The 234,449-nt window shown below is 39.7% G+C and overlaps 6 protein-coding genes across 11 annotated transcripts in view; 1 reads left to right on the top strand and 5 right to left on the bottom strand.

Annotated features, from left to right (window-relative positions):
* Positions 1-30,615: 30,615 nt before the first annotated feature.
* On the bottom strand, positions 30,616-55,365 carry LOC127567815 (hippocampus abundant transcript 1 protein). Its single transcript, XM_052010900.1, has 12 exons — positions 55,133-55,365; positions 52,402-52,497; positions 50,780-50,842; positions 49,894-50,021; positions 48,209-48,323; positions 43,255-43,473; positions 42,717-42,830; positions 41,569-41,640; positions 40,825-40,937; positions 34,470-34,567; positions 32,998-33,161; positions 30,616-32,027 (listed from the first exon to the last, which is right to left on the bottom strand). Exons 1-12 carry the CDS (start codon positions 55,337-55,339, stop codon positions 31,821-31,823), a joined length of 1,596 nt encoding a protein of 531 aa, XP_051866860.1. The 5' UTR covers positions 55,340-55,365; the 3' UTR covers positions 30,616-31,820.
* A 1,528-nt stretch (positions 55,366-56,893) lies between these two features.
* Positions 56,894-107,755, bottom strand: LOC127567833 (UDP-N-acetylglucosamine transporter-like). Of its 6 annotated transcripts, none has more exons than XM_052010950.1 (10): positions 107,573-107,755; positions 106,783-107,101; positions 105,958-106,110; positions 85,229-85,433; positions 84,374-84,528; positions 83,257-83,379; positions 75,569-75,740; positions 70,689-70,807; positions 66,110-66,243; positions 56,894-62,409 (listed from the first exon to the last, which is right to left on the bottom strand). In XM_052010950.1, exons 4-10 carry the CDS (start codon positions 85,413-85,415, stop codon positions 62,319-62,321), a joined length of 981 nt encoding a protein of 326 aa, XP_051866910.1. In that variant the 5' UTR covers positions 85,416-85,433; positions 105,958-106,110; positions 106,783-107,101; positions 107,573-107,755; the 3' UTR covers positions 56,894-62,318. The 6 variants fall into 6 exon arrangements, with proteins under 6 accessions (XP_051866910.1, XP_051866909.1, XP_051866911.1 ...); XM_052010949.1 differs by having other exon boundaries at positions 105,936-106,110; XM_052010951.1 differs by lacking the exon at positions 105,958-106,110 and having other exon boundaries at positions 106,783-107,080; positions 107,573-107,754.
* On the top strand, positions 107,113-129,945 carry prpf38b (pre-mRNA processing factor 38B). The gene is made up of 6 exons (XM_052010945.1): positions 107,113-107,602; positions 115,067-115,135; positions 119,247-119,398; positions 120,291-120,351; positions 124,398-124,624; positions 124,716-129,945. Exons 1-6 carry the CDS (start codon positions 107,363-107,365, stop codon positions 125,605-125,607), a joined length of 1,641 nt encoding a protein of 546 aa, XP_051866905.1. The 5' UTR covers positions 107,113-107,362; the 3' UTR covers positions 125,608-129,945.
* Positions 129,946-135,588: 5,643 nt separating this feature from the next.
* LOC127567758 (fibronectin type III domain-containing protein 7-like) lies at positions 135,589-156,446 on the bottom strand. The gene is made up of 11 exons (XM_052010763.1): positions 156,266-156,446; positions 155,564-155,818; positions 154,635-154,895; positions 154,272-154,532; positions 148,445-148,666; positions 146,199-146,459; positions 145,534-145,794; positions 142,718-142,978; positions 142,194-142,481; positions 139,084-139,325; positions 135,589-136,073 (listed from the first exon to the last, which is right to left on the bottom strand). The coding sequence occupies exons 1-11, from the start codon at positions 156,375-156,377 to the stop codon at positions 136,011-136,013; spliced, it is 2,487 nt and encodes an 828-aa protein (XP_051866723.1). The 5' UTR covers positions 156,378-156,446; the 3' UTR covers positions 135,589-136,010.
* A 226-nt stretch (positions 156,447-156,672) lies between these two features.
* On the bottom strand, positions 156,673-220,007 carry LOC127567759 (receptor-type tyrosine-protein phosphatase beta). Its single transcript, XM_052010764.1, has 27 exons — positions 219,761-220,007; positions 218,303-218,563; positions 213,055-213,315; positions 210,901-211,026; positions 209,826-210,086; positions 207,423-207,680; positions 206,896-207,156; positions 206,511-206,765; positions 183,261-183,394; positions 178,726-178,822; positions 176,974-177,234; positions 176,614-176,874; positions 174,138-174,398; positions 172,923-173,183; positions 172,046-172,306; positions 171,683-171,937; positions 170,069-170,329; positions 168,684-168,944; positions 165,867-166,121; positions 164,012-164,272; positions 163,652-163,912; positions 160,818-161,078; positions 159,434-159,694; positions 158,517-158,777; positions 158,133-158,387; positions 157,682-157,942; positions 156,673-156,704 (listed from the first exon to the last, which is right to left on the bottom strand). The coding sequence occupies exons 1-27, from the start codon at positions 220,005-220,007 to the stop codon at positions 156,673-156,675; spliced, it is 6,351 nt and encodes a 2,116-aa protein (XP_051866724.1).
* Positions 220,008-228,554: 8,547 nt separating this feature from the next.
* The window catches only part of LOC127567760 (fibronectin type III domain-containing protein 7-like), a 21,814-nt gene continuing 15,919 nt past the window's right edge, over positions 228,555-234,449 (bottom strand). Inside the window, exons 6-10 of the mRNA XM_052010765.1 lie at positions 233,913-234,176; positions 230,701-230,961; positions 229,768-230,028; positions 228,678-228,944; positions 228,555-228,562 (exon numbers count right to left, since the gene is read on the bottom strand). Of these exons, the coding sequence (XP_051866725.1) occupies positions 228,555-228,562; positions 228,678-228,944; positions 229,768-230,028; positions 230,701-230,961; positions 233,913-234,176 (1,061 nt within the window). The remainder of the gene's footprint in view (positions 228,563-228,677; positions 228,945-229,767; positions 230,029-230,700; positions 230,962-233,912; positions 234,177-234,449) is intronic.

Consider the following 234,449-nt stretch of genomic DNA (forward strand, 5'->3'; position numbering starts at 1 on the left):
CAGATCACAGCACAAGTACCTGCACTGGAAAGATTACTTGGTGGTTGGAGTTCCCAGCTTTCCATCACCCCATTTATTAGATGAAGTTCTGGATCGAGCATGACTTGCTTTTACTCCGGTTTTATGGGTTCTTGGGTAATTAATGAGGTTAATATAGGAACTATGGGATCTTCCACAGAGAAGGTACCTGACTGGTCGGTTGGATAGTTCGTGAACTGATTCCAGAAGGTATTTGTTATCATGTCTCACTTAAGTGCACTGGCATTGATGTCAAAGCATAAGGATTCCTGAGCTCTAATTACCGAGCAGAGTTCAGGTCTGGCTCTGTTGGGTTGATCTTTGAGGGTGGTGACAATCCAGATCTCAAAGTTAATAGTGTGGAGTGGAAATTGCCTGTGTATGGTTTCTTTTAATGTGGTGTAGCTGTTGCACATTAGCCAGCATGCTGAAGTCACAGAGCAAAGATCTTGATGCAATGAGGAAGGAGATCAAGGTGATTGGAGACCAGGCTCTACTGCAAGGGTATTAATGCTCACACGTGAGTGGGCACAGGTGTGATAATCAGCTCAGAAATAGGAGCCTTACTTGGGTACAAATCTACAAAAAGTAATTTGTGAGTAATTATTAAAGGAGGTGAATGGATAGAAGGTCTTTGTGTGAGGAGATTGAGGGAGAAAATGAAAAACTGCTTTTTGTTGAGGTAAAATTTTGGAAATAATGTATATTCAGTCTTTTGACAAGTCACTTGAGGTTAAGTTTCCTGATTGCTATACTGAAAGGAAATGTGTATGATGTTATTTGTTCTACATTTACCCATATGGGAGGCAAGTTTTTTTGGATTAGAGGCAAAAGAAAATTTCAGAAAACAGTATGAAAAACACACTTCATGACCTACTGTTGTGTGAAATTCATTCACTGAGTTCTCACTATCAAAACTGCCATTTTCACTTGTTACTCTTAATTCTTAAGTCCTCAGAAATTACTGCCCAATTTCTCTCCCCTCTTGAGAACCTTGAATACGTTATCCCCTTCCAATTTGATGCCTGTCATAGTGCCAAAATGTTCATTATAAAAATCACTAATGGTATCCCCTGTGCAATATCCTTCCTCTTTGTCCATAATTGTTTGCAGCCTTCTGCAGAGCTAGTCACAACAGCCTTTTGGTTATTCCCTGGTCCATCTCAGTAGTTCTGACCTCTCCTGATTTCATGTTTCCCTGCAATGACCTCCAGTGTCCCATCCATAGCCTTTTCCACTTCCTTATTTATAGCTTTTTATCAGCCTTAATGACATAATCCAAAAAATGGAGTTAGGTTCCAGAGATATTGCATCTCCAGTAAGAGATTCTGACTACCTACCTTTGGGCAGTTAGGAATGGTCAATAGTGATGCTGATGTCATGTAAAGTATAAAAAGAGAACCCTTTCAACTAAGTGTACTTGCCATAAAATTTGCTGTCTGGTATTGATTTCTTCCTAGGTTGACCATAATCATTATTCACATATGAGGTTTGATATAAAATACAACAAGTGTTTTTTTAAGTAGAAAGGATATTGCAGCCAAACCAAATCATGCGTCTGACACGTGTGTCTGCCACTCTCTTTTTAAGATCACACATGAATAATGTGAAGCTCCAGAGGGTGACCAGTATGAATATAATGGAGTGATAAATCTCCAATATTTATGAGATGTTATTGAAATGTAGTTTCATTGCAAAGTTAAATAAGCAGATGGTCCAAGTATGGTCTGCTGCTGCTTGTAGTCTGTTTTAAATTTCCTAATAGATTGCTAAGAAATGATTTTTTAAAAAAAGCTTGTGATAGATGAAGGACTTCCATGAAGAGTACAAAGATATGTACGATCAAATTTGTACCAATGGAATTAAATGTAAATCCTTTTTAGGTTTAGAGGGAGTACAGGAATTGAGATCCCAGTCAGTTTAAAGAGGGCATGGGAAATGGTGCTGTGGTGAACTGAATGGGATTGTGGGAACCGGGGCTGCTGTGAGATGGAAGGGAACTGGAACCTGGTGAATGGGGAGAGATGGCAGGAAACTGGGACCTCAGCTGATCAGAAGGAAGCGAAGGAACTGGCGCCCCAGTGCATTGGAAGAAAGTGCAGCAAATATCACCTGGTGATCCAGATGCCGAACCATTGGGATTTCCGAATGTTCGGATTGCAGATTAGTGGAGTTTTACTCTGATTATTAGTGGGGAAATCCATTGAAACTCTCCCTCTGGTCACTTATCCCCTGAAGATCTATTTACCACCACTGCCCATCCGATATTGACCATTGGCACCACTCCTTCCAAACTCCCTCCCTCTGGACCAGCACTCTGCTCATTGAGATCCAAACCCAGCATTATCATCCATGGTAGTGCTGTTGTTGTTTGGTGAATTCTCTTCTTACCCTGCAGAGGATGACCACTAGCTCCCTGACATCTCTTCATACTCCCTGTGGACCATGATACCACCAATGAACATCCAGCCAGTTTTTGCCCACACAGCCATTGACACCATTTCCTTTGGAGGTCTCCCCTCCAAGCTGATAGTTCTCTACCACACACAGTCCACTTATTCCGGATAAGCTTCTCTGTCAAAGGGGGTAGGTGGGCTTGACCACAAGTGAGGCAAGAATGTGGATCCAGAATGTAACATTGGAGGAGCCTCAGCCCCTTGTACCTGTCCAACAGGTTTCCTGCAGCCTGTATGGATGAGAGCAGGGAGGATGAACAAACTCACCACAGCACCATGGTCCAAGGGGCCATTCCAGTGGTGGGACTGTAAAGGAATGTAGTAGTGATGCTGGGGATAATATAATCAGGGGCTGGGTACTTTTCTCTGCACCCATGAATGTGTCCCGGAGGGTGTTTCTCCCGCCTAGTGCCAGGGCTAAGGACGCCCTGTTACCGGAGAGGAATCAGATCCCCTTGGGCAGCATGTTGGGGCAGCTGGGAGATCTGCTGCCTCATAGCTCCAGAGACCCGGGTTCGATCCTGACCTCTGGTGCTGTCTGTGTGGAGTTTGCATGTGCTCTCTGTGAACCTATGGTTTCCTTCAGGTGCTCTGGCTTCCTACCACATCCCAAGGATGTGCAGGTTGATAAGTTAATTGGCCACTGTAATTACTCCTAGTGTGTGGGTGAGTGGTAGAATCTGCGTGGATGGGGGGACTTTATGGGAATGTGGGGAGGATAGAAATGGGTTGGGTTAGGACCAATGTGAAAATGGGTGCTTGATAGTCAGCATGGACTTGGTGGGCTGAAGGGCCTGTCTCCATGCTGTATGTCTCTATGACTTGTTGTGGACCACGTGGGAACCAATGACAAAGATGGGGTATGAGCAGAACTACAAAGGCAAGAATCTCTGGTGTTCTACATGATGCCCTTGCAAATTGGCATTGGGTGAATAGGATAAGAGAATAAAATGTGTGGTTCAGAGATTGGCATGGGAGAGATGGATTTGAATTCATGGGGTACAGGCACCAGTGCTGGTGAGACAAGAAGTTGTTCGATTGGGACAGGCTTCACTTGAATTGGCTGAGACTAGTGTTCCACTGAATTGTATGACTGTGGCTGCAGATGAGGTGGTCTTACTGTGGGGCTGGTTGGTTGAAGGCTGTTTTAGATCAAAGGAAAAGGCTTATGTGCCAAAAAGATTACTAAGGGAACATCTCAGACTTCAGCAAAGGAACACCAAGAAATTATAATAAAGGAAAGGTTTAGAGAGATATGGGCCAAAATGCGGGCAAATGGGAATCTTGGTTGGCATGGACCAGTTGGGCTGAAGGGCCCGTTTCTGTGCTGTATGACTCTATGGCTCTTTTTGCCAGTTTAGAAATTAATTGCACTTCTGACCACTGAAATTACTTAAGCAAATTAATTTTGTTAATTGCAAGATTTGATTGACAAATATAGATGCATTTTTTCTTTATAAATTGATAATTGCAGAAGACAATTTTCAGAGATTAGTAATAGTGTGCAAACACATTTACTATAATGAACCCCTTTTGTTATAGTACAGTTTGACAAATAATTGGATTTTTCAGCTTGATTACAGTGAGGAAATCATTCTACACAAATCAGGGAACATGTTCTGTGAGTAAAAGAAATTACTGTTCACCATGGTGCAAATCACAGAGGAGCACTTTATTTAACAGTCTACACTTAAGTGCTGCTGTTCATTTATCTTTACACTTGTGTAAGAGGTGCTTTTCTGCTAATTTTCTGCTCATTATTTTTCTTCTGAAGTTGCCTTGATTGTTAACATTTTTTTATTTGCTTTATCTGTGATAAAACAACATAAAGATAGTCAGAATAAATGGATAATTTTCAGGTTGGAGGGATGTAATTGGTGGAATGCCCCAAAGATCAGTTCATGGCCCCCAATCGTTTATGTCTTGTGTTAATGATCTGGAGAAGGTGACAGAGTGCAAGATATCCAAGTTTGCTGATAACACTAAAATAGGTGGGAGGGCAAGTTGCATCGAGGATATTTGGACTGTAACAGGGTATAGCTATGTTAAGTGAATAGGTGAACACTTGGCAAATGGAGCTTAATATGGGAGAGCGTGAGGTCATGCACTTTGCTTAGAGGAATCAAAGAGCAGACTACTGGAGAGAGATTGCAAATGAGTGGAGTGAAAATGAGAGGGATTCAGGTGGTCTTGTGCATGAATTACAAAAGACTGGTAGGCAAGCACAGCAAGTAAATAAGAAGGAAAATTTTATATTGGCGTATATATTGTCACATATACCAAGGTACAGTGAAAAACCGTTTTGCATGCCATCTGTACAGATCATTTCACAACATCAATACGTCAAGGTAGTACAAGGGAAAAGCAATAACAGAATGCAGAATATAGTGTTACAGTTACATAGAAAGTGCAGCGCAGTCAGACAACAAGGTGCAAGGGCCACGATGAGGTAGATTGTGAGGTCATCTTATCATACAAGAGGTCCGTTCAGTAGCCTTATAACAGCAGGATAGAAGCTGTCCTTAAGCCTGGTGGTATGTGCTTTCAGGCTTTTTTTTATCTTCTGCCCAATGGGAGTGGGGAGAAGAGAGAATGTCCAGAGTGGGAAAGGTCTTTAATTATGTTGGCTGCTTTTCTGAGGCAGCAAGGTGTAGACAGAGTCCATGGAGGGGATGCTGGATTTTGTGATGTGCTGAGTTGTGTCCACAAGTCTCTGTAGTTGCTTATGGTCTTGGACAGAGCAGTTGCCATGCCAAACCATCATGCATCTGAATAGGATGCTTTCTGTGGTGGATCTTTTAAAATTGGCGAGGGTCAATGGGGACATGCTGAATTTCCTTAGCCTTCTGAGGAAGTAGAACCACTGATGTGCTTTCTTGGCCATGGTGTCTACGTGGTTGGACTAGGACAGGCTGTCGGTGACGTTTGCACCTAGGAACTTGAAGCTTTCAACCATCTCCACCTCAGCACCATTGATGCAAACAGGGGTGTGTGTTCCACCCCTGCTTCCTGAAGTCAATGACCAGCTCTTTTGTTTTGCTGACATTGAGGGAAAGGTTTTTGATATGACACCATATCACTGGGCTATCTATCTCTTTCCTGTACTCTGACTCGTCATTATTTGAGATTTTGCCCTCTACAATGGTGTCATCTGCAAACATAGATGGAGTTAGAGCAGAACCTGACCAGACAGTCATGAGTGCATAGGGAATCGAGTTAGAGGGCTGAGGACACAGCCTTGGGTATCACTGTTGAGGATAGTCATGGCGGAGGTATCGTTGCCTATGCTTATTGTGGCCAGTTGGTCAGGAAGTCAAGGATCCAGTTGCAAATGGTGAGACCACATTTGGAATATTCTGCATAGTTTTGATTCCATTATTTAAAGAAGGATATACCAGCATTGGAGAAAGTCCAAAAGAGATTCCTACGCTGATTCCTGGGTTGAGAGAGTTGTCCTATCATGAGCAGCTAAAGAATTTGGATTAATTTTCTTTAGAATTTAGAAAAATGAGGTGTGATCTTATTGAAACATAGAAGATCCTAAGGGGGAATGATAGGACTTTCACTAGTGGGAGAGCTTTAAATAAGGGAATGTAATTACAAGATAAGGGCTGAGATGTTAAACTGAAGTGCGTAGGGTTTTCTTTCGCAAAGAATGGTGAATTTCAGGAATTTTCTGTCCTGGAGGGTTGTGGAGGCTTGATCATGGAACATATTTAGAGAGAAAGTAGATAAATTTTTGGAAGAATGGGGAGTTGAGGGCAGTGGGGAATGAAAGAGGAGTTGAAGCTTGTGGCAAGATCATATTGAATGAATGGTGAGATGGGTTTGAGGGTCCAGGTGGCCCACTTCTGCTCCTATTTTCTTGTGGTCTTGAGTACTTTGTTCCTCATAGGATTGACGACGATACTTTCCAGCAACTTATTGCTGATTGAAAGTAGGGGAGAGTAGAGAAATTTGATTTGTCTAAAATTTTTTTGACAAACATTATTTTAACTATATATCATCAAGACAGTACTGTTATCCATTACAAAAAATGGAACATTTATGTGAAAGGTGGATTGAATTACAGTATTAACTCTTACGTAGTACAGTATGCATGGGGTTAATCTTTTAATATATTTTGAATAGCTTATGTTGAATACCAACAATTTTAGAATGTAAGTAAATGGAAAAGCATTAATTACTTTTCTATGCTCTATTGAATTTCTATGAAAACTTTTATTTCAATATAAAGACCCAAATCTTATAAGTCTTGGTTTAACAAGAACGGCTGTTGAATTCTTTAGTTTGGGGTGTCCTTAAATTGTTTGTTTTTCTAAAGTTTTCTTCTTATTAAAGTCTGGTTTGTTAGTTTTTAAAAGAATATGTGTGTAATTGGTCTTCTCCGTTCTAGGAAATTATAGTAAGACAGTAAATGCCAGACATGGGCAACATTTGCAGAGAGAAACAGAGTTAATAATTCAGTGTAACAACTGTACATCAGAACACAGTATTACGTGCCAGTTGTTCAGAATTTTACTATCAGCTGTAAATGCTTGGGAAATACAGCTTAGCCTAGGGAGTAGTGGGAAAGAATAAATAGGTGTCTCTTTAATTATTTTCATCTTGTATTCAAGTGCAGTTTGCTGAGAATTGTTTCCCTGCTTGTCAGGTGAAAAGTTGACAGAAATAAAAGCTTTTTGAAGAAAAATGAGGAAGATATTATATTGCACACAACAGCTATGCTGAAATTTTACTAATTATAGTCATCAATTTTCAAAATCTTCAATGCTTTTTATATGCATTAAAGTGTTTCATTAAATGATTTTCTTCATCTCCTTGACTTCATGATTTTGAATGTATCTTCGTAAAATAAAGATAAAGGCTGGCCTTAATTCTGTTCCTTAATGTTGTCATTGATGCTGGTGTTTTATTCAAATGTGCATGGCAACAGAAGTTAATATGCTTTGCAGTCTGCCAGGATATTGTTTCAGCACTGGAAGTGACCCTATTAAATGCAATGTCTCATTAGTTTTCCTTTCACCAAGCATGCTAACTGGTTGAATATCATAGACATTTTACAATTTTCTTTTACTTTGTGACATAGTTCTGAAGGAGGGTGCTTTTTATTTTGCCAATTTAAGTTTTGGACAAAGAACAAGATCACTCTGAGTCAATTGGAGATCTAGAAATTAAAGCAACCATGTTCACCAACTTTACATCATTCTTAGGAGTAAGAATTAAAACCACGCTTTAACAAAAATCTGGTGAGGGTTAAAGTAATTAGAACACCATAGAACCATACAGCACAAAACAGGCCCTTCGGCCCACCATGTTGTGCCGTCCATCAAATCACCCTCACACTATCTAACCCTTTCCTCCCGCATATCCCTCTATCTCACATTCCTCCATATGCCTATTCCAACAAACTCTTGAACCTGTCCAATGTATCTGCCTCCACCACCACCCCAGGCAGTGCATTCCATGCACCAACCACTCTCTGGGTGAAAAACCTCCCCCTGACATCTCCCCTGAACCTCCCACCCATAACCTTAAAGCCATGCCCCCTTGTCTTGAGCATTGGTGCCCAGGGAAGGAGGCGATGACTGTCTACTCTATCTATTCCTCTCAATATTTTATATACCTCTATCATGTCTCCTCTCATCCTCCTCCTTTCCAGTGAATAAAGCCCTAGCACCTTAAGCCTCTCCTCATATTCCATACACTCTAATCCAGGCAGCATCCTGGTAAATCTCCTCTGCACCCTCTCCAACGCCTCCACATCCTTCCTATAATGCGGCGACCAGAACTGAACACAGTACTCTAAGTGTGGTCTAACTAGAGTTTTGTAAAGCTGCATCATCACTTCGCGGCTCTTAAACTCAATCCCACGATTTATGAAAGCTAACATCCCATAGGCCTTCTTAACTGCTCTATCCACCTGTGAGGCAACTTTCAGTGAACTGTGAATATGAACCCCCAGATCCCTCTGCTCCTCTACACTGCCAAGTACCTTGCCGTTTACCCTGTACTCTGCCCTGGAGTTTGTCCTTCCAAAGTGTACCACCTCACACTTCTCTGGATTGAACTCCATCTGCCACTTCTCAGCCCAGCTCTGCATCCTATCAATATCCCTCTGTAAGCTCCGACAGCCCTCCACACTATCCACAACACCGCCGATCTTAGTGTCGTCTGCAAACTTACTAACCCAGCCTTCCACCCCCTCATCTAAGTCATCTATAAATATCACAAAAAGTAGAGGTCCCAGAACTGATCCCTGCGGGACACCGCTAGTCACTGTCCTCCAATCCGAGGGCACTCCCTCCACCACAACCCTCTGCTTTCTACAGGCAAGCCAATTCCCAATCCACACAGCCAAGCTTCCCTGGATCCCTGGGCCTCTGACCTTCTGAAGAAGCCTACCATGAGGAACCTTATCAAACGCCTTACTAAAATCCATATAGACCACATCCACCGCAGTACCCTCATCAATCTTCCTCGTCACCTCCTCAAAGAACTCTATCAGGCTTGTGAGGCAAGATCTTCCCTTCACAAAGCCATGCTGGCTGTCCCTAATCAGTCCATGATTCTCTAGGTGTTCATAGATCCTATCCCTTAGAATCCTTTCTAACAGCTTACCCACCACAGACGTGAGACTCACCTGTCTGTAATTCCCTGGACTATCCCTACTACCTTTTTTGAACAAGGGGACAACATTCGCCACCCTCCAATCTTCCGGCACCATCCCCGTGGACAACGAGGACTCAAAGATCCTTACCAGTGGTTCAACAATCTCCTCCCTCGCCTCTCGAAGCAGCCTGGGGAAAATCCCGTCAGGCACCCGAGATTTATCTGTCTTGATATTATTTAACAACTTCAACACATCCTCTCTCTTAATATCTACAACCTCGAGAACATTACCCTTACCAGCACTCCCTTCCGCGTCATCAAGACCCCTCTCCTTGGTGAATACTGAAGAGAAGTATTCATTGAGAACTTCTCCCACTTCCGCCGCCTCCAGGTACATTCTCCCACCTTTGTCTTTAATCGGACCCACCTTTACCCTAGCCATCCTCCTACCCTTCACGTACTTGAAAAAGGCCTTTGGATTTTCCTTAACCCTACTAGCCAACGCCTTTTCATGTCCCCTTCTAGCTCTCCTCAGCCCTTTCTTAAGTTCCTTCCTCGCTACTCTATATTCCTCACGGGCCCTGTCTGAACCTTGCTGCTTATACCTTATGTATGCTACCACCTTCTCCCTAACTAGTCGTTCCATCTCTCTCGTCACTCACAGTTCCTTCACCCTGCCATTCCTTCTCTGCCTCACCGGGACATATTTATCCCTAACATCCTGTATAAGATCCCTAAACATCGACCACATCTCCATGGTACATTTCCCTTCAAAAAGGACATCCCAATTTACACTCCCAAGTTCTCTCCTTATAGCCTCATAGTTCACCCTTCCCCAATTAAATATCTTCTTGTCCTCTCTGCACCTGTCCCTGTCCATGACGATTTTAAAGGTTATGGAGCAATGGTCACTGTCCCCCAAATGCTCACCCACCAATAGATCCTTCACCTGTCCCGGTTCATTTCCTAAAACTAGATCTAGCATGGCATTCCCTCTAGTCGGCCTGTCGACATACTGTGTCAGGAATCCCTCCTGGACACATTTAACAAATTCCGTCCCATCTAAACCTTTGGCGCTAAGCAGGTTCCAGTCTATATTTGGGAAGTTGAAGTCTCCCATTATAACAACCCTGTTATTTTTGCTTCTCTCCAAACACTGCCTGCCAATCTGCTCCTCTATCTCTACTGCTACCGGGGGGCCTATAGAATACTCCTAGTAGAGTAACTGCTCCTTTCTTGTTCCTTACTTCCACCCATACGGACTCTAGAGATGATCCTTCTACAACATCCATCCTTTCTGCAGCCGTAACAGTGTCCCTGACCAGTATCGCCACCCCTCCTCCTCTTCTCCCCCCTTCGCTATCCCTCTTGAAACACCGAAAACCAGGAATATTCAATATCCACCCCTGCCCTGACGTCAGCCACGTCTCAGTAATAGCCACAATATCATAGTCCCCCATACTTATCCAAGCCCTCAGTTCATCTCCCTTATTCCTGACACTTCTTGCATTTAAGTAAACACACTTCAGTCCATCTACCTTACTACTTGTGGATTAATTATGGATTGAAACTTCTGCCATTCAGTGCATCTTTTAAGTTCTTCCATTTAGCATTTACAAAGTGGTAGGCAGTAATGAGATGATTCTGAAAATTATGGAAATTTGGGAGAAAAAAAATTGACGCAATATGCTGATTAGCACTCAGATTCATGTGCTAAAGTGGAATCTGTGTGGTTCTCCTCAGGACCAATATGCAGAACTTGCAATTGTGAGTCAGTAGTTAAAGGCGGCCATTAGAGGTGAGGGAAAAGATAGGGAGGAGGTAGATCTGCATTCTCCCATGTATGACCTCTCCTGATCGAGTCCCTTTGAGCGGCCCCATGCACAACAAGATGCAGGCTGATCAAGGCGCCAGTGATTGTTAGTTAAAATAGATCTTAAATTTAAAGGTTGAGATCAGCAAAGGGACCTTCAGCGACTTGTATTGCTGCCCATTGGAAAGTGAAGCTGAGAGATGCAGTTTCGGGAGAAATTGCCTTCTCGTTCCCAAACCCTGAATCGTGTGCTCTTATTTGACTGCCCACAGAAATTCATCTCCATCTTCTGTTTGCTTCACAATAGTATGCAGACCATGAAGCTAATCCATGGGTCTACAACAGGACAAATCTCATTGAGGGCCAGTGTCAAGTATGGCTGCATCATTGTCCCAAAACCTTTCTCAATCTTTCATATTGTTATGGAGCTAATCTTCAAGCCTAATGGGAAATTGCTCAGCCTAAAGCAAGTAAACTCAAGGACTAGGGTCACCCAAACTTCAGTAGTTGAACTGCAGTATGCAGATAATGCTTGTGTTTGTGCACATTTCAGAGGTTGAACGCCAAAACATTGTTATCTCCTTTACCAAAGCATACAAGTGGATGGACCATACACTCAAGACTTGCAAGAACATCTTGGCCCTACTATACTGCATTGCCCTCCAATAATAATGTTCATGACAAGACCTTGAAAAAAAAGGACTACTTCCTCTATTTTGGGATCCACTCTCAACGAAGGCAGACATCGATGATGAATTTCACTACTGCCTTCAATGTGGCAGCACAGAGTTGAAGGGTATTTGAAGATTAAGACATTGGATCTGGCACAAAACTTGTGGTCTCCTGGGTAGCAGTGACTATTGCCTTCATATGCTTCTGAGAACTGGACTAACTTATAGCAAGTAACATATGAGTCACTGGAAAAATACCACATATGCTATCTCTGCAAAATACTCCAAATTCACTGCAGGATAAGCAAACCAATATCAGTGGCCTCTCCCTGGCAAGTGCCCCCAGCATTGAGGCCCTAGTTACTCTCAGCCGGCTACGTTGGGCAGGTCACATTGTTTGCATGCTTGACACCAGACTCCTGGAATGGATGCTACATTCTGAGCTCTGTCATGGGAGGAGACTACCAGGCAGACAGAGAAAAAGATTTAAGGATGTGTTTAAAGCTTCCTTGAGGAAGTGCAATATCTCCACTGACTCCCAGAGACCCCTGGCCCATAGCCACATGAAGTGGAGAAGGAGCATTCAAAATGGTAATTGAGAACCTCAAGGCCTTGCATTGGGAGTGCACAGAAGCAGTGGAAAGAGTGGAAATACTGTAAGCTCCTTTGATCCTAAGGGACTGCCTAAGAATAAGAAAATCAATATTAAAAAATTAGAACTCAAAGTATCAATTTTGTGGATTTACTGAAATGAGAGGAGGTTGTTTAACGAAACTGTAAATGGATTTTGTGATTAAATCATTCAGCCTGTACCTATTGCCAAATAACCAAAACGCTGGTATTGGAAACTGGACTCTGGTCAAATGGCCAGCATTGAGCTGCATTAGAAGTAGTTTCAACAAGAGCTCTAAGTGTGGCATAATAAACAGGGAGGGAGAAAACAAATGTTTTGAGAGGAGAGGAATGCAAAGTAAATAAAGTCCCTGTACATTATGTAAAGTTTATTTCACCATGGGAAGTGAAACAAACATAGGTTTTATAGTGCTCGATTATAGAGAAGTTTAAGGAAGAAAGAACCGAGTTATTTAATCAAGTTTTGTAATGTGGTAGACAAGTAATAAGATTAGTAAATTTCTCCATTGACTAGAAGTGAAATATTTTTGTCTACTGCCAGTCATGTGATAAATTGTTTCTTTAAATTTTCATTGGTCTATGGAGAATTGTTGCAGAACCATGGCGAAAACTAGAAGTTGCACCCAAAGTCCATGATTTCCCATGAGCGTTGTCTTGGAATGTCTTTGAGTATTAAAATTTATTATGACAGTGCATTTGTAAGTGTGCCAAATGTTCAACTTCAGTTTATTTCGTTCAACATCTGATATTGCAATATATATAAGCTAATACATAAACACAGATTCTGCAGATGCTAGAATCTGGAGCAACACACACACAAAAAGTGCTGGAGGAACTTTTTGCCCCCCCTCCTCTTTCTCCTTCCCCCACCCTCATTACCTGCCCATCTATTCCTCACCTTTTCCCTTTATTCCATGGTCCACTGATCTCTCCAACCAGATTCCTTCTTTAGCCCTCTACTTCTTCTACCTATCACCTCTCGGCTTCTTACATCTCCCCCCTCCCCTACCCACCTTCCATCCGCCTATCACCTGCCTGTGTGTGCTCCTCCCCCTCCCCCAACCACCTTATTCTGGATTCTGCCCTCTTCCTTTCCAGTCCTGATGAAGGTTCTTGACCCGAAATGTTGACTGTTTATTTCTCTCCATAGATGCTACCTGACCTGCTGAGTTCCTCCAGCACTTTTTGTGTGTATAAGCAAATACATAACCTTTTTTAAAGCATGGAATAGGTTACACTGAAGTAAGTTGGCCCATGAAGCCATGCTTCATAGGCTGTAAACAAACCATCTAACCATCCAGATTTTTAATCTCTCAAAAAAAAATTCACATTTGTACTTTATCCTTGACACTCGAAAGATAAATTGAGTGAAACTCCAGAGCATCTGAAAACAATTGCTTTCAATTCAAGCATGGATTGTTACCTTTCATGGTCTGTTGTTTTTTTCTCTCTCCAATTTCAGCAAGCCAAGAACACAATGTTCCTCTGCACATCTGATTGATTGTTCATATCTGTACTTGTTCTGAGGACTCCTAACCCTGTTTAGAATCATTAACTTGCACAAATTTTATTTTACTTGTTAATGGATGTATATTAACTCTCTTGACTGAGAATACATTACTGATTTAGAGCGGGAGGAGGAAAATGTCTGTGGCGCTGGTTAATTTTTTTTACTATATTGTTGTGTTCTATTCTTCCAGTCGAAGTAATTTGCATCATTTATATCAGGCACACTCAATTTTGTTGATGCTTGAGAATTTAATTGCTGAGGATCTGCCTTTACAATTGCAGTAAATGGTTGATGATTTAAAAATCATATTTGTTACATATCCTTTATTGAAGCATAGCTTACACTGAATTTGTTTGATCATTTTTATTATCTAAATTGTCAAACTTGTTTCCACAGACTAATTGATTAAAGTTTACTTGTAGATCAGATACTGCAGATTTCAACCGTGTGTACATTTTCCTTATCTAATACCAAGAAGATGGACTAGAGACCAACATTCATGGTACCCTAACTTAGCCATGGGATTCCAGAAAGTTGGAGGATTTTTAGTTCTCCTTACAGCTTAGCACGCAGAAGTTTTTTGTTTGGTGTATTTGTATTTTGATGAAAGTGAAAGAGCTGGGGATAGAGTAAATGCTTTGATTATTTACACCATCCTCTGCTCATTCAATTTCAATCCAAGTCTGGGTATGAAGTTGGACGTTGTTACTCGAACCTTCCAGGCGAATTTCAGGCATGGTAGAGGGCAGGCACGGTAGTGTAGCATTTAGCATAACGCTATTACAGCGCCAGCGACCTGGGTTCAATTCCAGCCGCTGTCTGTAAGAAGTTTGTACATTCCCCCGGTGTCTTTGTGGGCTCCCTCCGGGTGCTCCAATTTCCTCCCACGTTCCAAAGATGTGTGGGTTAGAAAGTTGTGGGCATGCTATGTTGGTGCCGGAAGCATGGCGACACTTGTGGGCTGCCCCCCCAGAACACTCTCTACACAAAAGATGCATTTCACTGTGTGTTTCAATGTATGTAACTAATAAAGATATCTTAATTGGATGTTCCAGGTGAAAAGTGGTGAAAGTTCCTGTGATGACCAACCATGCCCAAATGTGTTCAATATTATATTGGTTTGGGGTGCTGTAGGGTTGTCGGAACCTCTTGAAATATGAAGGGACCTAACACCTATTCCATTTTAAAAAAAAACAAACTGCTGGAGGAACCCAGTGGGTCAGGCAGCATCTGTGGATACATGAGATGATGCTGCTTGACCTACTGAATTCCTCCAGCAATTTTTTTTTCCCTCCATGTCCCAGATTCTGAAGTCTCTCATGTCTCTGCCTATTCCATTCAGCCCCTCTAGACCTACTTCCATAGAATCATGGCTGGTCTACAAATTAAAGTAGTTTAGTGCTGCTTTCTTGATTCCCTTAGCAATCTTTTTCAATCTGTAAGTTAAATATGTTCGGCTTCACGTGATCAAATGAAAAAGTGCATGTAGAATAGGTGACATTTTTAATTTCGTTCTTGAAACGTAGCAAAAGTTTAAAAAAAAGTAACTTATGGGAAGCCCTTTTAAGAAAACACCAATGTCCGCAGTGTATCCATCCATTCTGAGCATCTACCTTCCAGTCCTCATTTCTCCTGCTGCTTCTTGCCCTCCTCTTCATTGGACACTTGTACTAAACTTTTACAGTACCATTTAAATCCTGATACTTGCAACATGTTGGATTTTTGATGAATCTTAATTCCCAGTGATTCGGACTTGATCTATTTTGGTAACTAATAAAACTTGAATTAGTAATAGCAATAATTTATACATTAACTCACACTTGTTTGTGTAAGTTAATGATTCTAACCAGGGTTAGGAGCAAATCATTAATCCATTCCAAAGGACAGTACAAACCTTCATTTAGAAAGACTGGTTAATCAAGGACAATCAACATGGATTTGTTAAGGGAAAGTTATTTTTGACTAATCATTGAATACTTTGAGTAGGTAACAAAATAAGCCATGATCTTGAATGGCAGAGGAGGCATGAGGAGCCTAATATGCTTCTATTTCTTATGAGTTTATGAGAGTAAACGAAGGCAGTGCATTTGATGTAATTCCACATGGATTTAAGCAAAGTCCCACGTTGGCTGAGTGGCCAAAAGAGTAAAAGTCCATGGGATCCAAAGGACAGTGGCAAATTGGATCCAAAACTGGCTCAGTGGCTGGAAACGAATGGAAATGGTTGATTGTTTATGTGACTGGAAGACTGTTTCTAATGGGATTCCACAGGGTTCAATAGTCTATCCCTTGCTTTTTGGAATTTATATTAATGATTTAGCCTTAACCACAGAAGGCAAAATTTAAAACAAAATGGAGAAGGTATTTGAGTTTGGAGTTTTTGACTAGATGGGTGCTGCAAGAATTGGTGCTGGGACATCAGCTGTCTCAATTTATTTCAATCATTTGGATGAGGGAACCAAGTGTAATATATCCAGATTTGCTGATTATAAAAAGCTGAGTGCCAATGTGGGTTGTGAGGAGAATGCAGAGAAACTTCGGGGCAATATAGACAGGCTAAATGAGTTGGTGTAAATATGGTAAATGGAATATAATGAGGACTGAGAACTCCACTTTAATGGAAAAAAATAGAAACATTGTTTTTTTTTTGACTAGTGAGACATTGAAAGGTCTTGGACTTCACTAGACTAACAGTAAGCAATTTGGAAGGCAAACAGTATATTGGCCTTTACTCTAGTACTCCAATCCTCTTATAATAAAGACATGGAATTATATAGGATCCTGGTGAAACAGCACCTGGAATATTCTGTACAGGTCTTTTTGAGGCAGTGCAATGAAGGTTCACCAGATTGATTCCTGGGATAGGGGGGGATTTGTCCCATGAGAAGAAATGAAACATACTGGGCCCATGTTCTGTAGGGTTTAGAAGAATGAGAGCTGATCTCATTGGAACATTCAGAATTCTTCAGGGGCTTGACATAAAAGTTGTGGGGATATTGTCCTGAGGCTAGGGTGTTTAGAACCAGATGTCACTGCTTCAAAAAAGGGGTTAGCCAATCAAGACAGTTGAGAAGAAACCTCTTTGAAACCCTCTACCCAATGAAGCCCATTGTTGAATTTCCTAAGACTGAGATTGATAAATTGTCATGTATTAAGGGAATTGAGGGATATGGGGATAATGCAGTTAAAATAAAAATGGCTGTGATTTTATTGAATTGTGGAGCAGGCATGAGCGGCCAAATGGCCTACTCTTGCTTCTATTTCTCATGTTCTTATGCCTGGAGAAAAGCTTTAGATTTCAGGAAGGTATAGTTAATCTGGTCAATTGGGCAGATAAACAGAGTATGAGGTGATGCATTTGTGGAGATCCAACAGAGAAAAGGAATTCACAATAAATGGGAAGGTATTAAAGGTGTGGAGACGATGGTCCTTGGAATCTATGTTGATGGACCTTTTAAGGCAATAACACTGGTCAGCAGGTGGTTAGAAAAGCACACTCAATGATTTCCTTTATTAGCCCATGCATAGAAGGTAAAAGCAGGAAAGTTATGCTAGAACAGTTTACAGCATTAGTTGGTGCACGGTTTGAGTATCACATAGTGTTCTGATCACACATTAATGAAAAATTTGATAACACATGGAAAAAGTGCAGAGGACATATTTGAGTTACTAGTCTGGAAAACTGTATAAACTAGGGTTGTTTTGGAACAGAGGAGAGTGAGAGAGACTTATGATGAGGTACTTAAAAATTAGAGCCTTGGAATAAAGAGGAAGGATGTAATAACATGTAAAGAATAATAGGATTGAGCAGAGTCAACAGATTTGTTAAGGGAAAATCATGTTTGACTGATCTGCTGAAGTTCTTTGAGCAGGTATCCAATAGAATAACCGGAAAAAAGAGTGAGAATAAACTGATCCTCCTTGGGTTGGCGGGCTCTGACTAGTGGGGTACTACAGGGACTGATGTTTGGGCCTCTGTTATTCATGATCGATGACTTGGTTGCTGAAGGGTAAAATGCCATATAACCAAGTTTGCTGATGTACTAAAACTAGACAACATTGTGAGTACAGAGAATGTAAAAAGTTGTTAAGGGGATATGGACAAACTGAATGAGTGGGTGAGAATGTGGCACATAGAATAAAAAATTGCATTGAATAATAATAAAATTATTTGTTAAGTGTTGAGAGATTGGGTGGTATTGATGTTCAAAGGGATCTAGGTATGCTTGTACGTTTGCCAATATGCAAGTGCAACAGCTGATTAGGAGGACACAGGGTATGTCAGCCTTTATTATGAAAGGGTTTGATTACAGGTGTAAGAAAGTCTTATTGGAATTGTGTAGGGCCTTGGTGAGACCACTCCTGGTGTTGGTCTCCTTACCTAGAAAAGGATATATTTGCCATTGAGGAAATGCAGCAAAGATTCACTAGGCTGGCTCCAAGGATGGTAGGTTTTCTGTATGTGGAAAGATTCAGTAGGCTGGTATTGTATTCTTTAAAATGAGAGGAAATCTCATCAAAACTTACACAATTCTTAAAGGGCTTGACAGGCTAGATGCAGGGAGGATGTTTCTCATAACTGAGGAGTCCAGGAACAAGGGACACATCTTGAGAATAAGGGAAAGGCAGTTTGGGGCTGAGATGAGAAACTTCTTTACTTGGGGGGTAGTGAACTTTTGGAATTCTCTATCCTGGACAATTGCAGAAGCTCAGTCATTGCGTTCATTGAAGAAAGAATTTGATCAATTTCTGGGCATTAAGGAAATCGAGGGAAAATGATAGAAGATCACCCATGACTTTGGCAAACAGCAGAGCAGGCTTGAAGGTCTGGACAACCTACACTTCTATTTCTTATGTTCTTATGACCCCTTTTCCTTACCAGAGGGGTCAAAAATCAGAGGGCGTTATATTGATAGTAATCAGTAAAAGGATGAGAGGGAAGATGAGGAATTTTCACCCGTTTGATAAGGGCCTAGAACTTGTCGCCTGAGGCACATACCCTCCTCACATTTAAACAGAAGGTCATTGTACGTGAGGAGCTGTGACCTGCAAGGCTATAGTCCTAGTGCTGGAAGATGGGATTAGGTTGTAGTTCTTTTCTGACTAGCTCTGTCAAGGTGGGCTGATTGGCTCCATGTGTTTGAATTTTTTTATGATTACCAATTTAAGAGTATAATATTGTACTAGCATTCCTTGGGTATAAGTTGCAACAGCAGAGTTCTGCACCATTTAGCTACTTCCCCACTGGAGGTCTTCTAGGCTCCCACGTTCTTTGGAGTTTCTTGTATCCCTGCCATGATATAAAACCAATGTGAACTTCTAAACTAGTCATTAATTAACTCATGGTTTCTCACTGTTGTATTACAAAGAGGACATGTATATAAGGCAGGCCATTACTTGTCAAAGCTCCAAAGCTTTGTAACTCCCTTCCCTTGCACTACTTTTCTTAACTATTAGAATGCTATCAAATGTGAGTATAAGTACATCGATGGGTTATGACAACCTTGATGTTTAGTGATCCATGTGATGAGGTCCACTTTTATTCTCCATCTTGGTAGAGATATCAGCCTTCTCCTGTTTACAGAATTCCAGTAGAGCTAGACTGACCTTGGTTCCCAAGCACAGTTACCTGCTTCCTGTAAGATTTCAGCTAACAATTAACATTCTAATTTAGATAGATTTTAAATTATTTTCTCTTTACTACCTTGCACTGCATTTGATCACCACTTGCAAACTTATGATCCGGGGGGGGGGGGGGGGGGGGGGGTGGGGTTGGTGGTGTGGAAGAGAAGAGAGGGGTCATAAACAAAATTTCAAGTGAAAATGTATTAAAACAATTGCATGTACACGTTTCAGCTTTTAAGTCTTTTCTTGTATTGTAAAAGAGTCTCAAGGTTTCTGATAAAGCATAACAGACCCCCACAGCTATTGCACCCATACCCCACTTGGTTCTCCAACCTTCAAAAATACTGTTGTCCTTGCTGCTGTCAGGACTCCGTAGTCCACTTCTACCATACCCTAGAAACCTCCTCCTTGTTTTGTTTTAAAGCATCATGATATCCTACTTTGATACCACAATATCCCCGCTCATGTTTCAACCTGTGTGACTCTCCCAACTATAGACTATTGCTTAAACATATTCAATACATTTTCTGCTTGTATATAACTTGAAATATTTGAGCCTGTATCATCTGCTTCAAAATATAAAGTAGTTGGATACTGTACAAGGAAGGTAGGTGAAAAGAGCTGTTTTTTTGAGAAATATGCAATACAAGTTGTTATGGTTCATTTTCCCAATCCTCTGCCAATAAAGTCATAAGTCGCACTGATCTTTGAACACCATTTTAAATGTCTTTTTGCTCTGACTTGAAAAGCACTCTGGTACTGATTACTTCGAAGGACATGGCTTTTCTTCCCATTTGTGTTGGAATTCTTTGCACTAACTCTGCATTGTAGAATACCAATCCTACAAATCTGAAATTAATCACAGCATCAGTAATCCCTTTCTCACCCTACCACATTGTGGAATTCCCTAAAGCATTTGATAGGGAAAATGTAGAAAAACTGCTTCCTGCAGTGGAAGAATCCAGAAACAGGTGTTGCTGTTTTAAAATTAGAACTATGCCCTTCAAAGTGAAACAAGGAAACAATTTTTCCACAGTAAAGGGTAGTGAAAATTTGGAACTAGTTTCCCAGTTGACCTTTTCAAAGATGTATGGATTCTAGTGCTCCCAAAAGCAAGATCATGAGCAAGTCTATCAACTTCTTCAGGTTCTTTATCATTTAACTAGATGGTACCTGATTTGTACATCAGTTTCACTTACCTTCCTTTGGTCCATTTGTAATTATTTACATTCCCATTAAAATCTGTTTTTTTTAAATACCAAAACCTGACCTGCTGAGTATTTTCAGCATTTTCTGCTTTTAATTTTGATAATCAAAACTTGTAGTGGTTCACAAAGGTACTGCATAGATCAATATAACATCTAGACTAATTGGCTCACTTTTGATCTTTTCTTTTTGTAAGTATCAAAATTTCAAGAAGAAAATGGAATGCAAGTAGCTTCTCAAAACAAATGAAGAGGTAAGCATATTTTCTCAAGTTGCAATTTGGCAGTGGAATAAGATCATTTGGACTGCTGATTCTGGGAACAGCAAATTCAAATAAAATGCTTTCATTTGCATGGTAGCCTTTGTGTTTCATTTATCTACCTTTTATTTAGTCTCAATAGGTTAACCTCTAAAGCTTGAATATGAGTACTTCAATGAAAATGCTTCCTTGCTGTGTTTTTAAATATAAAAAGCGGATTGCTGTTTTAAAGCCTTGAATCTACCTTCTGAGCTTTTGACAATGGTGTGTGATCCTTGGAGATACAGACTGCAGAAATGTCAACATTTCATATTTACAGCTGCATACTTTATTAGATATTTCTTTTAGACTCTTGACCCTCTGGCTTTCATTAAGGGTTTTAGATATTGTCATTTTAACTCGTGCAACAAAACTGAAAGTCCTCATAAAGTTAATAATGTACTATATCTAGATCACTGACTGTCTTAATGTGAACTCCAACAAGCTAGAAGTCATCCCATTGATATAACTGCTCATAAACAACAGTAACTAATGATTGACCAGGCAAAAATTAAATGGATAAGTGGAGGAACATAAAGTCCTGAAACCTGCGTCTGTTTGCTAATTTATATGCTAAAACTAATGATGATATAACTAGGTTGTCTTTCTTCACCCCTTCCAAACTGGTGTTAGTTATGGTTGTGTTTAAATCCATCACAAACAAATCTTAGGCAAAATAATTTCCCAAGTTTAAAATGAAATTCAGATTTCTCTTTAACATTCCTTCATGTAATACGTTCAACATATGAAAGAAAAATTGTTGCTGAAATAATATCCTTGCTATATGGCCATGAGATATTGAGATTTCTTAGTGAGAAAAGTAGGTGACTTAAATGAATATAACAGAGGACCTCTGGATATACAGGCTGTCCCTGGGTAACAAACAGGTTCCATCCTTATAAACGTCCATGTCAGAAAATATACAAAAATCATGCTAAATGAAAATCATAACTGCAAAGTATTGTAATGGCATCAAAAGCACATAAGACTGAAAAAAGAACAATTACTAAAAGTGGAGAGTGTAGCTACTAGATCTGTCATTTGTGGGAATGAACGTATGTATATACATTGGACTTTTGAATTTAATAATATTGTGAGAGCTCATTCCTATGTACAAATGTCCATAAGTCAGGCATTTGTAACTCAGGGACAGCCTGTTTGAATTTGCTGTGACAAATTACTAGTTTGTAACAAAGCTGTATTATCCAATCTATTATTAGCTCATAAAATGCTTGTGAATGCTTTAACTATTAATAATTAGAAAATATTGTAAATGTGTTTTAGTCTGTGAAAATACAAATTTTGGATTTTGGATGAAGATGTTTATAGCCTATTTAAAAAGTTTGAAAGACTGAAAAGTTGGGTTTCCAGATGAGTGGCAAAGTTACAGTTAAAAATTAGAAAAGCAGAAGATATTTAAAACTGCAGAAAGGACCACAACTGATCAAGAACAGGCAGCTGAAGTTTAAAATTGCCAAGCCAATATTTGGATTATGGATTCCTGGATACCGGAGAAGTTGACAAAAACATTCTTGAAACTTGGTTAGACCTATGAGGATAATGAAAGATGGGTAAAAAAAAAATTAAGATATCTCCGAAGAGAGTGAAAATATTTTAAGGTTTGTGATTTAGAAAAGGGCACACTGAGCAGCAAATTGAAAATGTCACATTATATGAAGTACATGAAAGTTACTATTTTGTATGCAAAGAGAATTTGAATTCCTATAAAATAACAAAAGTAGTGAATAGATGAGGCTGGTATAAGGAAATCAAGAGAAAAGCAGATGGTCATATAGTTGGTGGAAAAGTGAACAAAGATGTTGTGGAAATATTGGCCCCAGACATTTCAGGGGTTGAGAGTTTGGATTACACTTTAGCTGATGAAAATGGGATTCAGTGCTTGGATAATATAAAAGCTAGAATGGTTCAAGAGAAGTTGTACAATTTATTTAGTTTTGTAACTTAATATTAATTATTTTGTCTTGCACTGTACTGCTGCTGCAAAACAACATTTTTTAGACATATGTCAGTGATAATAAACCTGATTCTAATTCTGAAAGGAGAGACAGAGTGAGAATAAAGCCTTTTTGGAGGGGAGAAAACAAGTCATTTAAATGAAAGGAAGCAATGTACGAGTTAGGTGGAAATTTCCATAAGGCATAAGGAAGTCTGTATGTCACAGTATGTTTATTGTCAAGAAAGATAAAATGATGACTTCAATGTTTTTCCACTGTTTCCATTCATTTGCAGTTTGTGGTGGTATTTGTTTCGTTATTCATTTCTAAAAATAATTTAGCAATATAGGAGATGGTAGAGGAAGCAACTAGGTTGATTCTTCACTGGAATGATGGAGGGAACATTAATATTAATCCAAAATATTGTAAAGTCAGTGGCAAGGTGGGATAGGAAGAGGCTGAGAGGGGAGGGTAGAGGGTAGGAGGCTTCGTGGGTTTCACTTCGGAAGACGTCGGGACTTTGGAGCAGATAAGTTTTTCTTTTATTTTTAATAGGGTTTTTATTATAAGGGTTAGATTTTATAACGTTCTTTTTTAAGTTGTTTTATAAGTTTTTAATTGGGAATAGTGAGGGCTGGACTGCGCAGGTGCGTGACGTTGGCAGGTAAGGCACGGGCAGTTTAAAAAGCAAACCGCCATATCCAGTGGGCAGCGTCGGAGTGGGAGGGAGCGGAGTGGGAGGGAGCGGAGTGGTCGGGCTTTGGCTCAAGGGGCTTAGGCGTAAAGGGGCAAGGCAGGTGAGTAGCTGGTAGGTAGGTAAAGGTTAGGTTTACCTGTTATCGGTTATAAGTTTTTATGTAGAAAAACTAGGGGGGAAAAGAATTAGTTCTGATGGAGGACATGGTGGTGTGCTGCAGCTGCTTGATGTGGGAGCTCGTGGACCTTGCTGCGGTCCATGATGGCCACATCTGCAGTAAGTGCTTGAGGCTGGAGGAACTTCGACTCACAATCGATGAGCTGGAGTTGCAGCTTCAAACACTGCGCAACATCAGGGAGAGGGAGAGTTTTGTAGATACTGTACATAAGGAGACGGTCATCCCCCCTTAGAGCAGGTACTACTGGAGTCCAGGAAGTAGATAGAATGGTGACTATCAGGGGAGGGAAAAGGAAAAGGAAAAAGAAAACGAACAGGCAGATCGAGCAGAGGACCCCAGAGGCTGTTCCCCTCAGTAACAGGTTTTCCACTTTGGAGGCTGTTGAGGGAGATGACCTGCTTGGGGCCTAGCAGCAGTAGCCAGGTCTATGGCACTGGGACCAGTCCTGCTGCTCAGAAGGGAAGGGAGGAGAAGAGGAAGGTAGTAGTGATAGGGGACTCGATAGGGAAACAGATAGGAGGTTCTGTGGCAGTGAGCATGAATCCCGGATGGTATGTTGCCTCCCAGGTGCCAGGGTCTGGGATGTCACTGATCAGGTCCACAGGATTCTAGCTCGGGAGGGAAAACAGCCAGAAGTCGTGGTTCATGTTGGTACCAATGACATAGGTGGAAAGAAGGATGAGGTCCTGAAAAGTGAGTTTAGCAAGCTAGGCAGAAGGCTGAAGAACAGGACCTCGAGGGTAGCAATCTCAGGATTGCTGCCAGTGCCACGCGATAGTGAAGGGAGGAATAGGAGGAAATGGCAAATGAATGCATGGCTGAGAAGTTGGTGCAGGAGGGAGGGTTTTAGATTTTTGGATCATTGGGATGTCTCCTGGGGAAGGTGGGACCTGTACAGAGAAGACGGGTTACACCTGAACCTGAGGGGGGGCCAATATCCTTGTGGCCGGGTTTGCTATGGTGGTTTGGGAGGGTTTAAACTAGATTGCAAGGGGGAAGGGAACTGGAGGAGTAGGTCAGAGGAAGAAGGGGATGGGGGAAAAGTCAGATCTGACAGGTTGAGAGACTTTGAGGAAGGAGAAGCAGAGTACAGGCTATAAAAGTAGTAAGGTGGATGGGCTAAAGTGCATTTACTTAAATGTGAGAAGCATCAGGAATAAGGGAGATGAACTGAGAGCTTCGATTAGTACATGGAACTATGATATTGTGGCTATTACAGAGACATGGCTGACATCAGGGCAGGAATAGATATTGAATATTTTTGGTTTTCAGTGTTTTAAAAGGGATGGGGGGGGGAGAAGAGGAGGAGGGGTGGCGATACTGGTCAGGGACACTGTTATAGCTGCAGAAAGGGTAGATAATGTAGAAGGATCCTCTCTAGAGTCAATATGGGTGGAAGTTAGGAACAAGAAAGGGGCAGTTACCCTTCTGGGAGTATTCTATAGGCCCCCCGGTAGCAGTAGGGATACTGAGGAGCAGACTGGGAGGCAGTTTTTGGAAAGATGCGAAAATAACAGAGTTATTATAATGGGAGACTTCAACTTTCCAAATATTGATTGGCACCTACTTAGTGCCAAGGGTTTAGATGGGGCGCAGTTTGTTAGGTGTGTCCAGGACGGATTCCTGACACAGTATGTTGACAGGCTGACTAGAGGGAATGCCATATTAGATCTAGTTTTAGGTAATGAACCGGGACAGGTGACAGATCTATCGGTGGGTGAGCATTTGGCGGACAGTGACCATTGCTCCATAACCTTTGGAATTGTCATGGACAGGGATAGGAGCAAAGAGGACGGGAAGATATTTAATTGGGGAAAGGCGAATTATGAGGCGAAAAGGCTAGAACTTGTGAGTGTAAATTGGGGTGACATTTTTGAAGGGAAATGTACTATGAAGATGTGGTCAATGTTCAGGGATCTTTTGCAGGATGTTAGGGATAAATTTGTCCCGGTGAGGCAGAGAAGGAATGGTAGGGTGAAGGAACCGTGGGTGACGAGAGAGGTGGAACAACTAGTTAGGAAGAAGAAGGCAGCATACATAAGGTGTAAGCAGCAAGGATCGGACAGGGCTTGTGAGGAATATAGAGTAGCAAGGAAAGAACTTACGAAAGGGCTGAGGAAAGTGAGAAGGGGACATGAAAAGGCTTTGGCGAGTGGGGTTAAGGAGAATCCCAAGGCTTTTTTCTCGTACGTGAAGGATGGCTAGGGTAAATGTTGGTTCGATTAAAGACAAAGGTGGGAGGATGTGCTTGAAAGCTGTGGAAGTGGGTGAGGTTCTCAATGAATACTTCTCTTCAGTATTCACCAAGGAGAGGGGTCTTGATGACACTGAGGACAGTGTTGGTGAAGGTAATGTTCTAGAGTATGTAGATATTAAGAGAGAGGATGTGTTGGAGTTGTTAGAAAATATTAGGACAGATAAGTCCCCGGGGCCTGACGGAATATTCCCCAGGCTGCTTCGTGAGGCGAGGGAGGAGATTGCTGAACCATTGGTTAGGATCTTTGAGTCCTCGTTGTCCACGGGGATGATACTGGAGGATTGGAGGGTGGCGAATGTTGTCCCCTTATTCAAGAAAGGTAGTAGGGATAGTTCAGGGAATTACAGGCCAGTGAGCCGTACGTCTGTGGTGGGTGAGCTGTTAGAAGGATTCTAAGAGATAGGATCTATGAGCATTTAGAGAATCGTGGACTGATTAGGGACAGCCAGGGAAGATCTTGCCTCACAAGCCTGATAGGGTTCTTTGAGGAGGTGACCAGGAAGATTGATGAGGGTAGTGCAGTAGATGTGGTCTACATGGATTTTAGTAAGGCGTTTGACAAGGTTCCACATGGTAGGCTTCTTCAGACGGTCAGAGGGCAAGGGATCCAGGGAGGCTTAGCCGTGTGGATTCAGAATTGGCTTGCCTGTAGAAAGCAGAGGGTTGTGGTGGAGGGAGTGCATTCGAATTGGAGGGCAGTGACTAGTGGTGTCCCACAGTGATCAGTTCTGGGACCTCTTCAGTTCTACTTTTTGTGATATTTATTAATGACTTGGATGAGGGGGTGGAAGGCTGGGTTAGCAAATTTGCAGACGACACAAAGATTGGTGGTGTTGTGGATAGTGTGGAGGGCTGTCGAAGCTTGCAGAGGGATAGTGATAGGATGCAGAACTGGGCTGACAAGTGGCAGATGGAGTTCAATCCAGAGAAGTGTGAGGTCGTACACTTTGGAAGGACAAACTCCAAGGTGGAGTACAAGGTAAATGGCAGGATTCTGGGCAGTGTGGAGAAGCAGAGGGATCTGGGGGTTCATATCCATAGATCACTGAAAGTTGCCTCACAGGTAGATAGGGTAGTTAAGAAAGTTTGTGGGATGTTAGCTTTCATAAATTGGGGGATTGAGTTTAAGAGCCGCAAAGTGATGATGCAGCTTTACAAAACTCTGGTTAGGCCACACTTAGAGTACTGTGTCCAGTTCTGGTCGCCTCATTACAGGAAGGATGTGGAGACATTGGAAGGGGTGCAGAGGAGATTTACCAGGATGCTGCCTGGATTAGAGAGTATGGATTATGAGGAGAGACTAAAGGAGCTACGACTGTTCTCATTGGAGAGAAGGAGGATGAGGGGAGACATGATAGAGGTATACAAGATATTGAGAGGAATAGATAGAGTGGACAGCCAGCGCCTCTTTCCCAGGGCACCAATACTCAAAACAAGAGGACGTGGCTTTAAGGTAATGGGTGGGAAGTTCAAGGGAGATGTCAGAGGGAGGTTTTTCACCCAGAGAGTGGTTGGTGCATGGAGTGCACTGCCTGGGGTGGTGGTGGAGGCTGATACGTTGGACAAGTTCAAGAGATTGTTAGATAAGCATATGGAGGAATTTAAGATAGAGGGATATGTGGGAGGAAGGGGTTTAGATGTTCTTAGGTGTGGTTTGAAGGACGGCACAACATGGTGGGCTGAAGGGCCTGTATTGTGCTGTGTTGTTCTATGGAAACTAAAGGTATTAAGAGAAAATGCTTGAACTAGTCAACAGGTTGGGGAACATCTGTGGAGAGAAACATTTCGGGTTGACGACCTTACAGCAGAACAGGAATGAAATTAGTAGGTTGTCTCACACGTTCTACAGAAACAAGCGAAACCAGGAAGCACAATTATCGAAGGTCTGAAATTGTGTTGCTGCTTAATAAGGGAATGAATGCAAAAGAGATCTTTTAAAAAAAAATTGATTTGACTGTTAAATGTATTTTTCCATTTGTGCAGTTATCAATTCATAATGATTCTTGGGATCTAGTTAATTTTCAAGTTATAATTTGGCGTAACAGGCAGTTTGATGAAAATGGAAATGTGGAATAGTTTCCACTTCTGCTATAATACATCACAAGGAAATATTTACTAAATATATTTGAGTCATCTTATGTATTCTCAAGTAATATAAATATTTTTCTGGAACTCTTGTATCATTTGTGTTTTATTTTCTTTGAGCACCTAACGTAATGGCTTATTAGCAAAATGATTGATGCCATTATAGATAGTGAGTGGTGAATCAGGTATTGTAGTTACATAAATGGATTTCAATTTGCCCTTAAATGCAGCATTTCAAACATTGAATTGTGCAGTTTGAATTTTAAACACAGTATCAGAGATGCTTGGAATACAGGCGGTCCTTGGGTTACAGAAGACTTAACTTGCAGAGATTTGACTTTATGCACATTCTTCCATGCCAAAAATAAGTTTGGCTGCTGTTCATCCTTCTGGGAAAAAAAAATCATTGCAACCTAAGATTGATACTGAACTGTTTCCTCCCAAACCAGAAGTGAGTGATTTCTTACCTTGTCAATAACCCCCACAATGAAAGAACACAGTAGTCGTGTCTATAGAGATGAGGATGCCATTAGATCCATACCTTTGTTAGCCCACATGAACAATATTACTATTCCATAAAATAATTTGATACTTCTGCCCCATATCAAAGAACATCCCAATATAAATTTTTAAGCTTGAACAGTACTCATCAATACAATTAGAAGATATTTTAAAATGGAAATTCATCAATTAATGATCATTAATATTATACTTCAAATGAAATTTGCTGCCAAGGTATTGTCTCTAAGTCCATACATCAGATTGTATTATCTACACATTTTGGTTTGGTGAGAGGGAGGAACTGTTTCTGACTTACTAGAAGTGTGGTTTATGGATAGTTCTCAGAAACAGAACCCTTAATCTGGGGACTGCCTGTAGTTAATGTGACTCTGTTCCTTCACTTATTGTAGTTGAAAATGACATTTTTTCCAGAACAGTTTAGAGCTGCATCAAAGCCACATTGCATTGTGTCAAATGAGCACAGCTTGGGACCAAAGGAAGGTAATTTTGAGTTTTTAGTTGGCATGGCACTGAGGTTGTGTGGTAGAATAGAGAAAAATGCTATATTTACATAATTTTAATTACATGTTAGAAGGAAATACTTGTAGAAATGTATTAAACAATATCAGGAAAATGTGGATAAAACAGTTCTAAAATGTGTCAAACCTGTTAAGGTGTTATTAAGAATAAAGCATTCAACTACTAGATTTTCAAATGTTGTTTACTTTTTATTTTGTGGATTTCCTAAGAATAAATAACAGGAATGGATCATTTAGCTCCTCCAGACTTATGACATTCATGCAGGTCATGGCTGTTCTGTGGTAGAGCTCCAACAATAGACATTGGTATCTGAGTGGGAAAAAATGTAATAAGCAATTGTGTAACCTTACTGCAGGTTCCATGATTGATTGTGGATGAATAGAGGTCTCTGCAGAAATAAAACCCCATTTTGTATCATTGTTATTCTATAGCTCCAACTGACTGATTTTATTTTGGTCTGAAACTGTGGTTTTAACTTTGTTTTATCTGTGTCAGTTACACCCACTGCAGTTTTTACATTTTTGGGAGGGTCAACTCTTTCAAAATTAAGACTAAATGAGATTATCTATAGTTTCTGCAGATGAGGAAGTGTATTATCATACTTTTGAATGGTCTCTTATTAACCAAAATGTACAATCAATATCTTGTTAATTGATTTTTTTAATATGTACATATAGCAAAGTTAGTTGTTTAGAATTGAAGTATTTTACACAACGAGAAGACAGCCCCCTTCTGCAAGGGCTCTCCCAGTACATCCCATTCAGTTAGGAATTTCTTAACATGATAGGAACTGTATCTTTAAAACTCAGATCTAGATTCAAATACTTAGTGTAATTTGGGAAGTGAATTGTAATTTGCACTTTGATTCATAAAAGCACTGCTTCCATTAGACAAATCTTTCATAGTAAACATTTAATAGAAATGTATAATTTTGTGCTATTAATGTAAATAACAGTACTAAAAATGTGGTTGATAATTGAGTTTTTTTGATTTAGTTAGAATGCCAATAAAAATCTTTCTCTCTCAGGCACAAACTGCTATATCCAGACAAAATCCTCCAGCTTCTGCAGCCTCTGGATGAAATTTCCAATAATGCTGAAGTTCAACTAATTTATGGTACTAAGTTTGCCAGAATCACACCACAATTACACAGACTTTATGAACTACACTAACAAGTATTGAATGAAATTTTATTTATCTAATATTTGAACTTATTGGGGGAAAAAACTGCCCCCCCCATCATCCAAAAGCTCAGTAAGACCAGCCACGTGGCTACAAGAGCAAATCAGCGACTCATGTATTGACACTGAATATACATCTCTCTTCTTCACCTGCCCCCCCAACCCTTAGGCAATTCCCCAGGCTTGAGGATGACACATTCGCTCCAGTTATCTGGGTTGAGGTTGCAGGTGGGGACTGTCGACTTCTCCAGAGATGGGACAGGATGTGGCTAATGGGGATGGCAGGTGAGTAGTTTGAAGTGTATGACAAATCATTAGCATACCATTGTTTCCAGTCAAGTATTAAAATAATCAGATGTAAATATCTCTTATGGAAATCAGGTCCAAATAAAAAGACATCACAAAATGAAATGTAGAAGTTCAGGAATTATTTTCAATGTATTGGTGTTTTAACACAAAGCAATATAATATTTCAATTAACAAGACAATTTAAGAATGTAGCAAATTTGACACTTAATTCTATTTACCACAAAACAGATTATATTGCTAAAAAGGCCACTATATTAACATACAAAATATAAATTTTCAAGGCTGCAAGGTCTGAAGTTCATGTTTTGTATCTAGTTTTGAAGTTAAGTACCATTCATTACAACAGCTACAAAAGCATCAAAAATAAAGGCAGAGAAAATGTGGCATTAAGAATATTGAATTAAATGGCAAAACCCATCACATTAACAATACCCCAGTAAACAAGCATTTAAGGCAAACTGCCTTTTAAGCTTGCTTGCTGAAGCAAACTGAAGTGAAGTCAGGTGCACATTTCACTCAGTCCACAAGAGCAAGGCATTCTAGCACCAGTTCCAGGTTAAAATGGTCTCATCAACATGATACTCAAGATAAGCAGCTGAATGAATTAAATAAACTCTCAAAGTCAATTTAAAAGTCTGCTTAATGCAGTGTTTTCATTTCCAAATTGCATGCTGCCTCGAATACTTGCAGATAAATTATCACAAATCAGCTTTCACTTTGTATTCAAGTGATTTTACAACATTAAGGCTCAAGTATCTAATCACACTTGCTTCCACAGTAACACTCAAAATGAATCAGTCCCATTGGGACATCAGCTTTAGGTCTAGATCCATATACAGCAGAACACCTCCAGCATAGACTGACCACAGTTTTAGATCTAGCCCAGTTATTAATATTTATTACATCTTTAAATAATGCAGAGCCACACTAACACATTGTGTTTAATGATTTTCTTTCACATGGCACAATTTACATTTTAGCCATGTCACGGGGAATTGGACCAGCATCAGGTCAAAATCCTCCAAAAAAAGAAACCTCCCAGGAAAATATTGGTCACTTGGCTGCTTGTAAAATACACATATGCAGCCAATCTCCTCTCATAACTGCACTCCTCCAACATCGTGAAGGGATCAATACAATGATGAGTTGCATTGCCCAAATTACTGGATTCAGAAATTCCTGTATTGTTTTACATCCACACCAGTTTTTTTTTAAAACGTACTCAAATGTTTTCAGTGTTCATCAGAAGTAGCTAGGTATTGCAACAAACTGTTGTCATACACTGGTATCCTGAAGTAGAGGTTCTTTAGCTTCAGAAGGGAGCTGTGGATTGTGTGCATGGCCATGGTTACCAGCATGTTTCTTCCAGCTGCTGGATCTTACAGACATGTTTCTATACTCTGGGATGAAGAAGGCAACAAGCAAAGCCAGCAATACTGAGCACGCTCCAAATAAGAATGGTGGTCCAGGAATTATTGAACTCTGTTTAAAACAAAAATAGAAACTTCTATCAAAATAAATGTAAGTACATTAATGCTGCTGAAGCTACTGGAATGTTTTTGCTACTGTCCAACACCGAGTACCTTTTGTGGACACCTGTCAGGGATAAGATCACTTTTCTGCAATTCTGCCCAGTGTACACCCCACCCATAATACAATAGCCTGTCATTGCACATTTTCTTGGTCTTAAAGTCTGTTGCTCACATAACTGCATACAGAGTTAACACCTTCAAGCAAAGTAGAAAGGGAGGCAAAATAACTGTCCTGTTCACTTTCTTTCCACATTCATAGTTTTCCTTCATACCAGATAGATTGTCAAAGTATCAAAATCAATCTCTAGGGCCCCCTGCAAATATATGGACCTCCTAATCTAAATTGGGTAACAAGAAGAAACTGCTGGAATATTCTAATTTTATTAAATATAGGTAGCAATAGAAATAACACCAGACAAGTGCAGAAATCATATCTTCTTGAACCCTGTCATTAATGCTGAGCACAAAAACTTTAAGCATGCTTTCTGCCAAGATTCCCACTTTGAAATTGTAAACAATTGAGAAATACTGGACTCATCAGCTGCAGGCAAGTACTGGACAGTTTCTTCAGTCAATCTTTGATACATAAAGCAGGAAGAAAGAGCTTGTGGGGAAACGGGAGGCCCTGTTTTGGGCAGGTAAACTCATCAAATGGGTCAGGTAGGGAAGCAAGAGAGGCTAAGATAAACATATCTTAACACACTATTTACTGTATACTAAATTAATATTTGTGCATAGTCAGCACTTATATATAAACAATTCAGCATTGTAAAAAGTGAAATAGGAATCTGTAGACTGTCCTATTCATCAACAGTTAATCAAGAAACATGACTGCAGATGATCCTTTTATGCTTAGCTAAATATTAGCATTATAGGACAGTTTTTCAAGTAAACAACTGTTAGAAGTACTCATACCCTACCTGCTGAGAATGGCTTTGTGTTTTCTTACTGTCAGATGATCCAGCATCATTCTCTGGTGACTCATTTAGTTCAACGTGAAAAATATAGAATACAAATCCATAAAGGGCAGGTCCCAGGCCATTACACAACCCTCGAATTCCTGTGACCATTCCTTGAACGACACCTGTAAACATTTGCAACTCTGATTCAGGGTTCAAACTTGGTAGCTCAAAATGAGATCTTGGTTTTAAATGCAAATTGACTGACTCCTTCAACAGGTATCATTTAAGTCTAAGCCACATTTTATTGCTGAACTGTTCTCTGTGGAAGTCCAAACTGCTTTAAATCCAAGCAGAGGTTATTTGGGTATCATTAAAATAAATGTTTCCTTTAAGAAAAAGGTAGGTTTATACTTGTAACAAAATGTTACACTTTGGCATACAGTACAAAATAGAGTCCTTTTTTAATGAAAGGCAAACCAAACTAAAGCTATGAGAAAATAATCCTCATTTTTACATAGCTTCTGAAACCAATTCAACAATAGTGTTTTTATTTTTAACTTATGGTGCCATGGATATTTGTGCCAGACGTTTCAGTTTAAAATATTTTTTTTTAAATCTTCCCTTGATAGGAGTAACTTTCATAGATCATTGCGTTTATAAAGCATTTGAAATTCAGAATGTCAGCTTGTGAAGTGTGCAAAAAAATTTGAGTTTGCTAAGGGTAATCGTTCTGATGAGAGGGCATCCACCATAAATATTGGCTGTCTCTCGTCACAGATGCTGCCTGGCCAACTGAGTATCTCCAGCATTTTATTTTTTTTATTTTGGATTTCCAGCAACTGCAGTTTTTTTTTGTTTGACAATTAAATTAGTGGACCTTTAATGGTGAATTAGGTTTTTCAGGTTGATTTGAAAATATACATTTTCTTTGAAGCAAAAAATGTGGAAGAAACAGGCACTTGTTGCCGTATTATCAATGAAAAAACAGTTGTCAGTTTTACATGCAAGTTTAAAAAATCTATTATGGACTGCACTGCAACTAAAAAGCTGATATTTGCATGCATCTTTTGAGAATTGTACATTGTTCATTGGTAACAAAGCTAGATTTCTGTCACTGCAGCACGTACAAACTGCTAGGGAAAAATTGAGGGGGCAGGAGGTCCTCACAGTATTTGAAAAACAAAAAAAAATGCAGATACCAGAAGTCTGAAAGAAAAAAATGCTAGAAAATACTTGGGTGGCAAGGCAGTATACAATCAGAAACAACCAATGCTTAAGGTCGATGCCCCCTCATCAGAACAGTTCCCCTTGGCAAACTCAAATTATATTTTTTGTTTTGAAATTCAGAGTGTGCACATTCTAAATAGTTTGATTAATGTAATGGATTATGAAGGTTACTCTGAACAGGGAAAAACTTTAGAAACTATATTAAATAGAAACAGACTACAAAGATTACCACAGTGCTAATTCCTACAGAAAAGGCAGCTTACCTTGTTGGTCTGAATCAGCATTCCTTGACACCAATGCACTCACTGCTGGGAATGTAATGCTGGACATGGCTGCCACTGCTCCTGCTGCCCACATCATCCTATAGTCAATGCACAATAATGTTACACAGTAATGCTCTGCAATAATAAAAAAAAATGTATAAAACATTAGAAAGATGGATGGCATATGGGATTAGGGCTATTACCTAATGGAGGATAAACATGGGCTGGATTGAAAATTCCATTTCTATGCTATAAATGTTTGCGAGAAAAATATGCAATCCAATTCATCATTTTAAACAATTTGTACATTATGTACAGGTCCTCAGGACCAGATCAACTAAAAGTGACACATTAGTCTGAGAAACAATGGTATAGGACATGACAGAAAGAAAAGACAATTTGTATTGTCACAATTGAGAATGTATTACATGTACAAAAATAACACCACTTGAATCTTCCAACAATCACAACCAATTTCCTTTGTGCAAAGTATGACTCCAACCACTAGAGTATTTCTCCCGTGACGCCCATTTTTGCCAGGGCTTCAAGATGCCCCACTCGTGTCAAATGCTAGTTGGAACACATTAACCATAAGGTTAATTAAGTGCCTTTTTCGCGGTTTAACGTGTCGCATCCACAGATGTTTCCGATAACGAGATCGGGTCCCACCCTAATTATAGGGGAACTAAACTACCAAAGATAGAAGGCAGTTATATTTGTCAATTTAAAGCCGAATCAGAGATTGTTCACCCACCAACTGAATATGAACTTTACAATACAAACCGCGAAAGCTAACCTGACTATAAATGGCCAAGTGCAGGGGGGCGCGGGGGCAAGGTTCTTCCGAACTTTATTTCAAATTCAGTTGGGATACATACATATATACATACACCCAAAGGTGCACTTCAATAATCCATAAAAACCTGCAACAGATCTATAGTCAACCGTATTGCGAGGCTGCAGATGTCTTCAGCAAACGTCTTATACTTCTGAATACCCAGAAAACTGAACAAGGTGTTATTCTCTTTCTCCCATAGACTGTGAGCACCGATTACAAAACCGAAATACTCCACGATCTTGGCCTTCGTCAATTCCTTAATCTGTGCCATTAAGTGCCGATACTTGTTCCTCTTCTCGGTCCATGCTTTGGAGGTGGCTTGTCCGTTGTCTTCATATCTGATTGTAACATCAATGACGGCTGCTCAATCACCTTTCACCAATATGACATCTGGTTTCCAGAGCATACCATCCTCACCCCTCAAATGCGGTTCCACATAGGGTATCCACAGATATTGTTCAGCCTTGGACCGAAGTCTCTCGAGAATTTTATTGTGCCGTTTAATACGAATCTGCTTAACTGCCAAACATCGCCCGGAGATGTGAGCCAGAGTCTCATTGGCTATACCACACCTCCGGCAAGTCTTCACTGCTTCAGGGTTACCTCTACCACGCGTACATCTTGTGGGGTACTGGCCACATCTTAACAATAAAGCATTTACCACCTGGTACCCCTTCCAGGCCGTATGCCTCCTCAACCAACCATTCGATATTTTATCATTCTTGAACTCACATACACCAGATCCTTGATATACCTGTGCTGCCCATTGTGTAAATTCCACAGATCTCCAGTCGATATTAAACTTGGCGTCTCGTCCATCACCATCACCAAGCTGTATCCCCCTCTCTTCCATATCAGCAAGGAAACTCTCAGACGGAGGTTGTAAAATAACAAGATCTAATATACTTTATCACCGCCAGTCCCTTCAGTTTTTCCCAATTGCAGCGTTGTTATCTTCACCAGCCCACTCGAAAGAGTGTCTGATCACTGCATCCTCGGATTGTTCCAGGGACTGACGTTTTCGTATGATCGCCAATGGGACCTGTACTTCCAATCTCGGCAGACACAGTCCTCCATCTCTCATCCTGGAATATAACAACCCATTAGTAGTGTCGTTAGGGAGATGAAGTATCTCTTTCACTGTCACTCTTATCAACCTATCCAGGTCCACCAATACGTTCTGAGAGGCCTCAGTTAAGATTAGTTGATAATAGACCCGTGGTATAATATAGGTCTTCAGCAGTTCGACCTTCTGGATAGGTTTTAGTTTCGCCCTCTTCGGGGCACCAAACCATTGCTCCAGCTTAGATTTCACATCTTCAGTGGAAATTCCGCACCATGGATCGATTCTTGCTCCCAAATACTTCTCAGTCTCTCCAGGCGGGATATAAGCGATCTTATCAGGTCCAAACTGCCATGGCTCTCTCAAGTTGTACACGTGGGTTTTTCGACCACTCAAGAAGTGAAAACCTTTCGTTTTCTTCACATTAACTTCTAGGCCAGTCGCATTACAGAAATTGCTCAATATATTGATATTCCTGAGCATGCCACTATACGATTCACTGAGGATGGCCACATCATCGGCAAAGGCCAACGCTGTACATCTCGATCTGCCCTCAGGAGTAACCATCTCAACCCCTCTATTCAAGGGTACTAATCAAAGGGTCCATGGCTATATTAAAGAGGATTGGTGAGAGGGGATCTCCCTGCTTCACCCCCCTCTTTATTCTGATCTTATCAGTCTTCTTTGCACCGATCTCGACCACAGTTGTCGTGTTGGTATAGAGGTCTAAAACCAAGTCAATAAAGACTTTCGGTTCTCTCACTCTCTGTAGGGCTTTCATAATCAACTTATGACCAACTGAGTCAAAAGCCCAAGTCTACGAACAGCACTGCTAGTTCCTTGCCATTCCTCTTCGATCCTTTAATGATATTCCTTAGGATCATGATGTTTTCATTACAGCCTGGTGTATCTAACAGGAATCCCTTCTGTCTTGAGCTTATCTTCACAGATTCGCTCAACCTCTTCGCCACGATCTTCGTAAAGAGTCTCAGCATCATCGGACCTATAGTGATAGGCCTCCAGTTGTCCAAACTCTTGAGCAGTTCTTCATTATCCGACTTGGGGATTAACACTGTCCGGCTCTTTTTCAGGCATTCCAGGATGGTACCCGACTTCAGCCATAATGTGAATAAACGAGCAAGCATATTCTCTTCATTTGCGACCAGCTGCTGGAGGTCTTTTTTTTTAGTAATACCATCGGGGCCGGCAGCGCTATCCTCCTTGATACCTTTTAGCGCTGCCTCAACCTCCTCCCTCTCGATTGTACGAAGGAGGTGCCACTCACTCATCGAAATCTTTATGGTAATCCTCCAGCTTGCTAAGATCCGCTCGATCATTTGCCGCGCCCAGCTTCCCTTGGAAGCACTGAAATACTTCATCAATTTTCAGGGGGCAATCATTTTGCATCGGTGCTCCCATCAATTGCCACGCCAAGCGCCTTCGATCTTTCTGAAATAGTATTTGGGCAGTTCTATATTTGGCCTTCTTACGAGCTCTCCTTCGCAAATTACCGGTGTTATCCGACACCAATGCCTGTTCACAATTAATCCTCTTTTTGGGTTTCTTTTTGATCTTACTCCCCAATTCTCGAACAAGTGTATTCGTCATAGACTCAATGAGGCTTAATCCTTGAGCGTAATTGGTCTTATTACGCTTATTACGAAGCAGTTCTTCTGCTCGATTAAAGTTCTCATCCAAATCTTGTACCAGCAGTCGTCTTCCATTTCCCTTCGGTTTTACCTGGATTTTCAACGGTGAGTCACCAACGCTCCGCACCGTCTCTTGCACGACTACTCTATTTGCCACAGGATTCGCCTCATTATCCGGACCACTAATAGCGGCACAATTTCTTGCTAACAGTCTCCTTTTATCGGAAATCTGTTTATTGGTCTTAGTTGTCAACTCTTTTGCAATCTCAACGTGAATATTCCGCACATCTTTATATTTTTCCTCCAATTCCACAAGGAGGGCAACCTCCTCCTTAGTCCAAACCTCTTTCCTTCCTGGTTTATTCCTTCCAAGGAGCGCTGCCGCTCTCTTCTCATTCCTTTCGGCAGGATGACAATGCCGCTCATGTTGTCCCAAACCGATCTTTGTCTGAAATGACAGTTCGCAATAACTGCATGCAAACGGCTTCGCCAGTTCTTGACTGGCTGAACCTTTACATTTACTGACATGACAAACAGTGGAATGGAGTTCACCCTTTCTCCCACATAGCAAACAAATCGCTTTAATTGACCGAATCAGATGAGTTCTCTTCAAATGATTCCTCATTGTTGCCATGATGTTGTACATCTCATTACACCCTTCCACCGGGCATTTCTGGGGAACAAAGGGTATATTAACATTGCTCACCACATTTACGACACCTTGTTTAGTCTTCCTTGAAGGTGTGCCATAGCTCTCATATTTCATCAGAGGTGTCACCATTAATGAATCTTCCAACTCATCACCCTCGGATTCTCCATCATCCCTCTTTTTCCAGAAGGGAATTATAAAAAAATCATTGTCTTAATTTTACCGGCCGGAACGTCCAAGCTCTCCAACATGGCCTTCCACCTCTTATTCGGGGTGGGTGTCTCATGCCCTCGTGCTATCTCGTTGCCGCCCCAACCAGGAGCATTGGGAGCACACAGAATATTTCAGTCTCTGATCCACCTCTCCGGTCTGAGTGGAGGTGGACATCTTCTTCGGTGCGGGCCGGGCACCAGAACATGTGCAACTAATGCATTTAGCGATGGGTGCTGTTGCAAACGCACCAACGGGGTAGTTCTTTGCCCGGTTATCAACCCATCCGGGAGTCAAACAGTCCATCATTATAGTAAGAAGGGTGTGGCCTACACCGCCTTTGTCCGGGGTTCTTAAAAGTCGCTTTAGCCACCCAGTCAGGTGTTACCAGCGGGACCACGAGGAGGCGCGACTCACCGTGACGCAGATGCCCCAGAAAGATGCCACAGATCCAGTGTAACCTCACTCAAAGGGCCCTGGTGGCAGGAAACCAGGTTTACACCCAGAGAGTCATAGTTACTCTGTGTGAAGGGCAGTTACTCTAACCTCACCTCTGGTTCGAGGCTGAACTGAGATCAAGAGCCAAGTGGTTCTGGTGAAACTCAAATGGTGGTATGCAAATTAATAGTGTGTAGGTACTGCTGGATAGCACTATTGCTTTGCTAATGATTGGGAAAAGACTGCATAATACATAGTTGATTTGACTGTACTCTGTGAACAAAATATACCTGGGCAGTTTTTCCCATAATATTTAATTAATACACTACTGTTGTTGGTAGAATCTCAGATGGTGACAAGGTGGTGTACAGGAGTGGGATAGATTGGCTGGTTGAGTGGTGTCACAACAACCACCTTATATTCAATGTCAGCAAGACCAAGGAACTTATTGTGGACTTTGACAAGGGGAAGTTGGGAGAACACACACCAGTCCTCACTGAAGGGTCAGCAGTGGAAAGGGTGAGCAGCTTCAAGTTCCTGGGTGTCAACATCTCAGAGGATCTATACTGGGCCCAACAGATTGATGCAATCATGAAGGAGGCACGCCAGTGGCTCTACTTTGTTGAGGAGGTTCAGTACGTCACCAAAGACTCTTACAAATTTCTATAGACATACGGTGGCGAGCATTCTGACTGGTTACATCACAGGCTGGTATGAAGGCTCCAATGCCCAGGATTGCAAGAGGCTGCAGAGGGTTCTAGACTCAGTGAGCTTCATCATGGGCACAACCCTCCCCACCGAGGACATCTTCAGGAGGCAGTGCATCAAGAAGACAGCATCCATCACTAAGGACCCTCACTGCCCAGGACATGCTCTCTTCTCGTTACTACCATCAGTGAGATGGTACAGGAACCTGAAGACCCACACTCAATGATTCAGGAAAGAGCTTCTTCCCCTCTGCTGAATGGGGCATGAACATTACCTCATCATTCCTTTTTATTTGCACTATTTATTTTTGTGATTTATAGTAATTTAGTGTCTTTGCACTGTACTGCTGCCACAAAACAATACATTTCATGTCATACAAGTCAGTGATAATCTAATTCTGATTCCACTCAATTTCTGGCACAGTATGGCTGCAAATGTTCTGCACTTGCATACTGAGCCTGCCTTCACCGAGGATGGAAATAAACTTGGTCCTAACTTGTCCTATCAGCCATTTAATTATCTACCACAATAATGGCAGTAGTGATAGTACTGCAGAGCTTTGCTCTGATCTATTGGTTGTGGGATTGTTTAACGCTTGCCTATTGCATTTTGTTTAGCAAGCATATGAGTCAATGCTGTAGCTTAAACAGGTTGGCATGTCTTTTTCTTAAGCTATGCTTGTGCTTCTCCCAATTGCAATAGATTTCTATCTTCATATTGTGACGCAAGAATAATGAGATATTCCAAACACCATTGAGGATCTTTTTACATTTCTAAGAGAAAGGATTCAAACTACGTACCATGGTTCAGAGCCAAAACCATACCAGGCCAACTGCAACATCTGGAATCCTAAACCAAGCAGAATAGCGTTTTTGTTTCCAATAGATCGCATCAGCAAACTCAGAACTGCTGTCTAAAGAAAGTCAACAGTTTCAGTAAATTTCACTTCTTTGGTGTTTGTTCCTCACATAAAAGAAAATAACAAAATTCATAAAGGGGAAGCAGTTAAGGGAAAATATGGGTGGGGGGGGGGCAAAGAGATGGCTGAAAATAAATGTTTTGAAAGAGGCAATAGAAAGGAATGGGGGCTGAAATAAGGACCTTGATGGTGGAGAAGGACAAGAAAACATCCTGTGCAAGAATTGAACATGTGGGAACAGATGGCTGCAACAGACAAGAATGGAGTTAGGCAAGGCAGTGATTTGACAAGGATCTTGAAGTCAATCAGCTATAGCATGGGAGACTGGAAAGTACAAGGCTGACTATTCCTTTTGAATAGTTTACTTAGAAACATTCAATACCAAATGAACTTTAGGCTACGCAAGGCCTATAGGCTGGAACCAGCCTCCATCACTGAGCATCATGCTTATTGCAATCACCACTCCATTACCCTTTAGTACTGGGAGAGGCAACTTGGTCTCTGAAGTGGGCTACTAATTAGCAAGACCCATTTGAAAATAACAAGGGTTACAATAAGGGTGTAAGTTGCAAGGGGTAGGGGGAGGAGTTCTTAATTGCTACACAGGCTCTAACTGGATACTTACTTGTGCAATAATGGAGAGGATTCCAAGGACAGCTATAAATACAGTGACACTTTCTGCTGAAAATCTCATGACCTAATAGAACAAGAAAATGTGTACTGTTGTTTTCTATTTAATAATCCTAAATACTATATTAGCCATCATCTCATACAGTTTCTAATCTCTTATAATTGAATAAAACTATTACTGCTTGTAGAATTTGTGCAAAAAGACAACAAAAATAGATCTGAGTAATAAACTGAACAAGGCAACAACCAATGCTATTTGAAGAATACAAGATTTTAGTTCAAAAGCAAAACAGTATGAATACTGGAAATTTAAATAAAAACAGATTCAACAGACAACATCTGCAGAGGGAAAGAGTTAGCATTTAGGGTTGATGGAAAGTTATGTAAACACAAGGTTTAAAATATAAAAGGGAGGAAATACAGGAGCTAACAGAAGGAATCCCAGTAGATCACAGGAGAGATTAATTGACAAAAGATATGATAGTCCAAGGACAATGAGGATGGTAATGATAAAATAAGAGGTTGACCTAGAGAAAGTATGAGAAGCAGAATCATTACTTGAAATTACAAAAAGTACTGCAGATGCTGGAAATCTGAAAAAGGTAGAAAAAACCCATATCTGAAATTGATGAACTTAAGGTCTAGATGGCTGCAAGGTGCCTAGCTGGATGGTGAAGTGATGATCCTCCAACCTCTGTTGAGCTTCATTAGAATGAATGGTCAGCAAGGGTCAGGATGGGTTTGGAATTGCAAATTAAAATGACAAGTATTGGAAATTCAGAGTCAAGCTTTGGACTGATTGGAAATGCTACACAAAGTGGTCACCCCATCCACCACAAGGGGGAGACCAAAAAGTGATCAGTGAACACATTATGCTGCATTATACACTGTATGTTATATGTTACATGCAGCAAATGGTGTTTAAAGAACCAACTACTTTAAATATTATAGCAGCAAGTTGTCAAATAGTATTACAGTTGTGTGTAAATTTGGTATTTTGAATTGTACTGCAGGGTCCCTTGAGCAATAATAACCTTTGAAATACATACCAATGCTCAAAATAGCTTTAAAACATTATTAATGTTTTACCAATGATTTCTGGAATTTCAACAGGCTACAAGATTTTCAAAATGTTATTCATACCTGTCTGAGGTAAAGAAAAAAACTGGAATACTGCCCTGCTTCTGGCAGATAGGAGAGGAAAACTGTAATGCAGATAAGAAGGACTGTTGAATCTTGGCCAACTTTCTTGAGCGACTAGGGTAAAAAAAAATTCATAGGCATTAATTTCAACCAGTACTTGTGCTGCAAAGCAGCTTTTTTTTTTGTTGTAATGTCTTTGAAAACTAAATTGCTTTGATAATACATTCTGCAAAGGAAAACACATTCACTTTTTAGAATGTATATAATACCAAATAAACTAAACAAGCTTAAAATGATCGTATTAGGTAAATTTATAGTTTTGAGCGGGTGTTCAACATTAATGAAAGAAAAGTATAACAAATGTACAAATGGTTCAACATCTAAACTGAAGTGGTTCAAAGCTGCACTTCAAACAGGCTGCAATCAAGAAACCTTTGAAAATTTAAAATTAGGTAAAGTTACATTCTCAACATGAAGGTGTATTCAAAATGTCCACAGTAATTCTAACACCTAATACAAAGTACATTGTCCCACTTACAGCAAATGGATCAGCTTGCTCCCATGAGATGGGCGCTCCCCAAGATGCAGGCCGCATTTTCTCAGGAAGAGATTCTGGCACAGCCACCAATATGAAGCAAATATCTAGCAAAGCAATAGCTGTGGCAAGAATAACCACAAGATTGTCCCCATAAATTCCACCAAGATACGCACCAATGGCTGGGCTAGTAACCAAGCTTGCAGCAAATGTGGCTGAAACCTGAAAATTATAAAGATTAGAATAGTTAGTGCAATACAAAAGACTATTTGCAAGAGAAAGATGCCATGTAGAGATCTCCAAATGGGCCAATGAACCAACTGGGGCTTTTAATAAAAATCATTAGTCTCAACACAGCAATTGTAAGATTAATTCCCCTTTAATCAATTTAAAAAAGAACATTCCTAAGATATTACCAAATTAAAATGAACATTTAAAAGTGTTTCTTCTATATAATGGAAATACAAGATTAGTTACTTAAGTTTGAACAAACAGGATGCTAAGCTTATGAGCCATCTCAGCCAGCATGCCAGGTTGGGAATGGAGTTCAGCGTGAGAGGACTGAGTTTGTGGCAGAGACTAAACTTGGGAACTTCAGTCTTCTCAGTGGTATTGGGAAACATATTGGCTTGTTATTGTCACATGTACCGAGACACAATGAAAAGCTTTTATTTTGCATGCCATCCAGACAGATCACGCCATACACAATTACTTTGAGATAGTAAAAATAAAACAGAACACAGAATATAGTGTTGCAGATACAGAGAAAGTGCAGTGCAGGTACACAAAGTGCAAGGGGCACAACAAGGTAGGTTGGGAGATCAAGAGTTGACTTTAAGGTACGAGAGGCCTGTTCAAGAGTCTGATAGAAGTGGGATAGAAGCTATTTTTTTTTGAGTCTAGTGGTTTGTGCTCTCAGACTTTTGCATCTTCTGTCCAACAGGAGAGGGCAGAAGAAAGAATGACTAGGGTGGAAGGGATCATTGTTGTGTTTGCTGCTTTCCCTAGGCAGTGGGAAGTGTAGACTTAGTCAATGAAAGGGAGGTTTGTTTTTGTGATGGATTGGGCTGTGTTCACAACTCTACAATTTCTTGCAGTCTTGGGCAAAGCAGATGCCACACCAAAGCTGTGATGCACCTGAATAGGATGCTTTCTATAGTGCATCTATCTATCTATCTATATATATATATATATATAAAGTATATCTATAAAAATCAGCAAGTCATTGGGGACATGCTGAATTTTCTTGGCTTTCTGAGGAAGCAGAGGTGTGCGCTTTTTTTGGCTGTAGCATCCACATACCTGGACCAGGACAAACTGTTGGTAATATTTACACCTAGGAACTTGAAGCTCTCAACTATCTCCACCTCAGTAATACTGATACAGACGGGTGTGTACTCCACCCAGCTTCCTCAAATCAATGACCAGCTCCATTGTTTTGCTGACCTTGAGAGAAAGGTTGTCTTGACACTATGCCACTAGACCAGTGGTTTTCAACCTTTTTCATGCTGCGGCCCCCCAGAACATGTCCTTGTTAGATGGCGGACCCCACAAAATCAAACAATCGATAATTCATGCATACAACACTTAAATGACCACACATAGGCCCCATTGAAATTGTGACTATTTCAATCACCGATAATTACCAGCAGTGTCTTTCAGCGTTCAGTTCAATGTGAAGGTTGTGCCTGTTTTGCACTGCAGTTTGTCCAAACGTGGTGTATGTGCGACAAACATACGCGTATGTCATCCTCAATATTCAGTCTTGATCTATATTTAGTTTTCATGGCAGTGACTGCAGAAAATGCTATTTCGCACAAGTGGTTGCAAATGATAGCAGAACATCGATGGCTTTGCCGGACAGCAGTGGATACTCCTGGGAACATGCTATCCAGAACGACAACAGTGACATTTTGGTTGAACTGCAAACGCAAAGTCCTGTCAGAAGACAGTTCAGCCAATTCTTCTTGTTCATGTCCAGTTAAATCAGTAAGCATGCATTCAAATGGATTTCGAATCCAATCAAACATGCTTGTGTCATCGTTGCCAAAATACTCATGGAAATAATGTGACAGCTGTTGAATATGGTTCAAAACGGTGCTCGCAATGGCCTGTCTTAGTCTCGTTCACTGTCAGAAAGTCAGCCAGCAACAGAAACATATCATAGATGCCTTGCTCGCATCTTCCTTCCAGATATGGAGTTTTTTCTGGAAGGCATTGATCTTGTCATGCGTTTTCAGAACATTTGAGACAGGTCCCTGCAACGATAGATTTAAGCTGTTCAAAATGTTGAAAATATCTGCAAGCTAATCTGGCAACCCACGTCTCATCTGTCAAGAACTGTGCCAATGATCCATTATGCTCATTTAGAAAAACTAGCAGTTCATCTCGCAATTCATATACACGCTGCACAACGCAGCTTCGTGACAGCCATCTGACTTCTGTATGTAGCAACAAATGCTTATGCTTGGCTTCCATTTCACGGCATATGTTTTCAAACAAACGATGATTGAGCAGCCTGGCTTTGATAGTTAACGATTTTAATGCACTTGGAAAACACATCCTCAAGATTTTCAGCCATATCCTTTGCAGCCAAAGCCTCACGGTGAATCATGCAGTGGGTTGCTGCTACATGTGGAGCTACTTCTTTCACTCGTGCGACTAGACCCGACTTCCATCCTGTCACTGCGGCAGCACCATCCGTGCATACTCCAATACACTGTGTCCACGCCAATGCTGATTGTACAAAAAAAGTGTCAAGCACACGGAAAAGTTCTTCACCGGTTGTACGCCCTGGGAGCCTTGCAAAACAAAAAAAGTCTTCCAAAGTCTCTCCTCCCCAGCAATATCGAACATAAACCAACAACTGCGCAGCACTGGCAACATCAGTACTTTCATCGAGCTGAATCGCAAATCTGACTTGCTGAAGACGTGCTATCAGCTGGCTCTATATATCTTCCGCCATATCGCCAATTCTTCTGCTTAATGTGTTATCAGACAGTGGAATGGCTTTCATTTTTGACTGGATTCTTTTCCTAGTACAACTTTGCACATATCTACTGCTGCAGGCAGTATAAGCTCTTCTCCAATTGCGAGAGGCTTTCTGGAACGTGCTATTCGTAATGCTACCAAATATGATGCACGAAGAGCCTTCTCATTTACAGTGGCGCAGGCTGTCATTTTACCTTTCTGCTTGAGGTACAACTCCTTTTGCCACTCAAAATATTCCTTCAGCTTACTAGCAATATCTGGATGCACTGTTGTTAAATGGTGCTTCAATTTCGCTGGTTTCATTGCATCGTTGAACAGGTGTTTGCAAACACAGAGGTCAGTCCGCATTTGTCCCCAATGCGATGAAGCCATGTGAAATGTATTCTGGATCGTACTTGCGTTGTTTTCTCTTCCAGTCACCCTTATCCCCTTCGTCATCAGAATCTTCCGGTTTCTGGTCAGCTTTTCTCTTCAGGAATTTCTCCATACTCAGCAATACACGCTGGACAGTTTAATTACTATTACTGATAAACAAAATTATCAAAACTAATCTAAAATTTGCACACTTTTCTTTTAACAGTGACATCACTGTGGCATAAATGCACAGTAAGTAAGTAATAGTATTAAGGCACACCAACAACGTCACTCAGTCTCACTAACACTACAGTGCACAACAGAATAGTAGTGAGTAGTGAACACTACTGACTACACAAATCGAATATTAAGCGGCAGCTTACCAGAAGGGAACACAGTCTGTCTCTAAGATTGTCGCCTATAACAGATAGAATAGATATGGCCGATTTTCTGAATAGTGGAAAACTGGAGCAAGCAAGTAAGGTACGTCTTTGTAACAGGTCACTTTTCCATTTTTTTTCTTGGCATGCTCGCGGACCCCCTGGCAACCCGCTGCGCACCCCCAGGGGTCCGCGGACCACAGGTTGAAAACCTCTGCACTAGACTATATCTCCTTCCTGTACGCTGTCTCGTCACTGTTTGAGATCCAAACCACTACGGTGGTGTCATCTGCAAACTTATAAATGGACTTAGAGCGGAATTTGGCCACACAGTCACGAGTGTATAGGGAGTATAGTAAGGTGCTGAGGATGCAGCCTTGTAGGGCACGGGTGTTGAAGGTAATCATAGAGGAGGTGTTGTTGACCATCTTGATTGATTGCAGTCTGTTGGTCAGGAAGTCAAGGATCCACTTGCAGAGGGGGTGTAGAGTCATCGGTCAAGGAGTTTGGAGATGAGTTTGTTTGGAGTTTTGTTTAGCTGCAGGAAATTGTAGGTATCCAAAGCAAGCGGCATTGAAAAAGGCAGTGGAAAGTTAAGCATACAGAAACTTGAAAATGAGAAAAGGGGGCCAAGATTAAAGGGGTATGGCAGTGGCTGAGAACCCATCAAGAGATTAAATCCTTGCTCTGATAGATAAAAATGAGCAGAACTAAACAAGAAAGCCCCAGAGTTAAACAATGGACCAATTTGATGGGCTGCACTGGTGGCTACAAGCAGGTTGAAGTTCACAAGGATGGAAGAGGGAAGGATGCAGATATAACACATGATGAACCCAAAGAGGATGCAAATCTTCAATCAAAAGGTGGCTATTTTTGTTGTGGGAAAGGCCAAAACCTTACTTGAGCTATTCAAAGCAACTTGTGGGGGAAGAAAAAAGCATGGCTTCAAGGCAAGGATAAGGTCAAGGAAAAGAGTGACAGTTAGAAGTAATTCAACTTGCTCATTGAAGTAGCATATCATCTGGCTGTTGGTGAAAGAGAAATAATTTATAACTATGGCCTGTGCAACACACTGTGCAATTCAACTAGAAACATTGTGCCACATTACTGGAAGTCATCACAGAGTTTTTAACGTTCTAAATAGAATTTTCAGTATTTCCATTAAATAAATTTCCCATGTGTCCAATTAAATTATTTCTGGACAATAATGTATAATAAATCATTTCATTTACCAGTCCATAGGCCATACTTCTTTCATGTTCCTGTGTTATGTCAGCCACATAAGCAAATACTACAGAGAAGGTTACAGCAAACACTCCAGACACAGAGATAACTGCAAAATACCACCTAAGAAAAAAATACAATAGGAGTATTAACATCAGAAGAAATTTAAAAGGAAGTCATATGAAATCCTATTTATCTGCAGGATTACTCATGTATAGAATGTTTAGTGCAAGTGGATTTGTGGCCAAATTTGCGGATGAAACGAAGATAGGTGGAGGGGCAGGTAGTGTTGAGGAAGCAGGGAGTCTGCAGAAGGACTTGGACAGGTTGGGAGAATGGGCAAATAAGTGGCAGATGGAATACAGCAAAGGCAAGTGTACGGTCATGCACTTTGGTAGAAGGAATAAAAGGCGTAGACTATTTTCTAAACTGGGAGAGAATTCAGTAATCAGAGGTGCAAAGGGACTTGGGAGTCCAAGTGCAGGATTCCCTAAAAGTTAACTTGCAGGTTGAGTCAGTAGTAAGGAAGGCAAATGCAATGTTAGCATTCATTTTGAGAGGACTAGAATATAAAGGCAAGGATGTAATGCTGAGGCTTTATAAGGCATTGGTCAGGCCACATTTGTTGTATTAAGTGCATTTGTGGGCCCCATATCCAAGGAAGGATGTGCTGGCATTGGAGGGGGTCCAAAGGAGGTTTACAAGAGTGATCCCAGGAATGAAAAGGGTAACTACGACAAGCATTTGGTGGTTCTGGGCCTGTACTCGCTGGAGTTTAGAAGGATGAGGGGAGGATCTCCTTGAACCGAATATTGAAAGGCCTGAATAGAGTGGACATGAAGAGGATGTTTCCAATAGTGGGAGAGTCTAGGACCAGAGGGCACAGCCTCTGAATGGAAGGACATCCCTTTAGAACAGAGATGAGGAAGAATTTCTTTAGCCAGAGGTTGGTGAATCTGTGGAATTCATTGCCACAGACGGCTGTGGAGGCCAAGACATTGGGTATACTTAAAGCGGCGGTTGATAGTTTCTTGATTAGTAAGGGCAAAGGTTATGGAGAGAAGGCAGGAGAATGGGGTTGAGGGAGAAAAATAAATCAGCCACGATCGAGCAGACTCGAAGGGGCAAATGGCCTAATTCAGCTCCTATGTCTTATGATACGAGGGTGAAGTTTAAAGCATTACTTAAAAACAATGAGAGAAATAGTTGCAAAGGAAATAGGGAATGGCAGAATAGGATAAGAATAGTTTGCATCAGTAGGTTTCCTTTTTCTTTCCTGTGCTAACTTCTAGGGTTTTATAAAATGTCATGGGCCCATTCATTCACCAGACATCCCTTCAGAGTTCATGAAGGGGTCCAATTTTTTTTTCAACGGAGGAGGAATAACCATAGTTGATTGCGCAAGAGCTTTAGAAGCAGCCTGTCCAGTATTTATTTCCCAACCCTAATTCTTCAAGATAATGATAAGAAGCCAGTGTAATCTGTCTCACAAAGGCAATCCTAAACTGCCTTTGGCGCTCCACCATTTAGACCGAGTGAAAGATTTCAAACTCAGGTGAGTGTGTTGCTTATTGTGAATGTGCAGGCAGTTCAAGTCTTATGGACCTTCCACCTTTGCCCTTCCAGAGAGTCAAGGTTGTAAAGTCATTTTTTTTTTTCCATTCACCATACATATATAAATATACGTACTTACCATGGACTAATTTTCATTAAAGGAATAGGAGCACAAGTGAAAAAGACAGTCAGCAGCAGGAAAGACTTTCGCCCCCACACATCTGAAAGTGCACCTATCAAGGGTGCACTCAGAAATGACAGTAATCCCTGAAGGAAAAAAAAGGCTTTCTATCAATATGTTCAATTTTATTTCCTTTACATGGAAAATTAAACAAATTAGACAACACCTGGCACTACAACAGCTTTTCCCTATTCTCGAAATTATTATTGCAACAAAAAAAAACTTTAACCAATGATAATTAGACTAAATTTAAAGTTGCTGATTTCATATAACCAAAGGAAAGGAAAGGAATGCCAAATTAATTATTACACAGCTTCATTTTTGTAATGCAGTTCAACCTCCAGCTATAAATAACTACTTCTGGCTGAGCCATCTGCAGGGAGCAGGATGGACGGTGAGCCTTCCAGCTCTCTGTCTGCCTTCAAGAGGAAGCTATTACTTAACTGGACGAGTGCTCTTTGAGATAAAGTATGGTTCATGTGATTGCCTGGATAGGTTTATTGTTCAAGGGTGCCACAGATGAATCTTCCGGACTAATTTTTCTTTCATCAACCCTGCAATCATTCTGCCTTTTTGCTGCCTCCCCCAAAAATTTACAAGGCAGCAGGGAAGGTGGAGGGAATAAAGGAAGCATCCGGCCCTGATGCACTTGACATCACGGTATAACAAAGTTTTATAGACCATTTAGATTTTCTCTCCATACCAGTTTGATATGTGGCTTGCAGCTCCAAATGAAATAAGATGAAGAAAAAAAATCAAGAGCTCAACTGTCATTTAAAAATATCTTCTATAAAAGGAAGAATTTACCAAATTCCTGAGAAATTTACAAGAATTCCAGCCTTACCTTTACACCCTGGATTAAGCCATTCATCAAGAATGTATGCTTGGGAAATGTCTCATGCAAGACCTGGGGAATATAAGAAAATAAGCTATCCATCACAATGTTAGCTTATTAGAACAAACACCAGTTTGTCAAGCAACCTGATCTGTTCATCAGCATCGCACAAAAAGTAAAGTGAATCCCCTCTGCAATAAAATTGAAACTTGCAGTAGGTTAATTTTAATCCCACTGGTTCGAATTCCCACTTTTTAAATACATAAGAACCTTAATTCCTTCATTTTTCATATTAGCTGAGTGCATAAATATGCATCAGGGAAGTCCTGGGTTCATTTACTAAGTTAACAGCCTAACTATGGAAATGGATTAGATACATTACTTAGCCAATATAAATAAAAATACAGATCTTTGAACCATAACTCACTATTAAATAGGTTTTTAATCCCTTGCATGACAGCAATATGGCAACTTATGCTGCCAACAACCTACAAGAGTTGGAAATTAAGACAACTGAAATTCATAAGTACCAAATATGCAAATGTTGTGGGCCAATCTAATCAAGTATAACCCTGTGAAATTCAACAATTAGTTAAGAGGAGAGAAATTCTGTTGTAAACTACTTCAAAAGATTGTTTTTGAGAATTGATGGACACTGGGTTATATATTAGCCTTTTAATTCTGTAAATTTGGATGACATGCTGTTTAGTTCTACACAGTGAATTTGCAACATTTCAGACTTATTTGTAGACCCCTAATTTGACACCCATCGGCAATGTCATTTGGACCAACCCCAGGGTGGTTGGTGGATGGTATGTGAGAAATGGAGCTAATCTGACTGTCACTGGGTATAGAGGGAGTTTGGCAGTTTCTTTCTTCAGGCCCTTGATACAGACAAAATGTCTGAAATGGGATACACTGCCCTCTCTCACAATAATACCTTCACTTTGAACACAATTTAAAATCTAAACAAGTCAAAAGATGAACCAATATCCCATCAAGCTTCAAAGGAGCTTTTTAATAAAAAATTAGAAAAGATTCACCACTTCCACATAACATTCGGTAATTATTTATCCTTCACATTCAAGGTTATCTTTTTATTCTATAAATCAATCCAAATTAGAAAGCATGCCCTGTATGGAAATATCAAAAAACAAAGGGGAGGGGGGCGTTGAAGGATGTATTAAATATCATCGTGACTTCTGGCAAGAGGGTCAAAGCCAACAGGTCTAGCATAGAAATGAACGTTAGTAGTCTGATTTTACATCAGAACTCATCTCAACCTATTGTCCAACTTATAGTCCAATGCGTACAAAAACACTGTTGAAACAGACTAGCAATGCAGTCTTTTAGTGGGAGATCTTAATCCCATTTTGTCCAAATGAATACCTTCTCCTTTCAAATCCCTTAATTGATTGAAAGATATTTAGAATAAATGATTTTACAAGGAGAAATATTTGTATAAAGTTAAATCAAAAAGTTATAATTAGACAATCACATTTTGCAACCTTATTACAATATTGTTAATTTGACACTAACATAACCGTTCAATTACCCAGAGTATACTAATCATCAATTGTAGATCTCATTCTAATTAACAAAGGCAGTATAATTGAGATATAACAACTTACTCCAAGCGTCGGTGCTGTCAGAAGGCCCCAAGCAAAGAACTCCAGAAATATTACTATCACAGCATGGTATACACTTGGTGCACCTATTCCTTGCGGCTACAATAAGGAAATACAAATAATGTAGCATTTAAAATGAGTTCTTTAATTAAGTCATTGGAATCTACTTGCGATTTTGGAACTAATTGCACCACAATCAGTAAAGCAGCCTCTAATGCATTCATTCCTTTTTTTTTGATATGTGGGATACAAAACTAAACCAAGAATGATCACCAACCAAAATATTACAATGTTTTATTTCTCAGAACAAGGCCCAGTTGGTAACATGTGAAATTCATCAAGCTCTACTTGCTATTCAAAGCAAAACTAACTGCAAACTAGCTTGCAAGCAAATCAGGTCACTGGACTTCCTGGGAACACTTGCTTTTAAGCATTCACATTCAAAGTTGTCAATGCAGTCATGTCCACAACCCTTATGTAAGCAACTGAAAATTATTTCTATCACAACCAATATATAATCCAATATTTAAGTTTATACTTGGGAGAGAATGACCCAATAGATTAAATAACATTTTCTTTTTGAACAGGAACCCTGGGAAATCCTGCAACTTTACCTTAGAACCTACCTACCCAAAGAGGGTATTAATGACAGTTAAAAAGCAAAGAGAAAATCTGTGAAAGTTTGGACGTTATCAGCACACATTTCTGGAACAGAGCAAATCAAATCAGATATATAAAAAGTGTCTTCATTCAGCTCCATGATGTTTAACTTGAAAGATTTTACTGCCAATCAACTACAAATTCATCAAAAATATTAATTTCATAGTTGGAAATTACTGCAAGCAGTTATAGGTCAGCAAACTCTGCCATTAAAAAGGGAATGGTACCATAAGACAATAAGGTTTGAAGAGAGCAAAGCTGCAAGGACCTTTTTCTCGAATGTTCATCAATTAGGCATATCTAACTGAGGGTGCAGCATAACACAATTTCTCTGCTATCTCTTACAATTTTGCTTTCTGTTCATACAATGGATGTTTTTCCTGGAGGGCAGGAATGCAAATATAAAATATAGGGAGCAGAAAGCAAAAGATTAACTAATCTCTTCCAGAACCAACAAGTGTATGTGAAGTACAATCACTTGCAATCCTTCTTGCCACCATATGGAAACTTCCTTCAAACATTGAGCTTTCTTGGTATCACCACGACAAACTGCCTACCCACTCAATTGAAAATGCAGTGAAAAAGAGCTTAAAAAAATCATTAACTGTCGTGAAGATGCCAGTAAACCCTGCAGTAAAAGTTACACAAAAAGATACATCTGTGTAATCTACAATCTTGTAACCCACAATTTTTCTGCAGTGTGTACTGCAAATGTTGTGCAGGTATTCTGGGAGCAGAATACAATTTCCTGTTCTTAGAATGCTCCAAAATTCATTATTGAACTGGAATTACTGAAAGATGATCTACATTCAAACAATGATAAAATGAAATCTTTTTCACCATTAGAAAAACACCTTGGGTCTCAGTTTATCGTCAAGGATCTGTTTCTGTGCTCTATGACTCATCATAAACTCCAATGAATAGTAATGCTGTTGCATTCTAGTGGTATCAATCTAGATTGGGGTTTTTACCTCAGATGGAATTGTTCTCGCATAGCAATTGTGAAATTACCTTGTATGGAAGGGTTATTAAGAACATGGGTTCATAGGTTTTATGCTCATTAGACTTTTACAGTGAGTGTGTCCTCTGTACTGACATATTAATCCTCCTGGTTTCTTTCTCTAGATGTATTGCTCTGTCAAATTATGTCTTTATATCTCCTATTGAATTGTTTAATCTATTTCTCATTTTAACCTTCTTCCCCCATCCATATATACCCGCCTGTCTACCCATTAGATCTCTTTTTAAAAACAACTCTAATCTGGGATTTCAGTCATAGCCCATGAATATTGCCAGGAAGTTTGACAAAGGAGTAACCTCTAATAACAAAATATTTTGTTTTGTTTTCTCATACTAACACCAGCAGCACTTTTAGCATTTACTTGTCAGTCACTGAACTTGCTTGCTTGTAGAAAGACATATTTGTTGCCGCGATTAAAGTGTTTTCTTTTGTAAGAAACCACGAACTGAAATGTGCGTTTTGATTTGTAGTTTTTTTGCGGCTACGGTCCTTCCCCTCTCGTTTGTACTCATGATACTTGGAGAATGACTTGAGTGCACGTCCTACTAATTAAAGGTTAACGCGACTCCACAGCAATCCGAAGTACCAAGCCAGGAGGGTTCAAATCTAAAGTAGAAAGTTTTCTTCATAAGCGACTACAGATGCATTGCTGGGGTGTGCTGAGTCTTATGACATTTGCGGTGATGGGGAGAACCCTTTCCCAGACCGGAGCCCGGGAACCGGGTGCGGCGGATGCAAACAGCCCGGCTCTGGCAGACGCTGCTGCAAGCCGACTGCCGACCCGCTCCGCTCCGCGGCAGCTGGAGGGAAGGGAAGGGGAGAGTCGATCACAAATGACTGGGACAGTCAGTAGCCGCCGGACTCCCCGAGTCGGATTTAAAAGCGTCCCGCCGCCGGACACCATCGACCCAGCGCTCAGGAGGGAGAAGCTATGCGGCCAACGACCCCGCAGCGGGGGCTAGGCCATCGAGCCTCCCCCAAAAAAAATGATCTCCACCATCAAACGGTCGACCGGCGCCCATCGAGCTGCCTGCGGGCCCCAACGCCACTCACCGTGCCTCCATCCTTGATGATGATCTTCTTGGCCACATAATACTGCGGTGGAGCCGCTTCTTTCTTCTTGCTTGGCATCATGGCGCCATCCCGGGGCCGCGCGCCGCCGCCATGGGTGACCACATCACCCCGCAACGCCCTGACATCATATCGCGCCATCTCCCATTGGCTCAGGGGGCAGTACACGTGACGGTCCCCGTCGGGCATCGAGGTCACGTAGAGTCATTCAACCGAATCCGACGTGTCTGTTCTGAAACTAATGGGACACACATAGTGGATCAAGTGCAAACTCCAGCAAAGCTCCTGTGCACCAACAGTGGCCACTTTCCCTGATTGATAATTTGCAAAATTGTTGGCTATATGTTAAAATCACCGAGTTTATATTCAATATCCTGCTGTTCCCCCGTCATTTACTGTTATGGTGCCAAGTCATCAAGTTCTCACGATTTATCAAGTTGGACCAATATGAAGATCTCAAGACAGCCATTTCAAGTGACTTTCTTGCATTTTCTCCAAGTACCAATTTTTATCTTCATTATCTCCATCGTATAGGCATCTTAGTAGCTTACCTGTATACATAACTATATTTTGCTTCTTCAATAACTCCACAAGCAATCAATTCATAAAAGAACATCACAAGCCTCCGGGATTTAAGTATCTGCAGTCAAATCACCAAACCATTATATGCAGCTCAGTGAGCAACATGCGTTTCTCACCTCTAAGTTAAAATGAATTCATAATCATCATATATGGTACTCATTGCACTGCAGAAGCATACTCTAGTGTTCAACAACTACATGAAAAAAAACAAGCACTCACATCTCCCAACAGGTACAAATTAGTACAAATACATTAGGTACAAATACATTCATATTTTCAGCACATTCTCAACTATAGTAGGGTGGTGTTCCAGATATACAGATTGTATGTTTGACTATAAATGTTTAAAATCCATTTGGTCTATCAATAGTATCCACAACTGCTAGTTCAGACAACCAAAGATAATGTAATACAATGCAGTTCTTAGCTTGAAATATTTTTGCTTTTGTTTCAGCTTTTTTGCTTGACGTTCTATTAAGGTCACAGGAAAATGTTCTTCAAATACGTCATTAAATCCACAATGAAAGACACCAAGACAAGGAAAAACGGCTTTAAAATTAGCTTTTCATATGAAATATTTTGTTTTAAATTCCAGTTCCAAATTTAGTGGCAAGACTTATGTGCAAAATTAAAAATCAATTAAAATACTGTTATAGTCAAGAAGCACCTTAGTTATGAAAATAGTGAAATTAAACAGTGGAAATGGAAAGAAGAATGCATGTTCAAGTCTTTATACTTTGAAGCACTTAAGAGTAACATTTTACACCACCATCTTTTGCAATTATGAATCTACTGAACAACCTGTTGCTATGGTTTTCAAGCAAGTTACTCCAAATCCATGGTTCAGGGCATTTCTTTCCCAGTGCAGCCAGAATAACTCCTGCAATGGATTCTCTCACTCTGCACATCCCAAATTTACATTCCTGCTCATCCTATTTCTCATCTTATTACCTCATCTGCTATCTTTCATTAAAAGAGAGCTACTCTATGTAGAATAAAATTCTGTTTGGTTGAGATGTTAAAAAAGGTACTGAGGAATAATTGCTGAGAATATTCAGAAATAAAGGGTGATGTCAGGAATTTCTATTTCCCCTTATTTCCTTGTGGTATAAAGATAATTTTGTCAAAGTATTCAAGAACCAGTATTTTGTGGTTGTCAATTTTATTTTATAATCGCAACTCAGAATAAACACCATTATCAATGTACCAGAAAAACCCTTGCATAGCAAGAAACAATTCATTGAGTAATCTGACTACAAATCATATGAATGTAGGCAGTTTTGTTACACTGTGCATCAAATTACAAGGACAAAGGAGAAATTACATCTGGAAGGTAATCTCAACACTTGACAGATCCAAGGTACATTGACAGCTCGTTGCATTGGAATAGGTTCCCAAGCTATGATAATATTGTGCTTTAATATTTAAAACCGAGTTTACAAAAAATTGCAGAGTATCAGATATGGATAGAGAATTCCATGAATAAGATATACATATACTTGGTTTAGATAATGCACCACAACAGCTTGCTTCTGCTTTCAACAAGAAACACCCATTGCTGACATTGATATCAAATTGACAATTTAACAATGGATGGTTCTGGGAAAATCAACTCAGAACATTGTTAGGATGCTTAATGCAGAATCAACTAATTTTCAAGGAGAAAAGTCAGGAAAGGTAAAAATGTTTTGTGAAAGTGTTACGAGTAAAATATACATTCAATCTTACATCATTTCATATTGCAAAATAAATCATTTTTGTGGTAAGGATATAATCCAATTAAAGATAAACAGAATACTTCAGCCTGTCTGGTTGTAAAATTTTCCCATTCTTAAATGAGGAATTGTTTTGATGCATATAGGATATGTGAAACTGAAGCAGAATACAACTTTATGATCCAGACTCACTTTCAACACATCAAATGCATATTATACCATATGCAACAATAAACCATGTACTATAAAACCAGAAACAATTCAGTGCAACCAGCCCATCTTGAATTAACCCCTCATCATCAACAATTTATACAGTATCTTTAACAGCAAGATGACCCAAGTTCACAGGAGTATCGAACAAAATTGCATATTCTGAGTAGGGAAATAAAGTGTCATTTAACATAAGGAATGGAAGGAATAGGCTACCACGATTACCAAAATATCTAAACATCTATCAGTGTCCTTTTTGAATACAATCAGTGATTGAATCCTCAGCCCTCAGGGTAGTGAGTCCCAAAGATTCACTGTCCTCACAGTGAACAAGTTTCTTTCCATATCTGTCCTGTATGATTAACCCCCTATTTTGAGATTGTGACCCCTGGTTGTAGTCGTCTCAGCTGGAGTATCATCATCCAAGCATCTACCTTGTCAAGACACTAAGAATTATATGTGTTTCAATGAGATCATCTCTCATTCTCCTAAACCTCAAGGAAGTAGAAACCAAGAACGTTTAATCTCCCTTACACAGCAAATTGTCAACCTGGTGAAACTTCACTGCCAACTGCCATCCAAAGTTGGTCAAACTTAAAGCTAAGGAGGCAAAAGAATATTGAAAATCAAAGAAGCTCAAGATATTCCATTGAACCCATATTGCAAATGTAATGTAGCTCATGTGAAGCCAATCATGAAAGAATACCTCAGGTTATTGCACAGCACTTGCTTAAATATTCACACTTGAATTCATAATCACAGTTGAAATGTTCAAGAATGTAGAATTAAAAAGAATGTTAAATGTACAGTCATAACATCAACACACACATCATTTAGGCTACAAAGCTATGGCTCTTCCTATTTTTAACGAACAAGATTGGATCAGTGTTGCAAAACACAAAATGAAGGGATAAGATCCGCTCACAAAATACTTGTTGAAAGCAAAGGTTCTGGTCATTCTTAGGGACATTACAACATTGAATTGAATTGTTCGGATATCACTAACCAATTTTTTTAAATTACTGTGAAGTTCAAGTGAAACTGATGCCATTATCTTCGCTCAAAGTTGTAAAGTATGAAAACTATCATGATATCACTCCAATGGCTCTCAAAGTTGATTTGTCAGATCTCATGAAATGTTATCTATCACAGACTTGAATAAAAAAAATCATTTTACAAAGAAATTTTCAACTTGGCTTGTTTCCAAAAATAACTGTGGAGAGTACTCTTTCCTCCACCCCCCCCCCCCCCCCCAAACACACATTGACAGATAGGAAGAAATTAAACAGGTGTATTAACACACACCACAAAAAAAAGCTCTGATCAGAAAATTGAGCACTACCTTGAGGAAGGTATGGGGGTGTTGCGAGGTTATTCTGTGATACCCTTATAATATTTCTTAGTAGTTGATTAAATATTGAAACAGGGTGGAAACACAATCTTGCTCATACCATTTTACTTGTATGGCTTTTTTTTTTCCCAATTTTCATAATTCATTATAAACTGTTAAACCCCCAAAATAAATGCACTTACAATTATTTTCATAATTCCATTAAATCTTGCCAATGTTGTCTCAATGTTTCTCTGTATTTTTTGCTGTTTCCTCACAGCACAATTAGATTAATATTACTTCTCCATTAAACTAGACAAAATCCCAAATAAACCAAAGACAGACTTTATTTATAAAATATGCATCTCAAATTGGCAGGTTTACAGTAAAGTTAAAATAGTACAATTAAAAAAAGACCCCAAACCCACTTTCTTTTGAAACCATTGTCAAATAATCATATGATTTAACAATGGGAGGATTTTTGAACTTTTGGATCCTATTTTCTCAACGAGAAACCCCTTCAAAGATTATAATGGATACTTGTAATGCCAGCTGCTGTGGACTTTCTTCATTGGGATAGAACATTGGTAAAACACTTATTTTAGTACATAATTAATACATATTTGGAATGTGAATAAATTGTCAATGGAAGTTGCAGATAAGGAACACCAACTCACAAGGAGCTAAATATTACTAAAATTTATCCTGTTATATCAGGTACTCAAAGTGAAAGAATTTCATACAGTACCATCACTAGTCAAAACTATGAAGCCGAAATGTTCCACCACTGGAAAAACTGAATAAATCATGGATGAGTGTTTATGAACTCCAGCCAATTCCACCACCTTTCCCTTATTTTGCAATTTGAGATTTAACATCTAGTTCTGATTCAAGAAATGTTTATGGCATTTTACACCTCAGGAGTCTTTTTCCCCTTCAGTGCTTTCAATGAGCTGAATGCACCCACATAACTGTATGTCATTTCCCTTTCCTTGATTTTTCTAATGATGCCTTTATGAACACAAAGAGCTGCCATTATTGGCTTTGAACTAGGAACAGAAAAATAGTTGCAAAGCTCATAAACATAATTATCTCTCATTATGGCTCAGAGAGCATCCAACTAAATGGGAAAACTGCCAGTCAGTATTCAGTCAGCAGATGGTAGCTGGACCAGTTCTTGTAGGGCTACCATTGGTTGCAGTGCTCAAACATACTTATAAGAAAATCCACTGTTGATCCTGTTCCCATTTCCAGCCAATCACCATTGCTAAAAGTGCATGTTTTTGAGGAGGTGAAGATAAAATAAAGGACAATGGACGACTTGCACTCAGAAGCAATCCCATGATTAAGCAGACAGCCAACATTCATTCTCAAGCATCGTATGAATAATGGTCACTTCACTGGGACAGAAAACCAATTTATGTAACCATATCAAACTAAAAAATAATGCCTTCAGGAATGGAGTAGCACTAAATATTGGCAAGTTTGGAGCAGAGGAAATAATAGCTAAGGGAATGAAGAAAACATCAGCTGCCAAAAGATGTATAATGTAAAACAAGAGTTTTAGTACCGTTCAAAAATAAAACCAATAAGGTTGTAGTAATTATTAGGCATATTAATTATTGACAACAGGAAAATAACAATTTCATTCAAAAACCTGCAAGTTTATAACCAAGCAGCAATAAGATTTTTTCTCTAGCTCACAAATCTATACATATATCAGCTGCATGGAATACCATACTTAATTTTTAAAATGCTTGGCATGAAAGCATCTTTCCCATTCACCGCCAGAAAAGAAACATTTTTGATAAAGGACCAATCTGAAAAAATGCCAACTTTTGCATTACGTAATAACATCTGAATGATGACGTTTTGGTTATAGTGATGGGGCATTGGGTATTCCAATAAAGGTTTAATTTAACAAAATCCCTTCACATTGGCATGTAATCTTCAACCTACAAATGATGAAAAATTCAAAGAACCGCAGATGCTGCAAGTCTGAAATAAAAACAGAAAGTGCTGTAAACACAAGGTCAGGTAGCATCTGTAGAAAGAAAAACAGGGTTAATGTCAGGTCAAAGGTTTGAGGGGCCAAATGATTGTTGCTGTCCTAGAATATTCTATTGAAATCCAACAAATCTGATTGAGCTCCCTTGTACAATTCTTAAATCTTCTGTTAAAATAGATTAATCAAACAGTCAAATACAATCCCATAAATTAGATGGACAACATGTACAAACTCAGGAGAAAAGTGATACCAAGAAGAAAAACAATGCCATGTAAAGAATATACTTGAAAGATTCCAGTCATTCTTGTATATCCAAGAGTAATTGTTAGTACTGTTGCCTACCCAAAATGTTCATTACACATGAATCAGGTAGTACTGGTCATTTCACAGCAAAGGATCACAGAAAATTTAAGGGACGGATTAAGCACTTTTTACCTCTTTCACAAGTATTTTGAGTTTACTCATTGCAAAAACCAAAAATTTAGAAAGACTAACCATTTTCTGGTGACTACCATTTCAAAACTATACAACAAAATAAGTTATTTTATCCACAACAGTAAAACAATTTAAGACAATGCAATACAAATATAGCTTTTACAAATGCTTTATGGTGATTAAGTAAATCTATTTCAATTTCCATTACAAGTTTCTGGATTCTTAATCAATGCTTTTGGGATTAGATTTTATGGGTTAGTCCATTTAAATCTCAAATTACAGAAATGTGCTCGGCAGCACAGAAGTGACCAATATTGCTTTTTCTGAGATTGCAAAGGAAACCTTGGCTTGTTTTAGGATTTTCTTCATATAATTAAGAAATTGTAGGTTTTTTTTTTAAAAAAGATTTGGTCTAAGTTACCATATCTATAGGTGCAGGGCAGATTGTAGGACACCTGTCCTGTACGTACCCATTTAAAAACAAGTTGTCTTATTTCAAATAATCATTCAAACAATTGCCTTCAATTTGATTTAAAACAGTTTCTCAAAAACACCCCCATTCACCAGCAAACCTCTAATTAAGAACCTTGATTGCACATTGCATAGATCTATTACAGCCACTAAGGCCAAGCATGATCCTTTCAGCTACTTATTTGTCTACTATGTGATGCTTTGTATTTAACCACTGATATTTCAAAAGTCTTGAGCGCCATTACTTTTATCACTCTATTTCTCACTTGTGAGAAAGTTATTATGGCCAACAATTTCCTCAATATCAACTCCAAGAACACATTTTGGATAGTTAAGTGCTTCAGATGCTAGCGTTTAGACTTTTGAACAAGTTTTACACTTGCACTGGAATTAAGTATTCTGCTGACTGACTCTTCATCAGGCTTTGCTTGGATCTGTGGTGTCCTTCGGTTCATATCCATACAGAAACGTTGCAACTATCACCAGGAAGGTTCCAAGGAAAAAGACACTATAAACAGGAAAACAGATAGACAAAAATTTCTTGTTAAAAAGCAGCTTTCAATTGACATAGCTACACCATACTATCTTATACAACACGCATCATAATGGAAATTTACAATTGCACCTGTCTACATCAATGGTGCTGAGGTTGAAAGGGTTGAGATCTTCAAGTTCCTGGGAGTGAACATCACCAACAGCCTGTCCTGGTCAAATCACGTAGATGCCACGGCCAAGAAAGCTCATCAGCGCCTCTACTTCCTCAGGAGGCTAAAGAAATTTGGTTTGTCCCCTTTGACTCCCACCAACTTTTACAGATGCACCATAGAAAGCATCCTATCAGGATGTATCACAGCTTGGTATGGCAACTGCTCTGCCCAGGACTGCAAGAAACTGCAGAGAGTTGTGGACACAGCCCAACACATTATGGACACCAGCCTCCCCTCCTTGGACTCTGTCTTTACCTCTCGTTGTCTTAGTGAAGCAGCCAGCATAATCAAAGACCCCACGCACCCGGGACATTCTCTCTTCCATCGGTTAGAAAATACAGGAGCCTGAAGGCACGTACCACCAGACTTAAGGACAGTTCAGCCCCACTGTGATAAGACTATTGAATGGTTCCCTTATATAATGAGATGGACTATGACCTCACGATCTACCTTGTTGTGACCTCGCACCTTATGGTACTGCACTTTCTCCGTAGCTATGACACTTTACTCTGTACTGTTATTGTTTTTACCTGTACTACATCAATGGACTCTGTACTGACTCAATGTAACTGCACAGTGTAATGAATTGACCTGTACGATCGGTTTGTAAGACAAGCTTTTCACTGTACCTCAGTACAAGTAACAATAATAAACCAATACAATTTATATTTCTTAATACTTCAATAAGTACAAGTTCCACGATGGGATTTTGAATTGGGATCAGGATATACTTGGCCAACACAGAAAATTTTTCCATGGTTCACTGCATTTAACTTTGACATCCAGGAAGATTATAAATTTTGGACTAATCTCTTATCAATCTAAATCCTCCCTAATCAACTGTCCACTGTATCCTTCAATCTGGTCCAATTTCCGAAGCAGATTTAAATTGCACTTTGGAATCAGATTTTAAATTTGAGAAACAAAGTATGTGGGATTAATGTGCAAGACTCTGACATTTCAGGATGATGACCCTTTCAGTCAAAATTCTTCATAATTTTAAAAATCTTCATTAAATATCTTTGTTTTAATTCCCTGCAACAGTAAAGACTGTCCCATTTTCTCAAGTTTCTTTTATACTAGAAATACTATTACCAGCACCATTTTGATGAACTTAAGCAAAACATTTTCTTTTGCTTTAATCTCCATTCTACAACTGTTAGCTGGGTGAGAAATGCAGGGGAAAGGATCCTAATTATTTGCGTATGTCTAAACAAATGCTTTGATTTGAGTATTATATCCCACCCATTTATAAACCCAAAATCCTATTGGCCATATTATAGCTTAAACTACCTGTACAAATGTAAAAGATGCATATGAACCCCACTGTCTCTCTTTTTATCCATATTGTCCAGTTTTTTCATACTAAGTAAACCCCAGGCTAGGTTTAGTTTTGTCCCAAAATGCACCCACATCAAATTCTATCTGCTTTATACCCAACCATTAGATGACTACAAGTACCAGGTACCTAATAATAGAACCTTTTCAATCTGTGCAGGAATGATGTGGACTGAAAATTTAATAAAGTACCCTGGGGCCAAATATCACTTCATTTCTGAAAGTCGTATTAACGGTTTTATAGGAACACAACCCCTCTGTAAAGAGTGTGCGCGCGCGCGGTCACCTACACTATGAAACTAACTTGTGAAAAACTAAAAACTATGACAAGGTTCATTCCATCTTTTATCTTTAAGTAACTTTGAATGATGGAGGAGCAGACACCCTTATTAGAGATGCTTATTACTTTGCCAATAAACCCATTTTCAGGTATTAATAAAACTGTACCAGGTTACATTCTTTATTACATCAGGGAATATTTTAATATAATGAGAAAAAACAAATACCTTCTATGATGCTCCTGATTACACTAGTTTCATTGTTGTACTGATAATGCTAGGGATTTTAGTGGAAACCTGAAGCTGAACCTAACTAGTGTATATTCAAGTGCATTTTGGGTGCAATTTCCTAAATGTATCCAAACCAGAAACAATTTCCTTTATGCAGTTCCAAGTGAATTTCAACAGTACATTGTACAGCTTGATATCTCTTTTTTTTGTTTCTGCCATGCAGGTTACTTTTAAAAATCCAATTACACTAGCTTTGTACACTTGATTTGATGTGGATGTGTTTTGGGACAATTACAGGTCCTCCCCAGGTAACAGAAGGATTCCTTTCTTGTGAACTGTTCGTAACCCAAACAGTTCGCAAGTCAGAAATGCGGCCACAAACTGAGTTCCCACATGGCAGGTGATGCCTGCAGCCCCACAGCAGCCGGCAAATCCAATCCACCGGTCTCCCAAACACTTATCCATACGTACAGGCTGTACTCAAGCTGACCATTCATAGGATGGGGAGGACCTGTATTCAAAAGATCTAAACCCTTCAGTGTGGTTGTATTGCAGGTTGTTATCTGAAAAGTTGCAAGTTCTGCTTATGACCAGTGGATTTTTGCAGATTGGTTTTAAGAGGTACACTTCTTCAACACAAGTTTTAGTGAAGTTGAGAATCTGGTCAGAGTGGGAACTGCTTAATAAATACTGGGCAAGTAGATCTTAAAATTTTAAGCCAAATGCAGTGTTAAGCGTAAAAGGAACTGCAAGATAATCAGTTAACTCAGACTGCTCTGATCTGCCCAGCTGTGAATCAACTGTGTTTGCCTGAATGCAGGAATTGTGAGCAGGGATTACAGTTCTCATTTGAAATTTGGGCATGGATCAAAAAGACAACATATACAATCACTCCCTTCTTCACTGACAGACCATAGCTGCAGCATGCACCATCTAAAGGACATCCAGCCCAGCATTCTTTGATATTACCTTCGAAACCATCAACCACTACTGACTTGCAAGATGGGGGCAGCGGATGCACAAGGACAGTGCAAATTCTGCTCCAAACCACACATTATCCTCAAATGGAAATGTGTTCCTTTATCACAGATATATTGTCATCTTAGAATCTTTCCTTAGCAAAACTAAGGACTGCAGCAAATCAAACCATCAGTTCACCATCTCTTTTGCGAGGACAATTAGGAGTCACTAAATGTTGGTCTTGCTAATGACACCAATTCATGAATAAAAAAATCTGAGTTAAGAGGGGCACCTCATACCTGCTCATATTGACTGCATTGGACAATCTATAGGATAAAGCTGCCCTCAAACATCGGTATAATATTTTTATAATTACATTGTGATGGCACAAGCTACTTCTAATACAGTGGGAAAACAAGTTATTATCAACAAATGTGGTTGAGAAATTGAGAGCAATTTAAAATAACCATCTTTGAAATATCTTTTAGAAACAAAGTGCAGATTTATCAAAGATATTGCTAAAACTTAAATGATACCAAGTGGCACAAGGTAAAGAATTTAAAACCATAAATATAGAATGTTACATTCAACTTTACATAGTTATTTGACATATTATTTTTAAAATAAAAACAAAGTAAAAGGATAAAAATGCCACATGATATCAAGAAAATAAATCCTTCCTTATTCTCAGTACCTGGTGGGCACAAAGTCTTGTAACCAAAAGTAAGAGATCAATGTCGAAAGAATAATGGATAACGAGGTAGCAAATCCTTTCAAGATGTTGTCTGCATATTTGATGACCGCTGCAATTACTAGACCACCAAGAGCCTGATCAAAACAAAGAAATATTGGAGAGAGAATAATGCAAAATAATTGTACTTTTAGGATTTCCTCACAATCCTTTTTAACCAAGTAACTTAATAAAACAGATTACTCTCTCTCTCTCACACACACAATATAGTCTGGCATCACTATCAGACTCAGCTAAATGAAAGCGCTTAAGCACCACGTTTTAGTGACTTCATAATTATATCTGCAATTCATTTCCTTCAATTTAAACTTATTTACATTATGTAGCTAAACTCATCCTGAGATGCAAAGCAACCCAGATACCAGAGAACACAGGTTCTGTTACATACTTTAAAACTACAGGAATTTTCAGAGTTGGGCTGCTCCAAGGGCCCTCAAAGTATTCCTGGAACCATTGTGAACGCAGCCTACCTGGTTACTCTTAGCCTTTTTAGGAACAAATGTCACTGTTGTAGCTTAGATGAGAAGACGTAAAACAATAGGTCTCTGAGGCATATGTGGAAGAGCTGGATATTGGGCCTCAGAGCTCATCATAACTATAATGATGCTGCAGAAGGAAGCAAAATGAAATACACAATACTGTAAGTAGTCTCAGCAATGTTGTTCCAAAGGGAGAGCAGCAGCTTTGGGATTGCATACTAGGTTTGGACAGGCGGATTGGAGACAGACCAGGAAGCTGGACACTGGGACCATTGACGATGCCTGATGTTGATTTTCCAAGAGGCAGCTTTTGTTTAAGTGTGAGTGAACTATGCCTGATTTGGCCTTATGCAATATGATGTGCAATGCACTTGCTGTCAGTAGTACATGTTTGCTTCCTGCCTGCAATTTGGAGGCCTCAGGAGACTGCATAGCACATGAGAAACTGGTAGTACATGGTCCAATTTCAATGTCAAGAAACACTGAAGAAATATACTTTCATTATGATCAATGAACTGGTGACAACTTCAAGGCAACATTCAAAAGAATGAGGGAAGAAATTAGGGAAAATAGAAGAGGGGACAACTCAAAAAACAAATCGTTGGAACAGAGTTCATTATAGGCTTAAAATTGGACAATATTTAAAGTAAAATGTTCAGCAAAGGTACAAGGAAAGTCAACAAAAATGGGAAAATTTACAAGTTCTATAGCTCCATTGATGGGCCAAAAAGCCACCTTCTGGGTTGCAGAACTCTACATTTCCATGACGGGGCGGGAGTTTATTCATTGCAGCCATCCCTGTACTAGTAGGTGCAGCACATTTTACCATCACTAGAGGTCATGCATGAGCTTTCATGCGTGATAAATAATGGGAAAGTAATACGGTATCACAATGAATTTAAAGAGTAATTGCAAATGCAGATTGTGGGCCTCACTCAGGAAAATTCAAGCCTCCTTTGACACTTATGACTTTCTTTTTGAAGAGACCAAATAAGAATACAAGGAATGAATATGGATGTTATTTATACCTATTTCTAGAAAGCATTTGATAAAGTCCCTTATAAGAGGATGCTACCAAAAGTGAGACTCATACATTTAATGATACTGAACAATTGTGGTAACATGGAAGTACTCCAATTGACAGGATGTAATTAGTGTCATCTGCAAGGATCTGTGTTTGGGCATCACTTTTCAAATATTTATTAACAAGCTGGAAAAACATGCTTGCCAAATTAGGAAGAAAGGTGCCATTACATACTGCATAATTGGACATGTTACATTGCTAGAGATATTAATAGATCAAGTGAATTGGCAAAACTGTGGTAGAAGTATGGGCCTAATGCAGGCAAATGGGACGAGTTCAGTTAGTCAATTTTTTTGACACAGATGAGTTGGGCCGAAGGGTCTGTTTCCGTGCTGTATAGCTCTGTGAATAGAGTTCATAGAGCTATACAGCACGGAAACAGACCCTTCGGCCCAACTGGTCCATGTTGACAAAGATGCCCCATCAAAGATAGTCTCATTTGCTAGCGTTTGGCCCATAACCTACTAAGCCTTTACAATCAACGTACTTATCCAACTGTCTTTTATAAGTTGTTATTGTACCTGCCTTAACCACTTCCTCTGGCAGCTTATTCTAAACCCTGCGTGTAAAAAAAAAAGTTGCCCCTCAAGTTCCTATTAAATATTTCCCCTCACCTGAAACCTATGCCCTCTAGTTCTTGATTCCCCCAACTCTGGGATAAAGACTGATTGCATGCACCCTATCTATGCCCTTCATGATTTTTTTTTTACACCTCTAAGATCACCTCTCAGTCTCCTACAGTCCAAGGAATAAAGTCCTAGCCTGCCCAGCCTCTCCCTATAACTCAGTCCCGCAAGTCCTGGCAGCATCCTTGTAAATTTTTTCTGCACTCTTTCCTGTTTCACAACATCTTTCCTATAGCAAGTCAACCAAAACTGAACACTGTACTCCCAGTGTGGCCTCACCAGCATCCTGTACAACTGCACCCTGACTTCCCAACTTTTATACTCAATGCTCTGACCAATGAAGGCCAGTGTGCTGAAAGCCTTCTTCACCACCTTGTCTACCTGCAACTCCACTTTCAGTGAACCATGTACTTGTACTCCAAAGTTCCTGTTTCGCAACACTCCCCAGAGCCCTGCTGTTCACTGTGAAAGTCCTGCCTGGATTTGACTTTCCAAAATGCAACACGTCGCACTTATTGGAATTAAACTTCATTCGCCATTCCTTGCCCACTTACTCAACTGATCAAGATCTCCATAACTTTTTATATATATATATAAAAAACCTTCTTCATTATCCACTATACCAACTATTTTAAGTGTCATCTGCAAACTTACTAATCATGCCTTGTACATTGTTATCCAAACGGTTGATATTGATGACAAACAACAATGGGCCCAGCACCAACCCAAGGCACACCACCAAGTCACGGGCCTCCAGTCCGAGAAACAACCTTCCACCATCACCATCTGCTTTCTACCATCAAACCAATTGAGTATCCAATTAGTCAGCTCTCCCTGGATTCCATGTAATCTAGCCTTCCAGAGCAGCCTACCATTTGGAACCTTATCACATGCCTTACTGAAGAAATAAACCACATCGACCACCCTGCCTTCAACTTCCTTGATCACATCAAAAAAAACTCAATCAAGTTCATAAGACAAGATCTCCTCCCCACAAAGCCATGCCAAATATCCTTAATCGACCCGTGCCTTTCCAGATGCACGTATATCTTATCCCTCAGAATCTTCTCCAGTAACTTACCTACCACAGATGTCAGGCTTACTGGTCCATAGTTCCCAGGGTTTTCTTTGCCGCCCTTCTTATATAAAGGCGCAACATTCACTACCCTCCAGTCTACCAGCACCTCACCCGTGGCTAATGATGATGCAAATATCTCAGCCAGGGCTCCCTCAATTTCTAGCCTCCCAGTGTTCTTGGATAGACCTGGTCAGGCCCCGGAGACCAGTGTACCTTTATATCCTTTAAAGACATTCAGCACCTCCTCTAAATAGATTTCAAAGTAAAGTAGGTAAATGTGATGTAATCTACACTGGACTCCAAAGAGAGAGAACACTTTCATTGTTTTTAATCTTTTCATAAATGACAAAGTCCAAGTGTCTATATATTAAAATCATTAAGGTGTAATCGTCGTATCCAGAAAATATTAACTAAACGCTGGCCTTTACCCAGCTAACTGGAGTTCAATGGCATTCGGAGTTATGCTACTCTATACAAAACCCTGTTTGATTTACACCACATGTACCATTAGCAATTCCGGCCATGCACTTTAGGGAGGAAAGATTAGCCTTGAAGGGATTGCAATATTTGTTAAAGCAGAATGATTCCAGGACTAAGATTTAAAACAAAAAACAATATACAAACTAGACTTGCACTTCCCATAATTTAGAATGTTATGGCCATTTGATTGATTTTCAAGATATTAAAAGGGGAATTGATTTGGTAAAGAGGAGCTACTTGTGCTAGTTGTGGAAACTGTGAAAGGGGACAAAGCCTAAGATCAAAGCCAGAGTCCTTGATGAGCAAAACACAAAAGATGGCAGGACTTTTAAACTTGTATGCAAATACCTATTGTTAATTTAAAATCTGTGATTGACAGATTTATGTTAACCAATAAAGCTTATTTTATTAATACTGCTGAAAGACCAATGATATCAGAAAACAGGTCATGCATAGATTCAGCAAATAGTGACACTCCCCCCCAGGGGCACACGTATGTGTGGTGTGCGTGCACACAAGTGTGCTGGTTAGGGGAGAGGTGGTAGTTGGGTTGGTATTTCTCTTCAATGCCAAGACCTAAACGTTATTGCACTTGTTCCACAGCTTTCTGACTATTCATTTTAAGGGAGGAAAAACAACAACAACAAAAAATGCCTGGCTTTTAAATACTGGGGCAATATAAAGTGAAATATTTGGCACACCAAGTTATTACAGCATCATGTAAAAATCTATACAAACATTTCAATACTTACATCCCCACTGGTTAAATTCCTACCTGCAGAGTAACAACAATCCAAGTGAATTTGTTGTAACCTTGGAAAAATCCATGTTCATTTATTCGCTGCCCATCATATACATATACACCCATCATTCCAAAAATGCTTCCAAACAAACCTAGAAACAATATTGATACATTAGAATGCTTTGTTACTGTTGTTACTTTAGACTCTAGTATTTTATTTTTACAAGAATCTGTTAGCCTAATTTAAACTTCCCTGATTTTCCCAAATAATTTGAAACAATTCAGTGATTGAGATTTAGATTTGAATTTCAATTAAAACCTTAAATCAAAGATCAACCTTTGCATTTACTGCATTGCATTTGTTTTCTCTGCAACCCTCTTTGTTGTCTCAATATCAACTTAATAATGTGGTGACCAGAATGATATGCATTACTCCATGTGTGGTCCAATCAAGATTTTGTACAGATTTAGCATAATTTTTCTCCTTTTCTCTCACTCTAGAAATAAACCTTGGTGTTTGTTTTTTTTTAAAAAATAGATTTGTTAAGTTGTGCCACATCTTTTAATGACTGGTATATTTACATTCCGAGATCCCTACTTTCCTTTACCACACCTTTCTCTACCAATTGTACTACCTCACATTTATTTGGGGCAATAGATTATAAATTAGCATTATGCAAGGAAAAAGCATACATTGCTCTTGCCACACCCTGTAGGTTTAGAAAGATAAAACCAAACAAAACCTTGGGTCTCAGCATGAATATGAAGGAACCATAAAATGATCACAGGCTATTAACTGCATATACTATACTCACACTTCCACCAAATTCTGTCTTATTTTATTACTGGAGTAGAAAGTGCGAAATTTGGCAAGGTCAGTCCAGAACAGGTTGTGTATATCAAATTGTATTGATGTAAAATCTTAAAGCAAACTGAAGCAAATTTTTATTTTATTGCTTTCTCTTAGAAGGTGACACATGCATCTTGAAAATGTACATGATTACACACTGCATACTTTTGTTAAAAGAGAAAAACAAATGAATACCAGATAGTAGATCAAATTAAACTATCTTGGACTTACAAAACACTCAAGCTGCTTGCTTACGTGTTACAATTTAATTTCAAAAGCATGAACTAATTTGGATTTTGACCACATTTGTTATTGCAATGCTACATAGTGATTATTTGTATTTGTGGAAATATCAGTACTACATCCGTTATGATTTTTTAAAATTATATATATCAAACAATTTAGCAACTTCTAATGGGGGCGGAGGTTGGTCCAGGTCACATAGAAATCAATTTTTATTGATTATCATCTGAAAAGCTGGAGAACTTTTGATAGTTGCAGCCTTCACAGCCTGATCCAGGATAAGAGTGTAACTTGTCTATCAGAAAGTGAGTTACAAAAAAAAATACACAGTGAATAAATCCCTATATCAGATAACAGATCAGCGTAAACAGAAAATAAAATTGATCTACGTCATAAACCATTCTTGGTTTTCGCCTGTAACCTGTTACGCAATAGTTGCTGAAAAGGTTGCGAACCAAAAAAAGTGCGATATCAAATGGAAAACTTAAATGGAGTATTTCCTGCAAATAATCAAAAGTCAATTCAATCTGCAAAAATATAAAGCAAAAGATGTCATAATGGCATGTTCAAGTAGCACAGGGTTTGCTAGTTGGCTCCTGTATTATCTGGGGGGGGGGCGGGGTTCGGGGTTCCAATGTCATTGAGCTACTTGGGAAAGCTAACCACACCATTTGCTCTCAACACAGACAAATGAAAATATCAAGGCTGTCATCATAACCAGGTATTCAACACAAAGCAACACATCCCTTGTACACACCCTTTAAGGTTCAATTTTGTAAACAATAGAGAACTTTGTGTGATCTGAACAGAACATGGTACATTTTTAGCATTTTCTGTGACTTGGCCCTCAATTCCTTTGGCAACAATTTTATTTACGTTTGTTGGTTGCTGCTCTGCAGTGATTGGATATGAACAATGAGTCTATTCATATTCAAGATGTTCAGATACTTGGACTATTATCAACAATGAATGTCTGGTTGCACTGAAATATTTGGAAGCAAATATAGTATAACATTTTTACATGGGTAACTTTACTTTTAACAATGGAGTCACCTTCTTTAGAACCTTTTGCTGATTTGTGAATATTTATTTGACAATCAATATCACTAAGAAAACAGATTATCTAGCCATATTAAATTGCTTTCTGTAAAAGCATGCTGTGCACAAATTGACTACTTTTTTTCCTGTATTACAACTGTGGATACATTTCAAAAGTGACTTCTTTACCCAAGAAGTTTCCAGGAATTTGTTTGAATGCCTTTGGATTACAGACATATGCATCAGGTTTTTAAACCTTTTGTTCCTGCGTTAAATTACCTGGATTGTGTAATTACATTTTCTGCTGGCTGGACTGCGGTGGGATCTCAACAAAGTATTTGATATCATACACTTACCTTGCCATATGCCTTTAAGTAATATTATTAGTCAATCCTATCCTGGAGCTAAGTGGTAAACTCTGCATCTGGACAGGGCCTTGTGTAATGTGGCTAAACAAGGCTCTCCATTAAATTCCCATAAAGCTGACAGATGGCAAAGCCAATATCCTCAGTTTTACCATCTGTCAAAGCTTCTTGTTCTCTTGAATGAACTTGACAATTTTGTATGTTTCAGTGAGATCACTGTTCCTCCTTCTAAAGTTAACAGTATAGGCCTAGTCTGCTTAATCTCTTCTCACATCACAGATCATCCATCCTAGGAATCAAGTTCATGAACCTTTGCTGCACTCCCTTTATCACAAGTTGGGACACAAGACCCGTATACAGTATTCCAAGTGCAGTCTCATCAAAGCCCCATATAAATGGAGCAAGATCTCTTTATTCTTGTACTCAAATCCTCTTGCAATTAAGGCCAATTTATTAATTTGTCTTACGAATTGTTTGATCTACCTGCAGTTAACTTTCAGTCATTCACATACAAGGACACCTAGGCCCTTCTGAACCACAACACCTTTCAATCTTACCATTTGAAACCAACCCCATGTTTCTGTCCTTCTCAACCTCACATTTCCAAATTATATTCCACCTGTTCTGTCCTTGCCGATTCACTTAACGTGCCTATATCCCACTGAAGCCTTGCTACGTCTTGCTTGCAGCCCACATTGCCACCTAATTTTGTTCAGATTCACTCCGTTAACAACTCAGCCGTGGTGGGCTGCATCTCTGAACTTGTAGTACCAGAGAAAAGTTCCTTTCTATGACACAGGTAACATAGCATTCAGAGAGTTGGATTGCATACATGTACATCACCAACTAGTACATCTAATTCTCCCATGCACCAAACCTTCCTTTATTCAAATTAAAATACAGGTATTCTGATAGAAAATAAAGTAACTTTTCCTTTTAATCAAGCTATTCTCAGAAAAAGCAGCAGAGATTTTTTATATAAGTACCTGAAAATGGAAGAAAACTTGCAGGGCCGTGGGAAAAGAACAGAGTTAACTGGATACCTCCTACAATTGGCCTGCGCAGATATGATCAGCTGAATGATCTTCTTTACATCAGACAAATGCAGCTGCTATTGGTTTGCGTGACAGTGGACAATATCACAATGTTTTCTGCATGTCACAGAACCAAATATGGATGTGTGGTCATTAATCAAACTACAGCTATATAGATTGTTCTAGAGAACCATACAATATGCCACTGAAATATTTCAGCTATTATTAAATGTTCCATATAAACACAATGTTCTATTTACATCCTAATTTTCCCATTATTCAGCTGCACATACAGACCAACTGACCTGCATTTTAGCCAATAATATTCACATTCTATCCATTACTTCACCTATTCATCAGCAGCCCCTGTAAGGTGTTTGGATAATGTTTAAAGTACTCTAGGGGTCTTGATTAAAAACTGGTATGAGCTGGTGCAAACTGTGTGATGTAGTCAAAAGGATAAAAAGTATATAAATGCAAAGTTAGAAACAGAAGAAAAACGTTTAGATAACTGAGCTAAGTGGCTGTAATGATTGTAGGAGATCACACATTATCCTCATTTCTGGGGTGTTGCCTGTTAAATAAACCTTCAATAAGCTTAAGTGTTTAATTCTCATTTCTGACACATGAACATTAACTAAAGAGCCATAGACCATCCCAACATTACAAACCTGAAATACAGAAAGTAACACTACTATTAGCTTTAGGCTAAGATGACCAACCATAGTTAATCATTACACAAAATTGCACTACATTAAGTTTAACTTCCTTGTAAGGGAATATATCATCTTTAACCTGTAAATTTTATCTTTCTTAATTAGACATGTTTTAGGACCTTCATGCATAGTAAAAGGTCATTCAACCAAACGTATCAGTGCTGGTTCTCTGGATGAGCTATCCCATTAATCTATACAATATGCAGTTGTTTTCAGAGCTTTTGTATTAATGATTGTTAATTTACATTTTTTTATTCTTTTAGAGCATCAAAATGGCAGTTAGCGTGCACTGGGTATATCCATGGAGAGGTGGGGGAATATTGGGGAACATCCAGAGGAACCACATTACATCGGTTAAAAATAAGCTGGGATCTGGTTTTATGAATAAGGTGCAACTCTGCCCTTGGTACATTCTATCTTGCCGGATTCAAATCTGCTGTCCTGATCAAGAGGCAAAAGATGCAAATGATAGAAAATTGATATGGACCAGGACTGAGCTTCAAGCAGGCATGACAAACACATTATTGATAAAACCAGTTAGTTAGATGTGTCATCAAAACTGATTATGCACAGGGACTAGATGCAGATTATGGCAAGCAATTCCACAACTGTTGTTTATAATTGTAATTATTGATGAAAAATATCAAAAGAAAATCATTTTACTCACCTAATTGAATGTTTCTAATCCAAACTGATTGTTTTGTCCCTTTCAAGATTTTCTCAAAGTAAACTCCGGCAAATCCACTGGAAAAACAAGCACTGAGCACTGCTATCAAACCTACAAACTGAGAACCTGCAGAGATCTCTTTCTTCAGTTCCTCTGGAGGGTCTGTTGGCCACTAAAATAGAACAGACATTTCTTTTTAAGTACATGAAGGGAATCCTGTATTGTTGAGCGTGTACTTTATTCCCATATATTACAGCAAACAAAATAAAAAGCTTTCAGAGACACAAGAGACTGCAGATGCTGGAATCTGAAACAACAAACAATCTGCTGGAGGAACTCAGTGGGCCATGCAGCATCTTTGGTGGGAAAGGAATTATTGACTTTGGGTCAAGACCCTGAATCAGGACTGAGAGTGGAGAGGGAAAACAACCAGCATAAAGAAGAGAGGAGGAGAGGGGACAAAAGATGGGAGAACCAAAAGGTGGATCAGAAGTGAGGGCAAGAAATACTGAAGGTAAGGGTTACCTGAAATTTGAAAATTCAGCATTCAAACCATTGGGTTGTGGACTACCCAGGCATACGAGTTGTTGTTCTTTTAGTTTGTGTTGGGCCTCACCCTGCCAGTGGAGAAGGCAGAGGATAGGCAGGTCAGTGTGGGAATGGGAAGGGGAGTTGAAAATGGCATGCAACCAGGGGCTCAGGATGACCATCACAGACCATCTGGTCTGCACTTGATCTGGCTGATGTAGAGGAGGCCACGATAGGAGCATCAACTGCAGAAAATGGGGTGCACGTGAATCTTTGCCTCACCTTGGAAGAGTTGTTTAGGTCCATGGATGGTCATGAGGGAGGAGATGCAATAAGGTATTGCACCTCCTGCAGTTGCAGAGGAGAGTGCAGGGGTCAGGAAGAGGTGAGTGGGGAGAGGTGAGTGGAGCAGGGAGTCACAGAGGGAGTGGTCCCTATGGAAGGCAGAAAGGAGTGGGGAGAAGAGGTGGCTAGTGGTGGGATTTCATTGCAGCTGGTGGAAACGACAAAGGATGATGTGTTGGATGCGGAGGCCAGAAGGGTGAAAGATGAGTACCGGGGAACTCCATCTCTGTTCTGTTTGGAGGGAGGTAGGGTGAGAGCAAAAGTCTGAGAAACAGAAGAAATGAGGGAGAGGGCTCCATCAACCACAGAAAGGAAGCCTCGTTTCCTGAGAAAGGAGTTAATAGATTTCAACCCAGCTCTGTAGTATACTCTCACGAAACGATGGTAGTGGGTTCAAACCCTTATGTGCAACCCAAGAATGATCTAGGCCAGCAGTTCAATACAATACTGGAGCAAGACAGAATGGTTTCAGGAAGTGGAACAGATTAGTTGAAATATTAAAGATTTTGATAAAGAGCAGGTGAGTTCTGCCATATCCTGAACAACCTTTATGTCTTGTTTTTGTGGCATTTGGTTAATTAGTCATTCATCTCAATTCTGTTCATAGAATTTTTCTATGTTCTAATTGACTTTGACATTTGTTTGCATCACAGTAATCATGCTGGAGCAACACATAATTAGTTGTGAACTCAGCTGGGAGATCCTGAGGTTGGGAAAGGTATAGGAAAGCAAATTATTTACATATTGAACTGCTTAAAATTATAGTTGGAATTACTTTACAAAAATGTGTTTATAGTTATTCATATACATTTTGACCTGTGAAAAAAAAATGAAGCTCTACAAATGACAACAAAACTAAATAGAGTGCATATAAAGAAGGAAAAGGATGCATTTAAAAATACAAGATTCAGGTACCTTAAACGCACAAGTATGCAAGACAAATTTTTGAAGATTCCTTTAATTTGGGAACATATTTATTTATAAAGTGATTTATGCAGATGTTGCAAGGTCAAAAAAGATGCTCGAAATTTATCAGCAAGGCCAGCAACTACTGAATGAAACTATTTAAACAATTTTGAGAATTCCAGTGAATGAACAATTGGAATTTGATAACCAGCATAGAATTAGCAAAAGGAGAATGCATAACTAACCTGAAGGATGTTTTCTAAAGAATCCAACAAGACATGATGTGATTTGAAGTCACTGAACAGCTAATTAGGAAACAGGGCGCCTGCAAGTAAGGGAAATTTTGAAGTTGGGCACAAACTACAAGTATACCACAGAGTTGGAACCTATGGCATTTTTAACACGCATTCTCTCAAAAGGCCAGAAGTGAAGCCTGAGTTTATAAAAGTAGCAAAAAAGATGGTGTAATGTTGCCGTCACTGGACTCCATGGCCTGACAAGATCGAAGTCTCTGTTCATTTGAATGGAATTCCCAACTTTGTAAAGTAGATGGTAAAAGTAAGGCAAGTTTAACCATGTTTACTTACTTTACTATTTTAATTATTCCTTGTTGTGTTAATGATTATACATTTTCATTTAAAGAGATTTTAATAGTTAAGTATCTCTGAACATCAAAATTATTTAAAAACTATTACAACACCTTTACATTTTTTGACTGAGGAAAGGCTCTCCCTCCAACCTTGCTTTCTAACGGAAGGCTGTCAGGATATTCTCGGGAAAACCTCAAGCAGTATGCCACGGAGACCTACTCGCTACTCAGACCTCACCAGGTGCATCTTGGGCGCATGGAGCAACCCGTTCAGCCCTATGCATCCGGCTCAGTTACATGCAAGGTATGTACGAAATATGGCCTAAGTTCAGCTCAGTTTATTACTGGTGAACAATATAGCTGGATTGAGATGATAATGAATTTATACAGATACGAAACTGTTAATGAGGGAAGAGCCTACAAGTTAAATGGAATGATCATTGATTCAGATAGACTTATCCATTTCAAGGTTTATAAACATTTATGAGACAAATTAGCCCTGTGCTTAATTTATCATTTTAGTGCATTTAATTTATTAAATTGCTTCATCAGATAAATAAAGAACAAACCAAAAATATTTCTATGCAAGGTATTGACTTGATCCAATTTACAGTGTCAATCATAGTCACTGCAGGGATAAACTGACTTAGAGAGAAGAAATTGAAAATTTATTTCAGGTGTGAGTAATATCCCGCATACACAAAATGCCTTTCAGAAGACGTCAAGCACAAGAGTGGAATCTGGGTAAGACTTAAGCAAACAGTGGCATAGATAGTGATCATTATTAAACAAGGAAGTGCCAACTAAATTCTTATAAACATTTCCAGTGTACTTGATCCAGATTCTGAGGCACAACCGGGAGGATTAAAGGGGCACAGCAATGAAGAGAAAAGGGCCACCAAATACAACAACAAAAACAAAGGCATGCTGAATCTTTACAAGTCATTGGGTTAAATCTCAGCTGAAGGACGTCAAAGTCTTGGAAAGGAAAAAGAACTTTTATTGCAGCAATATTATAGATGAGAGACTTGAATTTTGAGGAGGGAACGGAAGAGCTTTGAGTTTTCTCCTTAGGCCCAAAAAGATTAAAGGGACACTTGATCGAGGCTCTGAAAATTAGGAATTTTGATAAAGTAGGCAAGGAGGAACCATTTCCTCAGACAAGTGAATCAATATCCAAAGGATCATGTGTTTAAAGTAACCCACAGAAGGACTTATAAAGGACTAATAAGAATGTTCTGCCCACCAACCCCACCACATACCCACTCACAAACACACACAGGATTGTTTAAAAAAAGGTAAAATCAGATTCCATAGTAATTTTCCAGAGAGCAACAAGGTACTGCAAGAATTGTATTTAAATACCACTAAAATCAATACGTTGAAAAACTTCACTACACTTCTGCTCCCGCCCATTACATTGTTAATCTGCAATCTATGGGATAAGTAACATTCCTCATTTCAGTCCTAATTGGATCCCTCCCTCCTCTTTTTCCAATATATTGATGACTATATAGGTACTGCCACTTGTCTTTGTACAAAACTCAAAAAAATAATTTCCATTTTCCACCCTGCTCTCCTTTCATGGCCCATCCCTTTTTATTCCCTTTCTTGACTTCTCCATCTTGGTATTGGTTTATTATCTCAGGGGATAGGTCAGCGACCAGAATCCAAGAAAAGTTCATGAATTCCCATAGCAGCCTTATCTAGTCATTTTCCCACCCTGCTTCATGCAAGGGCTCCATTCCATTGTCCCTGGTTCTGAGTACCCAGTGCATCTATTCAAACTAGTCCACCTTCCATACTAATGCTTCAGATGTGTTCTCCTTCCTCATCTGTGCTTTCCCCTCCACTGTGGATTGATAGGTGTCTCAACTATGTCTGTTCCAATTTCTTGGACTTCTGCTCTCAACCCTCTTCCCACCAGAACAAGGATTAGGATCTCCTTATCCTCATCTTCCAGACTACTAGCCTCCACATTAAACAAATCTTCCTCCATAATTTTTTGACCTCCATTGGCAACGAATACCAGCACCACAAGGAATCAGCAGTTCTAACAAAGGCTCATAGACCTGATTTTTCTTTCTACAGATGCTGCCTGACTTGCCAAAGTTTTCCAGCATTTTCTGCTTTTTTGATATCAGCACTGAACCACTTTCCCTCCCCCTCTCAACATCACAAAGGGACCATTCCCTCCACAACCCTGATGACCACTCTGCTTCTCACAGCACCTTCCAATGCAATTTCAAGAAATGCAAAACCTGCCCTTTCACTCTTCCCCTTGTCTTAAAGGGACCCAAGCATTCCATCCTTGGTGAAACAGTGATTTACTTGTGCTTATTCCAATTTCATATAGTCCATCTGGCCATGATATGATCTCCCCACACTGGGGAAACCAAATGCAGATTGGGTGATGATTACTCCTACTCAATTCTCAAATGAGACCGAGCTTCCTGTTGCCCAATACTAATTTCCCATCCTATTATGATCTTTGCCTTTGACTTCCCATGTTTCTCCATTGATGATCAATACAAGCTCGAGGAACAGCACATCTTCTGACTTGGAACATTACCGTCTTCCGGATTCACCCTTGAATGCAACAATTCCATTCCAGTCTTTTACCTCAAAATGTTCAGTACATTTTTGACCTTCCCACTTCAGACATAGCTTAGTGCTATTCATTAGTCTACCATCCTCAACACCACATGGGGTCCACTCTACCATAAACCTTGCCTTTTTGTTCTTTTCAATGTTTTCCCTTTCCCTTCAACATAAAACTTATTTCCAATTTTTCCCAGTTCTGATGAAAGTCATGGATCTGAAGCATTAACTATTTCTCTCCCCACAGGTGCTGCCTGACCTGCAGATTATTAGGTTTTGTTTTGTTTTATTTCAGAATTCGATCATCTGCTGTACTTAAGGAATCATCACACCTTTTGTGCTTTACCTGGGCTCACTAATGTTTTTGATGACGTACAACTAGCTTACCCTTTTAAACTGAACTTGTGCCAATTGCGCAGCCATTGGAAGTTATACATCTGTGGGTCTGTATTATTTAAGTAAGCAATTTAAAGTCATCTCCTTGTCCAAGTGGGATCTAAAACTAAAACAGTAACCTAACTGACTGGAATTAAAGGAAACTCTATTGTCTTTCTATTCTGACAATTTGATCACACCTAGTTTACTTGCACCAGTGACAGCCATGTCTTTAGCTACCAAGGCTCCAAACACGAATTCCCCAATTCTCACTCCACCTTTAAGATGCTCATTAAAACCAATTTCTGACCAAATCATGCTGGAAAACCTCAACATGTATGAGAGCATTGTGGAGAGGTATATCCACTGAAATGTTAACTGTCTTTATGTCGGGTGATGAATCAGAATTGCTGCTTCTGCAGTTTTTTTTTGTTATTCCTCTTTTGGGTTTCTGCTCTAAAATCTTCTCAAGCGGCTCAAGGTTAAGTTTTATTTGATAATGCTCTTGTGAAACTTTGAGGCAATTTGCTCCATTGAATTTATAATGCTACATTTATGGAATTTAATACCAACAAGTGCGAGGTAATGCAATTTGGGAAGGTAGGACATATACAGTAAATGGAAGGGTACTAAGGAATGTTAATGAACAGGCACTTAAATAGGCAAGGCATAGAAGGATACAATTCTAATGTGAGCATATGGGATTAATGTGGATAGACAAATGGTCAGCATGGACATAGTGGGCAAAAGGTCGTACAGCACAGAAACAGACACCATGAAACAAGCTGTTTTTCTGGTTAACTGAATACATTTCTTGGACTTTGGAAAGAAATGAACTTAACCTACAGATATCCATGACCTCTATATTTTTTCAAAAGTGTACATATTTTTAGTTGCTTAAACCAATAGTATTCTGCTTCCATTACATTTTTTGGACAGTTTATCACCGGATTAAAAATCGGGGAGGATACAAATTTGAAGCAAAGGAAACAGCCATTAAGCTCAATAAGCCCATTCCTTTGACAAGTAGTTAATCTTACATCACATTTTCGAATTTCTACTACACCATTCAATTCTTCTCTGCAGAAACATACTCAATACTTATAGTTCAAATTATACTGTTAACATTCAGCACCAGCGAGTAGGAAAGATCAACAGTCAGCCAAGGCAATTATACACATTACAGGTAATGCAACAAGCGATGGTTTTGCCTACCCACCCAACCCCCTGCATTTCCCCAGCCTATGCATGGTGTTAACTTTCAGGGGTGGACCGCATATAACAGAATACTTGTTGAACCTCAGGCTTCATGCATCTGCGTAAAAAGAATGCTGATAAAGCTGTTCCAGGAATACAATACAGCTTATCAACTTGGATTGTTAGCAGTATACCAAAGAAAATATTTTGTTCATGCATAATAATGGCAGCCAGCCCTCACCCAGCTCTCCAAGATGCAAGTCAGTGACTTCCCATTCTCAAACTCTCATCATTTTGTATATGGTGACAGCCAAGCCTTACCACCCTAGCGCAAAGATCATTATGATGTTGAACTAGTACCAAGGCTCCACATTCACCGGAAGCATGTAATTGATTCTTTACCCAAAAGTTGCATACTCTTATCATTCCAATGCTAAAATACCTAAAATAAAAACAATGTTACATTCTACAACATCAAAATACCAAGGGACATGCTTGATATGTTGATATACTGACAATATCTCCAGAAAACTGACATCTAGAACCAGTAGGCAAAACATGCAGGAGTCATATCAAGAATTCTTGTCCAAAAGGATCCTTTAACTGTGATGTAGCTTCAGTCCATACAATTTCACCCAAAACCCACTGAGTTGATTCATAATCTTGATGTGAAACTTCAACCTGCTGCTCAAATAGCACACACTAAAGAAAATAAAACCAGAGATAAGCTATAAAGGTTTGAGGTGCCAACTAGTTCCCATTCACAAAAACTCAAGGTAAAGAAAGCTTTAGCTAAAATACCTCAATAGGAGTGTTCTATCATGCAATGAAATGCACATGCAGTCTAACCCATCTTCCAGTTACATAGACAGGTGACTCAATGGATGAAGCAAGAGTAAACTTGAACCGAGTATGCAACTCTTCATAAAATTACCGTATCCATAATATCTATGGTTTTAAGGCAAATTCAGTATATTGCATATCTGCATGCCCTTTAAAATACACAAAATGAAATGCACATCATGAGACAAAAATGAAACAAATCCTTTGAAACTTCAATTGTTGCTGACTATTCACGTATCCAAATTAAAATTTTAGAATTAGTCACAAATTTCCTCACAAAACCTTTTGAACTCATTACACATACCTGAACAAGTGCAACGCCAGCCATTAATGTCAAGAGTGAGAGCCACTGATAAACACTGAGGTTTTTTCCAAGCATAGTCACAGAAAAGAAAGCTGTGGTGAGGACTTTAAGCTGATAGGTAACCTGTTTAAGAGAAAAAAAATTATAACACCAGCTTTACTTACAGGAGTACCAAGAAATCCACTGGACATTCATGCTCATTATTCAAATATGGCCAATTGCTTTCCACTCATGTTTTCATAGACCCATATATTAGAATATATGCTTGCTGTATATGCATAAATAATTTAATTATTTATCTACTAATCATTCCCAAAACTTCCAATTCCAATGTTGCCTATATAGATATCACATTTCTTAAAATGATACTTGAGGCAGCACTAAGCTTTTCTGCATAAAACCTATTCTAGGTATACTAAATAATGCAAAAGTACACTGGATCTCTGTCAACGCCTTCATTTTAAAACGCTCTTCTTTATAGTCAAATCACTGTGTGGCTTCACCATTCGACTTCCTTCAGCCCTGCAACCCTCTGATCTCTGCAATTCTTCAATTTTGCACTCTTGCACATCCCGGTTTTAAACTTTCATCATTGCTGGGCTACAGTTGCCCCAGGTCTGAGCTCAGGAATTTCGTCCATAAACCACTGCCTCTTTCTACTACTCCTTTTCCTTTAACCCTCCTCTTGAAATGCCATCCTTAAAACTTACCTCTATCTGTCCTAATATCTTTTGTGACAATATCGAAATTTGTTTCTTAATGAAGCATCTTGCAAAGTTTTACTAGGTTAAAAGTGCTGAACAAATACAAGCTGTTGTTGCAGAACAGTCTCCACAACCCTTGTAAATGACACCTCTAAAATTCCATTGCTTGCCACGCTTGCTAGGAATTTTTAATTTGTTTCCATATTCAAATTTGAATCCAGTTAGCTAATTTGCAATAACATTTTTATCTTGGAAAGGTGCAGTCTATATGAAATTTTAATCAAAGGACATCAAAAAAAAATCAATGAAATTATTTTCTTCCACTATGTCTTCATATACCTCCAAAACTGCACAATGCATTACCACAATAGGAGAAAATTTGAAATGCCTGAAAACAAAAGTTAATATTGTACCTGATAAGTTGCTGCATCTAAATTGGATAATGCTACATAAAGGAGGTTGTTCTGAAGTGTGTAAATTCCTGAAGGAATGGCAAGTTTTAATGTCTCCATTGGTTTGTTAATAATTTCATCTTGTAATACTCTATGTAATACTTGAAGATTATAACCTAAAAGAGAAAAACACAGCACAAAATTAGCCTCATTCATACTGAGACATACTTAGTTTTGAAACATTTTATAAAACTGCAGTTTACTGATCATCGAAATGCACAAATTCTAGCATTAGGTCAAAAGTGGAAAATGAAAAAAGGATGAATGAAATTCAATTATGTACATATACAGCAGGTCCCTTATAACTGTTATAAGGAACTTTATGAAACATTGTACAATAGTTTTCTCTGTGGAGTTTATGGAATGTCAGATTTCCATTCTAAAGCAACACTTCTGCACACAGTAAATAGCCCTAACTTTTCCTTTTTTTTAAAAATCAAATTCATATTCTCATTTCTGAATCACTGACTAGTGCTAACGTTTTTCTTCAATTTACATATTAAAACATAGTGAATGAAGGGGAATAAGTGTTGAGTGTAGGTTACATCCAAGCAGGAAACTATAAATGGGTACAAGTTCACAGGTTTCACTGCCTAGAATTTGCAGTTCATATGGAACTCAGCTTTTTTATTTACTCTGATCTCCAAAAACCTGTTTATTGGGACAGTTGACATTCAGTTAAAGAAAACCCATACACTTCCACCAAAGGCACATCAGCATTTACAAATAACATTCCTTGTTTCATCTTATTCACAATTATTAATAAGAGGATTCCCACAATTTTAAACAAGAAAGAATGCTAAATAGTGTACATACTAGAATCCTTAAAAACTAATAGAAGACATGCTGCAATCTTCATCAGCTCAGCAATGACCACTGCAGTTGATGCTAGGTAACGGGGTCCTTCTTCTTTGAAAGTACGTGAGTAACGCATAGTCAATACAAGACTGGTTGTCTGAAATACTAAAACTCCCAGCGAAATGTATTTCAAATTGAGCTCCATTTTTTAACTCTCACTTTCCTGCAAAGTTAAATGGAAACATTAATTCATTTTTATGATGTTTAACTTTGGACTTTAAGTAATTATAAAAAAAATTACAAAATTTTTAGATGCCCATGTTAAAGGTCACAGACAGGGAAGAGCAGATTCCCTAATAAGCTTAGTGCAGCTTAGGAAGGGAATTTAGTCAATCGTGTTCCTAATTTATAATCTTCAATTTCAGTGCAGGGACAGCTGGATGATATTTGGTTGGACAGCTCCCATTTAACTAGTCATAGATGTAGGGAGAGAATTCAGTACTTTGACCATTGGACTGTTACTATGATTGAAAATTTCTCCCCATTATTAAAGGCTAAATCCTGCTGTTTTTGGGGTTTGTAATGCTTTTTTGACCATGTAATTTTCAAACTTCCAGTCCAATAAATGCACCCTTTAGCCAGACCGGAGTCTTATAAAGTGACTATCAAGTTCTAAGAATAAAAGCACAAAAACCACAAACATTCAGGTCAGGCAGCAACTATGGAGAGGGAAATGATGTTTATATTTCAGATTGATGACCTTCCATCAGTTATACTGCATTGTTTTGTCTTCAATGATCTCGTGACAAATGAATAAAATGGATACAAAATGAGTTTAAGAATTTAAAATTATTTTCTGATACAACGGTGGTAAATTAACATGAAGCACATTTTAAATTCATATTTTCTTCAACAGAATCATTTTATTTGAGTTGGGGAAGTTGACCTAAAATTTATCGATGGTGTATCTGGAGTACTTTCTGCTGCTCTTGTGGGAAGCTACCTCTTAGATCTAATGATCTTTGGCAAGACTTTTTTCTGATGCCTGCTACGGTCATCAGGGGATCACTTGTATCTAGCAACGATATAAAAGAACATTTTACCCTCTTTCCTCAAACATACTGAATAAAGACTGGAACATTAGTAAGGCCTGAAATAGAAAACAAATGTATACTTTAAAATGCAAGGAAATTACACATACATAAATTAAAGTCTGTAGGGTAGGGCCAGATAGTTTCCTAAGCAACAAATTATAGTTTAATGCATCATTCAAAAGTCACGACAGGACGAGGTTTTTATATTTCAAAATTCTCATCACTTCAACTGATCTGAGAGTTGAGAGCGTCAAGTTCCTTGGAGTGAACATCACCAATAGCCTGTCCTGGTCCAACCACATAGACTCCACGGCCAAGAAAGCGCACCAGCACCTCTACTTCCTCAGGAGGCTAAAGAAATTTGGCATCTCCCCGTCAACCCTTGCCAATTTTTATTGATGCACCACAGAAAGCACCCTATACAGATGCAGCACAGCTTGATATGGCAACTGCTCTGCCCGTGACCGCAAGAAACTGCAGAGAGTTATGGACACAGCCCAGCACATCATAGAAACTAGCCTCCCCTCTATGACTGTTTATACTTCTCGCTGCCTCAGTAAAGCGGCCAGCATTATCAAAGACCCCACCCACCCCAGACATTCTCTCCTCTCCCCTCTGGCAGAAGATACAAAAGTCTGAAAGCAGGTACCACAGGCTTAAGGACAGCTTCTATCCCGCAGTTATCTTGCTATTGAACAGTTATGACAAAATGGACTCTCGACCTCACAATATACCTCGTTATCACCTTGCACCTTATTGTCTACCTGCACTGCACTTTCTCTGTAGCTGTTACACGTAATTCTGCATTCTGTTATTGTTTTACCCTGTACTACCTCAATGCACTGTGTAATGAATTGATCTGTATGAATGGTACGCAAGACAAGTTTTTGCACTGTACTTTGGTACACATGACAACAATAATAAACCAACCAAATCTAAACTACACATGAAAGGAGTTCCGGGAATTATTGGAAATTTTGTAGAGTAACAGTGATATATACCTTCTAAGAACATAATAGGTTGGCCACACATCACCTGACGCATCACCTATCAATCAATAATATTATAGCAGATCTGGCATCTCAAACCCACGAGAGATCTGCAGATCTCACAATTCTTTCAGCGTTCAAAGGTCCATTGATACCACTGTTGAAATGCACTTAATGAAATGACTGAGCAGCCACAGCACCCAAAGTACAGATTTCCAAAATCCTCTGTATAAAGAAATTTTCCCTCATCTCAGACATAAATAACCAATTAATTATCATGAAACTGTGGTCTCTAACCATGGATTCTCCACCAAGAGGAGCAGCCCCTCAGCATTGACGTTAATCCCTCTAGGCATCTTGCATAATTCCTCTCTTCTAAATTTGAATGCATACCAAACTTCAATACATTTTCATAAACTTCAATACATTTTCATAAGACAACCTTTCAGATTCCATCTTGCAAATTTAAGCTGCACTAATTATTAAGCCAAAATAGCTTCTTAAAGGTACAAAAACCAACACAGCTCACTACTTTGCAAATGTGATCTTCATGCTCTATAAATCTCTGCAATATGTTGCTACTTTTGTGGTTGAAACTCCTTGCAACTCTGGGCAACATATCATGTGTCTTCTTAATTCCTTGCAAAACCTGCTTGCTTGCTTTCCACATCTCCTGAATCACTCTCCAAACAAACATGGAATGAAGAGCTTGCATGAGATGTGACAATCAAGAAACAGTATTGTCATAAAAAAAACATCTGTCCTTCAAGGTATATTATTTGCTGTCCTTACCAAATACGTATCATGAGCAATTCTAGACATGTTCTTGATTCGACTTCTCTCCCAAACAGCTCTCCAAACACACAGTTCAGAGACAAGGGATGGGCATTAAATGGTATCACATCCCGCAAAAGCCACACTCCATGAATGCACAAATAAGTTTTCTTTAAATCCCTTTCAGAATCTTAAATAGACGTTTTAATGAGATTGTTTGTTCTCCTGAATGTAAATATAGAATATTCTCACTTGATCTTTCATCAGAACACAGCCCTCATGCGAGGTCGAGAGGGTTGAGAGCTTCAAGTTCCTAGGAGTGAACATCAACAGCTGTCCTGGCCAAGAAAGCTCACCAGCACCTCTAGTTCCTCAGGAGGCTAAAGGAATTTGGCAAGTCCCCTTTGACCCTCACCAATTTTTATCGATGCACCATAGAAAGCATTCTATCTGGATGCATCACAGCTTGGTATGGCAAATGTTCTGCCCGTGACTGCAAGAAACTGCAGAGGGTTGTGGACACAGCTCAGCACATCAACAGAAACCAGCTTCCCCTCCATGGACTCTGTCTATATTTCTTGCTGCCTCAGTAAAGCAGCCAGTGTAATCAAAGACCCCACCCACCCCAGACATTCTCTCTTCTCCCCTCTCCTAATGAGCAAAAGATACAAAAGCCTGAAAGCACATAGCACTAGGCTCAAAGACAGCCTCTATTCTACTTTTCTAAGACTACTGAATGGTTCCCTAATACAATAAGATGTCCTCTTGACCTCACAATCTACCTCATTATGACCCTGCACCTTATTGTCTACCTGCAGCCCACTTTCTCTGTCACCGTAAGTTTATTCTACATTCTGTTATTGTATTACCTTGTACTACCTCAATACACTGTGTAATGAACTGATCTGTATGAATGGTATGCAAGCCAAGTTTTTCCACTGTACCTCAGTACGTGACAATAATAAACCAATAACAATAAACTTACGCTACTCTGACTTCAAATGCAGCCTTCTTCAGGTACAGAGACCAAAACTACATAGAATATCAGAGATATGATTTCAACAAAGCCTTGTACAATTGCAGAAAGACTTGCTTACTTTTATATCCCCACCTCCCTGCAATAGGTCAACCCTGCTTTCATACATATGGAGATGTTGCCATTGTTCATACCACAAAATCCAGAACATACATTTTTTTTAAAAAAGACCTCCAACTTATTGCTTGTTACATAGCCTGTTTTACAAGGGGGGGGGGGGGGGTTGCAAGGTCTGCAAAAGTAGTAAACATCCAAGCCTGATATGTTCCTCCTTCAATTCTTCTTCCTCAAAGAGTAATGATATTTTGAATTTCAGAATATTGAGGCAATTAGAGAAGCTCATGAGGGAGACAGATATAAAAAAATTAAGGATTGATGGGAGGGGTGCAAGGAGGCTGCTATGCAACCAGATAGATATTGGGCAGGATGCTTAAATACAAACAAAAAAATTATGTGGGTGGGTCAAACAGCATCTGTGGTGAGATAAATAGGAGTTAACATTTCAAATCAGTGACCTTCCATCGAAACTGGAAGCACAAGTAAACAGGTTTTAAGTTGCAGATCTGGGGAGCGGCAGGAGAACAAAGGTAGTGTGTTTAAGAGGGTGGCAACTAAGATTGAGACACAAGAGACGGCAGATACTGGAATCTGGAGCAACACAAAGTGCTGGAGGAACTCAGCAAGTCAGGCAGCATCCGTGGAGGGAAACTGACAGGCAACTGAGATCGATGATGGCAATTGCTTTCAGTATCTTTAGGGAGAGGAAATGAATGAGAGTTGATCATAGCTCATCTGGCTGGCGGATTATAAACAGAGGAAAATTAATGAGGCAGTTATGGAGAAAAAAATCTGGAACTGAACTGAAGAATACAATTCCTGCTGGAAATCTGAAATAAACCAAAGATTGCTGGCAATACTTAGCAGCACTGGTAATCTGTGCAGAGACAAAATCCAGTTAATGTTACATTTGAGCTCACCATGTTTGACACAAACAGATGGTTATCTGAAATTGTTGCATTCAGTATAGAGTCCAAAAGGCTGCATACCTAGCCAGGTATCTTGATTGTAAAGGCATTATGTAATTTTTTAAAAAATAATTTGATTAAAAAGAACCATCATAGCATTTATATCAACACATTGAGTATGCTTGCCAATCTGAGACTTTAATGTTACACAAACAAAGAATTCCATTAACTTAGATAAATGGACACAATACAATTGTTGTAATTAAAAGCAAGTTCCCTACAATTTTCTGTCAAGAACTTTTAATGGTGGCTTTCTGACCAATTACAGCAAGGAGTGCTCCATAGTTATCCTGGGTTAAACTGCACACGTAAGATGACACAGAGTAACAAAGGAAGTTAGGTTAATTGACTTACTTCCCATCAGTATTAGACAAAATTTAACAGCAAGATCATTATTGCTACTTATGTTTTTACATTTAATTTTCACTGCATCACAACTTGATTTGAAGCATTTAATATGCAGAAACATCAAACATATAAGCAAGTATACAAACAGGATAAGAGACCCTATTCAATAATAATGTCCTTGTTTAACCAGTTAAATTCACCACATATTCCCAAAATAGCCACCTCAGCAAAGAAAAATCTTTTTTTTTTGAACGCCATTACTCTTATTCTACAAGTTATTGATCCACTCTGATACCGGTTACACTCAACATTGCATCCTCTTTGTTTTCTCTCCAGACTTCTGGCAAATCCAGATTATGATCTGATGTTCACAGTCCCAAAATCTATTTTGTAAACTCTGGCTCAGATCATACCACATCTATACCCAAATCCAAAGTGTGTGTGTTCAAACTCCAGAAATCAGGTCAAAAATCTATAGAGTAACTCTAGTGCACTGCAGAGGGAATGATACACTGCCAGAGATTCAGGAAGACATTTTAAATCAAGCCCCCATCTGCTCTCTCGGATGGAAACAAATGTTTAATTTTTAATATGTTTAATATGAGCAAGGGCAGGGGCATTACCCCAAGTACCTTACTCAATAGTTATCCCTCAATTAACATCGCCAAAACACATTTGCTCTTTTTAAATTAATGTTTGCTGCACACAAGTAAGGCTGCCAAGTTTCCTGCACTACACAGAAAAGTACATCGTTGACTGTAAAGCACTTTGTGATGCCTTGAGATAATGAAAGGGATTACGTGAATGCAAGAGACACTGCAGAGATCGGAGAGAAGATTTACAAGAATAAAACCAAAACTGTAAGGTAGGATGTCGGGAAGGGATGCACAGACCAAGTCTTTTTTTCTCTCGAGAAAGGGCTGAGGGATGACCTCATGGTATGTCGTCCAAATTATGAAGGGTTTTGGTGAAGACCTGCAGAGAGAATGTTTCCTCTTGTGGGGAACAGCATAACCCGAGGACACCAATACAAAACGAGTCACCAGGAAATAGAATACAAAAGAAACTTCTCTCCTTACCACGAAGAAAGGTTGAAGTGGACAGTATCCCGAGACAGTGAAGGTGCCGCGGGCCAAGCACGGGGGGGGGGGGGGGGGTGGGGGGCGGGGAGGGTTGCGCTAAATGTAAGAATACGCTGGAGACAGTTGGAAAGGATCAGAAACGTCAGTGTGGACCGGCTGAGCCGTGGGACCCGCTTCCGTGATGATGCACTCACATGCAAAGCTGTTTGGGCTCAGCAGTATTTTGTTCGATATCTGCGTGTCCGGTTAACAGAACTGGGAGGCCGAAAGGAGGACGGTGAAGGCGGCGGTACTTTACGTGCAAGGGAAGGAGCTCCGGCTGCCGGACTCGCACCTCCGCTCGGCTCGCAGGGCACAGACCCACCTCGTCGCTGGGCAGCCGGCGCGCATGCGCACTTACGCCGCAATGTACCACGGGGGTTGTAGTTGAACGCGCCGACAGAGTGTTTCGATTTGCGGCCGCACATTTGTCCCAACTTTCCCCGGTATCCCCACCCCAGCTGCATTGGTGGGAATGTCCGCCGCCGCAACTTCAATCTCACGCTCCCCTCGCCTCGTCCCGCTTACCTGCGGGACCCTCTGACAGCAATGGCCGCGGTCCTCCTGCAGCGATACTTGCGCCGATTCTCGCGAGAACATTCAGCACCCGCACCCCGGGACTGGCCAACTCTGCAACGGAGTCCCAAGGAGTGAGCGAGTTGCTGCCACTGCAGAGTTTCATGAAAAAGTGGATTTAATATCTTTTCTTCACGAACAATAAAGAGCAAATTTTTAAAAAATGCAACAAGTCCAAGGCGTGCAGCTTTTTAAAAAGGGCGCGGGACGTCCCAAAGCTTCTCGCAGCCAAAGCCGAAGTTGTCTTCTTTATGCCATCCCCAGGGTGGAGGCCGACTTGCTTCCACTCCTCTTCCGTGGGTTCTAAGGTGGCTGATCAGGCTAATGTGCAACCTACAAACTCTGCCACAGGTGGGGTAGATGGTGCTCGACAGGACGGCCAGGTGGGTCGTAATGGGAGGTGGTGTAAAAATACAAAGTGTTGGAAACACTCAGCGGGTCCGGCGGCATCTTGGAAAGAGATAAGAGTTAACGTGTCAGGTCGAAAAATGTCAAACAAGGAAGCGTCTGAGATCTGAAACGTGGATTGTGTACCTTTCCACAGCTACTGCCCGACCTGCTGAGTGTTTTCAGCACTGCTTTTACTTCAGATTTCCAGCATCTGCAACTTTGTTTTTGATTTTCTTGGGTGATGGCGTTCCTTCTACCTTTTTACCTGGGGTTATGTCTCTAAAGCAACTGGAGGTTCTCAGTGCCTAGTACAATCCTGGTTCTTCATTTTAAGCAGCTACAGGTCATGGATGTTCACAAGTCAGTGAGAGATCCTGGATTTGTTTCCTCTGTCTTATCATTAGAGTCATACACTACAGTATCAGGCTTTTCAGCCCATTGGTCCATGCCGACCAAGATTCCCATCTAAACTCGTCCCATTTGCCCAAGTTTGGCCAATATTCCTCTAGACTTTTCCTATCCCTGTACTTGTCCAAGTACTTTAAACATTGTTTATGTACCTGCCTTATCCACTTCCTATGCAAGCTCATTTCCATATACCGACCACCCTCTGGTGAAAAAGTTGTCCCTCAGGTTCCTTTTAAATCTCACCCTCTCACCTTAAGCCTATGCCCTCTAGTTCTTGATTCCCTAATCCTGGGGAAAATGACTGCACATTCACCCTATCTATGCCCTCACGATTTTATGCACCTCTATAAGATCACCCCTCATTCTCCTATGTTCCAATGAAAAAGCTCACAACCTCCTCAACCTCTCTCCATAACTCAGTCCCTCAAATCCCAGCAACATCCTCGTAAATCTCCTCTGCACTCAGTCTAAATGGCATCTTTCCTATAGACTGGTGACCAAAACAGAACACAATATTCCAAATGCAGCCTCACTAACATCTTGTACAACTGCAACATTACATCCCAGCTTCCATATTCGATACCCTGACTGATGAAGGCCAGCATGCCAAAAGCCTTCTTCACCACCGTCTAGCTGTACCTCCATTTCCAGGGAACCATATACTTGTACTCTTATGTCCCTCTGTTCTACAACACTCCGAGGCCCTACTGTTCTCTATGAACGTCCTACCCTGATTTGTCTTCCAAAAATGCAACATCTCACTTACCCAAATTAAACTACATTTGCCATTCCTTGGCTCACTTACCCAGCTGCTCAAGATCCCCCTGTAAATTCTGCTAACCATCTTCACTGTCAACATCATCACCTATTTTGGTCATCTGCAAACCATGTCTTGTACATTCTCATCCAAATTATTGATACAAATGACAAATAGCAAAGGGCCAAGCACCAACCCCTGGGGAACACCACTGGTCACAGGTCTCCAGTCTGAAAAACAACCTTCCATCATCACTGTCTGCTTCCTTCCATCATGCCAATTTTGTGTATTCAATTAGCTAGCTCTCCCTGCATCCCATGCAGTCTAGTTTCCATAGCAGCCTACCATGCGGAACTTTATCAAAGGCCTACTGAAGTCCATATAGACCACATCTACCGCCATGCCCCCATCCATCTTTAGTTACTTCTTCAAAAAAACTCAAATTCGTGCACACCCTTGACCATTGGTCCCCATACACACCTTTGTACCTGGCCTTGAATCATTGGATTGTTTGAATTACCTGGGCTGGACCACCCAGCCCTCCAGCACTATAAAGAATGCCACGTGTGCGTGGTTCTTTTTTTAATTGCTCCAGGAATCACAAAACAATGCTGAAGAGACCATTGGTAAGAGTGCGCACTTCCACAAGGGTTAGGAGCATCCATAAGTAGATTCCTGGGACTGTAGAGCCGACGCTTGCAATGAGTTTTGGGTGGGGGGGTGGGGTGGTCAGGTATTGTATTGTTTCTTCCTTGATCATTTGTAACCAGATTTTTTTTGTGCGCGCACACACACCTGTTCCCATTGATTCTGTCCTACATTTGTCTTTGTGAATAAATTTTTTTTAAAAACTCTAAAGACTGTGTCCAGAGTCCTTGCCCTTTGAGACCTTAAAGAACTTGTCTTATGACACCCTCCAAATATATTGGTAATTAATTTCTTGCTGTGAAAGAGCTTGGGTCGTGTATTGGTTTTGAGAGGCTTTGGCATCAGCCTGCGAATGACAGGGCCTGCCCATCAGAACTGACTGAGAGTGACTGTTTGTTTATTACTCTGGATATTTTAAAACAACTGCAGATGCTGGAAATACTCTGTAAATCAGGCTACAGCTGCAGTTTGACCTGCTGTTTCCAGTATTTTCTACTTTTATTAATGCTGTGGATAGTGGTTGTTTATTCTGACAGTAGATGTGGAGGATATAGTGTTGTTGGTTTCTCTTCAGGCTTCAGTATGTCAGAAGTATACAGGGGTCACTGCTGCCTGGTTGACTATGGCCTTTATGCAGAGTTTGAGATAGCCAAGGACTGTGTTGTCACACCAAGTAATGGGCAAATTCCAACATTAAAATCAGCCTTAAGAGGTAACTACCAAAAAACCAGAAACACTAGTTTTCTCTCTCCCTCCCCACCCCTTCTGGAATGGAGACACAGTAGTTTAGTTTGTTCTTTGGATTAGCTCCACTCCTGCAGGAAGTTTGCAAAATTGCATCTCAGCTCCAGCAGGAAAATGAAAAGCATCAAGGCAATGGAGCAGCCTTGCATAACACCATTCAGCACTGAGATTGTCAGTTGTGAATCCATTGGTTAAAATAGTGGCTTGAATCCCAATACATAAGCAGATTTAAGATGGAGACAAATTTCTCCTTGTCAAATTTGGCTCCAGTCTTCATCAATTGATAGTCTTTTGGGAGATTAAAACAAAAACAAACAAAATAAGAAGGTCACGTATAAGCAGTTAATGTTGCTGGCTACATTTCTTAGATGTTTTGTAAAGATCACATCTATTGGAACCAGATAGATGGAATCCACACTACAATTGGGCATTGGGAAGAAGTGGTTGCAGAGGACCCTAGTGTTGTTTCCCCATCACAGGCAGCATGGCAACTCGTGTAATTTATTCTCTTAAAGATAGTCACAATAATTGTGTCCAAGGCTTGTTGGCATATTCTCCCATTCTGGAGGACACAGTCTGCTCCACGTAACTTGTCCTTCCATTGGCATATGGCCTTTTTAATACCCTGCCAGGCAGCACAGCTCTCCACCTTGTACACACACAGCCCTACCAATTACTCAGTTAAGATTGGCAACTGTAAAAGTTAACAGGTATATTGGAGATTAATGTTCAATGTCTATGCCATGGTGATAAAGAGGCAGGAACCTTTACCAGATGCCTCTACAAGGGGAAATCAATCTTCTGTACAATAGGAAGGGGAAATGATATTGCAGTTCAAACAATTTCATTGACCTGAAACATTAACTGTTTTCCCCCTGCATCTACATGCATTTCCAGTAATTTTTATATTACTTTTCTGCTAAGATGTTGAGGTCATCAGGCCAGGTATGGTACATTGATCTCAAATTCTGGTGACAAGTGCCTCATCTTGGCACTGCAAACAAAGCAGGAGGTAAAAACCAAACAAGCCCATTACAGGAACATTAACCATGGCTTACTGGAGGCACCTGCAGCTGAAATAAAGATGTGGTATTGAAGTTCAAATCCGGAAATTAGAGTAGAAAATCTTGGTTTATACTTGGATTCAGTACAAAAGTCCCATTCTTTAAAGACAAGAAAGACGGCAGATGCTAGAAACCTGGAGCAACACACACACACTGGAGGAACTCAGCAGGTCAAGCAGCATCAATGGAGGGAAGTGAACAGTGGGCATTGAGCTGAGATTCTTCACCAGTCCTGATGAGCCACCAAAACACCCACCTCACATTACAATGCAATTGCTGACATCTGCTACAGGCTGTCCCCAGGTTAAGAATGCCCAACTTATGGACACTCCCACATACAAACCAGCTCCTATATTGTATTCATAGGTCTGATATGAGTTGCATTCATTCCTACAAGTGGCTTCCCTCTCTCCACTTTCAGTAATAAATTGGTAAATTGGTTTATTATTGTCACACGTACCATGGTACAGTGGAAAACTTTTGCATGCCATCCATACAGATCATTTCATCACATCAAGATAGTACAAGGCAAAAGCAGTAACAGAATAAAGTATTACAGTTACAGAGAAAGTGCAGTGCAGGCAGACAAGGTGCAAGGTCATGACAAGGTAGATTGTGAAGTCAAGAGTCCACCTTATTGTACAACAATGGGATAGAAGCTGTCCTGAGCCCAGTGGTATACACTTTCAGGCTTTTATATCTTCTACCCTATTGGAGGAGAGAGAAGAGATAATATCTGGGGTAGGTGGGGTCTTTGATTAGGTTGGCTGCTTTACTGAGGCAGCAAGGAGTGTAGACAGTCTACACAGGGGAGACTGGTTTGTGATGTACTGAGCTGATGTCCACAACTCTCTGCAGTTTGTGGTCACGGGCAGAGCAGTTACTATACCAAGCTGTGATGCATCCAAATAAGATGCTTTCTATGGTGTATCTATAAAATTGGTGAGGAGTTTTGTCAGTCTTGTGCTTTTAATGTCATTCATTACAATACTGTAAATTCTATTTATCGATATTGTATAGCTTCTTCCCCTCTGCCATCAGATTTCTGAAGAGTCCATGAACACTAACTCATTATTCTTCTTTTGCACTATTTTTTTTTTAAACTTAGTGATTATGTCTTTGTCTTGGACTGTACTGCTGCCAGAAAACAACAAATTTCATAAGTGATAATAAACATGATTCTGATTGTGGAGGTATGGTTACCATAGTGATTTTTGTGCATTTTCCAACTTACAGGAAAAAATTACAGACATCTCTGCAAACAAACAGGTTCTGTACAGGATGACCTATATTAGATTGCCCTGCAGGACAGCAACAAAACATGCTGACCTTGTACTACAACCTGGTAGTTTTGTGGTCAGTAGTACTGATACAATCTTTACATTTCAAAATTAACTAAATTTAAATTCCCCAGTTACTACAGTGGTAGTTTTCAAATCAATATTTCCAGTCTCTAGTCCCAGACCTCTGATTTACATTCCAGGACTTTGATCACTATGCTATGACTCCTGCAAGTAATATTCTTTTCAACCAACTTAATTAGATATAATATTTAGTTGCAGGTATTGCAACTTTTACCAGCATATTCTGCTCTGTGCCCCAACTTTAAAGTTTCTCCTGACTTTGGTAAATAAGGACAGTTGAAGCTCACGAATCATGACTGATTTGCAAATTTGTTAGCCTTGCCTGTATTGCATAAGAGGCATTGTAATTAGCCACAACACCCTAAAATCAAGAAAGGTAGAATATATTCCTGCCCAAATGTATTCAGTAATGTTTACAAGGTAGAAATCCAAAACAAACTAAAAAATACTGGAAATGCTTAGTAGTTCACACTATCTGTAAATAGATAACAGAACTATTCCTCCCCCCCCCCACCCCATCACTTTCAGATATTTGAGATAGCCCAAGCTATGAACCCCCCATCCACCCAGGACATGCCAAATTTCTTTAGCCTCCTGAGGAAGTAGAGGTGCTGGTGAGCTTTCTTAGCTGTGGCATCTGTGGTTGGACCAGGACAGGCTATTAGAAAGCAAAAAACTACAGCACAATTCAGGCCCTTTGGCCCACAAAGCTGTGCCAAACATGTCCCTACCCTAGAAGTTACTAGGCTTGCCCATAGCCCTCTATTTTGCTCAGCTCCATGTACCTATCCAACAGTCTCTTGAAAGACCCTATCATATCTGCCTCCACCACCGTTGCTGGCAGCCCATTCCACGCACTCACCACTGAGTAAAAAAAACTTACCCCCGACATCTCCTCTATATCTACTCCCCAACACCTTAAACCTATGTCCTCTTGTGGCCACCATTTCAGCCCTGGGGAAAGCCTCTATCTACCTGATCAACACCTCTCATCATCTTATATACCTCTATCAGATCCCCCTCATCCTCCGTCACTCCAAGGAGAAAAGGCAGAGTTCCCTCAACCTACGTTCATAAGGCATGCTCTGCATTCCAGGCAGCATCCTAGTAAATCTCCTCTGCACTCTTTCTATGGCTTACACATCCTTCCTGTAGTGAGGCAACCAGAACTGAGTACAGTACTCCAAGTGGGGTCTGACCAGGGACCTATATAGCTGCAACAATACCACCTGGCTCCTGAATTCAATCCCCCCGATTGATGAAGGACAATACACCATATGCCTTCTTAACCACAGTCAACCTGCGCAGCCACTTTGAGCGTCCTATGGATTCTGACCCCAAGATCTCTCTGATCCTCCACACTACCAAGAGTCCTACCATTAAGACTATATTCTGCCATCATATTTGACCTACCAAAATGAACCATTTCACACTTATCTGGGTTGAACTGCATCTGCCACTTCTCAGCCCAACTTTGCATCCTATCTATGTCCCTCTAACCTCTGACAGCCCTCCAGACTATCCACAACACCCCTAACCTTTGTGTCGTCCACAAACTTACTAACCCACCCCTCCACTTCCTCATCCAGGAAGTTTAAACGTTTATTGTCATTTATTGGTGATGCTTACTCCCAGGAACTTGAAATTCTCAACCCTCTTGACCTCAGCACCATTGATGTAGACAGGTGCATGTGCACTGCCCCCTTTCCTGAAGTCAATGACCAGCTCTTGTGTTTTGCTGACATTGAGGGAAAGGTTGTCATGACACCATATCACTAAGCTCTCTATCTCCTTCCTGTACTGACTCATCATTATTTGTGATACAGCCTACTACAGTGGTATCATCTGCAAACTTGTAGATGGAGTTAGAGCAGAATCTGGCCATGCAGTTATGAGTATATAGAGAGTAGAGTAGAGGGCTGAGGACAGCCTTGTGGGGCACCAGTGTCGAGAATAATTGTGCTGGATGTGTTGCTGCCTATCCTCTCTGATTGCAGTTTGGTGGTCAGAAAGTCAAGGATCCAGTTGCAGAGGGAGATGTTGAGTCCCAGGTCTCAGAGTTTGGTGATGAGTTTGCTTGGAATTATAGTATTGAAGGCAGAGCTGTAGTCAATAAACAATAGTCTAATGTAGGTGTCTTTACTGTCCAGGTGCTCCAGAGAGGAGTTTAGGGCCAGGGAGATGGTGTCCACTGTAGATCTGTTTCAGCAGTAGGTGAATTACAGTAGGTTGAGGTTGTCTGGGAGGCTGAAGTTGATGCATGCCATGACCAGCTTCTCAAAGTGCTTTATGGTGGATGTCAGGGCCACTGGTCGGTAGTCAAAGGTATGTTACTTTGTTTTTCTTCAGTACTGGGATGATAGTGGTCTTCTTCAAACAGGTGGGAACCTGAGATTGAAGCAGGGAGAGGTTAAATATGTCTGCAAATACCCCCCCCCCCCCAGCTGATCAGCTCAAAATCTGAGCACATGGCCAGAGACACCATCTGGGTCAGATGGTTTCCTCAGGTTCACTCTCCAGAAGACTGATCTTGCATCCTCAACAGTGACCACAGGTTCAGTTGCATTGGAGGCTGTCAGGGTTGTTGGTGACAATCCACTCCCCTTCTGTTCAAAACACATAGAATGCATTAAGCTCATCACAAAGGGATGCGCTGTTGTTAATTATGCAGCCCGACTTTGGTCTGTAGCCCATTATAGTGTGCAAGCCCTGCCACAACTGACGGCTGGTTTGGGACTATTTTGAACTGGTATTGTGTCTTGGCATTCCTGATAGCTTTCCGGAGGTCATATCTTGATTTCTCGTAAAGGTCAGGGTCACCTGATTTAAATGCAGCAGTCCTCGACTTCAGTAAGGAATGGATCTCCCAGTTTATCCATAGTTTCTGGTTTCGGAACACCCGTATTGTCCCCTTTGGTACACAGTCCTCAACACACTTGCTGATAAAGTCTGTGATGGTGGTGCCATACTCATCAAGGCTGGCAGCTGAGTCTTTGAATATTGACCAGTCCACTGACTGGTTGCAGTCGCGTAGAAGCTCATCTATTTCCTCAGACCAACACTGCGTGACTCTCTGTACTGGATCCTCCCATTTCAGTTTCTGTATGCAGGGAGAAGCACAGCCTGGTGGTCAGATTTACCAAAGTGAGGGAGAGAGGTGGCTCAGAAGGCATCTTTGATGGTTGTATAGCAATGGTCAAGGGTGTTAGGGCCCCTGGTGGGACATGAGACATGCTGATAGTACTTTGGTAACACACTTGAGGTTGGCCTGGTTGAAGTCACCTGCAATAATGAAGAGGGCCTCAGGGTTATCCTGTCTCAAGGTTGTTGACCACAGAATAGAGTTCATTGAGTGCAGACTTCATGTCTGTCTGGGGTGGGATGTAGACTGACATCAGGATAGCTGAAGTGAACTCCCGTGGCAGGTAGTATGGTTGACGCTTCACCATTAGATATTCCAGGCTGGGTGAGCAAGAGCTCACCAGGACCATCACATCAGAGCACAAGCTATTAAGAAGCAGACCCCTCTGCCTCTAACTTTGCCAGAGGACACTGTACGGTCCATTTGGTGGATTGAGAAGCCCTCAGGTTGAACGGCAGGTGAAGCAGGTGTAAGCCACATTTCGGTGAGACATAGCTTTGACATTCACCAACTTTTATCAATGCACCATATAAAGCATCCTATCTGGTTGCATCACAGCTTGGTATGGCAACTGCTCTGCCCAGGACCACAAGAAACTGCAGAGAGTTGTTCACACAGCCCAGCGTGTCACAGAAACCAGCCTCCCCTCCATGGACTCTGTCTATACCTCTTGCTGCCTTGAAGCAGCAAGCAAAATCAAAGACCCCACCCACCTGGGTCATTCTCTCCCTTCAGGCAGAAGATACAGGAGCCTGAGGGTACATACCACCAGGCTCAGGGATAGCTTCTATCCCACTGTGATAAGATTATGGAACAGTTCCCTTATGATGAGATGGACTCTACCTCAGAATCTACCTTATGACCTTGCACCTTATTGTCTACCTGCAATGCACTTCCCTATAGCTGTGACACTTTACTCTGTATTCTGTTAGTTTTTACCCTGTACTCCCTCAATGTACTGTGTCATGAATTGATCTGTACAAAGACAAGTTTTCCCACTGAACTGCAGTACAAGTGACAATAATAAACCAATACCTACTTCCTTGTGAATACTTGAAGACATTCATCATTCAGCACCCAGATCAGACATTAGTATCAGCATGGTAACTATATAAACAATCCAAAGATTGAACAATGCAAAGATTTAACTTCAGGAGGAGAAAACTAGTGTTAAAGCTCATTGAGGCTTCAGTCTTCAAACAATTACAGAATCAAAATCAAGATCAATAAAAACCCAATATTTTCTTGTAAATGTGTAAATTACCTCATGCAAGATGCAGCAAATAATGAAATGTTGGGGGTCAAATTAAATACATGATAATGTTTCAATTTTAAGCGAAGGAGTAGAGCAATAACAGCTTAATTAAATTAAATACAATAAATAAGCTCAGTACAATAAAAACACCCGTGTGGGCTGTGAGGAAAATATGTACAGGCTGAGTGAATTTCATTCTATTTCATCTTGGCAGATGAAACAGAATGAAGAAAAAAATGCAAGGTTAGTCACTTTGGTAGAAAACAAATTAATAGGTATTTTTAAAAAAAGCGAGATTGAACATTGTTAGTGTTCAGAACAACCTAGGCATATTTGTACATGAATCATTGAAGGCTCGCTGGCTGTACGTTATTAGGAATGCAAACAGTGGCCTTTATTACAAGAGGATTTGATTGCAAGAGTAGACACATTTTTCCCCCCAAAGTAGCCCTGTGAGACTATCAAGAATAATTTCACAATAGCCTCACATCTGAAGCAAAAAAGGTACAGAATTGAGCAAACCAGCTATAGACATTTCCACCAACTACCCCCCCCCCACCACTAACCTCCTCCCATTCCCCCATGCTGCTGCAGCAAGTGCATGATACAGCAAAAATCTCTTAATTTCTAAACTTTAAAAATCTCTTAATTTCTAAACTTTAAAAATATTGCAAAGGAAAATCAAGGAGACTGCTGTTGTATGCTTTTAAGGTCTTACAGATCTTACTTTATTCAAAAGGCATCTCACTCAGATAAAAAGGAGACATCCAAAGATGCACTGTTAATCAAAAAAGCTCAGCTGGTAAAAATTTACATACTCTAGATAGCATGATAAATGTCTCTTCTTCGCTTCTCACCTTTCAAGCCTCACACACTCCTTCCAGGTCAAAGACAATTTACTTGTACTAATTTCACTTTAGCACACTGCACTTCTCACAATAGGGTTACCTCAACACCAGTGGATGAAGATAACTGGTACAGCATACTAGTAAAAAAAATGGCCAAAGCTGTGTTACATTTTGACCATATTGGTAAGAAAGTCACTTTCACCAATTCCAAACTTTAAATTGAGATGTTCCGTCTGCAAGTGACTGAGCTTCTGGTCAGCTGTTATTTTGATTCCCTGCCTCTTTCCTCTCTGACCTCAACCTCCTACAATGTCTCAATAAGACTTAACTCAAGTTCGAGCATCCCCTCATCTTTCAATTAGCACTTCACATCATTCTGGAGAACACAAGCAATAGGTGCAGAGTATGCCATGGCCTTGAGCCTACTCTGCCATTCAAAACCAGGGCTTTCCCGAGGTTGGCCTCAACTCCATTCTCCCACCCATTTTGCATAACCCACAGTCACAAAAATCTCTCACAGCCTTGAATACATTCAATGTCTCAAACCACACACCCACAGTTGACAATCCAGTCCTTGCTCAAAACCCACAATCCTTTTCTAGTCCTGATGAAAGTTTCAGTCCAAAATATTAACATAGTTACTTTCCACAGAAGATACCCAAATTGGGTATTTCCTACAGCTTTTAATGCAACATATTACACTTTCACTATAAAAAGCACATATTTCAAAACATAAAAACATTTAAAATATCTACTGATCGGAACAGTTATTGCAGGAAACACTTGCAGGAAACACTTGATAAGAGAGACTCAGACTAAAATTAATATAAATACTTCTACTGATTTCCAAAATTGTTGCACCTGGCACTTCTGATGTTAACAGGTTAATTACTATTTTTAAAAAATCAGATTACACATGAAGGGAAATGCAATCAGCATTCATAAATTTTTGACATTTCTAATACCCAAGATAATATCTTGCCTACAAGAGTCAATTTGTTGTAAAATTGTTGCATTATATTTGCAGTGTAACATTACCATTACAAATCACAGCATGTTACCACCATTCCAATGTGTACAGGGTGTTCATCCCACACCCTCTTAAAGCTCATGCTTGAATGAGCTACATGTAGTGTAGATTGTACCTCTGGCACGTATTCTTCACTGAAAACATTACCTGAATGAGGCTTTCTAAATTCACCTCAAGCAATCATAAAATAGGTTTTATTGCAAACAATGATACATTCCATTATTTAGATAGCTTAAATGCCACTAAGACATTGACAAATTCTGCATGTATTCCATTAATGGGAACTGCCAATAGTGCTAGTGAGATAAAACAATACTGTGTCTGTGTCAAGGCCTTAAAATAAACCTTTAATGAACAAAGTGAAAAATGACAGACAATTTAGTGAGTATATTCAACTGCATTGTTCTGGAACTAAAGTGATTTTAAAAAATGAAAATTGAAGTGCAAATAACTCACATTGAAATGCACATTTCTTGTAATATTATCAGTTGCTTGCCTTTATAGTGCAATGGTTAGCTGATTTGAAATCTAAGCATCATTTCCCAAGATTAATTAGTAGCATTTAAGATGGTCATTTTAACTCTTCAATCTGCAAGAAAATCTGTTCTGTTATCAAAACCATTTGAAAAGTAATGGGAAAAATTAATTTTTGTTAGATAAAGCTTATATTTTACTTTTTCAAAAGTATGGAGGGCTTGCAAAAGAAACATTTGTTGCCAACTACTGTTTGAGCCATACTCCTATGAAATTTTAGAAAGCACCTTCAACTTGGGCTATCTTTTAAATGAAACAAATTAAAGCCCAAATCACTCAGCCCAAATTCTGTGTTGTTTAAGAATAGTAGAGTGAATATCATAATTATCCAAACCAAATCAGAAACAAATTAACATTTGTAATTTATTAACTTGAAAGGGTATGCACAAAGTAAAGCAAGATACCCCCACTCCCATGGGACACATCTTTCCTCAGCCATGGAGGAAGTGAGTGGGCACCATACTGGAAAAGTGCAAGCAGCAGGCAGGTAGATGGAGAGTGGTGGAGGGAGGGGATTGGAGAGAGAAGCATTTGGGAAACATGGTTGTTGGGGATAATGAAAAGCATCAAGTGTATTTGAAGAGGGAGTGGGAGAACATTTGGGGGGGGGGGGAAGAGGAAGGAGGGAAAAAGACATCAGAAGGTGGTCACCAAGGGAGGGGGGTGGGGGAAGTGCGTCAGGGGATTGAGATGGAATTAGTGGTAGAATGGAAGTGATGCGAGAGCATGCATGGATGCCTGCATGTGTTCAAATGCATACATGCAGTTAGTGTCTAGGTGTACTTGTGTCCATGCAATTGCTTGCATCTTCTTGACAGCAAGATCTTAATCTAAGTGCACAACCATTGCGGTGGCTTGTGTGCCACAGCCATTCCATGTTAAAAGAAATACCACAGCCATCCTACACTACACAACCCTGTAATCTCACCATTTCAAAAGTGTGTTGATACCTTTAATATATTTTATAATAAAGGAGATTTAAAAAAAACAAGATGCCCAAACACCGGACTCCTCATGCTCAGATTCAGATTCCCATGCACATTGACTCCAAATCAAACAGTCGATGCGTTCAAATTTGCAGCCTTCAAATGCCAGGACAAGTTCTTTAAAAAATCTAGTATCATGCATAGCAGCATATTTTGATAACCAAATGTTGCTTTCTGATGAAAAATGATTATGAAATCTTCAGAATTACCTTCTTGTAAATACAATATCAAGCAGCTCTATTGCAAAGTCATTAACTTTGATGAATTTACCACAGGCAAGCCATGCAAATGATTTGCCTGTGGTAAACTAAAGCCATTCATTTGTAGAATAATGACCTGCACGAAATATTCCAGATGTGGTCCCACTGGGGTTCTGTATAATAGATATTCTTGTACTCAGTGCTGTGAAATGCAATACAAATCACTATGAAAGATCTCATCTCACTTAACACTTAATGATGCACATTCTTGCATTTTATAGTCCAGAATATATTAAACTGCTTTACAGTCACTCATATACATAGAGTCCAACAAGACTCAGGTGATCCATTATCCAACTAATCAGTAATGACAATCAGCAGCATCTACTCACCAGGTGACAGTTGCTACACTACCTTTCAATCCACTGGAAGATTTATTATAATACTGTGCAATAGTTTTGAAGAGTAAATTTAAAGCGTGTTTCAGTATCCAACATCCAGAAAATTTGCTAGGACAGCATCAAATCTCAAGTGCACCAGATTATTGGAGTTTCAGTGTAGACACTGCTGTAATGTATGCAAACAGCAAAATTATCCCACAATTAGACAAAGAAGAATTTTAGTGAAGTTTGATAAACAAAATAGAACAAAACTCTTACTTTTGATAAGTAATACAAAAGAAATCCTAAATAGACAGGACCTCAAAACATTTAGTCATCAACAACTCACCACAGTTTGAATTTAGATAGAATAATGCAGAGACCTTGAATCAACACAAATCACTGCAAATTAACGACCTGGCATTCAACCCCACGTGTGACAATTTATATTTAATTCACAATGTGACAAAGCAGAATCACGTTAATTGTGCTACCTCTACCGTTATAACTGTTTAATAATTAAACATACTGAATTAGTGATAATGATTTTAAAAGAGTAAATCAAAAGAAAATCCTACTCAGCAATACAGTATAAATAGGTTCTGCATCGCATGGTGAAGTCATACAATTAATCTCATAATACCGAGAAATCAAAGTGTTAGAATGACAAAGAATCAGAGCTTATATAAACTATTATGAAAGAAGCACTTGAAATGACAAACCCAATAAAAGCACATCAAGAAAATACTGCAAATATGCAGCAGATAACCTTTGCGTTAAAGGAAAAGTGAACAAATTTCGATCGGGGACATTGAAGCAGCATTTTATTTCATATTCTGACAAATTACAGAAATATTACCAGCGAATTTCCCATTGCTTTCTGGCAGTCACCTAGCTTAATAAAAATATTCCGACTTTCTTCGATGAACCATACACAGGACGATGACAGGTGCCAAGCTACAGTTACCGAGAGCCAGCAGACCACCAACGACAGCCAGGATCGAATAAAGACTTCCTTTAGCTTTTACCGACGCGTTACCATCATGACGCACTCCACCAATTCCCCTGTCGGCGATTTATAGTCTCCGCTCCTCCGATTGGTCATTTCTCCTCCCCGTCCGCAGCTGATCGCGCTTTCGGTTGGCCGTCCGGATTGTCTGTCAATTGACGTCACCTAACTTCCGTCAACCGGAAAGAAGTAGAGGGCGCCATTTTGTGTATTTTATATAAGTTAAGAGCAGAGTAGGCGTGCGGAATAGTTTATTTTTTAAAAGAAAAAAGCAAGTTTTAATTTTTACTAATATCTCAGTCGGGCGACAAGTTATGTGTGTTTAAAAATTACCCGGGATTTTCAAGGTTCCTTGTGCTCCCCACCCACCGACCGGCACGCATTGATGTGGAAATCGTTTCTCTTGTGAGCGGGAGTGAGCGACAGCGAGATGGCTAACAAAACGGCCACTGGGAACCACCAGCAACAACAGCCGCCGCAACAGGCCGGGGGAAGCGCCAAACCGGCCTCCTCCGTCAAACAGGGCAATGTACTGCCGTTGTGGGGCAACGAGAAGACTATGAACCTCAACCCACTCATCCTCACCAACATCCTTTCCTCGCCCTACTTCAAAGTGCAACTGTATGAACTGAAGACTTACCACGAGGTCGTGGACGAGATCTATTTCAAGGTAAGAGGCCGCCCCGGCATTTGTAGGCCTCGGGCCCCCCTCAGTAACGGCGGTTGTGTTTGTGCTGGAAATTGGGCGCCACCCGTGATGCCGTTGGGTTCCTCCATCGGGCCACAGCATGTTCGTTGGCCTTGCGCAAGGCCCGAGAGGGCCAAAAAATACAAAGAAAGAGGATTTAGGTGTTTTGTTTTTGTGTGTGCGCGCTCTATCCGGTTTCTTCCGGAAATGGGCAAAGTTCTCTAATTTTTAAATTGGTTCAAAAGATTTTCGAATAATCCGGTAAATAAGTTTTGTATGTAGTGAAGCCGGGTGATTGGATCTTTACTGGCTTTTCCTGCCAGAGGTGGTTTGCGACTTGAGTTTGTCTCTGTCGGATACTTTTTTACGGTTTAGGCATCAAAGAAAAAATAATGCATTACCTTATTCTAGGTTAAATTATTGTATAGTTTATTAGTCTATGATAATCTTTTTACTGCCATTTCATCCTAGTATAATCTTCTAACTAAAACGGCATGCAATGTTTGCATCTACACTTATTTCCTCTCCTCCTAACTAAAAAGTAGTATGGTTTTACGGCTAATTGCTGGTCTAATTTCAGCATAGCCAGTAACTACCATTTTGAATGAATTAATTATAGTATCAAGGTAGATTACATGACTGGCAAAGGATACTTAGACTGCTGTTTTATTCTGGTTTCCTTTTTAATGGAAAAAATGTTACGTTGGTGGACACGCAGTGACCTTGAGCTAGTATAAAAAAAGTTATATTAGCTAAATGGGCAAAATTGTAAACAGTTATTCTCACTTTGAGGTGTAATATTAGCTGATGAACAATATGAAAAGTGTGCCACTGAGTCAAAAAACATTGCTCATGTTTTCATTGTCTCTTGAGACATATTTGAGTTTGGGCTGTGTAATAAATTATTGACAGGAAATTGTTAGCCTATGAATTAGAGGTGGGGAAATGGAAGCTAGAGCAAGTTTCAATGATAGGGTGATTTCTTCAGAAAAATGCAGTGAGTGGCGTCGTCACCTACAAAAATTGAGGGTATAAAATCCATTTATTATTTACACAGATTCACCAGACTTGATGGAAGCTCTTCTTGTAACTCTGGCTATGGCACTGTTGCTGAATGGAGTTGATTATGGAATTGCCTGAAAAAAAAATTACGTTATCCACTTTCAATTTTAATTAGACATGTAGTGATATGTTGAGATTGTCTTTTCTGTTATGGGGTAGATTCAACAAAGCAAAGATAACAATGTTTAAATCTCCCTCACTAACAGCCTAGATTTCAAAATTCACATTGAACTTTGAAGAAATTCTTAATCTGATGTACTTTAGTTTTCATTAGTTTTCAAAAACTTCATAGTGAATTTAGTGAAACTAAAGTCTTTGTTTTACTCATTGCTCCTACATTTTATGCTGTTACAATGCTCAGATGAGGGACCACATTGTACCCAGTCCTAGCAGAGATAGATTTGAGATTTCCATTCAATATGGTTTCTACGGCAAGTTGAAAAATAAATTGGATTCACTTACAGGGCTTCTCATAAATTCTGACTATGGATTGCCAATGAATTTTAATGGTTTTAAAATTGAGGTCTGATTAGTTTTCTTTGCTGTTTCCTTTCCTTCCAATCTCTAAATTCACAGGGCCAAGCTTCCTCTGAAGAATCAAACACTACTCCACTATGCCCATTATGCATCATAATCTTCTTCTTTGACCCTTCTTCTACAACACCTTGCCATTTAATTTCACTCCAAATGAAGGGTCTTGACCGGAAACATCGACTGTCTATTTCCCTCCATAGATGCTGCCTGAACTGCTGAGTTCCTCCACTCCAGCATCTGCAGTCTCTTGTGTCCCCATTTAATTTCCCTTCCTGACTCCCATTTAGCTAACATTTCTCTCCTTTAGTACTTTCCCTTTCTCCTTCAAACCAGCATAATTTCTTGACCAACAGGTGCTCTGGTTAAGCAGTTTTAAGATGCTCATCTTTCTGTTCCTGCTATGGCATTGATCATTTTTATTGATATCTAGACCAACCAACTTCCCCCATCTCCTGAAATTCTTTGTGCTCCAACTTGTTTCCCCTCCATGTTTATGAAACGTGTAGTAATTTTTTTTCAAAGGTGTCCAATCATCCCCGTTTTTAGGCTTAATACCAGTGAACAGGACAATTTCATTTTTTTCTCTGATCTAGTTTTGAACTCAGAAATGAGTGGACATTCTTTTTCAGTGTTTTGATTTGTATACTGTGTAAACTTATAGGCTGCCATTGGTAATGCAGTGGGTCATAGGTTCAATTATGAATCTAGAGCGTTGAGCATATTATTTACGCCGACCCTTCACCACTCCCTCAGTACTGCATTGAAGTGTCAGCTGCTGTAATTCAGATGAATTGTGAAACCTACAACATTCACAGGTGGCCTTAAAATCATTGAAAATTTGATACATCGTCTGTGCACCAGTGGGAGGAAGAAAGCTTCCCAGCCTAATGCCACCCTTCAGAACAAAGCCTGTTGTCCTGGTTTTTAAAGTGCATGTCCCACCATTCTTAGATTCATAGAGTCATACGATACAGAAACAGGCCCTTTGGCCCACTATTTCCATTGTAACTATCTATACCAGTCCAGTTCACCTGCGTTTGGTCTGTAGCCGCCTGTGCCATGGTGATTCAAGTGTTTCTCTACATGCTTAAATGTTGTGAGACTTCTGACCTCCAGCATCATCTTGGCAGTGCTTTCCAGATTCCAACCTCTGTCAGTTCCCTTCTAAACATTCCATCTTTCACCTTCTACCTATGCATTCTGGTTTTAGACACCCCTCGCCATGGGAAAAAGATTCTTGCTATCTACACTATCTATCCCCCTCGTAATTTGGTGTTTACCTGTTGGGTCACCCATCAGTATACTCTGCTCCAGGCTAAACAAATCCAGCCTTTCCAATCTCTCCTTATGACTGAAATGCCCTGTAACATTCAGGTGAATCTACTCTGTACCATCTCCAGTGCACACAGTGGCGACCAGATCTGCAGTCCATAAAACTTTCCCCTTCACTGTCAATCAGATGACCAATTTTTGTCTCATCTGAAAACATCTTTATCATGCCACTGCATTTAGATAAAAATCAATATATAAAACCAAGGGTCTGAATACTGAGCCCTGCGAAACCCCAACTATAACAGCCCACAAAAAAACAAATCAGCATTACCCTTTGTTGCAAATCATTGAATTACATTTGGATCCAATTGGAAATTCTCCCTTTGATCCCTTACTTGAATGGATTCTTACTCATTTGCCCAGCCTGCCTTGTGTGACTTTGTCAAAAGTTATTCTAAATCCATGTAGACTGCATTAAATGCACTGCTCACATTTACTCCTTGTCTCCTCCTTAAAGAATTTGGTTAAGTTTTAAGACACAACCTTGCCAATGACAAATCCATGGTGGTCACCCCTGATTCATCACTGCCTAAGTGAAGGTTCAGCATTCACTTAACCAAAATTCCAATGACTTGTCTGCCACCAAAGTTGAAGGAATTAGCCTATAATTATGTTGTTCATCCTTGCTCTAAAAACAATGGCGCAACATTAGCAGTCGCATGACTGTTTGAAAAGAGCAGAGTTCTCCCAATGCCCTGGATGATATTTAGCTCTCTACCAAAACAGATCATCTATTTTTGTAGCTCGCCATTTGCTATGTATAAATTAGTTGCTGTGGTAACTAAATTCAAAACTGCTTTGTTGTCTTTGTGAAGCATTTTTGGAAAGTTCTGAGGTTGTGAAAGATATATAAATGTGTGTTCACTTGGTCATTCTTTATAGTTGAAATACGCAGGGCTGACAAGCAAAAACAATTTATTTTGTAAATTCTATTGGTTGCTATGACAGCATGGTAAGCTCTTCTTTCACTGCCTCATCAATTGACTGTTGAGAACACTCTACAGTGCAAAATGGATGATACATCTTGGCCTCCACCTGAGATTCCCAACGTTGCAGGAGCCAGTCTTCGGCTAATACTATTCACTTCCAAATGATAAGTTATGGCTGAGCACACTGGATACAGAAAAGGTTATGTTGGGCGTCAACGACATCCCAGCTGTAACACTGAAGATTTCTACTCCAGCTCTAGCAAAAGCACCAGCCAAATTGTTACTGCACAGCTACAACACTGGCATCTACACAACAAAGTGGAACTTGCTCAGGTATGTCCAGTGTGGGGAAAAAAGTAGGATGAATCCCATCTAGCTAATTGCTATCACCCTACTGTTAGCAGCAAAATATTGGAAGGGGCAGTTGACAGTACTATAAAGCAGCACTTACTAATAATTTATCTGGGTTCTGCCAGGAATAACTGACTCCTGAGAACATTACAGCACTGTTCAACCATGGTCAGAAGTTCTGAATTCCATGGGATGGGTGTCTGCTTTACTCTGATTAGCAGCGCTTAACAGGAAGCGATAAGGTGCCATGTTAAATAATAATAGTTTGATGAGGTAGCATAATCATATCAGAGCAATAATTTTAGTTGATATCTCCAAAGTAATGAAGGAAGTATCCTTGGGTGTTACTTATTTCTACATCAGTCGATTTCTGCATCGAATGTGACATAGTGCTGCACTACAGATTATTAGCAAAAATTGAATTGGAGATGGCCTTTTGTCCGCTTAGTATTTATTTGGGAAGTAGAGAATCTGTTCCAGAATTTTACGTCCCATTTTTAAAAAAAAAAGTTGTATATCCATGTTTACCAGTAAATTTACAAGATCGATTAATGCAGATTGGACCCACAAGTTTAAAAAGAATAGATTAAGCATATGGATAAAGCTGTGGCAAATGGAGTTCATTGTGGTGGTATGTGAGGTCATGCACTTTACGGTTCAAGATAAATAACTAGAAATTGATTTGGGCTGTATATAATGATAGTGCTATAGCCTGGCAAAGTGGAGATGGTTGGATAATCTCTGCCAATCAAGCTATTGGATGTGACTGACATTGTACATAAAATTTTCACAAATTCCTTCACTCATTGATTTTATTTTTTTGGCGATATAACGCTTTTTATTGCGAGAATCTGCTGTAGTTTGCTGCTTCCATTCTTTAAATGGACCTTGAGTAAATCAAATCTTGCAGACTACTTGTTGCATCCCAACAATAACACCAATAAGACAGCAATACTGTTTTCTAAATGAGAGGAACAGATAGCAGTTTCTCCTCCACAAGACAGAATTAGAAATATGAAATTCTCTTGCGTGAGAATCAACAGGGGTAAGCCAAAACATCCCTTGGACTTTCCAAACCTGTGAATAAGATTGTGGTTAATCCTTTGCTGCAAGTTCACTTTTCTGCTCAATTCCTATATTCCTTTCATGTTCTGAATTCTCAGCATTGCATATATTTAAGACTAAGCATCCACAGCCTCCTATATACAGCAATGGGTCCTTACCCCGACTCTAAATTATTGACCTCCTTTTCCTATGCCCCAAGATCTAAATTCTTCATCTAGAGCAAACAGCCTTTCAGCATCTATCTTGTCGGTTCCTTTCAGTATCTTGTATATCTCTTGCCTAGAAGATTGTGGTTGCAGGGGCAATTGGAATGTTTAAAGACTTCAAGATTAGAATTTATTTTAGGCAAGGATAGAAAAAGATACTGATTACAGTAAGGGAAATGGAATTGAAATGCTGCTTGTCCATGAATTAATTGATTGGAAGAGAAGGCTTGGAGGATGGAGTTTATTTTTATTAAATTAATGGAGAGAAGCCATGATAAAATTGCACATTTGATAGTTGATTTACAAACTTGCAAAATAATTGAATGGAATTTCTTGGTTGATGTATAAGTTCTTCAGGTTTACTGCTTGCCAATTTAATCTTGAATCTCCTCTTTACGTTCATCCTTAAACTAGGGTATTCATTATTGATTATGCACTAAGTATTGCAGGCACTACCCATGTTATTTAAAGTGATGTAACTTGAGTATTGTGCAGATAAACAGTTTGTTATCACAGGATTTTCCTTTTCCATCCTAACCAAACAACATCTCAGAAATAGTCATAGGATATAAATATTTTTATTTAGTGTAATTTATTGCTAGCTTGTATATTCATTAGTTATCTTTCACAATTTGTACATTGGTATTACATTGAGATGCAATTACATGGTATGCAATTATATTGAGATTTGGATTTGACCCCAGAAGCTCAGACTGAGCCTGGCATTGGGTGGGATCCAGGGGGATGGGGGAAAGAAGCTGGGAGAAGAATATTGTCTTGTTTTCGTTCTCTGGTCCCTGCCAATTCTTCCAGGTGCAATTGTTGACTGCTTTTAGGGAATTGAGATTGTCTTGTGGATTACTGGGGACTTTTGACAGGGGTGTGGCCAAAATTGGACCACATGACCTTTTGGGATGGCAAGCAGTTGCAATCAGCTTGGACCCCATCCATGTGCTGGAAATGATGTTCACTATGGATTTACATCAGATAATTGATCTTCAGATTGATGTTGAGAGTTAATATTAATTGTAAATATAATTGAGGAAAGAATAAACCATCCCAACAAATAATTGTTATGGTCCACAAAGTTTCTAAGGTAGGAAAATATGATTAGACAAGGACGAAGGTACTGGACTACATTTTCATGCAAGTAAGTTAAGAGCTAGTGTCGCAGCTATTTTGTCTGGGTCTGTTCTGTGTCTGTTGACTCTCTTGCCAGCTTACTTGAAAGGAAATATTCATTTCTTTGGCAATTATTTTTAAAGCTGCAGGCAAATATGATAAACAGATTTCAGGTTAAAAAAATTGTTGTTGAAGACAAAGATGCTGATTTTTGTAGGATTTGTTAACTTTTAAGTTAAAAATAATGGCAGTTCTATTCTATGCAGCAGTGCTGTGATGACATTTTAATGCCAATGGGGAAGAAGTAGCATGTTTAAATTTTGTCTGTAATGCTCCTTGGCACCAAATTCACAAGGGCCAACTTTCGTTTGGGTGTGTAATTGAAATATGAATTTTTTTGTCTATTTTTAGGCAACTCTGAATACAAAAACATGATGGAGGATTGTAAATATCTTTTTACTGATGAAATATCACACATTAACTGATCAACTTGCTTACATTGGAAAGTTTACAAACTTAATGTCCGAAGTCATAGATATAATAATTTCATATATCTTACTGTTGATTAGTACACCCTTTCTAAATTTTCTCTTAATTTGATTTCTTTTTAATGTTGTGCTAGTATTTGATCATTTTCCCAAGCCACTTCCAAATCTGCAATAAAAGTGCTGGAATGTATTTTAAATTGTATAAATATAGGAAAACAATCTTTTGATTCCGAGTGTAGATTCAAATAAAACTTTGTTCTTGTTCATATATGTGCAAAATTATTTGTCCTGATGGCAAAATTAAGTTGTTCTATTATACTGAAGTAAGCAAATCTCTTTCCGATGATTTCATTACAGGTTACTCACATTGAGCCATGGGAAAAAGGGAGCAGGAAGACTGCAGGCCAGACAGGCATGTGCGGAGGGGTAAGTAGAAGTACGTGATTTATTTTCTTAATCTCTCTTTATAATTGTAAATGTTTATCTTTTGTTGGGGGGGGGTGGAATCAGCAGATAATCTATGACAATAGAACTGAAAAAAAGTTAGCGATGAGGAAAAACAAGGATGAGCTTTCCAGAACTCGTGTATTTCTAACTTTATCCAGTTATGATTTTAAAGTCATTGGCACAGCATTGACTCTGTTTCTCTAGAGGCTGCCTGAATTGAGTCATTCTGCTTTTAATCTTAATCCAATTTTAATCTTAATCTACATGCGTGTTCTATTTTTTTTCTCCCCACCAGACTTAAAAAAAATGTCAGAGGTGGCTTCAACATCATGGCAGTTAAGGTCTAACCAAGTCAATATACTTCTAATGTCTTTGATGTCTGTTAAGAGCTTCATAATTTTGAGCTGGTTTGCACTGCTCACAACCTGGTAGTAAAGGAATGCTGAAGTTTGATAGTCAGGAGCAGAAATCTTACAATAGTGCGGATGACCTTTCTGTTCTCTGGTTCTTTACCCAATCGTGATTAAGTCATCGCTTAAAAATGTGATATCGCTCCTCTTCCACCCCCCCCCCCCCCCAACTCACATTGCTTTCCCCTCACACCTTTAATGCTTTCTCTGATAAAATAGTGTCTGTTGTTTAGCGGAATGATTATGGTTTTAATTGATGTAGATATAGATAGCTTGCTGGTGATTGGAGGGAAAAAATGTAGAATCTACTGAACTATGCCAAAATAATGAGGTGGGTAATTTGCAGTAGTCTATTATCATATCTTTTGTGTAAAGCTCTTCTGAAGTTTACATCATTTTCCTGTGCAGGTTTTTTCCAACAAATCCAAAGTTGTCATTTCTCCTGTGAGATCTACTCCAGCCCTGGATTTTAATTTTCTCAAACTCTTGCAGTAAAGCATGGAAAAGTTAAAGCAAACGGAAAATAATGGAAAAATTCTCATGTACTTATACACGCAGGGAAAAAAACTTTTTAATGACTGTGAAATTAAGAACATGCCTTTTTTCTGTTATTTCTTATGCAAAACAATTTTTTAAAAAGATATTTGTTAGCTTTATCAGGATCAAAAGTTCTTCTATATCTTCAACAACTTCGTTGACCCCTTAATCAGGCAGCCATAGTTCTCCTTTTCAATCAAACTTTTAGTTGCACCCACAAGTCATTTAAGAAGACATGTGAACTATGTAGTCTGTCCATAACATGCTTTTCATTTTAGATAACATTTTATTAAAATGAAGCATCTTTAATTAACTTTAACTTTTTTTAAACTTGCTTATGTTATGTATGTAATGGGAAAAGGGTAGTTGAAGATTCAGTTGTGTCCAAAGCATTTACTTTCGGGAGAAGCAATCTAGACTTTGCAGTCCCTTGCTTTCTCTTTATCAATGCAATATCTTCAAGTACTTATTCATTTTTTGATGGCTGCCATCAAATCTGAACTACCTATCAGGAAATGCATTCTAATTGTAAGAAGGATTTTTTGTTCATTTGAGTTCTTTTGTGCCAGTTACCCATTGCCCTGAATTCCCAAATCTTTCCAAATTTTATGTACCTTTCCATTTAATACCTGCAGTGATATATTCTTCACAACATTCCAAAGCACCTCAGTTTTAAATGACTGTTCCCTAATCTTGTAACTGTAACTTCTTTCCCACTAGTGGAAACATATCAACAACTACCCTACCATGCCCCCTTAAGATCTTGTATGTTTCAGTAAGATTGCTCTCATTCTTCTAAGCTCCGAGGAATAGAGATCCAATTTCTTTAGCCACTCATTTTTGGACTATCCTCTCATCACAGGAATTAGCCAAATGAGTCTCTCTTGGACTGCCTTGAACACTAGTTAACACTCCAACACCCAACACTCCCTTTAATAAGGGGACTAAAACTGTGCACGATACTTATGATGTGGCCTTGCCACACCCTGCACAATTTGTAACAATACTTCCTGTTTTGAAATTCCCAACACATTTGGAATAAAGGCCAATGTGCAATTTGTCTTCCTAGCTGTTTGTTGCACCTGCCTGCTAATTATTTCATTTATGCATAAGAATACCTGGATTCCTCTTGACATTTGCAATTTCTCTGCACTTAGTTAATCGTCTGCCTTTTGATTCCTCTTACCACAGTGCATGACCTCGCACTTTCCCACAATTTGTTATGTGTTCACCCACTTAACCAATCTATTGTGTTGCAAAGTCTAAACATCCTCATGACATCATGCTTTCCCATCTATTTTAATGTAATCACCAAATATAGATACCTTGCACTCACTCTGCTTTCTCCTCCAGATCATTAATGCAGATGGTAACTAATTGAGTGCCAAGAATTGATCCTTGGGGCACTCCACCAGTTGCATTCTTCTGGCCAGAAAAAGACCCATTTATTCTAGCTTTGTCTTCTATGTGACAACCAGTTTTCAATCCATGCTACTATACCTCCCCCAATACTGTGAGCTATTATCTTGTGTACCATGTTGCACCATGTCAAATGCATTCTGGAAATACAAATACACTGCATTTACAGATTCCCCTTTATTGACTCTGCTTGTTGCAGCCCTTAGAACTTAATGTTGAATTCAATAATTTCAGGTAACTCTACTTTGCAGTGTGTTTCCCAAACTGGCTGGTTCTGATGAAAGGCTGGTTCTCTCTGCAGAGATGCTGCCTGCTTTGCTAATATCTAGTCTTTGCTGTTTTGTTACTTTTCATTTTGCTAAATTTCCTCTCCTTGGTGTCTGTAAGGCCAATAAGGATCAACACTGGACCATGTTCACCTTTTATCTTGGCACTTTTTTAGCAGTTGATAAAATTTGGTCTGGTGTTACATTCATGATTAAACTTCCAAGTCCTCTGCATGCAATTTCAGTTTCTGTGCTGCACGTTATAGTTTGTTGGATTAGTTCATTTTGCTGCTGGCATTGAGTTAGTATCTAGTTTTCCAGGCAAAATATACAACATGGATTTTCTTCTTCCTTTGATCTACATTGTAGCTTTATAATGCCAGTTGTAAATTTGCTTAATGTAAACTGTGCAGTTAATGCTCATGGTACTTTCTGTTCTAATTAGATGCTTGAGTTTGCTTGGACCAGTCAGATGTATGTGCTCTTTATCCTCCTGAAAAGCCCATCATCTTATTACTTGTATACAGATGTGAGATTTTTCTCAAAAGGAATAGATTCTCAATTATTGTATTTTTGGTAAAGCTAGCATATGTCTTTATATTTATCTGAATATGCTGGTTATATTTCTTCGAAGCGAAGAGAATATCTTACTGTGACACTACTTGAAACCACATGTAGGCCTTCAGAACCCTTTAAATTTGCTCAAATTCAACCTGTTGCCTATATATTCCTGTATGGTTTCTGCTTTTTATTTTGCTTAAAATCGTCAATGATTTTTAACAATATTGTCCTTATGGTTCACTCACTGTGCTTAAGGTAAATGGTAAACTACCACTTGTTTGAGAACTGTTCTTGCTTAACAGGCAGCCTGCTATTTTAGCACGGAAATAGTGAGGATAGTGAAATTATTCAAGGATTATATGAATAAGAAAATGTTGAAGGCTTGTAAATATTTCATTATTTATTTCAAATTTGCAAATGTACAAGGGAAATAACACTAAATACAATTGCAACCAGTAAAAATATTTCTTTCTGTTCAGTTCTTTCCCAATCTGGCTTCGAAGCTGAAGATGTCAGTATTACCATATTGACATTTTCTCTTGTTGATTTTGGCATGGTTATACTCTGTGGAGAGTAAAATTTAATAAGGGAGGGAAAGCAATGAAGTCTTGAGAAAGATGGAGATCCTTCTACTAACTGTTTAGTCATAGCTTGTTTACTAGAAAATAGCTTCTCTGTTTTCTTTTTCAAACTTCTGTTCTTTGAACCAGCAAACTAAATCAAAGAAATAAGGGATTGTTTGCAAAAAGGCTGTCTTAAATGCAGAATTTAGTTGAAATTATAGTTAAAAGTAAAAATTGTACGCCACCAGTAATCCCTATTTGCGGTCTGGAAAAATAATACAACAAATCCCTGTGCGAGTACTTGTATAAAATTTTCTTTGAATTATTATTTCAGGTTCGTGGTGTTGGAACAGGAGGTATTGTTTCAACTGCCTTTTGTCTGCTGTACAAACTGTTTACCCTGAAGTTAACTCGCAAACAAGTGATGGGTCTTATAACACACACTGACTCTCCATACATCCGTGGTTTAGGATTCATGTATATTCGGTATGTCTGTAGTTTGGTTGTAATCAGCCATTAAAACATAGACATTGCGTAGACTATTTAAATTTGCATTTCTTTGGCCAGTTATAATAAGATTACTTTTGATCAATCTACCATTAATTTGTGGCATTTGAAATACATAACCTTTCATGGTCCATTTCATGATATTTAAAGGGATCATGAAATCAATCCTGTAGAATCCAGGAATGCTGATACCTTCAATCCTCATTCAAAGAAACTTAATGAGCATAAGTCCAATATACTATGCAGTAGGCATTTTAAATCTACATTTGCATCAAGATGTCAGGCAGTAGACTGTGCTAAATGAATTATAACACCTGTTGACTGCCAAAACTAGAACAACCCACTTTGCCAAATGGCATTCCAAACAAATTTCTGTTTTTTTAAAAAAAAAATTTGTGCCATAAAAATCATTTGTATGCACAACTTGCTTGTGCTTTTCCAAGTGAGGTATCAGTTCATCAGACGTGCCAAAAGTAGGATCTAGATATTACAATCTGAAGTTGAGTGTGTTAATTTGGGGTATTTTGAACTGGTTCTGTCAAAAGGAAAATAATTTTTAAAGCGCACTTTTGCACAATTAAGTATAGCAACCAATTCATGTCACTCTCCCACTGATATCGAGCATAAAGAAAAATATAACGGACAGTATATACATCCAATTTCACAATTTCTTGCATAACTGAATTTGTCAGTTCTGTTGGTAGAATTGTAAAGAGATTGATGTCGGTTAGCTGTAAATTGGAGATCTCTGTCAAGACAAACATAGCTCAGATACAGAGATCAAAATTACAATGTGAAACATTTAATATGTGCAAATAAACCGTATTACTGCATACTTATAACCTTGAATATTTGTAACTTTATTTTGCAGGTACACACAACCCCCAGCTGACCTGTGGGATTGGTATGAACCTTTTTTAGATGATGAAGAGGTATGTTGGGAAGGATTGTAGTATTCGTTGATACTGTTGCGCTGTAGAAGAATGATTATAAAGTTGTTTTTTTAAATTAATTTTAAAGATTTTTTTTCTTATTGAATCACAGCTTTTGTAAGTATAATTATTTGTTTTTTTAGGAGTGATGTATTAAATCTTTGTGGGCCAAAGGGCCTGAATTATGCTGTAATTGTTCTATGTTCTAAATCTGTTTTATTCCCATCAGTAATTATGCACAGTTGTTATTTGTTTTTATTTACAGTGTCGTAACAGGCCCTTCTGGCCCAACGAGTCCGCGCTGCCCATTTTAAACCCCATATTAACCTACCCATACGTCTTTTAAAATGTGGGAGGAAACCCATGCAGACACGGGAGAACGTACAAACTCCTTACAGACAGCGACGGGAATCGAACCCCGATCGCTGGCGCTGTACTAGCGTCGAGCTAACTGCTATGCTACCGTGCCGCCCATATTTTGGTCACATCACATTAGATGCTGTGACTTGAAGTACTTTGGTTGAATTGGCTACTCATTTTGCTTCGATTACCAGGCTGTCCTTGGATTTGCCCAGTCTGCTGTACTGAGATACAAATTCAAGTCCAAGATGCTGTAGGGCTGACATAATATGGTGCACATCAGAAACCAAGCTGCTCCTTCCACTTTAAATTTCATGGAACTATGAATTTTAGGTTCTCTTTAAATTTAGAATTTTAAAATATTGATTACCATTGGAGGTATACTTATTAGCTTATACTTTAAGATAATTATAGTGTTACACTAAAATGTATTACAATGTAGTCACCACCCATTTTATTATGATCTTTAGAACAAAAAAAAGTGACAAGTAAAGAGCAGTAGATCTATTAAGGCTGTCCTGACTTCGTGTTACTAGGCATGTTGTCGCCCTACCTTTTTCCACTCTGGCATTTACTCAAATACAAAGAGATATTTGGTAACCACAGTGATTGGTAACCTTGCTGTGGGTTTTATTTAAAGGTGTTCATTACCCACGGGAACTCGACAATTAATTTCAGATTACTTGGAGCAAATTTGCACTCATTCCGAGTTTGATGACTGAGAAAAATACTTTGTTAACAACCAGCCACGGCTTGCTAGTAGTACCCTTGCCATTGAGTCAAATATCTGAAAGATTGTGTTCTCATTCAACTTGAGCGTGAAATCTTGGCAATGTTACAGCATTTTCAGGCTACTGTTGGAGGTGCAGCCCTTAGAATGAAGTATGAAGCTGAGGATCTGTCTTTCCTCTTTGGTGGGTGTAAAATAAACTGTGATATTTTATAAAGAGCAAGGGGATCCTGGTCAAAGGTAATTCTTCAGTTAGATAGGTTATCTGCTCATGATTAGTGTGAATTCTTTAAGCTGCTGCATACTTTTTTGACAGTCTTCCTTAACTTGCCTAACTCATTTATCTATCTGGCCAGAATACAATTCATTCATTAAATTTGTTAATCCTATCTACTTGAAATTTACACTTTGCCAATGTAAATGTAGTAGCTTCTCTGACCTGTCATAACTAAGTTAATAGCTCTTATCATTTCTTGATCCCTCCTGAGCTTTGCAAGAGGCTCTATCTATACCACGTGAGAGGGAAAATCGGACACCGATTGCAGTCTAGCCGAGCCTTTCCAATTACAATGAATAGGAAAGCATGGCACATTTGTTGATAATAAAAGGTATTTGGCAAGCTAATTTATCATTGTATTCAAGATCTTCTGCAATTTGTTATTTTACCCCAAGGCGTGTATGCATCCACGTATCACCTGCTCTTCGTCTGCAAGGCATTTTCTCTGACATGCTGCATTGGGGGGAATCACAGTAGCCATGGCCAGCTCCTTAAAGTAATCCCTCGGCCTTTCCTCCACTTCCACGAAGTCACCACACTTTAATCCATTACCCCTTGAACTCTTCTACACCAACTTTCCCCACGAGCCCTGAACCTTGAATCCCATCCCTTTTCCTGATATCCCCATTCCCTAAACCGTTACCGAATCAATGACCCATGCACGTCAGAGAAAATGCCTTGCAGATGAAGATTGCAGCAACGCTGCACTCAGATGACTGTTCACTTGTCCTTAGGCTGGAGAGAGCACAGCAAAGGAGGTACTCGACTGTGACTGCCTACCTAATCAACGTGATGACATCATATCTGAAAAATCTTATTGCCCCACAATATTGAATGAGTAAAAATCAAAATTGGCAAATTTGTTGTTTCACATGAGCCTTGTTCCCTCCCCCCCCCCCCCCCCCCCCCCCCAGTTTTAATGTTGGCCTTAGCTGTGGGTCACTTTGTCATTACTATCATCACCTTGTCATCAATATGATAGAAAAACATCCCATAGGGATGCATCTCCACTTGAAACATGGGAATCAATGGGAAAATGAGGTCGCATTAATAAAAAATTGTGATGTGGGTGGTTTTTGAAGAATGCAACCCCTCGGGGGGGGGGGGGGGGGGAGGAGTGCAGGGTTGGCTGTAGGTGGACCATAGATGGATGTTTTTTTCTGCTATGATGTTTTTCTAGGACTTTTGTGGGGGGAGGGGAGAGAATGGGTTTGAGGGATTTCTCTGCTTTTATTTGAATAAAATTTCTTAGCTCACGATGTGGAAAGTAGTGTGTTTAAGATCTGCACCAAAGTGGTTCCTACCTGTGAAAATAGCCATCTTTTTATAGATGCAGGTTAAACCCATGTTTAATGTATCCATCTATATAGTCATTCTAAAATTCAAACTTTTTGAAGGCGGTGGTGGTGTCAGGGAGAACGCTAGAGTGGCTGTTGATCATTTTTTAGTGGTGAAGAAATGCTGGGTACACAGGTGTAAATATTGGTTCCACTTCTCTAGCTGTAAACTTGGGCACTTTTATGAATTTAGTGCCATTTTCCTATCCCTACCATAGACACTTTAAAGCGCACCCGTTCATATCAAAAGGTAACTGCAATATATCGAAAATTCTGATTTCTTCCCCACCCCACCCCCGCCCCGCCACAATGAATTGATAGTATTAGGTACACCGTTGGAACAAAAGCCGCAGTCTGCCTGTGATTACAAATGCCTTCATCAAAATTTTAGATCTGAGCCTGAGTTTAATGAAGCTCTGAGACTGCTGGCATTTAAGCTAATTGCCCTGTTTTCTTCTTTAGATCTTCATTGGGCAGCAGGTGAATTTGGAAATGTAGCTGAGCAGCACTATTGATTAATGTGTGTGAGTGCAAGCGCTTATTTTATGTTTAGAATGTCTTTTTTATTTTTCTAGCCTAATGAAATCTGATTTTCCTGTGTGCTTGCACTGTAGGTTGGAAACTGACAATAGCTGACTAACATGTCCTGAGCTGTGAGAGGGCATGGCAAGGAAGCAATCATGCGGTAATGACCCTTTTCCGAAGATGATGGTCATTGTGGACTATACAGTTTCAAAATATATTATATTGAATGTTAATTGATATCTCACTGCTTCATGGCAGTTGGTTTGCTATTGCTTCAAAATTAAATTAAATGCAGCAAAGATGACAACATGCAAGGGAAAAAATAGTGGCTTGCCAACAGCTTTCAAATTTAACTATAAACTTTGTAGCTACAAAGTATGTAGGTCAATTTGCATTGCTGAAAAACTAAGTAATTTAGAAAGTGTGCCTGGTTTCATAGAGATTTAGCTATGGGAGATTTTTTCCAAACAGGACAATTAAAATACACCTTTACATCACATTGAGGGGTTGGGTTCCAAAAGAGATTACACCTTTTTATCATTATGTACAGAATATTTACATAAGGTGTATTGGTTTTACAGAATGTCTAACAGGCATTCAGAATTTTTCAACCATTTTATTACAGGCCTCAACATAAATTTTATGATAGGCTTGAAATTTTTGCAGTTAGAACTTCACTAGAAAATAATTAGGTTACGTTAAGAATAGTGCACTATATTTAACACTGGGGTACCTTGAATATTTCACATACTGATGCAAGTGTGAAGGTTGAGAAAGAGCAGTTTTACCAATGGTTTATTTTTATTGTGTTTTTCAGGAACTAGATGTAAAGGCTGGAGGAGGGTGTGTCATGACTATAGGAGAAATGATTCGTTCTTTCCTTACTAAACTGGAATGGTTCTCTACTTTATTCCCAAGAATTCCAGTTCCAGTTCAAAAGAATCTGGATCAATATCTCAAAACTCGCCCCAGGAAAATTGCCAAAAAAGATGGGAAAGATGCAATGGAAGATCAAGAACGTCTTTCAGAACGTAGACACTCAAGGTACGAATTATGAATTACTTGAAAATCCCAACATACATTTAAATTGGTCTTACACAGCCTTTAGAACGTTATTTTTTATTTTGTCTTTCAGGTCACCACGAAGATCTCTTAGTCCACGTAAATCTCCCAGGCGGTCTAGAAGCAGAAGTCGTCATAGAGAGGGCCATGGTTCATTTGGTTTTGATAAGGAATTAGAAAGAGAGAGAGAACGGCAGAAAAGAGAACGCGAGCAGGTTAAAGACAGAGAGAGGAGTGAGAAGGACAGACATAAGTCTAGAAGCACAGACAGAGGCATGGACCGCAGGCGAAGCAGAAGCCGAGATCGGCACAGAAGTCGAAGCAGGGATAAAAGGAATGATAAAAAAGATAGAGATAAAGAGAGGGAGAAGGAAAATGAAAGAAGCAGGAGGAGAGACAAAGATTATGACAAAGAAAGGGTAAGTGACAGAGATAGGGAGAGAAATGTTGAGAAAGAATCAGAGAGATCTAGGGACCGAGATAAACGAAGCCGATCAAAGACAGAAGAGAGAAAACGTAAGGAAGAGAGGAGAGAAAAAGATGAAAGAAGACACAAAGATGATAAAAAGGATTCAAAAAAAGATAAAAAGCATAGTAGAAGTAGGAGCAGAGAGAAAAGACATCGGAGTAGTAGTCCTGGCAGAGGTCATGTCAGCAAACGCAGCAGGAGCAAAAGCAAAGAAAAATCTAAACATCGAAATGAACACAAAGAGAAATCAAACAAAAGAAGCATTAGCAGAGAAAGGACTGATGAGAATGACAGTGAACGACTAAAGAAACAGTGTAGCCATAGTAAAGAGAGAGCTCACAAGCGCAGTCGAAGCAAAGAACGATCTCACAAACAAAGTCACAGTGATGGTAAGGACCATTCAAGCAAGCCAAGCCACAGAAGTCTCAGTGCAGAAAGAGAGAACAAAAGCAATGCAGAAGGGTGGTTACAAGGCAATACCACTGATGATGACTGAAAATCAAATCTCTAATTGTACAGTGATTAAATTGTTTTGCTTTTGAACATTTTTTTAAATTATGCCATGGCTAGGATAAACACATGTCTTCGAATTCCTGTAGCCTGCAGATGATATTTCCTGTTTGTAGGAAGTGCCTTTGGTAACCAGCTGTTCAATTTACCATTGTAATTCAAGACCAATTTTATTCTGTACAATGTAGATGATACAGGATTTGTTTTTGGTTGAAATAATGTTTTTGCAAGTATACTATGTACATATGTTGAGAGTTTTAATCATTGGCACAACTGCCATGTTGGTTCATTTTGTATGATGGGCAATAAACTGCCGGTACTTAAAAACTTGTGTTAATACACTGATAACACTTGTGTCTGACATATCCATCCCCTAAAGTAGATTTTCCCAAACTCAGCTATATTGTACTGGTTTTCTATTTATTTAATGTGAGACCTTACACATCTTTGATGAAAAAGGTGGGTGATACGATCTTTATAAGATGGAAATTACATTGGGTTTCCCTGGCATTTGTGCAGATATTCTATAGGGGGTAGCTAAACACAAAACAAACCTAAATCCTGAGCCAGCATTTCTAATCTTATACCAGATTTCAGCATGCGAGTTAAGAAGATGCAATCAGGTCTAGTGTTTCCTTGTGCAGTGAATTACTTGCAAGACATATTTTAGGTCTTGTGATTTTGGCTTCTATCTTGTTTAATTGATAATCTTTGTAACAAAAAAAATTATAGAACATTTTGAACAGCTTTTTTTTTGGCTTTGCATTGAAAGTAGTATTTTCAAGCTTACGATACATTTTTATAAAGCAAGTATACATTTCAGTTACTGGAGGAGTACTTCAATGCATTTTGTGTTTTTTGAATATTATATTATAAGAAGTAGGGAGTTTAATGGCTGAAGCAGTTTGTTCTTGGTCCCTTGAATTCATTTGGGTCAAGTGAAGTTATAGTGGTACATTTAAAATTTTCATTATAAAGTTGGTAAACTTTGCTTGGTGTTTTTTTTAAAGTGTTCAATTTGGGGCTTTTTTTAAAAGTTGACCCAATGTATCAAAATCAATCAGCATTAATGGAATAAAATTAAAAGCAGGGCCTCAATCTATTCTAGTTCATAATGGGTGTTTGTCAGGATTTCAAAGATGAGCCCAAAGATTATTTTAGTTTCAATATGTCTACTACTGCAGTGTTAACAAATTGTTTTAGAGTCTTTCATGTAAATAATTAATGAATCTACAAAATAGTAAATGATCCACATTCTCTAGCCTGATGTTTTTGCAGATTGCAAAAAGGGAGATATTGATGAGATGAGAACAGGTTGGAATGACCAGTGAATGTACTTCATTCAAAAATACATAAAAATGTTGCTTGCTTTGTGTGATGTACAGTCTACAGAGGCTACTTCAAAAAATATAAGGCCAAATTATTTTTTATGTAAAAAGACTATTCCAAACACTGCAGTGTTTTTAAAAAAAAATGGATATTCCAGATGATGCTTTTAGTCATCTGAGAACCAGGATACTGATAGGGAATTTTAATTTCAGAGGTCAGCACTGAAGTGTATTCCACACATGCAGAAAACACTAATGTTTTCTCTCCTTGAGTAATTGGGGTGTAGTTGAGGAGGGATGAATATAAAGATGAGCAGCTTATCTGTTGAAACTTTTACAAATTAATTTTATCATACTGGAGGGTTTTCATATCGAGGCAATAACTGACTTGTTGAATGGATTGTGGATTAGTAACTTAAAGTTCATTAGCCAGGTGTATGTGGTAAACTGCATCCTTAAAGCAGCAATTTTCTGTTGTTGCCTTGAAGCTGCCTGATATCAACAATTTCATATTCCTCTTCAGCATATAATTTAATTGGAGGATTAGTCTTGAGTGTCATTGTCTCATTTATAATTTCTTGTTTAATACCATGTGCTTTTTTTAAAAGAAGCAAACTACAGCCATTGTTTAGTATGTGCATTAATATTCCTTTTATTGGCTGTAATGAGTCAGTTCAATGACTTGAGAATTGTCCAGGGGAAAAATGAGTTTGGAATGTTAACATTAAGGAAATAGCACAATTTGTAATGTAGAAAAAGGGAGAACATAATGGCACTTCCAAACACTAATTTTTTTTTAAGCTCTGCAAAAACTGGGATTGGCCATATGTACACATCCTTGTCCATTTCAAGAAATATTGAATCCCTGGATAGATAAAATAAAGGAAATGAAATATTGCTTAAACTCCCAAAGAAACACAAAAGAACAAATGTAGAAAATAGTGTCTTGACAACTTCTTAACACAAGCTGGTTTCTCTTGAGTCTTTTATTTCCTTTAAATATTAGGCAGCGTTCCTGATACTGCAAACACAAGTGTTATGCATATATTTCTGCTGTGGACCTTGTTCATTCCAGAATCATTTGAGCTGTATTTGAAGCTCTTATAAGATGCAAGCAAACCACACAATTATGCTCAATATTTAGTTTGTATTTAACCTTTGATTACAAAATTACCTTTTTCATATTGTGCAAGTTTCACCCTTCCTCCCAATTCACCAATGTTTCAGATGCAATAGTGGTTTGTCATATTTACAAGAAAGATAGGGTAGAGGCTGGGTATTCATTTTATGCATAAAGATTTTTTTTTAAACAAGTGCTGTCTTTTTAGAGGATTGACTCAAATTTACATTAGGTGGTGGAGTTCATCTAGCAATCTGCCACTTGCTGTGGACCACTTTCAGCAGATGGTGTAGAATTTGATATGTTTTGCCTGTTTCCTTGGGGCAATGTATAGCATTTTATGTTTCTGCACTGGTTCTCATTTTCACCTGTTCTATTAGCAGATTGAAGTTAGCATTGGATCAACTTAAATATGATTAAGGATCCTCTGCCACTTTCAGAGACCTCTTTGAAAAAGATCAATGAAGCAGCCCAAATTTATAAGGATCAACATTTTTATTTCCTGTTTTACTGATATCTAAACTATGACCTAGCAACTAGCTACTGAGATAACTACAGACATCTTCCCACCTCCACAGAAATGAAAGCTGCTGCTAGCTCCCACCCAAAAATTACTTGCAAAGCAGCAAGCACAAATTTGATCTGAGAATTGGTGTGCTTCCTCTGGAAGTGCTTGACATGAAAATCTTTTTGCTCACTTACACTTCCAGTTTATTTCTGCACACACACTTCAAAAATTCTTAAAAGTGATGGTTTTGTTGATGTTGCTTTTTGTTAGTGGTCGCAATTGTGCCACTGACGTGGGAAGAATAGAATATATTTCAACGACAACATGTGCAAGTTCAAATCTTTTTCGAGGGACTATGCTGTACCAGATCGATTCTTAAATGCCCTACTGAACACATTGTCTGGTTCCTTGGCTTCTTGTATCTTAACCAATGTAACAATGCACCTTGGTTATTACCTCATGGGTGTTGGTTGGATCTTGAGCAAATTGGCTGTTACATTCCCAACAGTACTGGTACAATAATACAACAGATGCTTAATTTGCTAAAGATGTGTGTTTTTGGTCATGAAAGATGTATACAAATGCATATGTTATATAATTTAAAAACCCTGGTCATGGGAAGTGTCTAAAAACTAATGTACTTTTCCAGTTCAACAGGAATTCATTACATTGTTGTTCATTGAATGAACTGAGGGAATGCTTGTGGTTGGGCTTTGCATTGCTTTTCACCTGTGATTCCCAACGCAAATGATGGCAGATGGAGTTTGATCCCCAATCTCAGCAGCACCACAATAAACCTTCCACTTGATTCATCCTATTAATTGCTGCACTTTTTTCTGCTACTTATCAGGTTGCTAAGCACCAAGGTTGAATCACTTACTTTCCACGTTATAATTTTCTTAAAGCAGATCAGATCAATTCTAAAATTTTCTTGTCCCCAAAACATCTCTGGTCTCAGCCAACTCTTCCATGCCCTGTTGGCCCGATATTCCTGTTTCAGTTCCTCTTTCTCCTCTGCACCTCGCCCCCTTTCCCCAGGCAACTCTTATGAATTCTCTACTTTCTTCAATTTCTTAAGTGATTACTTAAAATTCCTATCTAAAGTTGATATCACACTAATGAACCTATTTCCACGAGTAATTTAATGTTTTTGCTTTGATGTTAGAAAGCTCATGGCAACTTTTTTTTATTAAGAGTTATGAAGAACATTGTTGCTTTGTGAGTGCTTTGTTTCTGTATATTAAAAGGTCCCTGTTTATTTTTTATTATGCAATTTATCATGTGTCTTCCCACAATGAGGTATAAAATAAAACATACAATTGACTGGTGAATGAAGATGCATTGTCATTAGAAAATGATGGTGCTTTGACAACACTTAGGATTGTGAAGGCAATGATGAGATGAAGCTGTATAGTTTTTTTTAAAAAAGTAATCTGCAGTTGAATCTTAAGTACATAATTGAAATATCTCATGGTAATTATAATTATACAGAATGTGTCAAACTTAGACTTCTGCAGATACTGTGCATAGTTCCTCCTGCTGTGATGGTCACAGCACCTCAATTATCTGCTCTAAAGGTACTGGTCTTGGCTGTTTCTGCTCCATGCAGCTGACACATGGATGAAATAACAGGCCTGGCCCCTTAAGCCTGACCTGAATGTAAACTCCATTCTGCATTACAGTCTACCTGCAATAACCTTTCACCACTTTGCTTATCAAGAATCCACATACCTTAACATTAAAAAAATATTCTCACAACTTGCACCACCTTTTGAGGAAGAGGGTTCCAAAGACAACCCCAAAAAAATTAACTTTCCTAATTACTTGCTTACTACGTGATCCAGGATACCTTGTTATCTTGGCACTGTAATCTCCTTTCATTAGAAGATTATTTTTCCCTGCCAAGATGAACATTTTCTACATCATTCTCCATTGTTGTATCTCAATTCCTGGCACCAAACAGACAATATGGCCTCTTTGCTGCAAATAAATTATCAATTCCCCTCAATGTACTTTCCCCAACTATTACATTCTTGTTTGCTCCCCTCACATGAATAGCTTCCACTACTATAGTGTTATGGTTAGTTAACTCATCCTGCAGCCCTCTCATCCAAACAAATTGAAAGAACGTCAAATCCGTTGGACAATTACAAAGGTGGAGACTCTTGCTCTTTGGGTCCCCACCCCCTGTTTCCCTTACAGTCACACTCTGACTGCCAACTAAATCAGAAGACTCTTTCTCATGAGGTCTGACTGTCTCCTGGTACAAAGCATCCAGACAACTTTACCTTTCCCTAATTTGTCACAATATTTGTGGCTAAATATTAAGCCGAAGCTCCTCCACACTTCTTCCTGCAGGTCTGTTTGACCTGGATCCCATTGGCATCCAGGATCTCCACACAGACCACTGCAATCTGTCCTGCCATCCTTACTGTATTAACTGCTGAATTTTATACAATCTGTCATTTTCTTGTTTATGTTTTCATTACCTTACCACCAGTTCTGCACAATAGGAATAGAATAGACCAGAAATACTTATCTGACTTCTTCCCCCACTGAAAATAAACACACCAAGAGCTGATTGATTACAAAGCAGAAATTTGTCAGGAAAGATGTTCACCAATCAGCTACCAGACTTGTACCAACATCATCCTTTAAAGCCCTACGCTACAAAGGTCACATTGCTTTCGGGGCCACATTTTTAAGCATCTGGACTAAAATCATGTCACAGTAATGGGCTTCCCAAATTCATTTACAAATTGGGTCTCTCCCAAGGTCACTTGCTTAACTCTCAGCTGAAAGCCACAGTAAAAGCTTAAGGTGACAAAAATGTGACTTTTTGTGTCCTTTAGACTGGAATTAATCACCCATTTAAAAAAACTACAAACCCACCCTTTACTCAAGTTCTTCATCTGCATATCCTCCATTAAAAAGGAGGAATTTTTAAAAAACATGCAAATAGTGTAATTTTAAATGGACTAGAGCAGGGGTTGGTAATCCACGTAAAAGCCATTTTTATCCCAAATTTCCCCCCAAAAATTTGGGAGCTGCATTGCATGAAACCTTTGTTTTGATGATGAAAAACAGAAAGACACACATGGATTTGTGTTGGAATAAATAATTATATTCACAAACTGTATACATGTACTTTAGACATGGTCTTATTAACCACCATCTTCCTCTTGACATGATCATCCTGAACACACACACTCACTCTCTCTCTCTCTCTGCGGGGCTGAAAAACTGCGAATCAAAATGCTAGAAGTATTGTAATAAAAACAAAAAAAGCTGGAAACAGTCAGCAGATCAGGCAGCATCCATGGAAAGTGGAACGAACTTAATCTTTCAAGTCTGAGACCCTTTGTTGGAACTGGGAAAAAGAGAAAGCAATTTACTTTCAGATGCAGAGAAGGCAAATGAGGAAGAGGGAGAGCTAAGGGAATACCTCTGATAGAGTGAGACCATATGAGGCCTGTGAAAAAGAAGAGCGGTTTCCAGATCAACAGTGTTGTGGAATGTACCTAGCAGGCCAGGCTATACTAGTAGAAACAGAAAAACAGCCAAATTAACAGATGGATGACAGTCAGAAATCGTCAGTTCTGATAGAAAAAGAGCAAGTTACCTAAAGCGGGAGAAACAGAAGTTCAGTTCCTGAAACCTGACCCCCTGATCACCTGATCCTGATAATTGCACAATGTTGAATTCCAATCACATCTCCTCAGAAAATGAAGCAGCCATACCTGCACACAACAAATCTTAAATGCATTCACACTTAAGCTGATAATGGCAAGTAACGTGAAGCAGACAGTAACCATCTCCAACAAACTCTTAACAAATTACTCTTAATATTCAATGACATTCCAATTGCCCTCTACATTCAACATTCTTGGGTTTTCAGAAACTTAATTGGACTAGCCATATATTGTGACTACAAGAGCAAGTAAAGGCTATGCATCCTGCAGTGAGTAACTCACCTTCATAACCATATACAAGGCACAAATCAAGGGTGTGATGGAACTCTCCCTGCCACTTGGACGAGTGTAACTCCAACTACAAGCAAGAAATGTGACACCTTCCAGGACAAAGCAGCCCACTAGCTTGTCATCTATCTTAAACATTCTTTTCATCACCAGCACACTATGGCTACTGTTTGTACCATCTACAAAATGTAAAATGCAACGTAGTTACGTGCTACTCTCCCAAACCCATGATGCCTACCATCATGAAGGACACATCACTGCTGATCCCTGAAGACCTTGGTCCTTGTAGCTGCGATCCACAGTCACAATCTGGGTTTGTGGGACTATTGCTCTGATTGTTTTCCCTAAAAGCAAAGGCACATATCCAATACTTCTCTGCACCACCCCCAATTCAGCTTCCTTCTCATGCTGCTGATCCCCAAATGCACCATTGGATGCAATCCTCATCGTCCTCCCTTCAAGACTACAGCACAGGTCTAATTCTTCCATCCCTATTCCCCATAACCATAGCACCAGGTATTCCCTGTGCTCCCACTCCCCATGCCCAAAGCAAAGGTCTGACACCCCTCAACCCTATCCACACCACCAAACAGCACAGTCCCTAATTGAGCCCATGTTGATCTTGCCCCCTCTCCCCAATGATACATTTCCCTGAAATACCAAAGAGACTATCAGCACATTATCTTATGGGAAGAAATCAGATGGCATCTTCTGCAAGTATGCAGTTAAAAGCAGAAATATGAGAGTTGCTGTTAGAAATTTCCTACTCCTTTACAGGGTCTGCTGTTGCAATCTTCAATGGAGTTTTTAGAAATGAGAGAACTGATGAGAATTTTAGATACATGCAAGCTTGCTGCTTTAAAAAAATCTTCATAATGTTGTATCTTGAATTTTTAAAGGTATACTAAGCAATAGCTTCTGCTTAGCAACCATTCCAGCCCTGGAAAGTTAATTTTATGAATTTTTTAAAAAAATGTAGCTGCTGGAAATCAGAAGACATAAAGTATTGGAAAAATTCAGCAGGTCAGGCAGCATCTGCAGTTCTGAAATGTTAACTGTTTCTCTTCTCACAAATGCTGCCTGACCTGCTAAGTTTTTCCAGCATTTTCTCAAATTTTATGTGTATATTGCCTTTTCTGGTGATAAATATTTCAAAATCCAGTTTAAACTAATCTTATTAAAGTTTATCATATTTTAAACCTTAATCTTGTACTTTGCTAAGCTTTGGTTTATATTCTGTAAAAATGTTTAAAAATAAAAAAGATGTGTCTTTTGTTTTACTGCTTTGGAGTCTGTATGAATTCCTCAGTGTGACTGGCTATTCTGTTGGTATGATACCATAGCTATTGTTATAGCTGAATACCAGAACTCCACAAAAAATGAAGCTTGACCACAATTTGTGTTGGCAGTAATGCGATCCATGCTTTCAACAACTCTCAACCTTTATGGATGACCTGAAGTCTGTAACATAGCCTTACTACTGAGTGTAAAATCTGTTGCAATACTATTTTGCCAACCAAGGTAAAATAAAAATGCTCAAAGCAGACAAACTGCATTGATATCAGCAGATCTGTTACATGCAGTGAGGACTGTGTATATTTGACATAATTAGTACTTATTTAGTTTTTGCTTTATAACGCACAATCATGGAATCTAAACCTGAAGGTATTATAAAAGATACTGTTACGAGCCCAGGTTGCTACTTGACGAGTGTCCCTTTAAGATGCCTGAATAGTAGTGTGTGTGGCTTTATCTGACTACTGCAAGTGAAAAAAAATGACTATAACTGGAACCTGCTGGCAATTGCACAGACAGATGGAGATAGAGAGCGAGAGAGAGTTGGTAGCACTGACTGCCAGTCTCTGTATCTATGGATGAAGAACAATCTTTGCGACTGTCACTTTAAAATCCATGTATGGATTTTTGGAGCAATCTGTGGAGTCCACTTTATCGTCCTCATGTACTGGAAAGCAGGTATTGAGTGACCTCGGTGTGGCAGATACTTCGGAGCAAAGCATTGGAGATCTTCGGTGATTGAGGCGTCGTATTGGTTCCATCGTGGAACTTGTGGAATTTGTAAACACCTTTTCTCTACATTTCCTCTCTACATTCTCTGTACATCCTGAAGTGGTTTTCAAAAGCCTTTGCTCATCGTTTTGCTTCATGACTTGCTGAACTGAACTTTGAGAACTGTTCTTAGACTTGGGATTTGGGAACTCACCACACACACACTTCGGGTTATTTCGGGGTCAGTATCTGATATCTAATATTTTTATTTTCTCTGATTATTATAAGTAGTTATTAATAAATAGATTTTAACGTGGAAACCTGGCTCGTTGTGTTTCTATTGTTGCTGGTACGTAACAATACCATTCAAAGAAAATAGTATTTTGTTTATTCAGTTCCTGTTAACTACCACTGGGCATGCATGTTTCTTCTGACCTCAGATTGACTTCAGGATTTGCCCAACAGCACTTAGGAAGACACAGGCAGTTAGACTTAGAGGCCTTAAAGAAATACACCATTTTCTTAGCAACAGAAAAGTGTGCTGTATATTGCAAGAAGTAATGTTTCTTTCCTTATAAGGCTGTGCATCATATTGTTTACAGAATGATTTGAATAACACTGCAAGATTTTCTTGTGTATAAACTAATTAGGTTGGAAATACCTATTTCAAAATGTAAGCTATTGTTTCTATTTAAACCACTTATAAAAGTATCAGAAAAAGTGTTTTCTGAACTAAATAATGACTAAAATGCTGAGATTTGTTTTATTTATATGCATCAAATATAGAACCAGTATTTTACAATGAAATCAGTAAAAATATAGTTTTATACAGGTCATGAAGACTGTCATTGAAGTAATTGCACTTGGCATCTATAGTGAAGTTGCATTTTCTCTTTGTATATCACAGAGTCCAAATAAAATCATTCTATTTACTTAAACTTACATTAAGAAGGTATGCCACAGTAAATAATCACAATAGAAACATAACATTTTAAAATGTTACTCATTATATTAGGAACACGTATATAGACAATCTAACATCTACAGGACTTGTAAATTCCATTAGCATGCTTTTTCTGAGGGGTGTTATGTTATAATCATAATTCCAGGGGATAAACAATCAAGCATGCAGGTTGAGACATTTTTACAATTTTCTAGATGATGAGTTGTTTACTAGACATAGCTGGTAAACAGTCAATGAGAAAGATATTTTAATGTAGCTGACTAAGTAAAATGGGATATGATTTTTGACATCAACGTGAGATCAGATTTTGGCAATTTCACATATAGTGGTGTTAAAATATTTATTACTTTCAGTAGATTTCTTTGCTGACTGCATTTTGTGTTCCAGCCGAACCACCAGATAGACTGACTTCTTTGCTACAACTGTTATAATAATTTATTGCAGCCTTTTAAACTACAGCTGTAACATACTCTGTATCCTCTTCATCCTTCTTGCAATATATGGTCATCTGTCATAATACACTTCTTCTGAAGAGGATGCATAGCCTGGAAAGAACACAGGGAACAATTAAAGCCTGCATTGTTAAAACATTTCATTAATATCTAATCCGATGGAGATTTCCCCCATTTTTCTGTTAGATACACGAAGGAAGGGAAATTTACAACATTGTTTCTACCCTGGCTCTTTGATTGAACAATCCAAGCTAATCCACTGGCACTCCTTTCACATTGTTTCGGATTTTCCTCTGTTTCAGAAATAACTCTTTAACTTCTGTAAAGGGAACATTCCCCAACTTTTTTCCTTATTCACTCACCTTACTGTGCTACGTTGGTCACTGAATGTCACCTTCTAGAACAGAGGAATGAATGTTTCTTTAATCACCACCACCATACGTTTTAAAACCTCTAAGACTCCTTCTTATCCCAGAAGCATGTCTCTCCCTGTAACCCAACTCATTTCTGATTTAAAATTTCAACTGAACCTTCATCCTCAACAATTAAACTTCTTGGTTCATTCCAAAATACTCCAACTGACTTCTCAACTACCCATCAACTTTTCAAATACTTATGAAAGATCCTACTATTCTCTGTAATGTCCAAAGGCTCCTTGGTGTTGCTGCTGAAGAAGGCAAATAGGGCTATCAACAGACCATGCTTTATTGAAGGCAGCCAACTCCCAGCTAACAGCAATGCTTGATTAAGCAACATATTGAAAGTTACACCACGTAGTACACACAGTTCTTAAAAGTACACTAATTCATATATATAGTATACTGGTTTACCTTTTTAAGAAAAAGTAATAAAGCCGTACAATCACTATACAGTTCAGTTACATCATCAGGTAACTAGTTACATATATGGAAATATACAATTAACTAATTACTTATGGACATATGTTTACACAGTCAACAACTCAATTAATCTACAATTGATCTACTGCTCTTATCATCTCTGAGATCTCAATTGCACAGATCAATTGTCAACCCTGAAGTGTCCACTACAGATCCCCTCAATTCCAGTGATTCATCTCCTCCTGTAGTCGGTATATCCTCTTCTTGGATCTATGTTCTGTCCAGAAGTAACTGCAACACTTATAGCTTTTAGGGTGCCATGCTCATACCCGTTGATCTGCAAGGACCTTTTAGCTTTTGTCACCCACCTTCACCAGTTAGTTCCTGATTTCTGGTACTTCTATAACCTCTCCGGCTATCTTAACAATTCTCTATGCCCTGGTGCTCTCCACAGTGCTTCCCATCTGAAACAGTTTCTCCTAATTTTGTGACTTGTGGCACCCCTTTTGACTCCTTTTTCTTTCCTCCAATTGTTCTTCCATGTTAGGTGTGCCTGCAAATGGCGATCCATTGCACCTCAATCATGGAATCCCCCTGGGGAAGTGGGGGGTGATCCTGTGCATAATAAGAAACAATGCCAGCAATGACTCATGGACATTCCAACCCCTTGTCCAGTAGCTACTGGTTCACTGTCTCCTCCACTTTGCAGATGCATTGTTGAGCCTCCCCATTAGATTCTGGATGATATGGGGATGTTAAACTCTGCTGGTTTCCATTACAGTGGAGGAATATGACAAACCATGCCAAGCTGAAATGTTGACCATTATCAGGAACCAGAAAATCAAACATAAAATACCGCACTTGCTGGAAGTCTAAAACAAAAATAGAAAATGCTAGAGATACTCACCAGGTCAGACAGCATCTATGGAGGGAGAAACAGGGGTAATATTTCAGGTCTATGACCTTTCATCAGACCTAGGAAAAGTTAGAAGTTGCAGAGAAGTGAACAAGAGAATGCTTGTGATAGGCTGGAGATGAAGAGAATCTAAAGGACATAAAAAATGGTGGTGCCCACTGAAAGAAGGTGGGTTTTAGCCGTGAACAACAAGCTGCCATGTCCCCCTCTAAGCTGGCACCATCACGTTTTGTGTCATTCACACTTTGTTGATCTCCACCCTTTCTCATACTTTCACTTTGTCCTCTTTGCCCCTCCCCTTCTCTGCAACTTAAAATATTCAATTTCTAATTTTTCCTAATCCTGATGAAAGGTCATTAACCTGAAACATTAACTTTGTGTATCACTCCACAGATGCTGCCTGACCTGCTGAGTACTTTCCAGCATCTTTTTTTTTAATTTTGAGAAACCAGTTCTTCAGGGAGGCAATGTGCTGCAGAAGATGACCCTCAGAGCGTCAATGATAGGTTTTAAGGAGATGCGCGAGTCAAAGGCCATGCTAAATGGCTATCAGCCAGCAGAAGGAAGTAGTTTCGATGCCAGCTAAAAGAAGTCAATGTGCACCCACCTCATGCTTGCACTGAAGCTGAAGGCACAAAGCAGAGGTAGAGCTACCATCAAAACATCCTTTACTGCAGGCAATTAACTCCAAACTAACAGCAGTGGCTAGTATAACACATCTAAAGTCATGCCACAAGATACATACATCGTTAACGGTACACTAACTCTCATTTATACATTTCCTTTCAAATTATCATTCAGGTATTTTTATAAGCTATTCTAACCCATCTAATTTCCCTTTCACCTTTCCTCTACATTTTACATACAATTTATAATATTTTTGGTTTTTTGCTTTTTAAGGTTCACTCTATCAAGTCTAATTATCATTGGGAAGGGCATTTATGGTTTTCATGGGATATTCACTAGCTATGAAATAAAATACCCCCAAAAACCAAAATCTTCTAGCGGCTATAGAAGAGTAACAAGATTTAGATGCCCAAATGCACAGAGAACACAAAGCTGGTTGACAAGTTCAAAAATCAGTCCAAATGATTACTGGAACAAAAATAAGCAAATCATGCTTCAATGATAGACTCGAGCATCAGGCCACAAGCTGAACAAACCAAATCAATAGAAGCAACACTTTGAAAAGAAATTACTCTTTATTTCCCTCAATTATTTTAGGTTTCTAATATACATGACAAATTTGTAATACAAAAAAAAACTTTAATCAAAAATTTCCTTTTAATATATCTGTGAGAATAAACCTTTATTGACTATGATTAATTTTTAAGGCAGAAAGACTTACCTTACAAAAAATTGACTGTGGTGATTTCACTTTCACCAGCGGAATTTGAAGCAACAATTTCAATTTATCATTCTGAAAATTTGAAGCTTCACACGAGAGTTTTGGTGTTTTGCAAATCTCAATCCTTTCTAAATTGGAAACTGAATACACAATATATTCTGTGGCATAAATTGACTCCTTCCAAGATATAAATAGTGTACCATTTTCCACAGTAGCATTTAGGTTGGTTGGAGAGCAAGGAACTGAAACACAAAATATTATTTATATGCATGATTGGCTTGTTAGTTACATAATGCTGAATTTAAAATGCCACCAAGAGATTGCTTCTCCTGGTTGAAGAAACTAGAATTAGGCATTGAGTAAGTTGATAGTTATTTAAAACCATGATGAGTGGAAATTTCTTAAACAAGGTGCATCAAATCCTTAGAGCTCAGCATTTGAGTATATTCAAAGTGGAGACTGATGCATTTTAGGATACTAAGGGGGGGGGATGTGGACTTCAGGTAAGGAACAGAGATGACTTTAATCAGTGGAGCAGGTTCAACAACATTAACCATAAAACTTAGCAGGTTCCATGTGTACCCTGATGACACCTAGCTCCATCTCACCAGCACCTCCGTGCTTGGCCTTGAAATTCTGGTGTGGTCTTCAGGCACAATTGAATTGATAACACCTAATCTCCTTAACAGTTTTGGTCATTATTTGATCTTGCACAGTAATAATTGAAGGTCACAATAGTGTGTGACTTGGATGAAATGTCATTTGGCTCCTTGAAACCTGCTCCACCAGTCAAAAGTTCATCTTTCATCTTCACCTTGATTTCCCATGTGCCGGCTGCCCTTGTTCTTATAAATGTTAAAGATCACAGGTTAGAGGATGAAGTTGAATAAGGCTTGGCAGTTTACACAAAAAAAGTTATTGATACTCACTGCAGGTTATAATGTCTTGCTGGTGGAGAGAATCAAGTCATGTATCAAAGCAATGTCATTTCCTGTGCAGAGATCCTTTTTGAGCATAACAGGGGAAGCTAGACCAAATTGTTCAGTGGAGGTCCACTATTGGTCATTCCTGGAACAACCAAGTTTGAATAGCCCCATGCCACACTGAGACTCTACTCAGTTAAGTCTCATTACTTACCTCCTATTCTTTGTTAGGCCATTCCCCACCTTAGAGATATGTTACTGAATGCTCCCCTCACCTCTCGCTCATAATTGCCCCTGATTCTCCCTGGCCTGAACATTTAATTCCCTCTATTGCTGAGCCCTGATATGGGCCACTGATCTCCCACCCAAGTCCTGGTGCAAGGCATTGATCTACCAAAGGCTAGTTCACATCACCACCCACCTCCTCCAACTAGGCTCCAATCCTCTGATGAACAGACTCCCCTATCCAAGGTCTGATTTTGCCCTCTGGACTGCCAGCTGACACTCCTGGGCCTCAGACCTGGCTGGCTTATCTTTCTTCACTCATTTCACAAATGTGAAGGAAAGTAGGTAATATCAATTCACTTGTGCCGAAAGACCACAACAGAATTTTCAGGCCAGCCATAGAGACATAAGGGAGGTGCTGGTGAGATGAAGCTAGGTGTCATCAGGGTATATATGGAACCTGATAAGTTTTTTGGATAATGTTGTTGAGGGGTAGCATGTAGATGAGAAACAGAAGCGTGCCAAGGCAATTCAAGAGAAACCACTGGAGGTTATTCTCTGGCTTCAATTCAATAGGTAACAATGAAACCAAGCAAGGGCTTGCACCCGATTTGATCAAGGAGGAGAAACATTGGAGAAGGGTGATGTAGTCATGTAAGTAGAAGGCTGAGGATGGGTTAAAAAGGAAGATTCTGGGAGCATTCACAAAATGTCATTAGTGACTTTGATCAAAGCCTTTTTAACATTGTGACAGGAAAACTACTTCATGGCTGTCAACTATTTTACGTGTCCCAAGGTTGTGAAAGGTATAAATGCAAGCTTGCCTATCTTTCTTTCATAGAGTTTGCATGGAAACAGGCCACTCGGCCCACCACATCCACACTGACCATTCGTATTAATTCCATCTTCTAGCACTTGGCCTGCAGCCTTCAATGCTGAGGTGATTCAAGTGCCTCATCTAGACACTTCTTAAATGCTTGTCAGTGACTCTGCTTCCACCACTCTCTTCAGCAGTGCATTCCAGGTACTCACTGCTCCCTGGGTAAAAAGCTCGTATCCCCTGTAAATCTCTTATCCCTTACCCTAACCTTTGTCCTCTAGTTTTATTCATCTCTGATAACATAGAATATAGAACAATACAGCACAGGAACAGGCCCTTTGGCCCACGATGTTGTGCCAAACTAATTAAATTAATGGTGCCTAATTTCACTAATCCCTTTTCACCTGCACATGACCCATATCCCTCCATTCTCTGCATATTCATGTGTCTAAGAGCCTCTTAAATGCCTCTTATCATATCTGGCTCCACCACCGCCCCTGGCAGCACATTCAAGGCACCTACCATTCTCTGTGAAAAACTTGCCCGCACATCTTCTTTGAACTTTCCCCCTCTCACCTTAAATGCATGTCCTCTAGTATTAGACATTTCAAGCATGGGAGAAAGATAACAGCTGTCTACCCTACCTATACCTTTCATAATTTATAAACCTCTATCAGGTCTCCTCTCAGCCTCTGCTCCTCCAGAGAAAATATTCATAGTTTGTCCAATCTCTCCTTATAGTACCTGCCCTCTAATCCAGGCAGCATCCTGTAAGCCTCCTCTGCACCCTCTCCAATATCTTTCCTATAATGGACAGGTAGTTACTTGAAAATGGTAATATTAAAGCATATGGAGGAGCCAGATCAGAATGATTAGACATGATGTCTCATCTAGAAAATAAATATTGCCACATTCTTGATGAACTAATGGCCTCTTGGTGTGTCATAACATTCTATGGTTTTAATAGTTGCAGAAAATATACTGTATATAAGAAAACATATTGGAACAAGTGATTGGTGTTTATTTTCTTATAAATTAATATCTTTTAAGTCCTAACAGTACAGAGCTCTAGAAGTCATTTAACAGCATGGCTAAATTTTAAACATGTGAAAATGTACTTTTTTAAAAATTCTTTTACTTACCAGTTTGACCACTTAAAGGAATGCTTGGGCTGCTGACTCCTGCTGAATTTCTAGCTGTAACAGAAATGTTATATGTGGAACTGCAAGGAACCGGGAACTGGAAGAACATTCTGGTTGTCCAATATGAGCGCAGTGTATACAGGGAGAAAGGATCTTCTTCAATTTGGCCCTTTATATCTACTTCATAATCTTCAGCACAGTGACTGTCCTTCCAGTTGACTTCGATATCTTGTACTCCATTGCTGGCAGGACCTAATATGGCTTCAATATCTTCTGGCACACACGGAACTAAATGTCAATATGGATATAATAACAAGTAAGATGAAATGAACAACAGTCATATTAAACTAGACTAAAATTGGTCAGGCAGTTGCTATTTATATGTCAATTAATAGAATGGACTTTTGTAAAAGAAACTATGTATAGAACATATCAAAATATTATTTTCTTATATTAAGATTTTTGTTTAATGTGGAAGTACTCAAGCAAAGTAGAATAATGGATAGTACTAGCAGCATATTTACCTGTGCCAACTTCATATGCAGCATTAATCATACTTGTGCAAACTCCATCAGAAGCATAAACAGACACATTGTACTTGGTGGCACAGCTCAGCTGCTGAATGTAACAACTTGTGTTCGTTGTGTCACAGTATAGTAGGTCTTCGTTGCTAGCACTGACGTCTGCCCTATATGAAATTGCTGTATCGCTGTGACCCCATGAAAGCCACATGGAGTTGTTTGCACAGTCCACATTCGCTTCAAGGTATTGTGGATTACATGGCACTGGAAGATTGAAAAAATGTCTGTTATTTCTAGTGTGCTGTATTAGAGGAAAGCATTGTGCAAGTCATTTTAGAGTTGGCAATCTGTATCTAGTACAGATACAGGGTTTATTGCTGGGACCTCAAATATTTACAACATATTAATATTTTACATGAGGATGAAGCGTGGATTGTAGTCAAACTTGCTGACAGCACACAGCTAGACAAGACGGCGCGATAGGAGAAGGGTGCAAAGAGTCTGCAGAAGGACATAGATGAGTAAGTAAGTGGGCAAAACTTTGGTAGATGGAATATAATCTGGGGAAATGTGAGGTTATCCGATTTGCTGGAATAAAAAAGCAGAACATTGTTTAAATGGAGATTGACCACAGAATACTGCAGTGCAGGTGCTCACAACACAAAGTTATAGCACAACTCTTCAAATTTTTAGGAAGTCGAATGGAATGTTGGGCCTTTATTGCAGAGACAATGATAATAAAAACAGAGGAGTCTTGGGTCTACTGTACAGGACATAGAACATTGCACTGGAGTGCTGCATACACCTTAATTAAAGAGGGCTGTATTTGCATTGGAAGCATAGAGAAGGTTCACAACATTGATTCCTAGGTTGAAGTACTTGTTCTTGTGAAGAATTGAGCAGGTTATGACTAAAATCATTGGTGTCTTGGAGAATGAGGTGTGATCTAAATAAGACCTATTAAGATTCTGAGGGGGGGGGGGTGATGAGGTAGATGCTGAGAACTAGGGGGGCACTATTGAATGACACAGCTGGCTTGAGGGAAGTATGGCTCATATGTTCTTATGCAGAGAAATAGAAGGATGGTGCAGATCAATGACTGTCCAGAGAGATGGTGCAGGAAGGAGAGGTCTGGATTCCTCAGGCATTGAGATCAGTTTTGATGGGAGCTGGGACCTCAGTTAAATGGGTTGCAATTCCACAGAGTCAGGACTAGGCAGGTTTGGTAGTGCTATTGCGAAGGATTTAAATTGGATTTAGTAAAGGGATAGGAACTTGAGCATGAATTCAGAAAAGAGAATAACAAAACTTGATATGGAATGCAGAGGGTTAGTAAGTGTGATTTGCAAGCAAACAAAAAGCTCGGAAATAGACTTTCCCAGTGCTTATTGTTGTATACTTCAAAGTAAAAAACTAATGAATGAAATATGAGTGAACAGCATAGATAGACATGTAGAAGCATGATATCACTTCAATTACTGAAACACAACTTAAAAAAGAGGAATGAGGATTCAACATTCTAAAAAGTTAGATGAGATAGAGGGTAAAATAAGTCAGTGGCAGGAAACAAAGAGCAATGATCTGATTTGTAAGACTGGAAAGGTGCTAGCTTTGTTCTGCAGGACTCAGGACTAAGCCCTTTGATTTTGGTGTTCTTTGTCAATGATTAGACTTAAACATAGGCACCAAGATTAGGAAGTTTTCAAATGATATGAAAATTGGCCACGAGGTCGATAGTGAGGAAAGCAGAAAATATATTCCATAGGAAGGTATAAATGGATTGGTCGGGTGGGTAGAAAAATCGAACTTCAATCCGGAGAAGTACGAGTCATAGAATAACAGAATTGTACAGCATAGATATAGGCCCTTTGGCCTACCACATGCCGACCTTTTTGCCCATCTACACTAATCCCATTTTCCTGTATTAGGTCAGTATCCCTTCTATGCCTTGTCTAATCAAGTACCTGTCTAAATGCCTCTTAAATGTAGTGACTGCATCTGGCTCCACCACCGTCCCTGGCAGCACGTTCCAGATTTCAACCTCTCTCTGTGTAAAACTTTCTGCTCAGATTCACTTTAAAACTGCTCCTCCTCACCGCAAAACTATGGCCTATCGTTTTTAACACCCCTGTCTTGGGGAAAAGAGATTCTGACTATTTACCCTATCTATGCCTCTTATAATTTTAATATACCTCCATCACATCACCCCCTCAGCCTCCTTCGCTCAAGGAAAAACAAGCTCAGTCTATCTAATCTCCCCTCATAACTAAAGTCCTCCAATCCAGGTGCTCTCTCCAGCACAATCACAGAGAGAGATGGAGCGAGTGGGCATGGAGAGTGACTTAAACTGACCGGTATAAGGTTAGAGGAGAGTTAATGAGGTCATATTTTCTGCTTATAAGTCTGAATTTTTCCACGAGGATTCTCTAGTTTGACTGATTGAGGAGCCTTCCTGTTGCTTTTCTTGTTGACAAATAACACAGAAACCTGTCGAGGTTGCTGCATTTGATCAGACAACTAAAGTCCCTGTGACTAGTCAATGTAAAATCTCTAAATAACCATACTGAAGGAGACTGGCTAATCGAGCCCAATATCATTATATGTTCTCACCGACATGTACTATTATGATAAATATTGCACAGTTTGCATTCATGGAAGGAAAGGGATATTTCTGTGTCTGTGTGTGTGTGTGTGTGTGTGTGTGTGTGTGTGTGTGTGTGTGTGTGTGTGTGTGTGTGTGTGTGTAATGGAAAATAATCCCAATAAATTCTAGGTTCATAGCTTCAATTGAACTAATCTGTATAACTAGAACAGGTTACCTCCTTGAAAACTGCTTATTGTACTCTCTGAACTGTTGCATATTTCATTAACTGCTACCACTGTTACATTGTATGATTGTCCACACTGCAGGTCAACAATTTCACAGGTTACATCCTCTGTAGTGCACGAGTGGGTTTCTTCGTTGATTCCCAAAGCAGTTGCAATATAGAAATCACTCCCACTGCTTGGCTCCCATGATACTTTTGCAGTGTTAGTATCGCAATCCACAAAGGCAGAGATATTCCCTGAGGTGCATGGTCCTGGAATTATTTTGGGAAAGAGGGTATGCTTATATATTATTATTCCACAACATTTTTAAAGAAATTAAGCAGCCTGAACATTATATTGTAACACTTAAAACATTTCTAATAATTGCTTTGCTTCAACTTAATTTCTTTTTAGAATAAAGATAAACTTTGAACATTAGAAAATAATTTACATCCTTTGTCTTCTAGTTGTATTGTATATTTAACTTCCACTGACACAATTACTGTAACATTTACATTGTTATATTGCATGAAAATTCTATCCTTCACTTCTCTTTGCACCTGCCATTTAACCTTACTTCATTTCTTAGTTCTGCAATACTAGTTGTGATGGTATCATAATCCAGATAGGATGTTAACAGCTTGTAGTTGATAGAATAAAAGAATGATGACATCACCTGTTTGAATAGAGACTTGTACACTTTCTGAACTGTTGCACATATCATTAACAGCTATTACTGTTACGTTGTATGAGTGTCCACAGTGCAAGTCAATCATTTTGCAGGTTGTCTCCATTGTATTGCATTGGTGCTCATGTCCACCACTTGCTTCTGCAGTAGCAATGTAAGAGTCACTCCCATCACTCTGCTCCCATGATACTAAGACATCATTGGTATCGCAGTCCACTTGAGCAGTGATACTCTCTGGGATACATGGTGCTATATTTTATAAAGGAGAGTAGCTTTCAGTTTGGTAAATGTTACATAAACACAAGCTAGCCATTTAATAGCAGTAGGCTTTGTAAAATAACTTCTGGGGAACACAGTTACAAATGACTTGTTTTGAGAATAAAAGGATGCTTCATAAAAGTGGCAATCAGACAAAGGTCAGTTGATGATAACATCAGAGACAGTATAGAGAATGTTGATCAAAAATGAATGGAAGAGATTCAACAACATTACTTATGCTTTTATCACTGTTGACAGTGATAAACGAACAAAATGAGTGTTATTACCAACGTAGGCTGAAAAAGTAGAAAGAATAATTAACAGATAAATGAAATGGTAAATTTAAAAATAAAGCGATCAAGACATATTCACAAATGCCACAGAAGATTAAACTGACCTATCATTCAGGTTTTCAAAATACTGAGAGTAATCAATAACTAAGATGATAGCAGATTGTTTAATATAGATTTATAGAACATCATTTTTAAGTTTAATTGTATGAAGCAAGACATCAGATTAAAAGAAATTTCCTACGTCACAAAAGTAGTGCAAAAATGGAAGGAACTCCCTGATAAAGTAATGTTATTTAAAACTAACATCTTTAAAGCAGTAGGGATTAAATGAGGCCCGAAGTGGGAATGAAACAAAGGTAACGAAATGTGGTGTGAAATACTGAGCCTGTGAAAATATATCATCCTGAAGCTTCACCAGCACATTCTTGAATGTGTGATCTGGTTTAAATGATCAGAAAGGTATACAGTTCATTAACTTAATTTTCTTAGTGTTTGAGAGCAACTTTGGGGAAGTTAGCACATGGCGCAGTCGGTAGAGCTGCAGCCTCACATCTCCAACAAGCTGGATTCAATCCTGATCTCTGGTGCTGTCTGTGTGGAGTTTGCGTGTTCTCCTTCTGACTGCATGGGTTTCCTCTAGGTGTTCCAGTTTCCTCCCATATCCTAAAGTTGTGTGGGTTGGGAGATTAATTGCCCTTAGTGTGTAGGTGTGTGGTAAAATATGGGAGGAGTTGATGGGAATGTGGGGATTTTAAAAAATATTGCGATTAGTGTAAAATCAGGTGCTTGATAGTCGATGCAGGCTTGGTGGGTCAAAGGGCCCTTTTCCGTGCTGTTAGACTCTAAATCTAATACCTTCATACAAGATTAAGATTGATTGGGTAGACTGTAAAGGAGGGGCCCGTTGAACTATTTGGCCTTTTTCATCTTTTTCTATGTCTTCAAGAATATCTTTGACATGTGATATTGCCTCATCATAAGTCTCACAATCCAAGTAGCAATACATGGTATTGTTAAAACAGGAAACTAATGGCAAAGTAAGAACGCTGTTGTTTCTTTGGACCTGGAATGTGCACTAAAATAAATATAACCTTAGCCTTCAGACTTTATAGATACTTAGAATTTGTCTTTGCTGCCCATAACACAGAGTGCATAAATAATATTGTGCAATAATGTAATTGCCAAAACTGGCATATCATTTACATAGACATAGAACATTACAGCACAGTACAGGCCCTTCAGCCCACAATGTTGTGCCGACATTTTATCCTTGACAGGCTGAATGGCTTCAAATATTTATTCTTCCCCTTGTTAGATTTACGAGGATGTTGCAGGATTCGAGGGACCGAGTCATAGAGAGAGGTTGAGCAGGTTGGGACTTTTCTCATTGGAGCGTAGGAGAATGAAGGGTGACACTATAGAGGTGTAGAAACTCACGAGGGGCATAGATAGGGTAAATGCACACAGTCCTCTTCCCAGGGTTGGGGAATCGAGAACCAGAGGGCACAGATTTAAGGTGCAACATACACAAAACTACCATGATTGATATGCATGACTATTGAAAATTTTCGAGCATGAACCTGTAAGTACAATTTACGTAGGTGAACAGTGTCCTAAAACAGAATATAAGTAGAAATAGTTACCTTGTCTGAACAGTCATCACTGCACTTTGTGAGCTGTTACACATTTCATTAACTGCTACTATTGTTATGTTGTATGACTGCCCACAGTGTAGGTCAAAGATTTCACAGGCTGCCTCTTGTGCACTGCATGATTGTGTATGCCCATCACTTGCTTTTGCAGTTGCAATGTAGAAATCACTCCCATCTTTCTGTTCCCATGACGCCTGTACACTATGGATACCGCAGTCAATGTGAACAGCAATGGTCTGTGGAGTGCAAGGCCCTACAGAAAAAGGAAATTTGCTTTAGTTTGGTACTAATAGCGCATCTACAAAAATTATATTGTATTGTATGTGTATTATGACAATGTACTATTTGCATTCTAATGGCACAGTATTATTGTAATAACCATAGAACCATAGAACCATACAGCACAAAACAGGCCCTTTGGCCCACCATGTTTGTGCCGTCCATCAAACCACCCTCACACTACCTAACCCTTTCCTCCCGCATATCCCCTCTATCTCACATTCCTCCATATGCCTATCCAACAAGCTCTTGAACCTGTCCAATGCATCTGCCTCCACCACCACCCAGGCAGTGCATTCTATGCACCGACCACTCTCTGGGTGAAAAATCTCCCCCTGACATCTCCCCTGAACCTCCCACCCATAACCTTAAAGCCATGACCTCTCGTCTTGAGCATTGGTGCCCTGGAAGGAGGCGCTGACTGTCTACTCTATCTATTCCTCTCAATATTTATATACCTCTATCATGTCTCCTCTCATCCTCCTCCTTTCCAGTGAATAAAGCCCTAGCACCTTAAGCTTCTCCTCATATTCATACGCTCTAATCCAGGCAGCATCCTGGTAAATCTCCTCTGCACCCTCTCCAACGCCCTCCACATCCTTCCTTATAATGAGGCGACCAGAACTGAACACAGTACTCTCAAGTGTGGCCTAACTAGAGTTTTGTAAAGCTGCATCATCACTTCGCGGCTCTTAAACTCAATCCCGTGACTTATGAAAAGCCAACATTCCATTGGCCTTCTTAACTGCTCATTTCCACCTGTGAGGCACTTTCAATGAACTGTGAATATGAACCCCCAGATCCCTCTGCTCCTCCACACTGCCAAGTACCTTTGCCGTTTACCCTGTACTCTGCCCTGGAGTTTGTCCTTACAAAGTGTACCACCTCACACTATCTTCCGGATTGAACTCCATCTGCCACTTGTCAGCCCAGCTCTGCATCCTATCAATATCTCTCTGTAAGCTCCGACAGCCCTCCACACTATCCACGACACCGCCGATCCTAGTGTCGTCTGCAACTTACTAACCCAGCTTCCACCCCCTCTCTAAGTCATCTATAAATATCACAAAAAGTAGAGGTCCCAGAACCGAATCCCTGAGGGACACCACTAGTCACTGCCTTCCATCCAAAGGGCACGCCTTCCACCACAGCCTCCTGCTTTCTACATGCAAGCCAATTCCTAATCCACACAGCCAAGCTTCCTTGGATCCCTGGCACCTCTGACCTTCTGAAGAAGCCTACCATGAGGAACCTTATCAAACGCCTTACTAAACTCCATGTAGACCACATCCACCGCACACCCTCATCAATCTTCCTAGTCACCTCCTCAAAGAACTCTATCAGGCTTGTGAGCAAGATCTTCCCTTCACAAAGCCATGCTGCTGTTCTAATCAGTCCATGATTCTCTAGGTGTTCATAAATCCTATCCCTTAGAAACCTTTCTAACAGCTTACCACCACAGGCGTGAGACTCACCGTCTATAATTGCTGGACTATCCCTATTACCTTTTTTTGAACAGGGGACCACATTCGCAACCCTCCATCCTCCAGCACCATCCCTGTGGACAACGAGGACTTCAAAGATCCTTACAGCGGTTCAGCGATCTCCTCCCTCGCCTCTCGAAGCAGCCTGGGGAAAATCCCCTCAGGCCCCGGAGTTTATCTGTCTTGATATTATTTAACAACTTCAACACATCCTCTCTCTTAATATCTACAACCTCGAGAACATTACCCTTACCAGCACTCCTTCCGCGTCATCAAGACCCCCCTCCTTGGTGAATACCGAAGAGAAGTATTCATTGAGAACTTCTCCCACTTCCGCCGCCTCCAGGCACATTCTCCCACCTTTGCCTTTAATCGGACCTACCTTTACCCTAGCCATCCTCCTACCCTTCACGTACTTAAAAAAAGGCCTTGGGATTTTCCTTAACCCTACTAGCCAACGCCCTTTTCATGTCCCCTTCTAGCTCTCCTCAGCCCTTTCTTAGTTCCTTCCTCGCTACCCTATATTCCTCACGGGCCCTGTCTGAACCTTGCTGCTTATACTCATGTACGCGATCTTCTTCTCCCTAACAAGTCGTTCCACCTCTCTCGTCACCCATGGTTCCTTCACCCTGCCATTCCTTCTCTGCTTCACCGGGACATATTTATCCCTAACATCCTGCATAAGATCCCTGAACATCGGACCACATCTCCATGGTACATTTTCCTTCAAAAAGGACATCCCAATTTACACTCCCAAGTTCTCTCCTTATAGCCTCATAGTTCGCCCTTCCCCAGTTAAAATCCTCTTGTCCTCTCTGCACCTGTCCCTGTCCATGACAATTTTAAAGGTTATGGAGCAATGGTCACTATCCCCCAAATGCTCACCCACCAATAGATCCTTCACCTGTCCCGGTACATTTCCTAAAACTAGATCCAGCATGGCATTCCCTCTAGTCGGCCTGTCGACATACTGCATCAGGAATCCCTCCTGGACACATTTAACAAATTCCGTCCCATCTAAACCTTTGGCACTAAGCAGGTTCCAGTCTATATTTGGGAAGTTGAAGTCTCCCATTATAACAACCCTGTTATTTTTGCTTCTCTCCAAACATTGCCTGCCAATCTGCTCCTCTATATCTCCTACTGCTACCCGGGGGGGCCTATAGAATCCTCCTAGTAGAGTAACTGCTCCCTTCCTGTTCTTTAATTCCACCCATACGGACTCTAGAGATGATCCTTCTACAACATCCATCTTTTCCACAGCCATAACAGTGTCCCTGACCAGTATCGCCACCCCTCCTCCTCTTCTCCCCCCTTCCCTATCCCTCTTAAAACACCGAAAACCAGGAATATTCAATATCCACTCCTGTCCTGACGTCAGCCACGTCTCAGTAATAGCCACGATATCATAGTCCCCCATACTTATCCAAGCCCTCAGTTCATCCCCCTTATTCCTGACACTTCTTGCATTTAAGTAAACACACTTCAGTCCATCTACCTAACATTTTATCATAATAACTTAACATAATAGTCCATCTAACATTTTTATTAATTATATTGAATTGTTCCAATCATATAATGTTAGTGTAACAGTACTGCTAAATGTACTGTATTGTTCCTGTGTTGAAGTTGTAATTTCATTACACTATTGAAATGATACTGTATTTTTTAAACAGTATTGTGCTCTTGAAACATTTTTTGATGACTTCAATTGGAAAATATTTTCCTGAGGATTTAAAAGACCACCTCTTACATTAAAAATAGATATAATCAGAATTTCTTGGAATGTTGAAAATAGACATGAGTTTCAAACAAGACGAAAGACATGAAGACATGGAGTTTTTGGACAGCAGTAAGAGATGTGTGAAGAAGTCATAAACATATATACTCTGTAGAATTAGATCAAATTTCCAAGAGGGTTGGTGCAACATGAATATAATACAAGGTCACAAAATGGCAGAGGTTTAAAGCAAATTCTTGACTGATTCTGCAGTGTAATAGCTGAGGAGTTCAATGTTGGAGCACAGTCAGGAAATTCCCGGCACCACCTCTTAGGAAGTTGAGGACATCCACATTTATGGACAAAACTCAGGAGTCCTGAGCTTCCTGACAGTTACAGAAGGAAATGCCAGCCATTCTATGAAACTGCTAGCACTTCTCACGAAAGTCCAATACAATATTTCTATTGGAACCCAACATGATAATAACCACAGGAAAGTACTTAGTAAAATCGAGTACATTGTGTATCCATTAATTCACCAACACTCACTTCTGAAATCATCCTTCAAAACTCAACTGGTTTAGGGATGTCTTTTGCCAGATTATTTCAAATGATGAGTGACAGCATGGATTCTGGTCTGCGATAATACACCAATTAGTGGTCATGGACTCAACCAGTGGGATGTTTTATCATTATCTTCCAGCATCAATTATTTTAATTGTTTTCATATACTATTCCTTTATCTCATTTTAACACCTAGATTCTTCTAGTTGACCAATAAGGCTCCTCAGGTGGGTCACACATAGATCCCTATTGCATATATTTTTGTCACAAGTATTTTCCTCTTCTAGGGAATCCCCAAAGGTGACTACTAGGATCTGTGAGTTCTGTATTCACTTCTAAGTATCTGCCACGAAGTCTATATAATGTGGCTCAGAATTCCATAATATTTGATTGATGCTAAAATGTTATCTAGGTAGGGATGCCCAACGGTGGCCAGGGTTACATGGAAAATGCTTGCAATTCTATACAGAACCAGTGGAACTTCCATGGTAACTGCCATCAAATTTGGAATTTCTGCACTTGCTAATGAATTTGAACAATGCAGGAACAACACAGTATATCTCCCATTTAAAAGCAGCAGTTCCAAATGGAATTGCTGGTTTACCTACTTAATTAAGTGGAAGTTGGATTCCTGAGCACAGGTCGAAGTTCCACATTCCAGTCAGATAATCAATAATCCTGAGATACTTCCACTGTATGTAGGATTTCTTGTGGAATCAAATGGGAGGGGGCAATTTAGATTGGGAAATCTGCCCGCAGAATGAGTCAGGGGGGCACTATAATTTCAATGGGAAGGAATGGGCGAGAACAGGAATCCTAAGGTAGTTTCCTTTTTATTTGATGTAATCATTAATTTAAATATACTCAATTATTTTTTAATTGTGCTCAAGGTGTTTTGAATGTTCCAACTTGGTAAAAACAGGTTTAAAATATTGTAAATACTGTAAATATTGAATAGTATGCTTACATTTTTATAAGTTTTTGAGTGTTTTTTAAAGTTCACTGACATGCAATCTCATTGATAGCTTTGTAATGGGCCTTGGGGGCAGGATCTCACTGGCTAGTCAAAGCAAATGGATGGCAGAAATAAAAAGAGGACATGCTGGAAATACTCAACAGGTCAGGCAGTAATATTGGAGAGAGGGAAAACAGACTTAATGTTGATGACCTTTCACCTGAGGGTTCAGCTGTCCCCTCGCCACCAATGGCTCGGTTCTGCTCTTCATCAGATATGAGCCAAATTCCCAGCAAAGACTGCACACAATTAAGAGAAGACTTAAGGACAGTTGTCCTGTGAGCTCATATGGTCTGCTGGTCAGTGGAAGATTTGGCCCATCCCCACTTCCTTTTGTGAAGGGAATGACTGCTAGGGGCTACATCTTAGTTATATTTTTAGAATTATTGAAGTTATTTAATTTGTTTTTAAATTGTTTTAACAGTTTGTTTATTTTTACTTTCTTTAATCTTTTTAAAAGCTTTTAATTGTTTAATTAGCTTTTAATAATTTTGAATATTTTTGAATGCTTTATGTGAGATTCTAGAATTGGAGAAATGTAGCTGCCATTAGCCATATAGCTTTGGGAAATGTTAGCTCTGTTATCCAGAATCTTCAGACCATCGATCAATGTATCAGTGGAAACATTTCAAATTAAACAAAATATATTCTTACAACTGAGTTATTGTTCAAAAGGTACCAAAAACATTAAAGTAAGTACAGCTGTGGCCTCTACTCTAACCTGCACTATGAACAGAGAGTCACATAAACAGGACCAGAAACATCAATACAAACAACAAATGCAACTGAGTGATACCTGCATGTACATTCACCATTGCACTCTGAGGACTGTTGCAGATGTTGTCTGTTGCTAGAACAGAGATTGCATAATATTCACCACACTGCAGGTGTGGGATTTCAGCCATTGTATCACTTGTGTTGAATAAGGCTGTTACGTTTTGTTTATCTTGAACGGTGACAGTATATAATTTTGCTCCATCAGTGTCATCCCATGTGAAGGATACTGTATTTGAACTGCAGTTTAGCTCGGCTGTTAGGTTCTCCGGAATGCAAGGAGCTGTTCAGAAAATAAAAATGAGTATCAAATCCCCCTGCCTGGAACATAACATAATCAATAAAAATGACCATTTCCATTGTGCATACGACTAAATAGTATTACCAGTTTGGATCTGGACAGAAGTACTTGAAATGCCATGCCGGCTATAACTCAGTGTTGTTACGGTTATGTTATAGGATTGTCCACAATGTAAATCCAGCATTTCATAGCGTGTTTCTGTTGTGTTGTGTGAGTGTGTATGGCCATCACTTCCTTCTGCAGTCACATCAAATTCTTTTGCTCCATTAGTCCGGCCCCATGAAATTACCACTCTATTGGAATTACAGTCCACATTGGCAATGATTTCATCTGGAGCACAAGGTGCTATAGAAAATGAAATGTAAACATTAAAATCCACTGGGCTCATGCCAGAAAACCTTGTGGAGAGATGGTTGTTGCCAACATTTTATAGAACGTACATAGCTCTGACAAAGTTACCTTTATATCCTATACTATGAATCCTCAATTTTCACGTTGGTTAAACAAGTCAAGAAATTACAGAAAGAGTCAACACCAAGCCCGACCACTAAGGTTCTGTCTGCTTTCACTGAATATTGAATAGTAGATGGATTTTGTGGTCATCATCAAGTACTATCAGTTTGGTACAAAAAATGGTCTGGAGTTCCTCCCGAAGAGAAGTTAAGGAAACAAACATACTGTCTACCCGCACTAACTTGATCTGAATGCCAAGCTGATCCTCCATACCTGAGAGGCATTCCAAGAGGATGAACAGGCTGTGTACTGCAAACAGACCTCAGGCAGCACATGCTGACCCTTGCCCCTCAAAGCCCCTGTGGCCTTTCGACAGCCCGTTACTTTGAATTTTAATCAGAGATATTTAAAGCTGTTAGATTATTAACAATTAAATGTATAACAGCTGGCAAGTTCTGAACACAATAGGGCCCATTCTACTGAGTGTGAAAAGTCTTATAATGTGCTGAGGAGATGAAAAGGTCTCATATATATAGAGAAGTTCTCTCTTTCTGTACTACCTGTTTGAATTTCATAACTGGAGCTTTGGAGGCTGCTGCAGGTTTCACCAAATGCGAGTACGGAGATGCTGTACATTTGGCTGCAGTGAAGATCTGGGATGAGACAGTTTGTTTCAGACGTGGTACAGGTGGCCGTGTGTCCATCACTCCCCTCCGCTGTTGCAGTGTACCACACTGTGAGGTTACTCGGCTCCCATGTTACAAAGGCAGTGACAGCGGCACAATCAGCTTGTACATTCTGAGGGGGACAGGGAGCTTTTGGGGAGGAAGATAAATCAATCATTAATCAATGATAGTAGAACAGAATTTCAATTGTTTCCATTGATACACAGAGCTGAAAATCTACTTTTACTATAGAGATGCACACAGTGATAATGTAACTATATTCCCATTCAAAACCAGTCAGTTCAACAGGCTCTTAATTCAGGCATTTTGTCACAAAGCCCTGGATCACTTATCTGAAAATGGAACAAGGAAAACCATCTAATATAAAGGGTTAATATGCTGGAAGACACGTGGAAACCCACCAACCAAGCATTCCCACTCATTGCTCTATGATATCACCACAGAGAGGCATGCCAGAGTCTCCATGAATTCCTAAACTAACAGTGTGAACTGACAGGATTGCAGTCTTTCGGACAGCCCTTTTGCTACAGTAATGAAATGTTTCTCACCTATCCTAAACTACTTTAGGAACTTTACCTGTTTCAGTTTCAAAAGCGGAGGTATTTACACTCTGACAGTAACTGTCCGTCGCTATTACAGTTATTGAATATGTTTGACTGCAGTGCAGGTCCATGAAATCACAGCTCATCCCGTTGTGTTACACAGTGAAATGTGTCCATCTTGTCCTTCTGCTGTTGTAATGTACCACATGGCACCATCAGCCTTCTCCCAGGCCACTGACGTACTCTTTGTGTCACAGTTCAGATTGGTGGAAATGCCCTCAGGTGCACATGGGGCTGCAAAGTACAGAAACACAAACGAACTGTGACCAGGCAGGAATGGCTACAATCCAAATCTGTCAATATATGTTGTCAGCATAATTATTTTTGTACTTGTGAGAATGCTCAATTTATTTTTGTACTTTCTATCAACAAATAACCCCTTTAAAATACTTGACTATCTGAAGCAATAATTACTGGGGAAACAGGAAATTCTTAACAGGAAATTTTACTTTTCAGCTTCAATGAGGATGCTGGTTTTATTGAAAATAACACTAAAAACCTCTAGAAACAATTGATTAAGAGTTTGGTGGACCTTCAGTGCTGATTGCAGTAAAAGTCCAATATTCTAAGACTCTCAGGGCTCTGGTGGTGCCAGACCAGCAGATTTTCTGGACTACTGGATTATATTCCTATTAATGCACCAATGCATTTTTAATTTACTTTTTTTTGGATGTTACACAGTATTATAAAAATGTTTCTGGTGAACCCGGTAAGTTTAAAGGATAAGTAGAAAACAGGGCCTTGGTCAGTTTAAAGAGAGTGCAGGAACTGGGGCCTGGTGAGCCTGAAGGGAGAAATGGAACCCTGCTCCTATGGGCTTAAAGGAAGCTTGGGAACCAGGGCCAGGTGAGTTAGAAGGGAGTGCAGGAACTTGGGTCAGCAGAAGGGAAGCATGGAAACTGGGCCCTGGTGAGTAGAAGAAGAGGATAGGAACCGGGGCCCTGGTGAGCTGAGGGGGAGTGTGTCAAATATTACCTGGTGTGCCAGATGCCGAACCATCAGGATTTCTGAACTGTCAAATAGTGGATAATTGAGGTTTTACTGTACTTGCATTTCAATACATCATTCAGTTGTCACACTTTCAAGAGTTGCATTTACAGCCTTTCTCTGCACTTGTACTGTATGGATCATGGAAAGTAGCTGATAGAAAGGACCGACCATATATTCCCTATGGCCAGTTTTCTCAATTAATGCTCATTCCATACCTGATGTTAACAACCTATCCAAACATGTATATTATTTAGCACAGATATTTTGTGGGCATCTCTAACAATTTTCTCTCTCAATGTCGTGTGATATTTTGATACATGGAAGGTGCATTGTAAGTGAAATTTTCATGAAAAATTGCACTGTTAATGTTCAAACTTACTAAATCACACAAAACACCTACCGGTGTTGAACTCAAACTGAGAGCTTTGTGAGGTGTCACACACACCGTCCAGAGCTGTCAGAGTTAAATTATACACCTGTCCACACTGTAGGTCGGTTATCTGACATTCTCTGTTGGCCGTCTCACAGGAAACTGTGTGCCCATCACCTCCTTCTGCTGTTGCAGAGTAAGACACTGCACCTTTAGTGTGGCTCCACAACACTGAAGCATCGTTTGTGTTACAGTCCAGCTGGACATTGAGATTCTGTGGCATGCACGACACTGAAAAGGGCATAAAGAACAGATAAAGAACACTTGCATGGCAACTGCTAATCTTTATGGAATTGTTTTTAAAGTTTAAATTTTAATGCAAATGTATTCTGGAGGAGAGTATTCTAACAGTGAAGACACCAGGGTTAGTGTGAAGGACAGAGAAATTAGTAATATGGGATATGCACTTCTCTGCAGTTACCTGTTCTCATTGTGATGGAAGGACTTTCAGCAGTGTCACACATGTCATCGTGCGCACGAACTGTGACAGTGTAGGTCTCTCCACAGGACAGGTCAGTGATGTCACACAGCGTATCATTGGCGCTGCATTGCTGCATGTTGTTGCCTTCTGCAGTAGCAATGTATGATGTTGCACCTTCACAAAACTCCCAGGAGACCGACATATGTCCAGCATCACAGTCCATGTAAGCATCAACATGCTGGGGGACACACGGTACTGTAAAAAGAAAATACATAAACTGAACCTGCTGGAAAAACACTGAGCCATGTAACTATAAGATACAAAAAGACAGCATTCCGCATAATGTGTGTAGAATTTAATGATCTACATATTTCAGAGAATTACCTGTTTTGATTGTTAAAGCAGAGCTTTGAGAGCTGTTACACTCCATGCGGATTGCTTGTACAGTTATATAGTAGAACAGTCCACAATACACGTCAGAGACCTCACATTCAGTGCCTGTTGTGTTGCAGGAGGCCCAATGGCCATTGGTTCCTTGTGCTGTCACATGGTATGATTCTGAGCCATTACTGGGATCCCAAAACACTGAGACGGTGTTATTTTCACAGTTGATGTGACCTACCACATTCTGTGGGATACAAGGCACTGCAGAAAGAAGCACAGAAAAGATTTTTAAACTGTTATAAACTTAATATTATATAACTACAAGTTACACAATATCAAATCTTACAATCGTTGTACGGAAATGAGACAGCTAATTTGTGCAGATTATGCTATTACAGCAATGAGATAAAGTGCAGACAATCTTTTTTATGATCTTATTTAAGGCTAAACTTTAGCAGAGGGTATTCATTAGAGTATTTCCTATATGGCAATGGAAACACTGTACATTTAACAGTCCATGAACATCACCTCTATTTCTCTCCATAACCAAGGGGGACTGTATATGAAAAAAAAAATTGCCTAGCTAAAAATTTCTGTAACCTTAACAAGCACTGAAACAACTTAGAAAGCAAGGTCCACAAATTGAAAGAGTGTTGAACCCTTCCTAATGCGACATGTTTACCAGATAAGACACCAATCCCAATGCTCAATTAAAGCAAGAGTGAGAGGCATCCTCTATCTGACGGGATTATCTGCTGCCCAATTGAGGCTGTAGCAATGATTAGCTATGTTAATTATTATTTTACTAACTGTTTGGTATTGGTTATTGATCCATAGTTTTATCATGCTATGCAATCTTTTCATGCATTTTTGATGCTCACTCTGTTGATGTTTATTGAAAGGGGAAGAATGTTTACCTGTTTGAATTTCAAATGCTGGACTTGGTAAACTGGTGCAATTCTTGTCCATTGCTAACACAGTTATATTGAACATCTGGCCACATGGGAGGCCTATGATCTCACAGTTTGCTTCTGTTGCATTGCATGAGTATTCCTCTCCCTCCTTTCCTTCCGCCATGGCAGTGTAGAACATTGCACTGTCACTTTCCTCCCACCAAACTGACATTGTGTGTGTTGCACAGTCCAAGTGAGCACTTACATTCTGGGGACTGCAGGGAGCTGGAGAAATTTAAAAAAAAAACAAAATGGATAAAGAAATAGCTATACTTTTACTTAAATTCACAAATGTGCATATACAAATAGGAAATGGAAACTGTTAGAATAAAACCATTAATTAATTCTTTCTGTGAACATGTAAAGAGCATTGTACGGGAACAGCAAAAGCATCAAAAACTAAATGATTTGATCTGGTTACTGTGTGATAGCCACGGCAGCCATTTCATATGTATAGAAGTTGCCTTGATGCACTCCCTGGAATACACTACTATATAATATTTTTGAGAGATTAACTTGATCAACTCTGGAAAAATTCATCCAATATCAGATATGGGAAACCAATATAATTGATAATTTAAGTTAGCATTATTGAGAATTTAATCACTGAATACTACATGGAGTTATTAAATTCAGGGTATGTTTGATAATATTCATGGTGATTAGGTGAAAGCTTAGAGCATAGGAATTATTGCAGGTTGTTTAATACAGCATTCCATAGAAGCTTGTAAAAGTTAGACATATTGGTGTTAGAACAATTGTGGTAACATGCAACATTGAAACAGCAATGTGATCAGGAGCAGCACCAGTTTTTTTACTCTGGGGCAACTTTTGTTCAGTACTTAAGCCAAAGGTACAATATTAGGTAATCTATAAAACTGCTCTTCCATGTGATTGTATGGTTTGCCCTTGCCCAGTAGCCTAAGTCAAAATGATGCCCACAGATTTAGTTCCCATGTTATTGGTTATATTGGTGCAGAATTGGATGGGGTACACTGAATATCAGTGACAGCCCCACTCTTGTACTCAGTTAACTTGGGAGCTTTTGCCTTACCATGTTTGTGATAGCAGACAGTGAGTAGGATCTTAAAGAAATCTAGAAGAGCAGAAACAGGCTTGGGGAGTGTGCAGACATGTCCCAGATGCAGTATCATACAGACAAGTGTCAGGCAATTCATTTTAATTAAGGAAAAATAAGGAAACACACTTAAGGGAAGACACTGAATGGTGCAGTTGACCAGCAAGACTTAGGTGCAGCTGATACTTTTTGCATAATATAATGTCAATATATTGCTCTAATGTACTAGTGAATTAAAATGTTGGAATAGTCAATAAAACAATGGATTACCTGTCTGAATTTCAACTGCTGAACTCAGAGAATGGTTACAAGTCCTGTCAGATGCTACAACATACACAGAATATAATTGGCCACAGAGTAACATAGGTGTTCTACATGATGTTTCTGATGTGCTGCATGACATGGTGTTCCCATCAGCTCCTTCTGCGATGGCAGTGTACCACAGTGCTCCTTTACTGGAGTCCCACAGCACCAGCGCTGTATTGAGGTTACAATCCAGTTGTACTTTGATATTCTGTGGGTCACAAGGGACTGAAAATAAGATTGAAAGTTAAAATCTGTGTCAGGCAATGGATCAACCATCAGTGTAGATTCAAATAAACCAAATGACAAACTTACTAAGTTATCAATAATTTTACTGGAATTTGTTATACTAAAATCATGGAAATGCACTGAAAAGTTAAAGTATCAGAGTTGATGAGATCTTACAGCTGAATTTGAGAGTTTGGAGTTTGAATTTATTCCACATAATAAAATCGTTAGCACAACTGGAATCCATAAACTGAAGGGCAGTGGCCAGCACGGTTATGAAAATGATTAACAGACAGTACTTAGAAGTAATGGCTGCTTATCATGCTGCAAAGTATGTAGTGGTACCCCTACTGAGTTAGGATTTCATTCATTACTCAATTTTATACATTAACGTTTTAGACATATATATATATACACAGTCTGCCGAAGATTCAAAACATAGCATATAGTTAGCAGTGTGATGGGGAAAGACTTCAGTAAAACTGATTTACCTCGTTATTCCTCTTTTGCACTATTTATTTATTTTTGTAACTTATAGTAATTTTTATGTCTTTATGTCTTGCACTGTACTGTTGCCACAAAAACAACAAATTTCATGAAATATGTCAGTGATAATAAACCTGATTCTGATTCAGTAAGACATAGTGTTACAAGAGGGATGAAAGTGGGACATACAAAGTACTTAAAGTTATCAAGTGATCCACTTTTGAAGGAAAGGTGAGGAGAAACAATAAGATAAATGGTAGAATCTTAAAGTGGGCATGGGAACAGGAAAACTTAGTATTTACAAAAATCTTTGAAGGTAAACGATTCCCATTTATTTATTTATTTTTCAGGGTTTGGACATAGCTGGCAAGACCAGCATTTATTGCTCACCCCTAATTGCCTTGAGAAGGTGGTAGTGTGCTGCCTTCTTGAACTGCTGCTGCAGTTCTGTTGAAATACTCTCATAAAGCAGGTGGAGAGGTTCTCCTGTTGGAGATGGTCAGTGCCTGGCACTTCTGTGGCATGAAAGTTATTTGCCACTTATCAGCTTGAATGTTGTCTAGGTCTTACACTATGCTAGCAAGGGCTGCTTTATTTGCTGAGGAGTTGAAAATAAAATTGAGCATTCCTACTTCTAACTTTAAGGAAGGAAGGTCATTGAAGGTTGGGTCGAGGATTCTTGCAGTAATGTTCCAGGGTGGGATGATTGACATCCTGCAACTATAACCATCCTCCTTTGTGCAAGATATAACTCCTACTTTATCCTTGATGCCTACCGACTTCAGTTTTACCACGACTCCTTGATGCCACACTTGATCAGATGCTGATTTGATGACAATCTTTTGGTATTCAACGCTTTGTTCCATGTTTGCCTAAAGCAGTAATGAGGTATTGAGCCAAGTGGTCCAGACAAAATCCCAAACTGGGCATCAGATTATTGGTGAGTAAGTACCACTGTTGATAAGACCTTCCAACAGCTTGGCAAGTGGCACAGCTAGCTCCGGGACCCAAGTCTTCAGTACTACAGATGGGATATCCCAAAGTGGGATTTGAGCAGCCGTTCCTGCGCTGTCAGTCCTGGCCTCTGGATGAGTTACCTGGTAATTTAACCACCATTCACCACCATACCCTAAAGCACTGACTGCTGGTTGCAATCAACTCTGCCCATTCAGTTTCATTGACCACATCTTTGCATATTTGATTCAATTAAAACAAATAGTTATGGTCATATGGAATATAAATCCAATATCCAACCTATGCCGTGGCTCTCATGCCCAGTGGCTTAGGTTAAGGAGAGCCCATTAGATTTAGTGCACATGAGATTGGTTGGGGAAGGTTGTGACTTGATGCACTGGTGTTAGTTCTTAGTTGAATAGCTTTGACTTACCAAACCTGTGAATAACAGTGACAAGCCAGTCTTCTCACATGCGTACAGTGTGTGACCAGAGAAGAATTCTCCTCCAGGTGGTAAAAAAAGCAAGGAAAGAATTCTGAATCTTTCTAAGTCTCTGGTTACTGCCCGCTATTGGTATACCCTGTTAAATTCTGGGCATCACAGTTTGAGAAGCATGCAAAGAACATGGGCAGGGTGCAGAGGAGTTTTAGTGGAATGACACCAAGGATGAGGGAATTCCATGACATAAAGACACTGGGGAAGGTAGGGATGGTGATGAGTTCAATATTCATTTCCTTAAGTACATGACCATATTAGACTCAGGATTTCCTAACTTCTGGCTGGAGCAAAGATGTAATGCTTATCTAGTGGATGATCTCTAATAATAACTTTGTGCATTTTCTTGGTGAGGAGAGACAATGGTTGATTTAGAAATACACTTACCTTGGATGTGAGAAAATGCTGCAATCCTATACAAGTAATATTGGAAAAGGTTCCATTAATCAGAACTTTCACAGCAACAAACATTACTCCCATTAGATCATTGGAAAAGTCTTGAATTGAGATAGATATAATATTTTGAAAAATGTTTAATATGAGGACAATTAATAAACACACAATGATGTATTGCCCGTGGAATGCAAGACTTCATTTGCTAATTTGTCACAAAAAGCTTTAAAGAAATGAGTAATACCTGAATGTACATTCACCACTGCATCCTGGGGTCTCCTGCAGATGTCATCTGTTGCTAGAACGGAGATTGTATAATATTCACCACACTGAAGGTCTTGGATTTGAGCCCTTGTATCACTTGTGTTGAATAAAGCCACAACTCTTTGACTGTCTTGAACAGTCACGGTGTATAACTTTGCTCCATCAGTCTCATCCCACCAGAAGGATATTGCATTCAAATCACAATTCAGCTCAGCTGTTAGGTTCTCAGGAATACATGGTGCTGTTTAGGAAATACAAATGAATATCAATTCTCTTGCTGTCTTGTAAATATACACAACAACTAAACATCAACATTACTTCCTTGCTGAATGTTATTTACCAGTGTGGATTTGGACGGAAGTACTTGAAATGCCATGCCGGCTATAACTCAGTGTTGTTACTGTTATGTTATAGAACTGCCCACAGTGTAAATCCAGCATTTCATAGCGTGTCTCTGTTGTGTTGTGTGAGTGTATGTGTCCATCACTTCCTTCTGCAGTTACATCATATGAGATCGCTCCACCAGTCCTTCCCCAAGATACCACCACTCTATTGGAGTCACAATCCACGTTGGTAATGAGTTCATCTGGGGCACATGGTGCTGTGGAAAAGGAAATATAAACATTAACATCCACTGCCTGCCAGCATCTCACTGAATTCAAATATCTTCAACCACGTAGACACCATAGCCAAGAAAGCTCACCAGCGCCTCTACTTCCTCAGGAGGCTAAAGAAATTTGGCATGTCCCCTTTGACACACCAGCTTTTAATGATGCACCATAGAAAGCATCCTATCTGGATGCATCACGGCTTGGTACGGCAACTGTTCTGCCCAGGACCGCAAGAAACTGCAGAGAGTTGTGGACACAGCCCAGCACATTACGGAAACCAGCTTCCCCTCCATGGACTCTGTCTATACCTCTCACTGCCTTGGTGAAGCAGCCAGCATAATCAAAGACCCCATCCACCTGGGTCATTCTTTCTTCTCTCCTCTCCCATCAGGCAGAAGATACAGGAGCCTGAAGGCACATACCACCAGGCTCAAGGACAGCTTCTATCCCACAGTGATAAGACTATTGAACAGTTCCCTTATCCGATGAGATGGACTCTTGACCTCACAATCTATCTTGTTTGACCTTGCACCTTATTGTCTACCTGCAATGCACTTCCCTGTAGCTGTGACACTTTACTCTGTATTCTGTTATTGTTTTTACCCTATACTTCCTCAATGCACTGTGTAATGAATTGATCTGTACAGTATGCAAGACAAGTTTTTCACTGTACCTTGGTACAAGTGACAATAATAAACCAATACCAATACCAATTACCAGTCCAACCACATTGGATCAAAAGGAATTCCAGGTCGAGAGTTTGGGTCATTATGGATGGCACCTAGTTTGAAACCTAAGTCTCCAAATGATTTTCCTGAGTGTTGAATCATTGCATCAATGTTGCCTGGCAGGATTAGAAGGACTCTGATTCCAAAATCCATAAAGAATTGCTGTAATCCACAGAGACAAGTGAAGGTTGCAGCACCATAGGCTGACTGGGAATGAAATCAATGGAGCATGGGACTGCACCCTTGTAGCATCTAGGGAGCAACCTGCCATCATACTGAGGAATGGGAGCTCCAAGACACAGACTGGAGTGATTAAGTTGACAGACAGTGATTTGTGGCAGTTCAGTTTAAGCTCAATTGCTTGTTAAAGCAGGCACATCAGAAAGATGGACAACTGGCCACTCCGATGTCTGGCTATAACAGTGAGTAGCTGCATACCACCTCTGTATATTTCAGCACTGCATGCAATTTTAACTTTACCCACCCAATGTAAATTTAGCAGGAGGACAATTTAAAATGAGAAGGCTGGAATAATCTACAATGGCTATTGTTCGATGCAGTGCAGATTACATTACACATAATAGCATACAGTAAAGTCTGTTCCAGTTAAACAATACTGTAGAACATTTTTGAATAAGTATGCATTGATGTGTCACTGGGGATCTGCCTTTTCTAATCACGTAATTCAGTTCAACAGCAGTTCTTCAGAGATCACTGTGGATAGCCTGGCTGCTCAGTTTGCCCTGACTTCTGTAGTGAGTACACTTCCAAAATAATCCCTTCATTGCAATTTCTGCCATGATATCTCAAGGAGGTGAAAGGTGTTATATAAAGAGACACTTTCTTTCTACTTTACCTGTGTGAATTTCATAACTAGAGCTTTGGAGGCTGCTGCAGGTTTCACCAAATGCGAGTACAGAGATGCTGTATATTTGGCTACAGTGAAGATCTGGGATGAGACAGTTTGTTTCAGCTGTGGTACAGGCGGCCATGTGTCCATCACTCCCCTCCACTGTCGCACTGTACCACACTGTGAGATTACTCGGCTCCCATGTTACAAAGGCAGTGACAGCAGCACAATCAGCTTGTACGTTCTGAGGGGGACAAGGGGCTTGGAGAGAAAGAAAGACATGAATTACTGAAATGAGTGGGGTAATTCAATGGCAGATGTCGGACAGTGGGGCAGCATGAGGCCATTCAGCCCCTCGTCAGTTCTGCCAATCAGATCAAGGCTGATCTGGAAGAATTATCCATTTGCACCTTGTTTTCATTTCCCTCAATATCCCCATGTAATAGAATCTATCAAAATTTGAAAATGCCAATTAATCGAGAATCAAGTCAATGGGGCAGAGAAATCCTGATTTCCACTTTTATTGATGTGAAATTAGAATTTCTGACCTCATCCCTGAAGGATCTTCCTGTTAAACGGATTCCCCTTTGCACAGAACTCCTTCACCACAGGAATTAGTTTCTATCTCCCCAGACAAATCCTATAATCCTCTTAAAAAACCAGATCACCTCTTAATCTTAAAGGAATAGAACTCTAGTCATATTTGAAGTCAGGATCAAGTTTCCAGCATTTATCCACAGTAGTCCGCATTTGAGATTTCCGTCGTTCTTGTTTATAAAGTGGACAGCCTCAGACTTTACCTCTGAACTAAAAACAGAAAATGCTAGTTTCAGGTTGATGATGTTTGATCATAACTCAGAAACAAGTTCTAAGTTGCAGAAGAAATAGGAAGGGGCAGAGAGAACAAAGGAATGATGTGTGATAGGGTGGACTCCAGGAGACCTTGAATAAGCTGTAAGAGAATAGTAGAGGTATATCTAGAAGAGCTATAAATAGGAGGAAAAAAATGAAATCCATCCATGTGGAATGAGCTGCCAGAGGAAGTGGTTCAGGCAGGTACAATAACAACTTTTAAAGAGGCAGTTGGATAGGTATATGGATTGGAAAGGTTTAGAAGGTTATGGGCCAAATGCTGGCAAATGGGACTAGCTTGAATGGGGCACCTTGGTTGGCATTGACCAGTTGGGCTGAAGGGTCTGTTTCCATGCTGTATGACTCTGAAATCTGAAAAAGCAGTAGAGGAGTTTGCATGTGACCATGTGGGTTTTCTCCGTGTGCTCAAGTTTCCTTCTATATCCCAAGGACGTGTGTTGGTAGGTTAATTGGCCACTATAAATTGCCCTTGTAGTAGGTGAGTAGTAGAATCTGGCAGAAGTTGATGGGACTGTGGGAGAATAAAATGGGTTTCGTGTGAGATTATTGTAAATGGGTTTTTGATGGTCGGCATGGACATTGGAGGGCCTGTTTCCGTGCACAAGAACAACGGAAATTTCAAATGCAAACTACTGTGGATAAATGCTGGAAACTTGATCCTGACTTCAAATACAACGAGAGTTACAGTATATTCCTTTAAGTTATAGTATCACTCTATAACTAAGAGAATCTTTTCCCTCTTTTCTGGTAGTTCTGATTTGTTGTCTTCTCCTAGTCACACTTCTTCCAGATGTATCTCTACCACCTTCTTACAATCTGCACTGTAACTACTTTGTGTCACTCAGTCTCTCCTAGTCTCTCGGTCTCCTCCCCCTTTTCTTTGCAGCTTACAACTTGTTTCATTTCTAACTTTTCCCGGTTCTGCAGAGAGGCCAATGATAAGACCCTAGAGAAGATGTGAGTTGCACTCAGGCAGAAGAATGTGGAAAAGGAACATTTACTTTGATTAAATGTGGTAATCCATAAAAACCAGTAGGCATATTCCTTCCTGTGGAGGAAATAGCATAAACTATAAAATCTCATCTTATACATAAAAATAATGTCTATAGATTGTTTTACTTTAGTAACTATTGTCTTTTTCAATGGACATCACACAGTCCAGCTATGAGATTGGTTTGGTTTGCTGGGTGCGTTACAGAAATGGGCGAGTCTGTGATTGGGCAGAAGACACATCCCAGGAGTGGCCTAGAGGGAGTCGAGAGATCCTGGGATCCAGCAAGACTTTGGCTGGAAGCCACAGAAGCAGCCAACATGAAGCTCAGAATTTGTGGGAGTGGCTAAGAGGGATGTGTGAGACCCCAGAAGGAGAAATGGATCAGATTATCCGGCCCATTGTGTGAGAGACCTGATACTGTGGAATCTGCATTTTCTGCAACATTGTTATTTAGGTAGTGACATAGTCATTGACCTGAAACATTCTCTCTTTCTCCCCACAGAAGCTGCTTGAACTGCTAATTTCTCTAATTTCTAATTACTGACTGAATTTCATTAGGCCATTGTATCCATTTGGCCACCAGGAAAACAAGGAATTGCCAGTAATCATACTTTCACTGGATTTGGATTCTGAGGTGCTGAATTCAACATGGACTGCAATGTTTGTTTGGGACTTTCAATTGCAAGGGCCTAGAGAGGCTACTTTTAGTGGAGGGGAAGAAGGGGAGAATACCTTCTATTTTACAAAGGGATCTTGTGGTTGTATATACAGCACCAATGTTAAATATCAGACAGAAACCCTCTGACCACACAAGATTTCCACTGTATGAGGTCACACTGAGAACACAAATGTCTCCATAAACACCTAATCACAGTGATCTTTCCAGCTCTCAGAACAGTTCTTTCTTCTGTAGTAGTGTAATCTTTTTTACACATCAGAAACATTAGGAATGTTACCTGTCTCAGTTTCAAACACTGAAGTGTTCATACTTTGACAGTAACCGTCCATTGCTGTTACAGTTATTGAATATTTTTGACTGCAGTGCAGGTCCATAAAATCACAGCTTGTCCCCGTAGTGTTACACAGTGAAATGTGTCCATCTTGTCCTTCTGCTGTTGTAATGTACCACATGGCACCATCAGCCTTCTCCCAGGTCACTGATGTACTCTTTGTGTCACAGTTCAGACTGGTGGAAATGTTCTCAGGTGCACATGGGGCTGCAAAGTACAGAAACACAAACCAGGAGGAAATAACTACAAAACAAATCTTTCAAAATGCACGGTTATGACAATCATAGAACAGAGAACAGTACAGCACAGAACAGGCCCTTCGGCCCACAATGTTGTGCCAACATAGCTAATCCCTTCTACCAACAGAATGCCCATATCCCTCTATTTTCCTCTCATTCATGTGCCCATCCAAGCTCCTCTTAAAAGCCCCCAATGAACTTGCCTCCACCACCCTATCAGGCAACACATTCCAGGCATCCACCACTCTCTGTGTAAAAAGCGTACCCCTCACGTCTGTTCTGAACTTACCCCCTCTCACCTTAAACGCATGTCCTCTGGTAATGGATCACTCAATAATGGGAAAAAGATATTGCTTGTCCACCCTATCTAAGTCCCTCATAATGTTATACACTTCCAACAGATCACCTCTCAGCCTCCACTGCTCCAGCCTGGCTCTCACTGGTATTTACAACCCCAACACTACAGCAGATTTTTTAAAGTGTAACAATGGTTGTACTGTCAGAAGTGTCAATCTGCAGAGAAGGGTGGATTGCAGGATCAGTATTCACTAAGATACTGCCAAAACACCTGGCTATATTTTGAACAATGTAAAATGTACTTTTTTTTCAATAAATTGCCTACAACTATTGGAGTAATTACAAGGGGTAATCCTCATTCCTTTTCAACAGGGAATTTCTCCACAGTCAACACATAATTTTGATAAAGATATCATTGGCTTTATTAAGAATTACACTACAAAGCTTTATGACCAACCTCATGTATTAAGGTTAAAGTGTACCTTCAGTATTCACTCTTTGTACTTAGTCTTGGTAACTGTGTTGGCACTTTGACTTCATTCATACTTAATGATACACGGAAAGTAGCTGAAAAGTCCAGGTATTCCCCATAGCTACACATTTCATTGACTGCCCGTTCCTGCCATCTGCACTGAAATAATTGTGGTTGTGGATCTCATTACGGTACTAACCAAACTAAATGTTGTTGTTAGTAGAGATATTTTTAGCTGAAAGGAACAGGCATTGAAAGCCAAATTATTACAGGAAACTTGCTATGTTTAGCATTAAAATCATAATTCAAGCAAAGAGACCTACCAGTGTTGAATTCAAACTGCGAGCTTTGTGAGGTGTCACACACACCGTCCAATGCTGTCAGAGTTAAATTATACACCTGTCCACAGTTTAGGTTGGTTATCTGACATTCTCTGTTGGCTGTCTCACAGGAAACTGTGTGCCCATCACTTCCTTCTGCTGTTGCAGAGTAAGACACTGCACCTTTAGTGTGGCTCCACAACACTGAAGCATCGTTTGTGTTACAGTCCAGCTGGACATCGAGATTCTGTGGGATGCACGAAACTGAAAAAAGCAAACAGGTGAAGAGCACTTGTTCAGCAGCTTTATGGATAGTTTATTTACAAAAATCTTCAAGAAAGTGTGCAGTATGTGGCTCTATAATATTGGGTGTACACACCTTTTGGAATTGTACCATTTGTGATATATATATATATAAATGATTTGGACAAAAATATTGGCGGGCTGATTAGTAAGTTTGGCAGAGTTGTGGATTGTGAACAAGGTTGTCAAAGGATACATCAGGATATAGATCAGTTGAAAATATGAGCAGAGAAGTGATAGATGGTGTTTAATCTGGACAACTGTGAGCTGTTGCACTTTGGGATGTCAAATGTAAAAGGAACGTATACAGTAAATAGCAGGACCCTTAGGAGCATTGATGTACAGAGGGATCTTGGGATGCAAGTCCACAGCTCCCTGAAAGTGGCAACATAGGTAGATAGGGTGGTAAAGAAGTCATAAGGCACAGTTGTCTTCATTGGTCAGGATGTTGAGTATAAAAGTGGGGAAGTCATGTTGCAGCTATATAAAACTTTGCTCAGGCCACATTTGGAGTATTCTGGTCACCACATTATGGAGAGGATGTGGAGGTTTGGAGAGGGTGCAGAAGAGGTTCACCAGGACGTTGCTTGGATTGCAGAGTATTAGCTGTAAGGAGTGCTTGGACAAACTTGGATTGTTTTCTCTGGAGCATCCGAGGCTGAGGGGCAACCTGACAGAAGTAAATACAATTATGAGAGGCACAGATAAGGTCGTCAGTCAAAGTCTTTTTCCCAGGGTGAAGATATCAAATACCAGAGGGCACAGCTTTAAGGTGAGACAAGAAAGTTTAATAGAGATTTTCAAAGCAAGATTTTTTACACAGAGAGTGGTAGGTGCATGGAACTTTCTGCCAACAGAATTGGTGGAAGCAGGTACAATAGCAAAGTTTAAGATAAGACAAGATATCTTTACTAGTCACATGTACATCAAAACACATAGTGAAATGTATCTTTTTGCGTAGAGTGTTCTGGGGGCAGCCGACAAGTGTCACCACGTTTCCAGCACCAACATAACATGCCCACAATTTCCTAACCCGTACGTCTTTGGAATGTGGTAGGAAACCAGAGCACCCGAAGGAAAACCAGGCATTGAGACAGATACATGAACAAGCAGGGGATGGAGGGATATGGACCACATGCAGGCAGATGTGCAGTTTAAATTGGCATCATGGTCGCCACTTACATGGTGGGCCGAAGGGCCTGTTCCTGTCTATGACTAAAGCATTTGAGGATATTTCTGCAAAGCAGTATGTTGCAGAAATAAAGATTAGTGTGACCAATAGTTTTGCAGGAAATTGCACTTCTCTGCAGTTACCTGTTCTCATTGTGATGGAAGAACTTTCAGCAGTGTCACACGTGTCATCGTGCGCACGAACTGTGACAGTGTAGGTCTCTCCACAGGACAGGTCAGTGATGTCACACAGCGTATCATTGGCGCTGCATTGCTGCACGTCACTTCCTTCTGCAGTAGCAATGTATGATGTTGCACCTTCACAAAACTCCCAGGACACTGACATATGTCCAGCATCACAGTCCATGTAAGCATCAATATTCTGGGGGACACACGGTACTGCAAAAAGAAAATTCATAAATATAGGCTGAAGGATACCTCAAAGGCAACACTCCAAATAACATATGTAAATTTTAGATACAATTCTAGGTATTTCACATAAATTACCTGTTTTAACTGCCAAAGCAGAGCTTTGAGAGCTGTTACACTCCATGCGGATTGCTTGTACAGTTATATAGTAGTACAGTCCACAATACACGTTGGAGACCTCACATTCAGTGCCTGTTGCATTGCAGGAAGCCCAATGGCCATTAGTCCCTTGTGCTGTTACATGATATGACTCTGAGCCATTACTGGGATCCCAAAACACTGACACAGTGTTATTTTCACAGTTGATGTGAGCTACCACATTCTGTGGGATACAAGGTACTGTACAATGGAGAAAGCAAAGGAAAATAATCTTTACACATTTGAAGTTTTAATATTGCAGTTTTATTACTAATATTTACACGATACAAAATCTTGCACTAGTTGTTGGGAAATCTGCCAGCTAACTTGAGCAATGAGGTAATGTGAGATAATCTATTCTGTACTTGAGGTAGAAATTTTGGGTTTGGCAGCCCATAAAAGCCTCCATATAATGGATTAACTACTCTATGTGGCAATGTTGTTTATGGCAAGGAGTACACATCTCACCACCTGCTAATGTTAATCAGTTTGTAAATATATCCTCTACAGTTTACTGTTGACCAAGGGTAAGAATATATGAAAGCGACAACAACCACCTGTCAAGCTCATAGCTGAAAAATTTTGTTGTCTCACAGGAGGTCTCACAACTTCAACAAACACCAAAGCAATGCTATTGAATCATCTTGGATCCCAGAGATCAACTTTTACTACGTAGTAATTTTTTGATGGTATTATGATTGTTTATGACATATACAACATATGCATATGTATACTACAATTGAGGTATTATAACAGATTAGGTTATTTGGACAATTGATTCTTTTTTGTTTTTCACATAATTAAAAGATAATTTTACCTGTTTGAATTTCAAAAGCTGGATTTGGTAAACTGGTGCAATTCTCGTCCATTGCCAAAACGGTTATACTGTACATCTGACCACATGGGAGGCCTACAATCTCACAGTTTGCTTCTGTTGCATTGCATGAGTACTCATCTCCTTCCATTCCTTTTGCAATGGCAGTGTAGAACACTGCACCGTCACTCTCTTCCCACCATACTGATGTTGTGTGTGTTGAACAGTCTAAATGTGCACTTACATTCTGGGGAGTGCAGGGAGCTGGAGAAATAAATTTTAAAAATGGGAAAAGGTTGTCAGCTTTGTACACAAATTCACAAATCTGAATATGCAAGTAGGAATGGAAAAAACTTATAAAAGTAGTTCTTTGGAAAGAGTATTGTGCAGTATCAGTGAAAACTGAACCTTCAAGCCATCCTAAAGAATTATAAAGATCCTGAAATCACTGGGAGAAGAAATTTCTTCTCAACTCGGTGGTAAATGGCTGACTCATTATTGTGAGACAAAGACCACTGGTTCTCAACACCCCAGCTAAAGGAAGCATCATCCCTGCATCCACCCTGTCAGCCTTGTAACGAAAACTGTAACGGATTCCAGGAAGATAGAAGTCAGTCAGGTAAATCGGAAGACATGTACCAGATACAATATTGGATTACAGTGAGGTAATATTTTGGTGAAAAAAGTAAGGATTGCAGACACAATGCTAATGAATGGTGAAGGTGGCCTTGGTGTGTAGCTGATGCTTATCGTACAGTTTTTTAATATATTTATTTGTTCATGAGAAGTGATTATCACAGTTAAGTCCAGAATTTATTGTTCATGCATATCTTCCCCTGAACTGAGGGACTGGTCCATTTCAGAGGCTAGTTAAGACCAGACAGGGTAAGTGTGGCAGATTCCTTTCCTTGAAGGACATTAGTGACCAGATGGCTCTTCCTAAAAAAACAGTTTAATCATGATCACCATTAACAAGACAATATATTTCTTCCGGATTTATTTGACAACTTGAATTTAAATTCCCAAGCAGCTCTGGCAGAATTCAAACCCATGTCTCCAAAACCACTGGTCCTACCTCTAGGTACGAAATCCAGTCATTTAACCACCATACTACTGTCCCCCAATATTATATCGACATACTGCAGCAACAAAATGACGGATAGACACAGTTACTCTTTTGAATCACATGCCATACCAGTCAGTAAAATAATGAATTACCTGTCTGAATTTCAATTGCTGAGCTCGCAGAATGGTTACATGTGCTATCCGATGCTACAACATATATGGAATATAACTGGCCACAGAGTAACATGGGTGTTCTACATGATGTTTCTGATGTGCTGCATGATATGTTGTTCCCATCAGCTCCTTCTGCAACGGCAGTGTACCATAGTGCTCCTTTACTGTAGTCCCACAATACCAGCGCTGTATTGAGGTTACAATCCAGTTGTACTTTGACATTCTGTGGGTCACAAGGGACTGAAAATAAAATTGAAAGTTAAATTGAATGTCAGGCAGTTGGACCAACCATAAGCAAGTAAAGAAATAGATGGATGAAATCATGAAAAAGTCAGTAATTCCCAGAAAAATATTTTGTAGATGTATTCATAAATAGAGGAATTCATAGAGCAGAAAAGCAAAGAAGGTAGTGAAACTTTATAAATTATAGGTTCAGCCACAAATGGAGTACTGAATCCATTTCAGGATTATGGAAGGTTTACAAGGTCCAAGAGAGGGTGCAGGGGAGATTTACTGGAATGATAATCAAGGTGAGGAAATTCTGTTATATCAGGATGCTGGAGAGGATAACATGGTTCTTTTCAGGACAGTGACATGGAGTGGAGAAGTAATATTTTGAATGAGTTTGCCAGAATAAATAAGGAAAATTTGTTCTGGGAGGAGGTTGACAAGCAGACTACAGAGATTTATGGTAAATGGCAAAGTGGACCTGAAGTAAGATAAATCTTTACACAAGGAGAGCGTGGTCTGGAATGCAAGGCCTTGAATGGAAGTTGAAGAAGGTTCAATGGTAATTTTTTCTAGAGAACTGGATAAATATTTATAGGGCAAAAGAGCTTAGCAGTAAATGAATCAGAAGAGAGATGTTGGGGGTCAAGTAGGGAGAGGACATGATCTTACCCAGAATTATTATGATCTAGAATGCATTTTCTGAAAGGATTGTGGAAGCAGATTCTACAGGAATCTGGAGAAGGGATTTGAATATATACATTAAGAGAAAAAAAAACCTGCAGAGTTCTGGGGAGAAAGCAGGAGAAACAGGATGAATGGTACAGCATCTTTAAAGAGACAAATAGCCTTCTTCTGCTTTGTCTGAGCCAATGATATGCATTTCGGCAACTCATCCTTTGGAAGGGTAACTTTTAGAGCCCTCATTATAATATTTTTTTTACTTGCTTTGTCCAAACTCCATATGCTATTTATGTTTGAAATGAATTCTCAAAGATGTCCCTAGGATGCTAACATGCCCAGCCATATTATATGACTCAGAATTCCATAATTTTTACTGGGGGCAAAATACTAACATTTGTCCAGAATGATATCCCTGCTAAAAACATTGCTCATTTCCTCTGGCAGGGCCCGGCAGATGGTTAGTTTAGAAATGCTCATAATCAGGATTCATGAAAATACTGCAATGCCATCTAGACATCATTGAAAATAATTCTGTGATTCCAAACATGGTGCAGGAGTAATACCTGCTCCTGCAGGATCTGTGGAAACATGTGGAATTGAGATGGATATAAATCTAAATGGAGTCCCACTGTAGAGTTGCCAGACCAAAGGTATCAGGCACTAATGCCTAGAAACTGTGCTTCGTCCATTTTGGAGGCACAAAATGGGTGTTGTTCAGCCTAACACCAAATCCGTGCGACTGAAAAAAAAATCACAAAATTGAGACATCCTTGTTTTCTGAAAAAAGGAGTGGGGGTGGGGTGGGAGAGAAGGTTTGAATCACAGCAAATGGCAGGGGGAATGGGAAGGAATAGCACCCAAATGTCTAGATGGACACCCCCTGGCATATGGAGCAGGCTACTTGTAGCCCAAGCCATGGGTAGCCTCAAGTCCCACCAGCAGATGCAGCATCAGGGCCATAGATTGAGGCATCTGTGACCTGAAGATATCAGAGCATGGAGGCTTTGTACTGTGCTCAGTGCTGCCAGCAATCAGATTTTAATACACTAGAATGACTGGGGGAGAGTTATAAAATGGAAAAATGATGTCCCAATGGGGACATTTTAAACACATATGATTCACTAAGTTTGACGTAATCATCACTTTGCTGAGAGTTAAACATGAAGGTTAGAAGTGCAACCACTTGATCCAACTTCAGTCAGTAAGAAACTAATAAGCACCATGCATATTGATGACATCTTCACATGCTCAAAATACAAGGGGGAAACAACCCCCATACTGGGGTGAATCATGATGAGAAGTGCCTGTAGGGCTGAATGTCAATTGCAAATGGCTTTTGCAAGGTTTTTTTTGCAACTTAAGCATATTAAAAAGGTGCTAATGGGTCCACTTTCTTGCATTAGAGTAGTTTGTCTGAGATACTATAAAATTAACCTGCAAGCATGCACATTTAACAAGAGAATTATTAATAATATCAAAAACATATTTGAATATTGCTAATGAAACATAATACTTCAGTTGATGCGATTAACAGAAGTTTTACCTGAATGTACATTCACCACTGCATCCTGGGGTCTCCTGCAGATGTCATCTGTTGCTAGAACAGAGATTGTATAATATTCACCACACTGCAGGTCTTGGATTTGAGCCCTTGTATCACTTGTGTTGAATAAAGCCACAACTCTTTGACTGTCTTGAACAGTCACGGTGTATAACTTTGCTCCATCAGTCTCATCCCACCAGAAGGATATTGCATTCAAATCACAATTCAGCTCAGCTGTTAGATTCTCAGGAACACATGGTGCTATTTAGAAAATACAAATGAATATCAATTCTCTTGCTGTCTTGTAAATATTCACAACAACTAAACATCAAAATTACTTCCTTGCTGAATGGTATTTACCAGTTTGGATTTGGACAGAAGTACTTGAAATGCCATGCCGGCTATAACTCAGTGTTGTTACTGTTATGTTATAGAACTGCCCGCAGTGTAAATCCAACATTTCATAGCGTGTCTCTGTTGTGTTGTGTGAGTGTATATGTCCATCACGTCCTTCTGCAGTTACATCATATGAGATCGCTCCACCAGTCCTTCCCCAAGATACCACCACTCTATTGGAGTTACAATCCACATTGGCAATGATTTCATCTGGGGCACATGGTGCTGTGGAAAAGGTAATATAAACATTAAAATCTATGGCACAGGCATTGCTTGCCAGTATCTCACAGAGCTCAAATATCTTCAAATAAGTCAGCCACCATGATATCCACATTTGGCTACTCAATCCAACCAGATCCAAAGAAATTGTACATCAAGACTCTGTTTGGCATTCAATTTGAATCCTAAGACTACCACTGATTTCCCTGAGTGCTGAATCTTTGCATCAATGATGCCAGATAGAGATAGAAGGATTCTGATTGTAAAATCCATGGAGAATTGCTGAAAACCATTGCAGTTTATTGCATTAACTGGGGATGAAAACGTTAGGGTATAGGACTAAAACCCTGCCACCTACAGGAGCATCCTGCATACATACTGAAGAAAGGCAGCTCCAAGTCCACAGGCTGACTCATGCCCTTTTCAATTAAGTTGATTTGTATGGTGGATCTGTAGCTGTTTGTTCGAAGATCAAATACTTGTTGAAGTAAATATATCTGAATAATGCCCAGTTTTAAGCTAGTGAAGTGGTGTAAACAGTGAGCAGCTGCAAAAGGTCCTGCTCCTTAAACTAACAGGACATTGTTTCATAGGTTCAAAAGACAAACATTTCATCACTGCATTCAAATTTATCTCTTCTCCACCCTTTGGAACTTTGGCAATTGGGCATTTACACTGCACAGGCTAGAATGTTGGAGGAATAGGCTAACAGATCAATGCAGTGCTGGTTGCCTCTGTCTTGAATTAGTGATGTGCAGATTATCAAGAAAGAATGTAGGAACATTGAGGCAGATTCTTGAATTTGTTTCAAGATGTTGGGTAACTTTTCCAAATAAGTGTTGGTTATTGTCTCATGAGGGTGTTGCCCCTTTACAACCCTCTGCACACATATTAACAACAATTAATTCAATGGCGGCTTATGAGACCTCATTGTATTTAAACTTGGGCTGCTCAGCTTGCCTTGACTTTTACAGTGAGTACACTTCCAAAATAATCTCTTCATTGCAAAGTCTGCCATGATATCCTGAGGAAATGACAGGTGTTATATATAGAAACTCTTTCTTTCTGTATTACCTGTCTGAATCTCATAACTGGAGCTTTGGAGGCTGCTGCAGGTTTCACCAAATGCGAGTACAGAGATGCTGTATATTTGGCTACAGTGAAGATCTGGGATGAGACAGTTTGTTTCAGCTGTGGTACAGGCGGCTGTGTGTCCATCACTCCCCTCCGCTGTCGCAGTGTACCGCACTGTGAGATTACTCGGCTCCCATGTTACAAAGGCAGTGACAGCGGCGCAATCAGCTTGTACGTTCTGAGGGGGACAAGGGGCTTGGAGATGAAGAAAGATAAACAAGGGATCCTGAATTAGTGATAACGTTGAAGCATTTCAGTGGTGAATGTAGGACACTGGGCAGGAGCAGGACCTCAGCCCCTTGATTCAGTTGAGTTTTGTCAATTATTGGATTAGATTAAAGTTTATATATAGTAACTGCTTACCTGTGTCTTGGCTGAACTTCTCTTTACATTCAGATATAATAAAAAATCTATCAATCAGGTTTTTGATAATTTTAATTAGTTTAGTCTCAACAAAGTCCTGGGGGAGAGACATCCAGGTTTCATATAACTGGTAGAAATTATGGTTTCTAGTCACATTCCTGTATATCTTCCTTCTAAATTTAAGAATGCTTCCCATTGTGCAGGATACCCAGATCACTGGAAATCACTGAGAATCAAAAAAACTGTAATCTGAAATAAAAACCGAGCACGCTGAATACACTCAGCAGGTCAGGCCAGCATCGGTGGAACAAAAACATAATTAAACATTTCAGGTTTGAGACTGTCTAACTGAACTGGGGAATGGGAGTTAGTTTAAAGTTGCAGAAAAGGGTTGGGGAGGGAACCACCTTCCTCTGCAACTTAAAACTAACCTGTTTTCTCCCTTTCCCAATTCTGACAAGTGATCTTCCACCTGAAACGTTAACTCTGTTTTTCTCACTGATGCTGCCTGACCTGCTGAGTGTTTCCAATATGTTCTGTTTTTAACAATGGAAATTATTTCTCTCCTTTGAACAGCTCAATTCCATTACCCCATAATATGACTTTACTACATGTCCTAGCAATTCAATATTTTTAGCCCCAGCATTATCCTGGTTAATCTGTGCTGCACAGTCAACATTTTACATACTCAACCTATCCATCCAACTTCAAAGCCAAAGTATAGGTCTGGATCATGCTGGTCTGGTTCACCTGCCCAGGACTATCCATATCCAGATATACTTTGGCTTATTTTGCTAGTCATTCACACCCTTGACCCCAGTGATGCAGTGGGAACTGCACCTCAAAAACTGTAGAGCTGTGGACCCAGTCCCAAGATGCCCTGAACTGTTCCTGATGAAAGATGAAGCTGGAGGAAGGGCTTTGCCTTCCATCAGGGCTGATATGGATTTTAATAATGTAATTGACATTCAAAGACATTTAAAATAAATTAAGTTCAAGATAATAAAAAAATTGGAATATTTGTTGAAAATAATTCATCTAAAACCATATTTAAGCAGATATAATTAAAATTAAAGCAAAACAATTTTAAAAACTAACTTACTTTCTTCATTGCCCACTAAATCCCTGGTCCACAAACCCAATGAAGTCAGTAGGGTTTTGGATTCTTACATGATACGGGATCTGAGTGGCAGCTCTCTGCTCTAATGTTGGGGAATCTCAACAAGACAGAGTTCTACTGCTGGACTCCATGGAGAGTCCAATAGGAGTGTATACAGAATGATTTGGCCCCCTGAATCTGTCAGCAAATCCCAGACCTCTGTATTTCATGGTTCACGCACGGAGGTTGAGGACTTGTTTCAACATCTAGGTGCCAGAAGTTCCAATTAGAATTGTCATCCACAGAGCTCAGACAGAGCCCAGCATTGATTGGAGTTCTGGAGTTGTGCTCCATCCTGAACATTATACCACCATACCATACAATACTTTCAACATCCCATTAGCCATTTAAGTTTCATCAAGGGTCATGAATATTAACTGCTTCTCTCCTCATAGCTGTCATCTAATCTGCTGAGTATTTTCAACACTCGATGTGTTTCATTAAGCTTTTCAGCATACAGTGTGTTTGCCCTTACAAAAATCCATCTTTCTTGTATCCAAAATGGATAACTTCAAACTGATTTTCACCCACCACAGTTTTGCACAATGCTTCCTTTGATAGCAAACTAATGAAATAATCACTTTGTGATGAAATCCCTAGTAGACACACCATAACCAGATTTGATTTAGGAATACAGCATTCAATATTGACTGTAATTTCTAGCTGGGTCTTTCATTGACGAGGCACAAGAGGGCTGCTTCATATTTAATGGGAAGAAAGGGACAAGCTCTTCCATTTTACAAAGAGAAACCATTGGACAGGAGTAAAGTGTTAATGTTAAAAGCCAGATGGAAACCCCAAGGCCATAACATTCAACATTTACACTGAATGATGGTAAAACAGGCATCTCCATAAACACCCAAATTGTCAGTGTGACCTTCCTGGATCTCAAATCACAGAAGATCCCTTTGCCCCTACAGCAGTGTAACTTTTTCCTCCGGTCAGAATTTTTAAAAGAAATTTTACCTGTTTCAGTTTCAAAAGTGGAGGTATTTACACTCTGACAATAACTGTCCATTGCCATTACAGTTATTGAATATATTTGACTACAGTGCAGGTCCATGAAATCACAGTTCGTTCCCGTTGTGTTACACAGTGAAATGTGTCCATCTTGTCCTTCTGCTGTTGTAATGTACCACATCGCACCATCAGTCTTCTCCCAGGTCACTGACGTGTTCTTGGTGTCACAGTTCAGATTGGTGGAAATGTGTTCGGGTACACAAGGGGCTGCAAAGTACACAACACAAATTGGCTGTGAGCGAGCAAGGAGTAGATTTAATATTCAATTTACTCTATAGTTTCCCTTAACAAATAAAATACCATCATATATTTGACTGTACTCGGAATTTTTAAAGCAGAGAATTTCTCTTCTGAAATCTTCTCTTCTGTTTCTGTGGTTACAGTTTTGGCTTACATCTCACAGAATCTGCCTCTATTTATGCTATATGACACAGAAAAAATAACTGTTTACCCAGAACCACTTGTTAACTGTCCAAGTTGTTAACTTATAAAAGATTAATACTTTTAAAAATAATTTGCAGCAATTTTAAGTCTTTAAAGAGCTTGAATATCAGACTTCTTATTGGGCAAGACACATTTTCCTAGAGGAGATCCCAGCTTGGACAGAAAGAAAAGCTCTGCTCCCCAGTCACTCTTGTCAAAGACTACCAGGCTGTGAGGGAGATGGGCCTCAGTAGTACACCACCTGAGGACTCCTTACCCAAGGGCCAATCAGCCTCTTAACCCAGCCCAGGGAAGTGTTGGTAGGCAAGGACAATGGCCCCGATATTGAAATTCATTTTTGGTCCACCTTTTTACTTTCATTTCCAAACACATTAATTTTCCAGATTAATCACAGTAAGAATACTGATCATGTCTGCTTCAATGAAAATATTTCACAATTAAACAATTCTTTTTAGACAGAATCCCCTTTGAAGCAAAGTATCGACCTTACACACTCTCTCCAAGGGCAGAGTGGCAATTCCACACCACAAAAGTCCATCTCACACAGAGTTCCTGTCATCCCTCTTCTCCAATGTCTTTCCATCCCAAAAATACATCCATCCTATCACTGCAATTTTTGGTTTACCAAGGATAGAATCTGGCCATTTATCTGCCTCCGCTAACCGTATGATTGCCTTTGTTACATTAATGGCCAAACGATTCATTTTGCTTAAATGGAAGGATCCAATACCCCCTACTACTTTTCAATGGTTCTTTCAAACTATATCATGTTTAAACTTGGAAAAAATTAGGACTGGTACTGTTGATCTTTCGCTTAAATTTGAGCAAGTTTGGAGTCCATTTATTCAATATTTTCACGATATAGATCCCCTTATAATAACCTTTCAATTTAGAGGAACGGAGTTGATGACATAATATTGCTCTATTTCTATTGAGAAATTTTAGTCCAGTTTTTTTTGAATTTTTTTTCTTTAGCTTAGTTTGGTTTGATATATTTATAATTTTTTTTATTGATTTGGGTTTTTTCTTTTCTTTTATATACACAATAAATCCTTTCTTTTATATTATATTCATTCACTAACAAATCATTGGATCTACAGATTTTTTTTATACTCTATTGTTCTTTATGATTATCCACGTCATGATTGTTCTCTTGATCTCTTTGTATTACATGTATAAACATTGATATATTAATCTGTATCAATTTGAAAACTAATAAAAAGATTGAAAAAGAAAGAAAAATACATCCTGCATCACACTTCAAAATTCATCATTGTCTATAAATTGCTTTGGGGTGTCCTGAGGCCATAACAGGTGTAATATAAATGACAGTCCTGCATTCATCATTAATTCAAATCCTACCATGGTCTCACTCCATTCTACTTCAGAAAACATTTCTTCTTTATCTCAGATTGCAGTCACTGTCTTTAAGGCTTCTTGTACATTTCTGCATGCCTTCCTCCCTCACAGCAGCCTTCACACCTCTGCAACAATGACTTCTTGTTCCATACTGTGTTTGGAGACTGTGCCTTCAGCCAACAGGGAATTGCTCTGAGGAGTTCACTTTTGAAATTGCTTTAACTTGCTACTTCTCTGAAATTCTGCATTTTATACCTTGCTTTCAGTCATGACTTCTCCCAATTACTATTAAATATCCTGGCCCCGTCCCAATAAGGAGTTTTAGATGTTTGTACAACAGAAAATAAATGTGTATGTAGCTAATTTTGACCACTGGAAAATATGATATATTGATATTAAATTATCTTATTCAAGAGACCTACCAGAGTTGAACTCAAACTGAGAGCTTTGTGATGTATCACACACAAACCGTCCAGTGCTTGTCAGAGTTAAATTATACACCTGTCAACAGTTTAGGGTTGGTTATCTGACATTCTCTGTTGGCTGTCCTCACAGGAAACTGTGTGCCCATCACTTCCTTCTGCTGTTGCAGAGTAAGACACTGCACCTTTAGTGTGGCTCCACAACACTGAAGCATCGTTTGTGTTACAGTCCAGCTGGACATCAAGATCTGTGGGATACATGAAACTGCAAAAAAAAAAATCAAAGATTATGGATAAAGAGCAGTTATATAGAGCTGGTAAAAGCATGGAGTTACAAACAAGATGGCATTGTTTATTTAACTGAAATCTTAAGCAAAGGTACTTTTAGAATCGTATTTTAGCCAGTGCAGAAATCAGGGGTTAGAGTGACTGACAGAGAAATTAGTGATACAGAAAATTGCACTTCTCTGCAGTTACCTGTTCTCATTGTGATGGGAAGGACGTTCAGCAGTGTCACACATGTCATCATGTGCACGAACTGTGACAGTGTAGGTCTCTTCCGCAGGAACAGGTCAGTGATGTCACACAGCGTATCGTTGGCGCTGCATTGCTGGCACGTCACTTCCTTCTGCAGTAGCAATGTATGATGTTGCACCTTTACTGAACTCCCAGGAGACTGACATACGTCCAACCTCACAGTCCATTAAGCATCAACATTCTGGGGACACACGGTAACGGCAAAAAAGAAAGTACATAAACTTAACCTGTTGGAAAAAACACTGAACAACATAACAGTTAGAAACAAAAAAGACAGCATTCCACATATGTGTCAGAATTTTATTATACCTTCCTGATGAGAATTACCTGTTTTGATTGCTAAAGCAGAACTTTGTGAGCTGTTACACTCATGCGGATTGCCTGTATAGTTATATAGTAGTACAGTCCACAATACACCGTCGGAGACCTCACATTCAGTGCCTGTTGCATTGCAGAAGGCCCAATGGCCATTGGTCCCTTGTGCTGTTACATTGTATGATTTCTGAGCCATTACTGGGATCCCAAAACACTGAGACAGTGTTATTTTCACAGTTGATGTGAGCTAACCACATTCTGTGGGATACAAGGCTCTATGGAAATAGGGAAGCAGAGAATGGAACAATATCTGGCAGGCTTAAAAGGTGTATAAATAATTTTGTACCAAATATTTAGTGTAACATCTATCCATATTACAATGTTATACCAATTCAAGTTATTCCTGTTTGTTAGTGATTCTGTTCTGTTGATTTCAAAAAAAAGATAACCATAAATTTTACCTGTTTGAATTTCAGAAGCTGGACTGGGTAAACTGTGCAATTCTCATCCATCGCCAACACAGTTATACTGTACATCTGGCCACATGGGGAGGCCTGACGATATCACAGTTTGCTTCTGTTGCATTGCATGAGTACCTGTCTCCTTCTATTCCTTCTGCAAAGGCAGTGTACAAACACTGCACCGTCACTCTCCTCCCACCATACTGATGTTGTGTGTGTTGCACAGTCCAAATAGGTGGTTACATTTTGGGTCTGCAAGGGGCTGAAGGTATGAGAGAAACAGGATAAAGTCCATGCATCAAAAATAGCATTCAGTTTATAAGCCTTTCTTTTGCTCTCCAGTGGAAAGGGTTTTTGTGATGAATTGTGTGATGTGAGACATTAAAAAATCTTATCTGGTTATTATTGGTGAACCATCAATGCTTTTAACTAAGTCCAGTTTGTGGTGAAGATGATTGTTCTCTTTACAATATTTTTATTAATTCCAACAAAGAAAATACAGAGTACATGAAGTCAAAAAGATAAAATACTATTAAGTACACTGTGTTAAATCATACTTGAAATCGTAATACTCTATATTAGTAATCAAAAATGATAATTAATTAATAACAAATAAATTGGGAATAATTTTATTATAAAAACATCTAAAAAACCCACTACCAAGACCAAAGCTGTTCAGTAAAATAAAGGACAAGGAAAAACCCTTGACACATAATGGTATCAGCCAATATCTGTACTTTAACCACCAGATCAACGGTTTTGAAAATAGTTCTAAAAGGGTCCCCACAGTGTTTGAAAGTCTAAGTTAGATTCAGAAATTGAACAACTGATCTTCTCTAAATTTAAGTATGACATAACATCCCGTAACCATTGAGCATGAGTAGGCGGAGTAACTTCCTTCCATTTGAGCAACACAGCCCTCCTGGCTATAAGAGAAATAAAAGCCAAAATGTGTAGATCAGAAGTCTTCAAAACTATATCATTTTCTCCAAAAATCCCAAATAATGCAGTCAAAGGATTAGGTTTGAAATTTATTTTAAAAAGCACAGAAAAAGTTTGATATACCTCTATTCAGTACTTTTTTAAGACGCGGACATGTCCAAAACATGTGAATTAAAGAAGCCTCTCCATCATTGCATTTATCACAATAAGGAGATATATCCAAATAAAAACAGGATAACTTGCCTTTGGACAAGTGAGCTCTATGGGCCACTTTAAATTGTCTTTAAATCCACTTTAAAGTGAAGATAATTGTTGATGATAACAATAATCAAGTCTATTACACTTCATATTTATATCAAAAAGGCACCAGCCATAGTGTGTGTGGGGTAGGGCTTGATGGGCCAATAGGTCTTCTCTGGGTTTCAGCTGGTTGTTGGAAGGAATTTATTACAGTGTCACAGAGAGGAAATGTTAGAAAAAAAATAAGGCAAATGTTGAAGAGGAAATGTTAGCAACATGGGTCATTGGTGGTTGAGAGACTTTAATCAAAAAAAAATGTACATTTTTGTTTGCAATTGAGAAGAGATGGAGGTGACTAATTGTCACTGTCTATGAAGAGAGATATTCTATGGTTAGCAACTGTGTTGAAAACAGAAGAGAAAGAAGTTGGCTGACATGGATTGCAAAAAGACATAGAGATCACAGGAATGGACAGATAAGTGCCAAATGTACTTATCATGATTAGTTGGAGATATTAAATTTCTAGGAAAAGATAATAATTATGAATACACTATTAACAAAGATCCTTATAACTTCTGCATCATTTTGTCAATACATTAAAATCTACACTGGTTAGCATATCTTGCTGTAAGTTTTACTGTGACTATGAAGTATCAGTCAATAAATCTATGCTTTACCTGTCTGAAATTTCAACTGCTGAACTCATGGAATGGTTGCACATGCGATCTGATGCTACAACATACACAGAATATAATTGGCCGCAGAGGTAACATGGGTGTTCTACATGATGTTTCTGATTTGCTGCATGAACATTGTGTTCCCATCAGCTCCTTCTGCGATGGCAGTGTACCACAGTGCTCCTTTACTGGAGTCCCACAACACCAGCGCTGTATTGAGGTTACAATCCAGTTGTACTTTGACATTCTGTTGGGTCCAAGGGACTGAAAATAAGATTGAAAATTAAAAATAGATGTAAGACAACATGATAAATCATCAGAGTCAGCTCAAATAATATCAGCATTGTGAATTTACCAAAACAGTTGAATATTTACTTTAGAACATGTAATTCTGAAACAGAGAAAAGGGAGTAAGAAAATATTAAGATCTATGGGCTGTAATGTGGTGCATCATTCATTAGATGCTGCACTAAATATATAGAATGAGATTTAGTTATTAACTGTTAGCACTACTGAGCAATTTTAATTATTCTCATTCCTTTTTTCTCAACTCATTATTGCTGGACATTATGTTGAAATTTACATCAGTATCTATATCACTAGTCAAAAGGAATTGATGAACAAATTTCTGAGCTAATTTCTCATTCCAATGATATACACAGCAGTGCAAAATGAATACAGGTGGAGCCCCACCAATTGGTACAGTAGTGCAAGTATATAATGATGCAGGCCTGTTTTCTGCCATGGTGTACTACTTCACCCTCAGCATCCAACTTCTGTTGAACCTCTTACTCTTCTGTTCTTATGCAGTGCTGAGTTTAAGCCATTGGACAAGCCATTCAGCAAAACAGTCATCAGATGGGACAGCTTTAGGTCCTTTTTTTATACATTTTCATTAAAACTGTCTTTTTTTTTCTCTCATGAATCCCTAAAGATATCCACAAAAGGTGCCTAATTTATAACCAAACAACTTTGAAAATGTTATTCTTTTGGAGCACAGACATTGCATTCTCTGTAACCAGAGGGGAACATTTTAAATTGGGGGGGGGGATAAAAAATGATATCCTACTGCTGACATGTCAGGGCAAAGGTATCAAAAAGTAAAGAGGAATTACAGCTGTAGAATCATGACTATGAGTTCAACAAATTAACTTTCAGAGACCCCTACAACAAAGGCATAATAAAATAATAACATAAAACATTTGCTGTTTGCATTTAAACATTTAACATCACATTGTGATATATAAGACTTCATCAGCAAAGCTGTTCTAAGATCTGTACAGAAATGAGTGATGCCTGCATGTACGTTCACCACTGCACTCTAGAGTCTCCTGCAGATGTCATCTGTTGTTAGAGTTATTGTTTAATATTCACCACACTGCAGGTCTTGGATTTGAGCCCTTGTATCATTTGTGTTAAATAAAGCCACGACTCTTTGACTGTCCTTGAAAAGTCATGTACGCATGCTCTGTCAGTCATCCCACCAGGAGGATACTGCATTTGAGTCACAATTTGACTCAGCTGTTAGATTCTCAGAAATGCACGGTGTTACTTAGAAAATATAAATAAATACAATTTCCTTACTGGTCCTGCAAATATGCACAATAATAAAAAACTATTTCCTTGCTGGACGTTATCTAAAAGATTGATTGTATTACCAGTTTTGGATTAGTATAGAAGTACTTGAAATGCCATGCCGGCTATAACTCAGTGTTGTTAGCAGTTATGTTGTAGGACTGCCCACAGTGTAAATCCGCATTTCATAGTGTGTGTCTGTTGTGTTGTGAGAGTTTGTATGTCCATCACTTCCTTTTGCAGTTACATCGTACGAGATCGCTCCATCGGTCCTTCCCCATGAAACCACTACTCTATTGGAGTCACAATCCACAGTGGCAATGATTTCATCTGGGGCACATGGTGCTGTAAAAACAAAAATACTAACATTAAATCCACAAAAGTCCATGTGAAAAAATCTTTTGAAAGAAATAACCCTTGCCAATGTTTTAAATGAACTTAAATAATACTGATGAATCTGTAATCTGTCTCCTTTATATTCCACATGGTGCCTTCTCAAACAAGTTATCGTGTAATTATTTGAACAAGTTCCAACTCGGGACTCTGCTACTTTATGGTCCAAATCTAGCACATATTTCATCTCTCAGCGCTTTCTATATAAACACTGAATGCAACAAATGGTGGCACATTGGTTCTGTTACAAGATGAGTGGTCTCGAGGCCCGTACTAATGATAAGAGACATGAGTTTGAGTCTCAGTATGGCACTCAGGAATTTAAATTAATCAATTAAAATTTCTAGAATTAAAAAGCTCCCATTATTAATGGTTCCATGAGACATCCAGAATATGATAAAAATCCTTCTGGTTCACGAACCCTCTGCCAGTAGGAAAATCTGTTGTCTTTATGCACCCTTGTCTATATATGGCTACAAGCTTGCAGCAAGCAATTCCAGCAGGCAATTTCTTATGTCAAACTGCTGTGTCAAAACATCATATGAATAATTTTGGATAAACTGAAGCACCAGGTTTGAACATGACAAAAGTATATCCAGCCCAATGTATCCTGGAAAGTTCACCTCACATACATCTTGGGTGTTAAGTAGAATCATACCTTATGCACTGTGCTTCAGAACTCTCCTTTACCACCAATGGATATGTCCCATTCCACCAATTAGGTGGACCCACTGGAGTAGCAGGACTCTGTGTGTATCCATTAGAGTAGGTATACAATCTGGAGTTGGCCACATCAATGTCCATGAGTTCTCATGATATTGGGTCGTTTTTCGCTAACTACCACTCATGGCCCTCTCCCAGTTCATGGATCAGCCTTCTTCTACGTTGAGCATGTTTGGAGGGAGCACTTACTGTGGAAGGGCATACAATGTACTCATCTACAATGGTTCTGACTTGAAGGACACTGCTGCCAAACTGGGACTGCGGCAGGTGGCAAGGCAGCTAACATGAGTGAGAAACTATTTGACCTCGTACTCAGCAATCCTTCTGTTGCAGTTACATCTGTCCATGAAATGTATTGGTAATTTCACTACAAATCAGTAATTTGTGGAGACAAAATTCAATATTCAATTGAGAGTGCCCTCTGTCATATTCTGTGCAATTTTCATAGTGTTAAATAGGATGGATTTACAGTAGTTCTAGGAGCTGAGAAATGGGTATCAATGAGATACAGGGAGTCACCAAAATCTGTAATCTCATAGACTTTTCCCTGAGGACTAACCCTGGTTCAGTGAGTAGAACATGCCATGAAAACCATCAGGAGCATCTAAGATAAGCAACCATTATGGTGAAACTACCACACAAGACCATGTAGACACAAGAGACTGCAGATGCTGGAATCTGGTGCAACAAATAATCTGCTTGGAGGAACTCAGCAGGTTGAGCAACATCTGTGGGAGGAAAGGAATTGTTGACTTTTTTGGGTTGAAACCCTGTAGAAGGACTGAGAGTGGAAAGGTGAGGTGTGGTAAGAAAGGAGTCCAAGGTGATTGGTGGACTGAGGAGGGGTGTAAGATGACAGGCAGGTAATGCCAGGTAGGGCAGGGGAGCAGGGGTGAAGTTGGAACCATGTGTCTCTGAAAGAGTGGAGGTAGCACACTGTAGGCGGACTGAAGTGATAACCAACCGATCTGATCAAAGCTGTGGAACAATCGCATCCAGTCCTGAATGGTGGTGGACAACATAAAAAAATACAATGGAGAGAAGGAGAAACCAAGAACATCCTCATTCTCAATATTGGCAGAGCCTAGAACATGTACAAAGATGAAGCTGAACAATTTCCAACCATTAAAAGAAAGAAGTGCCATGTGGATCATCCATCTCAGCTTCCTCCAGAGGTCTAGAGACTAGCCTTCAGCAAATTTGAATTCACGGTGCATAATATCATGTAAAGGCTATGAATATTGGGAATGTGACTGACAACATCACAACTCTGGGGCAGAAGACATGCTCCAGAACTCAGTGCACAGATAGCCAACTTGGTCTAGGAGAGTGACAACAATGGACTCTTTCCATCAGAACACAACATTTCTCTGATCTATCAAGTGCACAAAAGCAGGACAAGTCTGATCCAAATAATTACTGTCCCCTCAGCTCATAATTGAAAATGGTAAAAGTTTTGCACAAATCAGGCTGTTGTTTGAGACTCTGCCGTGAGTAATTTTGCAGCTCATTCGCTTATGATCTACAATCTCTGAACTTCAAAACTAACCCCTTAAATGAGGCAAAATGCCCCTGAATGTGGTCTTAAGGATTCCTGTTAAAACTAAATTCAATGGGAATTAAGGTTCAAATCTCTATTGACCGGAGTTATATTTCACACAAAGCAGTTGTGGCTGGTGGAAGTCACCACAACCCTCCAGGGCTTTCCTGTAGAACCTTAGCATAATGTGCTAGTTTAGATATCTTTAGATGTTTCATCAATGACAATCCTTCCAACATAGGGTTGGAAATGGGAATATTTGCTAAGGAATGCACAGTGTTCAATTCCATCTGTATCTCTCAGAAAATGGAATGGCATACAACTGCATGCGGCAAGCCCTGGACAACTTTCAGTCATAGGCTGATAAATAAGAAGCAACATTTGCAAAATACAAGTGTAAGACCATGATACTCTCTAAAAAGAGATAATCTAATCACCTTCCCTTGTCAATCAATGGCATTACCATCACCAAAATCAAACTGCCAATATCCTGTGGTCACCACTGACCAGAAACTAGCCATATAAATACTGTGGTGAAAAGAATAAGTTGGAAGCTGGATATCTTACAGCTAGCAACTATCATCTACAAGAAACAAGTGACGAATTCAGGGACCACTCTATACCGCCTGACAACGGCAACAACACTCAAGAAGCTTGACGCCATCCAGCACAATGCAATCCCATCCATCATCCTAAACATTCACTTCCTCTATCATGAGTTCACTGTGTGGCTGCATTGTGTACCATCTGCAATGTACATCTACAACTACAAGTTCCTTTCCAACTCACACAACATCCTGACTTGAAAATATATCATTATTTTTTTCATTGCTGAGTCTAAATCTTGGAACTCCCTACTGAACAACACTGCAGGAGTGCCTTCAGCAGAGATAAGGCAGTGGTTTAAAAGGGCAACTCAACAGCATCTTCCCAAGAGAAACTGGGAAGAGCTGATAAATGTTGGTCCTGCCAGTGATCTTTTTAATAAATAAGAAAAATAAAAATATGAAATGCATTTAGATGCCCTAAGGAGATGAAATATGTAACAGAAACAGAAATTCTCTCTTTCTATTTTTACCTGTTTGAATCTCATAACTGGAGCTTTGGAGGCTGCTGCAGGTTTCACCAAATGCGAGTACGGAGATGCTGTACATTTGGCTGCAGTGAAGATCTGGGATGAGACAATTTGTTTCAGATGTGGTACAGGTAGCCGTGTGTCCGTCACTCCCCTCCGCTGTCGCAGTGTACCACACTGTGAGATTACTCGGCTCCCATGTTACAAAGGCAGAGACAGAGGCACAATCAGCTTGTACGTTCTGAGGGGGACAAGGGGCTTTAGGGGAGAAGAAGAGACAAATGAGTCATTAATTAATGATAGCAGTACAGCTTGAATGGTTTCCTTCAATATCAATGTCAGAAAACAGCCAAATGTAAAACAGATCTTGAGAAATCATGCTGTAATCATTCCTGTTCAGAGACACAGAATCAACATGGACCATAATTTCCAATTTTGCTTTTAAAACTCAAGAGAGATGGTCTCACAGCAGGAGGGAAGAAGGGGGAAACATCTTCACTCTACAAATGTAAATTTATGACAATCTTTATAAGATGTCAGAAGTTGCATGGAAATCTAGAGATCAGTACATTCAAATTCTTTTCTAAATGAGATTAACATCAAGGATTAAACAAAAGTATAAAGTCCCAAATTACCAGTGTGGCTTTTCTGGGTCACAATTCCCAGAAAAGGAACCAGTAGAACATAGAACATTACAGCACAGTACAGGCCCTTCGGCCCACAATGTTGTGCCGACATTTTATCCTGCTCTAATGTCTATCTAACTCTCCCACATAGCCCCCCATTTCTCTATCATTCATGTGTCTATCTAAGAGTCTCTTAAATGTCCCTAATGTATCTGCCCCCATAACCTCTGCCGGCAGTGCGTTCCACGCACCCACCACTCTCTGTGTAAAAAAAAACTTAACTCTGACATTCCCCCTGATACCTTCCGCCAATCACCTTAAAATTATGTCCTCTCGCGTTAGCCATTGTCACCCTGGGAAAAAGTCTCTGACTGTCCACTTGATCTATGCCTCATCATCTTGTACACCTCTATCAAGTCACCTCTCACCCTCCTTCTCCTGAAAGGGAAAAGCCCTAGTTCACTCAATGTATCCTCATAAGACATGCTCTCCAATCCAGGCAGCATCCTGGTAAATCTCCTCTGCACCCTCTCTGAAGCTTCCACATCCTTCCTATAATGAGGTGACCAGAAATGAACACAATACTCCAAGTGTGGTCTAACCAGAGTTCTATAGAGCTGCAACATTACCTCACGCAACATTATTGCACTGGAATAACATTTCTCACGCCTCATGAACCTCTTTGGAATTTTACCTGTTTCAGTTTCAAAAGCAGAGGTATTTACACTCTGACAGTAACTGTCCATTGCCATTACAGTTATTGAATATGTTTGACTGCAGTGCAGGTCCGTGAAATCACAGCTCGTCTCCGGTGTGTTACACAGTGAACTGTGTCCATCTTGTCCTTCTGCTGTTGTAATGTACCACACGGCACCATCAGCCTTCTCCCAGGTCACTGAAGTACTCCTGGTGTCACAGTTCAGATTGGTGGAAATGTGCTCAGGTGCACAAGGAGCTGCGAAGTATGAAACACAAAGTAACTGTGACCGGGTAAGATACTGGAATTATTTTCCTATGACGGAAGTACTGGTTGTATTGACAATATTGACAAAAAAACCTCGAATACAGAAGCCAAGAATGACCGTAACCATGTATTTACAAAAACTTGCATTTTTATAACATAGCAAAACATGTCAAAGCACTTATTAAGAGCAAAATCAATAAAATATTTTTGCTCTTAAGAGGCATTTACACAGACACCTGAACAGGCAGGGAATAAAGGGATAACGACCATGTGTAGGCAGATGTGATTAACTTAATTTGGCACTGTGGTAGGTGCAGACATGGTGGGCCAAAAGGCCTGTTCCTGCAGTCTATCTGTCAATGTTTCTATGTTTTCAAGCTACAGAAAGGTTTGTCAGGACATAGGAGAAAAGTTAGATTGTTAATGTGAATCTACTTTAAAGCTAGATAATCTAAATATATTTTTCATTTCGAATAAACTTTGCATGCATTGTAATAGAAAGATAAGTAATTTGGCACTGCAAATCAGAATTTTGTTAATAAAATTCTTGTCCCAATTAAGTGCATTGGAATATTTTCACGCTGTGGAATGTACTATGTAAATTAAATTGTGTCAAACAAGCCGCATTGTTTAGAATCATCCTAAAATATAGAAGTTGAAAGACATACCAGTGCTGAATTCAAACTGAGAGCTTTGTGAGGTGTCGCACACACCATCCAGTGCAGTCAGAGTTAAATTATACACCTGTCCACAGTGTAGGTTGATTATCTGACATTTTCTATTGGCTGTCTCACAGAAAACTGTGTGCCCATCACTTCCTTCTGCTGTTGCAGAGTAAGACACTGCACCTTTAGTGTGGCTCCACAACACTGAAGCATCGTTTGTGTTACAGTCCAGCTGGACATGGAGATTCTGTGGGATGCACGAAACTGAAAAGAACAAAAGGATCAAATGAGCAGTAGCTGTTCGCGCAGCAGCTAATTTTAAGGAACTGATTCTTTTAATTTCATGCAAAGATACAGGAGAGTTTTTCAAGAGAACAATGTTTGCACTATCAGTGTTAGTGTGACCAATAGAGAAAGCAGTGATTCAGAAATTGCACTTCTCTGCGGTTACCTGTTCTCATTGTGATGGAAGAACTTTCAGCAGTGTCACACGTGTCATCATGTGCAAGAACTGTGACAGTGTAGGTCTCTCCACAGGACAGGTCAGTGATATCACACAGCGTATCATTGGCGCTGCATTGCTGCACATCACTTCCTTCTGCAGTAGCAATGTATGATGTTGCACCTTTACTGTACTCCCAGGAGACTGACATATGTCCAGCATCACAGTCCATGTAAGCATCAACATTCTGGGGGACACACGGTACTGCAAAAAGAAAATTCATAAACTGTACCTACTGTACAAATACAGTAAGATACAAAAAGTACAAAATTCCACATAATGTGTGTAGAATTTCTTACTATACGTATTTCCTGAAATTACCTGTTTTGATTGTCAAAGCAGAGCTTTGAGAGCTGTTACACTCCATGCGGATTGCTTGTACAGTTATATAGTAGTACAGTCCACAATACACGTCGGAGACTTCACATTCAGTGCCTGTTGTATTGCAGGAGGCCCAATGGCTATTGCTCCCTTGTGCTGTCACATGGTATGACTCTGAGCCATTACTGGGATCCCAATACACTGAGACGGTGTTATTTTCGCAGTTGATGTGAGCTACGACATTCTGTGGGATACAAGGTACTGCAGAAAAGAATAATCATAGTTTTAAACTTAAATTGATAAAGTGTTGTCACATGATTCCTGCATACATGTGTCTAAATCTTACAAACAGACAAGATTTCGAATCTGCATTGTACCTTTATATACAAAGTTTTCAAAATGGATGTTGGAAATAAAAGGAAAAGAAGTGTTTAATCAGTTTTCAGGTCCAACAATCAGCATCTGATACAATATATATAATAATGACTAACCATAGTAATTGTGAACATAATTGATGCACAGTCTTAACAATGACACGCCATTTCAAATTATTTCTGTATTTTCACATATTGTGAAACAACGTATTTTTTGTTATGTTTAGTAAAGAGATAACCATAATTTTACCTGTCTCAATTTCAAAAGCTGGACTTGGTAAACTGGTGCAATTCTCGTCCGTTGCTAACACAGTTATACTGTACATTTGGCCACACGGGAGGCCTACAATCTCACAGTTTGCTTCTGTTGCATTGCATGAGTACTCATCTCCTTCCATTCCTTCTGCAATGGCAATGTAGAACACTGCACCGTCACTCTCTTCCCACCATACTGACGTTGTGTGTGTTGAACAGTCCAAATGAGCACTTACATTCTGGGGACTGCAGGGAGCTGGAGAAATCAAAGAAATAATCAAGTCAATGTGGTCAATACACAGTCATGTTTATGTAAATTCAAGATATAGGTAAATAAAAAATCATATTGAAAAAACTCCCATAAATAAAGTCTAAAAATTCTTATAACACGTTGAAAATTTAAAGTACCGGACTGAGATTACAAGCTAAATGAAAGAATTTAAATAATTTGGATGGCCAAAGAACTAGGAATTATTGATTTTTTTTACATATTATTATACAGCAATACACTACAATACAATACTGGCTAATAAAACATGCTGTAAGTTTGTTTTATGACAGTACATGCCATATAATTACTTAGTTACCTGTTTGAATTTCAACCACTGAACTCAGAGAATGGTTACAATTGTTGTCAGATGCTACAACATACACAGAATATAACTGGCTGCAGAGTAACATGGGTGTTCTACATGATGTTTCTGATGTGCTGCGTGACATGGTGTTCCCATCAACTCCTTCTGCGATGGCAGTGTACCACAGTGCTCCTTTACTGGAGTCCCACAACACCAGTGCTGTATTGAGGTTACAATCCAGTTGTACTTTGACATTCTGTGGATCACAAGGGACTGAAAATAAGATTGAAAGTTAAAATGGATGTCAGACAATAGCATCAAAAATAAGTGCAAGCGCATGCTTGAACTTCACTGGTAATTGTCACTCTATAATATGGAGTGAATGGGGAATTAAAACAAATCTGATGAATAATGCAACCACACACAAACAATCACCTTAACAATAGAGCTGTTAGAGCTATCATAACAGCTGTAAGGAGTGACCACCTTGTTGGCATCATAAGCATCAGAACAAACTATGATGGTCACCAACGTGCACGAAAAATGTGTTATTTGAAGATAATACAAAGAGCAACCAATTGCCAAGATAAACTGGCCATCTCTGCAGATGCTGGGTACAGATATGGGAGGCTATGCAGAAAGGAGCTCCTTAGGGGAAAATCTTCCAATGCTTTTCAAGCTATAAACAGTGTACTCCCTGGACTTTGCCAGATCAAAGACACCAGTAACAAAAAGGGTAACTTCAGCTGTGTTAATATGAAGAAGAAAAATTATACCTTGATCTGAAATCCATTTTACAAGAGAGTAATTAACATGGAAAAACACAGTACTTTTACGCATTGTCTGTAAAATGCAAAGGTTCACATGTTAAGATGTTACATGAAATTGAGTGATACCTTGTTGTGAGAAATCCACATGGCTGTCACGTGACAGTAATGACACTGACCCCCGCTGACCAGAGGACAGCATTGCTCCTCTGATCGGAAGTGATACTACTGTCAATCAAGGTGCGGCTCCACCTACCCCTCAGGTGTGGGAGTACCTTTTGCCTCTAAACTTGCCTGACCCCTCTGAGCTTGCCTGACCAGTACCCTTTGTCTCTGAACCTGTCTGACCATTGGCTGTGGCAGGAACCTTTGTCTTTGATCCCCCCCCCCACACCATTGGCTTGTTTAAATCACAACAGTGAGGCTCCACCCAGCCTCCTAGGACCATAAAAAGGGCTGCAATCCACTAGCCCTTCCTCTTTTGACAACCCCAGGAGTAGTGAGACAACGCTACAGAGATCATTGGTAAAAGTGCATCACCACATGGTCAGGGAGCGTTAAGGGCCAATGCTAGTGTGGGACGGGCATTGAAGTGTTATATCCTGAAGTTATACGTTGTTACTGTGTGCTTGTGTGTATTAGTGTGCGTATGTGAGTGTATCCTAAACTAGTTGCGATCCCCTCTCGTGTTCGTGGTATCCTGTGCGTGAGTAAGCGTGTGTCCGTTCCCATCCATTCTGTCCCGCATTTGCCTTTGTGATTAAACTAGTTTTGGTCTACAAAGCTGGTGTCCGGAGTCCTTGGTCCTTAAGACAGAAAAGAACAATTTCACACAACATACCTGCATGTACATTCACCACTGCACCCTGGGGTCTTCTGCAGATGTCATCTGTCGCTAGAACAGAGATTGTATAATATTCACCACACTGTAGGTCTTGGACTTGACCCCTTGTATCACTTGTGTTGAATAAAGCCACAACTCTTTGACTGTCTTGAACAGTCACGGTGTATAACTTTGCTCCATCAGTCTCATCCCACCAGAAGGATATTGCATTCAAATCACAATTCAGCTCAGCTGTTAGATTCTCAGGAATACATGGTGCTGTTTAGAAAATACAGATGAATAACAATTACTACACTATTATATTAACAAATAAGGAAAAACTATTTCCTCAATAGATGTAATTAAAGGATTATTAATTTACCAGTTTGTATTTGGACAGAGGTACTTGAAATGCCCTGCCGCCTATAACTCAGTGTTGTTACTGTTATGTTATAGGATTGTCCACAATGTAAATCCAGCATTTCGTGGCGTGTTTCTGTTGTGTTGTGTGAGTGTATATCTCCATCACTTCCCTCTGCAGTTACATCATATGAGATCGCTGCATCAGTCCTTCCCCAAGATACCACCACTCTATTGGAGTTACAGTCCACGTTGGCAATGATTTCATCTGGAGCACATGATGCTGTAGAAAAAGAAAAATAAACATTAAAAAGCACTAGTGAAAAATTATTGTGAGATCATTCTTTTCTACCATCGAGCCAGCTATTTATGATGACTTACACAACTACAAAACATATGTCAGGCCGCTGTTTATGGATTGCAGCTTAGCGTTCAACACCATCATCCCCTCGGTCCTAATCACCAAGCTTCAAAACCTGGGTTTCTGTACCTCCCTCTGCAACTGGATCCTTGACTTCCTTATTGGGAGACCACAGGCAATGTGGATTGGTAGTAACATCTCCTTCTTGCTTACAATCAACACAGACACACCTCGAAGATGCGCACTTAGCCCACTACTCTACTCTCCCTACACTCATGACTGTGTCCAAGCACAGTTTAAATGCTATCTATAAACTTTCCAGTGACACCACTGTTGTTGGTAGAATCTCAGATGGCAACAAGGAGGCATACAGGAGGTAGACGGATCGGCTGGTTGAGTGGTGTCACAACAACAACCTCGCACTCAACATCAGCAAGACCAAGGAATTGACTGTGGACTTCAGGAGGGTGAAGTCGGGAGAACACACACCAGTCCTCATTGAGGGGTTAGTGGTAGAAAGCAGCTTCAAGTTCCTGAACGTCAGCATCTCAGAGGATCTATCCTGGGCCCAACACATTGATGCAGCACACCAGTGGCTCTACTTTGTTAGGAATTTGAGGGGATTCAATATGTTACCAAAGACTTACAAATTTCTATAGATGTACGGTGGAGAGCATTCTGACTGGTTGCATCACAGCCTGGTATGCAGGCTCCAATGCACAGGATTGCAAGGGGCTGCAGAGGGTTGTAGACTCAGCCAGCTCCATCACGGCACAACCCTCCCTACCATCGAGGACATCTTCAAGAGGCAGTGCCTCAAGTAGGTGGCATTCATCATTGAGGACCCTCACCACCCGGGGCATGCCTTCTTCTCATTACTACCATCAGAGAAGAGGTACAGAAGCCTGAAGACCCACACTCAACATTTCAGGAACAGCTTCTTCCCCTCTGCCATCAGACTTCTGCACAGTCCATGAACCCATGAACACTACCTCGTTATTCCTTTATTTTTGCACTATTTATTTATTTTTGTTATTTATAGTAATTTTTATGTCTTTGCACAGTACTGCTGACACAAAACAACAAATTTCACGTCATATAAGTCAGTGATAATAAACCTAATTCTGATTCAATCCAGCTGTTCTGCATTAGGGCCACCAACTGCTGCCAGTTTAACTGCTAAATCTCCAACTTTTTTCTCTGAATGTTGGATATTTGAATCAACGATGCCAGATAGGCATATAGTACTGATCCCTAAATCTTTAGGTTATTGTAATTATCCAGTGTTTGCAGTGAAGCTGCTATGTTCCGGATTGCTTATGAAGTCAGTTAAGCATGGGGCTGCAATCCTTCCACTGATAATAGGGCTACTTTGGAACCCTGATTAAGATGGTGGCTTTGGGGCAGAGGTGGGCACATGTTCATTTATGCTGGCGTGACAGATGTTCTGTATCCCAGATTAGTTTTGGCTCAGATCTTTACATAGCACTTCAAAATAATTGGATGAGTTCCATGATACTGCTGGAAGATATATTGCTTTGTAAATTCTTTTAATGCTAATGGACAATGTCATTGTTAGTAAACCTATGTAAAACAGCACATAAATGTTTTATTTATTACATGCTTTTTTTTATATGTCCTGAAGATATATATGTCCTGAAGGTACAGACATGTGTCCAGTGCGTGGGATCCAAGCAGGGGGCCTCTAGGGTTTGCCAACCAGCCTCTTGAACCATCTTGGTCCAGTTTCCTGCTTTGTGCCAATGATTCCAGCCACAAAGAGAATGCCCAGGGGAAGCTTCTCAGGCCTGGAGGAATGTGGGTTCCCGAAGGGCCCTGCTTTTCTGGGAAGGGTTGGGAAAGAGCCAAAATGGCAGAGAGACTCGGGCTATGTTTTTGGATCCCAGAGGAGTAGTCCTGCTCTGACAAATCCGTACAAATACTATGGCGATTTCACCTTTGAGATCCAATTTAATTGGACAGTTGCCTGATGCTGGTCGGGATGAGCACTGTGCTCATTTTACCCAGTTCACTCCAGTATTGGCAGCTACAGTTATAATTAGATTATCAGATCCCAATTAACATTCTGACTTGGTGCCACATCGAAAATTTAATTATAGCCCAGGGTAGCAAAACCAAAGGTCAGCAACCTCAGCAAGAGGGATGTTCAGTTGTTTCCCACCATCTTCATGGCACTAGCTGCCTGTTTCCACGTAATCCCAAATGATAGGTTAATGTGGTACTGGGAGTGTGAGATCCTTGTCCAAGAGCTGTATTTCCAATGAGACCTTTATTCAGGGTCATGTCTATTCTGGTCAATAGTTCTCAGAGTATTTTTTGGAGAAGAGCAGAGAGTTGCCCTGACCACAACTCACCTTTTACCACAAGAACTGGATTAAATTTGTCAGTTTATGCCACTCTCAAGAGTTTGTTGTGAGTAAACTGTCTGCACATCAAACTGACCTCTTGACTTTGAAGTATCTCAAGATATTCCAGAGGAGATGAAAGGTGTTGTACAAAGAGGGGTTATTTCTTTTTATATTACCTGTATGAATCTCATAATTGGAGCTTTGGAGGCTGCTGCAGGTTTCACCAAATGCGAGTACACAGATGCTGTATATTTGGCTGCAGTGAAGATCTGGGATGAGGCAGGTTGTTTCAGCTGTGGTACAGGTGGCCGTGTGTCCATCACTCCCCTCCGCTGTTGCAGTGTACCGCACTGTGAGATTACTCGGCTCCCATGTTACAAAGGCAGTGACAGCAGCACAATCAGCTTGTACGTTCTGAGGGGGACAAGGGGCTTTAGGGGAGGCAAAAAGATAAATAACACATCAAGAATTAGTAATAGCAGTGTGGTATTTCAATGGCAAAAATACAACATTGGGATAGGAGTGAACCATTCAGCCACTTGAGTCTATTCTGCCATTTGGTTGAATTTTGTCAATCACTGAATGATTTTAAAACGCAAAAAACACAGTTACTAGAAATCTGAAATAAAATGCTGGAAACACTCAACAGATTAGGTAGCATCTGGGGAATCAGAAATAGAGGTGAATGATTTCCCTTGATTATTGAACTCACTAAATAAACTTGTACTGGAGAGATCCTGAATGGCATTGCTGTCACTAGATTCCTATTCGGAGTCATTCAATTCACTGTGGACTGTAACTTATGATTGGGCCCTTCAGAAAATCATTGGTTCAAAGAGAAAATGCACTTGTAAAAATGCTTTGGTCCTGATACTGCTTGTCAATATTCTAAATCAACTGGATTGTCCAAATGGATCTACGATTTAGACAATCATTAGTGATAGGAAGATGTCTTCCATGTATTTCAAACTAATGTGCATGAAACAAATTCTGTGTTAACTTTGCAATTATTTTATTTATTTCTCTCAGTTATAAAACTGACAATCTGATGATTATCTCACTGCTGTTGTGGCATCTTACTGATTTGACGGTCAAGATTCTCACATTACTCTCCAAGAGAGTGGGTTGGTATTTTCTGAAATGCCACAATATAATTGCAAATCTTTTGAAAACTGGGCCTCATTTATCTTTCTCATGCCTTTTCATATTTTTCATTTCATTTAAGGTCTTCATCATTCAGCTGTTTTCATTTCTTCAGGTTCTCACAACAGACGATGGTTTGGATTCCCAGCCTGTGTTGCGGAACTGATTGTCCAGCTGCTCCACATCCACACATAATATCACACTGGGAGATGGATGCCTTGGATGATGGAACCCCAGCCCATTTACATCAGCTCCCTATATCACTGGCCCTTTAACGACATTATGCGATAGAATTCAAGCAATGCCCTGCTCCTCAAAGGTGAACAGAATGTAAAATAAGCCATTTGAAATGGGAAGTTTAAAAAATGAGCCTTTTGAAAAAATTGTATTTAACTTTTCAGTTCATGTCTGAATCTTATCCAGCTCAGTATTGCTGCACGTAGGTATGGGCTGCTTCATTTGCTGAGGGATGCAAATCGTATTGAGCATTGTGCAGTCCATCAGTCAACATCCCACCTTCCTACATAATGATGGGAGGAAGTCATTGATGAAGCGATTGATGTTGCGCCCAGGACACTACTCTGATGAACTCCTTCTGTGGTGTCCTGTGGCTGAGAAGTACACGGAAGCACAACCTCAGGAAGGATTTTTAAAGATAAAAGATTTAAGGATAAAATTTCAATGGAGCAAACTCTGCAAATAGACACTTAAAGCTAATTTCCAGCTTCTGACTAAAGAGGCTGGAAACTGGGAGTGATTACAAAATGCCACTCATCTTGGATCTGAGGAGCAGTAAGACAATTCCATGTTTATATTAATTGCCCTGTGCCTTTGCTATGCCACAAGAACAACCCCATGACTTCCCAACCTCAGTGCCATTCTAGGTTTCAGAAAAGTATTTCCAGCTGCAGCATTTCCCTCAAAAAAACTCCAGTAATCTTACCTGTTTCAGTTTCAACAACAGTACTTATACTCTGACAGTAGCTATCCATTGCTGTAACATTTATTGAATATATTTGACTACAGTGCAGGTCCATGAAATCACAGCTCGTCCCTGTTGTGTTACACAGTGAAATATGTCCATCTTGTCCTTCTGCTGTTGTAATATACCACATGGCACCATCAGCTTTCTCCCAGGTCACTGACGTACTCTTCGTGTCACAGTTCAGATGAGTGGAAATGTGCTTTACTACACAAGGGGCTGCAAAGTACAGAAACACAAACTGATTATGACCAATGGAGGAATACCTACAATAGAAATGTACACAATCAGAAGTTATGGTGAATACTACAGGACTCTTGAAAAATGCTGAATTTACTTTCAATAATATTTACTTAATTCCAACTAATGGAACAGTCAAAAAAAATCCCAGCTCTTTTTAAAGCAGGAAGGCCCCTGATTGAAAAGAAATAGCTTTCTAATGTAGAAAAACAACACCAGTATCATTGAAAATTACATTTAAAATCTCTGCAGAAAATCACATTGAATTAAAATTAGAGTGGACTTTCATCATTCATGCAACTTTCGATTTCACTATTATGACTTGTTCTGTGGTGTGCTGTTTGCAGCTTTTATAGCTGTTACTTCTGGACAATTTCTGTTCTCCATGTCAGTTGATCACATCAGCCTGATGCAGAAGAACAAACAAAGGGTCCAAATGTGTAATAATATTCATTGTCCTAAAAATTTATCAGTGCCCATAGAGACACATTAATAAGATAAGATACCTTTATTAGTCACATGTACATCGAAACACACAGTGAAATGGGTCCTTTTGCATTACTGAGAATGTGCTGGGGGCAGCCCGCAAGTGTCGCCACTCTTCTGGCACCAACATAGCATGCCCACAGCTCCTAACCCGTACATCTTTTTGGAACGTGGGAGGAAACCAGAGCACCTGGAGGAAACCCACGCAGACACATGGGGAGAACGTACAAACTCCTTACAGACAGCAGCCGGAATTGAACCCGGGTTGCTGGCGCTGTAATAGCGTTACGCTAACCACTACACTACCGTGACTATGTTGGTTGAACGCTTGACATTTAAAAAGTCAATAGCACCCAAGATGGAAGATGTTAGATGTTACTATATTGAGCTTAAGTGAAAGCAATGTCTTTCCTTTGTGAGCTCCACCTGTGCGGAGGGTGCAAAGAAAAATGGGGATGCTCAAGGCTAGGCTGGGTTCAGTGGGGAGAAAGCCACATGGGTCAGGAGGTCCCCATCATACTGGGAGGCTGGCTGGGGGAGAAGTTGTTGAGCCAGGGTGAATCACTGGTGAGATCATGAAGAGAATAGATGTTCAACAAGTCAAGAGGAAGTTGATAAATGTTTCTAGGAGAGTGGTGGGGAGTCCAATAGGCAGTCAGGGGTAGGGTCAAAAGATCAGAATCAGCAGATCAGTGTGTGGAGGAGGTCAGATGAGGGACGCAAATTCAATAGATGAGGGGAGGCGGTCAGTATCATTAGGGTGGCCAGGAGTGAGTGGACTGAGGAAACCAGGTAAGTGAACGAGTTGGGTCCTGGTACCAGTTCAGGAAGCCCTACGTAAAACTGCTATGCTTGCTTGCACTATTGAAACTTGGTTGGGCTGAGATAGCCCAAAAACACATGTGCTTCTGAACCACAAGGATTAATTTTTCTCAGCAGTGTTCTTGTCAAATGTTGCATGAGGAATGATGTCATTACGTGTATCAAATATGAAAACTGCAATTTGTGACTGGAAGTGCCTGGTCAAATTCCCAGAGTGGCATGATTAGACCTGTATACCATCATAACAGTATTACACTAGTGGATTTTTATACATTGAAAACAAGACCACTGCACAGTTGAAGAAAAATCTAATTTCTTGGTGTAAAAGAATTTGGCAGGGAGAATGCCAGGCAGAATATAACCTGGTTGATGTTTCCTTTCCCGAGCCATCCAACCTGAAGAGCAGTTGAAGTATTTGAGGTTGTCTTTATATTTATGTTGAAAGAATAATTTTGAACAAGGAATCCCACTATGAGAGAGGGTTTTATTCAACTCAGCAGCATTTCTCCATTTCAAATATGTTAATACGTTTAAACTTCCCATTTGAACACTTATGGACTCCATCTGAGTGCAATCAAAAGGGGCCACTGTTGCAGAACCATCAAGACTTAATCTGCATAGTAGTTGAGCCTAGTGCTGATCTTTACAACACTATATAAAAGAGGACAACGTTTGTGCATGAATTCAGAATGAATCAGCAATGCTGCTACCAAATACTGCATTACACAATAGAAAAAAGGCACAAAACAGGAACAAAAAATGGGGAAAAACGTGTGCCTGGGTGAATGGAAGGTTAAAATTAAAGGTTTTGGAGACTTCAGAAGGCAGGTGGGAAGGCAGAATGGTTGAAAGAGCAACCTAGAAGGTGATGTGTGGGCTGGCCAAAGTACCAAGGCACCAGGAGATGAAATCAGGTGTCTGGAAATGCATGATACAGCCACAATGTGAGTGCAGGAACTTTTAGGGTCAATGCACAGGCTACAGAATTCTGAACACACTGTAGCTAAAAAGAGCAGAGGTTGGAAATCAGCAAACAGAACTTTGCAGAAGCTAGGTCTTGAAGTAAGAAGACAGCAATAACACTTGACATTACCAAATCATCTGTATGTGAATTAACAAGAGTACTGCACAGATTTAAACACACAATAAAAGCAAAGTCCTGCAATTTTTATGCAGTGTGAACTCCTTAACTGAGTGGATTGGTTGGGATAGGTTTTAAATCACCATATTCCATATAAAAGACCTACCAGTGTCAAATTCCAACTGAGCGCTTTGTGCGATATCACACACACCATCCAGAGCTGTCAGAGTTAAATTATACACCTGTCCACACTGTAGGTCGGTTATCTGACATTCTTTGTTAGCCGTCTCACAGGAAACTGTGTGCCCATCACTTCCTTCTGCTGTTGCAGAGTAAGACACTGCACCTTTAGTGTGGCTCCACAACACTGAAGCATCGTTTGTGTTACAGTCCAGCTGGACATGGAGATTCTGTGGGATGCACGAAACTGGAGGCAAAAAGAACAGATGAGGAGCAGTTGTTGAGCAGCTGGTAAATTTATGAGTTGTTTATTTAATTACTGCAATTATATAAGGGCTTGGTGGTATTGCATCCAGGTATCATGTACAAATGTGGATTCTTTACTGAGAAAAGAAATACTCTCATTGATGTACTGCAGTGAAGGTTCACTAGACTCATTCCTGGGATGGCAGGTTGGCTAAATGAGGAGAGATTGAGTAGACCTAGCCTGTGTTCTCTGAAGTTTAAAAGAATGAGAGGAGATTTCATTGACATTTAGAAAATTGGGGCTCAGTAGACCGGATGCAGAGAAGATATTTTCCCTGGCTGAGGAATTTACAACCAGAGCTTACAGTGTCAGAACAAAGGGTAGGCCATTTAGGACTGAGATAGGAGAACTTTCTTCATGCAGAATTCTCTATCTTGGGGGGACGATGGAGACTCAGTCACTGAATTCATTCAAACAGTGTTCAGGAGGTTTCTGGATATTAAGGATATCAAGGGATTTGAAGATAGTGCAGGAATTGCATGGAGGTAGATCGGTTATGATCTTGCTAAATGGCAGAGCAGGCTCAAAGGACCAAATAGCCTACAGCTGCTACTAATTCTTATGTTCATAATTGAAATTTTCAGGCAAATGTCTTTGTAAGTTTTTCTGGCTAAAAATATTTTGGCCAGTGCAGAAATCAGGGTTAGAGTGACTGACAGAGAAATTAGTGATACAGAAAACTGTACTTCTCTGCGGTTACCTGTTCTCATTGTGATGGAAGGACTTTCAGCAGTGTCACACGTATCATCGTGCGCACGAACTGTGACAGTGTAGGTCTCTCCACAGGACAGGTCAGTGATATCACACAGCGTATCATTGGCGCTGCATTGCAGCACGTCACTTCCTTCTGCAGTAGCAATGTATGATGTTGCACCTTTACTGAACTCCCAGGAGACTGACATATGTCCAGCACCACAGTCCAAGTAGGCATTAATATTCTGGGGGACACATGGTACTGCAAAAAGGAAACACATAAACTGAACTTGCTGGTAAAACACTGAGCAACATAACTATAAGAAACAAAAGGTACAAAATTCCACATAATGTGTGTAGAATTTATTACTATACATATTTCCTGAAATTACCTGTTTTGATTGCTAAAGCAGAGCTTTGTGAGCTGTTACACTCCATGCGGATTGCTTGTACAGTTATATAGTAGTACAGTCCACAATACACGTCGGAGACCTCACATTCGGTGCCTGTTGTATTACAGAAGGCCCAATGGCCATTGGTCCCTTGTGCTGTTACATGGTATGATTCTGAGCCATTACTGGGATCCCAATACACTGAGACAGTGTTATTTTCGCAGTTGATGTGAGCTACCACATTCTGTGGGATACAAGGCACTGTACGAGGAAGAAAGCATAGCTTAAAATGTATCACAATACTGAATGAAAATGAGTTATGCAACAGGGGTCTCACATCTTGATCAGTGCTTGATAGGACTAACAGTTTAATAACTGAATTTATGGCAAAGATTTACAAGTAGTTATCAGTAAACAAAATACAAGTTATAATTCATGATGCACAGTGTTGTAATGCTATACTAATTCATACTATTCCTGTCTTCTTAGGACTTCATGCTTTTGTAAAAAGATAACCACAATTTTACCTGTCTCAATTTCAAAAGCTGGACTTGGTAAACTGGTGCAATTCTCGTCCATTGCTAACACAGTTATACTGTACATCTGGCCACATGAAAGGCCTACGATCTCACAGTTTGCTTCTGTTGCATTGCATGAGTACTCATCTCCTTCCATTCCTTCTGCAAAGGCAGTGTAGAACATTGCACCTTCACTCTGATCCCACCATACTGATGTGTGTGTTGCACAGTCCAAATAAGCATTTACATTCCGGGGACTGCAAGGGGCTGAAATTATTTGAGAAACAAGATGGACAAAGGCATTGTCAGAATTTTATTGAAAATCAAGTGTGGTTATAAAGAAATAGCATCTGAAAATGTTTAAAATAAATTCTATGTGATTATTATCATTAACATGAAAAGTAGTAGTGAAATATCAAAAATTAAATAATTATAACTTTGTGTTAATGAATGGTAATTACTTCAAAATCAGTTTGGTAGACTTACTGCCCAGTTGACTCCAGCTGTCAGCATGTTATCTTGACAAATCTACACAACACTTTGATGAAGAAACTGATGAAATATACAAAGGGACTGCAGTTGGTGTAGAATTTATGTGTATTTTTTGTAAATGTCTCTCACAAGAAACATTCAGGAATATAACACAAATGTTCTGTATTTTAGTTCATGGACAAGAAAAAAAAATTGCAATAATTGGATGTTACTCAAATTGAGATGAGCTGAATGTGGTGCACCCTGCGAGTCAAAAATGAGTGGACCTTTGCTTTTAAAAAGAGAAATTTTGCAAAAGCAAAATGCTAGATATTCCGAAAATCTGAAATTGAAACAGAGAAAGTAGGAAAGACTTGGCACCTCAGGGGAGGTAAAGTGAGCTAATATTTTGTACAGCTATGAATCATATGGATTCTCATAGCAACACATTTTATTTGGTAAAAGTGACAGATGTCAGAAGTTATACAATTTGAGAGCATGTTCAAACAAGCAGAAAATCATTGTGGTGGAGGATAGGAATTGGATAGACCTCTGGTTGAGGAAGAAATGAAGACCCAACAAGGTCACCTGATGGAGTATGGATGTTGATAGATTGCACATTCATGGATGAGCTGCCTTTCAAGTTATCATGAGAACATAATAATATAAGCATAACTAGAAGCAAGTGATTCCTTAAGGATGCTCAACCTATCAATAAGTTCATGGCTACTCCTGCACATCAAGTCCAAGTTCCCACCCTATCCTCATACCCCTTGATTTTCTTTGCAACAAAAATCTATCAAATACAGTCTTGAATATACCCAATGACTGAGCATTCTCAGTTCCCTAGCACAGACTCTCTTCAAAGAAGTTTCTCCTCATCTCAGTGTTAAGTCCTTGAAACTTTGTCCCCTTTTTCTAGACTCTCTGATCTGAAGAAATAACCTTTCAGCATTGCCCTGTCAAACCCACTCAAGAAATTAAAGACAGAAAAGGATTAAATGTGCTAGAGACAAAACATACTCTTGTTTCGAAGAAATACATATAGAGCCATAACATGATATAGTAAATGAAGACAAAGACCATCTAGACTGGAAGTGACATATAAAGCAGGCAAAAATTTAACTCTTACATCATTCAATGTGCATGCTCTCTACATGATAGTTAAGAGGTAATATATCTGAGTGAGGCTGTAAACTACTGACAACACAAAGACAAATTGATCTTTGGATAAACAATGTAACATATTATTCTTACGAGTCAGGTCCAAACACTGAGCAACTGATTATACGTCAAAGTAACAAAGCAATAAATTACAAATGATTTAGGCTGAGCCCATTACATCCTTTAAGAGAAAATGAAGGGACTGTGGAGAGAGGTTGAATCTGTGAAATTCATTTTGTACTGTTGAGCTGGCACACACATACTGAGAATAGTCTCCTCAATTCTAAGCATACGTTGGTAGCATGATCTGAACTTAAAACACAAGGGAAATTAGATATTTATGCACGAGTGACTGACAACAGGCAGGCAGGTAAACTCAGCAAAGCCTGTAACTGTAACAATATCAACAGACAAAGTACTTTTTCATCACTTATGATTTTGCTTTCTTGTTGGTTGGAACTTTGACTAGCGAAGGAAACAGAGGTTTGTCAGAATGACGCATCATTACCTTAAGGATAGCAATATAGGATTTGAACAGAAGAGACTGAACTGATTGTATTGGAGCAACACCTTATTTGAATACATTACATCAATAAAACTTCACACCAAATTACTGCAGTTTGCTCAAGCATTATGTCCATGCATCAGTACTTAACAGCATACAACTTACTAATTTAATAAGTTTCTATACTGTATCAATAAGTAAATAAAGCATGTTGGAAGATTATTCATCTTCCAGAATGTAAGGTACCACAGGTCAGTAAAACAATGAGTTACCTGTCTGAATTTTAACCACTGAACTCAGAGAGTGGGTACAAGTCCTGTCAGATGCTACAACATATACAGAATATGACTGGCCACAGAGTAACATGGGTGTTCTACATGATGTTCCTGATGTTCTACATGACATGGTGTTCCCATCAGCTCCTTCTGCAATGGCAGTGTACCACAGTGCTCCTTTACTGGAGTCCCACAGCACCAGTGCTGTATTTTCATTACAAGTCAGTTGTACTTCAACATTTAGTGGGATACAAGAGGCTGAAAATAAGATTGAAAATTAAAATTAAAATGGATGTCAGAATCTAATACCTGTCCATTTTGAAATACTTCAAGGACAATTTAACTTATAAAATAACATCTCCATTAAAATTTTTCATTTTAGCAGAAGTCAGAAGCAAACAAAAAATTGGAAATCTCAAGTGTACTAATTGATTGGGACTGAATGGAAAAATATTTTTAAGTTCTTGGTGTAGCATTACTTCTGCATCAAACGAGTCTTAAGGTGAGCAACTGAACAGAAGGTTATGCTATTATTATGCTGTAACAAAAACTAGTGTAATTAAACACATTAATGTATATTACTTGGAACTTTACTACTCATGCAGATCAGCATTATGAGAGGCATAAACAGGAAGCATCTACCTCCATTAACAGAGCAGTCAACAACCAGGGGACACTGATTTACAGAAATTGGGAGATGGATCAGTTAGGAATAAGGTTCTCACTCAGAAGCAATAGGGGTCTGGAACTCCTGCCTAACAGAGAGGTACAGGCAAAATCTCTCTTCACATTTAAACAGTACTTGGGCTGCTGGACCTAGTGTGGAAGATGGGATAAAGCTAGACCTATACAAATACAAGCTGAAGAACCTGTCTCTCAGTCATAAATTTTCAATGTTTCTTTGATTCCTGATTTTCTGAAAACTAATAAAAAGATTGAAAAAGAAAGATTCCTGATTTTGATTCCTCTTGTGAATTGCTGGGTGGGGTACCTCATTCTCAGGCACAGCAATCCCCCACAGCTGCTCTAAACACTTAATGTCCCACAGTTCTAATTGAGCTGGAGGCCTCACTGCCGCAGCTGTCCTCAAAGAGACGTCCACTAACAGTAATTACATCTCTGGCAGTGGGTCCCGAAGCCCCTACCCCAGGCTGCCCTGATTGTCCTGTCAAATCCTTTTCAGTTGTTTCCACATTCTCTGAAGATCAGAGATTGAAAAACAGTTGAAATGGATTCAATTATTTTTTATATAGAAATTACTTAAAGCAATTAAAAATTAAACTATATTTATTCAACACATATTTAACATGTAAGTCAATTAAAACATTCATATGAATTAAAATAACAAGAAAAAAATGCTTGGCTTCATTTACCTACTCCATCCAGGACAGCTACCCTATTCAAATGAAGTGGGCTGTTGTAGAGAGTGACAGGTGTGAAATGTATCCAGTTCTTCACCTCAGGGTGTTTGAGGTCCACCCATGATTCAGTGCTGGACCAGATGGGGGTTTAGGATATCTCAGCAGCTTTACAGTTGCTTTTACAGATATTTGCTTTATTTCCTCATTGATTTTTAAATAGAATTCAGATTCTCAAACAAATATGCTGGGATTTGCATTCCCACAGATATGATTCCATGGTGCTGTACACTGTCCGGTAGATTCTTCAACTGGCTTGTGTTCACAAGAGATTCTTGTTGTGAGTACAAGCACATTATTTGACAGAGCTGACTGTGTCCTTAACCAGTATATCTTTATTAGTCACATGTACATTGAAACACAGTGAAATACATCTTTTTGTGTAGAGTGTTCTGGGGGCAGCCCACAAGTGTCGCCACGCTTCCAGCGCCAACATAGCATGCCCACAACTTCCTAACCTGTACGTCTTTCGAATGTGGGAGGAAACCGGAGCACTTGGAGGAAACCCACGCAGTCATGGGGAGAACGTACAAACTCCTTACAGGCAGTGGCTGGATTTGAACCCGGGTCGCTGGCGCTGTAAAGCGTTACACTAACTGCTACACTACCGTGCATTTAAAAAGTAAATTGTTTCTTCAATATGGGTGAAGGTTGCAATAGCTGCCCAACTAGTTGCTCTGAACTAGTAACTCATTACTACCATCGGGGATGAGGTACAGGAGCCTGAAGACTGAGACTCTATGATTCAGGAACAGCTTCTTCCCCTCCGCCATCAGATTTCTGAACTGTACATGAACCCATGAACACTACCTTGTTATTCCTTTTTTTTGCAGTATTGATTTATTTTTGTAATTTATTGTAATTTTATGTCTTTGCACTGTACTGCTGATGCAAAACAACAAACTCCACATCATATAAGTCAGTGATAATACATCTGATTTTGATTCTGAAAAGGTGAGGTCTGCAGGCCTTGTTGTAATGGCATTCTGGCAATGGTATTAGGTAGAGAATGTCAGGATATTTGATGTATTTGTTTCTGATGAAAAAATATTTGTTCAAGTCAGAATCGTTAAGAAGGGAGTTAAGACCTGAGTGTTTTCATTATACTGTTACCACTTTTCTCCTTAGGGCTTCAAGGCAGCAGTAGAGGAAAGTGTTTAGCTAACCAGTAGGTATCATAGCAGAGAAGAATGATTTTCAGCTCGTATTTAGCTTCCTGACCCAGATCTCCATGCCCAATCAAGATATCGCAACAGCAAGCCAACTTGAGATTACCAAAGTTAACTGGACCAAGGGTGGAAGTGAAATCTACCTGGACCAAATCCCTAAGCTATAGGAAGGATCCAACTGACGAAGCAATAGAAGAGCCCTGTGCTTCACATTCTAGTTCCACCGTTCTGGTATAGATTCCAGAACCTCGCGAACAATTTCCCTCATGGAACATGCTCAGTGTGTTCTTCAACTGAATAATGTAACCACCTTAAATCCATTATTAACTGGGTGAAAAAACTCCGCAAGAAGAATAAATTCTGAATCTTTATCTCTGAAAGCTATCTTCCTCAATTTTAGGAAAGCATTTTACCAAATGCCTATTAGTCAACCCTAATTATCACTCACATTCCATTGATATTTCCTCAGCAGAAAGGAACTACTTATTCTGTGAGATATTTGATTATCTATTTGCACTTTGACATAATTTAATGTAAATTTTATCAGGATATTTATGTGGACAACGGATCATCCAGATCTTGTCAAAGTACTTAGTTGCCATGACATTAATTTGGTGAGATACATATATTGAAAACCACCTGTATAGAGCTTGAAGCTGCGACTTGGTGTGCTGTCACATGAGTAGCCTTGTGCAGTAACAGTGATAGTGTATCTTTGCCCACACTCTAAGTTATACATTGTGCAGTTTCCATTTGTGGTAGTGCAGTACTCTGTGTGGCCGTTGTTTCCCTCTGCAGTTGCAATGTACTGCAATGCTCCACTGTTCTGACTCCATGAAACCACTGCCATACCAGATCCACAATTCCAGCGGGCTTCAACATCCTCTGGTGCACATGGTGCTGAAAAATACCAACAACAGAAACCATTGGTTGCATTTTACATTACAGAGATAAAAATATCCCTGAAATGAATGATTGTTACAATTTACAGTTTGTAAATCAGTGATGTATTGAACTTGAACCATATTGGAACACTGATTCCCCTTGTGTTCAAACAGCTATCACACTTAGCCTTGAATATATTCACCAATTAAGCATTCACAGCCCTCTGAGGCAGAGGGATCTGAAGCAAAAATTAACAACTTTCTGCACAAAGAAACTTTACCACATCTCTGGCCAGCCCCTCATCCTGAGACCATGCCCCTTATTTCTAGATACTCCAGATGGAAGAAGAGCCTCTTGGCATCTGCCCTGTGAATCCCTCTCAGAATTGTGTATGTCTCATTGAGATCACCTCTCATTCTTCTGAACCAGTTTTCCCCAGTCTCCACTATTGGACAAAGATCATCTCAGGAAACAAAACAGTAAGTCTGTGTGCATCAATCCAAGGTAAATAAATCCTTCTTTAGGTGCAGAGACCAAAATTGCACACATAACTGCAAATGAGTTCTGACTAAAGCCCTGAAGGATCTCAGGAAGACTTCACAATTTTTCTACTTCAATCCACTTCCAACTAAGGCCAGCATACTAATGCCTTCCTAAATGCTTGCTGTAACTGTATGTTTACTTTCTGACCTTCTTTACTAGCTTCTCACTTTCTATGAAATAATAATTCTATATTACTATCCTTCCTGCAACAATCTCACATTTGTCAAAAAATACTCCATCTGCCACCTTCTTTCCTACTCAGTTAACATATCAATATCTCTTAGCAGACTCTTAGTCCTCCTCATAGATATCCTTTGGTTATCTACATTGGTACCTCAAACTCCCTTTCCTCTCATTTTGAATTCTCATCCTTGGGTTTAAATTCTACCCTTTGGGAATAAATTTAAGGACTTTTACATATGTTTGCTGGTATTCTTCTGACTACACTTGACAGTTGGTCTCCTCTGGAATCCAGGACCATTACATAAATTTCCAGCAATTCCCACTGCCTTGCACTTATGCAGGAGAGTTTGCTTGTTGGTTGTGGTGCAGGAATTGTGACTCCATTCATGTCAATAGAGAGGAAGGGCTGCAAAGGACTCAGATGGTATTAAGTAATTTATAGAGTTGTTTTTCAATTAATTAAGTTCATGGCAAGGTTTTGAATCTTTTTAAGTGTTTTCATATTTTTAGCATTCATTTTGTTTTACAATTGTAATTGTTCATTCATGTTTCTGAATATGAGAGACTGAACAGCCATCACAACTTATTCCTACAGCAACCCAGGGTTGCACCGTATCAATTACATTCCCTTTGTCCAATCCATTGCTCTTCTACCCTCTCTGAAATATTATGTATAGTATTAATAGTTCTGACAGTTATTTAGTCCAGAGCATAAAGCTTAGATTAATCGTACTTTTGTGGACAGGGCTTCCTCTGGCCCTACCATGTTCCATGTTGGAATTTACATCTGGATGGCCCAATACCATGCTGGGCCATGTATGCGAGAATTAGTACAGTATTTACCAAGGACATTCTCACTGAGGGAATGCATACAAGTGTAGATTTAATGAGCAGGTAAGAAGTGAGTACAGGTAGTTTATCACTCCTTGAAAATTCCAGGCCATTGTACACTGTCTATCTAAAGTACTGATTACCTTCCAAATATCTTTGGCAAATCCGAGTCCAAAAGGTGTATATCTTATTGTACAATAAAGAAACATTTTCATTACCTGACTGGATTTCAAAAAGATCACTTTGTTCACTGTTACATTTTCCATTCGTGGCCTCTACAGATACATTGTAATTGTGACCACAATGCAGTTGTTTAATTTCACACTGTGATGTTGATGTATTGCACCAGTAAACTTCTCCATTCTGATTTATCGCCGTTGCAAGATATGACACTGCACCCTCACTCTTACTCCAGGAAAGAGTGGCTGAATTAACTTTGCAATCTATACTTGCTGTGACATTGGTGGGGAGACAGGGTGCTACATTGAAAACACAAACACAAAGGTATTTTACATGGCAAAGTACTGCTTCTAATTTCATTAATCAAATTAGCCCCTACAGTATATTACAACTTTAGATCTCCTGTATTTCAGATTGTCCCATGATAAATCTCTATGTTCTCATTTATAATTGGAGCTTCATTTTTTTTCCCAGCTTTGTAGCAAGTATTTGCAAGAGGTCTTTTAGTTGGTCTGGGAAGTTTCTTTTTCAATCTTTCTTAGTGTTTGGCAAAATCTATTAATTTTGGATGTTAAAAATCTTTAGATAGATATGCTTTGACATTCAGTCTCTTATGGACATATTAAGTGCCCTGCGTTGAATGTGTTGAGAATTTTTCTAAGTAATGTTGCTGCAAAGAGGAAATTGCATGTTTGCACATTGTCCATTTAGGCCAAAACAATATTCTTCCCATTATCATTTTCATTGTTATAGAACTAAAATCAGGATTCTTACAGTTCGATCATCATAAATCTCTGCGCATTTTTTTAAACACACGATCTTGCAATGCATCACAAATCATTTACAAAGACCTCTTGCAAATACGTGCTGCAAAGCTGGCATACCTGTGGCAGAGTTCTCATTGCAGTGACTCTGTTCTAAAACAGTTCACCAATGGGTCCATCTGCTTGATTCAGTGTGGCCCCCAGATAAAATGTACAAGTGACGTCCTTATCTTCCTCAATGCTCTTTTTTCATTTTAGTTTCTATTAGTGACATCTCTAATGCTCAGGAGGTTTAGGCTACAATTATTTTAGTTTAATGTCTGCTGCATTGTGATGGTGTCTTGCAATCCAACAGGTGGCTTTACTAATAACCACAAAGGTGACAGGTCTGCACAGCTTACAGACCAATTCAGGCTTTCCCTTAATTACTTTTTCACCAGTTAAGAAGGCGTACGGTGTGTTAGCCTTCATTAGTCGGGGCAGAGTTCAAGAGCTGCGCGGTAATGTTGCAGCTCTATAGGACTCTGGTTAGACCACACTTGGAGTATTGTGTTCGGTTCTAGTCGCCTCATTATAGGAAGGATGTAGAAGCTTTAGAGAGGGTGCAGAGGAGATTTACCAAGATGCTGCCTGGATTGGAAAGCACGTCTTATGAGGATAGGTTGAGTGAGCTAGGGCTTTTCTCTTTAGAGAGAAGGAGGATGAGAGGTGTCTTGATAGAGGTCTACAGGACGATAAGAGGCACAGATCAAGTAGACAGTCAAAGACTTTTTCCCAGGTCGAAAATGGCTAACACGAGGGGCATAATTTTAAGGTGATTGGTGGAAGGTATAAGGGGGAATGTCAGAGTTAAATCTTTTTACACAGAGAGTGGTGGGTGCGTGGAATGCACTGTCAGCAGAGGTTGTGGGGGCAGATACATTAGGGACATTTAAGAGACTCTTAGATAACCACGTGAGTGATAGAAAAATGGAGGGCTATGTGGGAGGGAAGGGTTAGATAGATCTTAGAGCAGGATAAAATGTTGGCATAACATCGTGGGCCAAAGGGCCTGTACGGTGCTGTAATGTTCTATGTTCTATGTAGAATTTTTACTTTCCTTAATGTACATTTTTTGCGTTTTTTTTCCCCTTTTTACCCATCTGTTTAGGGTTAACTTTTTTCACAGTATCAGGCCGCAGACTAGCATATCCCATCAACTGAAAGGATTGGTCAGTAATCTACAAAATTACATTGAAATGCACATGCAACACTCTGATGCGAGAGTTTAAATTCTGCTTTTTATTATTTAAAACCAAAAATAATCAGGCCTATTTAAAATGAAAAATGCCTCTAGAGTCACTACTATAATTATATCTTCCTATCAGCAGTAGCTGGAACACCTATGTTTTCAATCTTTCATTCCTTAATCCTCAATTTATAAGCAACTCCTTACTGAAACCAATTCAATTTTTCTACTTTCCAAAATGTCCCAAATTTTGCTGCTTAATTACTTAATTTTGTTTTAATATTCTTTAAAAATAAGGTCACAATTTTCACATGACCAACATTAGCAAGGGCACCAGTGAATTGTATGCTCCATAAACAATAGTGTCATGTTACAGGTCCAGTAATCTAGTGGCCTGGATTAATATTCTATCGGATATAAATTTAAATACCATTAGGGCAGATTGACAATTTGAATTCATTTTAAAGCAAACTAGGTAAATAATAACAAAAATCCTGGAAAATAAAAGTCTGTTTGAACCTATCAGATTTATTGTGAAAAAACAAATGATATACTAATGGAAATTTGCTGGCCTTTTACAACTTGGCTGCAGTCCAACACAAAAGTGGTCGACTCCTTCCTACCCCTAAAGTGGATTGGAATGCCTTGGTATTGGTTGCTTCAAACTTTTATACTGCTGCAGCTAAGACCTGATGCCATCTTCTTGAGAAAAAAAAGGATGATAATAAATACCAGCCTTGCTCAGATCCCAATGAATGGAAACTGGACTGGGATGCACCAGATGTTTAATCTGAAACTGTGCAGATCATGCACCTCACTGTGTCTTCCAAGCACCATCATCACAATAAGTAATTCCCTGTTTGATGGATTAATTTATTAAAAAATTGTATTATGACACAAGGAAATACATTAAAGATTTTAAGTCTATATATTTTCTCTATGTTGCACAGAACTGCAAACTGCTTGCTACAATAAGTAAATTTAGAATTAAAAGCCAACATCAATAATGGGGATACCACAGAATTGCTTTTATCTGTGCACTAATATCCTTCAGGGGTGGAAATCTGCTGTTTGTTCCTGATCTGGCCTCTTGTGACCCCAGAACCACTATGAACTAGTTAGGTGGCCACAAATGGGCAATGAATGCTGGCTTGGCCTGTGAAACCCACATTCCATTATGCATAATTATAATACAAAGACAGAGACATTGAATAGCTATGCAGATACAGAGGTATCCTACAGTTTACAGTCTTACTAATGGTGAATGTGTTACCTGTGTGAACAATGGAGCTGGAATTCATTGCACTCTCACACATCTCATTAGCAGCTTTGACGTGGAAGCTGTATTCTTGGCCACAGTAAAGTTCTTGAACTTCACAGAATATGTCACTTGAACTGCATGCAATGTGATCTCCATTGCTTCCTTCTGTTATTGCAGTGTATGACTTTGCCCCATCAGTGTGTCCCCACTGAATCAATGCACTGTTTTTATCACAGGCTACAGCAGCCTCAATGTGCTGTGGAACACATGGTGCTATTGATATGAGGAAAAGGAAAAAATAACAGAAACATTGAAAATTATGAACTGTGAGATTGATTAGTGACTGATGACATCTCATCAATGTCATCCAACTTAACTGAATTGGAGATGATTAACTCTTCCTTGCAATAAACAGGCAGACATATTCTACTTAACAAGAACTCTATTTAACTATGTGTGATGGCTATTTGTAGATAATTTACAATATTTATCCATCAACAGCAGACAATGAATTCCAATAACTTTGGAGCTTTTAAAATCTGCACTACTTGTTTTTCGTGAGATTCCACAACGTGGCAAACTCCAGTACAATAATTTAAGATCATTTTTAATAACTGAGGAATTGCAAATTATAGCACTACCTGTTTTCAGTGACATTTCATGTTGTGGCAAATTCTAGTCCAATAACTTTAAATCATTTTTAATAAAATGACACCAAAATGAAATAAGTGAAACAAGTATACCATCTCACCATCATAAGTATCGTTTTGGTGTCTTTACTGCCTATTTAATGCATACATTGTAAAATGTTTAATACTTAAATTAATTATTTCCTAGATTATTAAATATTGTCTAAGAGCTTGTGATAGTGAGATCTGCCTCTTGGGAAGGAAAAATATATTGTCCTCAGCTCCTTTTCAACAAGGTACATGTTACACAATAACTTGAAGTAATGGCTGGTCCTATAACAAAATAAGAGACCATCTGATTTCAAATTTGCTGCATGTACTTTAATTGAGCATTACCTTTCTGTGCCAATTAATCATGCCTGAAGTCACTTATCTTTACATCAGAGACAGCATCATTTACTGCAGTCTCCATCCTTTCTGCATCATTAATGTTCCTAGAGGAATTTGCTTTGGTCTGATGCTCCAGGGCAAAGACATGGAAAATCCACTTATAATATCAAAATAATTTCCTCTGTTCTATCAAGTAGCATATATTGGGATTCAATAACCATGCCATATTTGTTTCAGGGTCTCATTGTGTGGTTCCATTTTTTGTCACTGCATTTGTTAAGCGGTAGTGCCTTTCTATGCTTTACTTCTGTTCAAATATAAATGCACCTTTTCATTTCTGCTACAGAAGCATTCCCCTGCTTTTGCATATAAATAAGTGAGTGTAGAACATTCCATGCTTTCAGAAATTTGCCCCCACCTGTTTGGAATTGAACGGTGTAACTATTGTTACTTCTGCAGTTGCCAGTCATTGCCTCTACAGTTACTTCATATGTCTGCCCACACCACAGTTCAGGCAGATCACAACGTGTTTCAGTTGTATTACACCACGATGCATGGCCATTATGCGTTTGTGCTGTTGCAGTATAGAGTTCTGCCCCCTCACTCTGTTCCCAAGTCACCAATGCTACATTATCTTCGCACCGTACAGCCGCTTCAACCAAAGCAGGGGCACAAGGGGCTTTGGAAACAAAAGGCATCACAACAATAATTAATATTGTGACTCATTTTACTGAACCCTATCTTTCTGCAAGGCTTCTACAATTCCAGCTGCTGATTAATTGATCATGTCTGATTGAATAATAGTTGTAAAATATGTAATTGAGAGCAAACACTGGCAAAGGAAATAGCACAATTTATTTCCAAGCTGTTAGACTTTAACAGATATTCCTTGGTTTATTCGCATTTTCCTTTGCTTTCCTTTCTTCTTTGTTATATTCCTCCAGGTTTAACAATTCCAGATTATGTGCAATGCTGTTCTCTTGCAGTTTATTGTTATTAACTGCTCTGGACAATTATATAAAGTGTATTTTAATATTTTTGCAAATAGTCACGTGCAGGAGCTTCATATGTTTACGACATCAACTCCTTTATGAAAATGTAACTTAGAAATAAACACAGTGGGGACTGAGAACCATGCAAGTACAGATTACACTGTCAGGGGAGTTATGACGAACCTAGTCTTTTCCCACTACATATATTGACACCATATTATTAATTTTTATGTTCGTTAAAACATGTCGAAGCCACCATTTCCTTGTGTGTTTTCTGTTGATCAAGATGGTAAGGCTGTTGCTGCTGAACACATTTCAGAAGTGGAAATCTGAGCTAAGTTTTCCCCTTTCTCATCTGTATGCTCCAGGTAATCAAAACAGACCACAAGACTGTCCTGGTCTGCAGGGCTGAGTATCATTACAAGGGGTGTATTTATTCACAGTGTCAATGCTGGAGGTGGCAGCACATTTCCATGAAGGTTACACTAATTTAGTTACCAATTTTTGTTGGATTAAAAATCTGAAATTAGTTTTTGAAAGGTACAATTCATTTTTTTGTTTAGAATTAGCTTATTATATTTATCATAGACAGTGTTAGATTGCTGACAATATTAGAAGCAGACTGTTACCTGTCTTCATCTGCTGGCTGTAACTCCCAGAGGTGTTGCAAATGTCATTGAGTGCTAGAACAGTGACTGTGTATTTGTGGCCACATTGCACAGCCACTAGTTCACAACTGCTGCCTGTTGTTGTACAGGAATCCACATGACCATCAGCTGCTTCTGCAGTTGCTACATACATCAGTGCACCATCACTGAGGTCCCATGATACCAGTGCAATTTTTGTCTCGCAATCAACGTAAGCTGTGATGTTCTGGAGATTGCAGGGTGCTGAAATGTGAACAAAAAAAAAATTTGCAAAGTAAACAGGCAAATTGTGCAGTTATAGTTTGGCCTCAAACATATTTCAAAATGGTGTGTGATTTTACTTGAATGAATATGATTGGCATGTTTTGTAAATATGGATTGCAAATGAAGAGAAACAGGACATTACTACTGCACATAACTAAAAGTACAATATCACAATCTATTTGACCCTGAGGGTAGTACTTTTTTTTTCCAAATTCTGCTTATCAATATTCAATCCCTTTCTCTCTCCAATGTGGGTGAACAGCAGAGCTCATCAGCTGGCATTGAACCGTGAAATGACTAGGCAAATGCAGGGTAAATAAAGGGGAATAATTTAACATTTTATTAATGTTGTTGATAGAGCATTTATCTAATTTCACTTCATCCATATGTAATTATATAACCAATATGGTTACAATCATTATGCACACCAATGTTAAGATTCAGCTGAACAATTTCAAATATATATTCCCAATCAGGTTTCTTTGCACTTTAATGAAATAGAGGAAACACAGAATCTTTGATGTTGATCAGTTTGCTTACATCACTATTCCTTAGCCTCATGTCTGATGACATCCATTTTCTCCCCATTTATATTATACCAGGGCAGGCACGGTAGTGTAGCGGTTAGCGTAACGCTATTTCAGCACCAGTGACCTGGGTTCAATTCTGGCCGCTGTCTGTGAGGAATTTGTATGTTCTCCCCGTGTCTGCATGGGTTTCCTCTGGGTGCACCGATGTCCTCCCACATGCCAGAGACATACAGGTTAGGAAGTTGTGGGCATGCTATGTTGGCGCCAGAAGCGTGGCGATACTTGCGGGCTGCCCCCAGAATACTCTACGCAAAAGATGCATTTCACTGTGTGTTTCGATGTACATGTGAATAATAAAGATATCTTGTTTCTTCAATGTCTCCTTTCATAGTTATGGAGGGAGGTGATGGAGTGGAGAAATGGGTGGGAAGTACAAAATGGGAAAAGGAAATTTGAATCATCTTCTGAGATCTCTCTCTTTGGTTGCTAATCGACCTTAATCAGTAGATTCCTCATGTGTTAGAGTTTTCACTGACATGTTATTTCAGAATATTGTTTATAGCCATTTCCAGGAGTCCATTGTTAAAAGATTAGTGAATTAGTAAATCTGATTAAATCAAGTTTTGGTTAATCAAGCAAAATTTAGAGCAAAGCTCTGAATTTGAACAAATTCAAATTTCCATGCTGGAGTTGTCCTCTGACTTTATTGCATTCAGTGCTTGTTTGGTTCATAGGGAATTAGATTCAATGTAACACCTTCAGACAGATCAATCACCCAACCGATCGATTTACGGTGCCTCTATTCAATTTGGTCCCATCCCATTTAATTCCATTTACATATCCGGACTTCCCTTAAGTGCAATTTGTCTCAAATACTCAAAGTAATAGTGAGATCCATGTTGCAACCACTCATTGCATAAAGAGGTTCCCCATGAATTCCCTTTGGATTTGTTGGAGACTATCTCAGACTTAATTGGTGCTAATTTTATTGTGGATCAGTGGATGATAACAAGTGCCATAATTTGCAATTCAAATAGTAACCATTTACATTGAGTCAAACAAAACATATCGATTACTTATATTGAACTTGCTTATTTCAACAACAAGACTAAAATATATAGTACCTGTTTCAATTTCAAAACTTGAACTTTGGACACTGCTACATGTTTCATCCACAGCTATTACAGTAATATTGTAGTAACGTCCACATGCTAGGCCTGTAATGGTGCAGGTGAGGTTAGATGTGCTACATGATGCTGAGTGCCCATCTCTTCCCACAGCTGTTGCAACATATGATATTGCACCATAACTCTGCTCCCAGAGTACTAATACTGAATTAAGCTGGCAGTCTACAACTGCGTTCATGACCTGTGGAGCACATGGTTCTAGGAAAGAAAGAAAACATAATTAACAATTGATACAATTCAATTTTTCTCTCTAGCAAATGACAGTGAAGCGGTTCCTTCCTTGTTTGTTTTGTTCCTATGCCTGTGCAGAGAGGACATCTGAAGTACAGCATCTCTAATGTTACTAGGATATGGGAGACAATACTCTGAGGTGATTCTTTCCCTAGTCATCCTGACCACGAAATGGTTGACATTAGGAACTTCAAGTATGGAAAAACAAACGTGTAAACCTGTGTCCAATTGCTCTATAACTGCAATATTTAAAGTGCGCCTGAGAAAGGGTTTGAAACCTGAGCTATCCGAGTGAACTATATTTCCCACTCCACTGAAAAGGAAGATACAGACCAATTGGCTTCCAAGATGATCTGATCAAGTTATTCTTTTAGCCAAAAGTCTCCCAGTAAAGATGTGGGCAAGATGCCTACGGATAAGTTCTTCTGAAACTATCATTAGAATATGCTTTCTTGTTGCTCCTTCCCTCTCGATGGAGAAGCTCTGGTACATTTGCTTCATGCATAACTGAGTGACTCAATTGAGAGAAGGAATTTACTAAAATGTGGACCTAAGAATTTGCTAGTGCACTGAGATTTTGGGCTGCCAGCAACCAAATCAATTTATACTTACCACAGTGATGTTAATTCTGACATTGTACACTTCCGCTTATACTCAATATCTGCGAGACCAAGATTGTCTACCAATCTGCCCCCACTCCACCACACTGCCCTCCAACAATATACATCCACAGTGGGACGCTGGAAAACGTGGACCACCCCTCATATATTTGGGAGCTGCCTCTCGGCGAAGGCAGATATTGATGATGAAATGGACTGATATTTGGTATGTTTGCTTAGTGCCAGTGATTTGCACTGATACTTAGTGATAGCATTCAGTGCAATTCTGGCCGCTGTCTGTAAGGAGTTTGTACGTTCTCCCCGTGTCTGCGTGGGTTTCCTCTGGGTGCTCTGGTTTCCTCCCACATTCCAAAGACGTACAGGTTAGGAAGTTGTGGGCATGCTATGTTGGCGCCAGAAGCGTGGCGACACTTGTGGGCCGCCCCCAGAACGCTCTGCACAAAAAGATGCTTTTCACTCTGTGTTTCAATGTACTAATAAAGATATCTTATCTTATTAGGCCCATGACAGTTGTCTCTTGGTGTGTTTACTCTCTGGGATCTAAGAGGAGTGACTGTTTCAAATAATAACTGCTATTTCTTCTTTTCAGGAACTGATGAAGCTATCCTGTTTCCCCAGCAAAAACATTCAATGTAATGAATACCGTGACTGTATTGAAATGTACTTATATGTGCATGCGTTATAATTCCTATAAAAATGACACACTGGTATCAGCTCATCTCTTTCAATTAACAATGAAGAAACACACCAAGGATCTTCCATTAAGTAACTCTGGTTTTGTTCTCATTATTAATTTTCTAAGTTGACTGCTTCTTCTGCTCAAAGTTATCATAAATCAGAAGTTACATACCTGTATGAAGCTGCAGACTGGAGGACTGTGAGCTAACGCAGTTGTTGTTTGCTGCTTTCACAGTTACTGAGTATGTGTGGCCACAATGTAGCTGCGTGAATTCACACTTGGTGTCTCGTGTGTTGCAGAAGGCTGTGTATCCAACACTGGTTTCTGCCAGCGCAGTGTACGTTGTTGCTCCTTCACTTCGAGACCATGATACCGAGAGAGTGTTAAAATGACAGTTAGGATAGCCAGAGGTGATCACAGGGGGGCATGGTGCTGTCAACGTAGGAAAGAAAAACAGACTCTAGAGTTATAACAGTATCTCTTGATGATTTTAAATACGTCAGATGTAAATCTATGGCATCTTCTTAAAAATAATCAATTTTATTTAAGAAACAAATAACACTATGAAATTTCATTGATTCAGACTTTGTGGTAAGGGGTAATGGAACGGTACTCCTGGTCATCTTGATTAAAGCTGCGCACAAAGTTTCATGGGGCTGGAGAGCACAGACTTCCTAGTGTGAATTCGTTGCTTATTTCAGGATTCTGAAGGATAAGCTGTACATGCACTTGGAAAGACGGGTTGATTAGGGATAATCAGCACGGCTTTGTGCGTGGAAGATCAAGTCTCACGAATTGAGGAGGAGTAACCAAGAAGGTCGATGAGGGCAGGGTAGTAGATGTAGGCTATATGGACTACAATAAGGCCTTTGATAAGGTTCCGCATGGTATGCTGCTATGGAAAGTTAGATCGCATGGGATCCAAGGAGACCTGGCTAATTGGATGCAGAATTGGCCTGATGGTAGGAAGCAGAGGGTGGAAGGTTGTTTTTGGGACTGGAGGTCAATAACTAATGGTGCTCCCCAGGGGTCTGTGCTAGGCCCATTGTAATTTGTCATCTGTATCAACGATTTGGATAAGAATATACAAGGCATGGTTAGTAAGTTTGCAGATGACACTAAAATTGGTGGTGTTGTAGGCAGTGAAGATGGTTATCAGGACTTACAGAGGAATCTTGATCAACTGTGTAAGTGGGCTGAGGAATGGCAAATGGAGTTTAATTCAGATAAGTGTGAGGTGTTGCCATATGTGTTACCTTATTAAAAATTCAGAGTAAACAAGGCTTAAGCTTTTCATTGCTTCTTAATGTGATAATACTGACATTTATTTAACACCTTAGTAGTAAGTCTTCTGCTGATTCCACCAATGCAGGCTACAGGTGCAAATTAGGGCATCTCTGAGAACATTGAGTTCTGGTTTATCTGTGCATGTGCTGACAGTCAGTTTTATACAGCATTCTTATTACAGCAAGTTCTGGGTTGTTATTATGGTTTCTTTCTTTTATGCTACATATGGAGTTAAATCACAGGTTCAATCACAGAAAACAACACAGTTTGTTTTACTGCAAGGGCCCAGAGTATTGAAAATGTTTGCGAGAGGGACTGAGATTTCTGATTAAGTAGTAGCAACCTGAGAGTTTTATTTGATATGGTTGCTCGTGTTTTGAGTTCATGAATTACTTATTTAATTTTTGAAATTCCCTGTCAATGTTTGTAACATACTACGCAGCATATAGAGTTCAAATTGGGTAGAGATTTTACAATGGTCCAAGAAGAGAGTATTATGTGATAAATCTGAGAAGAAAACTTTTCATCTAGAACGCTGTACCTTTCTCAAGATCAACAGCTAGACTTTTGTTGCTGCTGCACCTCTCATTAAAAGCAGTCACGGTTATTGAATAGATATGGCCACATGGTAAATCTTGGATCGTGCAGTTAGCCTGTTGTGTGTTACACGAGTATTTTGGCCCGCTGCTCACTTCAGCTGTTGCGGTGTATGACATTACCCTGGCACCAGGGCTCCAGGACACTGAAGCAATATTTGTGGCACAGTCCAAATGGCCATTCACTTTCTGTGGAACACAGGGTGCTTCAAGTTCAGAGGGAAAGATGGAAGGAAAACAGCAACGTCAATTAAAATATGGACACTGGAATTTCTTCAGCACAAGTTCAGCCCTCCACATTCACAGTTAATTTGTTTATTCATAAACAAGCAATCAAAATACATGGCTGCTTTTCACTGGAATTGAAACACCACAGTTACTATTATAATCAATGGATTACAATGGCTAATTGTTATGGGGAACTACATTTGTACTGCTACAATCACACTAGAATGAGAAGAAAATGAGAATGTATTTCTCATGTTTTCTTATAACACAGAGGGAGGCCATTTGGTCACTGGGTCTATGCCAGCTCCCAGAGCATTCCATTAGTTCCATTCCCCCAGTTATTTCCTATAAACCATTCTCACTCCCACGTGTGTCAACACCGCCCTAATTCTCCTGCCACCCAACAAAAAAAGGGGCAATTTACACTGACGATTAACTTACCAGAACACCTTCAGGATATGGGTGGTAGCTGGAGCACCCAGGAGAAACCGCCCATGTGGCCACAAGGAAGACATGTAAATTCCGCACAAAGTCAGAATCAAACCCAGGTGGCCACTGTGCTCCGTGCCAGCTGTGATCGATCTTCCAGGGAAAATGCTTGGAGTAAGAAATTATATAGGGCGATCCATCTCTGCCAAATTTCTGCCCTTGCCCAACCTCTCATCCCTGACTATCAATATGCCTACTGGAGACCCCATAACCCCTGAATACCAACTATCCTTTGATTCCTGACAGCTGGATTTCCATCCTCCAGTGGACCTCCCTGGCCTGAGCCCACCTGCAGATGCCCCTGGGCTTGACTCCATCTGCGGACCCCCGGTGGCCTGATCCAATCTATAAACTTCCTTGGGCCCAAGCACCTGACCAACTCCACTTGACCAAATTTGCCAACCCCATCTGATTCCCTGGCCTGACCCCTCTATCATCCTACTGGCCTTACCTCCGTTGAACCTAACCCAACAACACACTCCATCTCCTGTCCCTCGTCAGGTAACCCCCTTTAAAATTCAAACTTGCTCCTCCATCTTGCAGGCCTCTCTCTTCCACCCCCTCTCCCCTTACATGAGTCAGCCCCAGATATTAGATTTCCTTTGTGCTCTCTGGAATGAAGAAGCATCTTTCCTATTGTGAATAGCAGTCAGTGGTTTGTACCTCGTATTTAAGTTCATTTTCCTACCACTGGCCCTTCCACAAAACATTCACTGGCCACATTGCACTTACAGCTTAACAGGTTCAAACATCAATATCCAATCAAAAACCTTTAGCAGAGAAACCATCTGGGAAATGAGCAAAAGAGAAAGTTCCTGCAATTGGTACCTACTCTGATCATAACCTGAGCAATGATGATCTGTATGACAAAATATCACAAGATCACAAGACAAGGGAGCAGAAGCAAGCCATTCGGCCCATCGAGTCTGTTCCAAGGAAAGGGAAATAGAAATGAGAAATGGGGAATGGGGGAAGAAAAAAAAACTATTCTAATCCCAATTCCCTTGATATCCTGACTATTTAGATATCTATCTATCTCCTCCCTGAACGCCCCCACTGATCTGGCCTCCACTGCTGTACATGGCAAGGAGTTCCACAAATTCACCACCCTCTGGCTAAAGTATGCTTTGTATTAATTCAGGCAACAGTTACCAAACGTTGTCAGTACCTGTTTCAGTCCAAAAATGTGAGCCACTGGAGTCTCGGCACTCATTGCTTGCAGCACGTACGATTATGTTGTACAATTGACCACATTGCAGGTTTGTGAACTGGCAGCTTGTTTCTGTGGTGCTGAGTGAAGCAACATGCCCATCACTTCCTTCTGCAGTAACAACATGTGATCCTGCCTTGGCACTGGCAGACCAGGACACCACAAGGGCATTACTCCCACAGTTCAACTTGCCAGTGACATTCCACGGGTTGCACTCTGATATATTACAACATGCAAGAGAAAAATGGTGCAAATAAATCCAAGAAGTAATTACAAATACCATCATTACTTCCCTAAGTATTGAAAACAAAATTTTTCATTGTGATACATTTCAATGTTGCCTAAAGCAAATTAGTAGTAAATAATAGCATAAGATCTCAGAGACACAAATTGAACAATAACATTTACCTAAGTCTGAAATCATTACACGAACTGTGGTTTGGTTACTCTCACAATTTTCACTGAGTGCTCTCACAGACACAGTATAGTCTTGGTTACATGGTAAATCCCTGATTTCACAGTAAGTTTGTTGTGTGTTACAACTGTGTGACAGCTCAGTGGTCCCTGTGACTGATGCTGTGTATGAAACTGCCCCTGGACTGGAAATCCATGACACTGAAGCGGTGTCCGTGGCACAATCCAGGTGAGCATCCACATTCTGTGGGATGCATGGAGCTATAAAGAGAGGAGAGAATGAAAGGTTTATTTTAATTCCAACTAAAACAGGCAATGAAGATCAGCCTTCCAGCAAAAACAATAACTTTCTTTTGCATAACTCCATTAACATAGTAAATTGTCTCAAGATGCTGCAATGGATGTCATGCCACATTCAGAGATATTAGGGCAGAAGGCCATTTATCAGTAATAACTAACAGAATATTCATTCTCTATTACAATCATTAAAATAGGCAAATAAAGCAGATGGAGACACAAGAAATTTTGCAGATGCTGGAATCTGGAGCAACACATACAGAATGCTGGAGGAACTCAGCAGGTCAGGCAGCATCTACGGAGGGAAATAAACAGTCAACGTTTTGGGTCGAGACCCTTCACCAGGACATAAATAAAGCAGATGGGTCAGGTTGAGCTTGATCCAGCCCATCACCCCTCACTTGTTCCCATTGCTATACCCCCAGCTGCACTCACGTTTCGTGGCCCCATGGGTACAATTAACCTCAAGACCTCATTATCACAGCCATCCCAGGTCGGAGTGGTCCATGAGTGAGAACAAGGTTTCAGGTGGCAGATCCCAAGACCCCACTCCCCAACTGTCTTGATGACCTCTTGACAATTCACTGCAGTATTGGCATGGTTTGCATTTGTTCTGTGTGACTACTACAGGCAATGTAGGTATATATCAGGCCACATTTTGTATTTACATTTCACAGTCGTTACTAGTTTAATCCAATTTACAACATAAGAACCTCTACTGTTTCTCAGTAGTTATGATTGATGCACTGCTACATCTTTAGTTCACCCATTACAATATGGCAATTACCTGTCTCAAAATTAACAGGAGAGCTTCGAGAACTGTTGCACATGTAATTTGAAGCGATGACAGTTGCAGTGTATACTTGGCCACACTTCAGGTCTGGTAGCCAGCAGTTTGTGTGCACTGATGCACACATCATTTGAGTCCCATCACTTCCACTGGCAGAGACCATGTAGTTAATTGCACCATCATATTTATCCCATATAACATTTGCTCCATTTGTATCACAGTCCAACTGAGTATGAACATTTGATGGAGTGCAGGGTGCTGGAGAAGAGGACAATTATTTAGAATGATGTGGTTTGTTGAAGCTTTTCTCTAGACTGTTTCATTGCAGTGCAGCCAGCCCTAATGCAGACAGTGCATATAACAGTATCTATTCAATGAAAACCATCATCTCTGTTAAAATAACCATATTCAGTTATCTTTTCTAAATGTAATAACCATGAAAAAATAGTTATATTTATCATCACATCTCTCATTAATAAACAGAATCCTGGCCTCCTGGTATGTTGTAATACACCAGCAAACTTTGCCCCATTTGTAAGGAGATGTGTTGTCAGAAATGTTTTTGAGTTATAATTTAGATTTTGCCATGTTTCAAACAATACCTTTCAGTAGGTTAAATGTTTTCAACAAACATTTATAAAATTCATATTTCATTCATACTGCTACTATAAAAATATTATTTGACTTACAACTAAGTTCATTACTGCAGTTACTATTGCTAATTGTCACCTAAATCTTGACAGGCTTCTTGACAGGGTGGATGTGGAGAGGAAGTTTCCTCTCGTCAGAGAACCCAGAACTAGGGATCACTGTTTAACAATAAAAAGTCCCCCATTTAAGGCAGAGATGAGAAAGTTTTTCCTCAGGCAATAACTGAAATAAACTCATAATTAAAATGCAAGTAAATGTAAACACACTGGTCCATTCTACCTGTTTCTCCAATGGCATAGTAAGATCTGCCGCTGTCGCATTCATTGTCATAAGCAATGACAAATACAATGAAACCTACGCCGCACTGTAGCTCGGAGATGACACAGCTGGTTGTAGAAGAGCTACAGTTGTACTTGCTTCCATTCGTTCCCACTACTTCTGCCTCGTATGATTGGGCCCCCAATGCCAATTCCCATGAAATGGTCAAAATGTGAGACCAACAGTTGGTGGAGGCTTTCACACCTTCTGGTATACAAGGGGCTGCAAAGAAAATGAAGCAGGTGAGACTATAACAATGTCTGCAAAACAGAAATACAAACCTCGTCGCGTCACACTCGTTCCCTTTGCTCCTTTTCACCATTTTCCCTCTTTTCCTGCACGATTAATCACACTGAGTTTGGTTTCAGAGTCTGTCCTTCTCTACCTCACTCAAGTGGCCAGACACTTGTGGCAGTAGACAAAGAATTCTTTCCAGCACATTTTCAGTGGTTTGTATAGGTCATTTAGGAGCATAATGCCCTTGCTGACATTTACAGCCTGAGCTTAAAAATGAATATATTATCTTAAACTTCATGAACAGATGCATAAAGTTGGCATACAGGAAGTTTAAGATGTATCTGAATTACACATTTATTTAGCATCAGTTAGAATATTGTATCTACAGAGCAGGTGGAAAGGCCCTAGTGAAAACTAGAGAGGATGGAAGCAGGTCAGTTTCAATCCCAAGCAACCGCTCATATACATGGGTCACAAGAAACAATCTCACAACAACATTTATCCAATGTTGTCATCTCTGATGGTAGTTGCTCTTAATGTTTCATGGACAGTGACTCATTTTAGCCATGGCTGAAATTTTGCTGCAGTGACAATAAGCAACATTTCTTGTACTCTGGGCTGATGGTTCACTGCCTGAAATCATCCACCAATCAGCATATCACAGAAGTTCCCAGCAGATACAAAATGCTGGAGGAACTCAGCAGGCCAGGCACCATCTATGAAGGAAAATAAACAGTCGACTTTTTGGGTCAAGACCCTTCATCAGGACTGGAACGGAAGAGGGCAGAAGCCAGAATAAAGAGACAGCGGGGAAGGGGAGGAGCACAAACTGGCAGGTGATAGGTGAGTCCAGGTGAAGGGGGAAGGTAGGTAGGTGGGGGAAGGGGGGATGAAAGGGAATGCTGTGAGAAGCTGGGAGGTTATAAGTGGAAGCAGCAAAGGGCTGAAGAAGAAGGAATCCGATAGGAGAGGACAGCAGACCAGAATAAAGAGAAGGAGATGGGGAATGAGAGGGAGGTGATGGGCAGGTCATGAGGGCAGGGGAGGGGAAAGAGAAGGGGTGAGGGGGCCACAGGAATGAGGGAAAACAACCTTCAATGCAGGCTGGAGGAGCAACACCTCATATTCCACCTTGGTAGTCTCCAACCTGACAGCACCAACATCAATTTCTCTCACTTCCAGTAACCCCTCCCCTCTGTTTTCCCTTCCACCCCCCCCTTTCTCCCCCCTTTGTTCTCCCTCATTCCTGTGGCCCCCTTACCCCGTCTCTTTCCCCTCCCCACCCTCACTACCTGCCCACCTCCTTCCCTTTATTCCAAGATCTACAGTCCTTTCCTATCGGATTCCTTCTTCTTCAGCCCTTTGCTGCTTCCACTTATCACCTGCCAGCTTCTCACATCATTCCCTTTCATCCCCCCCTCCCCAACCTACCTACCTTCCCCCTCTCACCTGGACTCACCTATCACCTGCCAGCTTGTGCTCCTCCCCCTCCCTTTTTATTCTGGCTTCTGCCCTCTTCCTTTCCAGTCCTGATGAAGGGTCTCGACCCGAAATGTCGACTGTTTATTTTCCTCCATAGATGCTGCCTGAGCTGCTGAGTTCCTCCAGCATTTTGTGTGTGTTGCTCCAGATTCCAGCATTTGCAGAATCTCTGGTGTCTCAGTTCCCAGCAGATACTGGCTGCATTTCCTGCTGACTGAATCAAGGTAACTGTGTTTATGGTTGGAACATTGGGGTCTCCTCAGTGCACATCACTGGGCCCTGTTATTGCTGGATTCCAGGATGTGGAGGCCAGCAAGACATGCCCTCCATATCTGGACAAGGTAAGTGATGGTGTGTGGGGACTTCAGTGGTGATTCTGATTCAGGGGACTGGGCTAGAGAGATTTGGCCCAGATCAAGGTAGAAATGTCAATACTGATATTAAAAAGAATCAACACAAACAATATTTGCCCATCTACCTTAGATGAGAAAAGCTTTTCTCTACTCTACAACACTGCAGGGTAGGAAGCCATTGCTAAGTTTAATTACTACATATCAATACAGTTGAATATAATTCAAGTTATTGATCAATTGGAAATGTTCCTTGAATTATGGGAGAAATTATAACCCATCCCAGCCATTGGGAAACTAATGAGATAGGGTGGAACACAAGTTTTATATACTTCACTCGACTGCAATCAACGGAGTAAGATTGATGTTCCACCAAATCTCATGAGCTCCCAAACAAGGAGTTTGGTTAAAATATTCCCATGTCTCAAGCTGATGTTTTTTGTCATCTATTGAATGTACAGACAGTTAAATCACTGCTTCACATCTCTTCAAAACAAACTGAATAGAAGCGCTTAGAACACAGAACATTACGGCCCACAATGTTGTGCCGACATTTTATCCTGCTCTAAAATCTAGCTAACCCTTCCCTCCCACATAGCCCCCCACTTCTCTATCATTCATGTGTCTAGTTAAGAGTCTCTCAAAATGTCCCTAATGTATCTGCCCCCACAACCTCTGCCAGCAGTGCGTTCCACGCACCCACCACTCTCTGTGTAAAAAAACTTACTCCTGACATCCCCCTTATATCTTCCTCCGATCACCTTAAAATTATGTCCTCTCGTGTTAGCCATTGTCGCCCTGGCAAAAAGTCTCTGACTGTCCACTCAGTCTATGCCTCTTACCGTCTTGTACACCTCTATCAAGTCACCTCTCATCCTCCTTCTCTCCAAAGAGAAGATGTGCAAGTTGCAGACTGCAGAGGTGCAGCCCAGTAACAACTACAAAGCAATAAGGTTAACAAGAATGACTATCAATTTTCCATTGGAAAATTTGGATTCTGGTTAACATCTGAGTACGACAACCTGACCAAGTATGAAATAACAGGGCTTAAGAAGAATCCATGAGGTTTACTGGAGTTACTCAGGATTACACTGGATAACGCACCTGTACGTATTGCAATCGGGTCACTTGCGTTGCTTTTGCACCGGTCCCTTGATATTGCTTCAACTTTCAGTTTATACTCCAATCCACATTTGAAAAATGTAAAGACACAGGATGTTCCTCTGGTGTTGCATTTATCTGTTGTCCCATCAGATGCCAGGGCAGTTACCCTGTACAAGAAAGCTCCTCTCCTGGCTTTCCAGGAAGCCCACATGGTGTTACTGTGGCAATCACGATTTACTCGGAAATTCTGAGGGGTGCAGGGCTCTACAAATAATGAAAGAAGACTATTAGATTATCAAGTATAAAAAAACAAGTTCAGTTAAAGCCTCTCACTACCCATAAAATAATATTGATTATCAATATATCACTACTGTATTTCGTTTAAGTCACCACTATTTCAAATCTTCTTATATACTGAACTAAGTACAATTAAAGTCAGTGTAAGTGTTTGGTCTGGGTTTTGACTCTATCCAGTGCTTCAAATTACCTCTGTATCTATTAAATACAATGGTGAGCAATACAAGTGAGGATTTACAC

This window comes from Pristis pectinata, chromosome 3, assembly GCF_009764475.1.
Source record: "Pristis pectinata isolate sPriPec2 chromosome 3, sPriPec2.1.pri, whole genome shotgun sequence".
NCBI classification, from domain to species: Eukaryota; Metazoa; Chordata; class Chondrichthyes; order Rhinopristiformes; family Pristidae; genus Pristis; species Pristis pectinata.

Bases quoted from the DNA above. Each gene is read 5' to 3' on its own strand.
- LOC127567833 (XM_052010950.1), bottom strand. From the start codon at position 85,415: ATGGAGCTCAATTTGAAATACATTTCGCTGGGAGTTTTAGTATTTCAG. The intron at 75,741-83,256 runs GTATGTGTAATG...GTTCTATTTTAG, and splicing joins CTGGCGTTGCACTTGTTCAG to TGGCCAACAGACCCTCCAGA. The intron at 62,410-66,109 runs GTACTGAGAATA...TCCTGTTTATAG, and splicing joins CAAGACTTTGTGCCCACCAG to TGTCTTTTTCCTTGGAACCT.
- LOC127567758 (XM_052010763.1), bottom strand. From the start codon at position 156,377: ATGAGCTGTGATTTCATGGACCTGCACTGCAGTCAAACATATTCAATA. The intron at 154,896-155,563 runs GTAGTACAGAAA...CATTTTCTATAG, and splicing joins CAGTTATGAAATTCAAACAG to CACCTTGTGCTCCAGATGAA. The intron at 136,074-139,083 runs GTAAGTCTTTCT...TGTTCTTTCCAG, and splicing joins CACAGTCAATTTTTTGTAAG to GCTATGCATCCTCTTCAGAA.
- LOC127567815 (XM_052010900.1), bottom strand. From the start codon at position 55,339: ATGCCCGACGGGGACCGTCACGTGTACTGCCCCCTGAGCCAATGGGAG. The intron at 40,938-41,568 runs GTAAGTATCCAG...GACTTTCTTTAG, and splicing joins TCCTCTCCATTATTGCACAA to ACAGCAGTTCTGAGTTTGCT. The intron at 33,162-34,469 runs GTAAGCTGCCTT...AAATGTTTACAG, and splicing joins TGCTGATTCAGACCAACAAG to GTGTCGTTCAAGGAATGGTC.
- prpf38b (XM_052010945.1), top strand. From the start codon at position 107,363: ATGGCTAACAAAACGGCCACTGGGAACCACCAGCAACAACAGCCGCCG. The intron at 107,603-115,066 runs GTAAGAGGCCGC...ATTTCATTACAG, and splicing joins TGGACGAGATCTATTTCAAG to GTTACTCACATTGAGCCATG. The intron at 120,352-124,397 runs GTATGTTGGGAA...TGTGTTTTTCAG, and splicing joins CTTTTTTAGATGATGAAGAG to GAACTAGATGTAAAGGCTGG.
- LOC127567759 (XM_052010764.1), bottom strand. From the start codon at position 220,007: ATGCCTTTTGTTTCCAAAGCCCCTTGTGCCCCTGCTTTGGTTGAAGCG. The intron at 172,307-172,922 runs GTAAAATTATCT...TCCATTGTACAG, and splicing joins AGCTTTTGAAATTCAAACAG to TACCTTGTATCCCACAGAAT. The intron at 168,945-170,068 runs GTAGGTCTCTTT...TGTACTTTGCAG, and splicing joins GCAGTTTGAATTCAACACTG to CCCCATGTGCACCTGAGAAC.